General features: G+C 42.6%; 7 protein-coding genes and 1 long non-coding RNA gene across 23 annotated transcripts; 5 read left to right on the top strand and 3 right to left on the bottom strand.

Moving 5' to 3' along the window:
- Positions 1-20,249: 20,249 nt before the first annotated feature.
- On the bottom strand, positions 20,250-22,161 carry HELT (helt bHLH transcription factor). 4 transcript variants are annotated; one of them, XM_071432205.1, is made up of 5 exons: positions 21,842-22,161; positions 21,368-21,472; positions 21,125-21,221; positions 20,890-21,001; positions 20,250-20,594 (listed from the first exon to the last, which is right to left on the bottom strand). In XM_071432205.1, exons 1-5 carry the CDS (start codon positions 21,866-21,868, stop codon positions 20,270-20,272), a joined length of 666 nt encoding a protein of 221 aa, XP_071288306.1. In that variant the 5' UTR covers positions 21,869-22,161; the 3' UTR covers positions 20,250-20,269. The 4 variants fall into 4 exon arrangements, with proteins under 4 accessions (XP_071288306.1, XP_071288308.1, XP_071288304.1 ...); XM_071432207.1 differs by having other exon boundaries at positions 20,890-20,998; XM_071432203.1 differs by having other exon boundaries at positions 20,370-21,001.
- Positions 22,162-73,803: 51,642 nt separating this feature from the next.
- ACSL1 (acyl-CoA synthetase long chain family member 1) lies at positions 73,804-111,935 on the top strand. The gene is made up of 21 exons (XM_071432202.1): positions 73,804-73,942; positions 82,786-83,013; positions 88,938-89,052; positions 89,423-89,487; positions 90,724-90,825; positions 94,421-94,520; positions 94,688-94,866; positions 97,591-97,623; positions 97,801-97,852; positions 98,626-98,699; positions 99,445-99,522; positions 101,806-101,940; positions 103,496-103,630; positions 104,365-104,460; positions 105,518-105,590; positions 106,280-106,368; positions 108,692-108,808; positions 109,166-109,309; positions 109,826-109,927; positions 110,031-110,102; positions 110,302-111,935. Exons 2-21 carry the CDS (start codon positions 82,819-82,821, stop codon positions 110,440-110,442), a joined length of 2,097 nt encoding a protein of 698 aa, XP_071288303.1. The 5' UTR covers positions 73,804-73,942; positions 82,786-82,818; the 3' UTR covers positions 110,443-111,935.
- Positions 111,936-113,333: 1,398 nt separating this feature from the next.
- CENPU (centromere protein U) lies at positions 113,334-124,140 on the top strand. 3 transcript variants are annotated; one of them, XM_071432199.1, is made up of 12 exons: positions 113,334-113,461; positions 113,563-113,634; positions 114,996-115,110; positions 116,403-116,508; positions 116,830-116,920; positions 117,629-117,698; positions 118,739-118,856; positions 119,238-119,316; positions 120,356-120,403; positions 121,730-121,791; positions 123,003-123,159; positions 123,821-124,140. In XM_071432199.1, exons 2-12 carry the CDS (start codon positions 113,584-113,586, stop codon positions 123,956-123,958), a joined length of 1,035 nt encoding a protein of 344 aa, XP_071288300.1. In that variant the 5' UTR covers positions 113,334-113,461; positions 113,563-113,583; the 3' UTR covers positions 123,959-124,140. The 3 variants fall into 3 exon arrangements, with proteins under 3 accessions (XP_071288300.1, XP_071288299.1, XP_071288297.1); XM_071432198.1 differs by having other exon boundaries at positions 113,336-113,461; positions 113,566-113,634; XM_071432196.1 differs by having other exon boundaries at positions 113,340-113,634.
- Positions 124,141-124,226: 86 nt separating this feature from the next.
- PRIMPOL (primase and DNA directed polymerase) lies at positions 124,227-140,421 on the bottom strand. Of its 6 annotated transcripts, none has more exons than XM_071432191.1 (14): positions 140,119-140,418; positions 137,910-137,980; positions 136,523-136,707; positions 135,371-135,462; positions 134,262-134,403; positions 132,652-132,799; positions 131,079-131,363; positions 129,270-129,432; positions 127,976-128,073; positions 127,478-127,564; positions 127,285-127,393; positions 126,024-126,106; positions 125,897-125,943; positions 124,227-124,906 (listed from the first exon to the last, which is right to left on the bottom strand). In XM_071432191.1, exons 2-14 carry the CDS (start codon positions 137,926-137,928, stop codon positions 124,601-124,603), a joined length of 1,764 nt encoding a protein of 587 aa, XP_071288292.1. In that variant the 5' UTR covers positions 137,929-137,980; positions 140,119-140,418; the 3' UTR covers positions 124,227-124,600. The 6 variants fall into 6 exon arrangements, with proteins under 6 accessions (XP_071288292.1, XP_071288294.1, XP_071288291.1 ...); XM_071432193.1 differs by having other exon boundaries at positions 140,149-140,418; XM_071432190.1 differs by having other exon boundaries at positions 140,174-140,418.
- A 14-nt stretch (positions 140,422-140,435) lies between these two features.
- CASP3 (caspase 3) lies at positions 140,436-152,728 on the top strand. 2 transcript variants are annotated; one of them, XM_071432200.1, is made up of 8 exons: positions 140,436-140,559; positions 144,699-144,835; positions 145,916-146,008; positions 146,852-146,976; positions 147,474-147,602; positions 149,471-149,646; positions 150,152-150,269; positions 151,332-152,728. In XM_071432200.1, the coding sequence occupies exons 3-8, from the start codon at positions 145,935-145,937 to the stop codon at positions 151,556-151,558; spliced, it is 849 nt and encodes a 282-aa protein (XP_071288301.1). In that variant the 5' UTR covers positions 140,436-140,559; positions 144,699-144,835; positions 145,916-145,934; the 3' UTR covers positions 151,559-152,728. The 2 variants fall into 2 exon arrangements, with proteins under 2 accessions (XP_071288301.1, XP_071288302.1); XM_071432201.1 differs by having other exon boundaries at positions 140,456-140,547.
- Positions 152,729-172,007: 19,279 nt separating this feature from the next.
- On the top strand, positions 172,008-210,415 carry IRF2 (interferon regulatory factor 2). 5 transcript variants are annotated; one of them, XM_071432189.1, is made up of 11 exons: positions 172,008-172,318; positions 187,846-187,975; positions 188,093-188,139; positions 188,906-189,013; positions 193,123-193,222; positions 193,833-194,009; positions 195,984-196,030; positions 199,506-199,617; positions 202,460-202,624; positions 207,671-207,717; positions 209,071-210,415. In XM_071432189.1, the coding sequence occupies exons 4-11, from the start codon at positions 188,927-188,929 to the stop codon at positions 209,380-209,382; spliced, it is 1,047 nt and encodes a 348-aa protein (XP_071288290.1). In that variant the 5' UTR covers positions 172,008-172,318; positions 187,846-187,975; positions 188,093-188,139; positions 188,906-188,926; the 3' UTR covers positions 209,383-210,415. The 5 variants fall into 5 exon arrangements, with proteins under 5 accessions (XP_071288290.1, XP_071288285.1, XP_071288288.1 ...); XM_071432184.1 differs by lacking the exon at positions 188,093-188,139 and having other exon boundaries at positions 187,846-187,979; XM_071432187.1 differs by lacking the exon at positions 188,093-188,139 and having other exon boundaries at positions 172,009-172,318.
- Positions 210,416-221,010: 10,595 nt separating this feature from the next.
- LOC139592388 (uncharacterized) lies at positions 221,011-229,795 on the bottom strand. Its single transcript, XR_011680000.1, has 2 exons — positions 229,206-229,795; positions 221,011-221,415 (listed from the first exon to the last, which is right to left on the bottom strand). It is a non-coding gene; the product is annotated as an uncharacterized lncRNA (long non-coding RNA).
- A 12,725-nt stretch (positions 229,796-242,520) lies between these two features.
- Positions 242,521-273,554, top strand: ENPP6 (ectonucleotide pyrophosphatase/phosphodiesterase 6). Its single transcript, XM_071432183.1, has 8 exons — positions 242,521-243,132; positions 253,063-253,242; positions 259,224-259,335; positions 263,540-263,681; positions 264,575-264,754; positions 266,884-267,021; positions 269,892-270,015; positions 270,812-273,554. Exons 1-8 carry the CDS (start codon positions 242,877-242,879, stop codon positions 271,033-271,035), a joined length of 1,356 nt encoding a protein of 451 aa, XP_071288284.1. The 5' UTR covers positions 242,521-242,876; the 3' UTR covers positions 271,036-273,554.
- Positions 273,555-281,437: the final 7,883 nt, after the last annotated feature.

Genomic DNA, 281,437 nt, shown 5'->3' with positions numbered 1-281,437 from the left:
TGGACTGCTCCTTTCTTCTCCCTTCATCCCTGGCAGCATTTTAAAAGCTAACATTGTTTTTTTTTATGATGTCAGGGTTGTCATCATTGTAATGGCATGAGCACGAAGCTGAAGTTAAAGCTGTATAAAGCAATACAGTAACTTCATTAGATGTTACTGATCAGGTTGGAGGGAAGCAATCTTCAGTGAAGAGAAACTCACAGCCAAAACCCCTCAGCAAGACCAATGTGTTTTTACACACAGATCTTTCCTTCATTACCTTCTTTTCCTTTGCTCATTCCATGACCCTCTGCTCAGAAAAGAGGCCAGCATCCATCCGTTATGAAAGGACCATGTGTATTGCAGGACATTAGCCTACTAGTGGATACATCCTAAAATGCCTACTGCCTTTTTTAGATCACCTTAGAGCATTGGCATTTTTAAGAAATAAACATTCCTTTGAGTTTTCAAGGAAAGGTCTTTGCAAGGTAAAAATCTCTGCAGGATTTGGCAGGTTTTGCTGAATTTAGTACATGTTTTACCAAAAAAGTTCCATCAGAAGTTTTTTTTTATTTTGCCCTTATCCTTTCCTGTCTTAAATTAATCAGTATTTTCTCTGATTACTTCATGAACATGTTTTTTATAGACCATTTCAAACATAAGGAGCAGGACAGGAGGCACAATGTGATTAAAATTTCTGAGAGAAGCCCAGAGAGACCAGGAGAGTCTTAGAAAACAAGAGGAATGACAGTATGGCATGAATTTACATATTATGATGAAGGTATCATATTTTATCTACATCTGTTGGTGCAACTTTGTCCCATCTTGAGATTTCAAAAGAGGAGCTCCTTTTAATCTTCCCAGCTTTATCTTTACTTTTTTTCCAGGTTTTGCTCACAGAATCAGCTCATTAGTCACATTCCTAAACCATTCTAAACTTCTACACTGCTTCTAAACCTCAAGCAAGTTTCTAGTGGGACCTGAGCCATTTGTGGGTCTCGTGATGGTCTTTTTCTAAATAGCTGTTAAATTTCTTTCCTATTAAGATGAAAATATTATAAAGGGGTGCTGTTGTGTATTTGATTTTGCTTAAAAGTCATGAAGTCATGCTTACTCTGCACATGCAAGATTTCTAGAAGGAAATTTCTATTATTTTGATTACATTAATAAGGAAATATGGTAAGACCACAGCATTAGGCATTTTTAAATTTTTTCTGTGTTGTGCATAACTGAATGACCATTTCAAAGACATTTTATTACCAAAAGAGAAAAAAAAAAAAAAAAAGATACTAAAAGCAATGGCTAACAAGCAAGACAGAGAAAGTTATATTCAAGTTACTTTGTGCCCTCTGTCCCTGTGACCTTACTGTGCTGAGCCACTAGTATCCTGTCCATTTTATTTACTACTGGAGGATAAAAAACCAAATCCTTTCGTGTTCTTGAATGGTTCCAAAACAGAGCACATATTGCCTCCTGAAGGTGACCTGTTTTAGGGGTGTTTACCCTTGCTAGATTCTGGTTTCCATTATTAAAATGCCACAGTGAGCCATTTACTAGCTTTGTCCCTATATTTACAATACCTTTTGACAGAGATGTCTAAGAGCTTTAAACATATGCTTTAAACAGTGGATGGTTGGCTCTGACATTTGTTACAAATCTTTTCAGAGGGCCATGTGGAACTGTTCTAATCCGGGAAGAGCCACTGACTCGCTGTGTGATCTGACAGAGTGACATATCACTTGACCTCAGTCACAGCAGCTGTAAAATGGATTGAAAATACCGGGAGAAAAACGGAGGATGCCCTTTGGCAGAGCTTTCTTGAGCAAATAGGTTTCAAACCTGTGGCTTTGCTTCTTTCTTATTCCTCCAAAAGTTTGTCATTAGTTTTAGATCGGAATTAAGTTTTCCAACATTTATTTGTAATTCCTTTTGACAGTGGCAGTATTCCTTGTGCAGTCACCTCATCCTGGGTGCTCGGGGTGGGAAGAGCCGCTGGAGCCCGGGGTGTACAGATGGTCTAATAAAGGCCCCTCGCGGTAGGCCAGTTTTGCAGGACAGAAGCAGAAACCTTTCACACACAAATGTTCCTCCCTTCCTGCCGCTCTCCGAGCCGGGGCACAGCGGCGGCGCGGGGCACAGTGGTGACCGCCACCGGCGCCGGGGGACGGCAGCGCCGCGGCCGGAGCGCCCCGCGCCGGGGCCTGCAGGGGGCGCAGCGGCGCCGCTCCGCCGGCCCGGCACGGTACGGCCCGGTACAGCACGGCACGGCACGGCCCGGCCCGGTACAGCACGGCCCGGCACGGCACGGCCCGGCGGGACAGCGGGCGCTCCGCTCCTGGAGCCCCCGGAACCCCTGAGACCCGGGATCCCGCGCCCCTGCACCCCCGGGACACCCCACCCCCGCTTTCTCGGGACCCCAGGACCACCGGCCTCCGCAATCCCGAATCCCCGGCTCCCGCACCGCCGGGACCCCGCACCTCCGGGTCCCTGGGACACCTCCCCTCTGTACTCGGGGGCAGAAGAGCGAGAGGAGGAAGGAAATAGTTTTGCTTTGATAAGCTCTTCGTGAAGTCAGAAAGAAACACTCCAGCTTTCCCCCTGCATTTTGTGGGGGAATACAGTGTTTGGTTTGGGGGGTTTTGTGCATCTGTGGGAGTTATTTTGTTTGTGGAGTTATTGTTTGTTTGGATTTTGGTTGGGTTCATGTTTTTGCTTTTATTTCATGTTTTTGTTGATTGGTTATTGTGGGAGTGCTGGAAAAGTTTGAAAATCGCACCAGATGTAGAAGGCCGTGTTTTCTGTGAGATAGCTGCGGATGCTTTAAACAACAGCTGAAACTCGATCCCGTTCAGTTCAGACAACTCCAACTATGGGAGCTCGGTAGAAATCCCATACTTGGGGCAACAAGGCGTTCCCCTAACCAGCTTCATGACCAGCATTCTGATCTCATCTAGCACGTGTCTGAGGATAACCTTATGCCAGAGCCTATGTTGCTGCCTGTTCAGTACACTCATTTTTAAGCTTAGATTTGCTGCTATTTATTTGTGTCAAATCTTCCCCACCACAGCTGTTCTTCATACAGTTGGGTAGGTCTTGAATTAACAAACATCTGGAAAGGTACTCTAGTTTGCATCTGAAAGTCCCTCCTCTGCAAAGAAATTGTTGGGCAGAATGCTTGTGCTGGTGGAACTCCTCTCAGGGGGAACTGGGCTCTAGTGAGCCTTGTTTTGGAGTGTGACCTGGCAAAGTTGGAAGGTGGAAAAGGAGGAGGGACAGCTTTTCCAGATAATGGAACTTTAAAACAGACTTAGGGCTGCTGTCAAATCTTTTAAACCCCAAGCTGGTTTAAATCCCATTTTAACAGGAGACTAAGGGACAGACAGAAGGGCCCAGGCTCCATCCTCGGCATATCACATGCACAGATGACATGAGGCAAGCTAAGCTGGAAATCAGTGCACTAAAGGAAGGAGCCTCACTGCAGCCTGAGCACAGTTGCTGTAGCACAGCCTCTGCTGGAGCTGCCTGGCACAGCCACTGGAGCTGACGTCCTGCTGGAACTGTTGTGTCCCACTTGCATTCCTGAGCCGTCAGACAGCAGCACGTGGATGTGCAGGCAGCAGTCAGCAGTGCATGCCTGGCAAGTCTGTTACAAAAATAGAAATACAATAGATCTTTCCACTTGCCAGCGTGTCTTTCCCAGTCCTTACCATTTTTTACTGCCAGTGAAATACAGAGGCATGTGAGGTGCTGTGTCCCAGCTGGACCTGACCTGTGCACATCTCAGGGTATTGTGATTTAGTTTTAGTCCATGCAAAACAAAATAATTTTGATTTGAGTCTACGAAAAGGTTTAAAACAGTCATTATTGTAAATGGGATATTGGAATGGGCCTTTTCCATAATTCTATTCATAATTTGCTTCATCTTATTCTCCTGTAAATCAGGCTAGATCAGTTTGAAAGGCCGAAGCGATTACAAACCAAGGAACTTTAGCGTGGGGAGATAAGGCTGCTAGTTTGCCCAGCCATCTTACAGTGCTGTCATTGCCATTAGTGACCTGGCACACTTGGGTGCCTGTGCTACTAATTTCACCTCCATCAGCAGGTGATACGTGAGCACGAGAATCACCCTGGGCCAGGAGTACACAATGTGCGTTGCTTTCATAGTGCCATCACTTCCTTGGGATGGTTTCACCAACTCATACAGTTTAAAATTTCATCATTAGGAATTCCTTCAATTTCTCTGTGACTGGTAACAATTAGGTGATTATTATTGCTTCATTGGCAAACTGTGATTTAATGTGCCTTGTATGCAGAAATAATCTAGTTAATTTCTGGGTTTGATTTTCCGACACTTGCACAAGAATAGCCAATAGACCAAGAGCAGCTGAGGTCTATAAAATCTGCTTTTCACTTTTAGTTCAAAATTTCATGCTACTTTTTTAATGTGACTTTGAATTATCACTGTTACCTCCTGTGCCTCTGTAAAGAAGGAGAAAGAACTGGTTTCCATCCCAGGGATATGTGATGTCATACCTGCTGTTTTCTTTTCCTTTTTTTTCTTAAATCATCTAGATGGGATGTCTTATTAAAAAAAAAAAAAAAAAAGAAAAAAAAAGAAAAAAGTAGAAGCTGATAACAGTTTTAGGAGAAACTCTTGAATCATTTAGTCCAGTTTTCTGAATTAGACAAAGCACCTTGGTGTGTATTTACACTTGACTTCTTGACTTTTGATTAACCCTTGATGTTTGCAACATCTCAGTAGTCAGGGAGACCTTGTGAAACTGTTTTCTTCCACTTGGTAGCCTCCTGTAGGATGTGAAAGAAATGACCTCAAAATTTTTTGCGTTTTTTTTCCCCCCTGATAGCTTCTAATCAGTATGAAATGTGAAAATGCCATTTCTTCTAAACAATAATATATTTAATTGTATATAAATTATATTTTCATATGCTTAATTCAGATCAAAGTATAAGAAACAACATATACATGGTCTCTGGAAGGGGCAGAGTTTCTCTGGAATGATACTACTTCTGTAGACTTTTTAAGTGCTCTGTGCTGATGCTATCCAGCAAAATAATTTACTATTTGATTTCTTTTCCTCCATGTCTTCCCTTTAAATTAAACCAAAGCAAATTTTGCCAGACTGCTTCCCTTGAGAGGAAGGCTACAGTATGCATCTGTGCTAGCCAAACAGCTAATTCCCTGTTTCATTTCCTGAAAACACCTAAATAGGGCTGAGCTGCTGGGTGTCTGGACTTCTCTCTACTGTCTGTATTGTATATATTATCTCAGACCCTGTTCAGAAGACTATATAAAAGAACAACAGCAGCTGTGACCAGCCACACAGTAAATATGTTAGAAGTTCACCCTTCCTCCACAAACATATTTAAGCTTGTTTAGTATTATAATATTTGAAAGAAGACCAGTCTTGTTTAATGTTGTAATATTTGAAGGAAATCCAATCTGTATTTTTTTAAGACTAAGCAGAGTTTGAAAGAATGGATTTGTTGCTAGTTCAGCCTAGCAACATACCTGTTTTGTGACTAGTCCCCTTTGACTTTTGACGCCGGTGTTTCAATTTCAGAACTTGAGTGAGAACTTGATACATTTTGAGTGGTAGGGAAAATATAAAGGGGTCTTGAAAATACTTGTGTGGTAGCAGCCGTCATCATAGACCAGATCCCAAAGGGCAGATTTGCATTGCACTTGCCACCTTAGTCTTTGTGTTGCTGAATGTCTGATCAGCCAAGTCAAAGTTCCTGTTCTCTAGGAAGGGCTCTTTGGGTCACTTACTGATATATTTATTAATGCAAACTGTCTGTTCCACTCTGACAGGAATTTTATAGCAATGTCTTTCTTGACATTGTTCTACTTTTGCACATATTTTATGATCTTGTACATTTTCCCCCCTTTATCCTTTATGCTGAAAAATGCTAAAACAAGAGTTATCATACATTTAAATGTACTTTGTCTGCTTCTTATTAAGGAGAAATCTTTGGTTTTCAGTAAAACCTGTGGATCTATTTGGATAAGTCTTTTTTCAAGGAGACAAATTTTCATTGGAAAGGTAGCATAAAATTCTGGTTTGTCTCACTTAGAAGTTACCCTTCCTTGAAAGCTAACCCAGCTGAGAAAATCTCTGGTACCATCCTTTACCTTCAGTGTTGTGAAAATGCAAGGGACTTCAACACCTTAGCTGCCTGAACTAGGATGGTGCTGAGAAAGTCTAGGCAGAATGGCTCTGTGGGTCCACATCTTAAACCAAAGGCATAACAATAACAATAACAATAACAATAGCAATAGCAATAACAATAACAATAGTAGTTGATACATCTTAAATACAAAAGCAATAGTTGTTCAGGTCTCTGATCTACATACATGAAAACAGAAGCAAACACTGTGCCTGCACTCATCCTTCAGTGCCCTGGACAGATGGTATTAGAGCACAGCCTTACTAACTCTGAGCTTAACATCCCATACTTGTCCACAGCATCTCTGAAGGAAAGAGCTCTTTTAAACACAAAATATTAGAGAAGCCAGAATTTAATAACAGTAAGCAATATATTTTTATACTTTCACTTCAGTCTTGTACTCTCCATGAAAGGCTATTAAAACCTCTGATAATTTTGTATCCTATAATTTGCAACCACTTCCAGTAGGACTTGGTAGTTAATGATAATGGCACTAGCTGATGGGATCCTATTCAAGACTAAGCTTCAGAGTCTGGTGGTTCCTGGAAGAATCTTTTTTTGGGGCTGGGTTATGTGAATTCAGCTCCTTGCCCATTTAACTGTGCAGAGCCCCAGAAGCAGCAAGATGTCCCTGTTTTAGTTTGCCCATATTTCCTTTATTAGCCCTATGAATCTAGTGTCTTTGTAATCTACAGCAGTAGGATTAGTTTCATCCATGTTTTCTGGTAGCTGGTAGTACAACTCCTACAGCTCCCTGTAGCAGTTGTACTACCAGCTACCAGAAAATATGAATGAATGGCAGCTGTGCATACAGCAGGGAATAGATAGAGCAAAGGGGAAGGTCTCCTGGGCATCCCTGAGCAGAGTGTGCTGGTGAGTGCTAGGACACTTTAAATCACCTTTTCCTTTGTCCTCCCTCTGGTCCTGCATGAGCCCTGCCTGCAGAAGGTCATATTTCCATTCTGGCTTGAGGCAGCCCTTTCCACTTATGTAGGTAGCCAGTTTGTTTCTCCAACAGAAAGAGGACCCACAGCCAGTTTGACTCTTCTGTGTAAAACATCAGTGAGACATTAAGCAAAACTTCTTAATTAGCAGCAAAAAAGGATTTTTTTATTCCACACAATTTTGGAAGTCAATTCCACACCAGAGGTGGAAAAATTGGAACATAATACTGAAAGTATTCTACTTTCAGTTTTAATAATACTCATGGAAATACTGATATTTTATCTAATGACTATAACACCAAAAATAGGCAGGTAAAAATTTACCTATGTTTACCTATGAGATAAAGCTGTGAAACATTGTCAATATGATGAAGTCAGAGACAACACAGAAGGTGAATTGGATAGTCTTGAGGACAAGAATAACACTAGATCATGTCCTTGCATACTGATAGTATTTCTCTTATGACCTGGGTCTCAATCCATTTGAAATGATGACCAAGAAGAAGCCTGGCCTGTGCTGCTTGTTCCTAATACAGCTGAATTCTCAATGCTATTTAACTCTGCTTTTGGCTCTTGCCATTTTAAAAGGCACCCTGACAGCTGATAGACTAAGAGCATAGGTCAGCAGGCTCCCTGCTTACTGTGTGTCACAGCACTCAGTGGGCTGCAGAAGGCAAGTGGTAGTGTATTAGTGACCTGCTGGCATTCATTGTCACTGAATTCATCCTCACACATTACATTCAGGGGAGAAAGGAGGACTTTATCACTCCAGGGAGGAAGCAGACTTTCTACATGGCCTCTGTTGTTTCTGTTTTGCATGGCTTGAGAAATTGACTCATTGAGCTTCTAATCTGAGGTGATATTTTAAATTTAGTAATATTAAAGATATTTCTTCTTTAAAATGCCCTCTATTTTTTCTTTAGTAGCCCATTCTCCAATAGGACATGATGAAGACTGATTTTGAGAAAGGGCCTAAGTATGGCCAAGAGGAGGGAAATGCCATGTGCAAAGCAGAAGTGGATAAACCTGCCTGTCTAGTTCCAAGGTGTATCTCATGGGGCAGTTTTATGATCCCTATCATAGCTACTGATGCTTGTCCTGAAGAAAGATAATGCATTATGATCTTTCCTGACCAAACATCCGCAATCCCTTTCTGGAGTTAGCAAAAAATCTTCCTTAGCAGCCAACCTTTAAGTGTATCTCTGCAGAAGGACATAAACCCCAGCAGGACTCCCTTATCACATGGCATTAACTGATGTGACGCTGTCATTTTCGATATGTGTGACTTCTTGCCTCCAACCCCCATGCTGAGATCTTGTGTTCCTTTTTTCCCCAGGGTCATGTCAGACACAGAGTCCCCACTGTGGCTTTGCTCTGCTGGGTCAAGGGGAACATGAGATGACAATTTACCCTTTCCTATAAATGGTTAAATGTGGAGAAGAAAAAAATGAGAGGTGTTTGTGGATTTCATCTTCAAGGCAGAATTTATAAATCAGGGAAAAATGTAAAGACAGACCCTCTCCAGGGCTTTTGACGTCCTGTACCTTTAAGAGAGGAGTAGCAGGGTGGCATCTTACAGGCCCTGTAACTGTCCCACATTTTAACTGTTTCCTCTTGAATAGCTAATATGTGATTCAAAGAGTGCAAAAGATTCTTGTATTTCTCCTGTAGCAGCACTGGAAAAATTTCATGTACATATAAGATCCAGCATCTATGTAGGTTGTTGTTTTCTGCAACTTTTTGTAAGTTTGGGGAAAACTTAATAAGTACTGTTTCTCTTTCTTTCTTTAAAAAAGACAGGGAGAGAAAGCCTGCATTTTCTGCCATTTCCCAAGAGGCTTTTTATCTGTTTAAACCAACTAGGGATTTTTCACATATTGACATAAGCATTCATTTGCTAATTTGCTGGACATTAAACTGCACAGCATTCTTGAATGAGACTGGAATACTTGGGTACTTAGTGCTGCTCAGACCCCGCATCATTCCCAGTACACATATGGTTTTCCTCCTCTATCTCCTAGATAAAAGTCACTGTTTGATCGCCTTAAGGAAAAGAATGAGTTAAATGGACCAATATTCTAGCCTTGGCTCTAAAACTGGGCCTTTTCAGAAACTCCTCAGCACCTGCAGCAGCTAGGTCATTTGCACATACATAAATAAATAAATTAACAATGAATAAATAATTTAATCCCACCACACAATGCCACCTTGCAGATCTGATCCTTTGCTCCCAGTGAATTTGTCCATTCCTAATTCTTTTTGATAAAGTCCTCAGATACTTGCTGACTGTCAGTCTAATTTTCTTATTGTTTTCGCTTGATTAGTTCTGTATGACCTAAGGTCGCCCTTAAAATCCACATCTCTCGTGAAGACTCCGAAAGGCCTTCTTTTTTTCAAAGGGATGGAAAGTGCCTGCCATTTCTCCGGACAAAAGCCTGGAAGGTTTTCAGTTATTAGCCTCCTGAAGCAGCCCTTTCGCTCACCCAAGCGCAAAAAAAACTCATTAGGGGGCACCTTTCTTTCTGGCTTCTTTATCTGACGCATGTAGGGTTTACGTGTTTCAAGATTTGCAGGTCTTGGATGGATTTGGATAGCCTCGCTTTTAACCCCGCTGGACTATGGCTGTGCCTACCACAGACATTTGCCTCAGCTCCGTGCCCTTAACCAGCTGGAGGTGCTTGGTCGTTCTGAAAGCTGCCTTGCACCCGCTTTGTGGTGCTGCGGCGGCGCTGGGGAGGCATGCTCCTCGTGCAGGGGGTGGGTGGGAAGGCAGGCACGCCTGCCAACATGCTTTATCTGGGCATCTTGCCCTTTAGAGGGCATGGGCAAAGCTGCCAGCTCCTGCCTTCACTTGAGCTGCCAGAGGTTATAAATCGGAACAGCATCTGATCTGCTGGGCTTAAACAGTGGTGCCCAGCAACGGCACACCTGTGGTTACCTTTTAAGAATTAAAATCACTGGAAATTGTATTGGCAGATATTACTTTGATGAATGTTGCTCACTTGCCTAGGGTCCTGTATTTTGTTAAGGAGAGACCTCATGACTGAAGAAAAAGGAGTAAACTGATTAATCTGTCAGCTGGTTAATCTCATGTCCTAGAAAACTTCAGGATGATAGTGGGTCCTGGAATACATCATTGGGACCACATAGAAATTGTGGTATTGTGATATATTGAGTCTGCAGAGGCCTCTGAAGGCACCAGAAGTCAACCCATAAGGAGTAATTGGACCAGCATGATAACAGGAAGAGTATTTTTAATAACTTTTTTGCGTTGATTTCTTTTTCTGCCTCAAGCTATGCAGGAGCATTTTAAGCTTACAGAAGAAACACTATGTAGTGATAAAGAAGGAATTTGGAGATTGAGGTGAAGTTAACTCTCAGTGTCTCCCTCAGAAGACCATGTATCTTATGCTAAAGTAATAAGACAATACAGCCTTAGAAATCATGGTGACAATAAGGCTGAACCATGATGAGTGGTGACATCCCTGGAGATCCGTTAATATCTCTCATTCTCAAGATCTGAGCAAGCATCATTTAGCAGTGTGGTGTCTGTTAGCATGTTAACTATGATCTGTAGAAAAATTTCTGAAGTTATCAATGATTTTGCTGGATAAGTGCACAGTTATTTGGCTAATAATTGGAATAACTTCCTGTTTTTTTTTCAAAATGCTCATTGTCTATTGTTGGGGCTGTCCTGCACAGGGCCAGGAGTTGGACTTTGATGATCCTTGTATGTGCTTCCAATTCAGGACGTTTTTTGATTCTATAATTTAGTATCCTTACACTTTTTTTAAAGTCGGATTATAATCATGACACATTCTTTTAGGGTATGTAGGGAAGGTTTGACAACCAGTCTGAAATAGCCCTGGAAATCTAGTTATAGGGACAACACATTTTCAGGAGGTTGTGAGACATTTGGCTACTCCTTGAGCTCAGCATATTTTCCCAATGCCAGGCAGTGTCCACTCTGAAAAGGAGCCAATAATTTAAGATTATGAAGAAGCTCAGCTGTGATTCTGACATGCTGGTAGTCAGGTGTGGGCAAATATAATTTCTTTCAATTGGGAAAAATATGGTGGTTGTGAAACTGTGTTCTAATGTGGAACTGTTCCAAAAATGGAAAGAAACTGGATGAGTCAGGGGTTCAGCACCAAAATAGCACCTTGTCTAAGCATAACCTTTCTTTTTAAAATGTACAAAGCACAAGCTTCAGCATCAAAACTGGTTGTTGGAGAATTCTAAATAATAATAAATCCTTTTTCTAAAGATAGGTTTAAAGATTGGCTATGCTATTATGTACCTATTTGTAATGAAATGCCAGCTCCTAAGTACACTTACGAGAACACAGCATTATTCACTTCACTTGTGTTAGCAGCCAGAGCTGGTAAAATTTCAGTGACTGTAATGAAGGAAAAGAAAAGAGAGGAAAGGAGAAAATAATTTATTTCCATTTAAAGCAATGGAAAGCAAAATTCTCCCCTAGTATGCATGTGCTTAATAATATAAATTTTCTTATTTTACATGTAGATGCTTTATACATAGAGTCCTTGAAATCCTTGAAGCCCTTTGCTTCATGGTGGCAATAAGGAAATAAGGTTCCTGTAATGATGCAGACATGTCAGAGCTAAACCAGTGCTGTGGAGGGGATCAAGCTTCTGAGCTTGACATTTTGACAGCCAGATTATGGGGACAGGACACTGGCCTTCAGTGGATGGCTAACAATTTTGTTTGCAACAGTGCTTGCTGGAGGGAAATGGTAAATAATCCAATCTTCCCCACATAAAATTCTTTCCGTCTGGTCTGTAGTACATGCAACTAGTATGTAAAAAGTATTTGTCAACTGCACAGCTGTTTCAGTTCAGTGATTGAACTTGTTACACCTGCTGACTGTATAACAAGCGCACAAAAACCAGGATTTTTTTTTTTAATTAAATGCAATATTTTAGCATGGAGATGTCTAGCCCTGTTTGAAATATCTGAGCAGATAAATTAGGCTACTTGCCAAGCAACAGTGAGGGTGGGATTCAGCTGCCCTGGTTTTTTCCCCTACTTGTATATCTGAATCTGGCCTATTGATCCCACATTCCCTCAAAATTAAAAGGGGAAAGATATATATTCCAGGGAAAATGTACTTATTTTTAAAGGGAGAAAATAAAATCAGTCTGATAAATTGTCCTCAGGAGCTGCCTGTTTATCCCTCTTGACTAGAAACATTGCTTAGAATAATTCATTCATTCTCAGACCATTTCCATTGAGACAGCTAACAGTTTTATGTCAGATGGTCATAAAATTCAGTATGTTCTTCTATTATCACACCACTCAAAAGATTTTTCCTTTGTGGTATTGTCTTGTTTTATAACAAAGTAATTTTTCCAAGTACATGAATGAGAAAGTCCAGTTGGTCCCATCCCATCTTTCTGTTTTAGTCTGGTAAGGAATGAAACCTGCCAGCACTTTGCCTGTGCATTTGTGGACCTATGTCCTCATCTTATGTCCTGGCCAGCTGTGATTGGATGCTCAAAGGCATTCTGTGCCCTACAAAATTGTTATAATTTTCTTGAAATAAAGAAATCTTTGGATTTTTACTGTTTGCAGTTTACTGGAAACCTTTTTGAAAGGCTTTTAGGAAGCTTGGATGCTGGCAGCAGGAGTTACTTCTCTGTTCCAGAACTCTAATCTCAAAATCCCTGAAACTTCCTGATAAAACAGGAAGAAGTTTGGCATTCTCTCTATTTGATCTCAATTTGAAAAGGCAAATTGATTTTACATCTTTTTTGGAAGAGCTTTATAAAAAAGCTGGCCAAATACAAAACCCAAAACCCCTTTGCAAAACTGCTATAAATTAACATAGGATATTCCCATGACTAGCAGAACAGCACTTGTGTTCTCCCAGTTGCCTGTCCTTCTAGCCACATCACACACTTCTCCTAGGGATGCACATCTTTTACCTCCTTGTTGCTTGCCATATCCAGTAGTGTAGGTTGCATTTTGGAGGGGTATACTCTTTCTGGGAGTATAAAGCAAAGCTGACTGTAACACAGTTGCTAACTATGTGTAATATACAACAAACAAAGAAAATCAAGGAAAATTCTGCCCCTCTGCTCTGGTGAGACACCACCTGGAGTGCTACATCCAGTTCTGGGGTCCTTAGCACAGGAAGGAGATGAACCCGTTGCAGCAAGTTCAGAGTGGGGACACCTAGTTAGTTAGAGAAATGGAACCTCTCCTATGGGGAAAGGCTGAGAATTGGGATTTTTCAACCTGGGAAAGAGAAGGCTTTGGGGTGACCCAATTGTGGCCTTCTAGTTCCTGAAGGGAGCCTACAAAAAAGATGGGCATGTGGTGACAGGACAGGGAGGAATAGCTTCAGAGTGAATGTAGGTTCAAATTGGATATTTGAAAGAAACTCTTGACTGAGAGGGTGGTGAGGCACTGAAACAAGTTGCCCAGAGAAGTTGTGGATGCCACATGTCATTGAGGTCTTCAATGCCAGGCTGGCTGGAGGTCTGAGCAGCCAGGTCTTCTAGTGAAAGGTGCCTCTGCCCATGACAGGGAGGTTGGAATGAGATGATCTTTAAGGTCCCTTCCAACCCAAATCATTCTGTGATTATGTATTAATTTCCTGGAAAGAAGATGCAAAGCTGCAGCATGGAGAGTTTCAAATAACTTTTGAGAAGATGCAATATTTAGTGAAGAACAACATACCATGTTGCTGCTTGGAACCTCCTCACCATGGAAAGACCATTTGACCTCACAGAGCTGGATTAGCTCCTCCATATGCACACAGAGGGAGGCTGGCCTTTCCTTTAAGTGTAGATTGTTGTGCCCAGTTGCAGCATTTTTTCTTGGTGGAATATTCTATGCACTGAGTACCAGAGGCAGAAGGACCTCTCATGACTTCCCTTCCATGATCAGCATAATTGTGTGTTTAAGACAAGATGAGGTTATTTTCTTCCCATATATCTCTATAAACATGTGACTGCATAGTTGAACTAACAAAATGAGCATGAGGAGCCACTGAAATGTGTATTGCTTACCAATTTGGCAAGCTCTCAAATGATGCAACTTCACTATGTCTTCTTCTTGTGGAAGCAACTATAGCTTCATGGATGTCCAGGGATCTGCCACCTGAACTAGCTGAGGAATACAGGCAGTATATGCATATAGCTAACAAGCATTTAGGAGTCCCTTATTTGCTTTAACATACTCTCTTTTCTTTGAAAACAGTGGTACCTTTATCATAATTGTATTCATTTTCCTAGATCTTTGCTGTCTAGCAGGTTTTGACATTATGCAGTAAATTATATACTCTTGTTTATACTTTTTTCCCAATTACTTTATTGCCTTTTCTAGACATCAGAGAGAATTTACAACAATAATTACAATTACTATTATTACAGCAATAATTATGGCAATTATTTCAGTAATAAAACTCCAAGAGTAGTTTTTCTCTCATTTCTTCAAAAGAGGAGAAGGTACTGTACAAAACCAGTTTGTGGCATAGAAAAATTATTATACATCATATGATAAAAAGGCATTTTGTAATGGAATAGAAAGACTTGGGTTATATTGATTCCCTTTGAGCATTCCAACATATAATTGTGTTGGATGGGTTTCCTGAGGTTCTTAAAGTTTGGTTATCTGTTCTCAGTGAATGTCTGTGATCTCTGTTACACTTTTCTCAGTTTAAAGCCATGTGGGGTTGGTTTGTTCAGTAGGTTTTGTTGTTATTGTTCCTTCTACATATTCCAGTCCTGGAACCCCAGCCACAATGTCATAGTAAGGGTAAATTATTTCCATACTACCACGTTTAGGGGAAAACTCTATACCCTAACCTTTACTCATGGCTGTAGTAGTATCACTTCTTGTAGTGAATAAGGTTGTACAGGTGTATCAAAACCCTGTCAGGGCAAACCTTGAGGTTGCCCTAGGATATATTGAAGGACATTTTAGTTTGGGGAAAAAGTAGAAAAGACCAATTCTATATCTTAGTCATAAAAGACCGACCTTTAAAGGCTAACCTCTGTGAATTCTTCCCCTGGAATGGCACTAATGTAGCATGCATGGGAAACTATGAGGATTGAATAAAGCCACATTTAAACAAATAGCAGCCAAACCAAACTAGGAATTACTGAGAAAAGCTAAACTGAATCCAGGTATACTATGGAAGAGGGCCTGTATAAGCTTACTGTGTGTGTAGTACACAATGGTATACACACGATCACATGTACCTCCAGAGGAGGAGAATGGAGGGAAAGGCAAAAGCCACAGTCTCCACTCCTCCCTAGCAGTGAGAAAGCACTGAAGCCATGTCACAGCTTCCTGCTAATGCCCCTGAACTGAACATCTCCTTCAAGCTAATACCTTGAGACCAAACCCTCTCCTGGCTGACTACCATCTGATCTCTCCTTTGAAAGGTTGAACCAGGACACAATGGTTTCTTAAAAGAACACAGAAATTGCTTTGTAGGGGCAGAGTGGTTATAAGAAGGTGCCCCCAAAGAGGAACACAGTTTTTAGCATTCATCCTTGAGACTGCAACTTTCTGGAAGAATGTCTAAGCCTCAGGCTAGGAACTAAGGGCAGGGAGATGGAGGTACAGGTTGAATTACAATGAAGGCACTTTCTGCCATGATCCTGGCCTTAAGAGCTCCAGTTGGACTGGGCCCTACTCTAAATACCTGCAGCCTTTATGGGACTGAAAGCATAATTTTGGTGCTGGAATTCACAAGAGATGAAGAGATGGAGATGAGCTCAGAGCTCAGGCACTGCCTGGTTTCCACAAAGCTAGTAGGAGACCAAGATTCTCTAAACAAGTGCTACAGGGTTAGCTGGTGTAAATATTTCTACATGCTCTGGGTTAAGCCCTCAGCAGGGGTAAAAATAACTTGATAATGTTCACCAAAAGCATAAGAACTGAGTCACAGACCCTGTAATGAATTCCCTGTTGCCTTGAAGGACTCCCTTGTTTGAAGGGCCTCATTTTTTAATTGCACAATCATTACATAGACTAGAACTGCACTTGGAGGTGTTGTATTCTTACAGTAATTAAAAATTAAATTGCCTTTAACTTTTCAGACCATACATACTAAAGTTTAGATTTCCTGTTAGCAAAAGTGGGTTTTTTCAACCTAATTATTTGTATTACTTCTGATTAAGCATAATGCGCATTAACATTTAGTTGCTGTAGCTTGAAGATAAATGTTAAACAATCTCTTTCCTGAATTTAATATTTTTTTGTTTGATAAATTTCCTAATTTAATATTCTGAGTTTGAATCTTACTAACTACTCCTCTTTCTTGCCATGTGATGTTTCATCCAATAGTCTTCAATGTTGCTTTTTCTCATCTTTTAAAATGAGTTTTGTTTGTTTTGATATGCCTATGTTAAATTCAGTATGCAGTATGTTGCATGGGTAGGTATCTGAGTTTTAACCTTACATACACATTAAAATGACTTTTCTTGTACTTCTTTCTATAAACCCTTTTCTCTTCAAGAGAATTTAGTGTTCTTTTCCTAAAATAGCCTTCATGGACTATGCAGGAAATTTTGCTAGAAATAGACATGGTGATGTGAGACTCACCCAAGGCAGGAGGCAAATCTGTGAGATCAGATGCTACATCTCAGCAAATATGGAACTGTTGGCTGTAGGGTTTCCTTCCAAAAGTCTGCCTTTGCGAAAGGGTTGCTGGACAAGCCTGCAGCTGCTTCAGCAGCCTGTGTCTAATACACAGACTGTTCCACAGGCAAACAGAAGGTTTCCTCCTCCTTATAATTGATACAATTTATAATGGAAAAACAATCCCTCTGGACTTGTAGGCACTATTTAATTCTCTCCAAGAATGTGGCAGAAGGGCAAGAAGCTGATCTGATTGGGGTGATCATTGTACCCTGGCAGCTAAGACCGTCTGCTCTCCTAAGCACTTCTGGCATGGTCCTGGTCAAATCATGCAGGCTACCTTTGAGCCTGGGGAATAGCAGCAGCATTCCACAGAGCTGTGGCACCACAAGACTTATAAACTGGCAGGATCTTCACCATGGGAAAGGGATCATATCCATACCACTAGGAAGCCAATTATTGTGTGCATCTCTACTGGAACAGATCTGTAATTAAAAGCCTTTGCTGATGCAGTTCCTTCTCTTTCCGTCAGTTGTTTCTTTTAAACTCATGGCTCAGTCCCTATAGGTGTGCTGATGCAGCTCTTTGTGGTCCAGTGCTGCAAGCAGGGTCACGGACACAAAGTACAATAAAAATACTCTTTTCTAGTTAGCTACTGACCTTATTGATGAGATGCTCCAAGAATGACTGTGTTCTCCTGAATTTGGGGACTTTGTTCAGTGGCATTGGCTCTTGCTTCCAAGGCTGGAAACTCCACAGTGTGGCACTACCAGCAAAGCCCCCATGTCTTTGAATAATGCATTCAGACTAGTGTAAAACCATGGGAAGAAAGAAGAGTTCTGATCTGTGTTATATATGCTCAAAGTCCATAAACATTTTTTACTTATTTAAATCGGAAAAGTGAGACAGTAGAATTTTCTCCAGGCTTTGCCTGTTATCTATTGAAAACATAAAGCTTTAAGATGGACAGTTTATGCACAGACTACTTATGTCCCTTTGATCTAATTGGTGATGTTTTATTTAAATAATAATGCAAATAAATCCTTGGGATGAATTAGGGAGTTGGAGATGTTTTCAGTAATGCAATATTCCAAAGATCAACATAAACTCTTCTACTGTCTGAGTAAATAGCAAGAGAGAGTCAGTATCAGATACAGAACTGTAAACTTACATTTTGCTGTCCTTTGATCCCAACATGATTATTTGCTCTCAACATAAAGAAATTACTGAGGTGTGACCATGCTGTACAACTATTTTCTGGGGCGAGAAGAATTACAGTACATGTAGGATGTGGAATGTGTGAGAAAAAGAGAGGAATTCCGATAGCAGGAGGTGGAAAAGAGGGTATTAAAGGCATGGGAAAGGAAGGGAAGGTGAACTGTGGCAAAAGAGATGTGAAAGTCTAGGAATGAGAAAGATGCTAGCTGAAGGAAAGGAATAGGACATGATAGAGCAAATCATTCACCATTAAGATTTTTAGCCAAGCAGGTGCATAACACAGAATCTAGTATTTTGAGGGCTTTGGGAATTAAAGTAGTTTATTTTCAGGAACAGCTCCTCTCTATTCATTCCCTGTGCTAGCTGCTCCTGGACACCAGTAAATGTTACTCCTATGCCAGACAATGAGCATTGCCAGCCCAGACAGGCACCCTACCTGGGACCAGGTACGGCCTTGAACAGGCCCAGCACAGGTGTCATCCAGCTCCCACCTGCTCCCAGCAAGGTTGGAAGGTGATGCTCATGGCAGAGCTAAAATAAATCCCAGGGGGAAAAAAGGCTAAAAGTCTCTGTCTGATAGGCACAGAAATGCAAAATAAAATCAAGACAAATGAGCTGAACCTCTGTCAAAAGATGGGGGATGCCTGTCCCAAGGGAGCTCTGTACCCCACTGCCTATGCTGACCCACCTGTGTGCACAGAGCATGGTGTGCAGGTGTGGATCTGAGCTGAGAAGGCAGCTCAGCTCCCATGCCTGCTACAGCTGACTTTAGCAAATTCCAAAATAATTTTGGGGCCAAAAGCAGGAGGGTGAGCTCAGAGCCCTGAAAGAGTGGAGGGAGGGGAAACCTTTATCCTAAAGTCATTGTAAAGCCAAAGAGGGGTTTATCCTCCACAGCTAAATGAAAATGAAAAGGGGGGAAAAAAAAAAAGAAAGAAAAAAAATGCAGGATAGCAACATTGGAGAGACAAAGACTGTCATGGACCAGTGCGAGTTCGCAAAATTATATGCAAATGACCCCAGTTTTTACCATGGTGGCCCTCTGCTAATCCCACAGAGAAAATCTACTTAGCAAAGGAAAGTTTTGTTTAATTTGGTTAACAGGGACCGAAATGCTGAATATATTTATATTTTCAGGAAAATGCCATATCTGTTATGCTTCAGGCACAAAGTGGGATCACAAGAGCTTAAAGCTCACAGAATATAAGTCATATAGCATTTTGACCATATTCTGCACCCAGTGCTGATAAAAATGAGTGTTGGACATGTGTTTTCATGATAGGCACCAGCCATTCCTGCTGCTGAATGTGTTTGGTTGAGTCCATATTGTTCTGTGTACACTGACCAAAAGAGAATTCCCTCTGGATTTACCATCCTAAAGGTGTCCCGAGGAAATGGGGGTGTTTTTCTCCCCTCCCTAGCTGACTCCTCACCATCATCCCGCCGTGTGACCTTTTCCCCATTAATCTGGGATAGGAGCTTTTCCTGTATTTACAGGTTAAATGGAAGATACACATTCCACTTTTTACTCATTGTAATGAAGATCTTTTTGTCTGTCTCCGAATAAAGGGTCGGGTTGGTTTACAAATTGCGGGTCAGCCCATTCCGTGACCTGGGCAAACAGTCCAGGTCAAATCTCCTCAAAGCCTCCCCACCCAACTGGAATAAGTTAATTTACCCCTCGACGGCTCCGGCCCCGCCGGGCATGGCCGGGCTGCCCGGTTTCCAGGGGCTATGGAGACACCCGGGACGCTCGGTTCAGGCGGGGCTGGAGTTGCCCCGTCGGGAGAGAGCCGTGCGCGGTTCCGCGCCAGCGGCGAGGCTGGAAGGACTCGCTCCCGGAGTTTCCATTGGTTTTATTCTCAGCGCCCCGCACCTCCGCAGCGGCCGCCTGCTCTCCCTGCCCCGTCCTGTGCCTTCACCATTATTCATCCTCCTCTGAACGAGCTGCGCCGCAGAGAAATTCTCTGACAGAGTACATGGGAGATGCGGTTCGGACACTGGAGTGTGGGAGGGCAGCACCCGCAGCGTTTGCGGGCGAATGCGGCATCCGCCACCTCCGGAGTACCCCGGGACTCCCTCCCAGCCTCCGGTGACAGCCTGCGAGCAGAAGCCGGGCGGCACCGACAGCCGGCCCGTCACGTCCTGCCCCGCCTGCCCGAAGCGCCGGCCACGGCCGGTGCGTGCAACAAGCTCCCTGGCCCTCGCTGACCACTTCTCGCTCGTGGGTTTCTTTGCCCTGGTGGCTACGTGGGGAGACTCCCACCGCCACCCGAGGAAGCTCCCTCACGGAAACAAAAAGCAGCGGCGGGTATAAACTTTTATTCCAAGGCATCACTTGTACAGGCACTGGACCCGGAGGTGGGAAGACGAGCGGGTGGGGGCAGCTTCAGGCCCTCGGAGAGGGCGGGCGGGGGCAGATCTGGGCCCCCGGGGGCTCCTTCTCGCCAACTGGGACCCCTGCGCATCTCCCTGCCCCCGGCAGCCTCCCCGTGCGCCCGGGTACCCGCAGTGTCCGCGGTCATAAATAGGTGTTCTTTCAGGCGGGACGAGTCTCTATAGCATGGAGGGGTGCTGGCCCGGGGGCAGCCCGAACGCGTTGGGGTGGGAATGGCCGAGGAGGTTGAGGTAGTGGCGGTCCAGCCCCTGCACGGATGAGAGGAAAGTGCTGCGCTGCTGGCCGGGGCTGGCGAGGGGTACGGCGGCGCTGGGCAAGTGGTAGGGCAGGGAGGGGTTGCGGGCGGCGCCGTGCCAGGGGAATGGCCCCCCCGAGGGCGGCTGGAGCACGCCCTCGGCGGGACTGTGGACGTGCCCGGGGCACTCGGGCCCAGGATGCAGCGGGTAGGAAAAGTCCGGCTCCGGGATGGAGCCCAGGGACGTGAAGAGAGGCTCAGTAACGAAGCGTGCTTTGGACTGGAGAAAGGCCAGGATGCGGGCGTACTTGGTGTCTTTGGTCTCCATCCTCTCCACCGTTGTCAGGTAGTGGACCAGGTTCTTCATGCACTCGTGGTAGCCGTAGTGGAAGTAATTGGCGAACTCGGAGAGCAGCTCTGCTGGAAAGGAAAGGGAAGGGAATCGAGCTCCTCAGGGTCTGGCCGGGAGAGGAGCGGAGAAAGCCGCCTCCATGCCACGAGTGACTCGGCGAGGGCCGCGGGAGGTCGCTCCCGCCCACCTACCCTTCTCCCGGCCACGGGGAAAGTCCGCCGAGTGCAGGGCCCGCAGATACTGCACCGTCATCTCCAGGATCTCCGCTTTCTCCAGCTTCCCCGAGCTCTGCAACGGGCAGGGCAGGTGGGCATCACCTCTCTCCTGAGACTGCTCTGCGTTCCACTGGGCCGCCCCCTAGCCCCGCCGTATCGGGGGAGGTATCGCGGCGCACCGGGGAGAAAAGGGCGTGGGGGCTTCTCCCCCCTGCCTACCTGCTTGGCCAGAGCCATGGGCACCGTCTTCCCCAGTTCGGTGAGGCAGCGGTTGATGCGGTCCCTCCTCCGCTTCTCAATCACTTTGTGGGAAACCGGCGTCCTCTGCAAAACATATGGGGCGCGTTAGTGGGGGAAGAGAAAACAGATGGATCCAGTCTCGCTGTGACAGCTGCCCCCAGCCCCGGTCTCGACCCCTCCAGGGAAGCCAGTCCCCAACCCCGGTCCGAGCAGCGGTGCCGGGCGCGACGCGGTCTCGGGAAGGATGATGCTCCGGTGGCCGGTCCTCTCCGCGCGGCCCTGGTGGCTCCCCGACTGCGCGGACGGCCCTGGCAGGGCAGCCTTGTTTTTGTGAGGGGGCTGTAGTTGTTTTTTGTGGGGGGGCTTTTCAAAGGGAAAGGCGGCGAAGGGCTCGGGGCTAGGCCGGCTAGGCGGCCCCGCAGACCCGTGCGCGCAAGGCGGGCGACGACTCACCCTCCGCTCCTTGAGCTTGGAGGCCATGGTGGGCTCTGCATCCCCTCTCTCTCCGGCCCCCTTATAAAGCCATCACTACTTGGGGGGGACCCCGGGGGGCCTCCACGGGCCCGCTGATCCCATAGGATTACGGGAGAGCGGCGCCGAGGGAGTGTATGCATTAAAGATCAGGGTGGAAGGGGGCGAGGGGATGAGGGGCTTTTTTTTCTTCTCTCTTCTTCCTTTCTCCCCCTCCTCGCCCCCGTCCACGCAGCCGGGGGCGGCCCAGCTGTGTCGCCCCACGTGGACCTCGGGGACACACGTGACTGTCCCACAATAGCGGCGGGGATGGGCCCGGGGATGCGGCGAGCGGGGCGCAGGGCGCGGTATCGCGCCCTGCGCCCCGCTCGCCGCATCCCTGGCCCCGTCCCCGCCGCCAGCCTTCAAATCCCCGGCACCCCCTACCCCTCCCCTTAGCCCCGGAGCTGACTGCATTTTAAAGCCTGTCCAGAGTCATTAAAGTAATTAAGTAAGCCCTTAATAGGCTGTTCCGCCCAGTTCAAGGGAGAACCCTTGGAGACGGAGTGGCCCCGTTTGTTCTCAGGCTTTTCTCACACGACTTGGTGACACGTCCATCTTTATAAGAGATGGCAGCGAGGATTTTTTTGTTTACACCGCTTTATGCGCCGGGGACACCCCGGCAGGTGTGGGACCGGGGGGCTGGCACACGATATCCCCCCCCCCATCACCCCCCCTTTTTTTTTCCGTCGGCCCGGGGAGGCTCTCGCCAGCCTTTGGCACACGACGCTCCTTTTTTGTGTGGTGTGCGCGTCTGTGCGTTGTTGTTTTACCCCCCCTGCTCTCCCCCTCTCCTTTGGAGAGGCTCAATTTGTAGCCTATTATCCTATAGGAAAATGTCCCATTGAAAAGTATGAATAGTTTCATTGGGCCTAAATTTTAATAATGCGGGTCAAAGAAAAGAGGGGCAAATAAAGAGGGGATCGCAGCTGGTCCGAGAGTGCATTATTCGGTGTCACCTGCGAGCGGGATCGCCGACAGACCCCCTATTCATTTGCCTAATTTTGGTCAATTTAACAAACTTCAGGAGAAATTATTGTGGCATTGTTAAGGAGGGTAAAGCTTTCTGATCGAATTAACAGCATGTTTTGATCCGGTAAATGTCATTAAAAAGAAAGAAACAATCGCGTTTAAAGGGGGGCTCCGAGTTAAACGCGCCAAGTGGAGACGCCGGAGCGCAAAGCTCACAAAGGGAGCAAGTAACTGCCACAGGGGAACTTTTGTACGCTCACATTGCTGAGGTTTTTTACACAAAAAGGCATTATTTCATACTTGAATACGTTTAATCCAACAATTGTCTATTTTCTGCAAACATATTTTCACAGCATTGTTAGCTTTCCTCTCCGCGGCCCTCCGCCCGGGCAGCCGCGCTCCTCGCCTGGCGAGCGCACCGAGCCCCCGACCCGCCCCGCACAGCCCCGCACCGCCCCGCACCGCCCCCGCCGGGGCCGCCCCGCCGCGCCGGGGGGGCCGCCCGCCCCCGCCGCCCGCCGCCCCCCCGACAGCGCGGCGGCGGGCGCGGCCCCCCCGGGCCTCTCCACGGCCGGCGGTGCGCCTCCGAACCCGGCACGGACCGCGGGGCCGCCCTCCCGTCTTCCCCCCCCGGCTCCGCCACAGCCCCCGGCCCCGGCTCTGCCGCGGGGCTCCACCACCCCCGAGGGGGAGGGAAAAGCCGAGAGCGACCGGGCCGGCGGCGGGGCCGCCCGGAGCCTGGCTGTGCCCTCACGGGCGACGCCACCGAGCCCCGGGCAGGGCTGCGGTAAGCAGCCATATCCCCGCCATGTGAGCTCGGGCAGTTGTTCTCTCGGAAACTCCCACGTCCTCTCCTGTATTCCGCGTTTTTCCACCCTTTTCCCTTTACGATTTAAAATGGGGAAACCATCCCCACCACATGTGCCCGGGTGAGCACGGCGGGTGGCACCGCCGCTGTCGCCCGTTCGTTTCCCCAGAAGCGGCCGGAGGATAGGCGAGGTGCCGGCCCTCGCCCCACTGTCCCGGGATGGTTCCCACCCCTTCGGGCCGGTCGGGAGCGCCGAACGACTCGGCGGGAGGAGGCGGTGGTGGCCCCGGGGCGCGTCTAGCCCGGTCGGCGGGACGGAGCGGGCAAAGCCGGCTGCCCGCCTGGGCACCCCTGCGTGCCATGCCGCCGGCCGCATTATTCTTCCAGGAGCCTTGTAGGTTTCGGTATATTCATTCTCGTACAATGGGATTAAACACTAACCGTTATCATCCAAATTAACTAAATTCTGAATAGCAAATGAGGGGGCTTTTATTTTTTTCCTCCTCTTTTTGCTGCACTGGCGGAGATGGAGTTGATCCTCTTACTGTCTGTGTTAACCGCCAGCTGCAGGCAGCTGCGAGGCAACTTCTTACACGAGGGAAGTTGTTTATTTGCTCGCTGGCTGTTCCCTCCTTGGTTCCCCCGCAGTCCGGGCTGCCCGGGTCAGCGGCGGGGGGCGCGGGGTGGCCGTGGCATCCCCGTGTGTACCGCAGCCTCGTCCTCGGAGGGCTTCGGCGGGGCTGAAGCCAGAGGGAGATCACCCGACACTGCCGCTGTCGGACTGCCACCCTTGTAGGGAAGCCAGGAGAATAGTCAGCTTTGAGTATTTTTTATTTTTTAGTTTCCCTCGAGCGACTGTTGGCTCTCCTTGCGGGACACGCGTGCACGGCTCTTTGGCAACCCACGGCGGACACCCGCGTCCCCATCACCCTCCAGCGGTTGTCGCCTGTCGCCCAGGAGCCCCGCGGGCCGCAGCCTTCTCCCCAGGCAAGGGGCTGGCCGGCGGCCGGGGCGCAAAGCCCTGTCCGCTACGCGCGGAGCGGGAGGAGCTCGCCCTCGCCCCGGAGGCTGCAGGAGCATGGGCGGCCGTGGCAGGACTGCCTGCCTCGCCCTGCAGCTCTCTCCCCCTCCCCGCGGCCGGCCCGGGGGTCCCCGCCTGGCGGGGCTGCGCCCCGAGGGAGCGGCCCGACTCGGGCCCCCGGTTCGCTGCCGAGGTGCGCAAGGGTGCCGCGTCTCAGCGGCATGTGGCCCCTGTGCCGTGGGCACTGGCGCTGCCGACATCTGCCAGACATGGCCTCTGACAGGGAGGTGGAGATCCTCTGGAAGTCGTCAAGCTGCTTTGAATTGGCATCTAGGTTTGCCTTTTTGTGAAAACAGGTCGTCTTCCTTCTGTTTCTTCACCCTCTCTTTTCTATTTTGATTCCTATGTAATGTTGAGGTTACACACAATTACTTCACCAAATAATCAAAACTGTGGATATTAGGCTTGACAATAATTGTCGCTGTGTGCAAGCAAGAAATCAGATAACCAGTCTCCCATGGAAAGAGCTGTCCATGCAACTGGTGAATCAAGTGCAAAGTCCTTGTGTGGCTAGGGCTGGGGTTGGCCCTGCCAGCATGGTTCAGCTCCATACTGGAGGTCCTGCTGTGTAATGTGGAGAGGCATTCACACTTCTGGATGATCTCATGGCTGCTAGGGAATGGGAGAACACACAAGGTGCAAAAGATCCTACTTATAGAAGTGATAGCTTCATTACTTGGTAATCCTGGATCTGGAAAGAAGCAGTGAACTCCACTCAAGAGAAAACATTTTGTTTAGGGGCTTAACCCTCAGCTGTATATAGTTCATCATGTGGTGCCAGCTTTTGCTGTGAGTTAGTTTTACTCTTGCACTCTCAGTGAGGCTAGGCTAGGTTAGCAAGTTTCCAGTCTTTTCATAGCTCCTAATGCACTCTGCCTCTGTGCATGCTTGGTCCATGTCTTGCTCCTCAGGTGCAGAGGTATTCCTTACCTCAATGATACTGCTTGTTCCAGCTGTACTCTACTTCCATGTCTTCCTTCCTAATGGAAGGACCGTGCTCCTCTGTTTGCTCACCTGCCACGAATTGTGGCATCAGCAGGGGGGAGATGATAACATGATAGGTCTTGGGACTCCATGTCAATGTGGTCCTTCACAGAATAAGCCATTCTTGTAACTCTGAGTCTCTTGTATTGTTGGGTAGATTCAGAGGGCTCTCCTCAAAATCCTAGAGTGCTCAAAGAGGTGCTGTTTGTGCTGCAGGAGATGATATTCTTCTCATTCTGTGAGATATGATAATAAGCCCATAAGCCAAACTTTGATCCTAAAATCTCTAAAACTTTGATCTTTGTCATAGGAAGTTGTCAAGTATCTCTGTGGTGGAAGACAGGACTTCCAGGTCAGTAGTGCTCCTGAGTGCTGCTATGTGCTTGTCAAATTCCATGTCTGAGGAGGCACAGTTCACTGTAAGTATGTTTTGTGGTATAATTTCAATATAACATACTCTGTTCTTCATGATTAAAAGCTTTTCAGGAATGTAAACTCTGATATGGATTACTTTTAGATTACTCTTTGTACGAACTTTTTTGCGTACGGATTGCTTGAAAGTCATTTTCATACATCTCTTTGTTGACTTTCTTTCCAGATACAAGTTTTTAAGCTTCTGTTTAGATTTATATGTAGTATAGCTAATGTATTCAGAATTACATTGGGTAAAATGTTTCACTGATTAAAATCAGGTGTAGTTATATATGTTATAGCCATTTATAGGGGCTGATTTACATCAACAGAAGACCTGATACAGCTTTTGTCCATCACATGTGTATACATGGAAAAAATTAAGACTGTTCACTGCGTGTTTGTACAAGGTGAGTCCCCCCAAGACAGTGGATAGATGTTTGCACTTTTCCCAATGACAGCTATCTTCTCAGCCACGTCACTATTGAGACAGAATATGTTGCTCTTTAAATGACAGCCTGTCAGAATGAGAACAGAGTGCTAAAATTAATTTCAGTGGGATATAGGTAATCATGAATCAGTGGGGAGGTGTACATTAAATTGCTTGTGACCAAGGTGTTCTAAATAACTAAATAGCTAGATTAGTGACTGGCACAAATAAAGGCAGAAAATACAAGGACTTTTTCTGCAATGACATGTCTAATGCTGAAAAAATGTCTAGCCCCTCCTCTCCAGTCTTAGTAAAAACTAAAACCAAACAAGAGTAAAATCTTTTGCTCAGCATGGCTTTACAGAGGTGAAGTTATACTTAATCCATCCAATAATCTTCTATGATGAAGTGACTAGCTTGGTGGATAAGGAAAGAGGAGTGGATGCTCTGAAGAAGAGTGGCCTTATTACAGCTTTTCTGTACTGGAAAAGAACCTAACAGGAAAATGGAGAGGGACTTTTTACGGGGGCATATAGTGACAGTATGTGGGGTAGTGGCTTTAAACTGAAATAAAGTAGGTTTAGATTAGTTATTTGAAAGAAAGTCTTTACTGTGATGGTGGCACTGGAACAGGCTGCTCAGAGGATTTGTGGATGCCTCATCCCTGGAAGCGTTGAAGGCCGGATTGGATGAGGCTCTGAGCAACCTGGTCTAGTGGAAGGTGTCCTGACCACAGCAGGAGTGTTGGAACAAGATGATCTTTAAGATCCCCAAGCTATTCTATGATTCTGTGATCTGCTTGGCTTTTGATATTGTCTCCTGTAACATCCTTGAAGAGAAGCCAATGACGTGCAGGCTGGATGAGCAGAACTTAAACTGGCTGAATTGCGCAGTTCAGAGAGGATGATCTGTGGCACAAAATCTAGTGTCTAGAACTCCTGGTGTACCCTGGGGTTCAGAATTTGGTCTAGTCATGTTTAACTCCTCATTATTGATCTGGAACATACCCTCAGCAAGTTCACAGATGACACAAAACTGTGAGGAGCAGCTGATACACCAGAGAATCATTCTGTCATCCAGAAGGCTGATGAAATGGGCTGTGAGGAATGACATGAAATTCAGCAAAGGGAAACCAAAGTCATGCACCTGGGAAGAAACAACCCCCTGCACCTGCTGGAGGGCTGATTGACTGGAAAGATGCTCTGTGGAGAGAGGCCTGGGGGTCCTTGTGGACATCAAGTTGAACATGAGCCAGCAGTGTGCCCCAAGAAGGACAGTGGTATCCTGGGGGGCATTAGGAGGATTATTGCCAGCAAGTTGTGGGAGGTGACCCTGCCCCTTGACTCAGCACTGGGAGAGTCCACATCTGGAGCTCTGGATCCAGTTCTGGTCTCTTTAGTACAAGAGAGAGATGGCCACACTGAAGGGGCTCCAGCAAAGGGCCATGAGGATGATCAGGGGATTGGAGCACCTCATGTAGGAGGAGAGGCTGAAGGAACTGACAGTGCTCAGCATAAAGAAGAAAAGGCTCAGGAAAAACTTACCATTGTGTTCAAATACTGAAAGAAGGGTGTAAAGAAGTTGGAGCTGGACTGTTTTCAGTGGTTCTTAGTCATGGGAACAGAGGCAATGTGCACAAACAGAAACATAGGAGTTTCTGTCTGTAATAGAAAACAACTCTTCTGCTGTGAGGATGGTTAATCACTGACACAAGTTACCCACAGAGGTTGTGGGTCTGGATGTGGTCCTGGGCAATTGCCTCTAGGTGGCCATGCTTGCAGGGAGGCTGGACCAGATGACTTCCAGAGATGTCTGCCAACCTCAACCAAGTTCTGTGCACTTCCTCTGTGAACATTTAGTTTTGGTGTAATTCAGCCCCACTTTGGTTTGGCATAGAAGAAATGTATTTTTTCTTACTCTACACAGCAGATTGAGCTCTTTTACTCTGTTCTCAACAGGACAATTAATTTAGATTCAGGGTTTCTACACCTGTGTCAAGCAGAATAAATGGGAGGGAAGCACAGTCTTTCTGTTAATTGTACTTCACCACGCGTTGTATTGCAACTTGGCGCATTAAAGGCTCATTAACATCCATTATACTTATGACTGCTTTGTAAACAATGCTAATTCAATAGGACTTCAGAGCTTAATTCCCTCTAGAGTCCGTTGTAACTCCTAGCCATTACTTTCTTTCTAGCTGAAGTGGAAAAGGGGACCCCTGTGAAGGATTTATGGACTCTGCAAAGCCTATTAATTTAGTAATGCCATAGTTCAAGCATCTTATTATTATGAACCCTCAGTACTGAGCTTATCAAGTGGACTGAGGACTTACAGGACTTTTCAGCAAAGCAATATTCTTTGGTTCAGCCCAGCTTTGCTCTGATTTCCCAGAGACTGAGTGGACCAAACACTAGTCCCTGCTACATTGGCTTCTAGAGAATTATTTCTGAAATGTGCCCTTGTTGCTAAATCAGAGAATTAGGATGCTGTATTATGCACAGGCTGTGCCAAGCTTTTTAGGTTTAAGGTTCCCCTGTATAACAAGGAGGTGATATCAATGGTCCTGCATGCTGCACTGGTGGCTGGCTTTTGTGAGGTTAATCCAGTATTAGCATATGGCAAGCAGCATAAGTCTAAAATTTCAGAGACTTTGTGAAGGCAGATAATATAAAGTTTATACTGTGAAATAAAAAAGAGGGAGGGACTGATGCCTCAGGGTTCCTTCAGAGTCTGCCTGTCTTCTAGACAAGGACTGCAGCCCCAACCAGTTGCCTTTTGCAGCTTCATTATTGCTGCGCAGGTGGGGTGGCCAGCCCTCCTGCTGGCTCTCTGTCGTGGATACTTGAGTGGTCTCTGTGGCTGAAGGCTGAGTCAGCACTTGTTTCTCTGTATCCCATAGCAGCTTTGAGTTATCTAGAGGTTTGCTTGTCTCCTTTATTCAAAGAGAGGAGAGACGGATACAGCCAGGAAGGGAGGAACATGCAGCTCAGAGGTGCTGTTCTGTCTGCTACTGGGAAAAGGCATGTTTCAAGAGTTACAGGCTTTCCATTGCAATCTGACTTTTTGTTCTGTGAAAGTATTACCATTCTGACTGAGCACTGAAAAGTGTTCTGCTTCTGGAAAGTTTAGGTTGCTTTTCTTCAAGTCAAGTTCTTTGTCTTGCACACTGCCAATAGCCCTCTCCTGTTTCTGAACTCATAGCCCAAAGGCAATCCAAAAGGTTATGATAGCATGTGAAGATCCCACAAAATTCCTCAAAAATAAGTATGAAATTTGCTTGCATGTCTTGGCTTTAGAACGATCACTTCTTGCATAAGTGTACCTTTGGTGATAGCAGAGTGAGATCTCTTCTGCTAGACAACATGACTGTTAAATGCAAACACTTTCTTTAAAAGCTGTCAAAGTATTCTGGGTAAGCATCATCCCCTGCTCGCCCTGTTCTTTGACTCTTAGTGCATGTCTATCTAATGTCTGAGAGAGAATAACAGAGCCCTGATCATACCTTGTAGGGACATTCTTCTGCCAAATCTGTGTATATCTGACACAGGAGTAGCAGATGGTAACCAAATATTTCTGCAACTCTCCCTTTCTGGGTAAAATTAAGAGCATATTGAATTCATAAGTCATGAGCCCCCAAATTCTTAAGGTAAGTGAAAAGTCAGGAACTTAAAATTGTCAGCAATAACAACAAGCTGGTTAGTCAGAAGGTTGGTTATTTCTGCATTCTGCATAACCATAAGAATAGAAAAGTATTTTTTATGAAATCCTTAGATTCTGAAGCAGAAGTGTAAAGCACAAATATAGTTAGATTTCCTAAGTGAAAACATAACAGTTTTAGGAATACTAGAAAGTGTATTCAGTGCTAGATATAGTGCCACCCATTTTTCATTTCATCTGGCTCATTTTTAAATTAATTATAGCAGGCAGGGAAGAAGTGCCCATGTCCCCTCTAGCTTTAATGCTATGTGCATTTTGATGGACAGCTACTCTACATGTCATGAACATGTATAACCATCTTGTGCATGGTCTGAGGTCCCATTCTTCCTTCACATTCATATATAGGAGTGTGTCTGGGCAACCAGTCTGTTGTGGTGCTTTGAACATTAGTTACTGCATTTTTTAATAAATTTTGTTTGGTTATGGGGTAGGGGAAAATAGAACATGAAAGTGTCAATGCTAGAAAGGTGAACTGGGAAGAGTTTCTCAGTGACAAGCATTGGAATCACTTACTCCATTCTACTGATCTGGCATTGTTTCACCCAATATATGTATGTACATGAAAATAATATATAAATGGCAGTGGTATAAAAAGCACTAACTTCTGCACTGTTATATGAATATATGTGAAGATCCATATAAAATGCTGATTGGAATGTCACTGTGCCCCATGGCACATGTGGCTGACAAGCTAGGAGAGAGTGGAGAATAAGTCCCACAGTTTGGTTCTGGCATTTGCAAGGTGGGAATATCCAAGTTCTTCCCCAGCCCATCTGTGTTGATGAAGACAGGCACCATTAGATAAAGAAACTACATTGCCTGTATTACTTGTCACCACGAACTTTTAGAAAATAGCTTAATGTCGAACAGTGTTAACACTCGTGGCAAACAGGCAGGTTTTTCTTCCATCACATGAGCATTGTCACCGGGGAGGCTGCTCCGCTCGCTCCCCTGTGGAAGCCTACGAAGCTTTGCAGAAAACTGTGGGAACATTAGGGGTTGGCTACTGCCCTCTAGTGATCGTCACCAGCGCCTGAGGTTTCTAACTCTCCTTTTATTTTCTAATCAAATTGCTAAAAATAAACTGTGTGTGTGATCAGATGCATGAAATTCAGTATTATGAAACAGTGCCTGATTCATTAGATCTCAGAATTTTCACCAGATGATGAAATGTTGCTAGCATGGACACCAGCTGATACAGCTCTAAAAATACAGTTAATGCAATCCAAGCATGCTGTTAGGCATTTATATTGTCACCTAAGTTAATATTTCCCAATTCTTAAGAAACCGATATACCTTGGTTAGACTAAGCTTATTAATATAATTTTTGCCTAAATAAAAACATTGCTGCATTTTAAATACAGCCTTTCAATAATAAGCAAGTCACCCTTCTTTCAACAAAACCCTCAACATAACCAAACAATGACTATGGGAAGCTTTATAAAACATAAATTATTGAGAAACAGTATATGGTTCAGGTCATGGTTTAGCTGAATTTGTGAGTAGCACTAGACACCTCTCTCCATTTTTCTTTTTTTTTTCCCTCTGTGCTAAAATGATCAAATATCTGCTAGTTAAGAAGCAGGATGTGTGGTTTTTTGCTCTAGTTATTGATGCAAAGTGCTCAGCTCTCCGATTAAGTTCTCCTCAAATGTTGCCTGATGGAAGGGCTGCTTGAGCAGAATTCTGATGCTGGCATTAGAGGGCAGCCTTGAGGGTTTATTTGATTTTTTTTTTTTTTTTAAATATATCAGTCTGGCTAGGATCTAATTTAAAGCAGCTTGAGGCTATTTTTGCTCTAAAGGCAGAACAGTCATTTAAAACCCCCTGTGTCATTAAGCCCAGCACCCAGATGTGCTGCTCACTGCTGAACATCAACAAGCCGGGTTAGGAGCAGCCCGAGTGCTCTGCAGGTGGAACAGCCGCAATTTCCAGATCCTCAGAGCAACAAGTGTGGATCTAATTGGCCTGTGTATGAAACACACCAGGCAAGGGAGTCACCTTTGCTTTTATCCTGCAGGAGTAATTGAGTGGTTCACAGCTCTGACTTCTTTTCAGCAACACAGCTTAGTGAAATGAATGTGCTGAAGTTCTCTTCAGCATCACACAGACTGCTCCAGACATATGTACAGTGCAGCTTATTTGTTCTGCCATGTCTTTTGGCCTCTTGCTTCTAGGCCCATGAGCACTGCTTACCATCCTCTGTAGGTACCATGTCTTCTCATTTCATTGCTTATCCTTCAGACTTATGTAGGGCAAAGGTTACAAAAGTTCTTGGCATCTGCCATATCATGTAGGAGGAAAGCTGCATCAGCAGAGAGTCTCTTGTGTAATCTACTGATATTTTTGGAGATATGTTTGGGTAATAAAATGTTCGCTTTGTCTGCTGGTCAGGCTGCCTTCTATACAGTAAAAATTGTGTGTTGTAGAAAAATGTCCTTAAGGAAGCTTTATAAAATGAAACCTTACAAAGGCATGAGAATAATTTACAAAGCCCAGATTTATGTTATTTATAAGGAAAGGTTCTGGAGCAAATAGAAAGCAAATAATCTGTAATTAACATCGGACTGTCAGAGGATAATGATTCATCCATCAGCTGAGGGCAGGGGAAGGTTAAAAAAAATGTGTGGAAAAAATTATGAGCTAGAAGAGAACATATTTCAGATCCTGAATCACCTCTGCATAAACCATGTTGATAGCTACTCTGTTTCTTGATGATTGTTCCAAATTCATCAATCACTTGTCTTGAAATGATCTTGAATGGTCCTAAAAATAGCTTGATACTGGAGACGCCAATTTTTCCAGTAATTTCCCTAAAATGTCAGCAGAATTATTGGCTATGCAAAACAATACTCTGTCTTCGTCTCTATGGGAAGATGATGTTTGTCTGCTGCAATACACTACTTTCCAAAACAACATCCTCTCAATTCCTATGGTTTTCATTGTGTCCTAGATACCTTTGAAGATAACCCCATTTATGGCTGACAGCTGCAGAGGCAGGAAAGTCTCATGTCCCCTGTGCTGGTAGTTGGGCCATTCAAAAAGGTGAACAGGGATCTCCCCAGGTTCTTTGCTAACAGAGCAGATTTTTCCAGGTAGTGAGGTAAACCAGAAAATTTTTAGAGTAGCTTCGTGTTCTCTAAAAACTAGCTAAACTTGAGTCAGGCTGGTTTTTGCCCCTGGTGTTCTGAAAACCTTTTTCCCCTGCTGCTGCATACATCTATGCAGAAGAAACCCACTAGGAGTTTTTCCCACTCTTATCAGAGTCATACTGATTCCAGCAAAAGCCAGGAATCTGGAAAGACTTGATTTCCACTAAAATCAGCCTACAGCAATGCCTTTTGACACTAGATACAGAGGAATCTCTTAAGTATCATTAGGAGTTCAGCATTTGAAATGTGAAAATCCTGACCATCTCTTATGGTTCGTTGCTCCAGGTGCATCAGTGAGCTTGCAGTAAGCATGCTCTGAAAACAGCCAGAAAGTCCACAGGAGAATGGTTCCAAATCTTTGAAAACTTAATAAACAGCAGCTCAATGAAGCAATAGACTCTGCTGCTGCTTGAACACATCCCTCACTGCTGTTTCTGTGGAGGCACTTGCAGATATTTGGCCTACAAGTCAAACTTACATGACTAATATATTACAGCATAGAAGCACAGAATATCCTGAGTTGGAAGGGACCCACAAGGATCATCAACTCTAGCTCCTGATATTGCACAGGAGTCACATCAGGTGCCTCTTGAGAGGCACTGAGAGGGCTGGTCCAAACACTTCTTGAACTCTGTCAGGTTGGTGCTGTGACCATGTCCCTGGGAAGCCCGTTCCAGTGCCCAACTACCCTTTGGTGAAAACTGTTTTCCTCATATCCAACCTAAACCTCCCCTGACACAGCTTCAGGCCATTCCCTCAGGTCCTGTCACTGGTCACCACAGAGAAGACATCAGTGCCTGCCCCTCCTCTTTCCCTCATGAGGAAGTTGAGACCACAATGAGGTCTCCCCTTGGTCTTCTCCAGGATGAACAGACCAAGTGACCTCAGCTGCTTCTCTTGCAGCTTCCCCTCAAGGTCCTTCTCCATCTTCCTTGCCCTCCTTTGGATGCTCTCTGACAGCTTTATGTCATTCTTATATTGTGGCACCCAAACTGCCCCCAGCACTCGAGGTGAGGCTGCCCCAGTGCAGAGCAGAGCAGGACAATCCCCTCCCTGGCCTGGGTGGCCATGCTGTGCCTGATGCACCCCAAAATGCAGTTGGCTCTCCTGGCCGCCAGGGCACTGCTGATTCATGTTCAACTTGCCATCAACCAGCACCCCCTGGTTCCTTTCCATGGCTCTGCTTTCCAGCATTCTCATTCCCCAGTCTGTATTTTCAGGGTTTCTCTGTCCCAGGTGCAGAATCCAGCACTTTACCTTGTTGAACTCCATTTACTTGGTGATTTCCCAGCTCTCTAAATGGTTGTGGTTTCTCTGCAGGGCCTGTCTGCCTTTGAGGGAGTCAACAGCTCCCTAGTTTAGTATTATCAGCAAATTTAGACTACCTTTCAATCTTGTATTCAAGTTGTTTATGAAGATACTGAAGAGAACTGGCCCTAAAATGGAACCCTGTGGAACCCTACTAGTGACTGGTCACCAGCCAGAATATGTGCTGTCACCTAAAACCACACAGTGGAAGAGGAAAAATAATTCATCCCAGGGAACAGCATCTCAGTAGCTTTCTCCAGTGTTATATCTGGCCTCCTCCCTTTGGAGATGGTGGTCTTCAGAGCCCTATCTTTCTTCAGGCTGTCCTTCCTTCTGACCTGCTCCTGGTTGCCAACATGCAGCTCCTGGGAAGAGAGAACCCTATACATATTAGCAAGTGATAAAAAATGACTTTAATCCCTGAATTGTCACAAGTTATTCTATCTGTCTAGTTTGATAACTGGCAATCCCATGTGAAAAAACTCATGTGGGGACAGAGTCCTCTCCTAGCAGATCTGACTTAAGGGCTGGGCTGGGTTGCACAAGGGAGGCCCAGGGAAGCTGCCAGCAGCCTACCCCACTGCTCTGCTCAGCTAACTGAATAACAAGGGAGGAGGATGATGAAAGATAAAAGGGGAGTAACTGGTGTTTAAACATTGGAAGTTTTTCCTCTGGTGTCTGTTGCTCAGGCCTGCAAAAAGCTGTTTGTATGCAAATGGTGGACTTGCCCATGCTAACTGCTGCTCAGGTTCTCTTAGCACAAAGCCCCAATATGAGGAAACTACCACAACACTGCAGATCAGCAGGAAGGAAATACAGCCTTTTATTAATGAGGCATCCAGGAGAATTTTGACAACCATTTAATATTGATGTAATAAATAATGTTTAGCACCACTGACATATACGTAGGATACTCAGTGGCAGTTGGATAAGGATAAGAGATAGACTGGGAGATCATCAGGATTGTAAAGTTTATTTTCCCAAAATTTATCTGTCATCTTTCATTACTTTTTTTTCTCTCTTTTGTGCTTTGGAATCTCTTCCTCCACTATCCATCTGTTTCCGTGTGGTCAGGACATTCACAGTCAGTCTTCTGCATATTGCTATTTCCTCTCACCAGTGATTTGTGGAGGTGAAAGCCACAGCCTCACCCATTTGTGTTGGACCTGTGATCAAAAACCTATAGGAAACATAGTTGCTTGACAATTTGAGATGAAGATTGTCCAAAGATAATCTCACAGAAACAGGTTATTAATTCAGCACCTATGCAGGTTGTTTTTAGGCAGAGTATGCTATGCTGTATCTGTCTGAAAGAATTTGGTTTGAAATAATTACAGGGGAAAATAGTGGCTGTCTTGCTCTGATGGTACACAAGAGCAAATGTGCAGTGAAGAGCACTGGCAAGCAGCACACACAGCACTGCAAGAAATGCATTTCAGTGCATTTGTTGTATAAAACACAAACACCACTTATGGCTTTAATCCTGTTCTTCATACTGCTAAACTAAACAGATTTACCTAAAATCAGAAGGGGCATGTGAAGTGATGCTGCTATGGTCTACCTTTTTGAGATATATCAGTGACATGCATCAGCAGATTGTTTTCATAAACCATCAAACTGGCTTGAAAGCTAAAAGCACTAATGAATCTGGAAGTGAAATTAGGTGAGTACAGGTTTTTTTGTTGGTGTTTTTTTTTGATACCTCCATATTTTAAAAAAGTATCTTTATTTAAAATGTCATATTAGCCAGATGAGATTGCTCTGCAGGATGGGAAGGAGACTGCCAAGAAATATGTTGATGAACTAATAGACTCATGAACACTGAGGGGCTGTTTGAACACTAAGGGGCTGTTTTAATATTAATTTTAGATTCCCACCAAGGTAAGAAGTCTGAGCTGTCCTCTTGACCATCATGACAGAAATGGGGGACAGGAGAAGTTGGTCAAGAATGTATATGAGAGGCTGGATGCACACAACTGTGCCTGATGGCACCGAGAACAGGATTGTTTAATTCTGAAGTACAAGGATGCTATTTTTATTAAGCAATGATTTTTATCCACAGTTTTGTAAGTCCCTGCATTGCAAGTTCTGTTACTTGGATCCTCACCTAACATTGGCTAATAGATATTTTCCTTTATATATGGTAAACACAAATGATACCATATGTGTAGACTACTTGCACTAACCAAGTCATTTTGCTACTGATGTTAGCACTAGAGCCTTTAGGCACCGTTTCTGGTCTTTGTTTACTTATTTCTTCCTGTTTCTGTGTGAGCTGGCCTTGCTACTGCTTGCATCTCAAACCATTCCCATTCTGTTGTGGAGGAGGTCTTGGAAATCACCCTAGTCATGGCAATTTAAGTGTTTGGGGTATTGTTATATTATTATTTTAGGCCTTCTCCCTTTGGCAGTGTTGCCTGGGTGCCTCTCAGCTCTCTGCAGAGGAGTGCTGAGGCTCAGCAGCTGGTACTGCAGGCACTGACTGCACAGTGCAGGGCAATGAGCAGAAGGAGGAAAGGGGCTATGGCTACTGCCACTCTTGATCTTGAATCTTCTCTTCCAGACCAAAAGTAATTTTATTTCACTGCTATTGGGCCTCTTAACTCCAAAACAGTCTTTGTGAAACTATTGGAGTAATTCCATTAACACCAGAGGGCATTAAATGATGTCTCTGATGGCACTGGAAACTTCTATTTTCACTTGTTAACAGTTTCAGCCTACTTATTATTTTTCTTTAAACTTGCATGTTCATCTTGGTCATTTTCTAAACATGGAGTATTTTTCTTTAAACTTGCATGTTCATCTTGGTAATTTTCTAAACATGGAGTTAAAACACTGAAGTGTCAGTACATACTTTCTGTGGTAATGATACTACTGATTTTTGCACTGAATATTTATTTCCATGAAAAATACAACTTTATTTTTTAAGGCAGGTAATGTCTGAAGAAGTCTGTGGTTTTCAGATACGTGTGGATCAAAAGATTTAATTTACCTCTGCTGTATTGCTTTTGAACTCAGTGAATTTACATTAGTGTTAAATTTGAGCAAACCTTTCCAGACAACTGTCAATCTGCTCTAGTCTTTAACCTCACTGTTAAAAAAACCTCTTAAATAGGTTTTGGAGATGTGTTTGGTTAAGAGAGAGAGATATTTCTTCTTTATTCCCAAATAGAGGATACATAACATAAAAAAGTACTTGAGCTGCAAAAATGTCTTGTAATGTTGATGTTCAAGCAACTACCAGATGGATGCCAGGAGAAGAAAGATCTGTAAGGAAATGAAAAGCCCCAGAACGTATCCCATGCAGCAGGACATGGTGCAGTGAGCCCACAACTAGCACTACCAAAATCTATGGGAGTCCAGAAAAAGAAAAAGAAAAAAAAGCAGCTTTCATTCATAGTTTTTATACAGACTCTCCTTACTGGAAGTTGGGGCACACCTTCTTTTTCATTCAAAGAACTTTTTAATGTGCCACTGTTGTGTTATCAAAGTGATAAATTGTGGTCTCAGGCAAAACAGTTAAAGGGAGAAGGAGGATGACATTAAAAGAAAATTTAGAAAGAAAACCAGACTAATTTTCTTGATTTGATCTGTTACACTAAGGCATAATCTTTCAGAGTTGCATTAGCAGTAATCTTTAAATATCCTGGGCAGAAAGCTCAGGGGAACACTGTAGGGAATTTTCCAACCCTGGTAAAAGGGAGAAATAAATTGCTTAATAAGCTATTCTCCATTTGTAATCCTTATTACATTTCACCCTAATCACTGAGCATTAACAGCAATGGCTGTGATGGCAGAAGTCGTACATTTCAGATCAGACAGTTTTCCCTCTTTTTCTGAGAAATTCATTTTCCAGTACTATTTTGGGATTTTGGGGGCTTTATTTAGCAGTGTAATTTTTAGTTTCCAGAAGCACAGAAGCAGATTTTGTAATAAACTTGCTGAAGGCAAATTGCTGGTAGTCAGTATCAATGAGATGCATTGTCAAGAAGTTTAAGATTTTTAGAAATTTAAAGGGCCAGATAAGCTCAGGTGCTTCAAGTATTTTGCTAAATAAGATTGTGTTTAAGACTGCTTCTTTTCCAGTGGAATTTGTACTCTTCAATCAGTGTGAAAGGTTTGTCAATGGAGGGCTTAACCCGATAAGCAAACAGTCAAATACCTAAATCAGCTCTTGCTAAGGGGGTGTTGTTTTCCTGTGGTTCTCGGAAAACAATATACATGAAAGGTGATACAATTTGACCTCCAAACATGCTGGGAAGATTGGTAAACAGTCCAGGCCATCTCCTACAGACTGAGGAAAGCTCTTCCAACAGATAAAGATTTGTTGCAGCAATACTAGGTTTAGATTAAACAGTGGATTTGATATTTTCTACTATTTGACCTAATTTTTGTTGTTTTGGTAGAAAGTAGTGTTTTCTCTCTCTGACCTTTCTGGCATTTGTGAGCTGCATTTGGAAATGAGCCTTGAGTCTCACCCCAGGTATCCCACTGGAGAAATGGAGACCTGACCCTTCAGTTAATCCCAGGGATGTCCTGTGCAATGCTTGAGATCTCATACATCCCTCAGACCAGCACCCAGAGTTGAGGCGCTTCTGCACCATAGCCTGGTGTTTACTCTTGCCAGGCACATGGAAGACAGTGCTTACCTTCCTGCCACCAATGCACCCATGCCTGCTTTCCCTTGGGAGGTTTTTCCCACATTTTTCTTTTGTTTTCTCTGTTGGGTATGTTTGCTTCTGCAGCACTATTAATGTCATTTTCCAGACGAGACATTTAGTTGAGGTTTTGTAAGTTCTTCACAGTTGCCATTCATCTTTTTCTAATGCAAGGAATTATCTCCCTGATTCCTTCAAATGGAACCTGGGTTAAATCTGAGGGTTCTTCTTTAGATCTGTAATAAGGTCACAAAAATACTGCTCTGGCTATCCCATGCTAGGACATTTGACAGTTTTATTCAGGATTTGGTCCATGACACAGCTGCAGTTCACAGTCCATGAGAGACCAAACAATGTGTATTTGACTTGGACTGACATGTCAGCTCAGCTCGGAATTTTGTCCTTCACCAGTCTTTCATTCTGCATGTTTTACAATTTTGCAGTCTAAATCACAAATCATCCATTTGGGGATTAAAAAAGTCAACATTTTTCAAAGGAGCAGGGGAAGAGGGAGACCCTTTCAGACAGCTTGGCATGATAAGAACAGAGCAATGCTGACATATATCTCCTCTAGACACATTCAAAGTCCACATGGATGTGATCCTGTGTGGCCTACTCTGAGTGAACCTGCATTGGCAAAGGGGTTAAGAGAGCCAGAGAGCCCTCCTAACCACAACCATTGTGTGATTCTATGATGAAGTATAGAAAAAACTTCAGCACTGAACATCTTTCCAGAGTATTCTTTGATTTCATGTGGATTTTGGCACTGCTGTCCTTCATGGCTCTGATTCACATGTGCTTTCATCTGCTGCTTCGGATCTGTGCTCACAGTATCAGAGCACTGCCATAGGTCAGTGTGATGGCTGTGCCTTTCTTTGGCCATCAAATTCTCTTTGCTTTGTCCAAAGTTAATTCTGAATCTCCCTGTACTATTTTGCAAAACACTTCTTGTCCCAAGTATATAATTATGACTCTTGTTAGAAGTTCACCAAACTTCTTAGTCACGGATCTGCTTGCTGTTTCCTCTTTCTTTTTGTACTTTAAACTATACTGCTTACATATCTCAACTTCATAAGGCACCTTACTCTTCATTCTTTTTACAATCTTTCACAGTTAAGTCCATTTTCTTTGGTCAGCTGGAAGCTCCTACAAAGTAGTTTTGAGCTGCCTGTTCCTAGAAATTAGACTTATTTGTGATTGTTTTTCCTTCTGCTGGGACTCAGGGCTTGTGGGTAAAACATAGGTTGTCTTGTCCAAGGTGATTCTCCTGGTTTCTTTTCCTGGGTTCACTATACACTAAGAGTTGTGACTCTGATGGAGATCTGTCTTTTGGTGTCTGAGCTTTACCTGTGCAGCACTAGGACTAATTTCACAGCAGTTTTTTAAAGGTCTGTTTCCCTGCAAGCATGACTTGCTGCTACCCTCCCACTCTGCACATGGATATGATGGATCTCAATGAGGACTGGAGAAAAGAGATGGGACGGCTTAAGAGGAATTGAGCTATGCAGGAAGTGTGGCTGGACTGATGTATTTTATTTGGTAACAAAGTGAGCTGAGCAGCCCCTGGAAGAAGTTGATGGAACTGGTAGATGTTTTTAGTGAGACAGCACATTTTATTCAGGAGGACCCCAAGGAGCAAAGCTGGATTGTTTCGACAAGTCAGCATTGAAAAATAATATTGATTCACCTAGTAATCATACCTCCTTATTCTGTTTCTCTTATGCTTAAGATAGTTTTTTTCCTTTTGTGAGTGTGATAGGAAAGAGTACTAACCTAAAATATAGTGTAAATGTAATATCTTAGGAACTACTTGAGGTGGGATGCCTAGAAGCGTTGCCACTGAATTTTCTAACAGGTGTTTCTTTTGCATTATGCCTTTCAGCTAGAGACTCCTTGGTAAGAAAGGTGTGGTGAACCTCAGACCAGTTTGTTTACTTGATTTGAAAGTAGCTTTTAAGCTAGGTACTTAATCCTCTTCTGTTACTCAAGAAACTGTCACTGAGACCAGGAGTTTCAGCTGAATCATTGCCATGATTGAGTCTGTCTGCACTTTGTACTTTAGATAAAATAGAAACATGTTAAGATGAAATTTTTACTAGCAAGCCTTTAAATGTAATAAAGTATTTTAAAAACAAATGGGTATTTGTAAACATTAAATATGTATAAGGAAAAAGTTATTTTAAAATGCCATTATGAAATGGTGCTAAAACGGCCTTGGGACACTTCTGTCTGCATACTCTCCTGCAAAAGTGTGAATCTCTGTTTTATATGAAATGGCAACATTGTTTACAGAGTTTTTACAAATAATAGAAGACAAATAATCTTTACAAGCAGTAGACATGTATGATGTATTTCAAAAGGATAACTGATTTAAAATTGTATTGTGAAGTGATGCAACATGCACAGCTTCCATCAGTAATACATTGAGAACATTTTGTGACTTGGGGAAAAGGCTCTTAGAAGTATTTGAGTGGGACCAAAGAGTTGCTTTGGCTGCCAAACAGTTGTGCAGGGGCTCCTTCAGTCTTTGGCCAGGTTGTGGAAATCCAGTCTAATCTGGTTAGTCTTAAGATATATGGGTCCACCTATAAAATACAGCATATATAATCATGTTTATGTGGGCTCTGGGCCAACAGCGAGGAGCATGGGTGAATTAGCATATTGAAATGCACAGATGTGAATATTAATATGCAAGATCATGAATGTTTTTGTTTCAGTTTATCTCATTAAAAACTGTGCTCCCTGTATTTTGGGAGACTGAAGGGTTTTTGTTTGTTGTTTGGTTTTTTTAATGTAGAATCATTTGATGGGCATACTGTGGAGGTTGTGCAATCATTGTGAAAATGAGAGTCGGCCTTTTGTAACCTCCTCCCTTCTTTATTAGGTTATCTCTTGCCTCAGTGATCCTCTCCCTAATGAATTCTAATTCTCTGTACCAATGGGAGCAGTTTGATTCTATTTTGCCCCCTCAGGGCACCTCAGCATATGTGAATGGTTAACTCTGATCTCAGATAACTGGTTGCATTCTTTCGGGAAGCCCAAGCCAGTGACATTATTTTAACCTTTTACCTACTTAACTTTTCCCTAACGACTGTAGTTCCCTCTGCTGTACCTACCTTGCACATCCAGCAAAAGGCTCAGGTATTCACAGAAAATACATAACACATAATACATAATGCATGCAAACACATATGCTTGTAACTTGCAAAATGCTAACATTCTCCTCCATGTTATTGTCCAGTCTTTTCTGCTGAAGGAACTGCAGGGATGACCATTTTAAATAGTTTTGCTGTTGGAATTGTGCATGTTTCTCCAACATGCAGTGTCACAACAGGGTTGGCAAAGACAGCCTGAAAGCGAGCATGGGCCCAAATTGCTACAACAGGCTGATGAAATGCTGTGGAAAAAGCAGTGTTGCAAGTCAGGCAGAGGTGAGCAACAGGCACGGGGGCTGGGAGTGTGGAGAGTCCAGACTCCAGGAAACCCAGTCTGCTGAAGCCTCAGAAGGTGCAGAGGTCATGCAGTCAGCCTCCAGTGCGGGAAGCTGCCTCTTGCCCAAGGGTCACCATGGTGCTGATGACCCTGGGGAAGGAACCCAGCTCAGCCTGGCTGTGCAGATGTAATGTGATCTACAAGGTCAGGATGCACCTTAGATGTCTTTTGCTCTTTGGTGTGTTTAAAATACAGCTTGCATCCATGCCAAGGTTCATGGATCTGACCTTGTTGGCTCACAGAAGCTCTACAGAGGATGATGGATGGTCATGGGAAGGGCACCTGGAATATCTTGGCTGCAGCACACCCCGATCATAGGGATGTGGCCATAGGGTTTGCAGGGATGTTCTCCAAGAAATCTGCCTGCACAGCTCTGTGCAGAAACAGTTCTGGGCAAAAAGCCAAAGGCTGTGCTTTGATGGAGCACTCTGCCACCAAGGTGTGCTGAAGAGGTAGAGGACCATTCAGTTATCTGAAGTGGCATTCTTGTGGCAATGGCATCAGTAATGTTCATGTTTTTTTCCAACACTGGAAATCAGAAGAAGATAATGTACTATCCAGACTAAGGCAGTTGCTTGCAAATTACAGTTTTACGAATAACAATATTTGGGTTAGTAAAAATACGAGAAAAACTGGAGACACAGAAATAATTTTTCCCCCCTTTTCTTTCTTTTTTTTTCCCTGAAACATCCCACAAATCTCCACTGGTTCAGGATAAAAACCCAAAGAAATGTTCCTTTTTGTTTTCTATTTATTTTAAATTAAATTTGGGTTGAAAGAGCAATTTGAAATGACAGGCTGAACTTTTGTACTGAAAATGTCAAAAGGAAAAAATAAAATGTAGTGGTGAGTAAATGGTGAAGTGGAAGCCTGAAACTGTTGATATTGATATAAATTTATGACTAGTTTTGAGCTGCAGGGAAAAACACAGTGACCTACAGATCATGGGTTTGAAATCTCTGTGTACTGGGCCAGGGATTAAAACAATAATTGTTGAGACACAATTATTTTCAGCTTGAAGGCAGTTGTCTTCAAGGAACACTGCCATTCTGCTTATTCATCTTGAGATTTCTGTGCAGTGTCCTCCTTTTCCCCCACTTTGCCTGAGGACCAGTAAGGCAGCTAAGTAAAACAGATACTTGAAAACAAAATAGGAGGGAAATATCTCCCTAAATAAAATTGTCAAGCATGGAAATGTTCTGCCACAGGTGTCTGAATTGTTGTTATTAATTGCCAGAGCACAGAAGATTGCTTTTGGACTGAGTGCTAACAGATTCTGAGCAAACAAATATTCCTACCCCGAGGAGCTTGGTCTGTGTCAAAGCCCACCCTGAGGAGCTTAGTCTGGGTCAAAGGCTAAAGGCATTTTGGCAGGATAGGAGGAAGCTGAGAAGCTGCAGTACAGCCTGATAGACAATGATGCCAGCAGATCTCTTCTAATGGTCTTCCTGAAGGCCTTCTTAGTGAAGCAGGGCTCTAAAAAAAGCATTAAGATGGAAGGAAAGCATGGCAGCACCTTGGGAAGGCAGTGACTGAGGGTGAATGTCAATAGCTGGGAGAGGCTTTTAGCTTTGCACTGGAGGGAAGAATGGCAGGTTAGGTCCAGGGAGAGGGGAGGGGATGGGCACAGGTGTGAGCTACGTCCATCTGGATGGGATCACCAGTGCACTGAGAAGTTAAAGAGCAGAGTAATAGGGAGAAAATGCTTTTAAGGATGTAAGTTGATATATTGGGGATCATGCTTACCCGCCCAAGGAAGAACTCTGGAGAAGAATTGCATTGTATCTAATGGTTCACCTCATCACTGAGGCTTGCTTGGAAAGGATGCTGAGGTATTTTGTTCAGGAACTGAATGTTCTTTATACTCTCTAGCTTATGAAATAAGCTCTGGCTGACAGATTTTGTCTTCTTGGTTTCTTTGGTTTTGCTTTTTTTTTGGGGGGGGGGGGAGGGGGTTGGTTGTTGTGGTGGGAAGGTTGGAGTTGTTTATTTTGTTCTGTTGTAGTCGCAGTGGCATTTGTTGTCCCAGGCTGGAAGCAAGATGAGCCCCTGTGAACATGAAAAATTCTAATCTGGTGATATGGAAGAATAAAAGGAGTTTTGGGAAAATTAATATGGTCCATTTTTTAATAGATTAAATCAGTAACAACTTGTGCAAAGAGAACTGGCGGGAGGATGTAATGTTAGAGGCAGGAGCCAAACTGTAACGAGGGGATGGTGTTTCTGTACACTGTTGTGATAAGGAAGACCATCCTTCCCGCAGGATTTCTCTCAGAGATGAACTGTAGTATCAATCCAGGTGACAGGTGTTGATAAACTAGTAGGAGAAGTTGTAATGGATGAAAATGGGAATTAAACATAGAAGAGGATATGGAATGGTGAGAAATAATACTGTGCTAGTAGGTAAGAGAAGGTGAAACCAAGAAGGAAGGGCCAAAGTATAACAATTCCTTGCAAACCACATCTCAGAGGATGGAGTGTCTTGGGGAGAGGCTCAGGGAGCTGGTGACCAAAGAACAGCTATACATTAAATGAGGAAATGGAGGTGAACTGTTTGCAAAAAACATCTTAATTCAAGACCCTTCTTTTGATTGGAAGTAAAAAGGGCTGTGAATTGCATGAAGTTGTGATGACATACAACTGAGAGATGGAATGGTTCCTTGAGAAGAAAATGGAATTACTGTGGATGAATGTGACAAATTGAGAAAACAGAGGAAGAAAAGTCTTGAATCAGAAGGCTGATGGAAAATAGCTAGATGAAGTTGAGGTAATAACATGACAGAGAAGAGACTGTACAGGGTTGCATGAGAATGATAGAGATAGTGGAAATTGCAAGCAGCAGCCATACAGCAGGGACTACCCACCTCCTTAAGTCTGTTCTCCTCCCTTTCTTGGGATTGATCAAAGATGAGAAGGATGAGAAAAAGTAGATACTGTACTGGATTGTCAGGTCAGGGTATATTTGCCTTTTTAAGTCTATCTGTAGGGCTTGAAGGCAGAAGCCTCGAGTTTGATTAGGCATCCTTTTCTTGACTTATTTTCAAATACAGTGATTGGCTCTCAGCCAAAGTGGGTGGGGTTTTGGCATAATTTGGGATCACTTTGAACTTTAACTGCAAACAAAACAATGGCTGGCTTCCATTGACCTCACAATTCATATGATAGTTTTACTTACTCTTAAGTTTTTCCTGTGCACTTTTGAATCATAAACAGAACAGATATTTTCTCTTTGTCTCTCTGAAACCATTCTCTTGTGATTGTTTGGGGAATAAAATAAGAATCTAGATGCTAGCTGTGAGATAAAGCATATCTATGGTGACATGTAAGAGAGCTCTAGTGTTGAGAACACATACACTGGTATGTTACACTCATCTTTCTTTGGAACCAAACTAAACAAATAAGATCATGCACTGAATTAGAATTAGTTTTGCAAGAATACCCATATAACCATTCCATAAACTGACTTAACAATGCAAGAAAGATGCAGAGAATGATAATAGCCAGCACTCCCTTGCCCTTCTCTTACTCAATTTCTCTTGAGATGAAATCTGATTTAATAAAACAGTATCTGCAAATCCATAAGAGCTCAACAGCTCTTCCTCTGAGCAAATACTCTGCTGTTAGTGTATGTGATGCTGGCCTAAGTGTTCTTATACTTTTAGTAAGTTCCTCACAGTAGGGTTGTACAGATTTGTAAAATGAAACCAATTTGAAAACTATTGTGGTCTAATTAATTTGAATTCTTAGTGCAGACAAACTCTCAGTTTTCATGCAGTGACATGTCTGCACCATACTCTGTCAAAATGCTCTGAGAGTGGTGAGTACAAATACATGTAAACATAACATTAATGTCACACCAAATCAACTACAAAGCAAATCAATCAATCAGGGAACATGACCCCTTTTGAAGGTCAGACAAAATTCAGGGTACTTCTGTGGACTGTGACACCAGTTCAAGGGACTACCTCATCACTGTTAGGTAGTATGGGCACAGTAGCCTGCAAAGGAGAACTTGCTTGTTACTTGAATTTAGAGTAGGGGAAACCTGACTGTCTCAGTCAGGAGTTCTGAGATAACCCTGGGTCTCAAGGTTAAACCTGAATTTCTCTGTCTTCATATGTTAAACTACTTGGTAGCATCTAAATCTGGCATTAGATGTAAGCAAAGTTGACCATTGCTCAAGAGCAGACAGACATGAGTGGAAAAATGATGTCCTGACAAAGGAGTTGGGGTGGAAATTACACACCAAGTAGTTTTCCACTTCCTTCTTCTCCCCAGGTCAGCTGTACCATATATATGTATTTCAAATGTGATGGGGTGCAGAACAAAAAAAAGCTGAATACTGCAGGCATTTATATGTGCAAAGAGCTGAACTAGACTGTGGCCTCCTGTTCTGTGATCAGGGAGCTCACCTAGCCCTAGTACCATGAACTTCTCTGAGGCAGTCCTGTCAGAGCCCTTTTGCCACCGCTGTTCAGTTGAATTTTGATGTCTCCAAAAGCAAGAGCAAAGTGTGCCATTCTGCTTCATCCTCAGAGCAAGCATGGTTCAACTTTGCCTAGACTGCTGAGAAGTGCTGAGCCTGCAGATCTGACCCCCTGAGATTGGTACAATGGGGCTGCCAGAGCAAAGTCAAATCTCTGGCAACATAGAAGAAGGAAACAGAAACCTTTGGACTTGTAACAGTGGACTTCAGCACTGTTACTTTGGTGTAATAGACTACAGACCTAAGCTGGCAGAAAATCCATTACAAGCTTAGTTAGCAGAGGAAATAAACCATGCTTTGAGAGGCATTGCATTTAAGAATGTTTTGCAATGCCTTATTCTGCATGTTTCAAAAGATGTTCAAAGCATTTAAATGAAATATTTGTTTTCTGAAGATATTCAGGAACAAAAAGAAGTCATGAAGCAGTAAAGTATCTTCATAAACAAAATATTCCTAGGAGGTATGCAGCATAATATAAAAACGTATCACTCTGTGTAACATGCAGGTTTTCAATAACTGACCATCTTCACAAATTTAGCATTCTTTTCACAACAAAAAGAATCCCTCTCAACACAAACAGTTTTCAGGACAATGTAAACAAGTTTCATGACAGCAATAGATCAGGAATAGAGGCAATTTCATCTATTCCTCTGAGAATGTTACATCATTGTGCCCAGGATGAGAAAGTTAATGTCTTTGGAAGGGGTCCATGGTTAATTTTATCTACCATTAGTTGATCCCTGCCATCCATTGATAAACCTGTGCCACCCTAATGCAGATAGGATCAGGAGAGTCTGGCATCCCATGGTAGCTGAGCTCTGCTAGACTATAGTCATGTGGCCACCCCACCCATTTCACTCCTCACCTGGAGCTGAAGGCAGAAGAATTTGAAAAATCTACACAATGGATTTCATGACATGGATGGAGTATAGGATGCATAAGATCCATGGATTCTGATGATTCTGTAACAAGAGAAAATAGCTTACAGATAAAACATGTAGCCAAATAAGAGATGTGCTGGAGGGGTTCCATCAAGAAGTCTCCTCAAAGGCTGTAAGATTGTTCTCTGAGATCAGGGCTAACTGTAGGTAAGAGTACCCTGCCTGGGTAGCAGGAGAAAGATCACTGAGGGGCTTCAGGTCTTGGAGGCATAACTTGTTCCTCATCCAGTTCTTTTAGAGCTGTCTTGTCCTTTCTGCAGACTCTCTTCTTCCTGATGGCTGAGGGGACAAGGTGAGATCAAGAGCTGACAGATGTAAACAGCTTCTGAGAACCAGGGTTGTCAGACTTTGACTGCCATGGCTTGACAAGGAGATGCTCAGTTACTGTGAAATAACTCAATTTGGGTTGTAATGGACTCTCTTCAGTACCCAAAAGCCATGAGCCTGCATGATCACTTCAGTATTTCTGTAGTAGTTACAAGTGATCCAAAATACAGCTGGGTAAAACTGTAATTATGAAATTGCCCATGACTTGCTAAGTACAGACTGGCACAGACAAAAGGCTTCAGCACAATACATAAATATCTCTCAGTCATGTTTAAGCTTTGGTGAGTAAAACTGCCATGATCCCTACCAATTTTCAGAGCCTCCAAGCTTGGAACAAGAGAACTTAAAGGCAAGTGGTCTTTCCATGTTAATTTGAAATTATTTGCTTTACCTCTGTTGGTCTAAAAACTGTATTTTGGTCATTTAAGTTACACCAAGAAATCTTTCAATTAAGTGCATTTTCTAGAACAAATAGGTATTAGAACACATGTGAGGAGTTTAAGAAAGAGTACTTACTTGGAATTCAGACTTAAGATTCAGTTCACATTGTTGGTGGTTCTGTGGGAGGGAGAAAGGGAAAGGGTGTGTGTGAGACAGGCTTGATCAGATTTGTATTCAATTCAGGTAACAGCCCTGGTGGCAGCACCCTGTGTCAGTGACCGTGGCTTTCCACGGGCTGTGGGGAAGGCATGCTCACCAGCTCAGCATGGTTCAGGCACACTAAAGCTGCTGTGCCAGGAACAGCAGCACACAGACCAGCTGAGGACAGACAGCTGCATTTTCATCCATTGCACTGGAACAGTTGACATGGGGTCCATGACATCCATGCTCTCTGATGCCAGTGTGACAGAGGTGACCTGAGCTAGCCCAAAGCCTGCCAGCACTGTGTTAACTTCTCACAATTTCTCAGAGAAATTTGAGTTAGCACACTTGAGGCTTCTGCCATCTGATAGGAGATAATTTTAATTGAATAGCAGGAGTTGTGAAACTCAGTTTATTGTTGTGAAACCACTACAATATCTATACAGTCGAATATCTAGGGTGGTGAAAAGCTGCTCTTACGAAAAGCTTGTGAATACTCTGTATGGAAACAAATATGGGATCAGTGCAGAGAAAGTGTTCTTGCAACTGCTGGGGCTGCTTCTCCAGTCTTGCTGGGCACAAAGGGCAGATGCTCAGATACATGCAGGCCTGGGTAGGAATGGAGGGGTCTCCTTGTGTGTCCCAGGAGCCAAGATGGCTAAATATTTTTCAGGGAGTGTTTTACAGCTGTGCAGATTCTGCTTTTTATTTGCCTGTGATTTCCAGGATTAGACCCTGGACTGTGTTCCTGCTGACTTCAGAGAGAGCATGACCACAATAATTCACCAAGAGCAGCTGCCCTGGAGAGCTCCCTGTGCTACAGCCACAAGAGTAGTAGAGGTCTACATGTCACCTGGGTTTTAAATAAGTATCTGTTCTGCACTGACTGTGTAGAAACCTATGTGTCAGATAAGATTATGTGATGATTGAAAGGCTGCAGTGCAGGCAGGCAGAGGAAAAAGCAGATAGAGCCTCTTTGTTACACCTGAACTTACTCTGTCTTTAGGAGCCAGGAGGTTTAAATTACATCTAATACTGACAAATATTTATTTTAAATGGCAGTCATCTCTGTGACCTGTAGTATATGAAAGAAGCATAGCTCACTCAAATGACACAGTATAATTTTGAATTCAATATTGAGCAATTTTATCAAAAATAAAGTCCAAGGGCATGTAAGAGGTGTGAAATGTATGTGGTGTGTAGAGTGCACTTGTATGCATGGACATTCCTGTGCTGGGAATGGAGAGGACAGCAAGGAGCAGGGAGGGGTAGGCTTGATTGGATGTGAATAATGGGCTTGATTTCCAGGCTTTTCATCATGCAGCCTCTTCCAGACTGAAAACTTTCTTGTTCTTCCTGTCTTAAAGCAGATTTCATGGCAAAACAATTCCAAGACTTTGGCGGTCATCCAAACATACTTGGAGCTGTAGTATTTTAACTGATCAGCAGGCTCCTTTAATTTTTTCTGTCAGGCTGCCAAGATCTTGCTGTATAAAGATAATCCCCAGTTCAGCTTTACTATCTGAAAATACTTACTACTTAGGAAGCAGTGTTGTAGGAAAAGTAGTGTTTGGCCTTAGTGAATCTGGGACATTACAGACACACAATTCTGATTTTTTATATATTTCAGCTATATTTATGTATGACTCTTAAAAGGAGTTTAACAAATTGATAGTAAGTTCTGCCTAAAAATAGTGGGTGACTGATATTTACATCAATTTCTGTAGGCAGTGGGTAGGGAGACTCTTCCTTGTATTTTTAAAAAGTCTTGTTTATTAAATCATAGATTATTATACACCTTCATCATAGGCAATGCTAATGTGGATTTGTGGAAAGAAAAGTCATCTGATAACAAATTATGTGAAATGAAGTTGCAAATTGTACTGTCACTTAACTTTTAATTCAGACTGCATGAGACTTGAATTCTTTCTCCTTAAGGGCAAGATTCTGAAGTCTTTATTCATAAGAAGTAACCTGATTGCAGGCAACAGGATTGCTCCTCATAAGCTATATTACCTGCAAGGGCATGATGCACATATCCTGAAAATACAGCAGATTAGTTGGATGGCAATGTATAGGAGAGTAAATTTTGAGGTTATGCATGTCTTCTTAATTTGTTTTTCGATCCATTAAGCTCAGTTCCCTTGTTCTTCATCATTAAAAGGCAGGGAGGAGACAGCATGGTGAGTGAGCACAGCCTGGCAGGGCAGGGTGCTGGGGGCTGTGCCTGTGGACTGTACGAGCTTGGACCACCCTGACAGTGCTGGGCAAATGTTAGATGCTTGCAGAGAAAAGAGAAAATTTTCAATCTTTTTCTTTTCTTTTTTTTTTTTTTTTTGGATGGGTGATGGCAGGAGGGGAGCTCATGTCACTAAAACAAACAATAGTTTAAAAGGATTTGAAACCACTTGATGCATGCCTTATTCTGGATGTGGATTTTTACCCCTACTCTAACCACACTGCTCAGAATCTCGGTGAGCTTTTGTGTCTGTTTTGGTCATTTTGCAAGGCCTTGGGCTTTGGTTGTCAATGCATGTTGCAGAAAGCAGCAATAATTGAGCAGTTGTAGTGATCTTTATTACAGGCATCTACATTTTGACAACTACTATATAATATAAGTCCCTACATAGTTTCTGTCCTTTTCAATGACTGGCTATGGGGAGACTACATTGCCTTCAATAGGGAGGCTACATTTTTTTGCAAAGCAGTAAAATTGAATTATGTTCATGTACAAAATTCCTTTGGGCTATCTTTTTTACAGTCCTAGGATAATTGTGTGCTTGCACTAATGTTTCCTGACAGATTGTACCAAAATGGCTTTATAAATGGCATTTGGACATTTGGAAGGTACAGCTTTTTTTTTCCTTTTTATTTTTTTCCTCATCTGGCCATAACTGTGCCACATTCAAAAGAGGGCATTCAAAAGAGGGCTTTCCAAGAAGAGCAAGGTTTCCACTGTGCACACTTAACAGGGTGACATTTTAGTGCTTACTTTTTAGCAGTGCTGTTACTTTGCAGATTTTTGTAAACAGTGACTATCAAGTATGTGAGGAAATGCTGACAGTAGCATTGTAGTAACTTGGAGGAATTTTTACCACCTCTGAAGAATAGAGACTTTTCATTAATGATCTTTTTATTCATTAGAAAGTTTCTATGTTTTCAGAAAAATAATACTTCTGTTTCAAGTGAACATGACTCCTATTCTTCTAGTGAGAAAACTGGCTCAGGAATCCTCACTGCATGTATAAACTAAGTTTACTTTTACTTTTACTTCACATCCTATGGGCTGGGTTTGGCTTCCTTCCCATTTTCTTCTCCCTCTGTGTTTTTCAGGTAAATCTCAAATCTGACACATTTTTCCCAGGATCTTGTTGTTCTACTGATCATCTCTGCTGTTCCTATAGTGTGCAGCCCAGTAAAGTCTCAGGTCTGTTCCTGCTGTTAAGGAATCCTCAACAAAGGAGTTGAACAAATGCTCAGGAAATGCCATGTAAGATCTGGAGAACATCTTATCATTCCAGTGATACCTGAGTTTTTACCCAAATCTTGCATCTGTGGGTCCTTTTACTACTGTTTTCATCTTGGCTTTATATGGTATCCACTACATCTTCTTGCAGCACTCTGTTGCCATTAGTGGATCACTAAAGAAAAATCATGCTCTTATTTAACTCTGACTCCTTCTATAATTTACTCTCCCTCAAACTGCAGAAAGGAGTTTTTCCATAGTGGATCAATGTAGGATGGAGGCTTTACCCTGAAAAGCCACTAATTTGAACAAGTTTCCAGTATATCTCAAGGTATTCAAATGACCTTAAATTCCTTAAAAAAAAAAAAATCAGCACAAGTAACATCCCTGTGTTTACCATAAAAGTAGTTTATGGAAAGACAAAAGTACATGCCAATTCTGAAAGTCCAGATTTCTGTTCATCAGTTTGAAGAAACAGTATTTCTTGGAGTTTAGTGCTATTATACAGGAGGTTTATAGTCACAAGGGGTAATCTGAGAATGAACTTCAAAATGTGCATCTCATCGCTCAATTTTCATTACTTCTGGAGAGTTTTTCTGTATTTATGCCACTGCATCTGACAGATCCTAACACTAGCTCTTATTGTTACCTCTTCCCCAGCAGTGTGCATTCAGACAGCAGAAAAGAGAGTTTCCCCCCCTCCTCAGATAAACTCTGACCCAATTTGGGCTAATCTTGGGAAGGGCAAGTGTTGCCAAAAGCTGCTGGGGAGCTTCAAGAGGAAGAGGACACAGAAGAGCTTTGCATGACATCCCAATATAAGTCAAAGCTTAGTCACTTATTAGCTCAGCATTGATGACATTAGCCACTCTACATTCAACCTCAACCTCATTTCTTCAGAGGTTTTATTGTTATGGAAGGTTTTTTAATGGAGAAAGATATGATAAAACATCAGCTTCAGCACATAATTATCCTTAAAGTAATGAAAAATACCCAGAGTTTAAATTTCTGTCCTACCACAGCTTTTGTCTGAGCAGGAATATTGTAGAACTTTTTCTTGAAATTTCAGAGAATGAATTTCTTTTTGTTTCCTTTTGTTATGATCATCATACAGAGGTAAATGAGCATGATTCCTTTTCTGACTCCAGATATCCTGTGGGAATCCTGGGAGGTTGTAGAGGGCACAAAGCACCAAAAATAATTTTAGAAACAGGAGGGAAATTATTTGGTCTCAATGCTGATTTCTTTCCCTACTTACTACAGTAGGGAAAACCCAAGGGTTAAGTTTATGACGTTGCTGTGCACTTGAATGTGAGATCTGCTAGCTTTGATGCTGTCAACAGTGTGATTCAAGTTGTGGTGTTCCTGCATAATTTCTGAGGATGTCTGCAAGAGGAGAAATTCAGGAATTTGCCAAGCTGTGAGCAAGAAGAGCCTAAAAAAAGTGAGTGCTATGGTTGGAACAGGAAGAACTAGTTTTTATTGACTCCTGTTGCAATCATCTTAGATACCGAATACATTCTATACAATTTAAAAGCTCAAAACTGGCAATTACAAAGTAAACTAGAATACTTTATCATTCTGCTTTGAAAAATGTTTTATCACTTTTTATGTTCTTTAAGAAAAGTGCTTGATATTAAGAAATGTGTAAAAGAGAACATACATAGAATGGGTGGGGTTTTCTCTGATTTTTTTTCAGCTACCACTCAATAAGTGACTTTAGCACTAAAGGGAGTTGTGGAAACTTCAGCTACAGCAGTTCCATCCTGAGTGGAGCAGCACAGCCAAATCTGGTGAAGGAATGTGTTGTTGGGGCACTTAATAACCAGAGCAGACATGGTAAGACTCCCTATTTTTCTGGATGAAATAAACCATGCCAGTTCTTTCGAGTCATTGTGTTGTCACCAGGGGCCCTTACCAAACTGTTGATATGGGATTTTATCTTTTGTCACCTTTCCCTGAATTACATCAGAGAAGTTTTGCAACTTATATCTGATCTGTTTAATGCAAAATAAAAGATCTTTTTTTTTTCAGGTTTATTCTCTAACGAGTACACAACAGAGTAAAAGTGAACAAGCACATACTTTTATCTTGCCACTTTTCATTGAAGTCTTAGTAGTAGGTGTAGAGGGAGAAACATTTGGAGGTTAAGAATATCTTATTCTTTATATTCATTTTGCTGTGTGGGCAAATCAGTGCATTTCTCTTTGCCCTTCTTTCTCAATCTGTGAAACAGAGATACTTCTGCTCTGAGAGTTGAGATGGCTGGACAGTGCCATTGTGGTCTAAATCCCAGAGCAGTTTCAGAAACCTGAAGGAATCGGCATCACTGCGACTTAGTTGGGAACAGTCCTGGTTTGGTCTAGGTATGTGTCAGCAGAAAAATTGATCTCAGGAGGGTAAGACTGAAACTGTGACTTTTCTACTAGTGATGACAATGCAGTGAAATGCAAGGAAAGATCCACACTGTTGAAGGAGACGTGCTCTTGGTACATTCAAAGATGTAAGTGTCTTGTGGTTACTTCTGTGGTAGCTGTAGGTCTGGAAGGAAATTAGGAAATGTGGTTGTGAAAGAAAAAATATGTTGACTGGAGCACTAGGAGACAATTACCCTCTCTGCTATAGGATAACAGGAATTGACTGTTTTCTTTTATGATTGGATAAAAGATAAATTCTATTCCAAAGAGACTTCTTGAAAGGCTGGCTCCGTTAGTTATAGCAACCTCCCCTCAGTCACACTCCACCTTGCCCTCTGGGCAGCCCCTGTAAAGTGTCCATGGTTTGTTTATAGTCTCACCACCCCCTATTTAAGCCTTGGAGGATATGCTCAGAGGAAAAATGTCAGGCTGTACCTGTGCTGTGGGAAATTGTCTTTCTGCCACACTGGAGGCTCTTAAGCCCTTGTACTATTGCTCTTGTTCCTCTCTGCTTTGAAGAGAACAAAATTACTCCAGGTTATAATGCTGATTGTATTTTGTTGTTTGGTTGGGTTTTTTCCAAAACTACCCAAGCAGCAAAAAGAGATCACCCAAAAATCTCTGCAGAGGAGGTTTAATGTACTGTAGGGCTCTTGTCTAATTTGACATGTTACCTGAAAAGTAAAATCCTAGAGAACACTGATTGGAATGACAGGAGACTGGTGTCTTCATAAGTCCTTATTTCTGGCTCTCCATTCCCTATGCAGGCCCTGCAATGGCCCTTTGCCAGAGCTTTTGCTGCATTGCTGCTAGCTGATGTAGCTGGTACATTCTTATTTCTCTCTGAGAGGTGTTTGGGGTAGGTAGGAGTCATCAGAGAACTGATGCATACAAAGAGTAAAATCATAGCAGAAAATGGTCACCTTCCAATTTTACGCCATTAGGATTTGCAGGATCCCATTAATCACAGTTGTCTGGCTGCTCAGCCCCCAGGAAGTTTCTTAACATACCAGAAACTTGTGCTTACACAAAATGGGTCAGGACTTCCTCTTCTCTCTGACTGCATCACATGTGTATTAGTCTGATGATGCCTTGCAGCATGCAGTGGAAGCAGGTGGCTTTCCTGGAAGGGGCTGTTGCAGATGTGTCTCTGGAAGTTAGTCCCAGAGATACTCCTGTGGCACACATCTGTGCTGATCTGGAGTGGGAAGGAACTGGGGGTCTTTTTTTTAGGGTGTTACTACTCCCCTCTCTGTGTTTGGACTTCTGCTTAGAGCAGCAGAAAAATTGTGATGCCAAGTTTGTGGGTTGTCTTCTTGAAACTGGGGAGTGTTGACCATGCTGATGCTGTGCCTGTAAGAAGAGTTGGGTGTGGGAAGGAAGGCTGGGGTATGTGCTGGTGTGAGCTGACTGCCATTTCTGAGGGAGAGCAAGCAAACAAACTACTGCCAGGAGAGAGGAAGTGTATGCCTTGGGAGAAATGACAAGGGGGAGGAACTACTTACCAAGAGAGGAGACTGGAGCAGGGAGCCCTTGGTGTAGAAACAATATTTGTGATCACTGATCAATCATAGCACCTTGGCGTAAGGGATTAAAAAGCTCTCTGTTGACAAAGAGCTGGATTGGAAAAATGTGTGGAGGCTCCACAGTCAGGTGGTTTGTGCTCACAGGCATGGTGGGACTCAGGGGTAGGCCAGACTATTTCTCTGCTGCTGCTGTCTGACCATTGGCCAAACTACATATTTAGAACAAATAATATTTAAGTGAGCACCAAGTTTTATAGCCTAGATTTATGCAAGGGTCAAGTACTACCCTATCTCCCAGATTCCTGATTTCTGCATCAGGTGTTATTTCTGTTCCTGTTTCAAAACTATGACCAATACTTTAAGAAAGAGAGTCTCTGCAATTGTTCTTCAGATGTGTCTGAACTTTTCTGACCTTACTGTAGCACATAGGTGCCTTTTGCTTCTTACTCTGTTTGTCCTTCTCTGATGATATTGGAAACTTTCTCCCTTCCTCCCCCACTCATGTAAATTAGCTGTGCTTATCAGAGTGCTTGAAGCATAGGCAGGGTGGTTTGAGCTCAGGATTGCAGCAGCACTGCTTAATCCAGTCAGACCTCTGATTCTCCCCACCTTGCACCACATGAGCTCTCTGAAGCAAAAAGGGTTCCTCCTCAAAGGCAGCTGCAGTATTAGGATATCTTCGTGTCACAGAGGACAGCTCAGGAGTTCTTGTTTCTTTAACACATCCTTGAACAAATATGCCAGTGCATGTATAAACCTGAATAAATGCTATTTTTCTTGTACTTTCATAGGGAGCAGGGAGGAATGTATGGCTCAAGCACTCACTATATCAGACTGTTCTGGCATAAAGTGCTTCATAGCAGCATGGCCATAAAGCAGCAAAGCTATAAAACATCACTGCAGAGAGAGGTGGTGAGTTCATAACTCAGCTGCTCCATCCTTTCTGAAGAGGTGTCAGCTCTATAAGTGAACCTTTCAGTGCTAAATTCCTCTCTCCAGACAGGAGAAGCAGGGAATAGCCCACCTGGAAACAAACTAACCCTAAGAACATTTCCCTTCCCAACTTATTAACATGTAAAATCCTTGAACTGACCCTAGAGTAGATTTTAACCCAGAAGTGAGGGCAGGTACCAAGGGATTAGTGGACTTTTACCACTATTGTTGGATTAATGTGGGAAATGATCTGGTTTTGATGGCACTGATCTGTAGTGCAGAAATGGGAAGAGGGCTGCTTTTGCATATAGTGGTGTGGAGTCGTGGGTTGGTGGAGTTCCAACCACCATGTGCACCTGTGTTAAGGAGAAAGGAAGCAAGAAGTATGTACTTATCAGAGAGTCTGCAGTTAGAAAATCATTTCCTGCCCATCCATCATCTTTAAATTACTTTGTAAGCTTTGCAAGTTCCCAACTCTGCTGTCTGTAGACACCGCACCTGTGCAGTGTGGATGTGAGTGGGTAACCACACTAATGAAGAATTAGCAATCCACATTGAATAAGAGAATGAAGTTAATCCAGGAAAGCATCAGCTATTTGAATGCCTTCTTTCAAGATATTACTGTAGCTAACCTTTTCTTTGGGTAGTCAGGGAGTTTTTGCTCCTAGCTGAGCTAGTCAGAAGGAAAGAGACAGACGACTGTGAGCTATGTTAGAAGGTAAGTCAGAGTTGTGCTTACTACCTATGGAGACCCAATGGCTTGCTTAGAGATGTAGTTATGACTGTCTTCACTGTTGTGCTCCTCTCCTGTTGTGGCCTGACTAATTGTGTGTAGTGGGCTATGTCACAGATCTTAAAACAGTTCTTTCCATCTCTTTGTGGGTATTCTCTCTGGTTTTATGTGTTTGCAGTGCTGTGTGTCTCAAGGGGTAATGATCAAGCACTCTGCCACTGTTGTGCCACAACTGGCTGAAAAATCAGTCTTGCTTTTAATTTTATCCATCTCAGCCAAGCCTCCAATGCCCTTCTTCCTGTGCACTGGAGATTTTTAACTTGTTTTATTTAAAGTGAGAAAGCTTTCATAACAAAATCTAGGCTTGCGTTTTTACCTACCATAGAAACGAAACCTAAATAACTGTTAAGATTGTGTTAATGGTTTGCTTAAATGTAACACTTCCAGATCAGCCCTTCTTATCAGTCAGAAGTTTCTGGGACCTTTTGTGTTCAGGTCCAGTCTAGCACTGTATTGCCCACTCCTGTCTCATTGAGGGCTCATTACTAATGCTTGTAAATAGTTCTGATGGTAACAGACTGCAGGTGTTTGAGATATGGATATCAATATTGTACTCAGAATTTATCAATCAACCTATCTGTAGATGATTTGTACTATTTATCTCCTAATGAAAATGGAAGTGCAACTCCTGGAAAATGGTAGGGGACTTGAAATAAGGAAGCTTGCCAGCAATCCTTGTGAGCCCAGGGTTGTTGAGCCTTACACTGTGTAATAGAAATTGATGCTGGTTTTGGATGTGAAAGTGAACATGATGTTTCACTGGAGATGTGAGGAACACAAGGTAGCAAAATAAAAAGATTCAGGTAAGCTCCTATTACAGCACTTCCACCAAAATAACACTCAGATGCTTGGTCTTTCAACAGGTGATGGTTGCAAGTAGCACTTGTGCATGTCTGAGGTTTCAAAATTTAGTTGCTGTGTAAGTGAAGTTGGGTAAGGGGCTGGAGAAGAGTAGCCTGTTACAGCAAAGGCTCAGTGTGATTTCATGTGTCTTTGGAAGCCTGCAGGTGATTAAGCTTTGCTTTGGGCTCAGCTCATTTCACAGAAGAGAAGATTGCTAGAAAGAACAAATATTGATCTTAATTTCTTCTAGAACTTAAAGGTTAAAGGAGAAGTTTAGTCTGTCTTCACATAAATGAAGCTTGCAAGCTTTTTAAGGAGAAAATGGTGTGCATTTTTGAAGGAATTGCAGAGGAGTCAAATGCATTGACACACAGTATTTGGCACTTGACTACTCCTGAAGTCACTGCAAGGTGTGGGACGCTGCACAGGGCAGACTGAGTTGGAAGAGTTCCCTGGAATTAGAAACACTTCTGCTTTTCCCTTCCTGCAGGACAGTAGGGTAACCTACTTCTCATCTTCTAATGGCCATGAAAGATAATGAACAGCCCTCTATGGCTGTGCAGTGGCACTGGCTTGGAACTCAGAGTGTTCCTTTTATTGCTACTGTTGTTCCCGTGAAAATGATCCACACTGAATTTTGCGAAGCCTGCATGAGGAGTCTTGAATCTTCTGTAATGGAGGGGAATAAAGCTAAAGCACAGACTGGGGCACAGTATGAAGAGCTGCACTGTGCTGTTCTCTGCTGTAACATTGAGATGAATGTCCACTAATGGCTGAGCCTCTCTAACTCCTAGTGACTGCAGAGAGGGAGCTGCATTTGTTGCACTTCTCAGGTTCTGCTTGCTCTATGCAACCATGATGGATAATGAGCTATTCAAAGCCATTTGGACTCATTTGTCTAAGTAGAGTGTCAGCTCCAGGCTAATCCTGTGAATTGTTTAATAATCTTCTACCCTGAGAGCACAAGTGCGGAGATATCTCTGGAGCACTTAATCATTTGCATGGTGTTTACTCAGTTTATACCTATGCTTCCATTTTTTTGCTGTACTGTGTGAAGATGCATATGAGCTGCCTGCAGGGCCTGGGTGAACTGAAGGGAAAGGCCCTGCAATCCTTCCCTTCTCTGGGGTTTTGCACCCAAGGTGTGGGGTGGAGGCTTCATCCATGAGAATGATGATTTTCCCCTAGTTTGAGAAAAGCTTCTTGGTTTTCTTTCCTTGTAACCATGCTTAACCCATCAGCTGCTTGTGAATGTTTTAATTCCTGATTTATCTGTCTCACAGTCATGCTCTTGAAAGCCAGATTGGGGCTGATTCCCAACCTAGATGTGATAGTAACTTTCTGCAGAGAGAGAAGCAGAGCATATAGAGGCTTCTAAGTAACCCAGTGATGCTGGTTTCAGAAGTCCTTGCTAGTTTGTTCTGTTTATGCAGCCTGGGATTTGGATTACCTAACAGTGCATGTGTCAGCTCAACCCTGTGACTGGTTACACACCAGGGTCCCCGACAGGAACCCCAGACAAATGTTTTAAACACTGCATCTTTCAACTTGGTCCACAATCTGCCAGTGTTATACACTGCCTGTGTAAAACTGTTCATTTCTAATCCTTTAAAATAATCTTTGGTGCCTAGAGTGACCTGTTGTTCTAGTGTGGGACTTGTGGAATAACTGTGTGGGGTAGCAGTGTAGTGGAGGATAGGAAAAATGAGATCATGGTGTGACAACAGCATGCAGACTGTCAATCCAGAGATTCACAACTGAACAAAAAAGTTTGGAAGTAATGATTAAGGTATGAAAACAAATTTTCATCAAGTAACTTAGTAATGCTTACCCTGATGATTTCTTCTTCCTAACCACGATCCAAAGATTTTGCTGTTGCTGTTGATTTTATCTGGAGAGCACTGTCAGTATTATCAGAACAATTAGCCTGCTGAAATTTAAGATGGATATACCATTCTATGCCTGGTACTTTAGTTTGTGAATACTTACTACATCCTATACTTATTTGCAAGCCCATTCATTCAAGGCAAGATGCCAGTTGCATGCTTCTTCATTGGGCAGAGATCTTTTGATCAGTTATCTCACATAATCTTTTTGAATTTCACTTGTACTAGGTATTTTCAGATACTGTACATATTAATGAGAATATTTTCCACTTTGTTGGTCCCTTGACAAATGTAGATATTGGCTGAACAATTCTTTTGCTTTCCACCTAACCCAAGTATTCTTGTGAAATTTGTAGCAAGTCTTATATCACTGTATACACATAATTTTCTGAAGTCTATTTCAACTGTATGCGCACAAAATGTGTATGAATAAAACAGATAAGGAAACTGAAATTCTACAAGATCACATCATGTCGAAAATGAATGTTTCATAACCATCCTGAAACAAAGTGTATGAGTTCTGGACATTGCAAACAGGAAAGAGAAGAACTAATCCTGACTAATGTGATTTTCTATGACCTGAAGGACTGAAATAATTTTTTTTTTTCTTTGCCTTGGAAAAGAATCCATTTTTCTGCATGGAAGGAAGCAGGACAGAAATGTGGCACCTGAGGAAGAAAGGGGAATTTATCAGAGGTGAAATCCCTTTGGTTCTTCCCACTGATCACATATTCTCACTCTTGATCCTCTTCCTGCTTAAAAGCCCCAGGTCCTAATACAAGCTTTTTAAAAGAACCCTCACACTTTCCCTAACTGAGAAGCTGAAACACTTTTATGCCGGAAAGTTACTGAATAAGCAAGTGTACACTGAGCTGAGCAAGAATCTCTGAGGAAGAACAAACTCTTTTTAAGTTTCTTTTATTAGGGATTTAGGTCTGAATTTGGAGTTGCTGATTTAAAGAGGAAATAATAGGCAAGTTGGTGATGACCTTCTTTTTACCAGACCGTACCATGTGGAAAGTCAGGGGAATCTTATCCTAGATTTCAGTGGAAGTAGGGCTGAGAGTCCCTCAGCATCAATGGTAACTTGTTTCTGTTGGACTGGGAGTTATTTGCAAGAATTTTGATGCAGAAAAAGAATCATATAAATCTTGAATCTGGAGTATTATCTGAAAGACATTAGTAGCTTCTTATCAATGAAAACAGTATTTTTGACCTTCCACTTTGAATTTGTTTCGTGTTCTTATTTCCAAAGGGTAATGAACTAATTACTTTCACAGTTGTTGTTTCAAAAGACTAAAAAGAAAGACATTGCCTCCAAAATAAAGATACCTTGAGTATACCCGCTTCTGCAAATTTAGACTGCTCTTTTTCAAACCAGGATCTGTGGTTGTGCATCTACAAAACTGCATTTTGGTGAGGAGGCCCATCCATATTTTCATGTCCTGCAGAAAAGACCCTGCCTAGTGGAGGGGTGCTGCTGCTCTGTCAACATGGCCTATCAGTGGAAAAGCTCAGTAAAGGTTCTTTCTTCAGAGATACATTTGATACCATGAAGAGTTTAGATACTTAAAGTTTTAAAATTTTCAGAGACACTTTGGTCAAAGCCATTTGCATTGGGACTGTAATACTCTTGGGGAATCCTTTGTGGATGATCAAGTGAATTTTCTACTTGCTGGAGAACTTGCACTTTAAGATATGCAAATTCTCTAAATTGTATGTGCATTTAAAATCTGAGTGTACCAAGGGTAAATAAAACTGTGGAAAGCCAGTGCCATGTTACTATAGATAAAAACTTGCTAGGCAGCAATAGATCTTCTAGGCAGTACTCTGTGTATAATTAATATCCTAATCTAGATTCTGCTGAAGCTAGGGGAAAGATTTTCACCAACTCCAGAAGAAGTTAAATAAGGTTATTAGCTGACCGCAGTGTTCGTGTGCCCATGTAATCATGCTAAAAGACTTCAAAAAATTCAGTGCTGCCTTATTAGTTACTATAGTGATAAGGATGAGACCATTACTGAACATTGGCCTATTTGGACTAGTTGAAAAATGGTTGAAGATGATTTCTGCAGTCCTCCTGCTCCCTTTGTATTTCTATTTCACAATTCTTATTGAATTAATGTCAGAAATGTCCCTGTGCTTCACCACCCTATGCTGCATAAGGTGATAACATATGTCAGGAGCCATCTGTTGATGTGCTTCAGTTGGGTGCTTTTCCTGAAGTTTAGAATTATACAGCTTTCACTCTGTGTTCTGAAGGATTGTCAGCACCCAGCTGGACACCAACATACCATCATGGCATTCCAGGCAAGCTCAAACCCCTTCTCATGGGAGGGATAACTCCTTCTGCATGGGGCAAAGCCATGCCCTCCACTGCTTTCTGGGAATATGATGAAGGTCCTTTCATCCCTGTGGAAGGAAGATCTCTGATAACTCAGCATAGTTTGGGACTGTGGCTGCTCAGGGTTTATAGTGTGAGCTTTGAAAGTTCTTTTTCTCTGCTTAGTGGGGTAGATAACAGTTGAGTGGAAGTTGCATTCAACAAGTGTTTGAGGGTAAAAAGAGAATATTGAGTGTATTGAAGGAAACGGAATGAACCTGTATTTTTACAAAGCTAAAAGCTACTTTCAGCTTCATCACTTACCATCAACAATGCAAGATTAGTGTGTGCTTACTAAGAAGGACATGCTACTGGACACACCTGGTGTTGTTTTCTTTCCTTTCTTTCTGAAGGGGGTACAGCATATGGGGATCATGCACCCTGCAGCCTTGTCCGAGGAGGCCACAGGCAGAGCAGTTCCATTATGGACAATAAAGCACTTGCCATGGAGGTGAAAATATTATCCCACTCTCTGGAAAGGTTATTAGCTATTGGAAATATTTTTATTTTGGTTTGGTTTTGTTAATTTTAATTTTAAATTTCTAATTTCTCTAATTTGTTACCAGCTAATCTCTAAACTGTTATTGAAAAGTTACCTCTGCTTTATGTTGCCAGTTCAGGTGTGTTAGCCAAAGAGAGAAGAGGGAAGTTAGCATTTGCCCTCTTGGAATAGGAAAAAGCCTATGTAAGCTGCACATTTGCAATTCATTTAATGTCAAAACCTGAAGGAGAATAATGGGGTAAGGAATTCTGGAGTTTGTGGTTTCACTCTAGGACACCCTGGGCTGTATTTAACCTCGTAGGCATCCAGTTAACAACCTAAGAACAAAAACAAGAAGCAAAGGCTTCCTTCTGTGGGCTTATGAAATAATTTTCAGCTTGTCATTAACTCTGTCAAGCCAAACTGATATCTATTACAGTCTTCAATAATTTGTGCCAAATCATATGTTTCAACCCTTAGTAATTTCATCTAGGAGTATGTTTCAGTCTTACTTTGGGTTTTGTTGTTGGTGGTGGTTTTTTTTTTAATGTACTCAGTGCTCAAAGCTAATATCCCTGGGTCATCATTCTCCATAGTCACATCAGGAAATTAAAATTTGAAAAAAGAAAGAACTGCCCTAAATGTGTGGGGTTTTTAAAGTTCTGTCAGTAAATGCTTATGTAATGGACACTTCATGTGTAACTACAGCAGTACCTGCTGCCATGCAGGTGAACTGGGAACATGAAGTCAGTTTTCCTTCCTGGGCAGCTGGAAGGCACAGGCTTCTCTATGACCTTGGGGTGAGCCTTGCCACCTGTTGCCCTTTTTATACAAAAGTAGCCTGTGCCAGCCAGCAAGGGCAAGCACTGACCTTCCTGGGGAGAAGCAAGAAGAGCTCAGGAGGGCAGTGAAGCAGCTTGGCAGAACAGTCTGGTTTGGAGCACGTGAAATGCTTATGAGTGGGATGAGAGCCCCAGGCCTCACACGCTGCCAGCTCTGCTCCTGCCTGCTGGCACTGCCAGCACCTGCACCTGGTACTGCCACTACCATGGCCACATACAGCAGGCACTGCTGGCTGCTGCTGCAGGGAGCCCGGCTTAAAATTACTCTTTCAAAATGATTGAGTGTATCATCTCTCTCCAAGCATCTTTGTAATAGTAAAAATTTCAAAAAACAATTAATGGAGGATCAAATAGGAAAAGAAGCCATAAAATGTTTATGTAACTTCACATAAAATAATTGCCTTTAGTTTAGCTAATCAAAAGTTTGGCTAGATCAGCTTAAATAATTTTAATTTAAAATTAAGCTTTAAGTCTGAACTTAAAATCTTTGCTCTCTTCATCCATCATATTCATCTATCAATTTCTTAGCTTCTAACTGTTTACAGCTCTCCTGCATATCTATATGCTGCCTTTACCTTGTGGAGAAAAAGAGTCATTATCTAAATAGTGACCCAGCTGCTGGGTTTTCTGCTTATATATCAGCATTCAGGATGGTAGTGATTCAAGGCTCAGAATACATATGAGATGTGGTCAGATAAAATTTGCATTATCACACAGAGGTTGAACAACCTTGTAGTAGGATCTGTCACTGCTTCATAGAAGAAAATATAAGAAAGAAACTTGATGTATTAATTTTTGGGAGAGATAAAGTTGGGGGATTTTCTGTCTGGTAAATTTTTGTTGCTGCTAGATACTTCTAGACAGAGATTGAAAAATCAGTTTTCTAAAATATCAATAGGTAGGTGTCCATTAATGTTATGTAAAAATAAATCAAAGCATTTCAAACAACATTTTTAGTACCATTAAGTGGTTTGTTACAAGAAGTAGTAGTCAAATATTCCTACAGGCCCATCTCTATATAAAGAAATGGGAATTTCATTACCAGGATGCATAAGATATATTTCCAAAAATAAATACATGCTTTCTCATCACTCTAGGAGTTCTGCATCTTAAAATATAAGAAAACAAAACAGAGAACAAACTCTGCTCCAGCTGGGCTGTGGTGTTACATGGGCAATGGAGAGTTGCATGGATGGCAGGCCATGGCTGGAACAAGGAAAGATCAGGCATATGATAGAGTGAGATCTCTCCAATAGGTAATTGGAGCAGTAGGTGTTGTAAGTGGGATGTGCTGGGGAAGCAGAAGTGATGGCCTGAACAGCTCCTGCTGTTCAGGAATAGGATAGGGAAGCGTCATTTCCAAGAACTACTTGGTGTCCCAGCTCTAAAAGTTTCTTGGGTCCATGCATGGTGGCAGAGTTCATGATAGCCAGCACTCACCTGCAGGGAAACAGTGCCAATACCTGGTACCTGTTTTGTGTAGACAACTGGATACATGTGCTACAGATAACTTGATTTATGGTGGTTCCTTATACCATACACATGGCCAAAAAATGCTTATTTTCCTCTTATAACCAATGTTTAACTGAGGAAAGGCATATTTAACCTGTTTTTCATGTCTATTTCCCATAAACACAAGTTTGTGTAGGCAAGTTTGCTATTCACAAGCCAGACCTATTTTTTTTCCCTGCAGCAACTCTGTGAATCACCCCATTGCAGTGGAGGAAGGAGGGTGGAATTATTTCCACACATTTTCAGAGACAATGGAGGTGATTGATGATGAAGGGCCTTGACAGGTTGTTCACTTAATCCCTGGATTGGCTTTTATCCCAAATGAAGATGTAGTTTACTGACATACCTTGCTGTGGAATACTTTCATGGGCTGTATGATGATCTTATCCATATCCCTCAAGCCTTTTGTTGAAAGTATTCCCAGGACTTTTCTTCACCACAACATCAACTCTCTATCTCTCTCCATGTCTAAACACTGCTTTGCACTGAAGCAGGAAGGAGTGTGCAACCTCAGCTTTGTAGGTGTGAAGGAGCATGAACCAATACCTGAGCTACTCCAGCTGCCAGCCTGAGCTCCCTGCACTTACTCCCCTGTTCCCACAGAAGCTAAGCACTGGAATGGGGCTTGCCACACATAGGAACTGTAAGTTTTTTCCAGAAGCCTGTGCTTTGGCACCTGTTTGTGCTTACAGGGGTGGCTCCTGTGCATCCTCTCCATTCATTTAAGGCAGGTAGCTGCTAACTTCCAATGCCTGCTTGTCCATTGTTTTGGTCTGGCATCTGCAAGTTTGATTTGTTTGGCATTTGATGGCCTGAGGCAGATGAGATGTGGGGCCAACCTTTCAAAAGCAGAGCTCTGTTTACACACGAATCAAGTATTGTGACAGAAGTGTTACATGAAAATGCAAGTGACAAGATTAATGTATATGTTCCAGTCTGCAGATGAGTTTTGTAAGAAATAAGAGGTTTTTTGGAATGCTAGGCACTAATTTAAAATCAGAGCCTCAAAATCACTATGTACAAGTTCTTTGGCTTTGGGAGAAAACTTGGGGCTCATTAATTCATTCTGTTTTCCCTTTCTGTCTCCTGTAGGCACTAGCATTGAGCTGGAGGAGCCCAAATGAATCCTTGCAAAGGTGGAGCATGCTTTTTAGCAGACAGCTTTGGGGAGGTGAGCACACCTCAGATTGTGACATCTTGTAAAGGAGATGTTCCTTACCATGACATCTGGCCTGCTCCTGGGGCTGAACTTGGCTTGTGCATCAATCCTCATTAGAGATAGTTGCAAGGAGGTGTGGGTATGTGAAGAATGTGAGAACATGTTGTGCATTTAGAGGTCATTGCTAGTGAGGGATATTCAATATACTGTAGTCTGGCACTATCTGGGATTCTCCTGTTTGGTTTTGTGCCAGTGAACTGAAAATTCTACTGAATAGAACAACTTACTCCTTTTGTCAGCCAGAAAAGACTGTGATCAAGATACGTTTCAGCAGAAAAGATGGTATTTTATTTTTCATACACTTTGCTTCTTATTTGGAGTCTAAACATAATAAATATTTAACTTCTGAGCTTTCTTGCTCCGATTATTTCTGTGTAATATTTTACTTGATGTTCAGTTAAGCAGATGAAACATTATTGTTGGTTCATCTGTTTTAGCAATATAGCTTTATATATTTCAACGTCTGTTCTCAAGTAGTTATTAAAAGAAAGAACATATACTTTACCTCTTTTGTGTGATGCCTTTAACCCTCAAAAAGATTGATATAGAGAGGAATAGTGATTGGGGAAAATTTTTACAACAGAGAAAGTGAACAAGTAGGCTTGTTCATATTGCATTGGCATAAACAACCAGCAGAACATTCTTGTTATATTTGTCATTTCACTTAAATAACTTTCAAATTTGAAAAGCTTTCTGTTGATCATTTTGATGAGGTAAGTAGTGAACTTGCTAGTAAACTTGCACCTGTGTACAGCTTAGAGGAGGAAAGAGGTGTTCTTTCTCTGAACTGTGAACCAAAGTTCAGAGAAAGAAGAAGAACTGGCAGTAAATGAACTGGCACAATTTAGTCTGTTGCTGTTTAGGCTGACTTTTCCAGTCCTGCGTCATTACATAGGCACCTTGTCATTTGAGGAAATAACATTTTTGTTAGCCTGACATAAGCAAGCTGAATCAGTTATGACCAGATTGTCTTGTTTTTACTGGACAGAATACTGTTTCCATGGAACTCCTCTGTCTCCTTCATATCTTCTGGGATTCAAACTGACACCTTAATGCTGTGCAAAGGGCAGCTCCTGTGTGCTGAGTGTGAGCTAAACAGGGACGTTTTCCAGTTTATTCAGAAGTTCCTCAGATCCCAAACCATAAGATACACATTTCTATTATAGAGGATAGGGAGCAAGAGATGGAGAAATATTTGATAAACAGAGGCAGCAATAGAAAGTGGAAAGAGTAGTAAACATAGCTGAAAAATCCTTCCTGTATTTAAAAAAAACCTGCAAAGTCCTCAAAACCCAACAAAGTCATTACATGCTTAAAAACATGGAATTGCTATTTAAATTTGCTTTGTAATTTCTTTCCTCTTTTTTTTTTTTTTTCTGAAAAACTCTCTAGATATCTTTTTGTATGTATGTATCTGTGTGTATATATATATCGGGCCTCCTTTCTGGTGTGCCATAGAAATATCACAATTTTTTTATCTGTGCCTTTATACAGAGGATTTTTAAACACTTTATTTTTCTGGTTAGGTATCTCATTGTTCAGAAGACTTAATACTCAATACTCAACTCATGACTTCCTTACTTCTGTCTTTCCAAGTTGAAGAACTATTTAAGGCAACATACTGAGGGTAAGTGAAGCAAGCTGTAGGCTGGCTCTGCACAGACCTTTATCTAGGGCCCTGCCAGTACAGCTCATTCATTAACTCAGTTTGTCTGAGTTTGTTTTCATCCATGTGAAAGGAAGGCAGATGACTGTAGTCTATGGGAATTCCTTTACATATATTTTTCATCTCTGACCTAGGACAGAGTTTCTTACTTCTGGGCCTCTCTTAGCTTTGGGACATTTGCTGCAGTGCCCAATATGATATGTTGTTTCTTAGATGAAACTGCATTTGTATGATGATGACATAGATCAGGGGAAAAAAAGGGTGTAGAGATAACCAAATTCAGTTGTCCTCAACAAACCAGTTCATCTGTTGCAAGCCTACAGTATCTTATTCTAGTATCTTCTTCACAGACTACCTTTTTATCCCAGCTCTAGTTGTCATAGAATCATGGAATCATTTACTTTGGAAAAGACCTCTGAGGTGAAATCCAACCATTATGTAACTGTCATATAACCTCAAACTTAGGTCCCCATGTCACCATTGTCTTTCGATACGTGGCAGGAATATGTGCACTTGCAGCCCAGAAAGCTGACCACATCCTGGGCTGCATCAAAAGAAGAGTGGCCAGCAGGTGAAGGAAGGTGACATATGTCCTAGTCTTGTCCTCAGTCCTAGTGTTGGTTCCTGCTGTTCCCCACTGGGCCTCCACATAGACCCCAGACATGACTTGTCACCTGAAATTGCCCAAGGCTGTTGGTTAAACTGCTTGGTATCACCTGTGTGGGTGCCCTGGGGGACAGCAGAGCTCCTGGGGAAAAGCATCTCTTCTGCTGGAGTTGTCCTCAGGTCCTGCTGGTTCCTGACTCTGGAGGGACCCCACCCCCCTTTCCTGCTCCCTGGCCTTTCCTGTCAGTACTGACATTCCATTTCCCAAGTGTATGAAATTTACAAATGCAAAACGAGCATTATTCCATTTCTCACTAGGAAGAGGGTTGTCAAGACAGAAGCAACTATTCCTGACCCAGTAGCTCATGTGTTTTAGTTGCTATATATGTTAGTCATTTTGAAGTGCTTATTTATATAACATTTCTTTGGTTTTCTTCTCTTGAGATTGCACACAAGTGTTAGCAGATGCAGATACAGTATGGTAGAAGGCTAAACAGTCTGTTTTGTGTAAAACTGATACACTTGGGATGGTTCTGAGATGATACACTTAGGATTACCCGATTCAGTAGAGTGATCTGCATACCCTGTAAAGAAAAATAAAAAGAGTACAATTAAATACAAAGAAAACAGTAATGACAAACAGTACGTATATATAAGAACAGTACTCTGATATCAATATTACAGAGAAAAATTACCAAGCTGAAAATTCTATAATGTTCATATGCTGAAATGGAAATCCTTTGTTTTGGGTAATCTCTTTATGGGATAATTATTAGCATCTGTTAACATTGTGTTAATATTATGGTCCTGGAGATAGAAGGGATCCAAGAAAATGGATTGATTTTTCTAAGGATCACCTTCTCCAAGCTCCAGAGTGGTCCATCCTCACATGCAGTGAAGCAGAGATGATCATCCCCTTCTACTCAGCACTGGGGAGGCCACAGCTGGAGCACTGCCCACTCTGGTCTCCTCCATACAAAAGAAACATGGAATACTGGAAAGAGTCAGGTGAAGGCCCATGACTGTGGTAAAGGGACTGGAGTTTTTGTCGTATGAGGTGAGGTTAAACCTCAAGAAGGAAAAACCTGGGGCTAGGGGAGGATCTTGTTGGTGTGTAAATATCTATTTTACAGGGAAAGATGGAGGCAGACCCTTCTTGATGAAAGGACAAGAGGCTGTGGACACAGACTTCAATACAGGGAACTCCCTTTAAACAAGAAAGCCAGAATCTCCTTTTGGATGTCTTTATTTACTTATTTGGTATATCTGATATACTTAAAGAGCTGATTTCCATAATGAAATGGGTTCAGAGCCTGTATGCCCTGTACACCAATAAAAAGAGTTGGTGAAACCTCAAATATAGTTAAAATGTGTATGTAATTGGTAAAGGGTCCTAGACCATCCTGATCCAGAGGAACACCAGGTTCCTTTGTTCCCCTGTGTAAGACAGTCCAATATTTTCACTGTAGATTTTATGCTCCTACTTCTGTGTTACCTGTGTATTTTTTCCTACACAGTTTGGTTGAGACTGAGTTCCTGTCTTTTCTGATCAGCTGGCAAAAAGCTGATTTCAGAGAATAGTCCCTGGATGTATAATGTGGTGAGCATCAAGGGGCATCAGAGGAGTGATAACTGGCACTACTGAGATACCTTATTTAAATATTGTGTTGCTGAGACTTTTGCAATTTCATGTTGCTGACAGAATTCATTAAAAGGTACAAGACATAGAAAGAGAGAGAGATTTTTTAGAGACTCTCTTTCCAGTGAAATACAAGACAAAACCAGTTCACTAAAGTTTCTTAGAGGAAGCACTAAAATGTGGTTTATGGCCTTTAGAAACCCAGGTGTGGAGAAACGTGCTAATAAAGGATTAACTAGCATAGTAGATAAAATAATAGTAAGCTTTGGTGTTTGGCAGATGGAACATAAACACATTCAGGACAAAGCATGAGATATGTATGCAACTCTACCTCACTTGTTTCTTTCATCCAAAATCCTGGACAAAATGCAAAAATCATTTGGCAGAGTCTGGCTATGTCTACATGAGCACGAAGTGTGGTGCAATAGGAGGGAAGCAGGACGGCCTACCCATGGCAGAGCAGCTGATGTCCATACTGCTTGTGCTCTGGGGCTTTCCTCAAGTAGCTTTAGTGTGGTGCTAGAGATTCTGTGCCCATTAGCAGCAGCAGTCAGTGAGATGCACTCCTGGATTAAATGCTTTCACTTCCTTTCCTGGGAAAGCAATTTATTTTGAATTTCTGAGTCACTCCATAGCGTGAACCAAGTGCAGTTACGTGGGGACTATCAGCAGCTTCACAATTGCCCTCCTCCTTTGTGCTAAAAAGTGAATGTAGGCTCCTTCCTTTCTTAAAATGCTGTTCTATGGGAAGTCCTTTGCCTGGTTTATACTCCAGTATAAAACTGAAGCATTAGGAGACTCTAGTTGCCTTTATGTAAAATAAAAGTACCTCCAGTAATTTATAGAATACTATATATATTTGTGTGTGTGTGTGTGTGTATCTCTATATAAAAGTGTACAGCCTTAACACCCATATACACACTTTAAATAAAGAATATCCAGGAAACATAGGGAAATTATGGCAATGCAGAATGTGCAACATAGTGGGACTTTGACATGTGAGATGATGATTTACATGTCTAATGGACCAATAGCAGCACATAGCCAAACCGAAACCAGTTGAGGTAACTTAATTGCCATCCAGAGGGGCCTGGACAGACTTGAGAGGTGGAGCCATGACCCTCATAGAGCTCAACAAGGCCAAGTGCAAGGTCCTACATCTGGGTTGGGGCGATCCCAAGCATGAATACAGGCTGGGCAGAGAGCAGATTGAGGTGTAGTCCTGGGGAGAAGGACTTGGGGGTGTTGGTGGATGACAGGCTGGACGTGAGCCAGCAAATGTGCACTTGCAGCCTAGAAAGCCTAATGTGTCCCGGGCTGCATCAAAAGGAGTGTGGCCAGCAGGGTGTGGGACAGAATTCTGCTCCTGCACTGCTCTCATGAGACACCATCTGAATACTACATCCAGCTCTGGGGTCCCAAGCACACAACGGACATGGACATCCTCAAGCAGGTCGAGAGGAGGGCCGTGAAGATGATCAGGAGCACCCCTCCTGTGAAGAGAGGCTGAAGGAGCTGGGTTGTTTAGCCTACAGAAGGCTCTGGAGAAAAAGTACAGCAGCCTTCCAGTATCTGAAGGGATGGTGTGGCATCTGCAGGACAGCTGGAGAGGGTCTTTTTACACAGGTATTTAGTGATAGGAAAATAGGTTATGGCTTATAAAATGAAAGAGGGTGGGTTTAGATTAGATCTGAACAAGAAATTCTTTGTTATGAGAGTTCTGAGACACCAGAACAGGTTGCCTGGCAAAGCTGTGGATTCCATGTCCCTGGAAACGTTCAAGGCCAGGTTGAATGAGGCTTTGAGCAGCCTGGTGTATGCAGGCAGAAGTTCCAGTGGCAGAAGTTCCAGTGGCAGAAGCATTGGAACTAGCCGATTGTTAAGGTTCCTTCCAACGCAAACCAGTCTATGATTCTGTGATAACTGTCGGGGTCCTGATCAAGCCCTAGCCACCTCAATATGCCCCTCAAATTCACAGCACCTCACAAAAAAAAGTTTGGCAGAGGTAAGCAACAAATTCCAACAAGGTCGTTGTCCTCTTCCAACACCTTCATATTTCAACATATGTCCTTTTAGCATCTTTATACTGGATGAAGATGTCCTTTCGGAAGCCGTAAGAAACCCCTGCTTTGCAAGCTGTCACCTCAGACCTGTAAGGTGTTAAGTGGCAGTAGTGCCAGTGCTCCCCTCAGCTCCCTGTGCATCTCTGTCATTTGTGCCCGCACGGTACAACATTTCCACCGGCGACCCCGCGGGTTTGTGTGCGTTACTGTGGGCAGGGGCAAGGAAAGGGGGAGGGCCGGGGGACAGACACGGGGAAGGCCGAGTGGCAGCCCCCGCCGGGCGGCGCGGACGGGAGGAGGCGGAGGAGGCGGAGGCGGAGGCGGGCCCGGTACACGCACACGCCGCTCCCGCCGTGCAAGGCTTAAAAAGGGCGGCGCCGAGGCGGCGCGTACAGCCGTGGTCGCTGCTGCTGCCGGGAGGTGAGCGGGGATCGGGGGCTCTGCTGCCGTCGGGGCTGGGGGCCGTCAGGGACGCGCCGCCAAGGGAGGCGGCCGGGCCTGCCGGAGCGGCCGCCGCGGGGCCGGGGTGGTCTGCGCGGCCGCTGTCACCGCGGGGCCCGGCGGTCCCGTCCTCTCCCGCCGCCGGTCCCTGTAGGCTGTCTTTGCGGGGCCGCGGGGCTTTACTCCCGGCCCTCAGTGGGATCAGCGTCCCCCCCCCGGAGCCGGCTGGGCTTCCCCTCGCACAAAAGCCTTCAGGAAAGCGTAGCTGTCTGTCTCCGGCCTCCCCCCGGCGCTGCGGCAGCTCGGGCTGGCCGGGCATTGTTCGGCGCCGGCGTTGCCCTCCAGCCGGGCTCGGCTCGGCCTGGCGCGGGGTGGGCGGCTCGGCCGGGCCAAGCAGCAGGTAGCGGGCAGGGCAGCGCGGTGCTGCCCGCCGGCCCCGCGGCTTGGCGTTCGTTTAGCTGCCAGACTTTGCCTTCGAGTACGTTGCTCTTTCGGGCGTGAGTGCAGCGTGTACTTGATACAGCTTTTTTTGCTTCTTCCTTTAAAGCAGTTTAGAGTACGTGTGGAAATGCAGCGTGAGGCAAACTGGCCTAAAATGGAAGGTTGAGTGGCTTTGACTTTGCAGGCCTCCTCTGCTGCTAGGTAGGACTTGCAGTGCTACAGCACAGAGATTTAGCCTGGTTACCGACGCTTTTGTTCTAGGATGCATACATTTCTTGTTCCTGTTCAACAGGAATTGCAGCACTTGAAGCCTTCTAAATTTCTAAACGGCATGTCTGTGAGCTGTCTGGAGTGTTGCGGACACCCTCCTGGACTATGTAATCTAAACATATGCCTCACTTTGGTTAGCCTCATAGATATGATGGTCAGGTTCTTGATAGGAAAGAACAGACCTCATCCGTATGGTGTTAATAGATTTCCATTTTCATCTGCATTGCTTTACAGGGAATCATGCACTCTCCTGAGCCTGGTCAGGAAAGTTTATTATTCCCTCTTAGCTTTGGAACGTGCTCTCAAACTCACAAGCTGAGATTTCTCAGCCCCAGGATTTGGATCAGATTTCTTGCATCAAAATTGAATATAAGAGGGCATTGAGTTTACTGAAAAATACCTTTCTCTTCCTCTTGCAACAATAGCAGTATTAATAATGCAAAAACTGATACATAGAGTTCCTCATGGACTCTTGCTGTTGCTGCCTTTTTAAAGTTTAAGGATATGTAGCTTGTTTGTATTGGGATGGAGAAATGTTTGAAAGATGGCTGATGGGAAAAATCCAAAGCTTGTCATTACAAGTTGCTGTTGTGTGTAGTGTTATCAATTCAAGGTCTTAAGCAAACAGCCTTAGCCTAGTCTGAGGACTGCATGATTACAATGAAATTACAAAGGTAGCTTCTAAATTTGGTAGATGTTGTTTTACAACTACAACTTGAGCAACATGAGGTTGGAAATAAGTCTTCAGTTTTTGAAAAGGAAACCCCCAAGGAGCTTTTTGCTTCAAGGACAAGTACAAGGTTGATATTGGTAGAAAAAACAAACCCAGCAATTTATAGTGGATGGCAAGACAACTTTGAAGTATTTTTGTGGGTAAGTGACTTGCCTGTTTTTTGAGCGAAGTCTGTGTAGCTGGTTCTCCCATCTCCTTGCTTCGCTAGAAAGGAATACTTCATGGGATTTTTGGGAGGAGGCAGAGGTGGGTTGTACCTTCCCTTTTTTGTGTGCGTTGTTCTCCAGTGGGGCAGAGTAAAATTTTCTCTTTCTTATCCTTCCAAGAAAACAACACTTTTACTAAAGTGGACAACAGAAGATAATAATAGATTTTTGTTTTGTTTTTCTTGATAATATGGTTGATGGAATTGGGTAGACTGAAGAAAACTAATGGCATGAAATTTTTTGAATGTGCGAGACAAGAGAGATGTTCTGGCCCAAGGGATACATTGCTTGATAAATTGGGCTTCTGGTGGTCTTATGAACAGACTGCCTGCCATATCCTGCTTCCGTGCTCTGCTAAATTAAAAGTTCAGATATGTTAAATATTTCACTATGTTTAATATAACGAGTGGTAACTCCCTAGAAATCCTCACAAGTAAGAGGGGTGATGGTTTATTCATTGGTGAATGGTTTTGTGGGGGAGTTTACAATGCTGTGTGGCTCAGGGAAGCTCTACTGTACAGTGTTGACCTTTCCAGGCTGTAGGCTGAACCCTGTCAGCGGATGTGGGGCTTGCATTTCCGCAGATCCCACCTGACTCCTGAAACAAGGACACTTGATAGCAATAAGACTTCTGCTCTCTTGCTGCCTTTCATGTTGAGAGTTACTCATCTACACAGGGTAAAATATGATTTCCTACCCCAGCAGGGAGTTTGGAGCTAGATCATCTTTAAAGTATTTTTCAAACCAAACCGTTCTGTGATAGTAAATTTTTTTTGTTGTTGTTAGGATTTGAATTTTAGTAGTACTGGTAGTTTGCTCAAAACTGATTGAAAACAGCTTGCATGATTTTATAGAGATGTAGAGGAAAAATGGATTTTGCTTTTGTAGTTGAACCATTTAAGTGCTATACCAGAAGTGCATGATGTTCTATTTCCAGAAGAGGATTTCTCCCTTTTTTTATGAATTACTGTCTTGAACCTGGAACTCTTAAGCTTTTTAGTTTCATGCTGCATGTGCCATGATTTGGAAATTTGGCTTCTGCAGTCTGATTGCAATAATAGCCTAGTAAAGTTGAATTAGTTTCCTAGGAAAGCGAGAAGAGGCTTACTATCACTGAGTCAGAGTAGATGCAGGCATACTTTAATACCTGTGGTCAGAAGATTGTTCTGTTTGTCATACTATTTTTTGGGCTGCTGGTGTTGGGAGGTCATTCAGTGAGCCAATTGCTTCTCATAAGTACTTACTGATCTTCCAGTCTCAGAGTGTTAAGGGTTATTTTTTTGTAACAACCTGCTGGATGTAAGCCCTGTCTAGTGCAGGGCAGTGGGGCTTAGTGTGCCTGACCCAGGTTGCCTTCGGCGAGAGTTCAGATATCTGAAGTATGAGTGAGAAGCTCCTTCTCACAGAGTCTCAAGTGAGCACTTAAACCATGTGTTAGCTTGATACCGCATACTGGGCTTTGTGAATTTGCCTTTTCCTGGGGGGAGTAGAATGAATAAGTTGGTATGATCTACTCACCTTGAGTCTGATTTACTCAGCTTGAGTAGGTCATACCAGGAAAAAGCTGTTTGGTTCTGTATGGTGGCTTCCATCGAAGTGGTGTTTGGAATGACACTAGATTCACAGAGTAGTGCCATGGTGTACTTGCAAGTCAGAGTTGCATGGATGCAGTTCTAATGGATAGCAGCGTAGGCTGAAAAATAAATATTTGTAGGCATCTTATCTGGTTTTTGGAGATGAGAAACCAGCCAGATTGCTTAGTGCCATGGTGTGTATGTACAGGCATGGATTAAAGGTAACTCAAAGCAATCATTCTCTGAAAGGTTTTAGTGGTAAGTGTTGGTTTTCCTTCATACACAGGGTTACCAAATGTTGTTGGAGGACTGTAATTGCACAAAAGGCATTGAACAGATTCTTGTCACGTGTTTCAACTCCTGAACTGGAATAAACTCCAGTGACCTCACCAGTGTGCACTCAAATTACTTACTGGACCTCACTGAGAGGCAGGAATCCAGGTGGAGTTCCACTTGATTGCAAGGGGACTGAGGCCAAATGTCTGAGGCCTGTGACTTTCTTGTTGATGTGAACAGAACCTTGACACACCTGTTTCAGATTTAGTGCTCCTTAAAGGTTGTGGCAGAAACCTGAACTTTGATTGGACTTTGAGTAAGTCAGTGTCCTAACTTATGGGTCTGAATCCAGCTTGTAGGTTGTTTCCCTCCAGTTCTGCCTTGACCCAAATGCAGGAAGAGAATCTGAACCAGTAGAGGGAACGTACACCCCAGTATGTGATGCCCCATGGTTGCTGAGAGCCTGACTTAGGGAACTGAAGAGGAGTTGGATGTGAAGGGTGAATATTAAGGACCTGGTGGTTCCTCCTGCCTGGGATGTGTTCCTAGTTCTCTAGTTCTTTCCTCTTCACTCTTGCAGGAAGGTAAATAGGTCAGTTACTGCTTTAAAAGAAGGGTTTATAGCTCTCGTGCTTGGCTGGATAAACTAGGTGATTTCTGGGTAAGATTTTTTTAAAAAAAAAAGTTGGGGAGGGGCTGGGGGTGAGGCAGAGGTGGTGGAGGAGGAGGTCGTAGTAGTGGATTAGACAGTTCAATGTGTTTGGTTTTTTCAGACAAATTTTCTCTAGCTGAGGAGTCATATATGACATGACAGGCTGCACCACAGTAGGCATCTTGCTGTCCTGTTTGTTTTACGGAGCTTAAACTAGGATTTCTCCTTCAGGTCTCAAATATTGAAGCTGCTTTGCTGTATCTTGAAGGTGGTTGTGGTTTTCTTGCTGGTTAGTTTGGCTGTGTTACAGGTGTTTGCAAGACCTCAGTCAGATACTCCTCTGACTGCAGGACAGGCAGAAAATCCTGGGAGGATTTGTAAGCAGTGTTTACTGTTTTGTGCTTAATGTGTAGTATTACAGTAGTCCACCCTCTTCCCCAGCTGTGCTGTTGTGTTTCCTTCTGGGAGCTAATGGCTATCTGGTCATTGAAATGAGTTGATCTAGTTGAGAACTAGCATCAGGAATAATATAGAAAGATTGTGTTTGCCAGATCACCTCCCTTGTGACTGCCTGGCTAGCGTGGAAAGGGTTGTGGCAGCATGTTACCTAGGACAGGGTGGACTGACTCAAATTTAAGGTGATTATAAATGCACTCTGAGATTAGGATTATGTATTCTATTCAGACAAAAGGATTTCTCAGATTAGTAGCCAAAGCTATTTGTTCTACCTGGTTTGTTATACATAATAAAGGGGCTAGAACATGATTCTGCACTTGTTCTTTTGAAGGCTGAGTGGAGAAAGGCTTAAGAAAAAAAGAGATCCATGGGAGCTGTGCAGTGTAACCTGTAAGAGTAAGTACAAAAAAGACTGCAGTGGCAGGTAGCTGTCAGGACAACTCAAAGGTATGTGGGTGGCTGGTTCCCTGTTGCAGCATATCATAATGAAAACATCATAATGCTATATTGCTCATAATAAGAGATAGGCGGCTTGTCTTGTAGATTTCTCCTCCCTGCAAGAGGCTGTAGAAATAGCACAGCCTGTTCTTTTACACTGTGTGATGGACCTGCCTTTATGGCAGTGCTAGTGTGTTGTTTATCTAAATATTAGCACAGAGAGAAAGAAAGGCCATTGGTTCTTGGGGTTGTTTTCTCTGCAATACAGAAGGCCATGGCTGCTCTCCTGTTCTCTTCTGTTGCACTCGAACCATGTCTGGCTATGGGCAGACAATAGGCAGGCTGCTGCCCGCTGTAAATAGACCATTGTATGCCCAGAGTAGGAGCAGCAAAGAGCAGCAGAGCCCTGCCAGCTTGGGTCGCTGCCTTGAGATACTGGCTGTGCTGTAAAGAATGAGTCTTGGGTGCTGCAGGGTGGGTGGGTGGGTGTGAGCAGAGAGAGCTGGCTTTGTCTGAAACGTACAGATCTCCTTAGCCAAATTGATATGGTGAGTGCAGAGGGATGCCTTTTTGGGCTGCACTGGGGGAATTGTTTCTTTGGAGGTGGTCAAGACAGATAGTCGTCTCTGAAGCAGTTTTGTCTCATTACCCAAACTTCTTTCCTTCTGGTCTTTAAAAAAAACATAGCAAAGTCTACTGATTGCATTGAAAAAAAAGTGATTTTGACCTCAAATGTTGATTCTGCTCTTTCCCCCCCTACATGTAGCAATCTGAGTATTACAGACTGGTACTTTTCATTTGGCATCTCCTTCCTTTTGGTCTTTAGCTGTGTCTCACACTGGGGCTTAGTTTGAGTCTGTCCCTTGTGTTCCAGATCCTGCTTGGTAAGAAAGAATTGCAGGACTAGAATTTGTGAAGAGAGTGTGGCTTTTTTTACTTGCCTTGAGTGAGCAAACTTAGCTGGGCCCTTCCTTGAGGAAAACAACTGAAAGCTAAATGCAAGCTGTACTGTGAGGATCTTTGTATCTCAGTGTAAGGACTCTAAACCATTCTCCTTGGTCATGACAAAAACCCAGGGTGTCCGATGATGTTGGAGCATGAGCCAACTAGATACTGAGATGACTTGAAGGCATTGAAGCTGCTTTTCTTGATGGGGTATATTTGGATGCATATGTTAAGAATGCAAATTTATTGTCTTGGTTACATCTGGCTTTGTCCTAAATGCAGAGGATGAGCTCATATGACTTCACAGATAGTGTTAAAGCTTGCAATGGCTTAGTCTTGCAGAAAACTGTGTCCTCATCTTTTGTGTGGATGAGGCAGGAGATATAATAAGATATTATCTCAATATAAACATAAGCAGCAAAATGTATCATTGTGTACCTGATAACTTGTGGTATAACTGCTCAAGAGCAGTTCTATATTGCAGACTTCCCTAGAGAGAGCTGGTCAAGGAAATGAAAAGCGGAGGTGTGTATCTCTTCTCTTCACCCAGGCTGAAATCATAGCTGATCCTTGACTATAATGGGACTGTTGTGTGAATTAAATGTTTGCTTCAGTTCTTGTTACCTGTAAAGGCATCACAGCCTTTTGAGTAATTCAATTTATGTTGCATTCCTAAATCATAGTGTGTGCAGGACACTTCATGACTAATGCAGACAGGAAAGTAGTTTTAAAAGTTAAAGGTGCTCATTGTGGAGATGAGGAAAGAGCTAAGCTTGCTCTTAGCCATTACCCACTTCACCCCCTTGTCTAGTTTTATAATGTGGTGTCTATGATAAATGTGAAATTAACTTTTAAGTCCAGACTTCCTTGTTGGTGTATGAGGTTTTTTATTCTTACTATTCATCTGTGTACAGTAAAACTTAAGAAGTAGTTTTCACACCTGCAATGCTAATGAACATGATTAGGTGCATAAAAAGCAACTGCATGGTGATCATAACTGTTAAGTCAATAACTGATTTTTTTTAAAAAAGGAAGATGAAGAGCTTGTTTATATATTCAGTTATCTTTACCTTCTATTGTTACAGCCTGATGTGTTGTGGATTTTGATTTTAGTCTGCAGTATATCACTGTGCAAATAACAAAAAGGCATTTCTGAAGTGGCCCTGTGCTGCCTGTCAAGGTGATGCAGCCCTGTGCCCTAAGGCTGTGCCAGAATAGAAAAGTGTGGGGGAGAGAGCAGTGCTTGCTGCCTGGGGATTACTCTATGGGTCTAGGACTGTTCCAGAGATGGAACTTGACTCCATCCCGACTGCCCCCATCCATGACCTTGCTTCAGCCTGTCCTGTTAACATTGTGAAAGCATGGGCCCTTTGAACTAATTTTATTACTATTTTGCTGTCTCTAGCAAATCGTGTCCAAATACTGGTTAGACTTCTTGTGAACTAGACCACGTTTCTGTTGTCTGGCTGAATAACTGATTGCAGCACTAAGGATTTCAAGGTCAGACTGTAAACTAGAGATTGTCCTGTAGAAATATGAAATGTTAACCTGGTATAATTGGTCTTGAAACTTATAATTCTGCGCGTTTGGGTGTCAGAGTCTCTCATGTGTCACCATCCTGCAGCGGTGGCTCCTTACACAGTATGACTGTAGCTGTTAGCTATCTCTTTTGACATTCTCCAGGACCTTTGTTTAATTCTGTTGTCCGTAGGAAAAGGCTAGGACCTAAATTACCTAAGTAAATACATCTCTTTGTTCTTCAGGCCGGCGGGGCAGCGCTGCCAGCCGTGGCGGGGTGTCGGGCGGCCGTGCCGGTGCCGGGGCCTGAGCGCGGTGGGGTGAGCGCTGCCCGCTGCCATTGGCCCCGCGCGGGCCGGCTGCTCCCGCTCACCTCTCCCCTAGTGGGCATCGGCCGGCCCTTCGGCATGTGACACACGTCCCGGGAGACCTTGGCTCTAGAGGAGAGCACCAGCTGAGCGGACTGCAATCCCTTTTTTTTTTTTTTTTCTGCAGCTGGTTCTTGCTGTGGAATATCCGTGTCAGTGAGTGCTGGCAGGGAGCAGCCTCTTCCAGCTCTTCTTCTGTGCGAACGTGACAAATCAAATGTGCTTCCTGTGCTTGATTGTATTGCTGTGTGCTGCTGCTGTGGGCCTCATTTGCCACTGCCGTAGTCTGCCTCATGATCAGAGAAATTACTGGCATGGTGCTGGGAGAAATAGGAAACTTGCTAAGTACCATGGAGGAGCTATGGGACGATATTGGCTTTGAAAGCAGCTTGTTGTACTGACCTTTCTGTGCATATCTGAACGGGAGAGTAGAAAAGAGTTTATTTTACTGGACTCAAGAAGGGAAAAATCGTGCTCCTGCTATGCTCCTATAGGATTGGGATACTCTCTTTTACATGCAGGCAAGATAACATATGTCCCTGCCCTTCATTTCCCAGACTTCCCTGCTTTATGACTAACTGTTTAAACAATCTTACAGTACATCTACTCTACAAATAACTATTTTACCTTTGTGAAATTCTGTCCTTTAACAAAAGGTCTTATTTTTTTTTTAAACTTGAGTGCAGTCTCTGCTGAAAGCAATACTAAAACCCTGAAGAAATTCCCTCTTCTCAGCCCCACCTATTTTTCTGGAGTATAAACTAATAACTGCTTGCCTACTTAATTGCAGCACAAATTTCTAAAGGTATTGCCTGCCTAGTGGCGGATCAGGTTATTTTGACAGTGGGAAGCCAGTAGGACAAAGCATACATCGCTGCCCTACAGCAACAGCGAATCAAAAGTGCATTTCAGATTTTTTTGTGCAACTTTGTTTCATACCAACAGATTCCAGCATTGGAACAACTGCAGTGAACTGCAATGCAAGCACATGAGTTGTTCAGATACCTACGGATGCCAGAGCTCGGGGATGTCAGGCAGTATGTGCGCACCCTTCCGACAAACACGCTGATGGGCTTCGGTGCCTTTGCAGCCCTCACAACCTACTGGTATGCAACAAGACCAAAAGCAATAAAACCACCATGTGATTTAGCAATGCAGTCTGTGGAAGTAGAGGTAAGTGCCACTTGATGGATGCTGTAGTTCACTGAAATTTGAACCCTAAATGCAGCATTGAGAGAGACCAAACACTTGATTTACAGTAGGGTGTTTCTAAATCTGTAGTGTGGGAAGAATACATTTCTGAAATGTGGCTTGAACTCATTATTTTGGCTTTCTGAATATGAAAACCAGCTTGAGGCCTGAGGAAATAACTTATCACAGGAGAAGAAGATTCTGCTGAGACAACTGAGCTTCTGATCTCACTAGTGATAAAACTTGTTCATATTAGAATTGGCAGAGTGTAGTTTTCAATTTCTGGCCACGTGATGACCTATTAAATTAGGTCTTGGGGTCAGAGTATTTATACTGGTATATACTGAATAGGCTAATAACTCTTCTGTTATTTTTAGTGTATAATAGCTGACACATGAGGTTTTATATTGTGTTACAAGCATGAGGGGGATACTAATTGTCCTCAGATGATCTGTGGAAAGAAATACTTGTCTGCCAAGATCCCAGCCATAGAGTAAGTTGAAATTAAACCAGCCACCTGCTAAACTCTGGATGTTAGCTTAGCTTTTGTCTTATACATTTTAGAAGCAGAGTTACTTTTAGGTGGTGGCTTTTAAAAAGTGAAGTCAAATAGTCTGAGTGGGAGAAGCTGTTGCTTTTTGAGCAAATACAGACAGTAGATTGCAAGGCTCGTTTTTTTGGGTGTTGTGGTTTTGTTGATTCTCTTGCACACTACAGAGTCAAATACTAGTTCTTTCAAGAGTGTTCTCTTTCTTCAGGAGAGACAAGGTGTTTTCTGCTTTTGGAGGAAGGGGAGTTTTGGAAGGTTGTGATCTTTAAGGGAGATAAATAGAAAATGTAGAATTTTAAAGCTGACAGCTTCTTGCCTTACTGATGTTAGAGACTACTACTATAGATTTTTATACATATATACTTGGAACTCAAGTCTCCCTTTACACTACATTCTTCTGCATGGATAGACTGCATCTGGTTGTCCTGTATCAAATGAAATTAACATGACTTCTGTGCTTAAGACCAGATATGATTACAAACTGATGTAAACAAATGTGGCAGAGTAGGTCAACTTCATGAACTCTAGCAAACTCCTGTCATTACTTCAAATTGGGCACTTTCTTCAATGTTTTATTGTGTTTGAAGAATGACACATTAGTTGGCCCCTCCATTCAGTTTATTTCCTGATCATCTCAGTGGAGCATGCAGCAAGTGTAGGGATGCATCACGTTACTGTAGCACATAATGGTCTGCTATGAGTAGTACACAAAAGGGAAACAAAACGCAGTTGCAATGTGATAATTGCCAAAAAACACCTATGTTCAAGCAGTGTGTAGAGTAAGGATCTAGGAGTTAGATCTCACTTCATGGTGAGATTTTCCAAGTCTGTCAGCAGACGTGTAGACAACAGGTAGAGTAGTCTTGTAAACCAGCACATCTTGGTTGCTGGAATGAGCTAGCAGTGCAAGTTTTCCAGCTGTGGAGTGCCTCATTAGGCAGTGTAGACTTCAGCAGACTTTTGGGGGGCATTGCATTTTAAGATGGTAAGACAGTAGCTTTTAGCTGTCCATAAATCCCATGACAAATGCTTATTTGCTGGAGACTCTTGACAGCAGTCTCAGTTCACTGCCTTTACTTCTTCAAGTTAAATTACTTGTCACTGTTGGATTCTGAGATTGAAATCATTGTTTGGCAGTATGAGACTTCACTAAGCTACTTAATGCATCATTGATCCAATTACACTAATTGGCTCTCTGATCAGAGCAAGATAGGTATAACAGTATTACTTTTCACTGCCTCTTTAGAAAATGTGTTTTAATGGGCTAAATACTTGTTGGACTTAAATAAAAACACCTGAATGTGTTAGCATGTTGCAGTGATAAGAGCTCAAACTTGGAGAATATCTTGAAATGAGTAAGATCTGTCCAGTTTTGTTTCCATTAATAATGAACTATTTATAATGTTTAAAATGGTAATCAAATGAGAATGTATGCTTTGAATCAAGTTTCAAGTGTATGTTGGAATTACTACTCCTATAACAGTGACAAGACTTCATTACAGTGCTCAGGATTCAGGTTCTCACTACATTTTGCTTAAAATTTAACTTCATATACTCAATTTTCCTATGTATATGTTAAGGTGGGTTGTCTTCTACAGGGGGGAAAAAATCAAATACTGCTCTGAAATTGTCTAAACATTTTTTCTGCCTGAACAATACGATTTTAAAAGCCTGAGCAGTTGCTCCAAAAAAGACATGTCAGAAGGCAATGCCTCTTTACTACTGTTTTACTATCTAGTCTGCTAGTTCATTTACAGAAAATTTGAGCTAGAAATAAGCTTCTACATAATTCTTACTTGTGACTTAAGTTTGTTAGATGCCAAGGAAATAAGTGAGGTCATTGACTGGAGTAGGGTTTCTACATGTTTTGATATTGTATCTTCATAACTTCATATGGGAGAAAGAAGATCCTATTTACTGTTGTTCCAGGTCACTTCCCATCTCTCCGAAATTTTGATTTGGTAGGCCAGCACCCTATGACCCATTTTAACAATCCCTGGATGAGCAAAAAGATTGCACACATAATTGAAAACGAGTGCAAAGAGTTACTGAAGTGGCAGGGATACATTGCACTAGACCAGGTTGCCCAGAGCCCCTGTCAGCCTGGCCTTCAACACTTCCAGGGATGTCATCCACATCTGGATCTGTCTGCCTGTAGATTGCTTTCCTTCCACTGGTGACTAACAGCTGAGTAACTTTGGCTTTGATTTTGTGTGCAGGTGTATGGCTGTCAAATATATTAACTCTTGCTTTAAAAACTTTTATTTGTCCCAACTTATGCTATGTAGAAGAATAGGATAGAAATAAATATTAGGATGTCAGTATTTTCTAGAAGTAGGACTGGATTTGACTGGCTTTTTTGTTCCCTTAAGAAAAAATATTCAAATATGGAGAGAAGTATTCAACTCATGAAAACTTTTTAAGTCTTCTTATGTTTTTCTGATCCATTACCAGAATTCTAGTATGCCTTGTCTTTCAAGAATCACTTGATTATACATGTGCTTATCTCTCTATGAATGATCAGTTTTAGGTGCTGTATGCTTTTGTAAGGAATAGCATACTTAGAACTACATGGCTGGTTTGAAAACTCTGGTTTGTCCTACTTGCTGCTCAGAATAAGTATGTTGGTGACCTAAGCACCACTTGCTAGTATACTCTCCCTCCCAGGTGAAGGGAAATTTCTCTCATCTCTGAGGCATGGTGGAGTCTTCAGCATGCTTTGACATTACTGCTAATCCTAAGAACCCTGTGTCAAACCCATGGCTTGAACAAAAGCAGTTACTTTATATGACCTGAATAGGCCTTGATAGGGTAATATACACTCTGTTGTAGAATAAATCTGTTTCCTTCAGATGCTGCTATTTTTAACCAATGCCAAGGTTTTACTTAATAACTAGCACTTGATGTGCAGTAGGGTAATTTCTTCAAGTCCCTGAGCTGCTGCAAGGGCTGCTTTACACAAGTAACTAGATTCTGTTCTCAAATTAATCAGATTTTATTGCCTGGCTATTTTAAGAACAGTTATTAAAACTGGCAACCCTTTTGACTGCTTATCTTTTTACTGGACAGACCTATTAGATGCCATTCAAACTAACCTGTGTGAAGTCAGCCAAACATTCCAGTCCTGGGATTCAGATACCTGGTAGTAATGACCAGTGATTTTTTTAAAAAGTTTTATGCGAACAGAACTTTCCCTCATACTGCACAAACATTCTGGATAAAAGACTGTTTGGACTAGATCTTAAAACAGTCGTTCTTGATGCTTTCAAGCAAAATGTAGATGAGATCTATTGCTTATAGTAGATGAGTAAGTTTAGACCTTGCATTATGCTCCTGGTTTGACCTTCAACATACTTGGGAGTATTTCACTGCATCAATAATGTTGAACTCCCTATGGCCTTCACACAAGGAGATGGATGTTTTACTGAAAAACTTTTATTCTAAGACTGTTGAAAATCTAGTTAATTCTACTTTACTATAAGAAAAAGACCAAAGTAAGCAAAACTGAAAGTTGATTGTTTTCCCTTACTGAAAACTTATAAGAACCAATGGGAACTTTTCAACAGCAGTCTGTTAGAGAGTTCCTCTTTTTTCAGAAGGACAGTGCTATCAGTCTTGTATCTAAGCAGTGTACTGTCTGATAACTCCTATTAAAATTTTGTTAGTGCCTCAGGCCCTGAAAAAGTTGCTTTTGTGGTGCTGTGTAATAGGGCATGTAAACAAAACAGTAGTAGCCCACATGAGGAGAAGCAAATACTTCTTGACTCCTCTTGCTGAGGAATGGCTTAGGCTATTTTATTTCACCTGATGTGGGAATTATAGCACGTCAGACGTGGTACATGTGATACACTGCACTTGTTGATGTTACGTGTGGCCATGGCAACAAACTACATTGTGTGAGCTTTCTTAGATTAGCTCCAGAGTGGCAACACTGGGAAAACCTATAAGATGACCTTGATTATCCAAGATCTGAGAACCCAGTGAAATAAAGCAAGCAGTCTTGCTTTTTTTTCCGGGCAGAGACATGTACTAGTGATCTGTTAATTTCCTGTAGAGTAGATGTTGGTCTGAGAGCAAGTAGACTCTTGAATTCTAATGTTACGAAGTTTTAGAGGTAAGCCACTCATTAACTTGTTCTGGGTCATGTTCACAGTGTATGTTTCTGCTTACTGTCAAAGGAGTGGCAAGCTCTGCATTACTCATACTGTTTTGCTAAAACAAGTTAGGCTTGTTTTAGTGTAAAAATATTTTTCCTCTCTGTGCCTTTTGTGTGCTAGCTGATTTCTACAGACATGGGTAATATGACATCTTCTGTACACAAACCTGTATTTATCTAGCTTATACATGAACAGGGGGTGTCTGGTCTTCCAGGATACTTTGAAAACAGGAGAAGAACCTATGACTGCATCTGAAGAAATTTTAGTTGTGGAGGATAGACTAACTAAATCTGTGCCTGAATTGTCTAGGGTTTGACTTTCTGAAAGAGCCAGAAATTGATTACACTGATAGAGAAAATCTTACGCAGTGTTTACTCAAGACCCTCTGGTTAACCAGCTGGGCTGTTCCTGATAAAAACTTGCTTGTAGGTGTCTGTCATCATAACAAGACTAATTAAGAACTGTGGCCTAATAGTAATTGCATAATTGTAGTTTGTGAAACTTGATTGCTCTCTATAAAATGAGATTATTTAATCAGTCACTCTAGAAAAGGCAGTGTTATATCTGAATTATTAGATTCTTGTATTGACTTCCAATTTTAGCTTCTCTAAGTGCTCAATAGCTTAAAAATGGTGATTTCAATTTTCAAGATAGTATTGCCTTGACTGCATTTAAATAAATCTTTTTTGTAAGATGCAACTTTTAATTGGATTAAAGGACTCTATCTGGAACAGAGTATTTTGCTTATGAGAACACTTGTTTAGAGCATTGGTGACCATGCTTAAAATCATTTAGGGTTTGAAACCACATAATTGAAGTGTGATTGTGTTCTGTCATCTTAATTAGAAAAATATATTGGGATTGCACCATTAATATTCTGTCTAGACTGCTCTGAGGCTGGATTTAGGAAGCTGGATGAAATTAATTATGGTCTATATTGCACTAATGGAGTAAAATATTTGTTAAGGAAGTGCTTTTGACAAAATGCCCCTTGTTAGACTTTACTATTCTCATTTGTTCTGTGCTATCATAGGTAGCTGGGGAATAAGATTTTGCCTGGCAGGTTTTTGGTAATGTAGGGAGCAGTTTGACTCTTGAAACAATGTCCTGGAAAACCTTGCATAGCTCTCAAGTTCTCTCAAGAAGAATATTCCTTCAAGCCACCAAGGGTGTCTGACCTTTCTGCTTGCCTTTCTTAGGGCGGTGAGCATGCTCGAAGGTCCGCTCTTCTCAGCAGCAACGAACTGTTGTCCTACTACTATGATGATGTGAGAACAGCTTATGATATTTTCCAAAGGGGTTTACAAGTATCAAGTAAGTCTAAAATTAAAGATAATATTTTAAATATGTCAGGAACTACATATTTGAACTCTTTTGAAATGCAGCTGGGCATAGGGGGTCTCTGTCTAGCAATATGATGGATGTATTGGATGTGAATTTTCTTGAGGACAAATTAAACTGCTATTTTGTGAAACAGAGTTCTGTGAATAAAGTCAGTGCTGTATTCCTTGGCCTAAAATTTGTAGCTTCTGTCTTTCTCGGCTTCCTTCCCTGCACCCCTGAAAAAAACCCATTTTTCATCTGAAAGTGTCTGCTGAGAAACTAGGGGCTTAGCACCAAGAGTGGTGTCAGAACAGAGGAGTTGGGGTTGAATTTTGAGTGACTATTTCTTTTTTTTTTTTAGATAATGGTCCATGTCTTGGTTTTAGAAAACCAAACCAGCCATATGAATGGATCTCCTATAAAGAAGTAAGTAGTCTCTTAGTGCTAGACTTGCTTTTGTTTGCTGAGACCATTGATACAACATCCAGTAATGTGATATAACAAATTTGAATTATTTATATGTTTTAAAGTAGTAGCAGAATATTGCAGAAAGGTGCTAGTTCCTATTACAGTGTCTTAAAGGAACAGCCTTAAATATGTGCGAGAGAGAGAGAAAGAAGAGCACCTCCTGCACCTGTTTTGTGAACCCCAAACAACTCTGAAATAAAACTGTTATCTTGGCATCTCAATGCTGAATTGTTTAGAACTTGGGCAAAGCAGAAGCTTTGAAGTAATGTTCAGGGACTCAGACTGTGCTTGCTTCAAAGAGGCTCACTTTACACCAGGAGTTCTGTCTACAGGTGATGTTTGGGCTTCCTGACACCTTGTCTCCATAGTCTGAATGACAGCTGTATAGGGTGCTAGCAGATGTGCTTCTAACTAGCAGCATTCTGCTTCTTGATCCCTGAAAATATCTGTATGCAAATCTCCATTAACAGCTGTGCACACTTAGGTTGTTCCTGATTTAATCAGTTGGTCTTCAAATTTGCATAAACCTTGCCTATTGCATACTGTTAAGGTCATTAAACACCTTCTGTGTGCAACAGACCTCACTTTTTTCCCAAGGTGACTTTGCTGTGAATTTGTTAGGCATACCTCTTTTATTAAAGCTTTGCTTTTGGGGTCATGTGACTAACATGGTTTCAAGTCATGTGTTATACAAAAAGAATTTAGAAAATTGCCTTCCCAAGCTTTGTTAATAGAACTAAGTGGGTTTTGGCTCCTTGTTCTATTGTTTTTTGAAGGGAGAAATGCTACTCCCATAGGCATTGAATGAAGTAAAAGGAGGGGTGTATGTAATGCTTGTGATTAAACAGAAATATTATGTTTAATCATTCCAGGATCACTTCTTGGGTTTAACACACATACAGCAAAACAGCCTTTTCTGTGTTTGTGTGCTGAACCTCTAAATTTATACTTAACACTCTCAAGTTTGACTGGATCAAGTGTTTCTTCTGCTGCATATTGAGTGCAAGTGTAATAATTACAATCAGTGCCATGTAATGGCACTGCCATGTTTAGGTTATCAGAGTCACGGAGGGCATCCAAAATAACCTAAAAAACTTCTCTCTCATTCATACCAGTTAAAAATTGTTGAGGAGAGTTAGCAATTATGAGCTTGCTCTTATTTATTTTTGTTCTCCCTCTTTTTTGCCCCTCCAGGTTTCAGACAGAGCTGAGTATGTGGGTTCTGCATTACTGCACCGAGGCTTCAAACCATCTCATGTTCAGTACATAGGAATCTTTTCACAAAACAGACCTGAGGTAATTAAACTAACATTTTGTGTATTTGTGGTCTGGCTGTTACTAAAAGGGCCTACTCCTTTCTCTCTTGTCAGTGTATTTCCCTACTGAGAGCCTATTTGGTGTTAGGAAAAGCCTAAAGACTGACATTGTAGACCCATGACCTATAGACATGGCACCTTTTGCCTAAGAACCAAAACTAGTAGTTGACATAATGTCATATATTGTTGTGTTTTGGTTGGGGTTTTTTTTTGTTTTTTTGCCCCTAGAGCTAAATGAAGAAGGCTAGAGAGCAGAAAAAAAAATCAGGGCATTCAAAAGAACTTAACTAATTACCTTGTTTCCATGTTATAGAGGTGGCTTGTTTAATAGCTAGTGAATGTAGTTCTTAGTGAATGTAAACACTGCTTAGTTTCCCTTTAAAAGTAACATTGGACAACCTAGACAGTTGAAAGGGACAGGAAATTACAAGGAGGTGTTTAAACTTAAAACACCGAGGAACAGTTAGTGATTAAATGTTTGGACAAAAATGTATTAAGGTGATAATTCTTGTTTCTGCCAGAGGCCCTGGGAACAAAGATTCTGGAAGGGGAAAACTGCTGCTGAAGGCAAAAATTGGAAATTAATTTAATAAAAAGGGGTAAAAAGACTGAAAGTGGCACAATGAAAAGTCACCTGAGACAGCCATGGGGATATTCAGGTTGATAGTGCCTATCCATTTTAACCCATAAGTGGTTCTAGATTCCCCTTTCTAAAAAATGATGAAATATTCAGTAAGTATATGTTCTCCAGACTTATTTATTAAATCTGTTTTATAGGACTGAATTTCTCTAATCTAGATTTGTGTTTAGTAGTTTGAGCTAGTACTTGCTGCACTGAGCTAGTTCAGTGTAGACCTGGGGGTATTAAGACAGGGGACTGCTTCTTACCCTTTATCAAAAGGATGCTGTCCCTCTTAATTAAACACTCCTGTTTGTTTGCCATTATCAAAGGACATGCACAGTTCTGACAGGGTTAAAGTTCTATCAGTGTCATGGTCTCTTGTTGTCACTAAAATGCAAGCTGTATGACAAGTGACTGTGGCTTCCTTCTTTCTCTCTCAGGCTACACCCTAAGAAACTCCCGAGCTCTTGGGTTTTCCTGAAGGAATTCTATTTCTCACAGCTGTAGATTTATTTCTGTAATAAAGAAGGCTGGAATATATTCAGTTAGGAAGCTGTTAAATGACATGGAGCTACAGACTCCACAGTTCAGCTTCCTGTGCATACAACATGATGAACCAGAAGTAAAAAAGGGAGACATATTTTTGTTGTGCCCATTTGAATTGTTTCTCTAGAGAGCTAAGACTGCATGGTCTCTGCTGGGTTAGGGTGTTTCTGAAGGAGAGCATGAAGTTTTGCTCTTTCTGATTGCAGAAATGAAATTCTTAAGTTGTATTGCTTTGAGTTGGGTCAGGAATGAGATTAAAAGATTTTTTTTTTAACCAGCAATTTCAAATCTGGGATTTTCCCTGCTCAAAACTACTGGATGGGTGTGTGACTTACCAGTCATAATCACTAATCCAGACAGGAGAATATGTGAAGATTTTTTTTGTGTGAAATTACTCACATTTGTTATTGCAGGGAACAGCTGCTGGGGAAATCCCCTAATGGGGAAAATCCTAGCAAAACCAAAACTTGGATTTGTAAATAAAAGTATTACTTTGAGTTCCTGGAAAACAGTCATCTCTTTTGGAAGTGGGGGGGTTTTGTTTTGATTGAGAGAAAACACAACAATGAAGTATGGTTTTCCTAACAGAAGATCAGAACCATGTCAGAAAAGAAACTAAAAGTCTGACTGTCTATATTTAGTACTAGTTGCTTGTTTGGGCTTTGAGAGAACTTGAGTGTCATGGTTTGATATTTACATTTACTCATAATTTTAGATGCAAAATGGAAAAATTGTCTTGGTAGCCCAGAAAATAAAGATGCTGGTTGTACTGTTGAGAGTGATGTGCAAGAGTTGTTGGAGGCTGCAACAAGAAGCTTTTATGGCTGTGTGCCACTTCTGAAGTCTTTGTAGTAGGCCCCCACCCTATTAAAATAACTCCTAGACTTCTGGCTGATGAACAGCAGCCCAGTTGTTCCCTTTTCACATGTCCTGGATGATGCCATTTAGCAAGAACTATTCAGCGGACCCTTTCATGGCTATTATAAATGTGCCTGCTTAGACTTACCTGTATGTGTCATGTCTTAAGGAAAGTCTAGCTACCTGTTAGCTGGCATTGCACTAGTTTTATAAGAAGTCTTTTTGGACAAGAGGTGTACAACTTGCCCATTGCATGAATGCTGTCAGAAAAATTTCCTATATTTAAGGCTGTCTGAATCAATAGAGTACTTTGGGAAACTAGCCCCTAATAAACAGTTTGTAAAACTGAGATTTGGCAACTTTGACATAGTCTCTATTAGATATTTTATGGAATAATCAGCTGAATCATGCTTAAACTTGTCATCATAAGGGGGGGAGGTAGCTGCTAGTCCTGAAAAGCCCTGGAAAGTGTAACAGTTTGAGGGAGGGTAAAGGAAACACCCTTGTTAGTGCAAGTCTTGTTGAATTGTAAGTTCTGTTAAGTTTTCAAGATGCATGCTGTTTTCTTCCTGTCATTGGAACTGACTAAAGGTACTGAGAGTTTTTGTCAGTATTTGATGGGAAAATCAGAAATGTTTTAGTTCTGCTCACCTTTTCACGTGTCTGGAGGTTCCTATTTGAGAAGCTGCATGCTATTCTGTATTTTGGTGTAGCTAGTTGGTTACAAACTACACCCAAGAGTTACTATCAGAAAAAAGGAATTGTATTACTGCCTTACCTTAATGATACTTTGGATGAAAATAGGCTGGCTGTAAAGCATAACTCGCATAACACATCATAAGGCTGCAATATTCATTATGTTTATTGAGTACTATACTCGTTAGCAGGTAAATCCGTCTTACTGCAGCTTGCAGGGATGTAATTGCATTTTTTTAATAGAAGTCTTCCTATAAAGAAGAATGGTTAGTCTTGAGAAATGCTAAGAAACTTTCTGATGCTGACTTTCCAAAGGACTTTTACTTTATTTGCATGTGTTGCATGTCTGACCATCAAATGAGATGTGCATAATGTAGGGGTAAGAATACTGTGTGTATATAAATTTAATGTGTGGTCAAGACATAAGTGAGTCCTTCACTGATTCATGGTAATAAGGGAAATTAAAAGCTTTGCCTACCTCAATAACATTAACCCAATAAAAAGTACAGTACTCTTGCTCAAAGTCTTTCTGTTAGTAGGTAAACTAAGGAGACAGTTAATGTTAACTGCTTTTTTCAAAAGTCCTTAATATTACTTTTAGGGATAGGGTTGAATTTTATTGGATTCTTTCCTAGAGCTCTTTCTTATTTGGGGATTTTTTCTTCCTTACACAGATAAAAATTGAGTAGGTATTCAAAGTGAAAAAACCATAAAAACTGCCACTTTCTAAAAAGACTTGTCCATGTGAGCTGTGTCCTATTAGCCTTCTTGTTAGATTTTTAAAATTAATCATTCTTGGAGGTCTGTAACAATAAGCAAAACATTGTGACTTTCATCTCTTCTCTTTGTGCAGTGGGTCATCATTGAACAGGCATGCTATGCATTCTCCATGGTGGTGGTGCCACTCTATGATACACTGGGGGCTGAAGCTATTACATACATTGTGAACAAAGGTAGGACACTTTCAGTAGCTCAGCAACTGAATATGTGATGGCAGAGCTGAGTGAGGGCAGAACTGTAGCCTTCTTCAGAAAAGCCTTCCATTGCAACATACTGAAGTACATATGGATCTAGTCTAAACTGAACTTGTCATGTTGATAATATAGTTCTTTTTCATCAGCTGACTTGTCATTGGTTTTCTGTGACAAACCTGACAAGGCCAGACTTCTGCTAACCAGTGTGGAAAAGGGAGAAACTCCAATACTCAACACCATTGTTATCATGGATTCTTTTGATGCGGATCTTGTGGAACGTGGTAAAAAGTGTGGTGTGGAAGTCTTCAGCATGAGAGAAATAGAGGTAAGAATGCTTCACCTGCTTAACTTGCTTTAATCCTGTTTGCTTGCCATGGATTAGTTTCAAAATCCTTAACTATCTCTTGGATTGAAGTTTACTCAAAAATATAAAAAATAATAGGAAGAAAAGAACTTGCTAATGGTATTTCACAATGCTCAAAGTATAAAAGTGGATATACCAAGATGACAGCATGAAAGCTTATTAATGTAGTCCAAGACTGAAGACTAGATCTCAGTGTTAAGGCTTGCCCATGTGAAGCATAATGTGATAATTATATGCTGTGACTAATATTTCAGAAATTCTTATTTCAAGGAGAGCCTGTGTAGGCTTTGGTCTTCTGAAAAATGGCACTTTTCCCTGTACACTGAATCTACAAGATGTTTTCTGGGGGAGAAGGAACATGTCAGTCAACCTCTTATAAGGATAAGGTTATGGTGATACAGGGGAATGAACTTTCAGGCTTTGAAAGTAGCAATCATTTTAATTAACCACCTGATGTCAAGTCTTGGTTTTGCATGTAGTTTTTGTGTGTGTAGATCTCTTATGCAAGTTTATTTCATAACTTCACTCATTTGGAGAATGTTCTTCCAGGATCAAATTGCATGTTGTATATGTTTGCTCTGAGATTATGAAATTTGGTTTAGCCTGGTTTCAGATGTAGTTCTGATGAAGGCTTGGCTCACTAGGCTTTGACTATCTCTAGATAAATGTACTTGTCTTGTGCAGGTGTCAGTAACTGGTGTGAAATGCCTCATTTCACTCAACTTGTTTTCATAGCAGTTAAGACAGCTATGTTATTAGGGCCACCTTCTGGTAAAGATACAACAATGTCAGCACACCTTCTTTCAAAAGACTGACTGGCAAACTGGCCTCATTAAGAGTGCCAGGTTAAAACAGGGCTAAAAATATGAAGTAGAGCTCAAGTTAAATTGCTTACAGTTCACTGGCCAAAGGGTTGGATTAAACTTAAAAAAGAATGGCCAAACTGTAAGTTGTTAGAATAAAATGAGATTCTTTCCTTGAGCTGAACTGCAGTTTTTGACAGAGGAAGATGCTTTCCACTGGATCTTCTAGCTATGGAAAAACAAAACTGAGGGTAAATGTTGCCTTTACAAAAGATGTTTGTATGCATAAGTAGTGATGTTCAGTAGTAGTATATAGCTCTTATTTCATTAATGCAAACATCAAGTGTTAAGTAATAGGTGTTCCAAGAGCCTTTTGTTTAAATCTCTGACAAGAAGTTAGAGGCAAGCTTAAATAATTGTAGTAGTCCTTCCATGAACAGGAAAGTTTTGTCACTTTTTTTTTTTTAAGGGGTTAGAGACTTAGAGTGTCTCCTGAAAGGTAACTATGAGCTGTTTAGGAGCTTAGACTAGAATGACTATTTCTAGCTTTGAGTAGTTGTTTTCTGGATTTCTGGCTTGAGTTTCTTGCTCAGCTGTGCATGGGTTATGTGAACTGTTCTGCTGCGTATGCCCTAGAAGCCATCAGCGTAGTTTCTGATGCCCAATATGTATCATGTGGTTACTTGTAGCTGAGTAAATAAATGGCTCTTTAATGGGAAGAGATGGTGGAGTTTTGTTGTAAGAGATCAAAACAAGTGTCTGGAGACTTCAGCTGTATATTCAGTAAATCCCAGATTTTACTCAAAGCAGGTTGTAGGGAGGTACTGAGCTTGTGGTCGTAAATCAAGTGGAGGTGCTGTTTTGAGCAGACAGCTATGTTGCCATAGTGGTAAATCTTTGCATAATGAACCCTTTCAAAAAGGCAAGCCTACAGGTATGGGAATGTTAACTGTCTTTCCAGACATTCCCTTTGTCTTAAACCTCCTTGGATAAATCTTAGAGGTACATGATACTAAAGAACTCTAGGGTTCAAAGGAATGAATATGCTGTTATTATGCAATTGGAATGTAAAGGCAGTGGTGAAGTTGATGTCTGTCCTCAAACATACCCTTCTTCCAAGGTTATACTTAACAGAAGGACCTCTTTAATTTGCATAAGCCCTTAAGGTAGTATTGTTTCTAGTTTTAAAGAGGCATGACAGTAGTAAGTCTTGGTTTGAAACTTTAAAGCTCATAGATACTAAACATTGACTTGCAAATGTTTCCTCTTATTTGTTATACTCTTGGTGGTAAAAGGATTGTTTTGGTGTCCTTTCCCTTTTGCCTGAAGAACCCTGACATCAGTGGTCAGGTCTGAATAACTAAGGAGGAAGAAGGGTTCTGGATGAACTCCTCCTGTATAGAAGGAGTTCAAACCACCAATGTCTTCCTTCATTTAACCAATAATTGTTGGTGGCACATCTCCATGAGGTATAGGATTGATTGATTGTCTGTCTTATCATAACCTTGAGCTTCCCTAATGACTTCTAGTTCATTAGCTGGAGAAAGCCTTGTGAGTTTTAGATAATTTATCACTTTTTCATTTGTAGAACATGGTAGTTATTCTATGTATTTTTGAAATGTGCTTTAAAGCTTTTGTTACTCTTACATTAACCAGAGAATCACCTAATGTTTTGGTTGGAAGGAACCTTAAAGATCTGGTTCCCATCCAGCCTCCAGCCATGGGTAGGGATTGCTGCACTGGGTTGCTAAACAAGTTAAAATGCCTTAGCAGAGAGTCTAAATAATGAAGTATTATGGTATTTAGTAATGTTTGGTAAATTTAAAGCAAGAAAGCTACATGTTTATGTCTACACTTTCTCTCTCTCTTCTCCTTTCTGCAGGAGCTAGGAAGAGCACACAGGCAAAAACCTATGGTAAGTGTGAAATTGGTTCAAGTGACAATGTGAAGCTGGTAAGCATTCTTTAGATCAAGCTAGCAAATCTCCCCATCTCTCATAGCTCAGAAATAACACTAGTACCCTGATGTTTTGTCCAGGAAAATACTTTCCCTTGCTGTCTTAACCATACTAATACTTTCTTAACTCTTGTAGCCTCCAAAGCCAGAAGATCTAGCAGTCATCTGTTTCACCAGTGGAACAACAGGTACACCTTGTTGCATTATGTGGAATTTATTACTCTGTATGTGCAAAATTAATTCAGATGCCCTCCTACTTCCCCTCCAAGATTTCCCCCTGCTGCTGCACCTTTTTGGCAAGTAGTAGCTGGGGTAGTGTTACAGTAAAGTTCCCTTGGATTTTTAATTTTTTTTTCCTGTTTATTAATACAGAGTTGCAGTCTTGGGGGGTAGAGGTGTTAATGTTTTTGGGTTTAGAAACAAATAATGAATTTATATTTACATAACAATAAGGGCTCTGCATCAGACTTCAGACTATCAATTCTTCCATAGTGGTTTTTTTGTACTTTATCAGCAAAATTGTTCCATGGGTCTAAGAACCTTGCTGTAAGACCAAAACAGACCGTCTAGATGTCACTCACTTGACATTTGTGAAGTTCATACCCACTGGCATGGAGCATAAGGAAAGAATACAGCAGCAAGCTATATTTTTAAAACAGATGTGAGAACAGAAATTAATCTGGATTTGATAGCTGCATCTTCACAGAAGAGTTGAATTTTGAGTGAGAGATATCAAAAAATGTGATGATTTCTTAAGTTTTGAGCTCCTTAAAGAGTTATAAGACTTCATCATAAACTGATTACTTAACTGCTGCCAGCTGTTCTTGACAGTGTTTTGTTTAGTTGATACACAAAGAAGTGTATTAGTATCAAAGAATGTTATCACATTAGTTTTGCCACTGCTACCTTAACTTCAAGGATCTGAATTTCACTGTTGAATCCTGATGTCCTCTTTCCTTAGGAAACCCTAAAGGAGCTATGATCACTCATCAAAACATAGTCAGCAATGCTTCAGCTTTTATGAAAACTACAGAGGTAAACTGAAAATATAAACATTGTGGACTTGCTTGAAGAGAAATAATCTCATGAGTAAAACAAACATTGAAATCTCTAACTTTGGTCTTAAGCTTTAGTAAGATCCAAGTGAAAATGTTACTTGACAGCACTCTGTGTCCACTAGTCAGAAGTCAATGTTTATTGGCTGTTCTGCCAGGGTCAAGAACCCAACAGATTTCCCATCTGTTCTGATGTAACCAAAGTGGTACAATGATCCTGATGTGAATGTAGATTACATTCTGCCATGGGCTTACAGTGTGTTTCTCATTAATGCAAGGAGTACTGTTTCTAAATTAAGCAACTGGTCTCACAATTAGCTCATGTAAGGTACTTTTGATATTGACCTTGGGGTAAATAAGGTAAACAAACTTCCTAATCTTAGATGAAAGTATATTTTTTCAAACCAGTGCTACCCCTACTCTCCCAATATATGTAATGGAGCTCTGTGGTTTATATCAGAATTTATTTCTTTTCAGAATTCTATGAATGATAAGTTGTAATAATCTGGTCACTATACTCAACTCTAAAAGATTATTCTTTCTGCTGTGTGTCTTTACTCATGCTAGAAAGTCATTGCTGTAGTCTTTAATAAAAAAAAAAACAATGCCGCTTCATTACAAGCAAAACTAAAGTAGAGGCTGTGTTCTAGAGCTAGATTTTACTGTTGTGTTTAACTTGGGCAAAATAGACTCAATGAGAACTAAACTTTTGCTAACACTTCCAGAAATCGTTTATGCCTTCTTCTGATGATGTGCTGATATCATTCCTGCCCCTGGCTCATATGTTTGAGAGAATTGTTGAGGTAAGCATCTGTTTGTTGTACTAAATTACTGAGAAGCTTACTTCTCTTACAGAATGCATCCAGGTGAAATATGCTCTTCCTTCTTGACTCTTGTAAATGTGTGTGAAAGCTTGAAATAAGGTTCAGGAAAGCAGTGTCCCATAAACAGTACATTGTGAGCTCTAGACAATTGGTTTTCATCCCAGAATATAAACATTAACCTTAGAGCTAGGGTTAATTAGAAACTGGTTTACTAGAACATGAGGCAATCCCTTAGCACATTTACACTGCCTAGAAATTCCCTCCAGTATAATTAATGCATTATTAAAAATCCATGCCGTTCTTTAGTCTGCAAACTTCAAAAATTTATTTTATAAGGAGGGATTCTGTTTGCTTACACAAAACTAATTTTAAGTTAAATTCACCATTTCTTCCAAGAAATTTCAGTAAAGAAGGGATTTTGTTTCAGGGTAATTTTCTTCTAGGAAATGGAAGTGGCTTTTAAAGCCATGTCAATGACAAACTTTGAAGTTCTCTTGGATCACTTGTTTTACCATGTAGCAAAATCTGAGGCTTAATTTTTGAGAATGAAATGGCTGCAGTTGTCTTAATGCTGGCAGTCTTGAAGACCTTTGGGCCCATTTTGGGTGCTTTTCATTATTGAATGGATGCAATTCCTGCAATTGTGCCTCTACAGGATGTAAGAAGTTCATGTATTAATTACTGCACTTACTGAAGTTAAATTAACACCTCTTCCTCAGGTGAGATTGCAAATACATATGTTGAAGTTTTATAGAGGGAGCATCCATGCAAGCATGAAAAATGCATATGAAGCCAGAAATTGTTGTATGACTTCCATTAGGAATCCTAAGTTTTCTGTAGAAAGTCTGTGTGTGTATATATATAAGTAAAAATGTCTATATTCATATGTGTCTGTCTGTGTGTGTGTATATATGTGTATATGTGTGTCTGTATATGCTACAAAGATTTGGAATAGTACACAACTGAGGTCTACAGGTGCCTTTGGGCATTCAGCACTTTTTCTTCCTGGTCACCTTAATATCAGTTACACCTCCATGTCTGTTCTACTTCCCTGTCTTGCACCAGAACATGCAAACAGCTCTGCTCTTGATTATGCAGTAGAAACAGGATAGGAACTTTCATTTTAAAAGAAAAAATTAAAAGAGTGTTTGGATTGCAGTATTTCTCTGCCTGTACAAAATAGGTGGCATAACTACATAAGGAAATTAACCAAGACATTATTGGTAGAAAGTAGAAAAGATTTCTTGCTGTTTGGGGTAGATATGAACACAGGCTCTGTGAGAACCAGTCTTTACAGTCCTGTTTTAAAGTTGATTTTCCTTGGTTTTGGCATCATGTGGAAGTTAGAGGGTCAATGAACTTGGCTTGACAATTATACTGTTCCTGCTTACTAAAGGCAGTTGCTGCTCAGTCCATAAAGACTGATATTTGCTGCATTTAGCAGATGGTGGTAAAATATAGGTGGGGGAAAAGTGACACTTTAGCGTGTCTCATGCTGTAAATAAGAGGATGGATAGTAGGGAATGAAGGAAAAGCAGATAGGTATAAACACAAGGGAGAAGAGAGATGTTAAACACTAATAATGTAGGAAAATAAAGTGAGGTGTGTAAAGTAGGTGGTGAAACTCCTAGTCTTCTAGCTTCCAGACAGAAAATATTGAACATAACAGGATTTAGTCTGCCTACCTTTATGTGAGTTTGAAGTGATACAGAGATAAGCTCTGGCTCTGCTAGAATCTTCTGAAGAGCATCTTGATCAAGAACAAGTCCTCTGCTCATATCAGTCCTGTGAAATGAGAAGGAAAACCAGAGTGCAGGGATTGGAAATGAAGTAGCAAGTAGGCAGAAATCCTCACTGGCCTAGTAAAATAGCATGTGTGGACTGTAAATGCAGAATTTCTAGGTATAAAGCAGGGGACAAACAAGTCTAATATTTTTAAACAAGCTTGCTAATTATTTCAAATGGAGAAGTTCTCCTTTTCAGTCTTTTGCTAGCTCTTGAGTCACCAGCATTACCTTATTTGACCAACTGCCCTTTTTGGATAGAGGCTTTTGTGCTAAGCTTGAAAGTGTGGTTTGTGTACACCAGATGTGTCTTGCTACTTGATCTTTCTAATGCTGTCTTAGTGTGAGAATGCTGCAAAGCTACTCCAGAAGTTGAGAGGGTTTAAGGTCAATCCACACTGCATAGGACTGTCATACATACAGAGCTGGAACACATTGTACCTCCTGTGTTTTCAGAGTGTTTACTTTTTTCTAACAGTGTGTGGTTCTGTGCCATGGAGCCCGGATAGGATTCTTTCAAGGGGATATCAGACTCCTCATGGATGACCTAAAAACACTGCAGCCAACTGTATTTCCTGTAGTACCAAGACTGTTGAACAGAATGTTTGACAAGGTAAGTCTACAGGCATGAGTGCAGGCTTTTAAGAGACTCCATAAAGTTTCTGCTGCCAGAGTAGGAGTAACTGCTGTGTCTGGGATATTAAATTGGCATGCTAACAAATGTGTGCATCTCTTTCTAAAAGAGAGCTGAAAATGCAGAGAATAGTACTAGTTGCATTAAAACACTTTCAGGCAGCAATACTAGTGTTGAAAAGTCTGACTAGGGGACTTGATTCTCTCTATCTTGATTCAGGACTTAGTGTTTGCTCTGAGCAAGTTATTTAAGTCTAGTCTACAACACGAAAATGAGGCTTGGCATCTGCATGCCACACTTTTAGCGTCTGACTCACGGAGTGGAATTTGCAAAGCAAGGTCAGGTGTTTGCCTGCGTTTGCATGGACACAGACAAATTTCCTACATGGCAGCCAGAGTCTGTTCTAGCTGGGAGAACTGTAAACCAGCCAATTGGGAGTGCTGGGGAGGTGTCTGTAGCCTCACTCTCCTGTGTGTGCTGCGTGCCTGCTCACAGTTAACTGAGATGGGAATTTGGAAGTAGATTCTTTCCTGAGCTTCAGATTTTAACTGGCCTTTTGCATATGGGTGACTGACTCCTTTTAGGGTACAACCAGGGGAGCTAAAGGATATAATAAATCCTATGACTGCTAAAGAAATGGCAGAGCTGTCTATGCTGTCTTAGCCAGGAAATTTCTCCGATCATGAGGCTAGAGACAAGGTTCTGTTTGGCTAGGGAGTCCATTTGGAGGGGAGGAAAACCTGAGACTAGCTTTTAGTACTTAAAATGTAGCTCCTTATTCTGCTCACACATTCTCTACTGGAATTGGAGAAGCACAGTCAAAGCTTGGGACTTTGTTCTCATGATTTCCTCTTGCTTCTTTAGTCTGCTGCCCTGAGGCTTCCACCTCACCCACCCTTGCAGTGACCTAGCATGTGAAGCTGGCAGGTTGGGGAATTGCCATAGCAGGGGGGCATAATGCTGCAGTCATTTCAGTCATAATGCTGAGTCTTCCTCCCTCCAAATGAATGTACTAATGTTTGGCTTGCTATTGAGCCTGCTCTCTGCCTTCCTAAGAACAACTAGAAGGAGACTTTGAAAAGTGATCTAAAGGGCAAATTTGTATATGCAAGACAGATCTCCATTTGGTATTTCTGAAGTGACCTGCATCTGCTCACAACACCATGTTTTACATTATGTATTATGGTAGGGTTCTTTTCAGAAAATGCTGAGGATTATGCTCAATTTGGATTTTGGTGATACTAGAAAAGAGAAGTAAACCATTTTCATTCATACATGTTAATGAAGAAATTATGCATTGAAACAACATCACACAGTTTGATGCATATCAAGAATTTAAGTGCTGATTTCAATTCTTGAACTGAGATCAAAATAAAAATTCACAAGTATTTCTTACTAGAATTAAGATGCCTATCAATAAAAGTTGTTTTAATTTGTTTGGTTTTCACTGTTAGGAGTCTCTATGCATGCATATGTTAGAAAAAGGGAATGGTAGTCTATGAGAATTCTAACCATAGTTCATCTTTCTTAATAGATTTTTGGGCAGGCAGATTCCTCAATAAAGAGGTGGCTGCTGGACTTTGCTTCCAAGAGGAAAGAAGCAGAACTCAGAAGTGGTATAGTTAGAAATAACAGTTTCTGGGATAAAGTCATCTTCCGTAAAATACAGGTATGCTTGAAAGCCTCTGCGTTAAACTTTGCAATTGGTGGATTTCATACCAATACTTACAATTTGCTATGGCTTTTTCACTGAGTTAAGACTACCTGGCTACTCAGAGTAAAAATCAGAGCTGGCTTTTTATTTTCAACCTCATTTTTTCAATTCCCTTAGTTGTCATATGTATCAGCTAACTGTGTCAAGGAAATCACTCTGAAGCAGTCTGGTGCCTCTCTCTTACTGCTTTGAAAGCAAACATTGTCCTTCTGAAGGAAGAATGCTAAGTATAACACAGTGCCACCTGTAACCCCCACTGTGGTCTCCCTGTTTGTCACTAAGTCATGCCTGCTGTTATATCTGACACTCACTTGATATGGCCTTAACCTTGGCTGTACAACATGTCTATGTTGCTGCTTTTTGTAGCATTCAGGATGTATCAGAAACTGATACAAGGCAGTTAAATATAAAGCCATCACTTGGGGCCATGGCTTAAGCTCCTTTTTGCAGAGTCTGCATTGCAGTGACACCGTGTACAGATACTTTGTTTGAGATTCTGTATCTTCCAGCCATTGATGAGACTAGAAACACTGCAAGAAAAACAGCTTGCAATAGCAGACTAAACTTTTACTCTCTAACATTTGTGGGTGGCACTGTAGGTGAACAGTGGCTAAGGGTGTCATAGAAGATGACTCTGGAAATATTTCTGCAATGCTTTTGGTGTCCACAGTATCTTGTGTCTGTTGTAGGCAAGTTTGGGAGGAAGAGTAAAGCTGATGGTCACAGGAGCAGCACCTGTGTCTGCAAGTGTACTGACCTTCTTGAGAACAGCTCTTGGTTGTCAGGTGAGTTGCCTGGCCTTAAGTCCCAAACCCTAAATATTTTAACACCTGGCTCCTGGAGTGTTTAACATCTCTACTCTCCCTTAGAGAGTTCCCTTGTTAGAGCTTTTCTAGCAGTCTGATTATATGGATAACTCTTTCTAGTATTCTTGGAGTTGATACAAGTGCATGCTCTCTTCCCAAGTTTCTCTCAGTCCCCTGAAATTTCTGTATTCATCCCAAAGTTTTAACTGAAGTAACCAGCTGACCTGTTTTAGGAAAGATTTTTTTTGTGGGCTGCAGTAAGCAATAAATTACCTACTTTATTTAATTTTCTGGAGTTTGCCTTGCTTACAGAAGTATTTTTGACTACTGTAGGAAATCTAATAATCATGTGGTAATATTGTAGTGTTGCTGTTTTGAACATGAGGTGAATCAAATTGCACATGTTGCATTTATCTTCAGAGCCTCTTCAAAGTATAAGCTTCTGGAGGCAAAAATTGAACAGCAGTGGCATAAAATAGAACAAATGTGTTGAAATTAAATAAATTCAATTACAATTAAATTTCAAGCCTAGAAAGCAAAATAATCTAAAATGTCAGGCTTCCATAATTTCCTGAAGTTTTTCAGTGGTGTGCTGGTGTAACAATGCATTTTGCATAGAAAAGGGAAGCCTGTCATGTGTATAGCAATCACAGAGCTGTCATGAGGCATAGGGATTCCATTTCTGGCTGTCTCAGACAAACCTATTTTTAAATTATGTGAATGAAGTCACTACGAGTGCTATGGTTCTTCACTTCATTCTTGCTTCTTCTGCTGTTTTCTGTTTTAGTCTACACAGGTGTCCCATGCTGTGTGAAACTTTGGAGTATATATTGGAACTGAAGGTGGAATATTAGCACTTAAAACTGTATTGTGATAAAACTAATATTTCAGGGATTTTTTAGAAGGTGCTGAGGGTTTTGGTACACTTAAATTTAAACAATTAGAAGAAAATAAACATAATATTAATTGCATTTTAATGAAGAAACTGTGTTGAAAAATAATGGTCTTTAGATTATATTTTGATTTCACCTTCTAGTTCTATGAAGGTTATGGACAGACTGAATGCACAGCTGGATGCTCCCTGTCATTGCCTGGTGACTGGACTGCTGGTATGATGTTCAGCTGTCTACCTGTCTGTTAAATTTTAGGATTACTGAAATTTTTAGAGGTCCCTGATCACTTTGTTTAATCTTCACTAACTATATCCCTGATCACTTTATTTATTCACCTATCATGAAGGATAAGATTGGTTTTCTTCAAGTGAAATAAAAAAAATTGAAGAGATCCCTTGACATTTCTACCCTAAATAGCTATGAATGTTCAGTAATTCAAACTTCTAATAGGATTTGTTCTTGTAAGTTGAAGTAGCTTTAGGAGAAGGGAGGTCACAGTATTAACCCTTGTAGTTTCTATCAAGCACAAATCTTCTGTGTATAATGGCAGTTCTAGAAATAAAAATGGCATTTTTTGGTGTTGGGAATCAAGAGTTTGTACTTCCTTGAGCTGTTACATCTCTAGCTCCCTAACTGATATAATATTGCTAATGGAAACTGCATGGGACTTCTGCTACTTAAATATGTCTGTAGAGTGAGGATCCTGATTATAAGAAAAAGCAAGCTTGAATACACGGTTCAGCTTGTAACATTCTTAGGGATATCTGAGAATTTAATGTTTCAGTCCTGGCAAATTTAAGCTACCAGAAATCAGTTTTCCATCTTTCTTCAGTGTTAAGCAGCTTATTTTTTTCAGAATCTGACTAAAAAGCATCAGGCTATTGAAGTGTTACTGTATTTAATAGGTCATGTTGGAGCACCAATGCCATGCAATATCATCAAGCTTGTTGATGTACAAGAAATGAATTACTTGGCTGCCAAAGGAGAGGGTGAGGTAAGTAAGAAAGGCAATATGAGCCTCTTGGGAAATTTTGGAATTTTTGTTTTTTGTTCCTGAAATAACTGAGTTTAGGAAAAGTGCTAAACATGGCCTGCTACATAAAATCTAAGATGCCTGCATGCCATACTAGTTAATGATTCAAAGAAGCAAATCAGGAAATAGTAAATGGGGGGGGGAGAAGAAAGAGCTTACATAGCAATGTTATCCCACAGGTTAACAGATGGTTTTATGACCATACCTAAGGCTGTTTGACAAGGCAACATCTTCCAGGTGTGGAATAGCTGGGAAGTGTGGCCACCTCATAGTGCAGCTACCCTTCAGCAGAATGCTGGCAGAGGGCTTCCCTCCCACCCTGCTGCAAGGGCCAGAGAGCAGCTGATGTGTACAGCCAGTTACCCAGCTTGTGATCTGTGAGATGAGGTCACTTGAAGTGGCTGGCAACTTCTGAGAAATGGACATCAAGTGTCATGAAGGTTGCTGATGATCTGTGATGCCTGCCTGCACACTTTTCTGAATTTTTTTATGCAATCTGCACAAATTGAACACGTATGTTTTACAAATTGCATTTTGAGGACTCAGCTTTACATGTGATGCTATATGCTGTCTTCTAAAATATTTTTTCAAAATTAAGTGTATACAGATTTAACTTTGTATCTACTTTGAAGAGATGTTCATGTAGTAATTTATTTTCCCCAAGCTTTGAAGGCAGATTAACTATGGTGTCTTTCATATGCTTTCAAGAGGCTGTGGGGGCAACTGAGGGAGTGAGAAATTAAAAATAGCTTAAGCAAGTAACTGATCTGTGGCTATAAAGGATTTATAATATTTATTTGTTTTGGTTGTGATTCATATGAGACTAGAAACAAATCATTGAGCTTTAACTCCCAGAAATACTCAAGGATTTTGTTGGTCTTCGTGGTGGGAAACTGCTTGCAAGTGAAGAACAATGTCAAAAGTCATCTATCTTGCATATGACTCCATATTTAGTCTTCAACAGCAAGTTTTGCTTCACTTTCAGTATGTTCTTAGAGCTTGGTTTGCTAGAGGAACTGAGTATAAATTCTTATAATGAGAAATAGTTAAATAGTTTTTTTAAATCTCCTAAAAGTGTTTTGCTTTCACTTAATGTGAAAATGTGCTGCATTAGGAATTACTTTGAACTTGAATAAAAATGGTAGCTCCTTAATGTATCAGCTGCCCTCTTAGTCTTTCAGGCCTAATTTCCTCAGTATAAACTATTCTAAATATAACAAAAAAGTATTGTAACTTGCTTCACAGAACTCAAAGCCCATTGCTTTTGAATTGGCTCTCCTTATGCATTTGCCTAAAAGAAATATTCTTCCTTATTTTCTGTTTTTTATTTGGGTTAAGTATTTCTAGTCCCCTTCTCTGAGAGTAAGCTTGCAATATTCTCTGCTCTGTCAGCCTTGATTTTCACTTTCGCCAGTCAAGAAGAATAAATATGTGAATAGAATTATATATGAGCATATGCAGAAGAGGTCTCAGTGCCAGCTAGCAGGATACAGATAAATGGTTGGCTGTCTCTACTGGGAAAAGCTGTGACCTGCTGTGATCTCAGGGGCTGTGAAAAATTAACATTTGATTATTCAGTCTTTGACTTGACTGGGACATGTAGAGTCCTCTTTTATTTGTATCCTTCCAGATAAGGTCTATTTTAGAACAGAAGTTACTTGCTTTGCAAATATTACTTTAGTTTGGTCCCAAGTTTGTTACTGTCTCCATAAGGTCATGAGAACCCTCACTGATACTCTGATCTCCCTCCTATTGACAACATCTCATGTTCATTATATTGTAGCTCACCAGCATAATGGGTAGGCACCGAAAGTTTTTCAAAAACTGATTGCTGTGCTACATTAGTAATTCCTTCTAGCCTAGTTTTTGGACAACAAATGTTATTTGCTTGATACACAACTGGTTTTTTCTCCATTAGTTTTAGCACAATGCCCCTGCTGTTTACCAAAGCTGAAATGAACATGTTTCCAGGCTGAGAGATCGTATTTCTGGATCTAGCAGAATTTTTTCACATAAATAAAACCAAATTTCTTCTGATAGGTTCCCATTATTCAAATAGTGGGTAGGAAGACTATTGCTAGACTGGAAGAGATTACATCCTTCCAATTGCTTCTTATTCAATTTCATACCAATGGAAAACATTAGGTCTCCAAAAACCATGAGAAGAAGTTCCTATACAAACACAAATTTCCTCTTTCCTTTTAATGGGCATTAAGAATCATTGGAGGATGAATTTTTTATAGTAGTGGTTGCTAACTTTCCTTCAACAAATGGCTCTTTTCAGGTGTGTATTAAAGGGGTAAATGTGTTTCGTGGCTATTTAAAAGATCCAGAAAAAACAGCGGAGGCTCTGGACAAAGATGGCTGGCTTCACACAGGAGATATTGGGAAGTGGCTACCAGTAAGTTAACTTACACAGCTGCAATAATACTTTCATAGTTACTGGCAGAAATTTAATAAATATATTAGAAAACATTTGGTATTGAACCGAATTAGTTAGGTGAAAGACAAGAATTTGTGGATAATCACTGTTGTAGCTGAATCTGTGTGCCTGGGCCTAAAAAAGTATTGACCGTGCCAGTGCTGAGGCTTTCCCCACTTCAGATTAGATGGATACATAACCTATTTTCTTCTAACACTAGTTTAACTATTCTCTGGTTTTAACAGTTTCACTGTGCCAGTGTGGCATGCCTATGGTGTGTAGATTGGTTTTTCACTTGAAGTGCCTCCTCTGAGTAAAAGTTATTTCTTCCAACAGAATGGTACATTGAAGATCATTGACCGGAAAAAACACATATTTAAACTAGCCCAGGGAGAGTACATAGCACCAGAGAAAATAGAGAATGTGTATCTGAGATGTGAAGCTGTTGCACAGGTGTTTGTCCATGGAGAGAGCTTGCAGGTAAGCATTTTTCAGGTAATTTTAAAAATTAATGCAAAAGGAGACTCCAGTGAAGTCTTCCTTTCTTCCTTCCCCTCACCCCAAATTTTGGGACTGAAATTTAATTTTTTATTGTAAACTATTATCATTATGCATTTTGGTTCTGATAGGATTCCAACAGTTACATAGCATGTTTCTGGATTTAGTTTCACACCAGGTAGTGGAGCTAAACTAATTTGCATATTGACTGTATATAAATTGCTAACAGTGTGCAGTGGGAAAAACCCAAAAAACAAAACCGAAAAACCCTTGCATACCAAGAAAGAACCTGGATATCTTGGGGGTTTTCAAGTGTAAAGAAAAATGTGGATCTTAATTCTTTCAGTTCAGCTGAACTGAACTGCACTTGCTGTGTTCAGGTAGGCATCAGAGAAAGCTGCTGACTTTACAGCAGGATCAGAAATGCTCCCCAAAGAAATGTGTAGGAACTAAAGTGTTGACTTAGGAGTTTTTGTCAAGCTTTTCTCTTTTTTTTAGGCCTTCTTAGTAGGTGTTGTGGTACCTGATCCTGATACTCTGCACAACTGGGCCAAGAAAAAGGGATTTGAAGGCTCCTATCAAGAGCTATGCAGAAACAAGGTAAGGGGCATATCTAACTGAACGGTTAGCTGTTCTGCATCCACTTTTTCAAGTTGCTGCTTATGGAAGCATGAAGCTATATAGTATATTTCTGTATCCACAGGATGTAAAAAAATATATTCTGGAGGACATGGTGAGAATTGGGAAAGAATCTGGTTTGAAGTCATTTGAACAGGTATGATGCTTATGAGAACCAAATACCTAATTCTTTAAACTTGTCAATACCAATATGATCTGATTCTCCAAAAACTGCTTTTAGTTTGTGTCTGGAAAACTTTTCAAGTGATGTGCTTTGGTAAGATATCTGGGGGAGTTTTTAATAGTCTTGTCTATTTCAAGGAATACAGCTTGGCTAGTAACTTTTTATTTTCCAGGTGAAAGACATCGTCCTGCACACTGAAATGTTTTCTATTGAAAACGGCCTGTTGACACCAACACTGAAAGCGAAGAGACCAGAACTGCGAAAATACTTCCAGTCACAGATAGATGAACTCTATGCTAATGCCAAAATGTAACTGCAAATGGAATGAGGAAAGTGGCACACGTCTGTCTACTGTTGGCCTTCGTATCTGTATTTTGACTACAGCAAAAATAGGGAAGGAAACTGTGCAATCATTAACTTGTACAAAAATGGGTACTTGCCATAGGAACATTGAAGAAATGGAACACTGCCTTACTGTCAAGTCGTGTTGCATACTGTTTTTATGGTGACCTACAATTTCCAAAAAGAGCCTTAACTATAAATGGTAACTATATGTAAGTTATTTAATATTTCCTTGGTCAAAAATGGGACTCACCTTCACCAAGGGGCTAAGGTTTTATTGCCAGCATGTTTGCTGTCTGCAGTGTGTTTTGCAGTTGTCAATTCCACAAAGGATTTGACAGCTTTGAAAATGCCTCTAAGTATCTTGCATTCTCAGAAAAATTACTTAAGCTGTTCAAAACTGCCCCCTCCCACCCAACCACCAAAAACCCCAAACCCTTACAGTTTGCATGGCTGGTATCACATCTTTTGTTAGTCCCAGTATTAACTGGGGCAAGGCATCTGAGCTGTATCTCCCCTCTACATCTGCAGCCAGTTATGGGATGTACTTCTATAAGGTAGAAGTCAGCACTCCACACAAAGAAGATTGATGAATAGAAGTTCCTCAGAGTCTGCATATGGTGGTTCTGCACTGTGTGGATGCAATTCATTCAGCAAGTGTAGCCTCTGCTACATTAGCATGATTCTGGAGTGGTGCCAGCCCTGCAAATGAGCAGATCCCAACTCTGGCAAGAACACTAGAGACCTAAAAACCAAATCAGAAGGCTGGGCTATGCTAACAGTCAGGGTAAACATTGCACCTGTACCAGACACTTGTTGCCCTGTAATGAACTTGTATTTAAAATGTGTTTTTATAAAAATGTGCCAGGCCCTCTCTAAGTGGAAGAGCTTCTGACATAACCTGTTTTCTGTGCTTTATGTATGAGCCATGGAGTACTTTTCACTGAATAGCAAAATAGGTCAGGTAGAATGTTTTTGCCTGATGCTTTGCAGCAATTGGAATGATTTATACATGCCAACAGAACTGTGTGTTGGCCCAGGATAGGTATTTGTTCAGGGATAAAAACCTAATTCCCAGATAAATTGCAAAATAACTAGTTATTACCTTTTGTTTGAAAAATCAGCAGAAATAAGCCTTATTACAGCATAAGTCTTTTGCTATCCTTAACAGAGTTGGTTTTGCATTAACATTCATTGCTGTTTTTTGAAAACATGGATATATGTAAAATACAAGCACAACAAGGTTTGCACTAAGATTTGTGTGTGATTGTAATGCACTACTCTGTAGCATAATTTCGTATGTGTATACAATTCAGGTACACAAATCCAAGTCAACTGTTAGAGCAGTAGTTTTACATTGAAATTCAAATGTTTGCTTAGTGTTGGCTATTTCTATGTTTTATAAAACCAAAACAATTTTCAAAACCAATGAAGGAAACCAAAATAAATATTTCTGCATTTCAATGCTGTGATGTGTTTGTTTATCAAGGAAAAATGCTGCTGACTAACGTGCCCAGGTGTAATACTCTAACTGACAAGGTGTAAAACTCCACTGCTACAGACATACTTAATACAGTATAAAGGCTGGTTGTTTACACTTTTGCTTTTGGAAAGTGACTTTTTATGTTTAAGGTGTTGGCCAATATTTGTAAGAAAAGGATGCTCTTGTATGTAACTTGCTCTTTCAATTCTTTACTAAACAAGCAAATATTTTATTTTTGTCTTTTTCCTGGCAGTTGTGTTCTTACCATCACTTCAAATGACTTAAGTGAAAGGTGGAGTTTTCTGAAACACTGCCTGGGTGGTAGTGGGTTTCCTTATTCCTGCCCTCCCACCGTGCATTTGGCTTAAATTGATGGTATGGTTTGAGAGATTTCAGGGATGGAGTTACCAGACCAGGGTAGAGGAAGCACCACCACCCACACATTATTTAAAAGCTCCGTGAGAATATAGATGTCAGTGCAAGATGCTAAGCAAACTTCTGCTCCTACTCACTATAGAGTTTCTCCTCTCAAGTAATTTTGTGTTTTCTTTTATACATTTCTTCTATACTGAAGGAAACCTAAACCAAATTTGTCACTTACTGAATAACATACTCAAATCTGTGTGTATGCTGCTTGGAAAGGCAGGGAAGTGTCACCACACATCACCTACTGGAGCTAGCTGAGAAATGGATGAGAATTGGATCCAAGGTTTATGTTCTTAACAACATTCTATTGAAGAAACCTTTCTGGAAAAGCATCTATCACTACAGAAACAAATTCGTCCTGTATTATTTGTGACTCATGGAGCTAGATGCTATAGCCAGCAAAATAGAAGTCTAAAGAGAACTTACCACCTCTTAAGCCTAAAGTGTGTATTTCACTGTTTTAGTTTGTCTGGCTAAAGCCAAAGGGGTGTGTGTGGGTGTCGGTGTCACCACTGCCAGTGGATGAAGAGCTGTGGCAGTCCCTCCAACTGACGGGACGTGACAAATTGCCAAATCTCCTCTTAACACTTTTATTGCCAGAGATGGAATTGTATATTTTCAAGCTAAAGCCTACTTTTTTTGGCGCTGTTTAAATTAATTTCTGAACTGTTTGTGACCGTAGCTTTCTATCTTTGCAGAAGCGATCTCTTTCGCTTGCTTTTCCAGATGCACAGCGTCAGTTTAGGGAAAGGGAGGGGAGAAAAAACCAAGAACTTCTTGAGGTTTATTTTTTGTATTTAATCAGAGTCATTGACAGAAAACTACGGAGGAGAGCGGTGTTTAGGCGAATTCTTCGGAGCGTTGAAGGGCCGCCGGCGGAGCGGGGTTGGGGCGGCGCTGTCCCGTATCCCGCTTCCCTTTCCGGCCGGCCGCTCCTCCCCTTCCTTCCTTCCCGCCGCGGCGCGCGCGTTCCAAAGGCGGCGGGAGGCTGCCCTGAGGGGCCGGGCCGGCGGGGACGGGCTTGTGCCGCTTCTGAAGTGAGCTGAGCGTAATAGCTCGAAGGAACAAAGAATAGCTTGAGGTAGCAAAGATATCCCGTTCTCTCCCATGTGCCGACACAGAGAAAGCTGAGTTCTATCGTGGACAGTTTCTCACTAACTTCATCCTCGGTTTTGTATTGAGCAGCGTATACTGAATAGCGAAATGTCCTCAAAGAAGAAAATAAAGAAGACTCGTACCAGCTCTAAGCCAGAGGTAAGTTTCGCTAGGCAGGGCGGAATTCAGACAGCCAGTGTTTCGGTTCTGTAGTGTTCAAAGGCGGGCAAGGTGACGGGCCCTGAGGGGAAGCCGTGTGAGGGGTGGCTGAGGTCTCGGTCTGCTCAGCTGGACACTGAGGGGAGCCCTCATCGTGGGCTCAGCTTCCTCACCAAGGGATTGCGGAGACAGACACCGATCTCTCCTCTCTGGTGACCGGCGAGGGGACCAAGGGGAGCGGCCTCAAAGGTTGAGGTTGGATATTAGAAGTTTTTCACCCAGAGGGTGGTTGGACACTGGCCCAGGCTCCCCAGGGAAGTGGTCACAGCACCAAGCCTGACAGAATTCAAGGACTGTTTGGACAGTACTCTTGAGCACAGGGTGTGGTTCTTGGGGGTATCCTGTGCAAGGCCTTGTGGGTCCCTTCCAGTGCAGGATATTCTGTGATTCTGTGTTGCTGTGCAGTTATGGCATTGTCTCCGGAGGTGGATGCAGAGGGGTTAATGCAGGGCTTGTTTTGCACTGGGAACTGCTGGGGTGGGCTTGGGGTGCTGATGTGGAGTTTTCTTTTTTCCTTTTAGGAGTAGCACAAAATGGATCATTGACTTTCAAACAGGCAAAAGTTTAAAAACAATCTCATAAAAGAAGATTTATAGTGAAAGTAGTTGATGTGTATATTTGGTACTATAATAGAAATGGTGGGGCACTGCTAAGCATTGGTAAAATTAAAAAGCTCCAGTGGTCAGCCTTTTCTGGTTATAATTCACCCTACAGGTACACACAGAAATTAGTGAGGAAAATCACTTGTGCATTTTGTGAATGGCATACAACTGTTCTATAAACTAGTGTCATTTTCCTTTACCCTTCTGCTTTACAGAAGTGTCTCTGTAATCCTTGATTTGTAAATTCCACCATTTTTTTATAAGAAGTTGCTCTATAGCTTTTCAGTTTCTTAAGATGAAAGTAATTATTGGACAAGGGTGGAAATTTATGTGATATAGAAATGAAAGAAAAAATATTTTAATGCCTGAAAAGAAAGACTAGAGGTCATAGAAACCAGGTATTAGAGTGTTATAAGATTTCTAAGCTTGTATATGTTTATGAAATAAGACAAAGCTTGCAGTAGAATACAGTATCAAATAGCAGAACATAAACATTTCATACCATCGCTTCTTTTAGGGGAAAAACCCCACAGCCGGAGACAAAAATATGCTTTAAATCCTTATGTCATAGCTTAGGAATCAATATGGTTCTGCTTAAGTGTATTCCTAGCCAAATGTTCTTGGAATGTATTGTCACATTTAATCTGTTGTACATTCAGAAAACTGGGTAAAGTGGCTGTTAATTTCATACCCATGCAGGAGCACAAAGCCAACTCCAATCGTTGGAAATCTCTTCCACTTGAGGAACCAGATGTCTCAAGGATATTGAAGGTAGCAGAAACAAACCAACTCGAGGAGCTTGATGATTCCTTTGGTTAGTATTATCTTGAATGTCATTTAATGCATGGTTTTTCACAAACCAACCACATGGACAAAATACTTCAGGTGCTTTCCTAGGAAAAGGTTTTGGTTCTTTGCAAGAGAAAGTAATAGAGAGGAAAGATAGATGGGATTTTATGTTATTTTCTGTAATTTAGGAAGTAACAGGAATAATGCCGTGGTATGTGCAAATAAAAGTCAATGGGAAAATACTGGCTATTCCACCTTTATAGTCTGAATGGTAGAATTTCACACATCATAGTATTGCAGTTGTGTAAGAACTTACAGTTAAAAACCAAAGTTAACTTATTCTCTATTAAATTACACAAATTATGAAGTGACATTTTTACCATTGTAAGAACATTCGTGGTGGTAGACCTGGACATTTGCAGGGGTGTTTTTCTGCCACTGTCAGGTGTTACTTAAAGAAATAACATAGAGCCATACAATTTGTGGTGAAGGACTAAAACCACTTCCATGCTTTATATTGGACTTGTGTAATGAGGCCTCAATACACAGGAAGAGAATCAATTTAGATGAGGTAGATGCCCTTCCGTGTGGAGTCCTCTGTTATAGCTATCTGTACTTTTTTTTTTAAGAGCTGTTTCTCAACTGTAAGAATTATTACTCTGAGCAAACCATGAAATATAAATGCAACTTAGGAATAGCATTGACAATGAGCTATAAAAACAATTTAGCAAAAGGGTTGTTTGTAAGGCAAGGCTGCAAAATGAAAAGCTCTTGTTCCTGTGGTATGTATTTAGACTGCAAAAAGGATGCCCACTGACAATAATGTAAACCAACACAAAAGTTTTGTGGCAGTGTGTTTGAAAAAGAATTTTATGCTGTGGAAGGCATGCTAAAACCTAAATTTTTCAGAGTTCTAATTATTTTGGTAGCTACCTTCAAGAATTCTACATTTACTAAAAAATTATTTAAAAAAAAAGAAAGTAATTGTTTAAATGTGTAGAAGGTTTACATATGCCATAGCAAAGAAGAACTTGAAATACACTGTACCAAGTATTTTACTTGTTCTATGCCATGTGTACATGCTGAGCTACCTTTGATTTGGGTTCATAAAGAAATAGCAGGTGGATGGGTACAGAAACTGCGAAACCTTTCACTCTATATTTTTACATAATCCTCAAATAATACTTGTAACAAGAACTTCCTTTTTATTAGTTAGCAAACCACAAATATTCTAACTAAATGCTTCATGGCTGGCAGTGCTCTTTGCCTTAACAGATGGGAGCAGTGGTCACACAGTTTATTTTTTGTTCTTTATAGATCACCCTTTGCACAGTACTGCTGTGGATGCTTATGGAGAGGAACATTCACAAAACGAGGCACTTGGTCGTGTTTCAGCACCACAAAGGCAAAATACAGACAGACGGTCTGTTGGAAAAAAAATAAAATTGTCAGCATTTAATTTAATCTTTAGATATTTAGATTTGAAGGGAAAAGTGTTTTGCTTAAATTATGAGTAACAAAGAAAATTATTTTAAAATATTTGAATTAAAATTTTAGTATATTTCTAATATGTATAATCCAATTTGGTTTAAATCTGAAATTGTCTTGCTATTTAATTCAAGTAAGAACTTTAATAGTACTTGTATGAGATACAGCTGTACAAAATGTTCCCCAAAACACAGAGTTTTGTGTATATGGCTCATCCTTCCTCAGAGAGTAGTAGTGTATGTTTTTCTTTTCCCAGTAAAAAACAGCGTCACTCAAAGCCCTCCAGTGGTGATGTTCAGGAATTCAACACAGCTGATGCTGGAGAGGAACCCCTTAAGGAGACTGCGGTACCAAAAAAGTTTCATGATTATTTTCAGTCAATTTAATTTTAGTTTACTTCATGCCATGCCTGCATTAGAGGGTGGGGGGAGAGAAAGACCTTCCATTTGTTTCTTAGTACTTAATTGTATCCCAGATAATCAGTCCTCAGAGTATTCCAATGAGGTGGCCAAGTGAAATGCTCAAAGCTACAAGTCATCATGTCATCAAGGAATATAATAGCCAGGTGTTCTTGGATCCTGTAGCCTATTCTCTTGCTGGTTTGGGAGTATATTCTTTCCTTTTTTCAATTATCTTCTTTGTATCTGGAATATATGTTCTCAAGGAATGGCATACTAGATGGAACATGAATCCTTTGTACTTGTTTGGTATTGAAGCAAAGCAGGTTTATGGGAAAAAGAATATTGATAAAATTAATTTTGAATATGTGTTAGAATTAAAAGCCATTCAGTTTTGAATGAGTGTTTTTGAACACTTAGTCCACTCCCTGCTGCCTGGCCAGTGGCTGGAGGATCAGTGGCCAGGGCAGTCAGGCAGCCTCTGTCCTGCAGTAGGGTGACCACTGGGCTGGGACTGGTGGAACAGGCCAAAGGAAATGTTACTGATGCTTCAGTCAGGAAATGCTTTCTGCATGCTGCATGATTGTCATCTCTCAGGAGTTCAGATGAGTACACCTAGGGTTTCTTCTGGAAGTTAATCTGCTTTTCGTGTCACAGAAAACTCTGATTACTAAATTCCAGGAAGACAAGGAGCAGCTTTCAGAGGAGAACACATCAGATCCTTCTGGTAAAGTACACTTTTCAGAACTCCCATATATCTTTTCTTCATTCAAGATCAAAGTTTTTCAATGGTTTTCATTTCTGGAATGTAGCAACACAGTGCTTCTAGAAATGGGAAGTTTCAGTTTTGGTATAGACCCCCATTTGATCCCCATGGTTTGCATCCCTGGATGTGGCTGTTCCTCTCCTGAAGGGGTAAAGCATAGGGTGCATTACACCTCTAAGTCAGCCTGGTTTCCTTTGGAGGGAAGCCTGGAATTATGGCTGTGAAGCTGTAGGAGGTGTCAGTACATCCCTTGGTCTGAAGCCTGGAGCAGCAGCTGTGGGACAGAGCTTGGAGCACGCCTGGCTGCAGTGCAGGAGCAGCTGTCGGTGTGAGGTCCCTTGAGACAGGGAGCTCCAAGACAGTGGCATTTTTCAGCAGGAAGAAACTGTCCCTTGGGTCATTTGCTTCCTTTGAACAGGACCCCATCACGTTTTAGTACTGGATTTACACTAGGGAGTGTGTGAAGAAACATGGTTTAACTTTTTGTGGAATTGGTTTATAATGCTATTTCAAAGTTTAAAGACATGCATTTGTGTGGAGTGGGGTTTTTGGAGCATATGTGGTATTAATAAAAGAATGTATACAAATACAAAAGCTCATGATTCTTTGAGTAATGCATGTTGCAAATTCAGGCTAATAGTTTTTTAACACAAAAAATCTAAAAATTAAAATCTAAAAATCAAAAAATCACATCTACAGTACACTATGTAGTTTATTACTTAGTTTACTGATGTGTTCCTGGGCTTGCTTGAATCAATAAATAATAAGAATTAAGTTACATGTCATTGATCATCCCAGTTCTAAGGTGTTCCCAGGTAAATCTATCACAGTTGCACAGGCAATGACAGATGAAATAATTGGAATATTCCTCTTCTCAAATTTCATGTTAAAATACTCATAACTTTTGGGTGGTTATTTTGATGGTGGGCACCAGAGTTTTTCTATTGTTTTACAATGTGTACCAGAATTGTGCAATGCTTATGTTCATTCTGTTGTTCCAGTGGATAACCCACATTCTGTACAGGTTTGGTGTCCCAAAGAGCTGAAGAGATCTTCTAGAGATATTACAGAACTGGATGTTGTTCTAGCTGAGGTTGAGAAGATAGCAGCAAATTACAGGTAAATAGTCTGCTTTTCCATGAGTGGATATTCAAAGCTTTAAAAGGAAATAGCTGTGGTTATGGTAATGGGCTCTCCTTTAGAGAATCAGTATTGCATGGTTACATTCTGATGTTAAGGATTATTAAGTATCTATGATACAAATGTTTCTTCACATGTAATCTTGACATGGTCTCCAGGGATTTGGTATTTTTCCAAACATGAACAGCACATCTCAGCTGCTATTTTGCAAGGCAGAAATAAAGCTATTGCTAGGATATGAAAGATCTTCCATTGTCTATCTGCTTAACTTTGGGTTTTATTTGTTACTCGAAGGGAGGGTTTTGGATGAGATTTCCCCTTTACTAAACCAAATATGTTTTGTCCCTCTGACTTCTCCAGACAAAGCATAGAATCAAACATTTGCAGAAAGGCTATCAGTGACTTTTCTTCCACTTTCAAGGATCAAATCACTGATCTTGTAAGTACACCAGAGATAAAATCAGTTTTGGGGTCAAAATACCTATGGTTTTATATTGCCTTTTACATATTCATTTTACAAGCTGTAAAAGTTTCCAGTCTCTTGTCAGTATAAGAAATAGGAAAACACAATTTGTTGTGTGCAGGTTAGAATTGGCTGCCTCTGTGCAGGTTTTCACAAGAATTGCCTCTAGACACAACGCTGGGGTCATGCAAGCACTTTGCCAAATTGTCACCTTTTGAGAATAGGGAAGCATCCAATAATCCTTAAGTGTTGGTCATATTAAAGTCATTATGTAGTAAAACTGGTGAGCTGCATCATTTAGATGAGCATACAGCTATGTCAAACACTGTTTTCAAAGCTTGTTGACTAGAGGTTTAAAAGGTGGATTTAATTTTTGTGCTGTCTCAGTGACTTCTTAGTAAGACCTCTAACATATTCCAGGAAAAATCATCCTTTTTTAATTAACATTTTGAACATAACTGTAAGTGTAAGATATTCAAGAACCATCTGGACACAATCCTGTGCCACGTGCTCCAGGATGACCCTGCTTGAACAGGGAGGTTGGACCAGGAGACCCACTGTGGTCCCTTCCAGCCTGAGCCATCCTGTGATTTATTGGCAGGAAAGATCAAGGTGATTCTGATGAGTAAAATGAACTCAGAACTTTGCAGGACTTGTGCCAAGTACAGTGGCTAAGTACTAAAGCTGTAGTTCTGAGTGGTTCATTAGCAGTAACAAGTTTTGGGATTACCCGATTTATACATCTATATAAAGATATAGAAAAATTAAGGAAGGTAATATTACAAGAATTGGTACAAGGAGTATTATTTGCACAAGCTCCTTTTGTGCAACAGTTTTCCTCTGGCATGAGGAGAGAGGAAAGAATCAGTACACAACTGTGATGTCCCTTTGAACCAGGGTTGTTTTTTTTAAAAAGAAAAAAACCACTTTTTATGGTATTCCAAAGTCATTCTTGCAGCCATGTTTTTAGGAGCATAGTGATGACCTGTCAACCTGTAATTCTTCTTCTCTGTAGATAGCAGGAGTCCAGGAATTAAAGAATATGAAGAAGAAAAATGCTAAGGTAAGCACATATATATCACTAGATTGTAGAGCATACAGTTGTGGGCATTGGAATGTTGAGAACTTGACTGGAAGAGACAAAATAATTTCCAGAAAGGTGTACTGTACTCAGAATCAACTGCACAAACAGAGGTTAGGGAACTACAGGAGGTTTTTTGGACAAGATCTGAGTAAATGTTGTGGATTTCAAACTCCAGATGTGTACTGCTATATGGTGTAAAAAGAATGAGTGCATGTTAGGATGGGTAAGATCTGTGCATGTCAATTACTCTTTTGTCTTTTTGGTTTTTGTTTTTTTGTTTTTTAATGAGTGAGGCCTCTGGAGAGCCAGTTAAATGAGAGTTAACCTTAAAGAAACATAAATGAATATAAAATCTAGGATAGAAACCTGTGAGGATAGAATGGCATTGCTTAATTTAAAGAAGGGAAGACTCAGGCAGCTGCATTCCCTAAATAGATGCAGAATTTTTGTTCAGAGGAAAACAGTTCCTCTCTTCATTTATAGCAAGTAGGAATTTGCTGAAAATGCAATAGGAATGTTGTCAGAAGGAGGCACTAGTGTAAGGGCATAAAAACATTGCAGTGGTTTCATCAGGGAGAGGTGAATGCCCTACAGAAGAGAGATTTAAGAGCAGCTGAGGCACTGTCTGGATCTCTGCCCAAATTAACATGCTCTGCAAAATTTTCAATGGCAAAATAGCTTTAACAAATAGTCACCATAAAGCTTACCCTGGGAAGTAGCAATTAATATGCTAAAGTCTTGTTGACTTGGGGTGATATGGTAAACTGCTCTGCATGTGAAATGAAAATCTTAATACACACCGAGCATTCACAGCCACTCGGATGTGTCCTTAGTTTGCTTCTTAGACATTTGTTTAAAATTAAATTTTTAGTTGCTAAATTTAAATTTATTATGAGTTTTGGGTGTTACTTTTTTTTAATTGCATGTTATATTAAAGAAAGCTTACTTAGTTATGGCAATCATCTTGAACATACATTCGCATTAATTTTCATTTTTAAACCTAAAACCTCCTAGAGTCCATAATGTTTGAAATGAAAAAGTCACAAACTCCTTTTGTATGCTTGTAAATCCAATGTTTTTTAAGAAAAATTTTGGATGGAGATTAGAGTTTGATACTTTAAACAGCTTTAAATTGTTTCAAATAAAGATGTAACATATGGCAGTTTTTCAGATCTGGTATCTTAGAATCTTCCACAATGACAATCAGCATAAAACGTCAGAGAAAAAAAAGGCAATAAAATTTGAGTTGTTTGCCTTTGAAGTTTTAGAAACTGTTTCACAGACTTTGCTCACTGTTTGTTTCAGGCAATAACCAACATCAAAAAGAAAAGACAGCAACTGGTGCAAGTCAGAGAAGAGCTAATTAGGTGTGTTCTAACGATGGACAATAATAGCCTGAAGAACTTAAAGAGTCTGGTATTTTGTAACTCAGAAGGGAAAGTAACTTTTGTTCTCTCATTTTATTTTGATGAAATTGCCACTTTGCTTTTTGTTTTTACAAAAGCTCATGATAACCTCTCCTTTACATATTTCAGTTGCCTAGGCACTCATTCTTGCAAGCTCTCTTAGCTGACTAGTTACTGGGAGGGTGTTTCTCACCTATGTTCATAGGAAGAACACCAGTGTTAGGATTTGAATTGCAAAGGTGCTGAATCATAAATTACAAAGGTAATACAGAGGACTTCTTTGGTTTTGAGGTGAAAGAGTGTATTTCAGCTCTGCAGGTGGGTTGGGGTTGCTCTTAGTACATGGCTTATTCCCTTCTCATGTGGCCACACAATTCCCCCTCTCTAACTTGGCATTAATCTTAAGTGTCATTTAGATACACAGCACAGGAATTATGTGGTTGGAAGAACCATTAGACTTCTCCAAAGCCCTTGGGTTGCAAGTGACAAGCTTTGTACTGAAGCTGCATTTAACACACACCCTGTAAGGTAACTCTGTAGGGAACCACGGGCTTGGATCTGCAAAAAACAAGGCAAAAACCTTTTCTCTATGGCCATGAGAGGTGTTTTTCTTGGTAGTACTATGGACAAACTTTTCTCAAAGAACTATTTGAAGCCCCTGAAAGCTGTCTTCACATTTTTTTATGTTGTGTTTTAATCCTTTGATCATTTTAGAAGGTTTTTTTCTCCTGCAACCCTGTTATATGAAAATCACTGTTGGTGCTCAGTTCTTGGAGAGCTACTTTAACAGATTAAGCACTCCAGTTTATTTAGCAGAGGTGTAGGTAGTTTGTAGATCCTGAATATGCTTCAGCATAAGCACTGACCAACAGCTTTGCAGGCAGGGGTGTGCAGAAACAGAACACCTTGTATTTAAGAAACTACACTTCAAAAACAGAAATGCTTAAGAAAAGAGTGGCAGACTCAAAAGACAGGTTTGGGTCTTTTTGGTGTATTTGGACTCGTGCCCCTGTTTAAGTACTATGCTTGTTCTGCCTAAGCACTATTCTATAGTAACCTTTGTTTTGTATTTCTGACCAACCTTTTAAGAATTCCTTCAGAGGAAATAGGGTCATAGTTATTCATGCAATAAATATGCAGATGTAAGCATCAAAGTCTTGATCTTCTTTCAGAGCTGAACCGCAACTGATGCAACTACAAAGAGAATTTGCTGAGTTACAGGAAAGGAAATCTTCCTTGAGGCAAACAATTGAATTAATTACTGATTTAAAGGAGCTACAGCAAGACTGTTTGGATTATAGAGAAGAAAACCCCCAAAAAAAAGTGGTAGTAAGTACATATTCTGCATGTGTTTCAGTTTTCTAAGTGTTTTTCTTTTAATTTGTGACATTTATTAACATCTCTTAAGTAGCAGTATTATGTTAATTGTCTTTGTGGAAGCAGTTTGAGAATCACTGCTGAACTTTACTGTAGTATCTCACTTGTTTTTTTGGTCTCCTATTAGAAGCTGGAGTATTTCAGAGCAGATTCTGCTGCCTTGCTCTCAGTATCCAGGAATTCAAAGGACATAGAAATAAATGAGCTGTCCTTAGTTGTAACTTTTTTTATAGAAATTGAAGATTAACAGTGAGACAGAAATAATTAATTTTTTGTGTTGTTGTTCAGAAGTAGGGAAAGCTCTGGCACTTCCATGTAAGATATTTAATGCTGAGAACAGTGCTGGTATGTCAGGTTACAGAGTAACTTCTCATGTAGCCTTAGAACCCATTCCCGTTGCACCCAGGACCTGGTGTGGTATTTTCTGTGGACAAGGCTTACACGCCTGCCCTGTGCAAGGGAAATCCTCACATTTCAGAAGACACTCTAATGGTGGCTGTTCACTTTTAAAGGTCATCTTGCACCACTTTAGAGGAAAAATAAATATTGATATGTAAGTGATCTTTCCAAGAGTTAAAAATGTTGCCTTGTAATTTTATTTCCTTATCAACAGTATGGACCTTCCAGCCTCCCTGCTCTTCTGGTGGAGTCTCGGAGAATTCTAGGAGCAGAAAGGCACTTTGAAAGTATCAATATGAAACTCGAAGAGGCTCTGGCTGTACAAAAAGAGCAGAAATCAAAGAAAAATTAAGTGTCCTTTTAAGACATTCAGTAGGAACAGTTATTAGAATTGTCAGTGCTTAAAGCTTGTTTAATCATTGTTATTCTGTTTTGTTTCAGTGTTTAAAAGAAGTCAGCAACTTAGAGATTTTATCTTTTTATTGTTAAATAGTCTCAATGAAAGGAAATAGTGATCACAGTTAATAAAACTTTTCTGTACTCAGAATGCTGGGTGTTAATCTTGTCCTATGAAAGTTATCTTGAGAAGACTATATTCATAAAGAGAACAGAGACTCTGGTTCAACAAAGATGAATAAACAAATATTTTTATTAAATTTGCATTTGAAATAAATAATTTAATCTTGTTTATGGAAATAAGTCCGTTTTGTTGGCTTCTCAGTAAAACTTGGACGTACCACTAACAAAACAGAAACTGTACAGCAAAGAGCGTTAAAAGTGCTAAGCTTGGAGCAGCATTCATAATGAATATTTTAATCCAGTTCTCTTCAGCCCCCACGTAACCTTCCATGATCTCCTCACGCCTGCTGAAGTTCACCTAGGCACTCCATTCTTTGTCCTGCAGCTCTGGAGTGGTGCCTGTGAACCACCCTGCAGGATCTTTCACACCAACATGAGCCACACAAGTGTCATTCACTGCTGGCCAGGCCTGTGCTTAGCTGCCTTCTTTAGTGTGGAGGTCTTCTTTCCCCAAAGCTTCCAAAAGAACTTCATCTGGGATTTCTTCCATGGCATAATTCAGACTGTCATCTGCAGCCTCAGCTAGTTCCACATCTTCAGCAGCTTCTAGGAAACAGGCATCATCACTTGTGTTTTCCCACTCACTGTCTGACAACAGGAAGTCTTGAGACCAGCTGTTCTCTGGGGATACTGAGCTTTTTGACAACTCTGACACATTAGACTGTGGATGTACTTTTCCTTCTGTGTGCCCCCTGTCATCCATTAGCATGGACTCTTCTTCCTTTAAAAAACAAGAACACTACTCATTTCATATGCAAATACTCTTGATACCTTCAACTGCTCTGCAAGTTTGGAGTTTGTGCTGTCACACAGAATGGACACTGCAGAAAGCTGGCCAACACTACAAGACTTTCCAGCATATTATATATAGCCACATTAACCTGTGGAAGCCTATTTTAATAGGAGTAGAAATCCACTGTTTTTCTAGCACCCTACAAGTAGCCTGTTGAATACAGCTTCATAAAATAATACAAGGTTAAGACTAACATAAGTTTCTGTTCAAAGATACTGTCAGGACCTGAAAAATATAGTTAAATGACACTTTCTGAAAATGAATAGCTATTGATGAGCTGCTTGAGTAGAGCTTAATGTGCCATTCTGCTGTATGATATTTAGAGCTATATAGTTAAATTTAAAAGTTGAAAAATATCAATTCTTATTGCCTAAGCACTGGAAAAACTCGTCTGTTCAGGGAGTTCACCCAGAGTCTAGGTGCAGGATCAGGTCAGTTTAAATATTCTGTCTGTCTGGGGAAATCTGCTGCTTTAGTACCCTACAGTGGAGATAAATGAATTTCAGAAATGAGGGTTGCTGCCTTACATTTGGCTCTGACTGACTCCAGTGTTCCAGAACCAGTTCTGTTTTACTTTGCATGAAGTCAGACATGCACAGCAGAGCTAAACTTGGGCAGTTTCTCTGTTCTGCACCTGGAGCAACCTTGTGGCTTAGACATTGGGAACTGCTGCTCACATCAGAACAGAAAGTCTTGAGTCCCAGCTGAAATTAGACAATTCCAGTAACTTAGCATTGCTGTAGAACTTAAAAATGAATATATGGAGCTAGCACACCAGCACAGCTGTTCTGGGAACTTCTTCTATACCACTGGAACAATGTGTGGAGCTCTCCCAGCAGACTGGGATGTTAGTGGGATTATCCAAGGGCTTCCAGAGCCTCACAAGAACTTGAGCATCTTAACAGGACAAAAACGTACCTCTTTGAAAAGAGATGGGAGGCATATCCCAGGAGGCAATGGAAAACCTAAATCAAATATAAGACATTAATTAAAGTTAACATTCCAAAATTATATTAAGTTATAATTGAGATCACAGGCTACATACTTTGTGATTTGAAGTTTTGTTCTCTGCAGACAGGATCGTGACACTTTTGATACCAGACTTCATTCTTTAGATCTACCAGAATCCTAAGAAGGAAATTATTTTGTTTTTTAGTATCAGTGCATAAATGAAGTGAATTCATATGGTAGGAAACTCTAACACTAAATGAACAGGTTTTGTTCTCAGCTAGGGACATTGCTTTCATACTCTTGGCATACTTACTACATATTTGTTTTGTAGAATTTTCAGTAAACTTCAGATTTCTTAAGTTTAAAGAAATAAATTTTTAAGACTAACATCTGAAAGTGAAATGTAGTCAATTTCATTACATTAAGCTTGGAGAGAAAGTCATCAAATTAAGATTAGCATATGGGACTTAACTGTAAGATAAGATTTTGTTGCTGCTGCTGCTGCTGTTACAGATAATGAAATTATAAAAGCTACATAAATCACTATTTTCTGTCAGCTGATAAGGCCACCCAGCTTTTTCAACTGTGCTTTAGAAACACCAAACTTCAAGCAACTCACTTGAGAAACAGCAAGTTCATCCAGCTGTGGGGTTTTTTGAATATCTTTGTTTCTCAGAAACACATTCCTTATGTTTCAGTGATTTTAAATGTTACATAAAATTATTTCTAAGTTAAAATATTTATACTAATTATATACCGTAATTCTAATATAATCTAAAAAACTGACTTTCTGTCATTTATTTTGCTAAAACTATGGGAAGTCTGAGTCCTTGTAGAGTAACTAGCAAAACTTATCTTGATTCATGTGGCAGGAATTACCATTCTAAAATACCAATTCTCAATTGTTAAAATGACAGAGTCATTTTAATAATGTAAGAATGTAATTTAAGAAGCACTGTAAATTAATTTAAAAGCAATCTGCTTGCTTTCTTATTTTTCAGCTTCCTAGCTGGGAAGTATCAAAACATAGTATTGTTTAATAGCTTTAATATACTCTGACTTTTATGTTAGCATCTTTGGGCCCATATTTTAAATACCATGAAGATTACTGCAAAGAATTAGTAGAAATAAAAGTCCAGTTATCACAAAGTAGACTTGGGAAGGGCATAAATAGTTTCTTCGGTTTTGTGGGGGTTTTTTTGTAATTAAAACATTGTATCCCCACAGAGCAAGACAGCAGAAGTTGTAACAGTTGCTGATTCTATCCATAAGAGTTTTTTCAGCATTTCTAGAGAATAACAGTTGATCAGGAAAATAAATAAAGCTGTTTAAAACTGAATAGTTAAAGAACGTACATTATATTGTTACTTTTGTGAGCTCTTCCAATATTTTCACACCAACGGTAACCAGAAATATCATAAATAAGTAGTTCTTTGAGAGAGAAGTAACTCCATTGTCTTATCCCTGAGGAAAAAAACCAAAATCTTTAAATTCTTTAGAAATAGTGCAGCAGAAGACTCATTTGTAAATGTAAGGTGGTCTCTTTACCTCCTTGTAGCCCATCTTTATTAACCAAGGAACGAACAAAATTATCAATTTCTGGATATGGCGAACCCTGGTAACCTTCCATGGGATCTGTAAAACCAAAGGCCACAAACACACACTGTTAGTGGGTTCCCCAGTGTAATATGGCATTGGAACACTTACACTTTATATAGACCACAGGTAGAAAATGTACATGAATCACATCACACTCTTAAATAAAACCAGGGAGAAAGCCACTGTTGCTTTCTTGTAGGTCTTTAAAGTGCCACCCCCATCCCCGAGGTGCAGAGGGAGCTGGGACAAAGCAAGACAGCTGTGGTCCAGGAGGGAGGGTCAGTGGCATTCAGGTGCTGCAGAGCATCCTTCAGTGCAGATGTACTCTGCCTCCTGCAGAAAGGCAGCTGAACAAGGGCCCTCCCAGAAATTACCAGGTGTACAAGTCACACAACATCTACGTTAAGAACATTTTTTTTTCTATGCAGTAGAAAAGGCTTGAGGTACCTCTGCTGCTTCTGGTAGTTTTACTGTTTAAAAAAGCAGATATTTTTCTCTCCTCCTCTGAAAAGCCAGATGACAGAACTTTTACGTCATCAATCGCTCTAAAGGAAGGGGAGAATACAAAGAGTAAGATTCTTACAGCATAACACAGTACAATATAACTCCCTGTAACATCCCACAGGGTAGAACAACATGACACAGCCCTGGGCCCAGGGGTGAGCCAGGAGGCCTCCAGAGGTCCCTGCCAACCTTGACCAGCCTGTGATTCACTGTGCACCTTTCCCTGTTCCTGGAGCACTTTCCCTTCTGGCCTTGGCAGTTTCCCTGACTCCCACCACAGGACAGGGGTTCCTCCTCCCCAGCAGCAACATTTGGTCCCTGGCCAGAGTCCCAGGACCCACCCATTTAACAACTGCTGGTCCACACTCCTACAGCAGGATGGGCTCTAGATGTAGTATTGATGAAATATACCCTTTGGAAGGTTTCTTTTTATTTTTCCCCTCTGTCTACAATGAACTGTTTTTCTCTGCCATATTGCTAACTGGAAGCCAGATGATAACAGAAGTCTGAATTCAACACAGCAGAATTTCTCATCCATATTTATGGTGGATTCAGCTGATGCCTATGATCTGAATACACTGTGTGCTTTACTGGCATCAGGTCAGGATAATGAACACTTCAGGCTATAAAACCTGAAGTCAGAACAAATACATGTTTTCAATAAATATATTAATACTATTTTAACCTTTCTGCTACAGCAATGATTAGGATCTTTTTAAGATAAGGTATGACATATCAGAGGTTTAGATTAGATACAGAAAACTTGATTATTGTCTGTACAAGTACCCAGCCTACAGAGGGGGCTGCATCAAATGGGAAATCTGGTATGCAAAAAACACAGACAGAAACCCTTTTATTTCTTATCTTACTTTGAAAAATATTCAGAATTCTCATATTTAACTGACTAGAAACCTGTTAAGTTTTGCTTCCAGAACTACGTAGAATCTGACCAACTTAACAATGGTTATGTTTTGGCATTTTGAGTGTGTATAGAGAAATGAGGCACAATTAAGAGGCTGTAACAGATTTGAAGGCAGGTTTAACAAAATAACAAGACTGCCAAGAAATTTTTTTCTTCAAAACCAAGAAATTCTACTAGGAACTCCTAAATTACACTGTAACAATGTTAATTGAATAACTGCTTATTCATAATAGTTGTTTATAACTGCTACAGGAGAATTATCATTAAAATAGATATTTAAAAATACTGTACATTTGACTGGAATTAAGTAATTACCCAATGTTGCAGATTAAAGAGGAAAGAAAATATGCTTCTTCCAAGGAAACATCCTTTTCACAGTTGGGGATAAACTTATTATCCTCTGCTATCTTCAGAATCACATTTTTTCCTGCTTTTGATGACTTATACATCCGGAAATTTCTATTCTTTGTATAAACCCCTACAGGAAAAAAGATATTTCTTACCACAGCAGTGCTGGCTAGGAATTAAGATACTGAGCACTTGTAAATTAAACCATTTTCCTTAGGCCCAGCTAAGAGTCTAATGAATGGACAAAAACTGACTAGCTCACATGCCACAAAAGAAATGCAACACAGCAAGATCATGCACACACGTACACTTTTATGTTACAGAATAATTAAGGCAAATGCTCAACACCTCTACATAGGCATTTTAATCATTCTGACATTAGAATTGTTAAAAGTTTCCCTTCAGTACAACAAATTCGTTCTTTCACAATAACTTTGTGAAATACAACTGAGCCCAAAAAGCTGCACAATTATTTTAACCAGAAAGAACTTAATCAGCCTTTCTGTTTTCTGTGGACTTCTTCACAGCTTTTCTGAGACATGTATAGGGAAAGCTTAATTCCAATCTCAAAAACAAACAACAAAACAACAATCAGGTATCTTAACATTGCATAATCTATCTAATAATTAATTGAGAAGGTGAGTTTTATTTGCAGGTTGCATTTGACTTTCATTAAGAGAAAAGCACTTACAGAGCTCATACAAGAAGAACACCACAAAGCTTTCTGTCACTGCAGCCTCATTATATAATTCAGTAGTTCAGCAATTTTGACTTCAGCTCTCCAATTCTGAGGTAATGTGCATAGCATAAATACTGAGGATGGGTAATTATGGGAAACTAACATCAAATTCTTAAAAAGTGAGACAGGAAACAAATTGTTTTGATTTGAATTCCATTTACAAATATGCTTGAAGGAATTTTGAACAGTAGGTGAAAGTAATCTTTCTTACTCAGTAACAGAGAAGCCTACTGTAGCCAACTTTGGGATTACATTTCAATAGATCAGACATACTAAAGAGGCCCACAACAAAAGTGATCCTGAATTCCATGAGAAGAATTTGAAGGAATGGAAGTTCTTCAGAAGAGTCTGAATAAAAAACCCAAGGTAGAATCCTGAAATGTGTAACACACTGCTGTGCAAAAGCGTGCTAAGCTATTTTCATTTCCCTGAGATAAGGCAGAAAGCAAAAAAACCCAGATATGGAGTTAAAGGAGGATGGAACTTTCAAACTCTAGTTTGTCTATGGGAGTTATGCTCCTGGAGATTTGTAACATTTTAATACCATGAACAGGCTATGCCCAGCTGGGCCATGAAGTGCCCAATCCAAAATTTCTATTATTTCATCACTAAAAGCTAACAGCTGCCATTCCAAACAGGGAAAGAAGGCTCAGTTCATACATGTAGAAGAATACAGAAAGCTGTGCCTGTAAGACGACTTCTTTTATTAAGCAGCTTCTAATTCAACTGAAATAACAAAAATGCAATACATGCTATCCTCTTTCAATCCAAATGGGAGCACTAAGCCCTTAAGGGAAAAAAAAAGTCTTGTGTGGAAAGAACCACTTTAAACTTCAGAACAAAATAATTAAATGTAGTAATATAAGAAGTTCCATAGACCATGAATCTAAGGCTCCTTTAAAGCACAGCACTTAGGATGGCAGTTTCAGCATGTATTTCAAGTCTGACCATAGGGACAACATTATTCAAAGATTAAGGAACATTTCATTCTTAACCTTTGTTGCATTCCAAAGGGGTTTAAAAACACTTATACTTACCTAGATCCACAAAAAGCTGCTTGTTGCCTTCTTTATCGTTTACTATTAGGAAGGAAAAATCCAAATTTTCTCCCTGGTGTGGCATTTCCACATCCTTTGTTTCATGAGCAATGGCTGGCCTGTCTTTACAATCATCTTCAACAGCTGGGAGGTTTGTAAGAGACCCACCTAATCCAGCTCCTGCAGAACACTGGAAAACATTCCCTGCTTCTTCTGTTGGAATCACAGCAGCCCTACTCTGCATTAATTTTATGGCAGGCTGCAAAATGATTCTCACAAAGTTACCTTAAAAACAACCAAAAAGGCCAGAAGCAGGAGAAGTCATTTATGAGTCAAGAAAGAACTTAAAGAGTTTCTGTGCAAACATTTTTCAAAACAGCCAAATGGAAGTGGTTGAAGCTCAGGGATTTTTTAGCCCTTCTGGATTTTTAAAAAGAAATCTTTTGACCAGCCCACTGTATAAAATGGTTCTGGCCAGTGACTGAGAAACCAACGCCTCACAAGAATCTGTACTAAACAGCTTAAAAAAACCCCAAAACTTAAATAGTAACAAGCTCAGCTTTAGGATTCTAAAAAGCTTGTGACTGTCCCCTCATTATTGCTTTCCCTAATTTCACTTTCAGAATGATTGAAATGTTGTATTTACTGATGTACGAGATTGACCAAAGCTTACTCAAACAAACAATTACTTTTACAGAAGTATTTTGTAATGACTTTTCCAACTCCCAGTACTGTATTTCAACTCCCATTGTAACTCCAGGCTCTGCTAGATGGAAACCAAAGACACACAAATAAAAACCATGGCCAAATTAGTTCTAGGGAGAAAGCAAGAGAAGATAATAAATACAGATGTGGGGGAAAAACTATGAAGTGGAAGGAATACTGGCAAGGATGATTCTGTACTGTTGGATGAAGCTTCCATGGGGAACATGAATGAATATGAAATACTGTTCCTCCCATGCTACATCTCAGCAGAATGACTCAGCATATCAAGCATCAAAATCATCATCCTCATAATTCATTACAGGACTACTGGGCCACACAAATGAGTCAAGACAAGCCTAAACTGGCAATTCTCTGTGTTGGAGTTTCCATATCTGAGAAATCCTGACTCATGTAAACAATTAAAATTGCTTTCAGCTTTCTCTTAAGCATGTTTATGCACAGGTGGCTTGAAATCATCTTTGTCCTGCCTTTTTGACAATGTACTGAGCAGAAATTAACTGTATTTAGAGCAAAAACCAGCACTTTAATTGTTAAGACTGACATTCATCTGAAAATTAAGGAGCCATAGACTTGCCGGTTTCATAGAAATCAGTATTTTTGTAAATAAAACATACAGGCACAAAAAAAAGTTACTGTTTTGTAAACACATGCTAATTATAGGAAAAGAAAGTAGCAGATGAGAAAAAATGAGGCTTAATGAAATAGAGAGTAATTATGTGTATGCTGGGAATACATATTTGTTTCTACATATAATTCCATTAAAAGAAATACTTGTATGGGAGTTGTCACTGTATAAAGTCAAAACCTCACCTTTTATTTCTAGGTGTAAGAGAAATAACACACTTACCAATATGAGTGTTATCCTTAAATACAGTCTTTTGGGGTAGAAAAATTAAGTGCCGACTAAATTTTTCATCAGTACTGGAATCCAAGTTCAAGACATCTTCTGACGAACAATTTACATCATAAAATTCTTTTAATTTTTGGCTGACAAGCTGAAATTATAAACATTAATTATGTTGTTTTACTCTAGTAGTTGCATCTACAAAACCTAATACAAAATCAGATTCTACATTTTTCTCAAGTTCTTTTTTTTTCCCCTCATTTTGAGCATACAAATAATTTAATTCAAACTAACCTATATCAAGTTTCAACCAAGTTTGACATAGACTTTATTTCCTTAAACATGCAAGTCACTTAACACTTAACTAACAGTGATAAGCTGAGAAGAGTTCCAGTTTCTCAGGTCAAAGTCTGGTGAGGAGGCTTTACCCTGCAGGTTGTTTTCCACCACCAAGCAGTTCACACCCACAGTGACAATATTTGCAATGCAGACTCACAGGAGTAGAAGATGGAGGCTGTCATGATACACAGCACTGGTGAGATAATTCACTGTGATGATTTAGCTAATTCATTGGTACCACCCAATGAACAACAACTAAGCAGAAAACAGATTTCACTCTAAATTAGCTCTAAAAAAACCTTTCATAAACCACCAAGCTACTGATTACTCATGATTAGGACTCGGACTCAGAACCTAAAGATCTGGAAGCTTTGGTTTCAGCAGCTCAGATCCTCCACCCAGCAAATCCAAAATCCTCTTCTTAACCTGAGGAATCTCTAAATTTCAGAGCAGAAATCCACAATGGACAAACCCCTCTAGATTCTGTATCAATGAAGGGTTCTTTATGAAGGAATTACCTCAATAATCTTTTACTTTTGTTCACTTCTAGCTAGAGACATGTAGGTGACAGAAGTCTCACAAACAGACATCCACTCACAATTAGATCTTTTTAAAACAGAAGATATTCTTCTAAAAACATATGAATGCCATATTGAACTTGCAGAGAGCTCATTTACCAAAAAAATTGCAATAAAATGGAAACTGCACTATTTAAAAAAAATTGATAATTAGCAAAGGTATTTAATTTTAGGTATCAAATTGGTACATGCAGTCACATGATGCTCTCTACATCATCATTTAACTAAATTATAATGAACTGTCATCTAAAGAAACTTTCAGGAGAGATTCATCTAAGCCTTGACATAGGACTGCACCATTAGGCAAAGGGAATCAACTGAGGAATATATGAATGGAACTTTTATTCATGCTACTTTAAAGAGTACCTAAACATTCCTTCAGTTTTACAGCTTTGAAGTGGCAAAGCACATAACACAATCTTCAAAAGTAAACCTACCATGTCAGTAAACCTACCATGAATACAAACAGTCCAACAGCTGTCATTCTTTGTCTTTCAATTAAATTTTTGTCTCTCTTAGATCAAACCCTTGCTTTATTTAAAATAGGATTTTTACTTAATTGAAAATAATCACTGGGTCTGCAATTCTTTTAATTTTACTATAGCATAATCAATATAAAGTGGTAAATACTTTGGTTTCTTATTAAATTAACAACAAATTCATATTCATCCACAGCATGACTTTGCTCCAGTTTACCTCAATTAACTTCATGACCATACTCTTGCCATCTGCATCAGGATTTGCTGGTTTGTAAAACTCCAAATCAAAGTAAAGTTTGCAAGCATCTTTTTCAGGAATTACTTCATAGCAATGCATAAGACTTGTTTTGCAACCTTGACTAAGGAGAAACAAAAACAAATCACAACCTCTCATGATAAACATTATGAGCATGATAAACATGCTTATCAGTTGCAAACAAGGATCCCATATATTTTATTCTGCAATTAACCATCCATATGTGAACAACGTAGTAGCCCTATAATGCTTTGAAAAATTTGTAACTAACACCAGCATCAAGTGTCAGTCAAGATTGTCTGGCCTAGAATTTAATTTTGTAGAGTAGTCTCCTCCCCATGCCCCCCCAGTCTTACAATACATACAGAAATGTTGAGAATTCAAGGAACTATGAAAACTACAGTAAAAAAACTTAAGTTATCACTCATATGTCTTTAGCACAAACAAAGAGATTATATGGAGTTTTTTCTAATTAAATTAAAAAATAATCCCAGCATCAGTTTCAGAAAAAAAAAAAATCAAGTTTTACGTATAAAGATTGAGTCTGATTTCTTTCACTTCACAGCCAAATGTTTTATTGTAAAACAAATAGGGGGGAAAGTTCAGTACATGACTGAATTGTCAATACTTGGAACTACATCATGCAAATGCAAACCCATAAATCAGTTTCCAGACACCTGCATTAACGCCCACTGAAACTGGTGTATGACTAGTCAGAGAAGTATGTTTTTGTCATGGGTTGGTATGATCCCCTGAGGAAAGATGACAGCAAAAGCAAATCTACTCTTAATAAATTTCAGTTCAACAGACAGAGTACTTAATTCACAGGAAATAATGGCAACCAGCTACTCAAAAGAAAGTTGAAACCCACTATAGAATATATTGTTTTGTCCTTGTAAAGATTTTTCCCATTGCCAAGATGAAACCTCAGGTAACCCAGTCCAGCTCTGAGCTACTCAGAGCAGCAGATGGCTTCTGGGAATACTGTCCACTGACAGCTCTTACTAGGTAGGATATCCAGTGTACCACTAACTTTTAGTAACATACAGAGCACCTGCTCCAATACTCACGTGTAATAAAACCAAAGCTCTTTGTATGTTGTCACAAGATAAAACCTCTGTCCACTCTGTGTGTTCTTTTCCAAAGCAAATACATGAACATCCTTTTTAAGTAAAAACATTGACATTTTTTGTTAGTTTTATTCAAAAAGCCAGTTTAAATCTTCCTAAGTTCCTACTTGGCATCAGTTAAAGGTTAGTAAATAATAGAGAACTATAAACAGATCACTTATCCTTTTCCACACTCAGTAGCATCTAGTTTTAATTTAGAACATCATTCTGATTTCAGTTACATGGTAAACCTTTGAAGCTTTTCTTTGCTGTGCAGTAATTTAAACTGCTTTCTCTTTAAATTATTGTTCTTTCTGATCAGTATCAGGTGGATCTAAAGGGAGGAGGAACAATGTCCTGAAAGGAGCAGCCTCATGGACATGATGGCAGTATAAGCTTTATGGGCAAATATTCTTCAGACATTATGTTGTTTAGATCCAAAAATGGAAATCTGAGAAGAAAGAAAAAAAAACTACTGCCAAGCCAATGAGAACCCATTTTGGAAAACAGGGTGTTAGGATGACTTGAATACCTGAAACAAGTATGGAGAAAAACACAATACTTTCTTTAAAAATAGCAATCAATTTAAAAAGTGTTAAACTGAAAGCAGAGGATACCTTTCACACAATATTTATTTGGCTAATCACTTCTAATCATCTGAACTTGCTACTCAGATGCCACTGGAGAGTTGTATTGTTTTTATTTAGTCTCTGCCTCTTCTTTATCTCTTTTTCTTCCTCATTTTTTCCCTTCTCTTTCTTCCTACTCAATTCTCACTAACCTTCCCATTCTCCTGCCCACCCTGACAGCTTGTTCATCTTGAGAAGGAGCAAATTTATCACTACAATGTTCCCAAAAAGCAATTTTACTGTTCAAAGTTAACACCACATATCAACTTGTAAGTTAGAACAGAACTAGTACTTCAACTTAGAGAGACCTCCAGTGCAACATGAGCTACAAGGACAAAAAAAAAATACTTGCAGTTTCCGGATTAGGAGGAAAAAGATCTTGTAAATTGAGAAAGCCTTCACTTGCCAGCAGCAATTTTAAATGATGTCAGTCTTATGATGAAGTATATAAAGAGTAGAGACATTTCCCTAACACCTAACATACCTCTTCACAGGCTTTTACATAATTAAATGCTTCAGCCTGTCGAGAAAATATTTTCCAAACAGAGGATGGCATAGAGGGTTTGGACAGTCTTGGTCTATAAACTGTAGGAAGAGGATTTCTTTCATAGTGAGATGCTAGTTCTTCCACTTTCTTCAGTCTTTCTTGCCATTTTCTCTCCATTTCTCCTAAAGCAATTACAGATAGTCAAATCAGTATTAATCCATTTGCAAGGCAATTTTAATTTGAAGATATCCTGTACTCCTCACTGCTTTTGATTCTGGTTTTGTTGAATGTAATTTATTAATTAACTGGGAGTAGCCAATATTCCAAATCAATGCCCAACCTTGCTATGATATTCATTTTAATATTAAATGTCTCTACACTGTTTTGGAAGTACAAGAGCTTCATATTAACACTATCAAAGATAAACACAACAGAATAAAGACAGTGACAGAAGGCCTAGGAATTTTCATTTTTGTCTACAGAATGGTATTACACTCCTCAGAAAGTATACAAACTGTTGGCTAGGCACATTATATCAGTAAGGGTTAAAAAAATACTAAGAGTAAAAGTAAAAAAATACTAAGAGTAAAAAAAATATTTTTCCTTTGTGGTTGGGGAGACAAATGAGATAATTAAGTGTATGGGAAGTACAGTATTTGAGGAGTTAAGACTTCAGGACTTTAGCTCTGAGCTCTGTATCTTGAAGTAAAAGAACTGAAATCAAAAATGAGGGCTCCATTCTCCACTGCTGACCTTTGCTATTGATCACTCATACTTTCACCTGCTTTAAAAGCTCATGTATTTTTCACAACCTTAAAATAGCAATCTTATCTCTTTTCAAGAAATAGAACCATGCAGTAAATCTTGCTATCTTGCAACCTTTAAGCTTCTAGTCCCATAAAGGAATCCAAATGCTGCAGAGTAATGTAGTAAAGCATAAACACACATATGTACAATTATCTGTAAGTGGAACACCTGCAAATCAGTAAAAAGCACTGCCAGGAAACTGTGAAACAGAGGAAGAGAGGCAAGAAGTAACAAACATGAAGGGGAATCTTCTTGTTCTGCCCAGCACAATCACCTGGTTCTCCTAACAGCCCCTGGGTTGCAGTGAAAGATAAAAATGAAAATGAGCATACTCAAAAGTATTCAAACCTTTAACAAGCTGGATCCACAGGGCAAATCTAAGTACTTAAATGTTCTTGTGGAGCCCCAAAGCCCAAATTTTAGATCTTCTCATTTCCCCCTCCAAGTTTTCCATAGCAGACATTTCTGGACACTTACATTTCTGCCCACTGTTCTAGGCCTGCAAATGTCTTGATAGTCAGTGCCTGCATCAAGTCTAAAACCAGAATGTTTTTTCTGCAGGGGTCAAACATATTACCTCTATCCCCCTTGTCCATCTTCTGACCTGTGCATTTTCTTCACTCCTTTTTTGTGCTCTTAGTGTCTTCTCTGGGAATGAAAAGTTAGATTATAGGCAATCAGCATTTCTCAGAAGTGCTAACAGAACTTTCAGTTTCATTTTGATATTGCTGGCTGTAAATTAACTGGGTGGGTGAAAAGGACATCCCTACATCAGCATTCTCCCACAAGGTGACCAATAAAAAAGGAAAGCAAAGGAGAAGCCCCATAATTCTTTATTAATTTTAAACTTACTAGTTATATCAGCTGGGAGGATACCTGAACCTGGGAGAAGAGCAATGACCCTTATTTTAAACTGAAACCTATCATGGTTCTTGCAGCCCAAACACTTGGTCTCTCAAGAGTCCAACATGTCAAGTCTTTTCAAGGCAATTTCAATTCCTGTGTGAACCATACCACAACACATCTATTTAGAGCACATACAATTAACACTTACAGACCAGCCTTCTGAGTTCACTGGGAAATTCTCACTTCATCCTCCTCTCCTATGTCCCACCAGAAGTAAGGGCAGTATTTATTTGTGTTTGACTTGACTGAAAGAAATTTTGTCACCAACATGTTTGGACTTCAGTGTTAGTGACTCAGCAGGATGACTGCATGGAGAGTCTGGAAAAATGTCTCCTGAGCAATGACTTAAAGAACTTGCTATTTCATTTTCTCTTTTTATGGAAGACTACTTCTCCCTTTACTTCTCATGATAATGACAAAACATATTACGCACACCTCCTGACAACTGAAGCTGAGACATGCAAATCAGCTGCTACTCAAAATAACATTACACTTGTTTCCTGGCTAGTATGTATCATACAACATAGTTCTATGGCAGAATTCATGGTCCTTGACACAAATAAATCCCTGAGATTTTCTCCAAGCTACTGATTTGGCCTTAGAAGAACCCATTAAATTCCTTAACAATAGTGAAAATTAGCCTAGCTATCCTTAGGTTGAGCTGACGAGTGGTACATTAACAAACACTACTCATCTTCCCAACAACAAATGTTCTTCTTGCCCTCCTAGCAGAGGAAGTGGCCTCTACAATTACAGAATCATGGCATGGTTCAGGCTGGAAGGGACCACGGTGGGTCACCTAGTCCAACCTTTCTGCTCAAGCAGGGTCATCCTAGAGCACGTGGCACAGGATTGTGTCCAGTCAGTTCCTGAGTATCTCCAGTGGAAGAGACTCCACAACTCCTCTGGACAACCTGTTCCTCAAATTAGGATTCCAAGTGCAAAACTCCATACATCAGATGATAAGACCTGAAAAAGCAGGTTAGTACCTGTTATGAGAAGCTGGAATACACAGCTTCCAATGTTATCTGACTTCTGCTACTGAAGATCAATGTACAAATATGAAACCAACTGACCTGAAAGTTGATGATGAAGCCAAAATCAGCCCTCAGCATCAGAGCACTGTTACGCAAGGCAGGTCTGTGGGCATCCAGGGACAGTCACCATGCAGGTGGGCAAAAACCCTGTCCGAGGGTGGTCCTGCTGTGGTACAGGCCAGCTCACCCACGGGGATCTCACTCACTGAGGTCAAGAGGAGGGCTGCTCATTTAGGAATTATCCCCACTGATTACTCTAGATGGCCATTTCCTTTACAAACCACCATTTTTTCAGAATCACAGCATATTCTGAGTTGGAAGGATCATCTCTAATCCAACTCCCAGCTCTACTAATGACCACCTCCAAGAGTCACCACGTACACCATGTACTCAACAATGTCATCCAAATGCTTCTTGAGCTCTGTCAGGTTGGTGCTGTGATCACTTCCCTGGGGAGCCAGTGCCCAGCCACTCCCTGGGTGAAGAACCTTTTCCTAATATTCAACCTCAACCTCCCCTGACACAGCTTCAGGCCGTTCCCTTGGCTCCTGTCACTGGTCACCACAGAGATCAGTACCTGCCCCTCCTCTTGGACTCCTCACAAGGATGCTGAAGACCACAATGAGATCTCCCCTTAGCCTCTTTTCATCTTGGTCTGTTCATCTTCCCCAGACTGAACAGACCAAGTGACCTCAGCTGCTCCTCATATGGCTTCCTTCCCCCCAAAGCCCGTCACCATTCTCACTGTGCCCAAAACTGCACACTGCATTTAATATGAGTGTAAATGTACCAGAACGGCCCATTTGTTTCAGCAGGCAGAGGAACTCAAGCAACAGCGCAAACCTGACAAGGTTTGGGTTACACCATTCGCACCCAGGAGCAGCAAGGACAGCCGTACCCAGCTCAGCGCTCAGAGCCCGCAGGGCGCGGCGGCTCAGTGTTCCGCCATAGGGCCCGGCCCGGCGAGCTCCGGGAGAGCAGAGGAGCCACCCCGTGCCTCCTCAGCCGGGCCTCGCACACCTCTCTCCGCGCCGCGAGGACCCAGAGGCCGGGCCCGCCTCACCCGCGCCGCTCCCGCCGGCACCGAATCACCGCCAGTGCCCGCTGCCCGCCGCCATTGAGCGGGCTGCCCGCCCCGCGCGGGGCGGGCCCAAGGGGCGCCGGGCGGGGCGGGCTGGGCGGCGGCGGCGGCGGCGGCGGGACTTTTTCCGCGCCGAGCAGCGCTTAGCTAAGCCAGGCTCGGGAAAACGCGGGTCGGAGCGCAGCGACCAGGTGGCGAAGCCGGTGGGTGGCGGCGGTGCGGCCGGGGTCGGGGCCGGGGCCGGGATGCGGGCGCGTAGCGGCGGGGGAGCCGAACAAAGCGGGGCGGGGGGGGGGGGGGGGGGTTGGACCAGGCTGTGGCTCTCCAGGTCCGCGTGGCCGTCCGCATCTCTCCCGGAGCAAGTCGCCTGAGGGGAGCAGGAAGGGAGCAGCGTCTCGCCCGGGGCGGGCCCGGCTGAGAGCGCCGCTCCCCTGGCTGCCCGCGGGGCGCCCGCAGGCCCGGCGGTCCGTCGGTCGGTCCGTCGGTCGGTCCGTGGCGGGGATGGATGAGGGTGAGCCCCGGCCTTGCTCGCGGGCCAGGCAGGAGAGAGCGGCCGCGGTGCCAGCCCAGCGCCCGCCGCTTCCCCTGCCCGGGAGCAGAGCCATGGCCTCAGGTGTTAGCTTTGCAGACGCTTACGGCAGCTAGCTTGTGCCCTTTCAGCCTGTCTCTGTGGAGAAGCTGTTGAAACAGAGGGCAAAAAGAAGGAAAAGCAAAGAAAGGCGCTGTAATTCCGAGCTGCTCTCTGGTGACCCCTCGGAGCCCATTGACCGGAAACACGGGGTCGGGAGCTGTATTTGGATCTTCCAGAACAAAGCGTGTTAAACCCCGTCTGTCCTGACGGAAAGCATGCTTGGGGGCCTGGCAGGCACTGTAGCTGACTTTAGATAGCAAGGAAAAGGCCCTGCCCGAGGTGGGTTGTGTCCCGTCTGTTCCCGGCTCGGCTGAAGGATAGGGCTGGCCATCTGTAGTCCTTTACCCTGTAACTCACATTTCTTCTTTCAGCTATCTGCTTGCCAGGTGGTAGGTTTAGAACCAGCACACCGTGCCCTTCATGTTAAGGAACACGATGTGGCTGTTGCTTATAGTGGTGGTGATGTGACTAATAGCTACAGGCGAATTAATAACTCAAGGCTCCCAGCTACACTCAGAGTATTTCAGCTGATTTAAAGCTTCATGCTAAGTGTTGGAAGATCAGAATGCTGGCCCAGTGTCAGGGCTTTCCAGCAACTGCATCCAGACCAGAAGCAATGGGAAGAGCAGTCTCAGCCTGCTCCTTCTGTGGTAGCAGTATTTAGTAGGGGGATAGTGTCACACAGAAAATATAATGGTGTATTTCAAATGTTTTTCGTTTTTTCATATAGTCTGTATCTATATTTTCCATCTGTTACTAGTCAGATAATTATTGTTTAGCGTTATACATTGTAGAGGAGAAAATTTTTAATTTGCATGTCTGCATTAGTATCATGATATGTCGTGTATATGTTCATGTACAAAAAATACTTCTTTGAATGCTTGACATTTTCTCTTGCAGTCATGTGATGTAGAAAACTGCCCTTTTCCTATCTTTAGGGAGATGTTTTACATTGCTGATGTCTGTTTTGAACATGTGTTTTAATAGTGCTGTACTCATTGCTTAGTAGTGGCAGATAGATACTATGTTGTGTTGTCTCCTGTGGTTTGCATATTTCAGGATCCAGTTGGTAACTAAAGACAGTTTAGTTATTTGCTTTCTCCCATCTCAGAAGCTTTGGTATTATTTTTAGCACTATACCATTCATTTCTGTTGATGAGAATTGATTCTCATTTCAAATAACTATTGCTTTAAAAAGAAACCTAGTGGTTCTTATGGCAGTGGTGACACATGATGATATGAATTTATTTTCCTTAGGTCCAGGTAGAATAAGTAAATCCAGGCCGAAATGGAGTAAAAAGTTGTTTTATTTATTGTTTTTATTTATTGTTTTCTCTTATCAAAAGAAAAGCATTAGAACAACTGCATTTATGTCGGGGAAAAATATTTTTGCTGTTATTGCTGTACAGAGAGACATTGGTCATTTTTGGTAGCTTGCAGAGCATAGCTTTGGACCTTTTAGAGCCACTTTTTTTCTTACTACTTAGTATATGTAAAGATCATTGTATCATCACCTTTATATTTGCTGTCTCTGTCTCATTTTTTTTTTATTGTATTTTTTTTCAGATACAATATTATAAAGTAAGCTTCTTAAAATCTACAGAATATATTTTTCTAGATTATAAAAATGCTGTTGTTCTTTTCAAGAACTTGTTTTTTATATTTCTTTACAGTTGAAACCTCGTTTTATCTAAGCTTTCAGAGAAAATAATATCAAAGAGCAGAATAAAAATCTGTAATAAATTTTTAAAGCACTGCCGTGATTTCTTCCCCCCACATCTCCCCCACCAGGATGAGATCATCCTCCACAGGGAAATGCATGGCATCACTGCATTACCTAAAGCAAGATGAGGCAATTCTTAGTGGCCTTGGTCAGAATCAGCACCATCCTCCAGAGAGCATTGCTGTTACCCTGACTGCTGCTTTAGAGCACAGAACACCCTCCTGGCTCAAACACGTATTGGAGTGCTGAGCAAAAAAAGAGAAATCTCTTTGTGGGTGTCTTTTGTTCTTTAAAGAGTGCAGTGACCTGGTGCCTGAGAGAGCTCAGGAATTGATGGATATTAAAAGTGAGTTACAGGTTCTGTTCTGAAGATAAACCATGTGCATTTCAAATACTCAACGTGTTATAACCAGCTTTTCTAGACAATCCCTATAGCTTCTGTAAAGTCTCTCAGCTCCAGTTGTGATGAAGCAGAGTGCTGGAAGCTCTAACACTTCACTGAACAATTGAAACTGTAGGCCATGAACTAGGCTCCCAGAGGCCTTAGTAAGAAATATTTTTATGATACAGTATTGCATGTTGTGTTTTAAATTTTTCAGAAAGAAACTAATATAGTTTGTTGTAATTATAGGTTTTGCTACCTACTTCCAATTCCTTTGTTTCTTTGGTGCTGGATCAAGGACAGCAGTTTGAGAGCTTTAAAATTTAAGGTCGCTAAAGTGTCAAAGACATAAGTCGTATTTTAAGGTCACTTAAATGTTGAATATCTCTCTTAGTGTTTGCATCCTGCCTTAGTATTTATGTTGTGAGAAGCATTCAGTGCTCTCAGGGGTCTGCAGTTTGCTTAGTTAAGCTGCTGCTGTTCAGTAGTTTGGTTGATGTGAATGCAGGAGAGCCCAATAAGCCACTCAGCCTCCCTCGAGATTCCAGGGGCTCATCTGTTGGCCAGAGTGTGTTAGCCTTCCCTGTACTTTGGCTGAGTCTTAAAGTAGCTCATGGTATGTGGCTCATCTGATAAACAGGAGCTAGCCACAGCTTATGGAAGCACATATTTACTAGTTCACACTGTCTCCTTCATGGACTTGCAGCACTGGCACTGCAGAACTTCACAGTGCCAGGCAGCTGAGATCAGCACCTGGGGTTTAGCAGAAGTTGGTTTCTGTGCTGACATGGCTGCACTGCTGTCTGTGCACCTGCTAGCTGGTTTTGATAATAGAGATGGCACATAATGCTGTGCTTTTTTTTGTTTGGTTTGGCAGATTATTACTGCTCTTAGCCAAAGAACAGATGAAGGAAGTTAATTTCCCTATCTCTTATTAATCCCAGCCACATTGAAGGGTGTGAGCTGTGCTTGTGCACCTAGTTCTTCTCCAGGGCAAGGAAGAGTATGAGTGGCATCAGAATGGTGGGTCAGTCTCCTTGGATGTTTTTCTACAAATTCTGCTCAGGCTGAGAGCTTAGGAAAGCTGGGACCCAAACCAAAGGATATTGTAGTAGGGATGGTTGAAAAAGTCATAGAAACTCCTGAAGCTGGGCTGTGCTGGAGCAGAACTTTAAAGCATCCTTGTCAATGAAAGGTGTTCTTTTCAATTGCTGGGGATCAGAAGCTCTGCCCTCCAGTTAGAGCTGGGTGCACACAGCAGTTGTCACTGTAGACTAGACTTTGCTGGCAGTGCTCATGTTCCCTGCTCTCTAGGGCATAGGGTTGGATCTCTGTCATGCCACAGGTCATAAGTATTTGAATTGCCCTTTGGAGTTTCTTGACTTTTTCTTCCCACAGCGTACTTATAATGAATTAGACTTTGAAGTTAGGATGGATGAATCCAGATCAAGAGGCTAGGCAGTCTAGTTCAGCATTGTAGATTTAGTTCCTACCCTATGATACTGTCTTTAAAGTAAATATCTAAAATATAATGATAAAATGTATTTTAGACATTATATTTCTAAAATACTAAGCTTGTTTTGTATTTTGGTCATTTGATTTTCAGAAAATTTCCTGTTTCTTGCATTACATAAAACAGTTGTCAAGTCTGGAATAATTTGGTGAAGAAGAAGACTTAATTACATCAGTGTTCTGAAATAACATTCAGAGCAACACAGAAGATCTTTTGAAGCCACTAAAAATGTAAGTAAATGTCTTCCTAGAAACAGGTTAAGAATGCAGATTATACATAACCAAATTACTGCTTCTGATGCATCAGTAATTGTTGCCACAAAAAGGGGTGTTTGTGTTGTACTAACAAGAGTACAGATACAAAGTTGAGACTTATTATAATAATAATAATATCATTATGTAAGATGGCAAATATAGTTTGCCCCAAAAAACTTAAGCCTTAAATAAGAATCTTCATCATATCTGACCAGCAAATCTTGCTACTTGGTCTGGTTACTCATACCTTCTTATTTACCATAAATATATCTGCTGAAGTAAGTTTTTTTAAAATTCTTGTAATGCCTTGTTTGACCTTCTTGAGGTCTTGGCACTACTAAGCAATTATTACTCTGTCCTATCTGGTGGTTTAAATTTGATGCATAATTGTTTTCTGACACTTGAGATTAAGGTAACTTTTGGTAGTATGTTCCATGAGTATACACAAAGTAACCGTGGAGGAGGTTTAATGCTTTTAAATTGATTTCTGATTTGGTATCCATTATAATTTATTGGCCTGTATTCTCATAAAAGTAAGTAGCCCACAGCATAGGAATCATTCCATCAAATGATTTAAGTTATATTGTTGTGGTTTTGTTTTACTACCATAGCAATTGCCTTCACATACACCAGTTAGAAAGGGATGCAATGATGTTTCATTTGAAATGGAATGCAGAGAAATTACTCATTTCTCAAGCTACTATGACCTAATTTCTAATCTATGTTAGTCTTTGCACATATCTAATCACTTATATTGCTTGATTTTTGGTTCTTAATTTCTACTGCATCTGGGGACATTACAGTGTTTTAAAGATTGTTTTTGATTTGTTTCTCTCTTACCTTGCTTTTTGTAGGTTTTTTCAAAGATTTGGTCATAGGGATCTGCAGACTTTTCCCCAGAGCTCTTTTAGAAGGCAATAATGTTCTTCTTTCAAATATAAAATGCTTTCTGAGATTACTCAGAAAGCTTTTTTTTTTTTTTTTTGCCTACTAATATCCTTGGCTAAAGTTATTCTGTGAACTGTCATAATACTTCTATTTTCTTGCATTTTCAAGCTGATAATTGAAAGCAATAATGACAGAAATGGGAGATGGACCACATCTGGGGGAAGATCAGACAGATGCAAAATCTGTTCCAGGTTTTAAAGGGTAAGTGAGGTACTTTTGGTTTAAGTCTTCAATATAAGTCTGGGCAGCAGCTTATGTCTAAGGGATTATATATGCACAATCAATCCTTGATATCACTGAGCTAAGATTTTAAAGTTTGGCATGCTACCAATTACTTACCAAGAAGCTGTTGTGGCAAGGGGTGTCTCAGCCTCGAGGAGTAACTGAGAGAGGCATCTCTGCTCGAGGGAGAACCTGGTGTGCAGCCTGCTGTATGTGGAGGAGGACAAGTGACTTACAGTCAAACTTGCTTATGAGCCACGTTTTGGGTTAGTGCATGCTCAGCTAGCCCCTAGATGTTGAGGAAGACTTATGGCTCTTAGCCATTGTGTTAGCTGTATCCCAAAGTCCAGCTTCATCGAGGTGTAGCCATCATGCTGGCAGCTTTTGCTTAAGCAGAAAAGGAGCACACATCTGCCACATCTCTTTAGGTTTTGAATGTTTTCTTGTGTAAATTCAATGATAATAACTTCTGTTTAGAATTCAGAACAGATTTGCTTTCTCAGAGCTAACCTTTCCTCCAAGTACATAGATTGCAAAAGATGATAGTAAAAAAGCCCAACTGATTTCTTGTTGATACAGTAATTGGCATCCTTAAACTAAGTTTTCATAGTTTTCATATTCTCCTGTGCAGAGGCATTACAATTTTAAACACAGTTCTTCCTTGATTCTTTTAATTTCAAGCTTGTTGCAAGTTCCACAGAAGGTTGCTACAAATGCAACCTCACCAGTTCCATTGGGGTTGCTAAAATAGCCTATTGTTGTCATTATTTTGAAAAGAGAGATCAGAAATTAACACCTACATTTTGTCTGGTTCCTATACAGAAAGAGCCTACCTGCTAGCAAGTCTATGGACTCTGGAATTCTGCCAGACTACAGTTACAGAATGGATTATCCAGAGATGGGGGAATGTGTAATAATAAACAATAAGAACTTCCAGCCACATACCAGTACCACTCACAAGTTTTTTTTACTTTTTTCATTAATTTAGATAAATTTGTGCTGTGTGTTACTCTTCAAAATTAAATATGCAGACCAGTTTTGATTGCACTCTAAAATTAAGTCATGGGTGTGATTCATTTCAGTCCATTCTTCCAAATATGCATAGAGGGAACACATTAGGGTGTAGCAGTAATGAGGAGGAAAACTGATCTGCAATACAAGTCTCTCTTACCTTTTAGTCATGATTTCTGTTTTGCAAATGAAATTCTTATGTCCTTAAATAGGGAAGTAGATATAAGAATAAGATGCAGATAAATCTACAATCGGTACAGAGGGTGGGAGATGGTATGCCCATGTAAAAGTGCAATGTTTTCTCTGCTAGAGTGGATCTGGAATAATGGAATATTTCAGACTGATACAGCTTTAAACAAGAAAAATAATTTGGCTCAATCAGATCATGTCATCTATATAATATGAAGAAATAACACAGTTCTCTTGTGTATAGGGATGTCGTCCCGTTCAGGTACAGATGCAGATGCTGCAAGTGTCAGAGAAGTTTTTATGAATTTGAGATATAAAGTAAAGATCAACAATGATCTTTCATGTGGGAGCATTTTTAAACTATTGAAAAAGGGTAAGTTATTATATGTTGTGTGTGTGTACATTAAGTCAACTGCTGTTTCCAAATACACCTCTTGCCCTCACATCTCTTCTTTCTGGGTTCTTTTAGATGCTTTTTCACACCTTCTGGTGATTTATTGCTAAGGATGACACGTACATCATAGTTTCTATGTTTATTCATCTTAGCTGTCTCTCCATCTTTTGTGCCATGACTGTTGTATCCATATCCTTTCTCATCTTCTAAAGAAGGATGGAAAAAAGGCTGAAACTTAAATGCAGACTGATTTATATTCTGACCCTGGGATCTCTGAAGCTCTGTGAGTTGGAAAGAAAGCTGCTAGATTGGGTGGAGGGGTTCTGTGCTTAATGCTTAATGGTGTAGCCCAAAGAAAGGTACTGATTGAGGGACCAGAACTGCAGGTGTGTAGACTGAATTTTCTTTTGGATAAACAACTCACATTTTGTTTACCTTGTGAAACAAAACACCCTTCTTTCAAGTGAGAGCTTTATACTGCTGTGTCAGTCCTGCTTGCCTTGGACTTGGCTGCATCTAGAGCCGTACATTAAATGGTGCTGGAGGTATCAGTGCCCTGGAACAGGCCATTCCAGTTAACTGCTGCAAGGTTCTCTGCCATGACTAGGCCTCATGCCCACTAGTGCTCTCCCAGACTGTTCCAAGTCATACTTAAACACTGAAAGTGTTCCAGTGATTATTCCCAACAGCAGTTAGCTTGCAGCAATCCTGGTCTTGAGTTTTGTGTTTGGTTTTGTTTGGGGTTTTCTTGTTTGTTTGTTTTTTAATGAAAGTGTTTGCTAACATAGATGTAGGTCTTTAGTGCCAGTTAATATTTATGCCAGAAAATGTTCCCAGACGTGGTTAATTCATTAGTATTGTTGTAGCTGGTCTGTTGAAAGTAGCTGAAAATGTGACTCTTCTAAATGCAGTGCTTGTCCATAATTGTAGAAATGCCTGCGTGTACATCACTTGAGTAAAGTTGAAACAATTAATTTCTTCCAGAACAGAAATTTAGTGTTTTGTTAAGCACAAAACAGTAAGACTTCAGATTTTAGGGACTATTTTTATTTTTCATCTACAAACTCTTGCATCTTTTTGAGTCACCACTCATAATTTCTTTTGGATCCTTTCTTTTAACCTTGTTTGTATCTTTTCATAAATTTGAAAAAGTCATCTCGGTCCTCAAGTACATTTCCCACAATGTCAGACAACAAAAGACATTGGAGAATATAGATTCTATGCTATTTGTATACCACAAGATGAAAAAAAAGTATAAAACTACAAACACTTTATATCAAGCTTAAATAATTGTAAGAACAAAATTAAGAGGATTCAGAAATCTTCCTAGACCTCATCACAGGTAAAAAGTGAGAGAGAAGTGTACTGCTAGAACCTGCAGGAGCAGCAACAGCCATGGTCATGCTAAATTTAGTTCCCATGTAATCCAAGTAGTTGAAGCATCCCCAATTGGAAAGAGAGGAAGGACTTCTCCTTTCTTTCCCAAAGCCCAGGGTATTCCGTCAGTCCAATCCCAGACCACAAGGCTGACCATTATGGCATGAATGAGCTGTATCATTCCAGCTTGGAGACACTGTGGGAATACCCTTTTTGTCTCCTGACTATTCCTGGCCTAGCTTTGTGGCCATGTTTTGCAATTGGGAGGGTGGGCCCTTAATTTGGGATTTCCTGTGCCAAACCTCCTGAAGTAAAGTAGGCAGGCTTCTTGTGTTCAGAAGTGAAAACTCTTTGGAGGTTTCTAAATATGCTAATTAGTTCTTAAAAACTTCTGTAACCTAGGAAGGATCAAATGCTCCAAATTTTTACAGAGTACAGGAAGTTAAGATAATTCTCTTTTTTCTTTCAAGTTTCTGAAGAAGATCACAGCGAGCGAAGCAGTTTTGTTTGTGTCTTGCTGAGCCATGGCGACGAAGGATTGATCTATGGTACAGATGGGCCTCTTGAACTGAAGGCACTAACAAGCCTTTTCAGAGGTGACAGGTGCAGAAGCTTAGCAGGGAAACCCAAGCTCTTTTTCATTCAGGTGATGTACAGCTGAACAATGATGATCAAATCAGCCAGATAGTTTAAAAAAATACCATTTCCCACTAATTATTAGTGCAAAAAGTTAATCCTTTCTAAAATAGATTTGAATGTAATTACTTTCAGAGTAAGATTCTCTTCAGATCTAAAGTGGCACAATTTTCCCTGTTAGGTAGGCTGTATTTATAACAGCTGGCATTGTGTTAATTCTATGTATTAAATAAAATATTAGGTAATATTTTAATGAGTTTCTGAGTGCACTTTTGAATGAATACTCAAATTGTGTAGTTGATTTAAATAAATTTTACTAGTTATCTTCTGAGTCTGTCTAATGGAAATGTGACACATAAATTCTTGTTATTTTTGCAGTTTTTTAATCATGATATAATTTTTAAAACACAAAATATCATTGTTTTTATAATGATCACTGCCTTTACTTTTCTATTTTAACATTATTTTACTTTTCTATTTTAACATTTTTTTCCATTCTTCTTTCTACCAAATAGGCTTGTAGAGGGACAGAATTGGATGCTGGTATTGAGGCAGACAGTGGATCACAAGAAACAATGTGTCAGAAAATACCTGTAGAGGCAGACTTCCTGTATGCCTACTCTACAGCTCCAGGTGAGGCACTGTATCCATGTCAGCCTGTACTCATGCTATAAATTACAGCCTGGAATGGCACCCAGCCAGTGGGTGAATTCACTTGTGTGCAATGTCCTTTGGTCACTTTGGGTTAGCTGTCCTAGTTGTGTCCCCTCACAGGCTCTTGCCCAGTCCCAGCCCCTTGGTGGGGGAATATTGGGGAGGCAGCACTGCTCCCAAATGTGCTGATAACACCCCAAGGCACTGGGGTGTTATCAGCACATTTCCAGCTGCCAGTGCAGAGCACAGCACTGAGGGCTGCTGTAGTAAAATGAACTCTTGCTCAGCCAGACCCAATACAGTCCTTCATGGAAATAAATATTTACTTCCCTCAATCACTTTTTTAAATTTGACTTGATTTCTTGTTGAAGTAGTTGCTATTCTCAGTTCCTACAAAACTGAATATATCCTTCTCACTAGCAAACCCCCAAATGTTCATCTGCTGGAAATTCAGTTAATTGGAGTTGTGCAAATAATTTACAGCAAGAGGAAAAGATATTATTCTCAGAGAACAAAATAATCAGATGTGCAGAAGTGGATGATAAGTACCAGCATGTTACTTGTCTGTTGACTGTATTTGTATTGCATCCTTAAGCAAAATTGGTAGTGGCAGAGCCCTTCATATGTCCTGTTTCCACTTAGCAGAGGTAGGTTCAGTCTTTAATTCTGCACATATTTGTGAAATTAATGACACTGAAACCCATTTTCCATCTGTACTGTCACCTCTTTGTATTTGTGTACCCCATGAAAAGTAGTAAGTGAATAATGACTAAGATTGCTGCCGCAGAAGATAACTTTCCTGACTTTTGATTTTCTTCCTACTTAAGATTTTCTTAGATTATAAAAGATGACAGGATTAGAAAAAAATTTTCAATTGGAATTTGTGGAGATTATAAAATCTAAATGTTATTGGTTGGTGGTTTTGAATTATTGTAAAATATTGGTTGCCATTGGAAACAATGCATTGTTCTCCTAATTGCTGACCTGTCCTGTATCAAAGGCTGCTCCCTCTCATCACTTTGACATTGCTCTTTTCCACAGGCTATTACTCCTGGAGGAATGCAGTTCAAGGCTCATGGTTTATTCAGTCACTGTGTGAAATGCTGAAGAAACATGCAGGGAAACTTGAACTCATGCAGATTTTAACTCGTGTCAATCGCAAAGTGGCAGAGTATGAGTCCTGCTCAACTCTACAGGATTTTAATGCAAAGAAACAGATTCCATGTATTGTCTCTATGCTCACCAAAGAATTTTATTTCCCTTCCTAAAATAATTTTTCAGTTCATGCTATTTATCTGCATTTTATATGCAATATTAGTACAAAATACCACTTTTAAACCTGGATAACTCTTCACTACTGTGTGTGGCACAATGAAGTGTCTCAAAGTTAGATATATGTCTGTTGTTAGAGATAAAACATAGTATGGCTGTGTAGAAATGCAAAGCTGAGTAGCTGAAGCAGATTTGAAAGTAGTGCTTGGAGTATTGCAGAAAATTAGGAAAGGGAGAGTGAAGAAAGATCAGATCGTTTATTGGAGCGATTTGGTGCTACATTTCACTTTGCCGAAGGGGCACAGGAAATAAACAGCTCTTGTAAATAGTTTGGTTTCAAATCTTACAAAGAAGATTCAGAGTGTCATTGCTGGTAATACAATAGTAGTGTCATCACACATTTCTTCTTAACTCAAGTTCTCAAAGTTTAGGTCAGTTTATAACCTAAACTATTTTTACACTTTTGGGCATAAACTGTGGAAAACAGCCATTTCATATTTTTGCATACAATTACAAAGCATGTCTAGAGTACAGTCAGTTTTTCCTGATAATTTGTGATAATTTACTAACTTTGTGTGTGGAATATTAGGTAAAACAATTATATCAGCATGGTAGCTGTTTCAAAATAAATTTTGTATTCTGACCTTGGAGCTGAGTGCCTAAGGGACCAGTCTTCCAAAATGTCTTTTTCTGCAGCTCCCTAAGGGTGGAGCTGTTGGGGCATATTTGGGGCTATAAGAACCAGTGCAAAAGGAAGTCTGCATTCTGAGCAGTCTGCTTTCCTCTATTTAGCCTTAAATAAGAATGGGTTGGCTCTGTGTATGTCACATGTAATCTGTGTGAAAACCTAGATTTGTGGTACTGGAGAAATTTCACTTCATAATGGTAATTCCATGTGTTAACAAATAGTAAATTTATATCTCTTGACTCTGAATTTTGTGAGACAGACTTTTACAAAATTGCAAAACATTTTTGCTGATATTTCAACTTGTAGCAGTCTTTTTAAGATCAGTGAAAGAATATGAAATTATTATAGGTGCTTGCAAAACAAGACTTGAAACCCTTTTAAAATTCTGTAGCAAAAACAATGCTGGAAAAACGATGTCCACTTCCAGAGGCATTTTGTACTTGTTTTTTTTAAATTAAATACTGTTTCCTGGATTGTATCATGCTTTTCTATGTGTGTTATTTGTTTAGGATCTGATAGCTTTTGCAAATTAGTTTGAACTTTAATTCTATCCTTTCCTCAAATTACTATTGTCCTTTTTCTCCCCCATCGACCTTACCACCTGAAATTGAAAAGAATCCCCTTTAAAGCATTGAATGCCATTGTATAGCCAGGTGGTAGAATAGTGACTTGAGACATGGGAAATGCAGAGGAGGCAATTTTAAACATTGTAAATTAGTTCCTTGATGACTGCCTGCTGGATAGGAGCAATTCTATCTCTCTCGTATAGAAATGTTCTGTGAGAGAGGGTAGGTCTATTTTAACTCCTTGAAATTTCACTTCTGGGCAGATTCTTGCCCATGCTCCTGTTGCAAAATTAAATAGGCCTCTTCTTCTCATAGGTTATGAATTACAAACAAGGTTTTAGGTTGTAAATAACTGACGGGACTTCTCTTAATCTGGTTCAGAGTAATGGGGCAGAGGGATGTTCCTTGAGTTATTAGTTATTTTGCTATGAAAAACTCCTGTCACAGAGTTTGTTCTTCCCTTAGATTTAATGAATTCTAGTCTGGATTTGTCTTGGTCCTTCAAAGGAAAATTATTGTACAGCTTTTCCAATGGTCCTTAAAACAGAGCAAAGCAAAACCTAGGCTAGGCCACAATGAGTATCCAGTTGGAGGAATGAGGCCTGCACCCATGAGATACACTGAGTCATATGTGGTAAAGGGATTTCCTGGGGCATGCCATGAGATTTGGTGCTGGAGGGATTACAGTGGGCATGCTGGCCTGGTGATGGGGGGCAGGGGTTCTCATTGATCTCACCTTAGCTCTGCAGCTGGCCACATGGAAGAGGGAGTGACTGCATGTTCTACCCTGGGTATGACCCACAGTCTCTGTAGTTTCTGTAACTCTCTCCATATCCATCTTTTATGTATAAAAGTGGCTGGACCACCCCAGTGTTCATGATGACAGTAACAGGATACTTGACTACAGTCTCACTTTCACTTCTCCAGAAAGTATTTGAAATTTTCCATGGCAGAGGATGGGAATGTGATCACCATGCAGACAGGGTGATGGGCTTGCTCCTGTCTCCTCCCTAAACCAGGGACATCTCCAGTGAGATTTCTACCTGTACCAGAGTATGCCTGGAAATACTTGTGCATAGTGCTGTGCTCTCAGATTATGTAGGTCTAGTGAATTTATCACTGGCAATCCAACGAGAATCTGTTAATTGCCTGTTGCTCCAGTGAACTGCACTATTTGTTAATGTGTGGTCATGAATGAGACCAGACTTAGAGCATAGCCCACACTGTGCATCTGAGATCTTACTGAACACAGCCAGACTTACAGTGCTGAATTGGTTATAATCAGAAATTTATTTAGCCCTATCCAGCTTCTCTGAGGACTAGTTGGAAAGCAGGGGAGTTTATTTTCTGATGAATTTCTATACTCATAGCACCAATCATTTAGCAGAGGTAGGGCTTAGGAAATGAGGTATTCCCATCAAGTCCTTTCAGGACAAGAGCCACGTTTTACTCCAAGTTGGTAGATTCCTTCACAGTGCCAAGGAGGCACCTAGATACTTCTGACTGAGGGATGGTGTTCCAGTGTGTAGGACTTGCTTGTAGAGACAGAGCCTGTTGAAGAAGGCAGAAGGAGAAGTGATAACATCCTTTTTTCTCACATCTTACTTGTCTCTCCTATTTTTCTCATGTCTTTCCTAAACAACCCTATTTGTAATAATTCATCTCACTGCCTCCTACCCATATTCAACCTTCTTACTAGATCACATTTTCCTAATTATCCATGAGCTCAGTAGCTCACCACCTCCTTGCCAAGCCAAGTCAGGTGAAAGGCTGGGTGAGAACACTTCCATGAAAGTGAATATACCAGCCAGATGGGAGCAGTTCACTTGCACAAGGGAGCCCTTTCACGCCAGCCATGGCTGCAGTTTCCAAGCTGAGCTGGAAAGTAAACAACTGTTTTCACCTGAAGGTCTGTGACTATCTGGATTATAAAGTCCAGTTAAATCATGTCCAGAAGGCTTTTAAGAATTCTGACATTAGTATTTTGCTGACTTGAAAAGCCAACAGAGCCACAAACTTTTCAAAATTTAAGAGGTTAAAAAAGATGGCATACGAGATACCTAAAAACTTACACTGTTTTCTAGTAAAACAAAACAAACAAAAAACCAAACCAATAAGACCAGCACCAATTTCTTTTCTGAATAAACACTTTTAATGTTAAGCAATGGAAGGAGGAAGAAAGTAAAGACCCAGGCTGAAACTGAGGAGGCAACTCATGCTGCCTGGTTTACAGCAGGTCAAATACTCCCTTCTGGCTAAGCAAATCCTTATCTTGAGTGCAGTCAGTCTGCCTTCTTCCTCTAACAGTCCCTGAGAGTACCCATTTCAAATATGAGTTTGTTAAAAGAAAAGAAGGCAAGTCAGACACTAATGGTGGTAAGCCCCGTGGAAACAGTCTTTCCTTGAGAACAAATCCACACTTTGAGTACTCTGCTCCATAAGAAAACTCATGGAACTTACTTAAAATACAAATTTGGGGTTGCTCAGTCTAGGGAAGAGATGGCTCCAGGGAGACCTTAGAGCGGCATGTCAGTATCTAAAGGGGGCTAGGGACAGTTTTTAGTAGGGCCTGTTGGAACAGCACAAGGCATTATGGTTTTAAACTAAAAGAGGGTAGATTCAAATTAAATTTGAGGAAGAAGTTCTTTTATGGTGAGGGTGGTGAAACACAGGAACAGGTTGCCCAGTAAATGCCCCATCCCTGGAAATGCTGAAGGTTGGGTTGGACAGGATCTGAGCAACCTGGTCTAGTGGAAGGTATCCCTGCTTGCTGCAGGAGGGGTGGACAGGATGGCCTTTAAAGGTCCCTTCCAACACAAATCACTCTTTGCTTCTATGATGATATGGTTGTTAACATGTACTGGGTCTCCTTCTGTGCTTGATGCATTGCTCTTGGAAGTTTCTATGGTTTCTCCTTGAATTTTAAATTGCATTACTACATATTCACTGGATTACAATACAATCACATGCATATCAGTTAGTTTTTGCTAAACCCAGGCAGGATGCATATGAAATCACATCTAGTGATTAGAAATATTAGCAGTATGAATAATAACAGCTAAATTAAGACTTGTCACCTCATATTCTGTAAGGAATGGTACTCATTACCAGGAAAAACCACCTTTCAGCTGTGTATTTCCTCCTGTTCTTGATTGCAGACAGCAGAACTGTCACAGAACTCTGCCTTTCTGAGGGAATAGGGCCAGAGGTAAACAAACTACTGCTCATCACCACCGGGTGTCACTGCAGATAGCACAATAATCTGCAAAGCCCACATTAATGAGCCATGCAAAATGAAATCCAAAGGCCTGCAGAATGAAGCAATGCTTTCACAGCTGTCACTGGTTGGTTGCCGTCAGCTGGTGTGTTTATTACATCCTGGGATTTGCATCCCAAAGCATGGGAGAACACTGTATTGCTGCTTCCCAAGAAAGCCACACTGTCTTTTTGCATATCAGAGTAAACAAGAATTGGCTGATTTTGAGGCAAAAAGGGTTATCTTTGCTGCCCTAGACCTACACAGAGAATACTTCCAGCTATGGAGCATGTCCCCCTGCAGATCCCTGTCATACCACTGATAGTCCTGTTACACTTAATTCAAAAATCCACAGCAGCCCCCCAAAACAGGTTTCTGCTGTGTCTGTGGTGATGGTCTTCAAACAAAACTGGTGCAATAGCTTGCTTTGCCTCCATCATGACAATTAGTGGAAACAGAGAGAACAAAACCTTGCAAGCTCTTAATTTTAATTTTATGTCTTCGAATAAATTCTGAAGTTCAGATTTTCCTGCATAATCACAAACCAAAAAATTAGGACCTGTCTTCTCCTAACAAATGAAGAAATGTTCTTTTCTTCCTAGGGACCAAGATGTTCTTTCATGAAGATGGTTGCATAATTAAAGTGTGTCAAAAGAAAACAAGATGCACAGCAGTCATTTTCCAAAAGTGATTTTGCTTAATGTTTGCAGGCAAGATTTGACATCAGGTTAAATAACTCACCAGTGCTGCCCCCACTGTCAAAGGACTGGCAGTGACGCTCTACCTTTGCTTCTGAGCACAAGCCCAGAATATTTCTGTCTGGTTGAACACGGTGAGCTTTACAGGGACTTACCTGATGAAATTCCATAGGATGGGGTGTTAGAAGACCAACCTAGACGATCTAATAGGTTCTCCTGGTTTCAAATTGTATACAGAAAGCTACCTTGCAAATCTGTCTCATTACGCTGAAGGATGACCACTAACAGGTTTTTCAGAATAGGCATAAAGCAGTAGTAATATTGTCTGAGTGGTGTGAGAGTATCTGATGCAAAGATGTACCAACCACAGTACTCCATGACCATTAAAAATTGTTGTTTCTATTTATTTAACCACAAGACCTTTACAAAGAGTAGTGGAAAGAGCCATCACTGTGCAATTTACCAACATCTGCATAAAAACATAATTTATAGTAAACACTAACAGGGTGATTTAAATTTGCAAAATCCTTCTTAAGAGAGACACAAGCATTTCCTCTTTCTATTTCTGATACTGAACACAAGAACATTTTGTGTTCCCTTTTATTCCATTCAGCTACAAGCCACTTCCTCAAATGCACAGCCCATACCTCTCCTGCATGATGCAATGCAGGCAGCTGGTTGAAGGCAGGAGTAACCTTCTCTGCATTGAGTGCTTTTCCTGCTGAGCCTCTTCGCTCTTCTTTGCCTCCTCATCCTCAGCTGGCTCCCAGTGCCCAGCACACTCCCACCTCTCCTCAGCTGGGTCTATGAGCTTTCTGGATGAGGGATGACCTTTAGATGATGGGGATGCTGTGGCTGCAGGAGGTCCTGAGCCTGGACATGCACTCAGGAGACTGTGGCTTCCCCACCTGCCATGTGGTCCCATTGCAACTGGTGACCCCACAGGTGTTGCTTTCTTCATTCAGCCTGCCTGTTATTAAGACCTGAGGAAGCCAATAAAAAACCCCAAGTGGGCTTTGATCTCACTGCTCTTCAGGCTTGACCTTTAAAGCCAAGAGTCTATAACTGGTAAACCTTTTCTTTCCCAGGATGCGTTCTATACAAGAATGCATGCACTATTGTGATAAAATTGTCTCCTGAGGGCTATGGAAGATGGGAGAAGCAACAGAAGAAGGATCCAGCTTTACTGAGTCTCCAGCAGCACAGCAGGAGCTTGGCCTTATGTTTGGTAGCTTCTGCTTGCTGAAATGCTGCTGGGTGAAAGCACAGACTGACAGAATATTTGGGGTTGGAGGGGACCTCAGGAACTGTCTAGTTTCAACACCCCCTGCCACAGGCCTGGACAGCTTCCACCACACTGCATTGCTCAAAGCTGCATTCAACTTGGCCTTGAACACTTCCAGGGATGGCACAGCCACAGTTTCTCTGGACAGTAGGGAATTTCTTCCTATTATCTAATCTAAATTTATCCTCTTTCCATCTGAAGCCATTTTCCCTTGTCCTATCACTACATGCCCTTGTAAAAAGTCCCTCTTCAGCTTTTTTAGAACCCCTCATGTATTAAATGGCTGCAGTAAGGTCATTCCAGAGCCTTCCCTCCACCAGGGTGACCAACACACATCCAAAGGCAAAATGAAAACCAGATTCTTCCACTCCTTAGACTAGTGCCTGTATTTTATGCCTGCATGTGATGTGTAAGCCTCCCTGGCTAGCACCCTGCTCTAGTGGGGCTGCCTTTAGACCACCTCTAAGGGCCAGTGGTGCACAGGGCTTGGTGTCCCACAGCACTCCAGGTTTCTGTAGGGAAGCCCAAAGGCTGGCCCTGACCAGTGAGTCACAAAAGAATACTGGGGGGTTGGGTCCTACTGAAATCAGCTCAAAAACAAGAGGTGCCTTAGCTGCTCCAAGTGACCTGGCTCTGTGGTGATGGCAGAACAACAGCCTGAGCAGCAGGGAGGGTCAGCAGCAGGGCAAGCAATGGAATCTGTGTCACCAGCTGGGTGCTGCAAGGCTGTGTCCCCTCAGGACAGAGGCTGGATGAGCTGGGGAGACCCTGCTGGGGAATATGGAATGCAGGCTTTACCCTCTAGGCCATGCCAACACAGGCATGTTTTGATCAGCTTTTCCCAAAGGCACCACTGTGAGAGGCCGGGGGGAGGGCAGGGGAAGCAAGAAGGGCAGCAGTGAGGTGGGAGACCTGATCAGGAGGTCAGAAGGTGGCACCTCTGAATGCAGCCTTGAACTACTGACCAGCAGCTCTGCAAACCTCTGGGGAGAAAGAGGCTTTGCAGCTACACCGAGTCTTTTAACTTGGATGTTTACCTCAGGAATGTAATCAGAGAGCTGATCTTAAACAGTTTGTGCAGTTGTTGATGAGATTAAAATGTGCTGCCACACCAGGCAGCACAGGCAGTTGGAAGCAGAGGGTTACTCCAGTGTCTGCTAAAGATGCTGAATCTCTCTCATCTATGGCTGCACAGCAAGTCTGAAAAAGAGAAGTGCTAAAAAAATACTCAAAAAATGGTCCCAGGGAGAGGGGGAAAGAGGAAGCAGCCTGGCTTACAAAACTGGGGGTGAGGGACAAGGGGGAACAGGCCAGGGAGCTGAGAAAATTAAAAAGGAGGGAGGACAGTCACTGTGAGGGACCCCAGGCCAGGCATGGGCCGGGCTTACCTCAGAGTTAAAGCACAGCAATGACCTGCAATAAAAAAGACTAAACCAGCATAACCAAAAGTAAGGGAATGCCCTAAATATTGGAAGTAAAAACCTCCAGGTAAACCATCAGGGCTAATTGTGTTCAGGTGGAAGCATCTCATGGAGCTTGGCAGAAAGAGAGGGAAAAGGAGGCAGGGAAGGAGAAGTGCAAGCTGTGAGTGACCAGCAGCTTGAGGCACCTGCTCTAGCTGAGAGTCACACCCAGCCCTGTGAGGTGGGCACAAAATGTACCCAGGAGCAGCTGATTCTATCAGCCATGAATTTGAGCAGCAGGGGCTGCCAGACCTGTGCTGTTTCAGAGAGTTGAGGAAAGCTTCAGGAAAGCTCCCTGAAAAGGCCCAAACTTTGCAGCCTCAAACTTTGGAGTCATCCAACTCAAACCCCTCAGCTTTGGAGTCATCATCCCTGGAGAGGTTGGAGATAAGATTGAATGTGGTGTTTAGTGCTGTGATCTAGTTGACAAGATGGTAATCAGCCAAGAATTGGTCTTGATTATCTTAAAAGTCTGTTCCACCCTAAATGATTCTGTGATTCTGTGACTTCACAAGCAAAGGATACAGCAGGCAGGACCAGTGGGGCAGAAAAGGAGGCAAGGAAATGATGCCAGGCAATGTAGAAAGGGACCTGGTGTGGGTTTTTCTAAGTTAGCATAGAGGAATTTTAAGGAGTAACTGGAGAGATGCCAGGAGATTTGCAGGATTCTGCTCTAGAGCATCATCTAAATGGGAGTGGCAGCTGGGAAGAAAGTGGAGGAGCACTTGCTGGGCAGTGGGGAAAGGATGGCTTTGGTGGGCATGGGGTCCAGGAAAGGCCTTGAAAACAGACAAGCAAGCTGTGTCAAAAAGCTGTGCTTGGAAAAGAGCAATGAAGCAGCAGAGAGATGCAAGAGGAACAGAGCAATGACCAGCTCTGGGCTGGGAGAACCACCAGCACAGCCACCTCCAGGAAGCTGTCCCTGGGAAAGCCACCTGCAGGAGGCCCAGCAAAGCGCTGGCAGCAGCCAAGCTGTGGAGCTCTTGAGCAAGACTTGGGGCTCTGAGGATGCCCTGCAAACACCGGATCACGGATCCTCTGCAGCAAGTGTGTAGGGAAGGTGGGCTCTGCTGGTGTCCATCACAGGCTGCTTCCCCCTCTGGAAAGGTGCTGAGATCTCCCTGTGCTGCTTCCCTGCCAGCTCACAGTGCAGGCAGACCCATAGAGACAGAGATTATTCAGGACTGACTGACCTGGAAGCTTCAGCTTTCACTCTGTCCTGCCTGAGTACAGCCTGGGGTTCAGTTTGACAGGATCATGGATCAGCAGCACACAGGAGAGAATGGAGTTTGTGTCTGTGAATGAAGAAATCCCTGAGGAGAGGTGGGCCAGGACAAAAGGAGGAGAAAAGTATGGAGTATTCCTCACTCACTGTGGAAAGTTGGAAGTATTTGGGAGTAAAACAGCTCATCTATGAAATTCATAGATTTGAGAATTTTGCTGAGAGAAACAGAAAAAGAGGTGTTGTGAAGGATTAAAAAGAGTGCTCTGAGAGATGCTACAAAGCACATACCTTTTGCCCCTTACTTCATTACAAAATAGTAATTATCAGCCTTGTCCTTTTTCCCCCTTACTTCAAAACAAATAGTAATTATCAGCCTTATCAGCCTTCAGTCCTAGTGACTGAAACAAGTCCTGCAACTGAAGGCTGTCTTATTACTGACACTGAGTGCATGCACAAGTGACAGCAGCAACATTCACAGGTGCCAAGCTCTCCAAACCCATTTAAATCAATACAATATTCCCATTGATACAGTCTTCACACGTTCTGGCTGAAGCTGTGTCCCTGTGGCTGGGTTTCAGCATCCCCTGGTGTGAATCTATAGAGCTTGGTATTACCAGGTTGTAACACTACAGGAGGCAGAACAAAAAGCAGAACAAAAAGCAATCCATAACCTAAAGGGATAATACCTTGGATATGTTTCTTACCCAAGGTCTAAACAGAGTGAGAAAGTAAACGCTCTTTACTGACATAAGACATAGCAATAGAACTAGAAAAAACCCCAAACCCTATGAGCAGAGAAACTTCAGTTGTCAAATTTCCTGTGGCTTTTTCTTCCTGTTTATGTTCCTTTCATGCCACACATACGAAGGGGTGAGGTCTCATCAGGGTTTTCTGGGTGCCTGTGGCTGTGGCAAAGGACTCTTGTGCATGTTTCTCCATCAGGGAGAAGGTGAGTGGCAGCTGCTGAGGGTGATTTGCTCTTGCACTGATCATCACAGGTGTCTACAGTGGCCCAGAGACTAACAGGGTGTTGAAACCTGTGTGCAGCTGAGCAGAATGAAAGCAGTGCAAAGACATTGTGACCTTCTACTATTCCTTCGTTTTAATGATGGAGGTGATTTAAAAAGAATCTACATTTCACAGGACTGATAATTACCCCATTAAACTTGCCACTATCTTGCATTTAGGTTCCAAGTATGAAGCTTTGGGGAGATTTGCTGGGAGCCAGTTCACTCATTGGCCTTACCCTGGATTTGAGCTCTAAGCCATGTCCCTTGGACTCACACCTGCAGCTGAATCAAGATAGCAAAGAAAAATAACCCCATGGTGGTATCACACTTAAGCTGGGAAACAAGGTTCCAGCATGGATGTACGTGTAGATGTGGCACTGAGCAACAAGATATTTCTGGGCAAGGGCCCTGCAAAAGATTGGAGCAAAATGCCATGAACCTCTGCAACCCAAAGAGCTGAGAAAGTGTAAAAATACAGAGGCAAGCTTCCTCCACTTCGGGCTTCTTTTTTCAACCGTGTCCTGATCACTCCATAACTGCAAGAGATAAGGTATCTGTAGTGGAGTTCACCATTTACCTCCTTTCTAAAACAGAGGGTCATTTGTTTTGCCATCTTGAAAAATATTGCAAAACACTCCAAACACTGATTGCAGGCATAAGTCAACAGCATTGCAGGTGCTGCCCATGGCCGGGCTGGTTTTGCTCCCTGTACATGGGACACAGCAGCACAGCCACAGCCAAACTCTGCAACTCAGCTCCCTGGGGTCTCGTGGGCATTTGGGTTGGGAAATGGGAAGACTGAAACTCAGATCTGATGAGATAAAGTGAGATCCTGAGTGGGGGCTGGGAGGGGATGGGAGAAAAGGCTTTTTAAGGCACAGGCAGCCCTGCCAGCCGCATAGGCACAGTGTTGGGCAGCGAGGAGAGGCCCTTCCTGAGGTCTTACCTGTGTGCCCCCACTGACTCCTGTGGTACCTGGCAGTGCATCAAGCCCTGCTGTCTTACAGAAGTTTAACTTCCAGCAGGGATTAGCTGCTTTGGCCTGGTAAAATCCAGACAGCCATGTTGGGTCAGGTGGGCTGGGGGCTGTGCATCCACTATTCCCAGATTTCCACAGTCATGGAATAACAAAGGCACGTGGACAGCAGTCCTGTGATAATGGACACTCTATAAAACCTCAAAGCCCTGTGGGTTTTTTCCTCTGTGCATCTCCTTTAAGTTAACAAAATAGCCAGCCTTAGTGTGCAAGCAACAGCACTGAAGTTCTGTCACAAAGTGGGAGGTGAGGATCTGAAGAGCACTGGGCTTTTAGGGAGAGGTCGTGTTTTCTCCAGAACCATGAACAAAGTGGGACAAAGGGGCATTTTGAGCAACCTGTCCTTTTTTACCTTCCTTATGTCTTCAGCTCATCAGGGCTATGACAACTACTGCATCAAAAGCAGTGTAGCCAGCAGGTCAGGGGAGGTCACTCTGCCCCTCTATCCCACTCTGGTGGCACCCCCACATGGAGTATTGAGTCCAGCTCTGGGGTCCTCAGCACAGGAAGGGCCTGTTGGAGTGAATCTATAAGAGAGACACCAGGATGTTTAGAGGGATGGAACACTTGTCCTATGAGGAAAGGCTGAGATAATTTGGGTTGTTTAACCTGGAGAAGAGAAGGCTTTGGGGTGACCTTTCTGAGGCCTTCCAGTACCTGAAGAGGACCTAAGGACAGATGGAAAGAGGCTTTTTACAAGGACATGTAGTGACAGGACAAAAGGAATGGCTTCAAACTGAAAGAGGGCAGGTTTAGATTAGATGGTATGAAGAGATTCTTTACTGTGAGGGTGCTGAGGCACTGGAACAAGTTGCCCTAAGCAGTTGTGGATGGTCCATCCCTGGAGGTGTTCAAGGCCAGATTGTTTAAGGCTCTGAGCAATCTGGTCTAAGAAAAGGTGTCCCTGCTCATGGCAAGGGTGTTTGAAGTAGATGATCTGTAGGGTCCCTTCCAACCCAAGCCATTCTATTGATTTTATTAATCCAGACCTGTGACTTAAGGAGAAAAAACAATAGTGTATCTTGATCAGTTCTGGTTGGTGCTATAGTTTAGCTGTGCTGTCAAGCTGAGGGACAGGAAAGCAACAGTATAGCTGAAGTTCTTGACATGAGTAATCAGATGTGATGATAGGCCATGTAGTGAAGCTGTTCTCAGAGCTATCTTCCATGTCTGCTCCCTTTTGCACATGAAACCATTCAATGCACTGGTATTTGGCTCTGGCCAAGGGAGAGAAGTCATTGCCTGGGCAGGCTGTGACTTCTCAACAGTGAAGTGAAATGTTGCTGCAGAGAGTGCCGGGTGCTAAAAGTCACACTGCTTTGGATAACTGGTCATGAACCTGTACCAGAAGGTGAGCAAGTACTTGCAGATGAGCTGAAATGTTCTGCTTTCAAGAAGAAGAACAAGATTCCCCAGGCTGGGAAGAAAGAGGAGAGAATGCGATGAAAACCTTAAATACGCAGTTCATTTGGAAAAGAGTGGGGAAGTCTGCACAAACACTGCCAGCAGATCTTCTAACAGCTTTTGTGTAAATGTTCTCTGCAGCTATTCCACACACTGTTTACAACAGGTTTATGTGCATTAAGATTTAGCTTGTCAAGCAGTGAAACACTTCCCTTCCTTTGAAGCTGACTGGGCACTATTAGCATCTGCTTATCAAACTTTTATGAATCCAGCCCAAGGTATAATTTTTAAGGCCTTTGTATACAGAGAGCTCTTGACTCTTCAGCCAGATCCATTCCACAAGTGAAATGGCAGTGCAGAAGGAAAAGAAATGCACTGAAATTATATATAATTGCTTTTTCTCCACCTCTATTATACGGGGAGCAGGTGAGTCAGCATTCCCATGGAACTACTTTACTGTGAAAGAAGGAACTCTGCCTCAGTCTGGTGGCTGTTTACTCTTGCCTCTCCTTTTGGTATCTGCATACTAAAGCTTTCCTGCAGGGTTGGTTACTGCTTATAAGCATCATAACATGCATACCTGTGGAGTATTCCTTTCATTAGAAGGAGGATTTGCCACCCCACATGTAATTACTGAAAGCAAGGTGCAAATAGTGACCACAAGCACCTGAGTTATGTTTTTCAAAATAGTCCCGCTGTCATAATGTACTACTGAAATCCAGTTGGGTTCATGGGTCCAGGTGTCATGCCATGACTTACAGAGCTAAGGAAGCAACCTTTCTCCTAAATTTACACTGCCTACATTGTTGCTTCTGATTGTTGTTGATCTATTTGAAATTCTAAAAACACAAGCACAAATTAACTGTGCTACTGGAGAACCACCATACAAAGCAATAGTATTTCTTGTAGCACTGCAGAGGAGCAGGATTCCTGAGACAGAGACACTATTGTACCAGACACTGTAACACTGTAGTAAGAAGAGACAGCTGTTATCTCTGGGAACTTATCCTCCACGTAGTCTGAGAGAAATAAAGGTAATGAGGAAAACTCACAGCAGGCAGGTAAGACTGGGAAGGTAACTTAAATTTCCTGAGTCTGAGCTGGCACTGACTCCACTAGCCTACCTTAAGAGACAGTCCCTCTGAAGATCAAGGTTGATTGATCTCCTGGTTATTTTTTAATTTGGGCATTTTAGCTTGGCCTATTCAAACCTCCCCTGCATGGCAATGGTCTTTTATCTGTCTGCCTCTCTCTGATCTGTGTTTGGGAAGTCAGCAGGTAGAGTGCATCACGAGCCTTGCCTCTGCATTGCATGTCACTAATTAAAGAAGCCATTCAAAATAAAGCTCCTACTCATGTTCTCTATTAATAGCCAGGAGTTTTCCTCCACCCTACCCTCCCACGACCTCTTTCTTTTAAAGTGATAAAGCAGCCCTGTCCATGGTTTTGAGATCCCTTGCACTCGGATACCAACGCAGCATTTTTCCAGCTGCATTACAGCAGGGAGCTGAAGAACTCAAGGCAGTTTCCTCAAAATATGCCACATAACACCCCTGTAACCCTATCAAGACATCAGTAGCAATGGAAGATTCTGGGAATAGATTACCTAAAATTGATGTCAGCTTTTACTGTGCCATGAAAGGTTTCTTATTCAGACCCTGACACTGATAATCCACTCACTTCTGAAAGCCTCACTTTTGTGGGCTTAGCAAACCTGAGAGCAGGGCAACGGCCAGAGTGGCAGAAATGACTTGTCAAAAAAGAAATGCAGCAAGATGGGCTACAGGAGACATGAGTCATGGATGAGCTGCATTACAGAAACAGCTCAGCAGGGCCAGCTGCTGCCTTTCAGAAAATTAACTTGCTGGACTCGACAAGCCAGCACTGGAGGTGCAGCAGAGGAGCTCAGCTTCAGCTAGTAGTGTATCCAAAAGATGCTGTATCTGCTCTTGCTTTGAGAGGATGGTCAGGTGGGTGTGCAGAGGGTATGGAAAAGCACTCTGGAGATCAGCGTTGCCAGGCCATATACATGAAGGCAGTCAGCAGACAGGACATGTTATCCAAAAATTACCCTTTTGTTAATAATTAAACACTGATTAGAAAAGGTGAAAGAGCCAAAGCTTTAAAGACGGTGGTGAGTTGAAAACAAATTTGTAACTCGTAGTGACCATTTTAACTTCAGATAGAAAAGCCTTAAATTAACTGTTTATAACTGGGTCCCTCTTTTTTTTTCTCTTTTTGTGGTCACATTGGGTGGTGTTGCAGTATGAGCTGGAGAGTGCACCAAGGAGAAAAGGCTGGAGCTATATTTAAATAGCCCCCCAAAGCTGTAGCATAGGAGGCTGCTGCAGGGTCCGACAAGCTGGGGGGCACACAGAGAATTTCCTCTTTTTTCAGCAGGAAACCTCTTGAGGAGGACCCCCCTTTTTGACACCCCTATGCCTCCTTCACCATTGGGAGGTGAGTGAGGTGACATCCCAGCACGTCTTGCCTCTCCTTCTGAGATGGGCAGTGGTCCCTGACAGCCCCCATCACCTCATGACAAGTGGGGATGGGAGCTGGGATGCTGGGGAGCTGGGATGCTGTCTGTCCGTCTGTCAGGGGATGCCCAGCACAGTCTGGGGTAAGTCCAGTGCGTGGGCTGGCTCCCTCTGTCCTCCTGTCCTCCACTTTTGGAGGGCAGGAAAACACCCCTGTCATGGGGTGGAACTTTTCTCCCCACAAAGCCGTGGGACCATGGCAGGATTTAAGGAAGAATATCATCTGTTTGGGAGAGTGATTGATGGGGCAATGTGCCTGGTGAACATTTCTGCAATGCATATCCCTGCAAAGTCTTTTAATGTGAAAATCACTACAAACAGGAAGGTGAAAAGAGAAAAGTGTCTTTCCTCTCTATGAAGAGAATTGAGCTATTTTAAACAATAAATACATTTTTAATTAATAAATCAAAGGATGTGTTCATACATGTGGAGAAGCAAAGCTCCTAATACCTGATTATTATCGTGAAGAAACATATTCATTCTGCTTTGTGAAGCCAATAGACAACATATCACTTTTCTTTATATTCTACCTCACTTTCACTGGGAAAATTGCCATAAAAGTTTCCACTTCATTGAAACACTCTATTGAAGCAGAGCTAAGCAGGATCACTTTCAGGTGTGATCTGCTGAAGCAGCCTGCCTCCCATCCAGGCTGTCTCTGCCAAACTCCACTCCAGCCCTGAAATGTCAAGATGCTGTTATGTGTTTTTAAAGGACTTCTTCCCTCCCTAAATTTTGCTGTGTGGGCCAAGAGATGTGAGTAACCAAAACCACCTCACAATGCTGTTAAGCAAATTCCTGGTTCCTTTTCTTGTCTCCTATTAAATAAAGTGAATTGTGTCCAGCAGCTGAGCTGGCAGAGCCATGGGCTGAAGTAGTGCACCAAATAAAAGCAGTGACAAGTAATATGAACAGGCACTATAGTCCTCAATAGTGTTCTGCAATGTCATGTGTTTGGTTTGGGCTCAGGGGACAGGCTCTTCCCAGTTACCTGTCCTCCTGCAGCACCTGGCTGCAGCCAGACCATTGTGATTGGGAAGGCAGAACAATTTCTTAGTAGAATAATGTCTGTCACAGGTTATTGCTTTATCTCTTGGCTCTTTCTGACCGAATTTGCTAAGGGCTGGATAAAACAACACCTTTGTGAAGACACTTGGCTTTCCTGAAAGTACAAGAGGCTTTGAATTGCAACAGAAAAGTTTCATTTTGCAGTTTAGAAAAGCTACTCTTTAGAGATCTGGTCTGAGAAAATAGATTTTTCCATTTGGAACAGTTTTCTGTAATTATTACCAATAAAAACAAAGCCATACTCCCACCATCTCACTTCTAAGCAATCAGAAGAACAGCACAGCTGGAATATGAGAGCTGAGAAGTACTCACTAGTGTAGGCACCCTGTTAAGCCTCTCATAGGTGGGTGTCCCTGCTGGCCCAGCCCAACCAAAACCAAAGGAAATATCCCATGGGTGGATTTGCTCCAAAACGTAGGCACTCAGGAAGATGTGGGTAATATTATTAAAGTAAGAATTATATGACTCTTGCAATTGATTTATTTTCTTGATACTGTCCTGTAACATAAATTAGCTTTCCCACTTTAATGTATCAGAAAAATAAACAGGTCAGCTGTAAGGGAGTAGGTAAGCTTGAGTCCCAGCTCCATGAGAAAATTCACTTTTTCTAATTCTACTTATGAATAGTCCCAATGCCTGTGACAGTGATTTTAAGAACAAAAACTATGTCAGTTCAATGTAAAGACAGGGCAAAACCCACAAGAAAAGGACCAGAAAGGGAAGATGTAATGTTATTAAACTTTTCAAAAATACTATTAAACTTACAAAACAAAACAATCAAAACAAAAACAAACAAAAATCCACACCAAAATGGCTGGCATATTGCATATTTATTTACCTTCTGGAACTTAAGGGATTCCCAGTCTGAAATTTTTTTCTCACAGAAATGAACTCCAGGCCAGAAAAAGAGACTCATTTGTGAAGAAAAGGCAGGATGCTAATGGAAGCAACTAATTCCAGTAGCCAGATCCCTAAAGAAGGTTGTTAAAAGAATAAGTTGCAAACTTTGGCAGTTCTGCAGAAGAAAGGCAGTGGATACGTGATGCTTCTGGGTTAAATTCTCTGATTTTAAAGCTGCCGTATCTCACTGAAACAGCAAAGTCACAAGAGGTGAAAGTCTCTTTGTGGGGGCAAAGAGTCACTGCTGAAAGTTAAGTTTAGAAAACTAAAGCTGCCCATTCCCATTACCTTTCAGCATTAAAAAAAGGAATCACAACAGAAGATTTAACTTCTGGTATAACTTCTGATTTTGTGGTGCTAGGAGCTGTGTAGGGAAAGGCCTTTGTCAATGTACAAAATGCATCAAGATCTTGAATGTACTCCACTGAGATCAGGTGAAGGTGGTAGGAGAAAATGGCAAGAGCGAGCTGCAAATTCTGCCCCATGGCTTGGCTAGTGTGTCTCAGGGAAGCTCACTGTTTCCTTTGACCAAAACCAACTCATGTAATTCATAGCAATGACACTTAGTGTTCACTGAATGAGACATTGAAGTATTAAAATGATGGTATTTTTTCTACACAATATTTACTGATACATAAACTACAGTATTTTTCACAGCTGGCTCATTCTGCAAACAAATTAAAAGCTCATACTAGAAAAAATAGCAACGTCTGAGTATTGCAAAAGCCAGCCCAAGTCTCTCTACTCTTTGCTTGGAGGGAGGTGTTGGAGTAGCATTCCTGCACTGAACCATTTGCAGGCATTTCTATTCAGGTAGGACTTTTTGAAGGGTACCAAAGAGGTTTTAGCCCCTAGAAATTTGTGGCTTTGGGGGCTGTTTGCAGCAGAGTTGGTGTCTTTGCATTTAATAGACCTTGTGGAGTTTTTTTGTTCTGTGAATGTGTACAGGTGCTTTTTTGGGATCCCCTGTGAACTACTGGCACCTCAAAGGAGGATGTCCTACTGTTTAATTACCTACTGCATGAAGATCCACTTCCTTCTGTTTGCTTTAAATTGGCCACCTGCTAGTTTCACTTGATGCTCTCTAATTCTTATATTAGAAAAGCAAGCAAATAATCCACCCCTACCCCTCTCTACTCATTATTCTCTCTGGTCTGACTGTTTTCTGTTGTTTATCACTTCTCCATCATGTATAATCTTGGTCACTTAAATCCTTGTATTACTCTAACATCAGGATGGCTCCATGTTTTTCTCTATGTTTGTTGCTTTTCTTTGGATCTTTGCTGTTCCTGTTACACATGGGCCAGAGCAATGGAAGCATGTTGCAGCCCTCCCCATTCTGTTCTTTGCATTTCATCCTGCCATCTTCCACCAGCTTTGGGACAGCTTCTGAGTGCTGAACCAATTCTTCCATGAGTTATTGCAACTGTTAGATCTTATTTCTGAGTGGGAACTAGTTGATTAGAAATTTCTCATTTTCAATCACTTTACTCCTCTCTAATCCAACCTGGCCATAGCAACTATCTCTAGCCTGGTCAGAGGGCACTAATACCCTACCTTTATCCTAGTTAGACCTTCAGTCTGTGAAAATTTGCTTTTAGTTATTGGAGTTTTCTGATTTCACTGTTATTTTGTCATGGAGTTCATAGTCCCTTGCCCTATAGCCACAGCCTGGTCTGACCCTCCTACATAAGCTGTGGTCTGTCACTACCATGTCTTGCTGAATATTTCCTTTCCCTGCACATCTATTCAGTCAACATGCCAATCAGAGCCAGGTGTCCCATAACCCTCATTCTCATTCCACTGTGGCTTCGTGGAAAATCAGTCTCTTCTGGGAGTATCAGCCATGTGAGTAGGACCTTTCTTGCTTCTCTTGTGCCCCTGCTCTGGGAACCTGTGTCCCTGCACACGAATGTGGATCTCTCCTTACTGCTGGGAATGTTTCTAGAGAAGTTTAGAAGGAGATGCTTGATTTTACTGTTCTACCTGGCATGTTATGTCTTACTTCCCAAACCTCTTCCTTGACCTTTCCTATTTCACTGGTGCACATGTGGACCACAGCCACCTTCTAGGCCGCAGTGGTTTTTTGGGAGGTGGTAGATTGCTGACATGGTCTCTGCCAACCTAATTTGTTTTGTGATTATGTTCTCACTGCAAGGAAAGCCTTTTCACAACAGGAGGTCTCGTCACCCACAAGGGTGGACTCCCTATCTCACTGCTAGCTCGGTGTCCTCTGCATGTCCAGGGATGCTGCCACAAAGGATCCTCAGTGCCCACAGCACCTGGAGAACAGTTCCCCCTCCATTTGCTGTACAGCTGGAGAGCACGCAGCTCCTTGACCCCTCCCCTGTGCCACTCCTTGCACAACACTGGGGTTCCAGCACTTCTCCCAGCCCGTGCATCGTGTGCAGCACAGGGAGCTGCACCGCTTGGCTACCTGAGTGCCTTGGATGTTTGTGCATACAGCACACACATAGATGGATATGTGTGCGAGGGAGATATATACACCTCTCTGTCTCCATATACAGCCCTTTGAAATGACTACATTTCATATCTCCGCCAGCCTCCAAGTGCTCTTTTCCTTTCTCATTTATGGCTAGAGCTAGGAATGGCACATTGCAACCTCAGTGGATTTTATTTACTGTAGTTTGAATCGGGATTATCAAAACCCTGTAGAAAGCTTTGGTCTCTACATTGATTCCATAACTAACGGAGTTTGCAAAATCCGTTGAAATCCAAGAGCTCTCTCTTGAAGTAAGCCAGCTGCTTGAGCCTCGCTGGGTTCAAAGGATCTGATCTGTAATTGTCCTCGTTGTGGAACTACGACATTGTACTTTTCCAAAGGCAATGACAGCTCTCGCATGCGCGTGTACCAGACCGAAACCAAGACTCCCACCTCAGCAGAGGGGCTAGAGACGTAAGGAGCGATTCAGTCCGTGCTGGTGGAGCTGAGCGGCAGGGATTCCTCTCTGGTCTCCGGGAAAACCTGCTTTGAGCGCTGGGTTTGTGCGTTCCAGAGCAGCGCTGCCTCGCTCCTCGCTCCCCGGGGCTGGCTCCGGCTCTCGGTGCAGCCCTGCGGGCCCAGCGCTTGTTGCGGGAACCGGTGCCGGGCGGGGGTCGGTGGCGGAGTCCCGGGCTGTGCCGCGCCGTGCCGTGCCCCGGCGCTGTGCTGTGCTGTGCCGTGCCCTGGCGCTGCGCTGCGCCGTGCCGTGCCCCGGCGCTGTGCTGTGCTGTGCCCCGGCGCTGTGCCGTGCCGTGCCCCGGCGCTGTGCCGTGCCGTGCCCCGGCGCTGTGCCGTGCTGTGCCGTGCCGTGCCCCGGCGCGGCGGTGACGGGCTCAGCGCTTCCGCGCCTGCCGCCGCAGCCCTGCCCCCGCCGCCTGCGCGGCCGGCCCGGCCCGGAGGAGAGGCGGGGGGATTTCCAAGTGCCGGCGGCCTCGCCGCTTCCTCTCCTTGTTTTGCTTTCGATCTGGCCCTCTCTCCGCCCGGGCGGAGGCACTGAACTTTTAGTTTTGCTCCCGCGATTATTCAGCGGCTGTTTTCATTTCCATTTCGTGTCCCCTGGCAACGGAGGTAACCTTGAGGAATTATATAAGGGCCGCGAAAACGGGCCGGCAAGGTAATTTTGAATTATTTTCTATTTTTTTTCCTATTTATTCTTTTCTTCGCGTTTAATTTTCATTTTATTTTTCCGCATTGCTGCTTCTTCCGTGTGCGGGGCAGCGGGGGCTCCCGGGCAGATGCGCATCGGTTTTAAAAACAAAAGGTCGGTCTGCAGCGACCGGGGCCGAGCCCGATTCCGCCGCTACGTTTGAGAACTGGGGGGGAAGGGAAGAGGCGGCCGCGGCAGAGATGGAGCGGCCGGGGGGTACCGCCGCCTCCCGGGTGGGGAGGCAGCTCGGGCGCACAGACAAAGGCGGGGGCGCTGGGTCGGGAGGGCCGCGGCGCGGGCCGGGCCAGGCCGGGCCGGGGGGCCCCGCACTTGTTGCGGGGCCGGGGGCACGGTGGCTCCGATGAGGGAAGGGAAGGGAAGGGCAGGGGAGCGGCGGCGGCGCGGGCGGAGGGGCCGCGGGCGGGGGTCGGTGCGGGGGGGGGGGGCGGGGGGGGCGCTGCCCCCGCGGGCCGGGGGCGGGAAGGGGCGGGGCCCGGCCCGCCTCGCCGAGCGCCCGTTACACAAGCGCGGGGCGGGGCCCCTCCCCGGCCCTCAGTGCCGCCGCCCGCCGGGCCCGGGAGGCAGCCGGGACCGGGCCCGGGATCGGGATCCCCCCTCGTGAGGGCACGGCCGTGGCAGTGCGGAGGGGCAGACACGGCGGGGCGGGTTCCGCGGGAGCAGCGGAAGGAGGAAGTGGCGCGGGCGCTCGGCTCCCTGAGGGAAGGGCCGCCCGTGCGGGCACGGCGGCGCGGCCGCCTCGGCAGGCGCTGTCCTGCCCCACGCTAGCGAGCGGAGCCCAGCGCTGCCGTCTGACCCCAGAGGGAAGTTAGCAACAAGGATTTCCTTTGTGCGCAGTACGCAGGGTCAAATGTCCAGCGTCTTGCCATGGCTGGGATCGAATTTGCAAGTACCTGAAGGGTTGGATCCCGCGGCCCAGATTCCCAGAGGTACTTAGGTCTTTAACTCTCGTTTTGATTAGTGTGAGCGCCTAAGCAGCAGAGTCTGTGTCTTAACCTTAATTCGTTAGACACAGAGCTCAGATAAAGGAATTCCGGGGTGCAGAACTTTCCTTCCGGTGAGTGTACGGTTGTAATTTATAGCCCACCTTACCGTGCTCAGGTCTTGCAGACAGCATTCTCTTGAAGGTATGAGCAGTTGTAAAAGAAAACCTCCGTTTCTGGAGATGAGATACAACGTGTTTAAGTTGACAGTTATTTTATTTAAGTCTTAACAATCTTTGCAGAATGCCTGTGTTAGTACCATAAAAAGGGAGTGGAGCAGCAACATTTAAATTCACCCTAACACAGAGACAGTCCCACAAAAGCAGCAGAACTGATCTCTGAGCAGATGGTCTCAGTCTGAATCGCAGTCTTTCTTTGCTGCCAGCCCCTTCAGATGCATCAGTGTCCTTCTTTGGCCCTGTTGGTAACATGCTGCCAGGGAATTACTTCATGTGCCCCTTTTTTTTTTGCTGGTAAGCCATGATGAAAGGTGTGAGAGCTCCACTTCCTTAGGCACAGTATCACTTCATGTGCCACACTGCAGCTCTTCAGTGAGGTACAGGCATGGCAAGGTGTCAGCCTGTGAGCCCTGTGTTACCTCCCTGAGGCTGGGGGTCCCAGCAGGTTGGCAGAGGCAGGCAGAGCAGTCAGTCACTATTATTGTTTGGCACATGTATTAGAACTGCTACCCAGTTACTTGCTGATGACAGAAGTGACAGATTTTAGGAGCTGTCAAGTCAGTCTCTAGAGAAGAGCTGCTCATCACAGACCATGCTGTGTGGAAATGGGTAGCCAAGAGGTATGAGAAGTAACATGCAGGCTATTAGGAAGGAGGGGTTAAAGGCCCCTTTCTCCATTGAGGAAAGGTCTTAAATGTGTGGGACCAAGTGGAGTTAGGGGCAATTTTAATACAGAGTTGAAAAAATTATGAAGAAAAAACTCTACTAAGATTCAAGAGAAAATAAAAATCTTTATTTGAATAAATAGAGTCTACATTAGAAGAATAGGCTTTATGTAAATAAATTTGCAGCCAGGTTATGTATGCCTTCAATGAAAACATGTGCGCTTATATACAGTGTATATTATACTATATGTTCAAAAACCAAACAGTGGGAAAAAGCTGATGGATAAGGATTGTAAGGTTTGCCATGATACTCTCTCTTGAAGTGATGCATCACCTTCATGGTGTTAAAACATCTTCATGGTAGAATACTTGGAGCATCAAAAACTTTGTGGATGCATGGAGACTGAGTAGGACTGAGTAGCTTGCACATGCATAATGTGGGAAACTTTTTGTTAAGGAGGAAATAACTGTTTGGGGAAGTAACACAGGGTCCCATGTCCTGATGTCCTAGGCCTGTGCAGGAAGAGCAGAGAGATTAGGGTTATGTGACTGCCCAACCTAGATGTTGGCAATAACTGTCACATATAAAGGGAGTGTAGAGAAATTCCAAGAGTAGAAAATATGATTGTCAATGAGGGGCCGCAGTTGCCACTGTGTAGATTATGTCATGGTCCAACATGAAATTTGCCCAGGTGCCAAAAAAACTTACTTTCTGGGTGTAGCTTGTACAGATACACTGGGGGAAACAACTCTGGACAAGGTACTGGCCAGCAAGAATTAAATTCAGAATTTTGCATTCAAAATCCCAGCAAGTTCTGAAATGACCCTGGTCATAATGTCCTTAAAATCAGTGTTGTTTCAGGAGCTGCAAAGGCAAGGATTGTTGTGGCAGTGTTTACTCTTCCAAGGTAGTTCTTCATATAATGAGGAAAGAAGTTAATCAAATGGTGAGAGGCAGCCAAAAGTGTAAAATTGTTGCAAGTGGCATGTAATTCTTCAAAGACACTAATAGTAAAGGCTCAAAGCAATTGTGTGTCAGCTGTCAAAAATACCAAAAAAGCTGAGCAGGCTGACAAGCAAAGTAAAGCAGCTCAGTACAAGTAAAAAGACCTCTTTCAAATGTTAAGGTTTTGTCTTCAAATGGGAAAGGTGGAAAAGAACATAACAAATGCCAAACACAGTTAGATAAGCCAAAGAGTCATGCAGCTAAAGGCATGAGAACAATTAGAATATACTCTTTGCAGCTCATCAAACCCAGGAAGCTTGCTGATAAGTTATCCATGTGTAGAAGGAGTGCCCAAGGAAGATAAAGTCAGTGTAAGAGTGAAACAAATTCTCTGAGCCTTGCTTCACCAAGAAAGAGTTTAAAGAGATTCTTTTGCAAGTGGCTTTCTCTTTTTTTAAAGGAGTGAACATGTCGGGGGGCTCTCCAAAGTCAAGTGTCGGTGAGAGAGGGTATGAGAACAAACCATTGGGAAGGATGAAGCAGAAGGCAGGAGGTGATACTTGTTGCAGAGTTTTGAAACAACCGAAATGGAAAGTTGCTGAAATGTTGCCTCTTGTGTATAACTCCTTGTGTAGGCCTGCTTTGATGCTCCAGAAATAGAATGTAACAAATGAGCTGTCCCTTTTCCAGGGTTTCTCTGGAGACTCAGAACTCGAGGATGGGCATTTTTGTTTGTTTGGTTGGTTGATTGCCAAGGGTTAGTGAATGGGACTAGTGAACATGGGTATAAATGTGAAACAATGACAAAGACTAGGCCTGGCTTATGTTGCCAGGGAGTTGAGTGTCATGACTCTTCTGGCGTTCTCTGAAGGTGTTGCTGAGCTGTTGTCTGGTTGGTGCAGTCCTTACTAAAGCAGGGCCAGCTTCAAGGTGGGATCAGTTTGCTTTGGGCTGTGTAGTCACGGCCAGTTTGCTCTTTGAAAAGAGTTTGTACTCCTCACCCCAAGTCTGCCTGGGGCCTGTGCGATTCAAGGGATGGAGGAAGGGATAGGTGGGAATGTGACAAGTTTTCCAGTTCTATTAACTCATTTGGAGCATGAAAATCCTAAAGGCTGAACCACAAAGTCTGCAGAAGAATCTTATTTTGAAAGTGTGGGTGTAAGTTTGCAGATGTTCAGTACAGACCAATTTCAGTGTAATACACGTGGAAGGGATTGCAATCCTAATTTTCTATACACAAAAATGAAGCATGAACTGACTTTCTACTCAGGAAAAAAAATCATACAGCTTGTATAATCCAATGAAAAGATAAGCTCTGTGCCAAGATGTGGCTAGTAAAGGACAGGACAGGTTAGGAATTATTAGGAAGGAGTTAAAAAAAGAAATAAAAAGCACCATCGTGCCACTACAAATCCATGTTGCTCCCCTCTCCCGATTCAGGAAGTAGTGAAATTTTCTGAGCTACAGAGGAGGATGTCAAAGATGATGAAGGGTAGCAATGAGCTTTTGTGAAAGAGCAAGTAGCTTGGAAAAGAAGTGACTGAAGGGACCGTGGGGATATTCTTTAAAATCATTAGTGTCATGAAGAAAGTGAAGAGGCAAGATAAATGAGACCCAAATAAAACAATTGGGAGGCAACTTCAAAAAAACAGATGCTCGTCCTGCAATACATAAATTGTGGTGCTCACAGCCACTGTGTGTTTGTCAGGGGTTTACTCGGGTTCACGAGTGATTAGTCAGTCTTTTGGAGAGAAACTTGCTGTGCAACTTAGCAGTCAGGACAGTTCAGTATCAAATTTTGGGCACTGACTGCTGACAGAGAATTACCGCAGATGCTGATCAAGAATCATTGTTGAAAACTGCTAGTAGAAATTTCCACTGAGAAGCATAAGCTACCAAACATTTGCAGATAGCAGAGAGAAGCAAGGCCATTTATTGCCCTTTGTTATGGGAAACTTGTGGCATAAGATTTTACCAAACTTCCAGGGGAAAAAATAGCCTATGATGATTCTGTTTAATGTGGGCTTGCTACCCCAGCCCTTGCTAACCTGACGCCAGTTACAGTCAGGTAAAGTGTATCCTGTATGCATTCAACACTGCATTGGAATGGTACCCCTGCAAAATTCCTCTGACATTTGCAGGATTAGAACCTCAGCTTGGATTTTGTGCATCATATATTAAAAGTCATAGTCCGTTTCTTGGTAAAGATACAACACTAATCAGGTGTTACTCCTGCTTATCTCTGTGTCTCATTTGTAAAGATTGTTCTTTTGAAACCTGATTCTTCAAAGGCCTGCAATGATTGTGATATTGAGGACATAAACCATGATACAGTGTTTACAGAAGTTTTATTGTAGCTAGTGCTGCTACAAACTGTGATTAGTGCAAAATATTTTCTGGTTTGTCCTTTGAGATCTCAAGTGCAAAACAAAAGAATAAGTAAGCTTAAAAGATTCTGGATACAGTGAATGAGAGGAACAGATTTGTTAAGGTGCATATTCCTCATGTATGAATAGCATTATGCAAAATATTATTCCGTTTAATTAAATAAGTTCCTCTTGGGGTTTTTTTGTTTTGTTTTGGTTTCATTTTTTTCAGAAGTTTTATTGGAATGTATGAAGGTTCTTCTTTGTATTGACTATGTGTAAACTCTTGTGTTAAGATTAAAATAGCCACTAAAAAAACCTGAAATCAACAATTAACAGTTAGTGGAATGGAATCCATGAGAACAGTTTAGAGTTTAATATCAACCTACATGTATGTAAATATATATATACAGATGTACATACCTACGTATCTACATATATATAAAATTAAGATAGTTTGTATATAGCAAAAATAATACATTGTACAGCACATACTTCTTATTAATAAACTGTGAAAAGATTTTAAAATTTGCTCTTACAGTTAGTGCTGGATATGTTTGCAATTTCTTGGAAGCTCATGTAAAATTTCTGGTTTTTTGAATGACCCAGAGAAGAAAGAAAGAAGTGGTAAGCAGTACATAATGTTTGATTTCTCAGTTTGTAATATATTGCAAGCCCAGCTTTCTGTATGCCGGAAATCTTCTGATCCCTTTGTTTGCTTTGGAGCAGATTGCATTAAATCAAGTACAGCAGTCTTTAGGACAAAGGAAACATTTTATCTTGTTGCACCTTGGACACACATCCAGGAGCAAATCTGCCTGCATGTGGCATAGTGTTTCACCCCAGGTGCAGAATTTAAATTTTAACTCTTAAGTTATTTTAACATTCAATTGTTGCTATATAGGTTGCTATCTTTCAAGATAAGCTTGGAAGTAATAATTTTCATATTCCTGTCTATTAAAGAGGAGGGCATATTTCTGTTTGATGGTTTTTCAGCTAACGTTGACAGGCTTGGTTTGTAGCTCCCAGCATATTTCTGGTGTTAGGAATGGCATTAAGGTGTGTCAAAACTGGTTAAATTTGTCCTTTGTTCTGAACTGCACGTGACAGTGGATGTTGTCCAACCATTTCCCTTTTGCTGTAAAATTATTTTAAGTGCTTTTAAAAGACTTAGATACTTAAGATTAATGCAGCACAAAAGAAGGAAGGGTTGCTTACGCATTTGGTTTTGAAAAGTGTGACCTGTGGTTAAGTTCTGCTTTCTCATACATATGGAGGGATATATGTGACTTGAAGGGCCTGATAAGTGCACAGAAGACAAAGCCTGGACTGTGATATTTCTGTTGATATTGCATGTTGCTTGACAGCATTCCAGGCAAGCCTCTTACAGCTTTATCTAAGCAAGACACTGCCTTTGTTGGTTAATAAATTAAGGTAGCAATAAATTCAGCTCTTTATGTGCATTTTGTGTGTATATGTATAACACATTTTGTGTGTGGCATGGGCTTTTGTGCATTTGGTGTACTGGCTGTCTTTTAAGGTGTTTTGTTGACTCCTGTATTCAGGACTTTATATGCAACTGAGACATTAATCAAGTGGAAAATAGTCAAGTATTGAATTTAATTGGATAAGGCATATAAATCTGTAAAATCAAAACTAAACAGCTCTACCCCAAAACACTTTCTAAAATTGTGACAGCATCTTCAAAAGTTTATTTAAGGTAAAAATAATTCTGCAATAAGAAAACAGGGAGGATAGGAGAGCAATGTTTTTAAATTACTGAGAGTTTGCCTGCAGCATCTGAAATCCCAACAGTGTTACATGAAAAAGATGAAAGCAAAACTTGAGGATAAAATTGAAACCAAATATAAACAAAAGTGAAACCGACTCCGTTGGTTTTCATTTCCCAGTTGGCAAAAATGAAATAAGCACAGAGCAAAGAAGCATGAGAGCTTGAAAAGTTAATTCAGTTTTACCATTTATTTAATCTGTCATCTAAATTAGACTGCTGCATGGCAGCACTGCCTTAGCAAACTACACAATACAGGGTAGGGGCTACACTCCTGGTTTATCCAGGTACCACTTCTCACAGCCAGAGGTCTGGGCAAAGGTCCTGCAATATGGGAAGTGGTGTCTTCTTCAGTAACAGAAGTGCTGTTTTGAAATCTGTGGCAAACATGTACACGGAGTACAGTGGAAGTGATGACATCCAGGACCATGAAAGGGAGTCAGTAACTCAGCTGGCCAGAGCACTCGAGCTTTAGTCTTGTTGAGATTTGAGTTGCTAATAAAATTTGGTATAAAATACATGGTTGGCTTTTTTTTTTTTTTTTTTTTTTAATTTCACCTTTGAGGTCATCCACATAGACTGGGGCCAAATCAATGGTAACCAAAAGATGTAATCCAGTATCAGTTTAGCTGATGGTATGAAATGACTGTGAATGGTTTCACTCAATTTCCACAGATCAGTCAACAGCTAGAATGTACTTTGTGATGTTGAGAACTACCTGGTGAATTAGTCAAAAGATGGGCAAACATTGGATGGCTGTGTAATCTCAAATACATTAATTTGAGATTTCATTTCTCCTTCTCCTATTTAGATTTGAGATTTCATTTCTCCTTCTCCTATTAGAGATGCATGCTGCTGGGCTGCATTGAAAAAAAGCTTGGGTGTTGACGAGAAGCTTGGACAATCTCTGCTCTGCTAATGCTGTGCTGGGGTGAAATGAAAAACTTTATTTCCAGAGGTCCAATTCTCACACATTTGAACACATTGCATTCAAGCATATAAAACCAAAAATTTTTGGATGCCAGAGCAATTCTGAGATTTGAGATTGATGAGAGAATACGAAGAAGTCTAACTTTGTTTAGTTTAATAATATTTATGCAGCTTAGATGAGAAATGAAGATGAGTTGAGTTGCCTCACTCTAGCTCAGTAGTATTTTAGGAAACTTCCAAGATAGAAATAGCTGCTGCAGATCACAAAGTGAGGCTAATTGCTGTTGGTCTGTGGTCAGCACAAAACCTTTAAATTAAAAACATATTTTGTAACCAGTGCTATTAACTATTCATATCCTGTGTGTCCTGTGGCATAGGAAAGAGTAGCACTTCTAGAAAAAGGAGCATTAGATCATATCATTTCAACAAGCATAAGTACAAGCATTTAATACTTAGTACACTTTAAGTGCACTTCTTTCAGTTGTGTGTACAAGAGAAAGATATTTCTTTCTTAAATTCTCCAGTGTCCAGCAGAATCTCTGTAATAACTAATTCAATTTATTTTTTGTGCTCAACACATCTGTGTCTTTCATGGTGCTATTTTTGTAACTGTAAATAAGTTCATGTGACAGACATGTTTCCAGCTCACAGTGGGTGATTCAGAGGATCCCAACCTCCAAGTATGCGCCTGCCATGATCTGTCTGTAAAGAAAGTGTCTAAGTAATCATTAGAGTATTTCTTACAAATCTGAAATAGTGTATACTTTTCTTGAATACCTTTTCTTAGAAGGATAGGAGAAATTGCTGAAAGGGCTGCTTTTGCTTCTCTCAGTGAAGTTAGGCAGAGGTAGTTTATGCCTTTTGCTGCTGGATCTGGGTGCTGTGCTAACAATTACAAGTTTGGATAGCAAAGGTATAGTTGGGGGTTAGCTATTAACTTCAGTGGTAGAAACTGCCCTTGCCCAGACAATAAAATGAAAGCTTTAAGCAAATATTAAATCACACTTCAGTGTAGTGTGCAAATAGTTCTTGCTGTGTGTTGCAGAACAGTATGTTATACAAACAAAGGTAGCTGTGGGAAACAAGCCCAGTTCAGGAAAGGTGGATTATATCAGGTGCAGGTCATGGCCAGTGAATGTGAAAACTCTTCCTTGAACACATTTCTCAGTGTTTGCTGTTGGGAATAATTTTTCTCTGCATCCATGAGTGCCTCTAAAATATCATTGACTTCTTGCAATCCTGTCTGAGCCTCACAAGCCATCAGTGTGGGAACAATGAGATTAAAACTTTTGTTTTACGATGGCTCTTTTCTAACGTATAGCACCCTATAAAGCACTCACCCTGTACTTAGGCAAAGGAATGTTAGGCAGAACACTGACATAAAGACTGCCCAAGCTTTAAAAGGTACTCTCACAGTTTAAGTTCTGATCCTGCAGGTATGTGCATGCATAAATTTCCCACTGCTTTCAGAGGGATCCAAGTAGTAAAAGTGCGTAAGAGTTTTAGGGATGTCTCCTGTAAACCTAGTCATGGAGCTCATGAGAATGCAGGGGTCTAACAGAACCATGCCATCGAGTTGCATCAGTGAAGTGATTGTTTATAATTGTTTGAGCTTTAATAGACTTCTAGTTTTCACCTTGGTGGAAAATTCTTTATGAATCAGGTGTCAAGTGCTGAGTTTTCCTGGCAGCTTTAAAGAACACACAGAGTTTGGCTTCCATGGATTCCAAATGACATCTAAGCAGCAGCAGCAATTACCTGTGGGTATTCAGGAGTAGATTCACATGTGAGTGTTTAATTCCGGAATAAAATTGATTATTTTGAGGATAACTACTCTCCAATGCAAAGAATTAATTACTCCCTGACAACCATGACAACAAATCTCTTGTTGTAAACAAGCCCCTCCCAAACTTGTCTGAGTGAAGTACAGGAAAGTCACCACCTCTCTTTTAGGCAGCGCTTGAGAGAAAAATATTTAGAAATCCCAGATACTGAGGACAAATCATGGTCAGTCGTCAGATGTAACACAAAGCTTAAGAAGAAAACTAATCAGATATTCGACTGATTATAAATAATCGATTTATGGCTGCTTTTGAGACTCCTGGAGGAGCTGGCAAGATGTGTTGTCATCCTGATGCCAGCAGATTCTGGCATCTCCTATCTTCACTCCCTGAACACCAGAGAAAAAAAATGAAAGAAACCTCCAGGAAACAAAGTATTCTTGTAAAGCTGAAACTAAAGCAATCATTTTGTATTGTCACCAGACTAGCAGACATCCATGCTTGTGCAGATGAGCATTGTGGCAAGGATACTATGGAGATGATCTTTAGCAATCTGTTAAAAGCCTGGCCCAAATTCCCAGCTGATGTAGGTTGCTGCAATGCCAGAGAAGTGGATGTGCTCAGCCACAGACATTGTGTTCTTCAAGTGTTGTGATAGAAAGAGCCATCACAAGGGAAATTTCATTGTGGATACTGGGACGCTGAAGCCTTGCTTCATCATGGCTAAGTCCAGAAGCAAAAAAAGAGCAACCTTCTGGGTTTATTGTATTAAAATAAGATGGATTTTCTTCGGTGAACTTCTAGTCTGCAAATCCAAGGGCTAACTTTAATGAAGCCTGAGATCACTGCAAAATAACAACTCATGTCTTTGCTGCTGAGGGAGAATAAGCTCTGCATGGAAACCAAAGGAAAGAGTGTGTTTTGATGTGTAACGTTTGAATCCCAGCCAGGGCATGTTAACACCCTTTGGGTGGAACAGAAATGCTATAGGGCTGATGAAACACACTCCATATACAGTGTGAGTTCTCACAGTACATTTTCCTGGGCGTGTTTAACGTGCAGTCTCTAATGCTGATTTCAGTACATGTTTAAGTTACTTTTGCCTTTGTTTTCTTTGGTTTTTGTTTTGCTTTCAGGGAAAGACGGGTTGGTTGTTTTTGCCCTCTGTTGCTTGAGGATAAAAGGGCTTTTCTTCATTGTACTTCATGTATCGTTCTTGGGTACAGCAGCAGGAGAGGAGTGCATGCTGAATGCTTCCTTCCTCCATCTGCCTTGCAATCAGGTGGGCACAACCTGGACACTGCATTGCAGGGCCTTGGAAGGTTGGGTAGCTGTTGCTAGCATGAATCTGTCATGGAGAGCTCGATTTCCCAGGTTTTCACCCCACAAAGCTTTCCCCTTAGCAGCTATAGTCCTGTTGTAGCCCTGTCATGTTTTCTTTGGGAACCTAGGGAAGCAGGTGAAGTATTGCCTGGTGTTTGCCTGTACAGGTTCTTCTTAATGGCCAGGCCATGCCTTACAGCATTCTGCCCAGGCCCTGTGCTCTCCCATCCTGCCTGCTCTCCAATTCTTGGCTTTCTGGCCTTTCTTGATGAAGTTGCGTCCTTCCTGCAGGCATCAGAGTAAATAAGGTACCACCTTTCCTGGCTGCAGTGAACTCTTGGTGAAGGACAGGAAGGACACAGTCTTTTCTGCTGCCACCAAAACATTAGGAAAAGCAGGAAAGATATTGCTGTGGCTACAATATGGATCAAGGTGTTACAGCCAACACAGGAACTGGGTCTGCGGAGCAGACTGGCCATGGTGAATACTCTAATGGAGCTTACAGCAAGAGGTGCTTAGGGAGAAACAAATCTGCCAGTGTTGTCTCCCCCATCCCTCCCTGTTCATCAAGGCATCACTGACAGAATAATGGTGAAGAAAAAAGAGGCACCATTACATGCAGTTAAAAGACCAGAGAGTGTAGGTTTTGCTTTCTAACTAGCTATGAGTCCAGAAAGTCTATTACTGGCTTTTATGGGTTTTCTTGCTTCATTTCTAAGTGAGGATTTCACTTTGAACCTGTAAGCCTTGTACCTCTAAGAATGGCAATACCCACTTTTCCTCATTTACTTCTCTTTAATGAAGTGTTTTGCCGTTGGTTCCAACAACAGATGTAGGATAATTTGGGATTATCAGCAAGAAGGCATGTTCTGCAGCACCTGTGGTAAGATCCTTCTCCACCTCATGGCAGATAGGAAAGGTACCAGGCAGAGGTCTTGTCTCCCCACACACTGCAGGCAGGGGGAATTCAGGTGTCCACAGTCAAAGCAACTGAGTAAAGTGCACTTCTGTTTTCCTTTCAGTGTCAATCTCACATTTCTGAAGTATTTCTGGCTAGATGAGTCTAACAGTTTTTTTTACCTGAGAGAAGGCTCTATCCCTCTGATGAGTTTGACTTCTAAGCAGGGCTTTTCTCAGAGTACAGATGGTGAAATGTTTGAAAGTGGTATTCGCAGCAGAATAGCTGAAAAAGGTGGTCATATTGCAAAATCCTATATGAAAGCAGAGTTCAGTCTGTGACCAAAGAGCAGAATTTTGCTCCAAGTACTGTTCTTTAAAAAAAGATCATGTTTCCATGTATGCTGGAACAGTCTTGGCAGAGACACAAATACAGAACCCATTTCTCTGAATCCTAAATTTAGCATATGGTCTCATTTCAGCATATCTCTTTGGTCACACGGGATGATTGATGCTTTTCTTAACTGCATCAGCCTTAGTAAACAAAGGGAATAGTTTAAAAGTTTATCAGCAAAGCACAAGTAAAGATAACTTCTCAAAAAATAGTATTACCCATTCTGTATTTGCAGAGAAAAGATAAATTGATACCATGCAATGTTCTGCACATATCCTCTGAGGAACAGATGTTTTTCCACAGCTTTGAGCAGAGGCTGTGACCTGCTTCACAAATGTGCCTCCAAGATCTTGTCCCACCATAACTTTTCACAGCTGTTAATAATATTTCCATATACTGACAAATCTTTTAACTGGGTACTTTGTGATAGGGAAAGAAGAGCTGCTTTTCCAGAGGTTTTTTGGTTTTGGGTTTTTTTTTTGGTTCCATAGGAATATACTTTTAAGAAAGTACCCACAGATACAGAGTAGTTTGTGGTTTTAGATAACCTTTGTGCCTTTTCAGTTATCCAGATGCTGCCAGAGTGAAACTGAAGGAAAGAGAACATAGTGTACTGCTCAGATGTAATGCCTGCCATGCCATTGCTTTCACTTTCTGTCTACAGCTGCTGTAATTCTAGTGAAGAGCTCTTCATTCTCAAAGGTTACACTTTCTGTATGGCAGGAGTGTTATCTCTGTGAAGGAAAAAACAAGTCAGACTTACTAGAATGTTCTTGCGGTGAGTAGGGAGGGACTACAAGCTCTTTATCAATCATTATGGAGTGAAAATATGTGTATATGCATATTGCAACCAGTTTGTACCTTGCTGGGGAGTAGCCTTCACCGTGTTCTTGAAGTTTCTCATTGCAAAAAATAGGCTGAACTGACCACAGGACTAGCATAAATAGTGCAGTGATTAAAGCTTCAAAGAACATCAAAATAATCCCTCCATAAACTGTGGTGGCAGCCAATCCATGGGCCATGCTTCTTGTGTGGGAATGGCTCTTCACAGGTTCCCTGTGGGCTCCCCCTCTATGCAAATCCCAGTGAGGATTGACTGTTTCTGCGTTTTTTCTTTCAGCTGGGTAAACACTCCAGAGAGGCTGGCAAGAAACTTGGCATACCTGCTGTTTTGTAGGGCTTACCTTAGTTTCTGACTTTGTAGGTTTGTTTAATAACTGATATATTCTGATGGATGGTGAAGCTGGCATGGTGTTAGGCAATGGCCCCTGAAACTTCACCTGCATTTGCTGCCTATTTTGGATCATTTCAAATATCTTTACAAACTGGAATGATTCTTAAAGTCAGTTGATTTAATCTGTACTCACTGGTGGATGGACTCCAGATCCTCCTACCTGGAGTCAGTGAAATAAGGCTTCAAGTGCACCCAGTAATGCCATTTATGGACAGACAGGAGCTACTTTTAAGGCACTGCAGATGCTGATGTTTCTTTCTGTACAAATAAATCGTGCATTTGACAGCTCTGGATGGAGATAAGGCACCTTCATTTCCCACAGACAATTACTTGGTAGAGTTTACTTGGTATTTTCATCAAAAGAATCTTGTTAACTTACAACTGACAAAAACCCTGCTACATTTTGGCACCATTGTGGTCATTGCTGTCCTGAGGCAGATAGGTCTGGGAATGCCTTCTGAAGCCATCCACCTTTATTTTCATCAGCATGTGCTCTAAAAAGAGCATGGGGTAGGGATTGTGTTTTGATGAGCAGAAGCACAGCTGTGCTTGCTCCTTTGTGAAGGACATAACTCCAGAAGATTCTTGCTGTTCCCTCCAGCTGGACATCATTGTAGGATTATTTTTACCTGGGTTTGAATTTACTTTCAGATGAACAGGTCTTGGGAGCCATTCCTCTCTTCTCACAAGCCAAACTTCTCTCCTGATTACCTTGGATTAATTTGTCTTGGTGTGGGTGATGGATGGGAAGGTGTGTGTTGACAGCTGCAGTTGCTAATCCCAGAGGAATCCCAGGGTGGCAAAAAGGAGATGAGCACTTCTCAGCAGCATCTACAGGGGAGCAGCTGGGGAAGCCCCCAGGGGTGTGGGAGGGAAAAGACAGGTTGGCTCAACTCTGCTGTTTTGGGCAAGACTGGCTTCCTTGTGGTAGCGATTGTTGGCAGCTTACTCGTTTCCTGAGATGTATTGCTTTTGTACAAAGGCAGCTTCTGTTTCTTCCATGTTGTCTGTCCCAAGTGGGATTCATTGCTGCTTTTAAGATGACTCTTTTGCCTTCTGTCTAAGTTGTTCATTCAGATGGGCTTGAAATTTGTCTTAGGGGCTCATTACCCAGAAAAGTCCAACTGCTAAATGGGAACATTCATACTGAGTGTTGAATCTTATGCACAGTGTTTCCAGGAATTGTCTCAAAGTGCATGCATACTCAAAGATACCTTAGAAAGAAATGCATCTGTTGTAGATAATTGTTTCTTCCTTCTCAGACAAATAAAAATTTGCTCATGTTTTTAGTACATTGCCATTTGCATTTTTCAGCTTTGACTCAAACCGTAGCAGGGGAAGATGGTAGAGATCTCCTGTGCACATTCTGCAACCTGGATGAGGATTGTTGGTTCCAAGGGGAGGGGGTTGCAGTGGCTGTTTGCCACCAACCTGGGGGCTAAGTTGAACCCACATCACCCTTGTCCAGAAAACAGCTTCCCTCTTACACAGAGAGGGGATATGCACAAGTGCTTGTCTGCTGTTGGATTCCTGGGGCTGGCTGTTTTTTCATATCTGAAGTGAACATGAAAGGGAGCTGAGCAGTTGCAGCCGTTTTCTGAGCTATTTTAGAAATCTGTAGTTTACTGCAAGAGGCTGCAGCTGAAGCATGAGTGACCAGCTCCACAGAGTAGTAAACAAAATACTAATATGTTTGCTGAGAGATTAGTGTGAGCATGGCTGCTGGTAAATTCTCTGAACACATCAAAGAACCTTATTGTTGCATTCAGATTTTAATTCCTTATTAGTTTCAAGGAAATACATGTCCTCAGAGCAATGAGAGGAAACTTTGAACGTTTTTCTTCCTCTTGTGCTGGGTGTGGGCTTGGTACTGCCTAATTGTTAGTCTGTCCCATGCCTGTACTCCCATAGGAAGCGAGAACAAACCCATTTACATTTGTGCCATTCCTGCGTGCTTTCAAATTTTTCTTTCTCTTTTTTATTTTTAAGATCAAAGGTGACAAGAACAGTGGAGCAGAGAAGTTACAAATGATGCAGAGAACACAGATGTGAAGACCAAAAGAGAGACAAAGGAGCTGAGCCCAGTGCAGAAGGGGCAAGGAGAAGCAGCAGCCTAAATGCAAGTACTTGAATGTGGAAATGATGGGTTCCAGGGTGCTTAACAGGCATTTAATGTGGTGCTTTAATCTTCATCTAGTGCCAGTTGGTTAATGTTTTTTAAAATTTTCTGCCTCAGGTTCAAGACTTTGGACTCTTACGTCAATAATTTACAGCTCTAAACAGGGAAGTGGCATTGAGGTGATGTGTGCATGTGTGTGAGAGAGAGAGACAGAAAAAGAAGTCAGTTTGAGTCTTAACTGGATAATAAAAGGTGGCATAGTGTAGTTGAGGGGTGTGCGAAGAACTCACTTCATAGCTGAACAGCATTGAAATGTAAAATAACAGCTAAAAAATCAGTGAGTGGATTGATCAGAGAAAGCTGGAGGGTGGGGGTCAAACTACTCAGCTAGAATCAAAGTGGTCAGTTAAATTGCTGTGATGTAAAATGTACTTTTATTAATTCTAGTCAAGTTCATGGGACTGAAACTGCCATTTGAAAGCCCTTTCATTAGCAGAAGCATCATTTTAGCTAATACAATGATGCCTCCTGCATGTGTTATTTTTTCGTTACATATGTTTTCCTTGGCAAAATAAGGTCTGCAAATGCAGGTATGTGGACTGAAAAGAGGTGTCTCCAAGAGTGTAAGTGTTTTTCTTTGTGACTTCTGGTATCCCACCTGTATCAGCAGACAAACTTTTGCTGATATTCTGTGCCATCTTCAGATGAAGGTTTTCCTAAGACAAGTGTACCAGAAGAATATTTTCTGCCATAAAGGAGACTTCATCTCAGTTGCTTTTAGGGGAGGCTCACACACAGAGCTAAAATAATGTTTATTTTTACCATCATTCAGTGCCTGCAAAGCTGTAATAAGTGTACTGTGCAGAGGTGGGGGAGCTGCCTGGGAGTGCTGCCTGGCAAACAAGTAACCTTGTCCCTTGTTCCCTGCAGCTCCTTCCCAGGTGGGTGACAATGCCAGTCGAAAGGATGCGGATGCGGCCCTGGCTGGAAGAACAAATCAACTCCAACAGAATACCGGGGCTGAAATGGCTAAATAAGGTAAGGGGGGGTGCATGCATGTGCTGAAGGGGAACTTGATAGCAGTGGCTGAGGTCTGCATAGGTAAATCAGCTCATTCCTGGTTTTCAAAGGGGTGACAGGGAGGACGGGCAAAGCTGAATGCTTCCTGCTGAACCTGTTCCTCCGGTCTCGCCTGCCAGATCTGAAGCGTCCTGCTTTGGCCTGGTGGATTTGTGGCTCATTTAAAAGCATTTTCCAACTCTTTGTTGTTGAAGTGAGTGTTTCTGGAGATTCTGCTTGGACTTTATTTTTAACCTAGGAACACATTGTTCAGCAAATAGCATCAGAGGGATGTGTTCAAAATACCCTTCTGTGTTAGACTCTGAGTTGAAGCAACAATCAGCTGTTTCAGACTTGTGTGACTTCTCTGACACTTCTCAACTTGAGAGAAAATAGAGTGACTTTTCCCCTGTCCAACTCAAACCTAATATCCCTGGTCCTGAGCTCTTAGTAAGTGCTCAAGACATTTTGAGAGTGCAATCAAGAGCTCAAAAATGTCAGCACCCAATTTGAATTTATTTTGATTGGTTGAGCAAAATCTAGGAGTGTATTTGAGACTTTGAATAGTAATGAATTGTGGAAATGTGGCATGCTTTCTGCACTGTGCAGGAGAGTAATTCACCACACTGAAAAGCATGAAGCTGTTTTTGCTACAGAGGCTACTTTATTATCAGAATGGGTGGAAATGCAAAAAATCAGGGGCAGAAACATAGGAACTGCCTGTCTGGTTAAGTCACTGGTATCCTCCCTTTAGCAGTAGTAATTGTGGTACTCAGGTGCTCATTTTTAAAGTTGAAGAATGACAATTGAAATTACTACCTTTTCTTTCATCTTTCAAAGCTAGAAATGCTCAGGACTATGAAATTATCAGGAGCACTTTAAATTCATCTATGAACCTTGTTTCTCAGTAACTTCCTGCATCAATGAGTCTCATGCTGTGGCTGGGTAAATAAATATTGCTTTATCCATTCCCTAGTTAGCTACACTGTGAATTTGAGTAGGTCCTTGTTCTTGCATAATGGGGTCACAGCTGAAGAGGAGCCCGGTTTTTATTGTTGTCTTTGTCATTTGAGTCCCATGTTCGGGTCCTTCTCCTTGAATATCTCTGTTTTGGTGTAAAGTTTCCTACTGACAGTCCATGTCTGCTGTCCTTTGCTGGGTGTTCCTGCCTAATCCTGAAATAATTTCTCTGCCTTGAGGTTTATTAAACTCTGATTCCCCACTTCTACCCTCTGATTTGGCATCAGCCTGGATTGTCTTTACTATGCTCAACAAGAAAATTGCACTCCTGAGCATTTCTGTTTAAAAATGTTTGCACATTCATTCCAGCAATGGATCATTAAACCAAAAATATTTCTATTTTTGCTTTAAATCCTGACCATAAACAAAGCCATGCATGGAATCAATGAAGTGTCACGTGTATCACAGCCTGTTCTATACCCACAGAATCAACTTCATAGGCTGTAGTATTTTAATCAGAGTTTGGTAAAGGATAGTTCACAGTTTAGATAAGAAGGTGTGTCAGATTATCAAGAAACTGAAACTCATATGTGTGCACAGCTTTTAAGGAAATAAGGTTTAAATATGAAAGAAATGATTACCATTCTGGGTTGTCATTGGCTGTCTGTTCTTGGGGATTTTTTCTGAACTGAAGAAAGAATTAAACCTCTCTCAGTTAGAAATGACAAATCAGGTACAGGTGACACATAATTCTTTCCCCTACTGTCAATTCATCATTATACCTCCAGAACAAACCCCTCCTTATAGGGCTTAAAGCATAAATACTTATGGACCTCTTTGGTGAAATTGTTGTCCTTCTGAGTGGCATGAAGGAGGAAGGGAATTTCTTTACCTTCCCAGAGAGACAAAACTGGGAGCTGTGAATGAAACAACATCATTCAGCAGAGGGGATGTGAGGAGGGGGAGTGAGAGAGGTCAGTGTTCCTCTGACACTGGAAACAGAAACACCTGAGCTGTCACAGAGTATGTAACACAGTAAAATGTGTATTATAAAATTATAATATACATAGCTTCTGTGATTTTGTAATTTGTGTTATAATTTCATATAATTATTGTGCTTCAAGACATCTGGGATTGGGAAGAACTTTCTGTAATGAGCAGAAGCACTGTAATGACCACTTAGACTGCTGTCGAGTGTCCTTGCAGCTTCTTTTGAAGCAGTGAGTACAGTTGATGATGACAGGATGCTATGTCTGGAGTCTTGTTCAGTCTGCTAGGTTTTGAATTATCATATGGTCTATTTTAATCTGATCTATTCTTAAAGTTCTTGTTGATAGAAACTGTTTTCTGTTGAAGTGATGATTTTTTTTTTCCCATGCTTATTATAGTCTATGAAGAGTAAAGGCAGGGAAGCTTATTCTAGGTCTGATGAATACAGTAGTGTTGTGGACCCCTGGACCCCAAACAGTGGCTTTGAGGCTTTCTTTTGGCTGCTTTGAGCTGGGGAAAGAAGCATCTGTGTTGATGATTTACTTATAAGTAGAGGGAAGAGTAAAGAGGCAAAAGACATGTGACAGAAGTGATGTAACTACATTAAGAGGAATATTGAGTGTGAGGTCTTGAGGGGACTGAGGAACATGTTAAATAATTGTTTGCACCAAATTAAAGATAAAGCCAAGCAAAAAGGGAAAAATGCAATTCTGAACAAGCAAATATGACGGAAAAGATTAAAGACGAGTTGAAGGACAAAAGGCAGGCTCAGAAGAAGAAAAGATCACATGGAAGGAAGGGAAATAAACCTAACCTTGGCATGAGTGAAATATTAACCAGACAGTCAGGAAAGAAAAGTGATTGTTGGGGGAAGGGGAAAGGATGAAGGATTCATCTCACCCAGCCAGATATCTACAATGCAGTCATTTAAGTGAGAGCTGCCTGTCTAGAGTTGTGTGTAGTCAGTAGAGAGAAATAGGCTCTTTTAGGGTGAAATTCAGGCAGCATAGCTCAGGTGGCTGCTGCAGGAGGAGGGTGCATTTTGCCCAGGAAGTACTTTTCTCTTCATAGACTGATAATTGGATGTGAACCTGCAGTGACAGTTTATAGTACAAGATGTCTGCATGTGAAGCCAGATAAGTATTCTTCCCAACAGGGGAGAAAAAAACAAGTGTTGTGGAACAAGCTCAGTTTGTATGGCTTTGCAGAAAACAGCATGAAGAGTTCTGAAGCAGCCCTCTAGGTCAGGACAAAGGAATTCATTGCCATATTGTATGACATAAAAGCACATCTGATCCAGCATCCTTCTGGCCCAGTATCCTGTGTGCTAAGTGCTTGTGGAAGGAGTGTAGGAAACATGTTATTCAAGCTCTGAAAGTCATTGGGCCCCCAGAGCTGGAGCTACATGCTAAAACTATCATCTTTAATAGTTGCCAGGGATCTTCCATGATCCTTGAGGAATGATTATACTGACACCATGTAAGGCATGCCCTGATTTAGCTGCGTGTTAAAAAAACAAATTTTTAAAAAACCTTCCTTTGCATTTCTTAAGATGCACTTTTCTTTGGTCTAAAGTTTCTGAACTAAAATGTGTTTAGGTATCTTCAATACACTTCTTCATGAGTGTCACTTCACATGAGTGTCTGGTTTTTTTTATCCTCACTGCAGAGACGTCTACTGCTGATATATTCTTTTGCTTGGCATACAAATTTGCAAGATCTCTTTTCTTCACCATGCTAGTATTTATTGGCTGAATTCTAAATCCTTGATTTTGCTCTGTTCCTATGGTTGTTTTGTTTCAGATTTATTTTTGCTAATCATAAAAGTGTCTGTGCTGACAAAACTACCCTTTGTATGAAAGCTTAGAAATATGTAGTACTGCATGTTTTTTCCATGTGTCAGCTCGGAAAGCTGCCAGGCTCATCTTCCGTGGAGTGGCTTCTGAGTATTTCATACACTTGGACTCTGTTCTGCTTTGGTGATGCCAGTGGATATTTTCCTGCTGATTTCAGTGATACTAGAAGGGAGCAAAACACTTGGAGATGCTGAAACTGTGCTTATAAATTAGTGACTTAAAATCATCAGAAGATTCCTCAAGTCTATCAGTGTTGGCATTTCCTGTTTGTTTTCCCTTCCAGGAGAAGAAGATTTTTCAGATTCCCTGGATGCATGCCGCAAGACATGGTTGGGATGTTGAAAAAGATGCTCCCTTATTTAGAAACTGGGCAATTCACACAGGTATTGGAACTCTCTTTTTACAGGACAGATTTTCACATTGTTTTCCCTTTTAAAGTTACATTTTCCTTCTTTCTTGTCTTTGCTTTTACTAACACAGAGAGTGAACTGAAGTTTCCAGATTTGTGGGAGGCTAAGTGTTTTTTCATGGCCTATGGTACTCTCTAGCTTAATTGAAGTGCCATAACTCATTTGCATTGAGGAACACAGTAAAACTTAATTGATTTAAATGTTAGCAATTGGGTTCAAAACTGTCAGGAGTAAAGCACAGTCAGCACTTTGCAGACATAGGCCCTTAGGCTTTTTATGCCTTTCTATGGATTTGAACCTGAGATAATAAAGGTAAATGCTGTGCAAGCTTTTCCATGTTGTTATGGAGTCACATCAGATCTGCAGTGCCCTGGGTCTTTCTTGAGCACAAACCATTCATCATCTGTTCTAGAAATGTGCATGAGAATGAGATCACAGCACTCTCTTGCAACCTCAGCTATTGTTAGAATGCTTGCCATGGGAACCAAAGGCTGATACCTTGAAGCTAACCTGCGCTGTTATTAATTTGCCTCAAATCTTCAATCACATGTCATATGTGCCTAACTTTTCTTTTCTTGCTCAGGGAAATACCAGTCAGGAGTAGATAAACCTGATCCAAAGACATGGAAGGCAAACTTCCGCTGCGCTATGAACTCCCTGCCTGACATAGAAGAAGTGAAGGACAAAAGTATAAAGAAAGGAAACAATGCCTTCAGGGTGTACCGGATGCTACCCTTATCTGAAAGACCTTCCAAAAAAGGTAGAGGGGAGAGCTTGTCAACATGAAATTCTCTTAGGAGCATTGTGTTGAGAAAAACACCTACTGCAGGTAGCTCAGTATGCAACAAGCCACCAATGCAAGCTGCACATGGTGCCCTGGCTGGCTGGGAAATGACTGAAACTTAGGAACAGCTGTAGGAAAATGGGCTGCATTCAGAAGAGAGGATCAATGAGATGTGATACCCCCAAGCTGTTGATATTTGTCTGTTAAAGCTGCTGGAGTTGTGTTCAGAATCTAGTCCCAGGTCTCCTTCAATCAAGGAATGTGATTAGGGGGTATTAGAGCTCAACACATTGAACTCAGTAGGGGTCATTCAGAATATGGGGGCAGACATTTTGGTATCTTTTTTCAAGCAAGGGTACAATTAAACTGGCTCTGTCTTGAGAGCAGTACACTCACTCAGAACACTAAACCACGAAACCACATTGTTAGTTACAAAGACCATGGAAAACCAACCCACAGAGCACAGTAATGGTGAAGTGGGAAATCATCTGAATCCCCAAATTTAGGAATTAAATCTCCTGCCTGCCAGGAGAAGGCCTAACCACCAGGTCAATCTCATGAGTATTTGGTTTTTTTCAAAGTAGAAACATAGCTTTATTTAGGTCTCATTAGCTTTCATATGGCTTCCTTACTGGTTTATGCAGTAGAACAATGGTTTCCTTAGTCCTCTGGTATCCTGTGTTGTCTAGAATTTTGGATTAAAAGATAACCTGCAAACCAGACACAAGGTGTTCCTCTAAAATCCAAGTCAGTTCAACTGTAGCTACAATTTGCTACTTTCTTAGATTGAGAAGTGAAAGGCAGATTTTCAGTTTAAGGTCAGTGTTACTGGCAATTATGAACCATGGCATTTTTGGGGCAGAATCATACTGTGAAAGGAAGATCAATGTGCAAAATGTAGAACATTTATCTTGAAACTGTTTTCAGTCTCTTGTCAATAATGTATTTTATATGTTTAAACACATTCCTCAGGACCATAACATGTCTCTTGGCAGTAGATTCCTGAAGGAGCTACAAAAGTTCATCTTTAAAGCTGAGATTCTGGAAACAGGGGCTGTAGCAGGAGAAGATTCTGCAGAAAGTCCAGTTACTGTAAAACCCTGACATAGTTTGGACCTCATATATATTTTCACATGCCCTTTTTTTGTGTCATGTGGCTAAAAATTTGTGGGAGCAAAAGAATCTGGCTGCAAACATTTCTAATTTTCTTTGGTATCATGTAGTAGAGAAAAGCTCCTGGGGAAAGCTCCTGGGACACATCTGTGCTGACACTGGGGCAGAGCTGAGCTTGCACCAGCAAGTCTGAGCTTCTGCATCAGGTCAGAGCAGGGGCAGCAGCACTAGGGTCTGCCAAGGTGCATAACATTTTGTGAAGGTCACATGCAGTATGGTTTTTGGGATTCCCAAGCCCATCACGATTGCATAAACCACTCTTGCATGAATTGTATTTTCTTACCAGGTTGCAACTATTTACAAAAATATTGGTTGAAGTTTATTGTGATCTCTTTTCACATTAAATCAATTAACAATTTCCCTTTTCCTGTAGCTATAGAGAAAGCATCAGAAATGTGATGAGGCATATATTTTGATTTTTCTTGCCTTTAAGAATATTTTTCTCCCCCTTTTTTTTTCAAACAGGTCTTGTTTTTTAATTTGTCATTCTTCCATATTTTCACTTTGATTTTTTGACTGCGGTTGCTTTCCTTGGTCCCATAGTGGTTCTCTTTTGTAGCCTTTTAAAAAAGAAACACAAACCCAGCAATTCAAGGTGAATTTTTTGCTGCCCAGGCCTTAAGAGAAGGGTAAAATTAAGCAAATGTGTTCTCCCTTAACTAGGAAGTCCTGCCATTTTGAGGCTCATTTTGGGGCTATTTGTTGGTGAATATAGAAAGTGTGAAGGATAACTCATGGCTCACAGGACCTTATGAAATCTTCCTTCTGTTGTTGCAGGAAAAAAGACGAAATCTGAGAAGGATGACAAATTCAAACAGATTAAGGTAAGAGGTGTCTGTTTAATGGTGCAAGAGCTTGTGAATACAATCTGTTGCAGATATTTTTTAACAACCCTAACTGTATGTTGTGGTGGGTACTTGCAAATGCTTGTGGTTTGGTTGAGTAACTACAGTTACCCAGGATGTTTGGGGTTGTTTTTCTTGAAATGTGAAGGCTGTTAAAGCCGTCACTTACGTCATCAATGGACACAGCCCTTGTGTTACAATGCCTGGAGGTTGGAAAACTGGCAGTCTCAGCAATACATTTGCCATTTGTTTGTCTCTGTAAGGAGAAATACAGTAATTAAGGAAGGAATGCTTCTGAACAATAGAGCTACCGTTTGGAGCAATTAATTTCTGTGTGTAAAGCACTGGAAATGCATTTTCATTTAGGCAAGGGTCAGAGCTGCACCTTGTGCTCATGTTTGTCAGTTAGAAGGCCTCAGCTGTGAAGCTCTTCAGTTGCAGCCTGAGATTTCTGCTCATTCAGAGCGTGGGCCCAGACTGATGTCTGCCCTCCCTGTGAGGCATGGTGTTTCCTAGCTTTCACACCTCTGCCAAGGGCCTCTCAAAGGTGGTCAGTATTACACACCAGCAGGAGCTAGTCCACCTTCAAATTTTTAACAAAAAGGCAAATCTCAGAGATTTCAGACTCTCAGCTTTCAGTAAAATTGGTGTCCTTGGGCTGTGTGTAGCAGCTGTGTCTACAGTGCAAGGGCAGCTTGGTCCCCTGCTGCTCACCTGTGAAGGGCTGTGCCACCCATGCCTGGGTTCAGGCTCTGCAGGCTCTGTCCAGCAGTTTCTCTGGGCCAGGTGAACCCAGAAATGTGGGGAAAAGTCCTCCACTGAAAGGGTTTGGAAAGCAGGTGCTGCCACAGCAGTTGTGACTTGTGCAGTTACGTGTCAGAATGCTATGACTTTTAAATTGTCTTAAAAGAACCACTTTGTAACTATCCTGTGTGGCTCTTACAGCCACATGTGCTTGTTATCAAGTGACTCTGATGGTAGCTGATGTTCAGAGGGAGGCAGTAAAACTGCTTTGGTCAGAGCAGAGCAGTGGGCCAGCACATACACCTACCTACCAGTGATACCTCCTGTTAGTTCTTGTGCTCTGAGCTGGGGCCAGGTAGTATTTCTGTCTGTTCCCTCATTCTGACAGAAGTGTGCAGTGGCTAGTCTGGATTTGAAGAGGTGCTCTTCCTGTACTCAGCCACTCTTAGGCTGGCTGTTGGATGTTGAAGGCTGTAGTAGTGAAGAAGGGTAGTAGGTGAATTAAAGCAAATGCACATTTCTGAGCATGAAAGCTTCTTATAATTGCTTTGCTTGGTGATGAGAATTCCTGAGATCCAAGTTGCATGTTTTGAATTGAATCCCTTACAGTTACCCTGAAAAATGTCTTTTAGTGGAGCCCAGTGGGAGGTTACTCCACACTTTGCCTGATAACTACAGTGGGGTGATAGCAGCAGAGGGAGAAGCTGAGAATATGAGCACAGATCTGCAAAGGGACTTCAGCATAGCAAAAGCCTTGCAGCAGCTTCCCATTGTTGCCACTGCTGGACCCTATGGGCACCCACAGCAAGTGCTGGTGGGCTGAGCTTGGGCATGGTGCTCAGGGCAGTCACTGCTTATCCCTGTGCCTGTGAGAGTGTTGGGCCTTACCAAATCCCTGCTCCACCTTAGCAAAGGGGCAAGCAAATCTCCCACCTCACAGGTAGGTCTCCTATCACTGGGCTTTTGGGCAAATTGTAATCTGTCATTACAATTCATTAAATTCTTTTAAAAGGAATTCTCAATAATGGGAAGGAAATGGAAATGTCAGAGCAGCCCAGATAAAACCAGTCTCTTTTGAAACAAAGAACTGAACTGAGGCTTAATTTCTACCTTATCCTAGCTGTAGCTTTTAGACCATGCAGTTCCACATTGAGAGTTATTTAAAATCCTAGTGACAGCTTTCTCCATGCATTTGGCTTAGGGTAGACATCTGAACACTCAAAATTTAGGTGATTTAACACCAACTGTGCCAGTATCCAAGTCTCTTTGTGGATCTGGCACCATCACCTGAGTTCTAAGATGCATATTTGTTTCTGAAGCTTGAAAGGGGCTACTAAATAAACTTCTCAGTAATCAAGCCTCAGTAAAGTTGAGCAAATGCTGCCTGCACAGTGTTTCCATGGGGGCTGCTGAGTTTGCTGTGAATTAAAGCAAGCAGCACCAGATACTCAGGGCTCCAGTGTGCAGCCCTAACCTATCTTTGCAGTTGTGACCCTCAATGGATCAATAGCAGCTAATTTTATCTTTTCAAGCTCTCCAAGTCTTTGACCTGTAGGGCAGCAGAACTGGTGCATCTCATCAAAGACCTAGTTGCCATTAACACTTAACTGTCCACCCTTCTGATGTGCCAGGAATGCTGTGACAGGGTGCTGTTTGCCTTGCTTTAGTGTCTGGGAAAGTGCTTGTGTTGAAGTGACAATTCTTTTTGGGTAGATCACAATCACAGCATGTGACATCCAGGAAAAAGCCTACCACAGTGCTCCCAGTATTTTGTCCCAAGGATAACAGTTCAACAGTACTGGGATGGGCTGGCACTGCAGGTCCTGAGGTTTACCTTTGCCTGCCTTTGATGAAATGCTTTAGAGCAGTGAAAATGAGCACGGTGTGGACAGTTCTGCACCTCTCTGTGGGTGAGCAAGCAGGGGACAAGTTGCAGCCTTGCAGGGCTGGTAGAGTAAGAACAGAAGACTTTAGACATTGTAACCAATAAACCTGTGAGAGAGTCAATAGTGGGGAGGAAGTTGCATGTGTAGAATAATCCTTTTAAAGAAATCCTGAGTTAATGGAATTAATTTTTTGGTGTCTACCCTGAAGGGATTTTTTTAGATTCCCACTCGAGTGTATCAGGCTTACAGAGAGGCATCTTGTGGAAAGCTCAGTCTGTGTAGAACAGGTGGTGTTTTCCAAATGCTGTTGCCCTGTGGTAATGTTTATGATGTGATCTAAAAGGCTGTATTTAGTGTAAACACTTTGGTTTGCTTTCAGGCTTGCTGTAGAGAAAAATTAAGGCTAGAATTTAGTAATTGCTGTACAGAAACTAAGACTTCCTTTTAGAGAGTGCAAAGAGAGCATATTTGGAAGGGACTGAGGATGAATATTAAATAGAGTACTGTTTTAAAGCAATGCTTCTTCCTTGTTTGTTTCAAATGTTAATCTCTTGTAGTAAATAGCTTGCTGCTTCCTTGCTCTCTGAAGGCTTACTCTAAATTTGAAGATTAAAAATAGCTTTCCTTTCAAAGCAAAAGATTTGGAAATGAATTAGTCCCAGTCTTCTCCTCAGAGAAATATTTGTTCTAAGACAGTGTCCTGCAGAGAGCAGGGGGTATATGGCAGGCAGAAGTGATGGGATTTATTACCATCTCAGAACAAAGAGATAAGATATCTCCTAAAATAAAGTAATCCTGACCCAACTGTACTGTTTTGATTCTAGCAAGAGCCAGTTGAATCATCTTTTGGGATGAATGGGCTAAATGCTGTCACTTCTGACTATTTCCTGTCCTCCAGTATAAAAAATGAAGTTGACAGTACAGTGAACTTTGTAGGTAAGTACTCCTATGCTTTTTTTACATACTAAGTACACAGGTGACTTCAAAAACCCTTCTGGTCTGCCAGACTTATCTTTCCATCAGCATTTTGCACTTCAGGGAATGCCACAGTTGCAGTCAGGTAGACCCATTTCTCAGCAGCCTAGGCCATGCAAGATTGTGGTTGCAGGCCAGCCCCACCATCTGTAGAGACAGTGAGCAGTACTGTGCCACTGGGGTGGTTCCCTTGACAGTAAAGCACTTCCAGGCACTCTCAGCTGGCTTCTCATGGTGGGGACTTATTCCACAGGATAGTCCTCAGCCATGAAGAGGCTGTAGCCAATGTCACATGGGAGTTAAATTGCAATCAGATGGCAGTTTCCCATTGCTTAAAGCAGAGGTTTGTATAGAATACCATTTTATTTGGGTGTTCAAACCAGCAGGCAAAATGTAGATACTTGGTTCTTTTCACTGACACCTCAGTTACAGAGATAGTTCTTAACATCACTGAGCTAATGAAAAGAATCATCAAAGGCTGCATTTAGAAACCAGTACATTAGAAATAAGCTGTCATCTCAGCATGTGAATAATTGGTCCTCAGTAGACTAATTGGACTGGGCTTTTGACAGCTCTTTTTTGGCTAAGGTTGTCATTGCAGCAAGAGCTCCTAAAAATATGACCCACATACTATTTTGTCTAGAATTCCATTTTTAAATATGACAAATATGTTAGTATTCTGCTTGGAAAGATGGCAGAAATCATGTGCAGTGACTATTTTTGATCCCCATTTCTTAGGTCACAGGGCTTTGCATAGTCATTCCCCTGAAGTACTTGTGTGGCTGAGGAGTTTGTGAGTAGTTTTGCTCTCTTTATGGCAGTTCATTTAATCAGCTGTTGCTTTGTAAGAGTAGTAGAACGTGCTCTTACTGTTATAGCTTGAAGGAGTAGCACCATAGTGCTATTAGTGCTTCCTGTTCACTGACTGAGGATCAGGTAGGAAACTGTCACCCAGTGTTGTTTAATTACTGAGATGTGAGGTGTGCTGCTTATCCAGACTGGAGAAAGAAACTGTTATTTAGGATTGCAGGAAGGATTTTAATGTAAACAGAGAGGAAAAAGTAAAATAGAATTGTTCTGCAGAAAGACAGGAAATCAGCCAGAGTGGATGAAAGGCAAACAGCACCTGCAGAGTTTCTGCCATAGGTGCAGCTCACTGGAAACTGTGGCATATTGCTCAAGTGAGCGGTAGTTTTTGCTGTGCATTTTATCTCTCAGGGTGGGTAAGAATTTGTCAGGTATTGAGGAAAGAGATAAAACAGTGCAGATGGCCTGCTCCTTCCCTGAGTGCCTTGCGCAATATTAGTCTCTCCCAGATAAAAAATTAACTGTATGTGCTCTTGCACCTCTCTCACCACACTCAATAAAAGCTGATTGTTTCAGAACCAGGAAAGGTGAAATAAAAGTGAAACAAAATATCTGAAACATAATTATACTAATTGTAGTGATCAACTTTTAAAAAGTCTATCCAGTATGTATGTAATTTTCTTTATGCTGGCATTGTTTCTTAAAATACGCATCTAAGTTTTGAAGATTTTCCAGTGGTAACCTGGCATTTCACAAAGCAAAATAATATGCAGCTTTTCCCTGGGAAAAATACCTGTCACTTTTCTTTTTCAAAAAGCCCTGTCTAAAGATAGAATGCCGTAGTGGATTGTGTGTATAGACATGTGCATTCATGTTTATTTATCTCAGTTCATGAAGGAATAGATGCTATCTTTTGACTTTTTCAAATGTAATAATTAGTATATTCAGGTTACTTAACTGAAAACCTGCAAGATCTGTTGTATTTCATTGCCTACGTGTTTTTCCCCTCATGGGTCAGGAAAAAAAATGGACTGTTTGAACAACACAGTGTTGTGTTTGTACAGAATTTAGCCTTTTGTTCCTTGTGAAGCTTTATGTTCAGTGAAAGAATATCTATAGTCTTTCTCTTGGGTAACCATGGTTTCAGGTTAGCCATCCTCTGAGATGGCTCCATCCCTGTGCATTCTTCTGATCTAACTCATTGGCTTTCAGTTCTGTACTGGATTAATGCATGTGTTCATAGAGCTGGGATTAAAGGAGGAGTTGTACAAGACAGGAAATTCTGTCAAGCAGCTTCAGACGAATGGGATTCTGGCTTTTACCATACTTTTGCTCTGCTCAGTAACTTCTTGGTACCTTGGTTTGTCAACCTTTTTCAAAAGGTTGTAGTGTAGAACAACTAATATCTGCAAAGCATTTCAGGACACTTGGAAAGCATCCATGGTTGCTTCACTTTGTAGAAATAAGTAACACTCCTTTGATATTAAATTTCATGTGCTTTTTTGGTATTAAATATCATGTGCCTGGGGGAATAGGAAACCCCTCAGTTACTAACTAACCATACTGTAGCTTTCTGTCACAAACTGTGGGGATTGCAGGTACAAATTTGTTTTCTGCATACCATCGATAGCATTGCGAGGGTCAGTGACAGTAGCCATCTAACTGGAGCAGAAGTTTTCCATAGATTCATGTCATATGTGCATCCGAGTCCCACAGTGTTTTGCTTGACCCCATGGCAAGGTTTTTGCATGCTGGTTCTGGTCTTCTGTTGTAAAGTTTACCTTAGAGCATTCAGAGACCATGGTTTACAGCTTGCTTGTTGAGGATCACAGATTTCCTTTAGAACTCTCACTGAAACTTATATCCCCTGAAAGCAGGTGGTGGGCATGGAAAAAAGTGCTGAGACTGTTGAAGACTCAGATACCAAGCAGGCTCTTAGAGGTTCAACAGAGTTGAGATGTTATCAGTAATCAGTTTTTTTGTTTCTAATCCCAAGTTGTAGGACAGCCACACCTTGATGGCAGCAGTGAGGAGCAGGTGATAGTTGCCAACCCTCCTGATGTTTGTCAGGTGGTAGAGGTGACAACAGAAAGTGATGAACAGCCCCTCAGCATGAGCCAGCTGTACCCTCTACAGATCTCCCCTGTCTCATCCTATGCAGGTAAGCAACTTGGTGTTTCTTTACACTCCCTTTTCTGGCAATGTTGGGAAGACCCTGGGAGAAAGAGGGCTCTTCCAGGCTAGCTAACGAAGATTCAGAAATGTGTACCCATCTGCCTTCTGAATTGTTAATGAAACTCAAAAATGCACAGTCCTCTGCTCATTTCCTTGGGAAACAACTTGACAGATCTCAGTTTGGAAATGTGAGCTGCAGGCTTTATCTTGTGAGTAATGGAAAAAGAGCATTAGGTATAATGCAGAGATCTTTTAAAGGGGGATTTTTAGTACAAATGACTTGCCCCCTGCCTTACTAAAGATCAAAGGTCTTTCTTGCTCTCTGTTTACTCAGTGTCTAGCACAGTGTGCAGTGCTAAGGGCTGCACTAATGGTATATATGCAGATATGGAGCTGAGGGCCTGGGGGGAGTGGATTTGTCTTGCTGCAGTCTAGAAGAGCCATGCAGTGACTGATAACAAGTGATCTTTCAAGCAGCAGAGCTGTGGACATCTGGCTTCCAACGTCTGCCTGCCATCTGGATTCTCTGATACCTAAAAAGAGGATGCGATAACAGGCTTCCCTCTGCTCCCTGTGAGGGTGGTTATGGTTTCCCTTTTCATCTGGCCCCTTATTTTCTTATAACTGTTAGGAAGTCTTTGGCACTCATTTATCCCTTATGCAAGTCTAACAGAGTGTTCAGAAGTTTCTAGGGGTGAACAGACACAAATGTATGTGTGGACATGCTATATAGAGTTCCCACGATCATATAAGTCTTATTTCTTAGGAGTGTGAAAAAAACAAATGTGACAAAGCCACATTTGAAAGTAAAAAGGTTTCAGATCCAAACTGTCCTTTCTGTTTTAACATGGTGCTAATTTGCAAGCCTTAGGAGACTGGGTAAAAACACAAATGTCACCTTTTAAGGCAAATTTAAGTATAAATAGTTCTCCATGCATTTTATTATTTTACGCATGGTTTTGCCTTTGACTTATTAGGCTGAAATTCTTTCCAGACACATTTTTACAAAGTATGTATTTAGTAATTTTTATCTTTGGGTCCTAGTGAATTGTATGATGTTCCTTTGGATTGTGTCCACTGTTAGTCTCACATATGTTGATAAACAATTATGCTTTCCAATGTGTTTAGTCTGCAATGACCAAAGCATTTAGAAGACCTTTGCAAAGCATAAGGCAGGGAGATAGGAGAGTGCTTAAATTTATTAGCAAGAGGGAGACAAGGGCCTTTGAAACATCTTTCCTCTTTACAAATGCATCTTGGAAAACTTTTCCATGTCTGCAAACATGACAATGATGCAATCTTTTATCTTCAGCTACAGGACGTAAATTCTTGAAATGCAGACAGAAGTCACTGTCTTGGTTTGGAAGTCATGGTGGTTTCTTGGACTGGAATGATAGAGAAGGGTGGTCTGGTGACCACCTTGACATGAGCAAATCATGACCTACCTGCCCTTAGGTCATTGCAATCAGCCTGCATAAGGAAAAAGATTGAAGTACTTCTGCTATCCCCTTACGCTGTCTTAGTACCTTGGTGGCCTTCAATTGTCTTAACTTATACCTGGACCTGCTAGCCCAAAACTCAGATAAGAGTTTCATGTCACTGGCATGCTTTTGAGCACATTTCCAGGCAGCTCTTGATGATCCTGACTGCTGTAGCTAGAGGCCAGTAAGAAGTGAAGTACTGCAAGGTTCTGTCCTGGGGAAAGTCTTATTTAATATATCAATGAGCAGAAGATATGTTGGAGACATGTTTGTGAGCTTCAAGGGGACACCAAATAGGGTGCACGAGTTTTTTTGAGGGCAGAGCCATCATCCAGAGAGTCTTGGAGAGATTGCAGGAATGGATCAGCAGAAACCTTATGAAATTGAGCAAGGGCACATGTGAAGTCCTGTGCATTGGAAGGAAGAGATCTTTACAGCAAGAGCAGGGGCTGATGGTATGGAGAGTCGCTCTGCAGAAAGTTGGGCAGGCAGTGAGTGAGTGCGAGACACCAGAGCACCTCAGCCACAGGGAAAGGCACCAGTTTTCAGGAGCATGGCCAGTAGATTAGGGAAGTGATTATCCTCCTCTACTCCACACTAGTTGCACTACTTTAAAAGTACTGCATCCAGTCTTGAGCTCCCCTGTCCAAGAACCAAACAAATGGGAGCAAGTGCAGAGAAGGGCTATGCAGGGTATGGCCTCTCACTCTGTGAGAAGACAGAGGGACTGGGGCTTGTTCAGCCTGGAGAAGAGATGGTTTTGAGGACTTCATAGCAGCTGCCTCTACTGCAGGGATGTTCCCAAGAAGGCAGAGCCAGGCTCTTCACAGCCAGTGCATGGTAATAGGATGAGAAACAGCAGGCTAAATTGAAACAAAAAATATGGTCCAGCTGAATATAAGAAAAAGTATCACCTGTCCTTCACCACAAGGACAGTCAGGCAGTGGAGCAGGATACCCAGAAAGATTGTGCTGCCTCCATCCTCAGAAGTTTTCAAGACCTGAAGGGATGAGGCCCCAAGCAATCCAATCTAGTCCTGTAGCTGGCCCTGCTTTGAGCAAGAGGTGGGGCTGTAGACTACCTGAGGCCTTTCCAACCTGAATTGTTCTATGAACCAGTTTTTTTTTAAAGGATGTATTTGCTCTTGAGGCTGGAGCAAGGACAGAAATCTGTGTGTTAGAACCCTAAAATTTCTAGGACACTCTTGTGACTATTTCTGCTTTGTCTTGCTCCACACAGACCTGTATAGAACCACAGGAACTTTGGCCCTGTGCTTGTGGTTTGCTCTGTCAGGTGCTACTGGCTGAATGGCAGGAAAGAGTATGACCATAACAGCTGTGCAGGAACAGTTAGTTGAGCTCTTCTAAAACAACAACCAAAAAAAGTAGCCAGATATGTCAGCTGTCCTACATAAATCTGGTTTATTTCAAAACACCCCTGGTTCCTTTCTGAGGTAACTCAGGCAAATGACGTGAGTCGCCCATGTGAGTTTTTTCATATATCCGCTGATGTCTATGAAATCCTTTTGGCTCTTATTACCCAGGCTTTTGTCAATGTTTGACACTGATTCAAATGCCCTTCTTGATAGAAATAGCCTCTCTAACTTTCCATGCCTGTGTGGCCAGCTTCCCTGGCTTTGCTAACTATAGTGCTATCTCTTACTCAGCATTTTGTTATGTATAAACACCAAGGATGGATTCCTTTTCAGCTGCATCACTCTGTTTTTGTTGTGACATGCTTCTTCATGTCAAGGAATATCTGTTACTTGTCTCTATGTGTATTCCTTCAATTGATTCTGTCTTCTTTGTGTGAATTAATTTTTCCTCTCCTCTCCCCAGTATGGCTTAATTAGCCAGCTTAATCACATTGGCACATCTTTCTCTGCCTGGGTCAGTGAAGGAGAAGCCCTGCGGTGCATGAGCTTCACAGGGCATTGCAGCTTGATTTAATGTTTTGGACTGCTTCTCTGCTTACTGCACACTGTGGTGGAGACTCTGGCACAGGAGAGGTGCTGGCTTTGGAAGCAGCAGTCTGGAGTAGCTGGGCTGGAGTAAAAGGACTTTGGGTACAGTTTAGACCCTGGGGGCTGAAACAGTGGTTCAGCCCATTGGTTTACAGTCTCCTGCCTAAACCTAATGCTTAGCCAGGCCTTGAGAGGATGGCAAGGTACTGCCAGTCTCTCTGACTGAGAGGATGGCAAGGAGACCTTGAGAGACTGCCAGTCTCTCTGAAGGTGTGCAGGGGCACAATCCATGAGGCATGATCCATGCACTCTTAGCACTCACATTATGTCCAGTGCAGAGCATGAGACTGGGCTCTGGGAAGGCAGAGTTGCAGTGGCTTTGCAAAGCAGTTTGCATGGACTGAAATGTATAACACAGAGCTGAGGGTGAAAACTGGGGCTTCAGAGCTCTCTTGCCTGCTGTGATAATTCATCACATCATTCCCTGTATTGTGTGATTTCTGTGTTCTTTGTGGATGAGCCCTGTCTGTGCAGGGCTCAGGGGGTTGGAGTGCTGGTATCCTGATAGATGCCATGGGTTATCCTCCCAGGAAACAGGACACAGTGGTTCAAAACCCCACAAGCTGAAGAAAACCTGCAGTCCAGGCCTCCACTGGATTAGTCTGGGAACCAGTGGCTGTGCTGAAGGCAGCAGCCATCACTGCAGACTGAAAAGAGGGGCTTCTGCCCTGTCTCAGAGGCATCTGAGGCACAGCAGTCTCAACCACTCATGGGCCAGGAGCCTGACCTTAGGAGACTTGTCTTCAGGCACACACAGGCTTGAAAATACAGTAAAAATTCCTGGATTTCAGGCTCTTCTGCAAGCGAGGGCTGCAGCTGCAGGAGGATGGCTGTTCCACTGGAACTGTGCTCCTGTATTTGTGCTCTGGTTCAGGTGATGAGGGTGAGAGAGGCCATGTGCAGTGGGGACAGGTGATGGGGCTGGAAACTGTGGTATTGCCACTTGCTCAAGTGAGGGGTGAAGGGTTGAGAAAGGCTGGGGAGTGGTAGCAAAAGCAAAACTATACCAGCTGTACCAGAGTATGTCAACAGTAATAAAGCCCCAGAAGTGACAACAAGCCCTTGAGGTGGCAGGCTGAGATAACAGTTAATGAAACAAAACCACATTTATCTCCTCTAGGATGGAGTTGTTACTGATTTTGCCAGGAGATAAAGATTTGTACAGAACTTTGTCTGTTGCAGGGCCTGGAGTGACTGTAGAGGGACAAGGGAGAGGGGGCATCCCCTGCTTGCTGGAGATTCTTCCCAGAAAGCACATATCTACTTCTTCCCTCTCTATTGCTGTCTTTTCCAGAATTTGGACATGTTGACTGTGATAACCATGTGAATTTACCCCAGTTGTTCAAGGCAGCTGTGCTGTCTAGCCCTGCTGTGGCAGGGTCTCCATGCTTCTCCATTGTTTTCTGGTTGTTTGACTTGACTCTGTTTGCTTCCACTTGTTGGACATAACTCAGGCCTCCTGAGCTGGAATTTGTTACTATAGATAGAACAGCATGAGTTTCATTTTTGTTTCTATTTTGTTTGACAGAAAGTGAAACAACTGACAGCGTTCCAAGTGATGAAGAAAATGCAGAGGTAAGTGCTTTCTGGATTTTTAGCAGTTTGGACCAAGGTCTCAAGATCCATGCCCTGAGATATTTTTGCCCCTTCTCTACTGCAGCTCTGTCTACCAGTGGAATATTCATTTTGGTAATAGCTAGGGAAGAAAAGCAGACCAGGAAGGTTCAGGGGAGACAGACATTTGGATGATTGTCACAGAATTAGAATCTCTACAAATTAACTTTTCCTCATCTGTCCAAACAACAAGAATAGTTTGCACAATAAGATGTTCTGCAGTGCCATCACCAGTGCCAGCTAGTATGTTAACATGATGCATTGACCTTGCTGGGTAGTGAGTATTTTATCTTGGTTGAAAGCTTGCTCACTTTGTTTTCCTTAAATGGCATGTGAACTCATATAACTGGAGGAAATGCTTACACTTATAACTGAAATGAAGCTAGAATGTTTGAGGTAGGTAGGGCAGAAAGCTTTCCTGAGCAGTCATTTGAGTATTGCTGGGTGAAAGGAATCCATGGAGAAAATAACCTAAGCTGCACATATACAAAAACACCACTTGCCTTTTATTTTGGGGCTGCCATCAAGGCACCAGACCTACCAATCTCCATGTGTACTTAAAGGCCAAGTGAAGCTCATTGAGGGCCCTTGGATGCCCTGTGCTCCAGCTGTATTTTTGCATAAGGCCTTTTGCAAAGCTCTCTCCTGCTGTGTCCCTCACCAAAGGCTCTCTGAACCCTCCTTCTCGGAGGACCACCAGTTGTATAACAACACAGCTAACCCACCTGGTCTCTGGTGCCTTGGCTGGGGTGGTGCCCATATGTAGACTGCCAGTAGTGACTCCACAAACCTCCTCCAACAGAACATGCCATTGCTGCATCTGTGGTGGGCAAACAAGATGTGCTCATCTTCCCTTGATGAACTTCCCTGTGATGAGGGATGCACTGTCAAGTGACACTGGTTTCCCAGCAGCCTCACATGTATTGCTAGCTTGGGTAGTGTTGGGTCTCTGTGCCTGCCTCTTGGCAGGAAGATGCTCTCTCTGGTAACAGAGGAGACACTACCATTTGGAGTTCTAAATGTCTGTATCCATTTTTGTCTCTGGCATCCTGGGAATAAGGTCTTTATTTTCCATTCAGAAGAGCAGATAGTGCCCCTTGAGTGCTGGAGAGCTAACAAAATTTAAGCACATGACTTCAGAAAAGGAGAAATGGCTGACATCTTAAGCTACTGGCTAGAGGCTCAGGCTCCTAGAGGCAGGATAATTCCTGTGCAATATGTGGATATTTCTATCTTCATCTTGTTACTTGGAGTACTTCATGAAGTTGTGTTCATTTACAGTCTTCCTTTCTTTCTTTCTTCCCCCATTTCTAGGGACGACTTCATTGGCAGAAAAAAAACATTGAAGGCAAACAGTATCTCAGCAATCTAGGAATGAGGAACACTTCTCATATGCTTCCCAGCATGGCAACTTTTGTAGCCAACAAGCCTGACCTCCAAGTCACCGTCAAAGAAGAAAGCTGCCCACTGCCTTACAATAGCTCCTGGCCTCCTTTCCCAGACATCCCTCTGCCACAAGTCGTGTCCACAGCCTCCACAAGCAGCAGCCAGCCAGACCGTGAGACACGGGCCAGCGTCATCAAGAAAACGTCAGACATCACTCAGTCAAGAGTCAAGAGCTGCTAAGCCTTTGACAGTGTGGTTTTTTAGCTTTGTTTTGTTTGGTTTTGTATTTTACGTTTCTCTAAGAGAGGTTCATCCCTTGACGCACACCAGACAAACCCTAAGGTAAAGCCTTGGCAATAGAAAACATTGCAGCGTCTGACTCCAGTGCCGGAGTGGTTTTAACTCAGGACTCCAGCAGTCAGTGTGTATACCTGAACCCATCTTTCCAAGGTTGCTACATAGGAAAAGAACCCAAGAACTTTGGCCCACTCGCAGGTTCCAGTGTTTCATAAGAGGACCAACCGACCACAAGGGAAGTGGTGCTGCTGCGCTTCTTGCTGTCAAGGCTGTGATGGAACTGAAAGCCTCAGAATGGGAGAGAAAATGTGAACTAGCTGGAATATTTTTAAATAAAGAAAAATCTATTGTGAATATTGTACATAGTGCAGTACTAGCAAAGTTGCAGTCTGCTTCTGCACCTTATTAAGAAAGCACTTACAAAAGGCCTTTTATTACCTTGCTCTACTTAATGGCACATTGAAGGTCCCTCTCCACCTGTATTCTTTTCCAAGGCTATTCTTGCTAAAGTGTCTTTAAAGAATAGAGGAAGGGAAAGGAAACTAAAACTTTCCATGTGGATTTCATATGTTCTGAGACTGCTTTCATCATGTTTGTTTCTAATCTGCTATGCTTGAATGCCGCGTGGTACAATAGAAAAAAGAAAAGAAACTTATTACAGAGATATTATGCAAATTCCCAGATTTAAAAAAAGAAAAATACTCTAATTCTAACCAGAGCAAGCTTTTTTATTTTTTATACAGGGGAATATTTTATTCAAAGTAAAATTCTAAAGTGAATATAATTTTTTTTAATCTTTTCTACAGCAAAATTTATAATTTTAAGATTCAGTCCTTGGTTATCAGCAGTTATGACATCCTTGTGGCACATTTTTTTTTAATTTTGTAAAGGTGAAATAGCTTTTATGAGCTCATGTAGCAATCAGATTATCCTGTGGATTGATAATAAATATGGTATATAGTTAAATTTTTAATAATCCTCTTGTTTGTCTCTCATTTTTAATCTTTCAGAAGCCCCAGATGGCATGGGTTTGATAGGTGAATGTGACCTCTCAGAGTGAGCAATTGGCATAAGCTGCCTGTGCAATTTCTGGAGCACCCATCCAACAGGATGGGAAGTGCTGCGCTTGAGGCAGCTCAAGGTGGAAAGAGCAACTAGAACTCAAAGGTGATTTATTCAAGTTTGGCCTCAAATGTAGAGGTTGGGAGCTGGGCACCTCTTCAGCTGTTACTCCATGGCTGTGCTTTGAACAAGTTACCTCGTGGAAGGGATCGTGTCAAAATCCATTCCCCACCCAATGCAAGCTCAGCTGTACTTCCACTGTTCCTCATAGATCCCCACATGGCTTGCTTGCAGTTTCCTTGTCTGGAAAAATCTCATTTTGCAGTTTCAACCAATTCATAGAATTAATCAGAAATCAAGTTAGCATTGATCAGGGCTTTCAACATTGCTGCATGATGGCAAGTTGTGATTCCTGGAAAGCTGTAGTGTATCTCAGTAAGGGTGCACAGTGACTCACATGGTTGTGGCAGTGGGCTGTGCCCATTGCAAAGCACTGTGCACTTTGGGCTGGCATGGACAGAAAGAAGTTGAGAGCACTCACCCTTTTGCAGTTTTTTAAGCTGTTGGGTGTGACAAGTTTGATTCAGATACATAAAATATGTGGACAGAGTGCCCTTCAGATGTGATTACCATTCTCTACCAGCCTGACAGGTGTGTGAGCTGAGAGCAGAGTGTATTGGGCTGATAAGCAATAACATGCACAGAAATGGCTGTGTCACAGGGAGAGATGCTAGCTGGCTACTGAAAAGGGAAAGTAAACAGAAACATTTTGCTGTGTTCTTAACCTGATCCTACAGTTCCAAGTTTCTTCATAGGTCCGTGTTAATACTTGTAATTTTGTCACCCACTGCCTGGTGGCCTGGGAAGACAAGGTTAGTGCTTTGGTTAGAGAGTTGGGAGTAAGAGGAATGTCCAAGCTGTATTTGGAATGGATCTAAAAACTTGCAAGGGTTAAAATTATGTATGTAAACTGTGTAAACTGTCCTTTTCATTTGGTCATTCATTTACCTTTCCAGTTTCTTTGTTTCTAAGGCTGATTCAGCTGCCTACATAGAGCCTGACCCCCAACAGGGCTGCCAGAGCAGAGTGAGGGCTGAGCTGTCTTTTCTGTGTGTCCTGCCTGACCTGCCCTCAGTAAGCCTGGCTGGTCACTGGGGGAAGAAGATGGTTGTCCAGGGGTCTCCCTGGGGTATACAAATGCTTGTTTGCAAAGTAAGAGCTACCACTTGCCAGGAGAAGGATTTGCTGCTCTTAGCATCACCTATCTGAAACTCAGGAGTAGGCAGCAGGGAAAGGCAGGCACCCTCAGCTTAACCCATGAGTTAACTTTGACATAGCTGAAGGAAGTTAAGAGGTCACAGCTCCACTTTGGTCATTCCCTGGAGAGTTGACACCAGCATGCAGATGCCAGGCAACCTGGCTTGGTCTCCTCTAGATCCTGCAAGGAGGGCAGCTGAGTTGCAAAACCACTGACCCCCAGCCCGCTCCAGAAGTGAGCCATAGGAGACACACACGCCGCCCCTCCCCAGCTCTGGGAGCAGTGTGTGTGCTTGGCAAAGCCCCCTCTTCCCGGGGCTTGTATGTTTGAAACATTTCCAGGAGCTATGCAAGCATGGCAGTTACAGTATGCATCCATAACTGATCCATCAAAGACAGCACACACCTTGCAGAGACAGTGACACCTCTGCAGCATGCTCAGACCAAATGCACTGTGGGGTGATGGAATGCAACAGAGGATTTCTCTGGGCTGGGACATCAGACATTCATTCTGAAATCCAGGGGTCAGTGGTGTTTGTTACCCGTGCTTGCACAAAGTCATGAAAGCCATCCAGCCTTTCACAGCAGTTAAACTGCTCTTTGACCTGCCAGTTCAGCTCTGAAACACTGGGAGCCAGGTGCCTGTCCATTAGCACTACCAGCAATACCAAGTTAATCTTGTGCAATGCTGTGATGTGCTCAGCCAACAGGCCTGCAGGAATCTCTGATGGGAGGCTGGGAGGGAGGGAAGGGCCAGGCTCTCCCTGTGCAGCTACGTGGTGGCCAAGGCACTGCCCATGCTTGGGACACCCATCTCACTTCCTTAGATGTTTCCCTTAGTCTCAGGGGAACACTCCCTGCCCCTGTGCCCCTCTGCCATCATCCCACTTGGTAGTGCAGGTGGCAGGCCAAGCTGGCTTCATTCCTGCTGCTTTTGCAGTCTGTCAATTACTTTTGTCAACTGGATTTATTACAAGGGGCTAGTGAGGGGACTGCTGGCACATATGTGGGTGTTTTCTTAAGCCAGAGAGGGTGCACTGTCTCCCTGCTGATGCTACAGCAGAAGAAACAGCTCAATGACCTTTCTGGTGAGTGCTTTGAGGGGGATTTCCACCTCTGCAGTAACAGCAGCAGGTGCACAATGTTTCTGTCAACAATAATGAAAATAGTAGTGGGGAGGAAGGAAACCATGGGGACCACAAATAGTGCTTTGCCCAAGACCCCAGACTTTCTGAGGAGGCAAAGGCAGTTGCACAAAGGCTTGGGATGCATGAAATTCAGCTATGGTACATTACAGCTTTTCAAATGAGCTTTTCCTCTGTGTGTGGCAGCTTTAAATAACTCAGCAAAGGCACAGAAAGCCCTATCAAAGTTTGGTGTATTACTTTTTGATGAGTAGCTGATGATAGGTAGCTCCTTTGGGCTAGTTCTGCTCTCAATTACACACCCATGGTCAAAATAATTCAGCAGCAGATAAAAGGTGCATTGCCAAGCTTCTCACCACTGCAACTCAAGCACTGCCCAACCTTCTTGGTGAATTTGTGTTCAGAGCTAATTTTGGAGTGGAAATAGCTCCTTGTTTTATTCAAGCTAATACTGGTGTAGAGACAGTGGAGAGGAATCTGAGTCACTGAATTTATTTTAGTTTTGTAAGGAGCACCTCTCTCAGACCTCTGATCCATAGCTGTTCTCTGGAGAGCACCTGATGGTGCCTTCCTTCATTCCCTCTGCTCTCTTGAGGTGTGGTTTCTCAGCTGATTTATACACCTCATCCTGCTCTTTAAAGTCAGTGCCTTTGTATATGTTTCTCCAGACTGTTTCTTAGGAAAAGGTGAACTTTTAAGATGTCCAAACCCAGGTAGCAGGATGGGGATTTGCCAAGGTGCTGCATTATTAACCCCTGACAGTTTGTGCCCTGAAAGGTGGGGGAGCAGCAGGAAGTTGGGCGGCTGCTCTGTGCCCCTTTAGAGATGTTATCTCTCACAGTCACTGGTGTTAAGTTTCAGTTTTCGGTTGTATTTTTACTCTCGGGCAATTTCTTTTTTTTTTTCCTGCTCCCCCCCTCCCTTTTTTTTTTTAAGAACTTTAAAAATTACTGTCACACAAGCCACTGTAATATTTTAAAGGCCACTTTTTGTTCGTGTTGCACATGACAAGGCACAGGTCTGTCAGATCCAGCAGCTGAGATACTTTTCTGAATACAGTTCTCTTGAGGGCAAGAAAATACAGAGATATAAACAGGGGTGTGGGCTTGTTTCTGGTGCAAGCCCTGAAGAGCTGATGGCTGTTAAAGTGTGTTTTGGTGCCTGGGGTGGGGTCAGTCTCAGTGCCCCCAGAGGCTGTGCCAAGCTTCCAGGTGGTCATGGCCCTTGTGTGCACACTCAGCCATCGGGGTATTTATTTGTGGGGCTGCCACAGCCCAGCCCAGCTCCTCCTGCCTTCATTTTTGTTTTCCATTTGTTTTCCTGTCACATCTTTGGTTCCTTAGCCAGGTTTCAGCAGTGTCACACGTGCACTGTGGAGTCTGTCTCATATCCTTTCCAGTCTGGTTCTCCTTTGTCCCTCCTCCCTGGCTGCCTTCCTGCCCTCTTCCCCCATCAGTCTGTAGGGCCCTGCCAACCCCCCCCCACCCCACCCTCCAGTTTTCCCCAGAGTTTGACTTGGTGCTTTCATCCTCTCCTAAGCAGCCTCCAGCAATGCTCTGGGCATCTGTAGGGAACACTTCCATCCTGTACCACCCTTGGGGCAGTGTGCTGGTTTTGGCTGAGGCCAAAGTCTTGCACTAAATGAACTTAAATGGACATTCTATGGACACTTTATGGACATTTCATGGGCATTTTGCAGGGGTGGTCCCAAGGGAATGATATCTGTATATCTTTCAAAGGATGGGAAGGGGGTGATGGTTAATTAGGATTTATTGGGTACCGTGGGACCTAAGCATGACATAAATGGTGAGGGATAAGGAGTGGAGAATGTGCTGGTTTCAGCTGGGGTAGAGTTTATTTTCTTCACAGTACTAGGAGGAGGCTGTGTTTTGGATTTGGAACCAGAATTGCCCACTGTGCCACCAAAGCCTTTTTCCCTCCAGTGGACAGCCACGTGATGGAAGAGGATAAACCAATTCACAGAGATTGCATAAAACATGGCATGGGGCAGCCCTGAGGTGAACTCACCAGTGTGGGGCTTTCCCTGCCCCAAACCACTGCCCTGCTCCTCCCAATGCTGCTCACGGAGCACCAGCTGGGGGCTGTGCACCCACCCACCACCCTCACAGCCCCAGGGATGCCTTTGGGGTGCTGCACCTTCCCTTGGGGTGCTGTGGTACCCCACTGTGCACAGCCACATCCCTGCTGGCCCAGGACAGAGGCCCTGCAGGTGAGGCCATTCAAGGTGGCTTTCCCTAAAAGCCATTTCCCCAAGGCTTCCGCTGCCCCAGCACACGCGGCGTGACTCATCCTTGTGTTTGAACTTTTTGCAGCTTCCTTTGGCATTTGCCATACTTTGCTGGAGAAAATGAGATAATTCCTGTTTTGCTGGAAGGCCTTACAGTGCCATGGCTTAGTGCATTTTGGGAGAATATTGCTACTCCTGTTTGGAGACACAAGTTTCTTGGTATCACAGAGACTTTGTGAGCATTTGATGTTTATTGGTAGTGGAAAATTTACAGGGAAAATGTAAATGATGGACATGGCCAAATCTGATACAAGACATCTTCATGAGCATTTCAAAGGGTTCTTCTACAATGAATGATATAAAATTAATTCTGTAGAGTAATAGAATCTCCTGAGGTTGAAGGGACCCACCAAAATCCAACTCCTGGCCCTGCACAGGACAACCCCAAGAGTCACACCATGTGCCTGAGAGCATCGTCCAAACACTTCTTGAACTCTGTCAGGTTGGTGCTGTGATCACTTCCCTGGAGATCCTGTTCCAGTGCCAAACCACCTTTTAGGTGAAGAACCTGATATGAAGAACCTGATATTCAATGTAAACCTTCCCTGACACAGCTTCCTGCCCCTCCTGTTAGTCCTGTCACTGGTCACCACAGAGAAGACATCACTGCCTGACTCTGCTTCCCCTCACAAGGAAGCTGTAGACCATGGTAAGGTCTCCCCTCAGTCTCCAGCTGAACAGACCAAGTGACCTCAGCCACTCCTCACAGCTTCCCTTCAAGGCCTTTCCAACAGAATGAATACTTCTAAATTGAATTGTGTGTAGATGTGGCACTTAGAGATGTTGTTAAATGGTGGGCCTGGCAGTGTTAGGTTAAAGGTTGTACTTGATGATCTAGGAGTAAATGATTCTATGACTAAAATATAAGTGCAACCTTTCTGAAAGAAAAAAAAAAAAAAAGAAATATCAGCTTAGAATCAGTTACCTAGAGATGAACAACCCACTCTGCCATGCCTGGCCCCTCAGCTGTTTGGGGGAGTCTGCCTGGGCACCTGCATGCCCTGTGTCAGGCTGAGTACACCCTCCCCTGGGGAATGCCCCCAAATGTCCCAGCCAGCTCCTGCCACAGCTGGAGTCAATGTCCTCACACCTGGCACAGCAACTGGCAGCTGTGAGCTGGGGAGCTCACGACACTGGGACAGCAGGGCTTCCATCACACAGCCAAGTGGCCACTTCTGCTGAAGCTATCCTCACCTGAGCTTGTTCATTTTATGGTTTTATACTTTCAGATTCCAGATGGGATAGAAGAAAATCAAAACCAGAGCAGCATAAATAGTAAGGAATTACATTTACAGCAAGTCTGCATTTATTCATGGAAATCTGGTTAACTGGGTTCTAAATAGTTTTACTTAAATCTCTTAAGTTTCCATCTGAACAAGGTCCTTAAAAGCAGACAGATGATAATAAATCAAGTTCACTGCAGGTTTAGCTGCAGGGACAAATCATCCTATCCCACTGATCCACTTTGACTGCAGCAAATGCTAATTTGTGGTAACATAGCCTCGATGAAGGGAAAAAAAGGGATTAACTAAAGGAACATCCATCCCAGTAAGTCAGGGTGATGTGATTTTTATTCAGATGCTTTACTTAACCAAACACCATCTTCTTGTGTAAAGAAGCTTCTCGCTGCCCTGTGGGACTCAGAGCACTCAGGTGCAGGACAGCGGTATCCAAGCCCCCTTCATCAGAGTTGCTGCCCCTCTCACTCTCTGTGCATATAATCACCACAGTCCTGCCAAGCTGAAACAATGTCCCAGCTGGGTCACTTCAGGTGAGGCAGCAGGATGTGCATTGGCTTCCTTTCCCTTGGCAGCAGCACAGACCTCCCCAGCAGCGCGCCGGGAGCGGTGCCTGTGACCAGATGCATGCTGTCCAACAGTGGCTGGCACCCTCCAGACAAGAGCTGCTTCTTTTTCTCCTGTGCTAAATGGCACACAATGCCAAGCCATTCTACTACCTTACAAAAGAAAGCCTGGTTTCAGCAGGCATGAAGCTGCCTGGGTTATTTTGGTCCTCCTTTGGATGTTTCTAAATGTGCTAACTTGAAGTAAGTTGTTATGAAGATAGGCTTCAGCTTCAAAGAGTGGTGTGAGGAAGAGCAAGCTGCCTGTCCCAAGCCACCTGCCCCCAGTGGAAGAGGTGAAGGTGTCAGGTATGGCTTTCAGGTCATCAGGTACAACCCCAAAGCCCCCAGATAAATCTGTACCCAGCTGGAGACCAAGCATGGAGGAAAAGTGTGCTTGAGGGTTTCTAGGGAACGGCTGTCATGGGATCTTCCAGCTGGTTAATTATTACAGCCATAGCTTTACAACAGGAGGAGCATCCTGCCCAGCACCTCTGTCAATTTTTCCAATGGCTTTTGTTGATCTGGAGACAAGAACATGGTTTGTCCCTTAGAGCTATGCCAGCTGTCATGTTGTATGTCCCTTAATATGCACTAAGTGACCCCTCAAGTTCCTTGTTAGGACAGAGACAGCAATCATATCCTCCAGGATATCCTCCAGGATATCCCCACATCAGCTCAGATGCTGGGGTGCCTCTGCATCTGGGGTGCAGGGCCTAGATGGCCATACCCTGATGTCCAGAGGCTGTGGGAACTGCTGTAACTCACAAGCCAATTGCATTTTTCCTAGACACCTCTCCTTGCAGCAAACCAGGTCTGCTTGGCCAAAGCTCAGGTTACCCTTCTGGATGCTGTGTCAGTTTGGAAAGAGTGGGGACCCTCTTTTTTGGGAGGGTAAATCATGCTCTTGAAGAAAAGTTTGTGCCAAATTTATGCTGAGAATTTTATCTGCCTAATAAAATTTATATGCATTGGTTGAGGGCAGTTCTGGATTTTTGGCAGAGGCCAAATTGATGAAGACCTTACTCTTAGTAGTGTCCATGACCTTCAGCTTCATCTGAAGATCTTTTACATGCTCCTTATTGTAGCAGCAGCACCTTTCACAAAGTACAGAGTCCTGTGTTCAGGCAGTAAGGTCCTTCAGCTGACAATCTGCACACCTTCTTATGCATCCAGAACATTCCTGTAGCTGCTTCTGCTGCAGTGCTGCCCTGAAAACTCACACTTGATTGTTTCTGCAGTGGGAACCCCACACTGCCTATCACCTCTGCTTCCCAGGATCCAGGGAAGAGCCTGCCCACCTTGTTCCCAAGCTGTCTACCTTCAGGCTTACAAAAAAACCCAATATAAATACTTCAGAAACTCTTTAAAAAATGAAACATTATTCTGCTTTGACCCCATTTCTATTTAAAATCCTGCCAAACTGGTTGTCTCCTGCAAATATGGGTGCAGTTACTGTCAGATGGGCAGTCCTGCCCAACAACATTGAGCTCAACTCCATTTTTGTCACAATTGGGCTGCAGTTTTGCAAAAGTCCAACCGTATCTTCCACTGACACCACACCCTCATTCTGCTTTTGTGAATCTCTGGTAGGTGTTTCTGCTGTGCTTGGAGTCAAACTCCTTTTTTCATTGCTTTCCCTGACTGAGTAAATATGTACTCAGTGCCATGACATTGTTCTTTGGGCTTGGGCTGTTTCCAGCTGATTAATTATTACAGCCATGCCGTAGCTTTTACAACAGGAGGACAGGGATGTGCGTCAGATTGCTGGCCTGAATGGACCGGTATCCTGTCCCCAAGATTTTGGATAAGTATTTGGACAAGATTATTGGAGCCAGGGCAAGTGAATATGCCTTGCCAGAGTGAATTTGTCCTTGGTAAATCCCCCTGCCATTTGCTAATCAGCATTTTGAAGAGTTTGTGAACTGGAGGTTGTATCCGACTGATTATTTAATCCCAATGGACACACTTTGCACAAATGGGCACTCTGATGTTCCCTGACAATGAGTTTCTTCATCCAGATATACATTGTGTAAAAAAGCACTGCTCTTCAACTGCTTCAGAGCAATTGCCTGACAATTCAACCATCAAACAAGCATTCTGATTTTGTCAGATGTACAGGCTAGGAAAGTGATGACATGCCCTATATGTTCACATTTCCCAGATGGGTTACACACAGCCACTGTGTAACCCATCCCTGCTGTTCTGGAAGCATTCTGGAGCTCCCTGCCACTGTGCTCCCTGCCTGACCATGGGCTAGGGCCCTCTGCAAAGAGACAGTGCATGCAAATGTCTTGTACATCTCTATTTCCACCTATGCAAAGAAAATAGCCCATTGTGTGCAATCAACAAACCTATATTTGAGGTTTTTCAAAAAGCATTTTTTCAGACCGCTCTCTGGTTTTCACTGAGGAGTGTTACTTTCTTTCAAAGAGGAGGCAGGTGCTTAGAAAGGATTTGTTTTTGCCATGAGGGGGAATTGCAGGAACACTGGGCCATAGCTCAGCCCCACTTTGCCTGATTCAGAAAGCCTTCAGAAAGCCTTCAGCAGAGCTGTGTGTGCTGAGCACCCCTCTCCTCAGGATCTTTTGCTGGTCACCATGACCCCGAGGATATTAAAAGTCTCTTTTCCCACCCCAAGCACTTGAAGAAAGAGTCAGACCTCTTCAGTTCTCAGTCTCAAGGTTGTTTATTGTATCTTATCTATAAAAATTTTTTCCAGCCCTGCTGAGGTCCAGCAGGACAGTTCCAGGCACTCAGCCTGCCCCTGGGGCAGTGTTATGTCTTTATACTAAAAACTACATTTACAATGTTTACAATTACTTTCCAACACCTATCACCTATGTTAGACAGTGAGCTTCTACTCTAAACCAATCTGTGAGTGCCAACATCACAGCAGAAGATGGAGGCCAAGAAGAAGGAGAAAAGCTGGACACACCCAGATCCCTCCATCTTGTCCCCTGAACCCCCATTCTAGAAACCCCAAAATCTACTTTTTCACCTTGTGATAACTTCACTATCATTCTACCTAAACTGTTGTGGCTTGCTGACCTTCATATAAGGTTGGTAACTTGCTCCAGGGATCATAATCAAACCCACAGGTGTTTTGGGCTCCGTGCCAGGGCTTCTGAGCCCCCTGGAGGGGTCTTGGCCATTCTGGACAGCCAGAGGGATGTCCTGGGTTCTGACATCCCCCAGCCTGCAGGGTGGCAGCAGGAGCAGCCCCTTCCCCTGGCAGCCCAGGGGGACAGGGGCACAGCTCGTGCCTGTGCCCTCATGTCCCTGCACACAGGCTGTCCCTGCCCTGTGAAGGGCAGCAGGCTCTCCTCACCTTTTACTGCCTGGTAGAAAAGAGAGATAAAAGAGAAATTTCTATGGTGACAAAATGGGCCTGGAAACAAGTGTCACTGTCAGTCATGGCTGGACATGGCACCCTGTACTTGGGGAGTCTCACAAGCTTTATCCAAAAGTCTAGACTTGAATGGGATGGGAAAGGGGAGGAGAGGAGAGGAGAGGAGAGGAGAGGAGAGGAGAGGAGAGGAGAGGAGAGGAGAGGAGAGGAGAGGAGAGGAGAGGAGAGGAGAGGAGAGGAGAGGAGAGGAGAGGAGAGGAGAGGAGAGGAGAGGAGAGGAGAGGAGAGGAGAGGAGAGGAGAGGAGAGGAGAGGAGAGGAGAGGAGAGGAGAGGAGAGGAGAGGAGAGGAGAGGAGAGGAGAGGAGAGGAGAGGAGAGGAGAGGAGAGGAGAGGAGAGGAGAGGAGGGTAATACTGACTTGTTTCTCTGTCCTTTTCTTTGGTTACCCTTTCTTTCCTACTTGAGTGAAAGTGGCCACTGGGTTGAGAAGCTTTTGAGCAGGATTTACTAACTGCTATGCCACCTCCTTCTCCACAAACCTGGCAGAATACAATTTTTTTTTCTTCTTATTCACAGCTTTTCAAAGAAATAAAGACAGGTGATGAGTTTTAACCAGAGATTTATTTCATCTCACTGCCCAACCAATACTTTGACCATTTCAGAGCAGTTGTGGATGAAATGCTGCTTCATCACACAGGAATTACTCCCAAACGTGGGGAGAGGTCCCACTACCCATCCTCACCTTCTGTGGCAGTGGTTTGTGTGTGTGCTGAGCCAGGGTGTCCATGGTGTCTGTGCCCAGATGGGTGCTCTGTGTGGCCTTGGGAAGGAGCAGCAGCTATTCCCAGGCTGTCTGCTGACAGTGACCCTTGGGGCAAGGCCAGCACAGGCTGAGGAGCAGGGCTTGGTTCCCTCTCAGCACCCCATGGCTGGAATTGCTCAGTGCCAGGCCTGCCTGGGCACAGCCTGCTCGCCCTCCTTCCCCTCCTGCAGCAACTGCCCAGGCCTGCTGGATGGAAGGGAGGAGAGAAGAGAAACAGGAACTTCTCTTTGGAATCACATCAGCCCAAAACTGAGAGAAGAAGCAAAAGTTAAATAAAAGAGACTGTTTTTAACAAAGTTTGTTGAACTTCCTAACCTCACAGTGAGCAGTTCCTATGCTACAGTCTTTGGAGGCATGGCTTAATTCAGTGCAACATTTTCAGCTCCATATTTCCTGTCACTAATCTGTATTAATTACCAGCTGGCATTATATGAAACATTCTCTTGGTGTCTTCTGATGCGGAGGGAAATCTCAGACTATCTCTAGAGTGAAATTTAGCAAAAAGTATGAAAGTCTCAGCTTCTGAGTTACTAGGGAAGCGTTGGATGAAAGTAGGAGCAGCTTTCTACACCCACTGTGGTTAGTATGACATATCACATACTTAGCTTAGCCCAAAAAAGAAACAGCACCTTGACTATTCCTCAGTGCCTGCATCACTCACAAAACTCTGGCACAGGAGAAGTGTGGGCCTGATCTTCAGATGAATGGTTCATATAATTTTCAGTTCTGAAGGCTGAGAGCAGCATAGTGGGAGCTCACACCCAGTGGGACTTTCAAAAGTGGGTGGGTGGTAAGGTTGAATGGCAGGTCAGGAAGTTTTTAGCATCAACTCTAGTGCAAATCTAGCTTGCAATCCTATCAAACTCTAGGAAGAGAACATGTTAGCAGGGACCAGTGACCTCACAGGTATCACCAGGCACTTGCCAACTCTGCTCCAGTGTGAAAAGGACCCTGATATTTCTTCTTGTTTCATCACTGCATGTTCCAGATGCGGTCAAAACCAGTTTTGATCAAAAGAGGTAACCTTTTTTTACGGATTGCAAAGGAAAAAAAATGGGACAACCACAAGCATTGTTCTGTAATGCATATGACTAAGCCATGAAAGATGCACAGATTTACAATTTCCATGGGAAAATAAATGAAAACTATGGCATGCTCCCCCACAGCTTCCATACAGTAAAACTTCATTGTGATCCAGGGATCAAAAACCAATGTCTCCTGTCAGAGAGACTCAGGATAAAGAGTTTCTTGAAATATCATTGAAAAATACTGTACTGGGCACTTGATAAGCTTCCCATCCTTAGGATGATATTCACATCTGTTGCTCTAGGAATAAGAAAACATTTCCTATTTCTGAGACAAAACTAGGCTAAGATGGAATTATAGCTGGAAGCAGATTAATAAACCCCAAAAGTAAAATATATTACATGACTAGCAATTATCTATCAAAACAAAGTATGTTAAAACTCCAGAAAAATCAGACTTACAGATAAATTTAAATAGAAATGTAAACACATGAACACAGAAAGACATAGGCAGCCAAGCATAGCAGGGATGATGGTGCCTCTGTGAGCATGGTGTCAGTCCAACCCCACAATTTTGGGGCAGCACCTGCTTCATCTGGTGTGCTCAGCTGAGGGCCCTGGGGCCATGTTCTTACACAGCTTTACCTCCATTTAAATGAAAGTTTATGTTTTCATCAGGTCCAGTCATTATCCTGGAGCATTTACCCTTTAGTTGGTATAGACATTAGAGTATGTCAGTCCAAAACCCCAATTTTATTATTAGTTCTATGAAAGGTCATACCACCATAAGACCCTGCCTTACCCCATCTTTAGCTTTCCAAGCATGCTGCCACATATTGACTTTTTATACATTTTTAAAGCAGTTATACCATCTCTTCATTAAGCAGTTATACCATCTCTTCATTTTAAAAAGCAGTTATATGCCCCTGGCATTCATGGGAAGATAGACACCAAATCTCTTATTTTCTGTTGTCCAGACCCAGCTTATGATTGGTTAGATGGCATGCCTAGTTATAGCTCCCTCACCCAAATATTTACTCTTGGCTCTAGTTACCAACAGCAATCCCGCCTAATTCATACCTAAGGAGCCAGAACCATCAGCCAACCCCCAGCGCCAGTTCTGCCTGCTGGCTGAGGAACAACCTTTCCCCCTCACACAGAGATTTCTTTAAACCCAAACCTGTAAATAAACTACTTTGAGGTTGGAGTTTCATGTCATTTTTAGGGCAGACTGAAAAATGCTTCCAGTAGCAATACAAAAACTCCCCACCCTCCTTTCATTTCAGCTAAGTTTAAAAGAGATCTCATCCAAGTTGATAGTGTAAAAAATCTCTCACTCCCTCTCTCAAGTGGTTTGATGGGGTTTTACATCTCTATCTGATCTGCAGGGATTTTTTCCGGGCGTGTGCTGTCCCTGGGGCCAGTGAGCAGAGCTGCTTCTTCACTCTTGGGCTTCGCTTCAGCTCCTTTCTTAGAAAGTACAAGCCATGCAGAAAACCCTGCTGAGAAGTCACTGCATGCCTGAGAAAGTGAAAAACCTGCTCTTGGGCAGGCCCTGAAAGTCTGACCGTCAGCACGGAAAGCGCAGGGGCGATGGAGCTCCCGCAGCCCTTGGGTGGATGCAGGGGTGGCAGAACACCCCAGTGCCACCACCCCGTGGCCTCCTGTGGCATCACTCCAAGCAATTAGGGAGTAACCATCATGCAGTTTAATCTCATATTACTTTATGCAGCAGAGACAGTTTAAAAATAGGTTTCTTGTTGCCAGCCCAAGCTTCCCATCCCCTGAGGTGTGTCTGAGTCTGGCTGTGACAGTCATGGAGGCAAGAGCTTTGCTCAGTACAACATGAACTGAGCAACCTTTTCTAGCTAGTTTCTGCAGATACTCTGAAGGGTGCCAGTGAAGCTGCTGCTGGGGTGTTGTCTTGTCTATATTCTGGAACTGAAATTTATCTCTAACAAAAGGGTAGAGGGAAGAAGAAACACTGGGCTCTCCACTACTGCAAGCTCTTTGACAAAGTGGATTTAGATGCAAAGTAGGTGTGCCACAGCCTGGACCAGAGTATACAGAAATGAATGTGACACTGATGAGCAGAGACAGCCCCAGCAGCAACAACTCCTCCACAGGAGTCCTCAGATGAGGTGTAAGGAAGAATCAGGTATGGCTGCCCTGAGGTGGGTGCATTTCCATCCCCCTCTCCACCAAAGCATTTTTACCATTTCTATTTTCAGCATGTGCTGCTCAAACTTTTGCAGAAACCCAGTTACTGTCCCATAGCCCAAGGTTGCCTTACTGTTCCCTAGCAGGCTGAGAGTGTTAAGATCATTCTTGCAGTGCATGTCCCATGGGAAGGTTATCAGAGAGTACTTGTTTTGCCAGGTGAGTGTGAGACCACCCCATGACCCACTGGCATACACCAAAGCCAGTACACACTTTGGAAAAACTGAACTTTGCATCAGACTGACTTGAATTAGATGTTTTAATGAGAACAAGTCACAGGCACCGCCTGTTCTTTCAATCTTCCATATCACATAGAGGTTTGCAGATGGTTTATGAGATGTGATGGTCTGAGCTCTGACAGCTGCAAGATGTTCAGGTTGTTTATAGAGACTAGCAGAGAAAAAATTCAGCCTTGGCCCTTTCCCCACCTACATGTGAAGCTAAATGTGGAACAAAGTGTCCAAAGTTTGCACTGAACCTCGCTTTCACTTGCAGAGCTGAAGACAGGAGGAAACAAGAGCAGAAGGCTGCAGGACCTGAACACAATCACAGACATTCACTTGAGGCTTCTTTCAACAGCCCACTCTGCAATCCAGCTTTAATATTTTCTCTGTTATTCAGATTGATACTTCTCTCTGATATGATCTTACTGGGGAGAAAAGGTGCTTCCTGAGGGGACCTACAGCTGTGCATCCACAACAGACACACTAAAATATCTGTAACCTCAACATGACAGGAAAAAACTTTGCTCTGCCAACACCAGCCCTTCTTGGGCTTGTCATCACTTGGCAATTTTTGGTGTTCAGACATGCTGCTGACAGAAATTGTGTGAGTTGCTTAAACAGGAGAATCTGTGCTCTGGATAATGGCAGTGAATCATCATCAAACTTCTGGGAAAAGGTTTTCACCAAGGTTAGCCAACAGAGCTGTAAAGTCAACTACCTCAGAGAAAAATGTCACACTTAGAGCAGCAGAGGGGAAAAGTCTTGGCTAAGTGAGGGGAAGGCTTAAGAATCAACATTACTCTCTGAGGGAATGGATAACTGTCATGTGCACTTTTATTTGCTGTGAAATAAATTAGACACAGCAAACAGTAACATTTACAGAGAATTCTGCCTGGTCCTGTAACAGCTATGAAACCCAAGACTACCAGACAAGCAAAATCTGGAGCCTTTGCCCAGTGTGTCTTGAAGGGACTGCTCCAAGCTGCTGTCTCTGATGGGTCAGCCTTTCCCTGCCCCAAAGTGTGCCAAAAGCTGACACTGCCTCGTGGAGGTTGGTGTGGCTGAGGAGCTTCATCTGCAGCTGAGAATATGACCTAGGTGCCTGAAGGAAGAGCAGTGACATCTGAAGGCTTGTGTTTCATGCTCCCAGAAGAGGGGCTGCAGTGACCAGGAGCCTGCCCCAGGCTCTCTTGCTCTGAAGCAGGTTTCTCACACACAATGGGACATGTCATTAGGCAGAAAGTTGGGTGAGAATTCTCACTCTTGGATTAAAAGAAAAAATTATTTTCACAGTTTCCAGGAATTAATGGTGAATGGTAAGATCAGCTAGGATGATTTTTGTGAACATTATGTTAAGGATATCAGAGAAGAGCAAAATGTGATTGAACACATGTCAAAAGAGTGGCTTGCTCAGGATTTTGTAGGGGGCACAGCTTCTCTTGGGACTCTGACAGCAAAATAAATGTGAAATGTAACAAACCAGGACCCCATCTGACTCCAGAACAACTGAAAGGTCCATATGGAATTTTGAACCACAGAGGTCAGAGATAGATTTCAGGGCACTGTATGGCTGAAGCCATGAAAAAGTGTTACATTTAAGAGACTGCAGAGCACAATACCACTGCTCAAGTAAGGGATCATGCTGCAGAGATCAGGAATGGCAGAACAGAAAATGAGCTAAGGCCTAAAGCTTTGCCTTTGTGGGTTCTCAACTCAAAACAAGTGCAACTCCTGGATTCCGGAAAAAGAATGGGCGGGAAGGAAGGGGGAGGGGAAGGGGGAGGGGAAGGGGAGGGGAGGATTTAAAATCTAACTGAAGGAAATCCTAGGTACTTGTTGTGAGTTAAAAGCTTAAAAAGGCACACTCACTATAGCCACAAAGGCACTAATCTTTATGCTGTTTGACTGGGGAGGCCCAGAAATTCCGATGCACAAGGCTCCTGTTTCTGTGTCAAAGTGAATATTGCTATGAACCACGAATATTTTGTTCATTGTGGCACTGAGAAGATGGCAAGAAACTGGAAGGGATTCAAACAACAGTAGACGTGATTTAGGAGACACTGGAAGAACTGGCTTGAGAAACAAGCAAACAAATGTAAAATGGGATGAGCAATGTGCTAGAGCTCTTTAGAGACTGTAAAACCACTGAGAGAGGAACTATTTAGTTTTATAGAACAGAATATAAACAAAATGAATGTGCCATGAGTAACAAAGAGCTCTGCAAAATTAACTCTCACTGGTCTCACTGCACTGATTTAAGTTACCAGTCCTTTTTCTTGCATCCCAGCTATACCAGGGGCAGCAACAAGACAGGCAGGGCAGCCTCCCCTCCACTGGCAGCCCCCTGCATGGTGGATTTGAATCCTCACTTCTTCCAGGCTAGAAGGGCACGCCAAACTAGGGTGAGCTGGGGTGGCCAGTGCAGTCTGCTGCCATTGTTCCTGCCCCAATATCTCCAGTAGTGCAGGGAAGAAGGGGAAACAGTGGTTGGCAATTTCCACAGCTACCCCAGCAAGGGCTTCTTGTTGCTGTGAGTAACCCCCAGCAGCAGCTTCTCTGTGGGGGTTTTCAATAAATCTGTACGGAGGTGAGGTAATAAGAGCAAACTCCTTGATGTGGTGCTCCACACCAGAACCCCTCTTTTGAGGACTGCCAGCTCCAGTATGGACTGGACAAGGCTTCACCTGCTCCCTACAGCTGCCTGACCAGCAGCTGCTGGGCCCTGCTGTCCTCCTTGGCTGCATTACCTGCAGTGCATCAGCAGAGCAGTGAGCCCAAACAATTTCAGAGGATCTCTCCCGCTCCTTCACAAGCCCTGTGCACAGCAGGAGAGAGCACCAACAGGAGGGGTGGGCTGCCTCTTCAGAGTAGCCCACCTCCTGAACTCCTGAGTGCCTCCTTGTGCTTTGTCACCTTCATGACTTGCACATGCACAGAGAGCTGGCAGTGTGTCGAGCATCCTTGCAGCTCCACCCCCTCCCTTTGCAGCACTCATTCCTATTTCTAAAGCAGGCATGAAGTTGCAGATGCCCATACTGAGCTCATGCAAAATATTTCAGCCCATTCACATCACACCTTTGCTGTGAGGCATGGATTGCTCCCAGCTAGTGGTCCTTTGTGGCATGCTCATGCCTGCAAGTGACCAGAGGGGTGCTGTGCCCCCAGTGGGATGCCTGCCCTTGCATCCATGCACTCCCACCCCATGCACTCATGCAGCAGTGCATTCATGCACCTGCACACCCATGCACCCACCTTCCCCTGCACCAGGACTCCGTGTGCCCGGGAAGCCACAGCAGCAGCTCCTGCAGCCCTGCAGCAGCTCCTGCCAGCCCTGCAGCAGCTCCTGCAGCCCTGCAGCAGCTCCTGCCAGCCCTGCAGCAGCGCTGTTTGCTGCCTGCACTTCAGTGGCCATGGCAACTGTTGTTGTGTAATGAAGTGTTGCCAGGATCCAGGAGCAGAGCTTCGCAAAGGAAATGAAAAATAAAAAAATCAAGCCATGGAAAGGCATGATGTCAAGCCAATGAAGTCCAAGTCCCCCCTCTGGCCGGCGTCACGCGTGCTTTCCCACACAGGCTGCCTGCAATTCAGCCTTGCCACTGCTGACCCAAGGAGCAGTAGCTGAAGAGTCACTGCTCAAACCAGTGCATGTGGTTGTTTGTGCTACTGTGTTCTTTCTTTCTCCCAGCAGTAATCAAGAACAAGTTGTATCCAGCACTCATCTAGATTTGTTCTTTAAGGAAGTGGTTCAGACAATGAAACACATCTTACCGAGCAGCTAAGCCAACAGAACAGGCTACCTACTGCAGGATACCAGGCTGGAGCACCTTAAATACTTGTTCTTTTGACCCAGAGTTGTTTGCATTTGCTTTGCTGAAAATCCCTTCATTGAAAGAGGAGGGGTTTTCAAAAGTGCAAGAGCTCAAAGGTCTCTCTAGGTTTGTCTCCATGAGGGGCAAATTTACCAAGGAAGCAGGAGGCCTGGATGCAGGGATGCCTGAGCCCTTCCTGTGCCAGCCAGTTCAGATGCAGGAACCTCATCCCTGCTGTGGGGAGCCCTTGCCAGGCCAGGGGTGTCCCAAACAAGCATATGAGAAGTACACTGCACCCTATGGAGCTGCAACTCAGCTGGGTGATTCCTGAATGCCTCTCATTGCACAACAGGACAGAAGGAAAGACAGGTGCTGAGCAGGGAACCTCTCACACATTAAAAAAAACCAAAACCCAGAGGGTGAAAAAGAGGAACAGAGGTGAAGGAGCAGGTATGAACTGCCAGCCTTTAATCCCTGCATCCCACAAGGGCATCTCACCTCTGGAGCCTGTAGCCCTTCCCAGGCTGGCCTGCCAGACAGTGAGTTTGGGAGAATGAGAGGGAAATGGGGAAGGAAGGCTGTTTTCCAAACAAGGGAAGGGGAAATTGCTTCTGTCCCTAGAATGGAAACATGAGGAAATGCTACATTTTCACTGGGCAATTTCTGTTTTTCTCTCAGGGTTTTCAGTCAACACTAACCTTGGTAACTGGTGTCTGTGAGCCAAACAGTCTGGGACAACAATGCAGTGAGGAGAAAAAAAAACACTATTGGAGCTTTAAATTACTTGCAAAAAGTACCGCGGTGAGTGCTGTTCCCTGCCGCTGCTTTCCCTCGCTGGAAAACCCAAGGTGCCCCATCAGCCTGAGCTCAGGAGAGCCCACAGCTCGGGGCTCTTTCTGGCCCACAGAAGCCCAGAGTTTCTCCAGGGCAGTACTGGCAGCTGCTTTCCCTCTCCATGGCCACGAAAGCTGGCAGCTGGCAGCCCTCCCTGGCAGCCAGATCCTCCGGGACAGCCCGGGCGGGGAGCGGGGAAGGGCCGCTCATGGCCTCCGGGAGGTGTCAGCCGCCTTCTGCCACGCCTGGCACAAGGGCCGCAACTTCGGGTGCGAGTCTGCACGCCTTAAAATGTATAATAAATGCGTGTTTGTTTTAAAAGGGACTTAGTGCGAGGCCGCGGGAGCTCACCTGTCCTTCCCCCTGGCCACTCCGTGCAGGTGCAGGCTCCTGCCGCATCCCCAGGCTCCCGGGCAGCTCCTCCGTGGAGATGCGGGACGGCGCTGGGGCGCGGAGCAGGAGCTGCGGCGGGTTTGGGCTGACATCTAGTGTCGGCATGGAACGGCGCCTTCCCTCCCGACAGGGGATCCGGCAGGAAGAATGAAGAGGAGTTTGCTTTGGATTAGTGCTTTTAATCTGGTTAGAGACCTGACCCATAAACCCGAGTATCCCGGGCGAGTATCTTTGCTCCGTTAAAGACCGAATCGTAATCACAGAATCAATAATCACAGAACGCTCAGAAGTGGAAATAAATATTGTTAAGGAAATTTCCCTAGCCCAGATTTCCTGCAGCAGAGTGTCAGGGGTCTGGTTTCAGCAGGGGGGAAACATGAGATAACTGATTGCTACAGCAATAGGAACAGCTCAGCCTGGGGGCTTCAGGGAGGGAAGCAAACAAAGGAACCCCTGGGCTTCTATACCCTTACAGTCTACCTACCTGTTCCAGTGGTTATTTTCAGGCCTGGGGTCTTCCAGTTGTCACTGGCTGGACAGTTATCACCCTCTGTCACCTTTCACCTCTGTTTTTCTAATTTTTATTTAGATCTGTTCTAACCTTTCCACTTGATACATTAAAAAAAAAAAAAAAAAAAAAAAAAAAAAAAAAAAAAAAGTTGCCGCAGGCATTTTATCTGAAGCTGCAGAGCTGCAGAAACAGACTTCAGGCTTGTAAATTTGTGAAGGAAGAGGAAAACGTGTTTGTGCTCTACTTTCCCCAGAAAACTGGGATAGATTCTTGTGCAAGAGGGTTCCCTAGGTCCTGTTGGTCAAAGTCTATAGTGTTTATGCAGGAGCTGGCTTTGCTAAAAGGATCAGACAGAGTCGGGAGCAGATCTTATCATCCTGACAGAGCAGGCATCCTGCCATTGAAGTTTCCCCAAGAAGTTTCCTGTTGCTGTTTAACCTTTAAATATGTGGTCTTTCTTGTCAGATTTCCCATCAGACAGCCCATTTCAGACAGCCAGGGAATTCATACTTAAGTTCAGATGGAGCAGGGAATCTTGTGGAACCATAAACTGTTTGCTCTTACACACACTTGAACTTCAGAATGTACACAGAGATACTTTATATTAAACTTTGTCCCTAAATATAACTAAACTTATTTAATAACTATTATTTAGTTATTAAATATAACTATTTAATAACTAAATAATAGTTATTAAACTATTATTTAAGGAAAAAATAATCCCTCATATTGTTTTAGTTACAGCATCTTTTACTTCATGAAGCATTCAAATATATGCATATATGCATTTATGGCCACTGTTTATGTTTGATACAGACCCTCTCTTTATCTTCATGGCCACATTGCTGCCATCACTCCATATGCAATCTGCCTCCCCAGCACAAAACCAAAACAGCAGAGAGTTGATCTTGGCATGTAGAAACAGCCACTGGAAACAAACCTCTGGAGAGGAACAAGCCTATCACCAAGCCCTGCAGTTCCTGAAAGCATCCTTCAGTGACAGGTTTCCTCCTGGCTCAGCCACGATGCCAAGGGGTTTGGATGGTGCATCCTCCAGGGAGAAAATGGTCTGACACAGCACAAACAAGATACATCAAGGGTAGTAGCAAAGGCTGGGGTTTCATAACCCTCTTCTGTGATACCAAGGCCATCATAGCACTTTAAGAATGAGTTTTCTTCCAGAAGCCTCATTCCTGAGCCAGCTGCTGCTGGAGGTACCCACTTGGGCAAACACTGCCTCTGCCTTGGCAAACTGCAGCACAAGGGGCTGTTTTGAGACCACACCTCAATTATCAAATCTGATGTGTTGGCTCAAAAGAAGAAGACAAAATCCGCTTCTCTTTTACCATGTATTCTTTTAAAGTGAGTGCTGTAAAGCATTAGTGATTTCACATTTCATAAAACCATGTAATGCTTGTTTTGAGGAAAGACATACTAGCAGCTGCACAAGGGCCACATAGAAAACAACTTTGGATGAGTAATCATGAGTTTCTGCCTATGGGCTATCCAGCATGAAACCTGCTTCAGAGACTGATGCTTCTCTTCTCTTCTTCAGAAGAGTTTTTCTAAGCTCCTGTGATCAGTATCCCACAGATGGAATTGCTCAGTCCAGTGTTTTGGCGGCTTGGAAGTGCTGACTTGCTTCCAGGGCACTTTTGAGTCTCGCCTTTTGGCTGATGGCAACAATGCTGTGCCACCCACAGAGAGTTTTCTAAGGAAAATATTTCACACTGGGGTATGAGCAGCATTTACCTTTCAGTTTCTTTGGCTTCAGATGTGCTTCAAGTGTCATCAGCAGGAAAACATTTAATGGCTCATGCAATGTATCTTTAATTACTATTCATCCAGTGTCTTACTAATAGATGCTCATGTCACACATTTTAAAGTAACAATGCTTGCAATTCATGTTTAGAAAGTATTGGTCCAGTCTACCACTTGTGGGTGATTCCTGTGGCATATTCCACCCTGGCAGCAGTGCTATGCCATGAGGACTGAACGAGCAGGGAGTGGTACCCCAGAGCACTCCCAAGGGATGTGCCTAACCCCTGTGCAATACTGGTTCCCAAAGGAGAACAGAAATTGGAAATCACCTTCCCAGCCTACCAGAGCCAGGAGGGATGGTGGAGATGCTGGGCACAAGGAAGAGCCTGGGGAATGGCACAGTGACTGGCAAGGGGCAGTGTGAGCTGCCAGCACCCAGATGAGAGGAAACCACATCAGAGAGACTCAAGCTGGTGTCAGCCTCAGTGACACTGACTCCTTCCCCCAGGAAAGGGAGTGGATAACTCCAGCACTGTGCACAAAGCATGGACTGCATGTTGGCACAGGCTGCGCTTCCACAGCTAAGGACCATCTCCTGGATTTGGGCTTCACACCCAGGTGTGGGGACCTCAATATTTCTCCAGTCCAGCCAGGGTGGACACAGTTTGAGATGCTCCCTTCCTGCTTGCAGTACTGGAAATATTCCTGTTTTTTCCGAGACTCTGCTGCCTCTGGTGCAATCATTTCCAGCTTGTGGAGGAAACTGCAGCTGTGGGGAAGTATAACAAAAAACAAGCAGAGCAAACAAGCTCTTAACCTTATTTCTTGGAAAAAAAGATATCTATTTCAAATGTTTCTTGCACCTGTGAAACGCACTAGCAGTGCTGTTGTATCCTGAAGGAGCAGTCCTGATGAAAGAAAAATAGCTTCTTTGTTGGGACCTGGTGTGCTTGTGACAGCTATTCAGGAGATGATTTACAGCTCTGTGCTGGAAGCTGGACAGCCACACTCAGTGCTCACATGGTTGCTCTCCATCGTTTCCAAACTTCCTTGAAAGAGCTAAGCACTTTGCCATCTATTTTCTCTTTCAAAAAAACCTCAGAATGAGGTTTTGCACGTGTTGGCTATGCCAAGGAAAATAAGTCCTTTTTGGGAACTGGAGGCAGAGGGCCATTGGCCCTGGAGGTTATTACAGGGTGTCCAGTTCCAGGAGCTGAGAGCACTGCAGGAAATCTCAGACGTTTCTTGCTGCCATGCTGTGGATTAACACATCAGCAAAATGTCAGGAGGAAAAACACAGAAAATATGAGCCACATGCTATTAAAACAGACTGAGCAAAGAGCTTGGTTGGCATCAGGCTGCTCCAGTGGGTGGTGCTGGAGGAACCACCCATGCTTTCCACCTTGGGCCACCAGCTGCCCCTGCTCTGCCCATGTGGCCTCAGCCATGCTTTTCCCCTCCTCTGCACAGGAGGTGGCCAGGGTCATGCCTAACAGGATGCAGCCCAGAACCCAGTACCACAGTGCTGCTCAGCCCTGGCCTGTGGCAAACAAGAAGCCATTTTTTCAAATAGGTTTTCACTCAAAAAGCGTGGTGAGGCAGGGGGCTGACTGCTTCTGACACAGTATATCAGAGGAAACAGTTGTGGCCTCCAGCACTCACAGGCACAGCACAGGGCTCCCTGGAAACAAGGTGAAAATGAACTCTGGGAACATGAACTACTTTGCCATGGCTTTCTGTGGTGCCTACTTAAAGTGGCAGTGGGAGCACGTCATTTTGTCAAGATACATGTGCCATTTTTGTGGGCTACTTGTTTTGGTGATAAAAGAGGAAAGATGACAAGGATGGCAAGTTTTTACTGGTTATCCTGAGCAGGGGAAAGGGCACATTTTCACCTGCTTCTCTGTCAGTGGTCAGCGTGGTGCCTTCCAGCCCATCCCACTCCTCCCTGCCCTGTGTCAGCCTCAGGTATAGATAGCTACAGGGAACAGTATGGGGAAGCAAGAGCCTGAAGTGATTTGGCTTCATGACAACCTTCCTTGTCCCCTGAACAGGTGATAGATCAGGCAGCTGATGTTGGAGGGCTACCAGAAGAAAAGCACCTCTCAGAAAGAATGCAAAGTACTGTGACTTCAGGGATCCCCTGGGATGATGGTTGCCCAAGATGAAGTAAGCCTTCCAACTGCTTATTTCTCTTCACTTCAGGTAATCAGAGCTTTGTTTATTTTCTTCTCTGAGAAAAGCATAAAACTACCGACAGCTTTAACTTCTCTGAGTCATTCCAACTGAAGGGAGCACTCAAGAGCAGCCCAGTCACTCAGGCACAAGGGGCAACACTGTGCATGTACAAACATGCTTCACACATGCTGCCCCTTGGCTTGTTTGCCAGCGTCCAGATGGGCTTATCTGGGCTAGAGGAAAAGCTGTGCCACAGAGGATGTGTAAAACAGCAGGATCCCCTTGGCTGGAGGCAGGGAGGTCTCTCCACAGGCAGGAAATGGCCCCTGGAGTCCAGAGTCATTTACAAAAGAAGGAGAAAAGGAAAGGGGGGCCTCTTCAGGTTTTCAGCTTCTCCTGGCAGCATGAACTGTTGCTTTTTAGAAATGGTGATATTGATTGAAAACATATTGACTTCAGCATGTCCATACAAAGAGAAAAGCATTTTTACATAGCACTAAATAGGAGCCTCCACACTGGGGGCATATTTCAGGGAAAAGAAAGGTATGATTTCACTCAAGTCTATGATAAGGGCCTTGACAGAGAGCAGAAGAATGTCAAATGACAGACTGTCTTCACTACTGGAATTGAAAGGTGTGATTACAAATCCCAGTACTGAGGAGAAGAGCAGTAATACAAAGCCACAAAGTCAAGGTAACAGAAATAGGATGCAGATGTGGCATAGTGAATTCAGAGCAGACTAAACATCCTATCTGCAACATCCAGATCCCACTGAAATCCTGCTGAAGGTCTGCTTGGACTTGCAGTAAGAGATAATGAGGACAGAAATCAAAGGAATTTGTCTCAGACAGAGACCTCTGAGTACTCAGATGGAAAAATCAGATCAGATACCCCAGGACTGAGGGCTGTTCCAGCTCCTGTCCTCAGATCAAAGATTCCTGCCATCACTGAGACCAGCTCCAGCCATAAGTAATATGTTAGGATTTCCCAACCTGAGCCCACAGCTGGTGAGAGAAAGTAATGCTGATCCTGATGACCAGATATGACCCTGCCTTCCTGTAGGGAGGGACGTCATCCATGGTGCTTGGGCAGGGATGGGACTTTGCCTGTAATAAAATCTGATGCAGATAAGGCTTTGCTTGAGAAGTTGTAGCTTGTTGATGGAGAAACACCCAAAGCTGGGAAACAGATATCATGAGAATATTTCTTTACCCAGAGCAGCAGTTGGGTTGTAAAACAGCTTTCTCTTCTCTTGGGAGCAAATTCCCCAGGGGTGACTCCGCACTCAGCAAGATGAGAACCAGACACTCGTAGTTTCTGAACAATGGGCAAAATTGAGACTTTAATTTGTGTCCTCCAGGTGAGGATTTCAACCTCCAGCATAGCCTTACTAATGAATAAGATACAGCAACGAAAGCTTTCCTATTTTTGATCTCATCAGTCCTGGCTGTAAGATACAGCCAGGACTGATGAGATCAAAAATAGGAAAACCAAGATGGACAATTTGCAGGGACACACCAAAAAAGTGAAGGCAGCTGTAGGCAGCAAACTCTCTCAGCACAGGGCATGCTTGCTGCAGGCAGCCTGTTAGAGACCAGCCTTTGGCACCTCATTATAAATATTCTCAGGTTAGCTTAAATAACTACTGTCAGAATAAAGGCCTGTTTCTTTGTTAGATCATGAGGCAATTCCAACTCCCTCAGTTCTTAAGCACTAATGTCAAAAGTTAAAGCTGAACTCCCTGTAACCTCTGGGCTATAAAGGATGCCAAATGCCAAATATTTTTTGAGTTTTAAAATTACATTTTATGCTAGACCTGGATAATTTACTTTGTAGGTATACTAAGTTCAAGCCAATGTTTTAAGTCTCTTTGTGCTCCATGTAGAAATCTAGCAGAAAGATCAAACATAGAAATTTATTTTGTTCTTGGAAAGTGGGCACTGGAATTTTTTGCCAGATATTTTAACCTCTCAAATTACCCCTCATTTAATGGGAAAATCTGAAACCCAAATACTTTTCTGAATAGGTCTACATTTGACTAGCACTGGATGGCTGTAAGATTGTGCAAGATTGTTGGATTTAATCTCATACTTTCATCTTTTAAGGCTGATGCTCGAGCAAGAGCATAAACTGGCAGGAACTGCTGTGCAAGGCACTGGTGGACGTGCAGAATACCCTGTTGTTTTCTTGGAGGAGCCACTGGCACATGAATAGGTGTGTTGAGTTCAAGTGCTGAGGAACATGTTAGTGTCGCTGCACAGCAGGATTAGTGACACCTACTTTATTTGGCTGATTATAGTTTTGTATTTTTACACTAAATAAATGAAATAATCTTGATCAACCTGCTCAGCTTGCCAAGTTTTCATTCCCACTCACATTATTACATATTGACACCAGTCTCTAGAACAGCAGTAACCTTCACCACAGTCCCCCCCGTATGAGAAATGACCGCACAGCATAGATGAAGTTGAACATACAGTATCCAGGTGTTTAGGAGTGACTATCTGGTTTTGCTGTCTAGCAAACTTAACTTCTCTGATTTCAACAGAGAAATGCATTGCACAAGATTTCCTCAATGAGATAAAACCTCCTGTTTTTATGTCCTCTTACAGAACACCAATGTTCAGACAAGCACAGTCTTGGGCTAATTAAGCAGTAATGTTGCAGAGATGTGAGTTAGAAACATTGGGGAAATAGTGGTGGTGGAGATGGGTTGATATCCAAGCAAAACTCAAGCTCTTTGGAAGGGTTGAAGACTAGTTTCAGTTCAAGAAAATGAGTCCCCTTGAGCTGGACAGTCCTGTGCTCAGGCTGCCACATCATGGGCTGAGGGAGGAGGTGGTTTTGTGTCGCATGCAGCCATCTGCTGGTGCAGGCTTCCCAGGGATTTTTGACCTACACTCCTACATATCTTTCAGTGACAGAGGTTCCCTGTGTAGTGAGTTTAAGCCCACTGGTGAACTGTTTATTTCTCTTAATTGCCTTCACAACCACTAGGTAGTAATTCATAACCGTCCGTGGCTCTGCAGGGTTCAGGTCAAAACTGTTATTCCAGCCCACACCAGCTGTATGAAACATGCTTTTCCTTAGGGACCTCTTTTGGGAGCTCCTTTGAAGTGATATTTGCATCCTCTCCTTCCCACCTCAGGTGTGCAGAAGTGCAGCCTCTCCTGCTGGGCAGCACCTGTCTGATACAGGGGCTGGCATAAGGCAGCACTGCCTGGGTTCAGTCCTGTTGGAGACACATCCCCCCTGCTGCTGGCCCCAGAACCCTTTTCTTCTCTTCTTGGCTATGAATGTGCACTGCAGCAGTTCAGATATCTGTGTAAAGTGGGCAAGAGTGAGCTGCAATTAGTGCCCAAGAGAAACCATTAAGAGAAGGTGCTCTTGGAGCTCTGGGTAGTGATCATATAGCACTGGGTTAAGAGAGGTGCTAAGCAAAACACTTGAAAGGTTCTCCTAGTAATTAAATACTCCTGTTCACCCTCTGTAAGAACACAAAGTTCTAGGATGGCTGGAGTGTGTGCTGATTGTGTTTACCAGCCCTGGGTGCCCTTTTTTCCTGTGAATCTGTCCCACCTAAGGTTTTAGCAGTCAGGGTTTTCAGGCAAAAGGCCTTGCACACCCGAGCAGGCTATGGTGCCAAGAGCCAACCTCTTTGTTCATTCTAGTTACACTTAATGAAAGCACAGCCTGTTCCCCAAGGACACCATTGTCAGGGAGCATTCACAGAGCAGTGCTGACAATGATGTACCAAGCCCATGCAGCTCCTTGCAAGGAAACTGGGAGCCATTGAGGGGTCTCCACTAATTCATTAAATTTCTTCATGTCCAAGAGATATTCTTCAACTAGGAAAGATATTGATGTGACTGTTGTAGTGAAGGACAGAGTAAGAGATTTGGAGAGGTGCTCTCTAAATGTCACAATTGCCTGAATTGAGGAACTTCAAAGAACATGAAACAGCCCCTGGCTGTCAGTCAGGGTGGTCACTCTCCTACTTTGATGTACTCCTTATTTGGCATGTGAGTGTTTTCAGCCAGGCAAGTCTCATACCAGATAGTTAGGTCAGAGGAAAAGCTTTGCCTCAAGAAATAGGGAAAGATCCCTGCTTTTCTCCAGGAAAGCTGGAGTTTCTGGCTTTGAAATGCTCTGTAGCTAACAAGTATGTGACTTTATCATATATACCTGTACATGACTGACAGCAAGAGCAAAACACTTCTTATGTCTTGAATTCCTCATGGATGAACTACTGCATACCACAAGATCACAGAAATAACTGACTTGACATAAAGTATCATCCAGGAAGAGCTGAAGGGACAGCAGATGCCTTGCCTAATGCACACCTCCATGCAGAAGCATTTGTGAGAATGCACACGGCAGGAGAGCAAAAAAAGTGAGCTAAACTCCTGCAGCCCAAGACTTCTACCAAGCTAAGACCTTCTGTCAGCTCAGAAGCTGATACAGGTATTGCCTGAGATTTTTTGTGGAAGTCAGCAGTGGGCCTAGAACCACCTGTGACTTTTTCATCTTGGGCTTGGTGGGGAGAAGAGGAAGAAGAACCTTAGACCAGCAGAATTAAAACTTCAGACTGGCACAAACCCTCTTCTTCAAAGAAATGCAAGCAGCTCAAGGCTCATATGTCTGGATGTGGCCTGCATTCTTCTCTAATGACAGAAAAGAAACAACCAAACTAGTCAGGCTGTATTGGCCAAAGTATTCAACTACTACTGTGTGTGAAGGAGAACGGGAGCTGAAAAGGAACTACAAGCTGTCAATGAGTCATGTTATGATTTCTCTTCTTTCTTTCAGAAGAGAAAGAAGGACAAGTTTTCCTCTTAGATTTTCTAGTTCATTGGGAAAAAGGGAAATTTTGTTTTATTTTAGCAGCTGTTGTTCTTGCATGTGCTCCTGGACCTAAGAGCACAGATAGAGTTGCACTGCCAGGAAGGCTGGTGTATCTGACAAGGCAGATTGAGCTGCTGGTGTGGGCCCAGAGAATTTTCTTTCATTTCTATTGTAATGTTTGTGATTTCTGTAGGACTGGGGAAAAAAAAAGGGTAGATTCAAGGACACTGGAGGCAGTTTCTGCCAAGAAGATTTTTTGAACAATCTAAGTAGCTGAGGATCTCTTCTCAAATAATTTTGGATCAATGGGGTATCTCCTCATGTTCAATTTGGGTTGAGGGATTTTCTTTCCTTTATGCATGCTTCTTCCTAAACCCTGTCTAACAGCTAACTAGTGAGGACTGTTGTCCCTAGACACCAGCTCAGGCTCTGTTAGCTTTTGTAAGAGCATTTGTATCAAAATATTGTTGTGCTGGAGTCTCCACGGCCATCTGGGGCTTTGTGCAGACAGGGTGCTTACAAATGAATGTGAACCAAAGCAAATCAACATTGCTTGGCATGAATGAAATGTATTGCTAGGATCTGTCTCTGCCAAGCTAGAGACTGTTTGGCTCCAGTCCCACTCTTCAGGGGGATTGTCTGTCAAAACACAAGTTGGTATTATACAGCATCATGGTTACATGGCTCACTAGTCCTTTAACCCCTCCCAAGCCTTACTCTTATTTGTTGAGTGGAAACCTGTAAATTCCAATTCTTAAGGCAGACTTTGAGCTCTGATACCTTGCTCCAATTGTTGCTCATGCCACTGTCAGCTCAGATAGAGCTTTCTCTAAAGGGGCTGTTAAATAAAAGATTGCAATCCTTTTGAAAGGAAGGCATTATTTCATAATGCCTTACAACGTTAAGAAGACATATACTTTGTACCATCTCATGATAGAAGCCTGTCTTCTTGGTCTAACCACCTCAAAAACCTTGTCATCCTTTCAAGGTGAGAGAATATCTCAGACACTTTATTGTCTCTCCTTTATTATCCCATTCCTTCATGGGCAGCAGCTGCTGCTGCTGCTGAGCCCTGCTGCTAAGCCCAGAGGCCAAACATTAGAGGCCAAGCCAAGCCATCAGTGTGAATAACCTTGTGGGTCTGCCAAGAGGTGCATAATAATATTTCCCTCTCCATTTCTGGACGTGTTTCTGAGTTCATTCAACATAAGTATGGACATAATAAATTACCACAGTGGCTTGGCCAAGACATGACACTACAGGTGGCTCCAAACCCATAACATCCAGTTTTTGCTATAGTGAAAATCCACAGTGAGCACTAGTGGATTTTCCCTATAGCAAAAAGTGCTATAGTGAAGTGCTGTATCTGAACACAAGTTCTGCAGGGCTACCTCCCATCCTGGAAGCCCAGCCAGGGGCAGCAGAAGAAGGATGTGCACATTCCCCTCAGGAGGTGGATGAAGTGGCAAATCCTTGGCTGAGACCCCTCCAGTGGAGTCTGGAGCTGGCTGAGAAGAGCAGTGTCTCTCCATAGGTGTGCCAGGCAGCACGTGCCATCCCTCAGGCCAGCAGCTGCCCAGAGCAGTGCCCAGGCTGTCACGTCTCCCAGCAGCCTGGTGCAGCTGCAGCTCATCCCTGGGGGCAGGGCAGGGGCAGCCTTGCACAGCCTGGGACGCTGGCAGAGCACGGACCAACCGCCCGGTCACGCAGCCTCATGGCTTTCCCTTGCACGGCAGGATTGGTGTCTTCTCCTTCCACATCCAGGCTAGAGCATGCCCATGTCTGCTCAGGGGACCAGGACCTTTTATCATCCAGGGGACCACAATCCAGATTGCCCTCTCATGGACAGGAAGCTTTATGGATGGCCCCAGAGCTCAGCTGTCTCTGACACAAGGTGTGGCACAGTTGTGTGACCCCAGGTTGGTTTTTGCTGAGGAAACTGCTGCTGCACTATGAGAAAATAAATTAGCTACAGCCAAGCAAGATAAAAAAAGTCAAAACATAGAATTAAAGTTGTCAAGATGATGATAGCTAGCAATGCAAGGCTTCCAAAGTAAATGTTATGTGAAGAGGGATAAAGCCCCAAATGGCTAGGTCCCTATGTTGCTTTAAAGATCCCTGAGCTGGAGCTTAGAAATGCTCTAAGTTCTTGCCTCAGGTTTAACTGATGTGAGGGTATCTCCCAAGTGCTGGACTCCAAGATGGGAATGGAAAAAGGGACACATGAAAAAAAAGGGGGAAAAAAAGTGGCTGGGCACATGACACAGAGGGAAATGTCGACAAAGAGTGCATTTAGTCTGCTGATGGGGAGGAAGCGTGAGGAATTTTACTGAAAAGGTGAACAACAGCACCAGTAGCTGAAGGGCCTGTGCAGTTCTGCTGGGCTGCACTCATACTCCATCCTCTTCCACCTTCCTGGAATGACTACCTCTTACAGAAAGTCCCAGCACCCTTTCCCTGACAGGGCATCTTTTTTCTGGAGCTGGAAGCCCTGTGGGAGGAAGGCATGAACAGAACATCCCCAGCCATGTCCTGGGAGCAGTGACCTGCAGGCAGCAGCTTTGGCTCATGGGCACCGTACAACATTGTGCAAAAGGCAGGCCAGGACATGAGGAAGGTTTGCAAGGGCTAAATAAGTGTTTGGGGCAAACAGGGCTGAAAGCTGTCTTGCTGAGCTTGCACCAGCCCAGTATTTGGTAAGAGGTAACTGGATGTGCTGGATGTGCAATGGGGAGATTTGTAAGGAGCAAGGAAAAGTTCAGATGCCCACATTGGAGTGGTGGCCAGCTATTGCAACCTTCCCCCAGTGGAAACATCTGCAAAAGGCATTTCCCACAGTTAGATGTTATGTTATCAATGCTATGAAATTCTTTTATTTGGGAAAAAGAAATAAAGTAAAGAAAGTAAAGTGTAGTTATGGTGTACAACAGGTGCTGGCATTGCATTAGAAGTATAGTTAGGTTTTTGTGAAGGAGAGGCACCTGGTGGTGACTCGTGACTAAAATGTGAGCACTTTTTCATTTTTAATATGAAATTAGGCACCATCCAGCACTGAATATCTAAATAATATCAACAGCCAGAAAATACATGTATCAATTATTATCTAGCTGAAGCTAGATTTTTCTGCTGGTACATCAGGAGCAGGGCAGCACAGACGAAACCGAGAGGACAGGAACCTATGCAGGGAGTTGCATCCAGGTAGAGGAGAGCCTGCTCAGCTGGAGCTCTGCGGTACCGCCATGCCATCGAAATGCTGGACCTCAACTCACACATACTGCACTTCCCAGCTGTGGAGATGCTTTGTCTTAACCTCGCTCTGAGTTCTATCAGAAGCCACAGCCGGAGAGATGCGAAGAAAGCTTGCGTTCGCGCTGCTGGGGATGTGAGGCTGTGTTTCAAAGGCTGCAGCCCCTCTCTGCGAGCCCCCGGCTCGGAGCGGGGCTGTGCCGGGCGGTGAGCGGGCTGCGCTCCATTCCGTGCCGTGCCGTTCCGTGCCCTGCCGTTCCGTGCCGTTCCGGCGGTGGGAGCGCGCCGGGCTCCCGGTCCCTCCTGGCCGGGGCCGGCGGGCAGCGTGCCCGCGCTGCCTCGGGAGCGTCTGCGGAGCGTCCTGAAAGGCTCCGGTTACTTCTATGCTGGGTGTTCCCCATCGGTGCGAAGCATTTTTTCCTGCAGCTGGGCAGGACCAAGCTCTTTCCTCAGCTCGAGGTTAATCATCTGCCTGCAATTAACCGGTGACCTCCCACGCCTGGCGTGCAGCGCTGTAGCTTTAACGCGGGCGCTGCGAGCGGAGGGGACAGCAGCGCCAGGGCCGGCCCGGAGCCGCTCAGATCCCTCAGATCCGTCTGCCATGGGGAGCCGCAGCCTCCTCGCCGCCCTCCTGGCCGCTGCCCTCGCCGCCCTCCTGCCGCTGCCCGCCGCCTCCTCGGGCCACCGCAAGCTCCTGGTGTTCCTGCTCGACGGCTTTCGCTTCGACTACATTGATGACAGCGAGCTGGAGGATCTGCCGGGCTTTCGGGACATTGTGAACATGGGGGTGAAGGTGGATTACATGACCCCAGACTTCCCCAGCCTCTCTTACCCAAATTACTACACGCTGATGACGGGTGAGTACCTGTATTTCTGTGCTAGGATGCTCCTCAGAGCTGCCAGCTCCCTGTGCCAACGTGGAAGGCAGCTCCCTGTGACTTTTTCTTCCAAAGAAGATATAAAAATAACCCAAGTCGTGCTTTTAGCTGGGAGTTTAAAAGCACTGTGGCATTACAGCTCAGAATTGTTTCTCTGAAATGTGTTCCAAATTTGGAAATGCCACCTGGAATTAATTTTTCTAAGTTCCCTTTTGCTCATGCAAGGTGTAGCTGGGTCCCAACCTGCTGCCAGCTCAGCATCATGGCCAGCCCACCTGGTGCAAGCACCAAGGGGGCTACTGCATATATATAGAACATAGAAACAACTGGGACTACGTGGGAAATGAATACAGAGACTGCTCAGGGGCTTTAATAAAAATGCATGTGAACCAAGTGTGGCTACACTAAGAAGTTATTTTCAGTCAGCAGGTCTGTTTTGGCAAGTTCAGCATTAAATTTCTTTTTAAATTTAGTAGATTTTCTGTTTTCTTAAGTTTGCTACAAGTCCTCATATCTGTAATAATTCAAAATAGCCAAATGGAAAAACAGTCAGGATTTTTGCTTTTCCTCCCCTGCAGTTTTTCAGAATGTCCACAGGAGGCTTTTAGAAAATTGAGAGGACAGTCATAATTTTCATGATGCTGATTTGCTTTTAATCTTATGTGGAGGACACATGATTACAGTGACACTAGGAAGGTGCAGAGAGCAGAGCTGGGCCAATTCCTTCAGAGGCAGACACCACGGAAGCAAAAATTAAATAAAAAACCCAACAAAACAGGTTGGTTTGTTTTTTTCTTCTGGAGTTTCTACTTGGATTTTTCTCTGGGATTATTGAATAAACAGGAGTTTCCCACCAATGAGGAGGTGTAAGAAAATCTATCCTCTCCTAAGATATGTGGCATCTTCTGCTATTCTTGGAACAATGCAGTGCCCAGTGATTCATATACTGCTTGCTGGGAAAGCAAATAGATGCCATTGTAAGACAAAAATCTGACATCAGCTGTGACCAGCTTGTTTTGAAACTGCTTAACCCCTTCTTCCCTCTCTCTCAAGAGAAACACTTTTCTCTTGCTCATCTCTGATCAGAGAAGAGTATAAAACCATCACAGGGCTGGTTTAGATTATTTTTCATTATTTGGTGCAAATATATGAATGCAGAATAAATGTTGTGACAGAAAACAGAGGTGTTCCACTCCAGGCCATGTTCTTTAGGTGTACGTAGGCAAACCGACCTAACACTTCATAGGTGCAAAAAAACTTGGATGGAGCTGTTAAAGAGAAGAAGAAAAGTGAGTGACATTTCACTCCTAACCACATTTAGTCATCATTCCTATTAAATATAGATATATATAAAGTGAAGTCTATTATCAGCTTTTTGAAGAGTTTTGAAAACCTCCTACTTTGTACTCGGAAAGAAGTTTTGTTGTAAGAGATGAAACACCACTACTGGACTTTTCATATTTTTAGTAGAGTCTTGCACCTCAGTCTGAAGCAATAAGATAGTCTGTGAGACAAAACTCAGTCTTATTGCAAGCCTCCCTGACTTTATGATAGGGATATCAATGCAAATACAATTTAATTGCAAATAGCAATTCACCTCCCTAACACATGAGTCACAGTAGTATTAAGTAGGTCAGGAACCAATTGAGGACTAAGTTTAGGTGAGGAACATCACCCAGAGGAAGATCCAAGTCTGCCCTTTGGCCCTTGGGGTGTTAGTTAACCCCATGACTGTGTCTTGGCATGACAGCAGGGTAACTGCCATAGCTGCACTGTTCTTACCCTTTGGGGCCATGGTGCCATTTCCACTGAGATTTTATGGGATGGTGGGGTTAGGAGTGCAGAGCCTGTGGCAGATGTAGTGTTAAGCTGTGTTTAGGCTGCATCCGTTAAATTTGCAAAGCTGGGACAGGTTTTGGAGAAAATTCAGCATGGCAGGGGGACACAAGCACCGTGCCATAGTGACCTGCTTTGGGAATGGCAAGCTACTGTTTCCCTGGTGCTGCTGTATGGGCATGGGAAGCTTTCATCACATCTCACCAGCCATGCAGCCCCTCTGCTGCAGGCAGACACAACTGTAACTGCTTTTGGTTCTGTTTGTGACTAGGATGTCTGGGAGTTAAATGCTGCCATAATTTCTTCTGAGAAATCAGGAACAAATTATTTTTCGTGTCTTGTCCTACACTGCTGTTTCAGGAGCTACTAAGAAAGTCACATTTTAACTTCCAAAGCATTGTATTTGTCTTCATTGTAGTATATTGGAGTCTTCCAAATCATTTTAAGAAATTGCACATTGCCTGGCTTGTTCATGATTTCCTACTTTGGGGTTTTTGTGTTTGTTTTTTGTTTTGATAAATACTCCTGTCCCTTCTTTCTCTGCTCATTCACAAGGCCTTATGGCTCCACAGGAGCACTCATGGCTGCCAGGTCTTGGACAACATGTGCATAGAAGAGTTGTAGTTTGTGTGTATCTGACTTGCCTCTGCTCATTCTTGTGAGCAAGGCCTTTCCTTTCTGTCTACTGCCTTTCACCCCACATCCATGCAACCTTCAGGACTCCAGAGCAGTTGAGTTGTTACCAAATATGAGAAGTTCTGACTTGTTTCTGTGGCTTTGGAGGAGGACAGTGGACTCTGCCCCTCAAATACCATCACTGCTGGGACTGGTCAGTCTCCTCAGACATGAACTCAGCTCCTCCTCCTGCCCAGACCTGCAGGCAGAGGTTGTGGAGATCAGCAGCATCAGCCCCAGGGCTTCTCAGCACAGATGCCAAGCAGATGAAACCATAACTGTTGACCAGAAGCCACATATCTAAAAGCAACTAATGAGAACCACACCCCTTTCTGCTGAGGTGCGTTGCTGGGTGAAGCACAGACACAGCAGGACAAACAGGGTCCAGCCTCTGGAAATTTTGGAAGGAAAACATGGGAGGGACGTGGCTTGCTTGTGGTCATGCAGTGCTGCAGGGCTATGGCAGAGCACTTCATGGGTCCTCCTCCTGCTGCTATGAACCTGTGAGAAGATACTTGCTGGAGCTTCCCCAAGACACACAGAAGGCCCCAGCCCAGAGGTCTTTTCCTTTCCTACCCCAACTATGAGAAAGAAAACCAGAGCATAGAAAAATGTAAAATCACTAAGTAACTCAGAGTTTGGGATGAAGCTCCAGTTTTCCTGCAAGCCAGGGCATGGCATCAGGACCTGCTATTTGCTTGAAGAAGCATCAAACAAAATCCAGATCGGGGCCAGTGCAAAGGGATCTCACTGACAAGCAACTAGAGAAGCTGTTTTGTTGCAAAAACCTGGTGCTGTGCAAGGTAGCTCATGGATGTGCTAGCTTAAAATCCAACTCTTTGAAAAGCAGTCTTCTCTGGCAACTTCCAGCATGCTGTGTTTCTTAGTATTGGCTTCTACTGAGGCAGAAAGACTCGTTTTTAGGTGGTTGGGCTGCTTTCTGAGCTGCTGGACTGAATCCTGCCTGGTGTGCTGGCTCTCCATGGTGCAGTTACAATATTGCAATTGTTGACCTGAAAAACATGAAATGGAGAATTAGGTAGAAGGAGATGTTACAGCTGTGACAGAGCTTTTGCAGGACTCTGTGGGCTTGGCAAGGGAGGTAAGAAGTCCAAATATATCTGTTCGAAAAGGCTCCCTTAATCATACCATGTACTGTTTGTTTTGGAAAGGGAGGAATTAAGACCACAAGCCATCTTGGGTTGTTATCCTGTGGGGAGTTTTTAATTTTTCCCTTTCCCTGCTGCGGCCTGGCTCTGCAAGGAGCTCTCATGCCAAGTTCAGTGGAAAATCTGAGATCTCCCCTGTATGCACTGCAAGGCAGGAGTTACTGCTTCAGAGCACTTCAGCCACATCTGTCAAGAAAAGCTGCTCATGCTCTGGTTGGGTCTCCCTTACCTGACAACCTGCAGGTGTTGGAGGGGTGATGAAGGACTCCCTGCAGCCCAGCTCTCCTGAAGTCTCCCCCAGCTGAGAGCACTCAGGGGCGCCTCACATTTCCAGCCAGCTTAAACATGAACAGAGATTTCTATCTGAGATAGAAATCCAGAAAGGATTTCTTTTCCAAGATCATAGCTAGAAATGAAGTCTTTCTGATAGGTCTTCCATGTGCATGTGCCAGCTGCCTGGTCAGCTGTGCAGCCCCACATCCAAGAGTCTCTGGGCCTCCATGGGAAGCAAAGGGAGCCCCTCATTGCAGAGATGGGTGGGGAACTGCTTGGAGAGGAGCCAGCAAGGCGCCTCCATGTGCCTCTTTGGACAGGACCTGATCTTAAATAAGCAGCAGAGGGGCTGTGAGGTCCCCTGAAGCTTGAGGGGTGGAGGAAAAGGTAGACCAGAGGACATTTTAGTCTTCTGCACCCCGAGTGAGGGCTGTGGCCCTTTGCAGGGGTGCCCAGACTCGCTGCCACACAGTGATGACACATTTGGGTGTTGTCTAAAATACAGGAGTGGTTTGTGGTGTTTCCTCAGCCACTGCAGCTCATCCCTACATATGTCATGACCTCTTCCTCTGCATACCAGTAGGGAATGGGGTGACATGGCAGAGCTCCCACGGATAGGTGACATCAAGGTCCACTCTGCCAGACTGAAGATTTCACCCATCTTCCATGTTTCAACAATCTTCCCGTTGCTCCTCACTCTTGATGTTGGCATACTTAACTGCTGAGGGGCTTTGGTGGATGATGCCAAAGTCTAACAAACAGTCTACATCTGTTCTCCCCTGAGCACAGCAACTCAACATACACTGCACCCCATTTATTCCATGTTTTCTGGGAGAAAATACCCTGTGGGCTCCCAACCCTGGAATCCCTGCAGTCTGGCTGATGTGCACACATACTCGTACTGTTTACTGTGAGAGGTTTCCTGATTAAAAATACAGCAGCTCCAGGCTCCTTCCACCCAGTACCTGAAGGAAGCCCAGCCTGGTGATGGTTCTAGTGGATGCCTCTTTTCTGCTGCACAGGTAATGGCATCCTGACTCCAGCCTGGTCCAGAAAAGGATGCTGACAATTTCTGTTCAGCAGTTAAGCAAATTCTGTGTAAGTGATACCTGCATGTTTTCTGAGGAGTAAAAAAAATGGAAGGATAGGAGTACAACAGGGAAGTTTATTACGTACACATGAACTAAAACTATCTCTACTTTATGAGCTAGAAGCTTAGAAAAAATCCAGAAAGACACAAAGTGCACGATGAGTGAAAAGGGAAAATTACTTTTTCTCAAAGATTTTTCTCAAACATCTACAGATGCCAGCAGCAGCAGAGATTTAAAAGATTCTGTTTGTGACATAAAGCTCTGAAATCAAGTCTCTTCTTGGATTCATTAGCTTTCCATTTCTAAAATTCTGTGTTGGGAAGCAAAAGAGCATGAGCTGTGGTAATACTGTTAACTGGCAGAGAAAGGGTACTGTCACAGCAAGAACAGGCTGGAAAAGTTAGTGGGAACCAGGAGGATTTTTTTTTTTCCACATTTTTCCTCTCACGTTGTTTACTCACCACCTGCAGAAAAGCTGCAATGCCAAGCGTCAAGATTTTTCTCTTTCTCAGACAAAATATTGCAAAAATCTGTGTTTGCTTCTACCAGTTAAAAAATTGGAAACACTCCTAAAATGTAGAACAGAAAGTTTTTTCTAACCCAAGTTCAAGTAACAACAATGCTACAAATTAAAATACAGAGCTTTTTTTCTCCTCATTAGCTACAATCTCACAGCTCACAACCAGTGTACCTACTGCCAGCTGTTAGCTAAGTAGACATTCACATATCAAGGTATTTCTTAGCCCAGAGCTGAAGTCCCTACCAGAGGCTCATACTCTGCCCAATAATGCAGGCAGCAGATTTGCCCATTGTTCTGCCCCGTGCTTGGAACTTCAGTGCCCTCAAGTCACACCCAGCTCTGGGGGTTCAGGGGTCCCAGAGTGGTCCCTGAGCCCACCACAATTCAGTAGAACAATCAACAGCTCAGAGTCCTGGCTCTCTAGGGACACAAGACCTGACTTCCCACACAAGAAAGCATCTGCAAAGCCTCAGCTGGATGATTTATTAGCAATTTTTGTGCACCCCAGCCCTGGCCCCATTATGAAAGCATTAAATTAAAGAGTTTCAAGGTCTTACTAAATGAATTCCCTTTAAGGAAAAAAATAATGCTGTGTATAGCTGAGATTTTTTTCTGTGCTTTTTGATGTGATCCTACTTGAATTGCAAAGTCTTGCCTGACACAGGCTAAGGTGTTCATGCTTTGGCTTTGTCTGATATTAGAGGTCATAAAAATTTGGAAAGATTTTGCCAGCAAACTCCTTTGGAACATGAATTGCCCATGCACATCATGCAAGTACTGTTTTTACTTAGGGGTCTGCAGATGGCAGGGCCACTTTGCCCAGGCCAGCATTCCCCTGAGACTTCTCATGAGCTCTGGCCTTCTCCAGGCTCCTTAAGGTTTAGCACAAGGGTTTTGTTTTTACCCTGTGGTCTTTCTTGTCAAAGCAGAGCAGGTGACACCCATCAGGGGAACAGCAGAGCAGTGCATCTATCAAAGCTTAGTTCCTGGGGACAGCAACTGCTATATCTGCTCTGGAACAGGAACATGGTGCTGGCGACTTTTAAGTCCTGCTTTCTTCATCCTTATAGGAGGCAGCATGAGCAGAGCAGAGCATTTCCCAAGGCAAGTCATCCAGCTGTTTGCATGGAGGAATTTAACTCTTCCCCAGACTGCATAGCCCTGTGGCAGCCTTGCAGTGCTTGCAGCTGCCCCCCTGACTCTTGCCACTTTCCAGAGAGTGGGGACATCGCGGTGGAAGATGAGAGGAAAGCTTCCACCATAGCAGCAAGGCACATATATAATATTGCATAGTACATTTAGCTAAATGCAGGTACTGGTCTTCACCATCAGATTGTGGCACCTTTGCTGCATTGGCTAAGAGACACACTGTGGGTTCTCTGATAAATCTGCATTGCTCAGTGCAGAGATGGCAGATGCCCCAGGAGGGCACACGCTGGTTTCTGGATCTCACACACAGCCAGGGCAGGGTGCACAGCACTCAGTATTACTGTGCTGCTGCTGTGGGTGGCCCAGTGGCTGTGTGTTCTGCTGGCTTTTTAAATTTCGTCTTTGTTTTGCAGAGATTCATTTGAATGCTGACAAAAGTGCCTGGAGACACGGGAATGTGCTTTAGACAAATGCTGTATGAAGTGTAGTGTCCAAGTAAGCTGGAGCATGCAGACTTGCAAATGCTTTTGCTGGCTCTCCTCCAGAAGGATACAGCAGTTATCATATTCTTGGGAACTATACCCTCTTTGTTTTCATCTGTTGCTTGAGGAAGGAGTAATTTTTACTACAATTACAGTGAGTTTAAATAGTGACATCTGTATGCTGAAATTGCTTTCTGCCCTGTTTCTATTTTTGAAACTCTTAAGATAATGTTTGATTACTGAGGAAAGCTACAGTAATGGAAGAATTAATAAATTCTGAATGTTATGGTGACTCTCTAACAACATGTTGCTATTTTGATAATGATTAAGGAAGTACACCAAAGGCAGTTTTCTTAGGCTGGAGAAAACAAGTAAAAACGGGATATAAAGAAAAAGAGTTGGACGGGTGACCCAAAAGAACTTGAGAAATGGCCTAAATTCTGTGTACAAGTATCCTGGGGGGAGGGGGCAGGGGCAGAAATTCCAGTTATTCCAGGGCTTTTCAATCTAGTGAGCAAGGCTCAGAATAGCCATGGTTAAAGACTAACCAAGGTCAAAAATAAAATTAGACATCAGGCATACTTTTGAACATTGTTAACTGATGACAAATATTGGGAGGAAGAGGTTATTGCTTGATTACTGATGTCTTCCAAGGAGGTCTAGGGTCTTTCTGAGACACAGGCCACAGGTAAGCAGGCATGAATGGCATTAAATGGTCATGTCTTTGATGTGTTGCTCACCTGACCTTCTATTCTGACCCTGTGAACCAGGGATGTCTGCAATGAAAACTGATGCCTTACAGTCTTCCAGGTCTCTTTTTCAACAGTAAAAGAAAGGATTTGGAGTCCATAGAAAACTGAACTAATCTAATGTGGAGAACAGAACACGGTCCTCTGTATTAGTTCAAACAGTTAATTAAATTTCCCAACAATACTACAAAGAACCATCTCCAATCTCTTCCTTTAAAAAGTGGACAAACAGCAGATCTTAAGTCCTGTAGGATCAGTAGCAGCTAGAGCTCATTAGCTCTATATGAAGACTACATTACACGTCATACAGATCCCTAATATGTAGGTTTCACACTGATAGAGCTTCAGCTCTGACCTGTAAGTTTCCCAGGCTGGCACAAATTGCCTGCTGCAGTTTATCATGTTGATAGATGCTTAGGAATACATGGAATTCAAGAAGCTGAGGTTGTCCTGTAAATTGTACAGCTGTGCTTTTGATGCACTCTAGAGACTTCCCTTCTCTCTCTTTTGAGACTTACAGAAAAGAGAGCACTTGGCAGCCTGAAGAGAACAGATCACTGCCCATCCAATCCACCAGTTCTCCTATATTAAACCTGTTTGGGTTAGTATGATAAGTATTGACTGCCACAAACTGGGACCACTTTTTTCCTCTGGGAAGGAGGAAATGTTCTGCATATTGAAATACTTCCTAGTAGGGAAGGAGAGTTCAAAATCCATTTCAAGATCACATGATCCCAAAGCATAGAGAGTCCTCTGCATGAAATGACATCTTTTCAGAACAAGAATACCAAGGTTATTTCAGTTCTGATCACCATGCTCAGGCTCAAAATAATCAAAGCCTGTTATCTGGATCCCTGCAATAACATGACTCACCAGCTAATGAGGACAGTGTCTATCACATGTCATTGCTTTTTAAGATATGTAAATAAGGAACTTCCAGTACAACTTATTCTTCAACATTTCTTTTCCCATTTATGTTAATTCATCTTCAGAATAATTATTAAAATATAGCATCTTCTCTTCTGAAAATTACAAGAAGTCAAGAAGTAGAAGATCTCTCTCAGTTATGATATACTAGTTTCTTGTAATATGAAGTTGCCCAAGGGCCCCTCAGTACAGTAAGAAGCCTGAACATGTCTGATGAAGTTATTGCTGTGCCCACAAGCAAGAACAAAGCATGATCATTGCAAGAAAAAAAAAAGAAGAAAAATTAACAATAATGGAAAATAACAGTAACATATAAATGTTTTTGCCTAGGTTTTGCCTGTTTGCAGAAAAACAGGGTGCCCTATGGATCAAAGAAGGAGAAATACAAATTTCTCAATCTTTGTTTCTAGATTGTGCTCTTATCACCTTCTGTTCACAGCTTGCTTCCCACAGCAGGTTGTGAGTGCTGATGGGTACCTTAAAATGGCCTCAGACTTGGCAGGTGTTGGGTGTGTTGAAGGAGCCAGGTGTCAGCCAAACATGTGGCACCCATGAGCTGCTGCTGACATAGTTTGTGTGTGGGGCTGGGTTTGAAATGTTAAGCAGGACACGGGGTGCAAGGTTTGTTTTTTCTGGCCTCAGCTGTTTAAAATTTGGCTGCCTGAAGCTGAGAAAAGGCTGTGATCTTTCTCTACCAATAATTGAGAGCGTGCGCACCTCCAGATACCCCAATACCTATCTTAGGGTGGCACGAATTGCTTTCTAGACATGACTCTTCTTATCTGTTGATTGTGAAGGGAACACAGGGGGCTGAAAAACTTTAGCAACTAACTTTTGGGTGTCTGAACTGGGGGATTTAGTAATCAAACTGGAGCACCTCAGTGAAAGGTAAGAGTCAGGGAGATTTCATGAATGGTTGCAAGGTAAGAGATCCTGGAATTCAAGACAGGGCTTTTCAGCTGATTTGCTGGATGATCCAGTAGTAGCAGTGGTGGTGATGCCAGTCTGATTGTGCTGCTTTTGTCTCCACTCTCGAAGGTCGCCACTGCGAGGTCCATCAGATGACTGGAAACTACATGTGGGACCAGAAGGCAAATGTATCATTTGATATTGGTGTGAATAAAGAAAGCCTGCTGCCTCTCTGGTGGAATGGATCAGAGCCTCTGTGGGTCACTATGATGAAAGCTAAAAAGAACGTTTCCATGTACTACTGGCCAGGTTAGTATGTGAAAAATTCCTACAATGCACCTTGACATCTGAGCACTACGTATGCTGTAAGAACGGCTCTCTAATACAGTTCTGAAATACAGACAGGAATTTTATGTGCTTTATTAACCAGGCATAGAAATGAATTAGCTTTTCTTCAGTCGTGATAATTTGCATATGCTTAGAAAGGAGAAAACTGAAGTTCAGTAGAGGGAGATTTCCACTAAATGCTAGCTTCAGGAGGGTGCTGTCTTGATGAGCATCCCCTCCTCCATCAACTGCTTTTTCCTCTTGTCCACCTGTAACTTCTGCTATGCTGAATGGTTGCTCCATGGTTCACGGTCCAATCAAAGTTAAACAATAACCACCTCCCTCAGTGTTTCTTTGGTTTTAATCTGGAAATTAGTAGCTGAGAGCTGAAGATTATCTGCTCTCTGAGAACAAGAAAATCCAGCTGAAAGCAAAGCATCCTTGTCTTCTGGTCCTCCTTCATTGTTAATTCATCTGTGGTCCCAGTTGGTCTGAGTCTGGGCCATTCATTTGGAGGGACTGGCCTTTCTGTTCCTCATTTGTTAGATATTGGACCACTGGAATGACGAGGGATGTGCAATAATGAGTCCTTTTTATCCAACAGAAGTATTGTATCCTCTTAGACTACACGTTTAGGGACTCACATGGAAATAGATGTTCCAGCTGAGCAACCAGACCAAATCCCTTGCAAAGCACCCAGATTCTCAACATTTTTACCTTCTAACTGCTCCCTACCCTAAGCAGTCTGCAGATACCCTCAGTGTGCAAGCACAGGCTGGAGGACCAGAGAGCTGTTAGGAGAGCTGTAGAGCACAGCCAGTGCCAGCAGCACAGCACAGGGCAGTGGCAGCTGACTCATGCCATGGGCTCCTGGCCAGCTTGTCTCTGCATCCCAGTGCACGTGTGCCTGGCCACAGGCTTCCCATGCAATGTGGCTAAGGGTGTCCTGGCAAAAAGCCCATGATTCTAAGGAATGGGAAGAAAGAGTGAACCAAGATGAAAAACATTGAAAAGCCATCCGGAGTGTTTCTACAGTACTGAAGAGCAAAAAGATCTGAGGGTGACAATATTGCTTTATGGACTCAGAGGCAGTCAAAGAGTTTACATCAGCCCTGAAAAAAGGCTGCTTCCTACTGAAGATGTCTCAAGTGATCTAACAGCAAGGCAAATAGTAGGATATACAAATTATACAAGAATGTACGAATTCTTCTAAAAATTTACAAAAATATCTCTTTCTGTAGACTATTCATTTTTAACTACTATTGTAATTGCTCTCAATAGGTATAATTATGTACTGAATAGATGTAACAGCCTACAGAGAGCTGTTGAAATCCAAAAAACCAGTATCACTTTTCATTAAATGCCTTTGGACTTCACCTAGCTCTTCATGTTGCCCTTTGAGCAGTGTTTCCCAGGGACTATATGTGTATCCCTGTACATATATGTATACTTTTCACTCTGCCTGTAATTTCTAGCTGAATATTGCAAGGAACAAAAGAGACCCCCTTTCCCCAGTGCTTACACTCCCAAGTGTATGCATTGAACTCTCTTATGACACAGAGGGAGAATTTTTGCATGGATCTGGCATTTTAGCTGGGGACTGTGACATGTAACTCTGTCTATCCTTAATTATTTATCTGTAATGGCTGACCTTTGGCAAAGCCATCAGCGCTTCAGTTCAGCAAAGGCATGAAGCACATGTTTATTTTCAGGGTACTCATGGTCTCAAAGGACACATTGGCCATACAGGGTCAGACACAGGAAGCAGAGTGAAATGTGGAACTACTGAACTAAAATACAGGGCTGTTGGGCTGCAGTAGGACTCCAGGTATAACTGGGGTGAACAGAAGTCTCATCAAATGCAACAGCATTTGTTACATTTTCCCTATGATTTTTTCCCAAGCATTTTCTTGTTCCATAGCAAGGACAAAATCCTTTCTAAAAATTCTACATCTATCATTTTAAAGCTTAAATTCCTAACAAGCCATTTGAATGGGGAGCGATACCAAACAAAATGAAAATAAAACCCCAAGATTTAATAACCAAGGTGAGTGGAGGTCCCACAGGCATTTGTACTGCATATGATCTGCTATTAGTGATTAACTTTCCAGCATAAATACACACTGCTGCTTAGTAATGAATCTTGCAATTATGATAAAGATCCAAACAGAAAAGTTTGGGAAACTCTTAATAGGAACTGCAATATGTAGCCAAATTCATTCCACTTTGCTCTGGAAGATGCTATTTTCTCTTTAGCTATCAATAGAGACAAACAACATCAATGAACCGTAGCAGGAATGCATTGGAAACACCAGAGTGCTGATTCCCAAGATTAACTTTTACCAGTGTCATTTCCTCCTCAGAGCCAGTTCCAAGCTTTGCAAAGTCTAAACCCAAAATCTGCTGCTTCATTTTCTTCCCTATGTTCCTCTCTCATGTGTAGTCACTGCCTAAAGAAATAAAACCCAGACCCCAGCACACAGGAACACAGAACACAGGAGAGCTCTGGGATGCAAACAATCACACAGCTTTATCTGTGAGCCTAACATAAACCCAGCAAAGACAACTCATGAGCAGAATGCATCTGAGATCTCATGATTCTAGAAGCAGAGGAGCCAAACTATCACCATGCTGGGGGTCCCAAACACCACTTCTGCCAAAACATAAGGCCTTGCCTTGTAGGGATGTTTTTCTCCTTTCTTCATGCTCGGTGTGGGGTGAAAGGAACAGCCTCACCCCCAGGTTGCCTGTCCAAAGCACTGCTGCTCCAGCAGGTGGAGAATGCCCAGAGGAGCGCAAGAGCATCCTGGTCAAAACCTTGGAGTGGTCCTCGCCCTCAGCCCAGAAAGTGCCATCATCCCAGATGCTCAAGCTCCTTCATTTTCCAGCAGCCCATGCAACTACTTCAGCTGAAGTGCAGTGACAACTTCTCTAAACACTGAAATGAGAGACAGAGGGGGAAAGAAAAAAGACTCTCAACTCAACTTTTGCCATTTAAACATAATATTTACCAGACCATACAGCTAGTCTGGAAAGTTTTCAAAATCTTTTGTTATGACATGAAGTGTCCAACTGTTAAATAAATGTTTAGAAATGTAATTTAAAGCTGGCAGAGATCCAGGTCTCCATGTCAGATAGATAAAGAGGGGTTTATCACTCTGAAAGAAGTCCTTATTCCTGCGCCAGTAGTTCAGGTTTTTAAATAAAGGTTTAGCATCCTACAAAACAATGCAGAGGTATCTAGCATTACATCTTAGTAAATACAGCTTAACTATTTGTAGTTTAACCAAGAAAAACTTGGCATTCTCTTTGGCTGCCTCCAAATCTGTTTAAATTTTCTTTCCCATAATATCTAAAAGAAAAAACTTACCATCTGTCCTGGCCTCTTCCAAAATGAAATTTAAATATTAAAGGGTCTTCATAGCCACTATTTTGGACTTGTAACAAGCCTTGACATTAAAAACCCTAATTTAAGTTCTATTCATCATAGAGGCAAAAAAAAAAAAAGAAAAAAATAAGAAGCACACTTGAAAACCACTATTTCATGGCCAAAATGATTAAATTATTTCTAATTGTTGCTACCCTGTAGTCTTTTACGTCATGCTCATCACTTGACAACCTAGAAATAGCAAAGATAGCTCAGAAACTTAAATATCCCAGATCCCCAAGAGGTTAATGCTCCCAGTTAAAATTATCTCATGAGTAATTCTGAGGAAAGTTATTTGAGAAAATCACAATCTGATGTCAGTATCTGAAGAAAGAAGAGGCAAAATGATCATATTAGTCACTGGCTATGAGCAGTTATCCAGCTGCAGTTAAACACAAGGTACTTCTAACGACTTTCCAAACACATTCTTAACTTCTTGCCTGTTTTTCGAGACAATCTTGAGCCAGACTCAAGTATGAAATGAGAAATTGGCTCCAAAGTTCCAATTCAGTCCTGAAATACTAGCAAAGCCTGTAGAGGACAACTGCATCACCTCTAGCATCTGAGGTAGCTGAAAGCCCTTGTTTTGCTGCTGGTAGCACCCAGGACACCCCACAAAAGGCTGGATCTCTGAGCCCTCAGGGAAGGGCACTTCCTGGGTACAACTTCAGGCCATTCATGGAATACATTTTTCTGATGATTTGGTTCAGTATCAGCTCAGACCCATCTCTGCTGCACAGTGTAATTTACTGGGGACACTGTGTGCAGATGTAAAGGAGTTTTATTGTGGGGTGACCTAGACAGTCAGTTATTGTCACATAATCTGCTGGCTGCTTATCCGGGCTGCAGACAACTGTCATGGGGAATCATGGTGGAGAGATGAACACTGAGGTACTCTCATGCAGAAAGTGGAAGATTAAGTCCTATGTTTGGGGCAACAGGGGAAGTATGAAAAGTAAGCACCATCTCACAATTTTGATACAAATAAAAATTAGATATAGCTTCAAGAGTAGGCAAATGTGTTTTTACAGGAAAATAAATCAGTTGACTACATTAGATGTTTATTATTGCAAATAAGCAATTAATCATAACAGATGGGGTCGCTTGAAACACACAAAGCATGTGGAGACCTGGGAGCTGCTACCACAGGCAGAGACTGAATCTGTCATGTGTGCTACGGCCCTTTTACTTTTGGAAAGGATAATTTCCATCTGACTTATCTGGCTTTCTGCAAATCATTGAAGGTTTTAAAAACTTCCTAAGTGTAAACACATAAGTTTTTCTAATTTTTCATAGTACTCTTGAACTATCACATCAGAAGACTCCTAGCCAGCTTGGCCTGCAAGCAGTGTGCTTTTCCCTACGTCCCAGCACTGCACCTGAGTGATGTGAGCTCATGGGAGCAGAGATGCAAGACTGACGGACTCTCTTTATTGAGTGTCCCAGTAAGCAAACCACTGTAAATCACCTCTGTTGGTAGCTCTACTTGCTCTAGGGCCCTCTCTCTACTTACACCTCCTTCTCACACCCCAAGCAACAAGTCAACATATGATAGTCCTTAATGCATTTCACTTTCCTCCCAAAGGAGAAGCAGAGGGACCCAGATGTATAGATTCAGCCTTTGGCTTAGAGCTGCCTTTTTGACCAGACTGTGTTGCTGTATGCAGAGGCCATTTTGCAAAAGGTGGGGTTTTTTTGGTTTTGATTCCTCCTTGTGGCCCTTGTTTTCTGATGTATTTCTGAATACATCAGAAAATGTCTAACTGTGATGGGAGGACTCTGGGGTTCTGGAATGATAATTTGCAATAATCTAGTGTTTCTGGAAGCATACTTCTTTTAAATATTAATAGTATTCAGCAGCATAGTAACTGGAGAGCAAAAGGGCAAAGAAACCTCACAAAAACATGTTTTTCTATGTTCAGGGCCATGTTCTCCTGTAGGATTTGTTGCCATAAATTTTTAGGCCACAAAGCAGACTTTATTTTGCAAGAAAGGCTGCAAGTTACCAAGAGAGTTAATTGGTTTACAGTGTTTTAATAGGACCTCCTGGGAAACAGATATAACAGTGGAGAGCCAGTATCACATCATAAAACACAGTTTATAGAGGATATTGCAACGTAAGAGACAGTGTGTCTAACTGGAAAGTATTTGCTGAAGTTTCAGAGAACAATATCTAAATCTATTATGTTGGAAGCCTGGAAATGAGGCTATATGGCCACAGAAGTTAAAATATAAACAAGCTGGTGATTTAGGTGGAAATGGTTTGCCATGAGGGAATCAAGCATTTTATTGTGGGCAGGTCACACAGAGACCTTCCTTTTAGAGAGGGAAATAAAAGGGTCCAATGTACAGTTTGCTACAAGCACTTGTCAAACCAACCTCTCTCCCCTTTTCCCTTGCCAACCACATGGTTTCCTGCAGGGAAGGCATACGGTAAGTAATGTCACAGGGAATTTACAGACCTGAACCTGGACACCAGGGTGTGAGGTCTGTGATCAAGGTGAAATAGCAGAGCTTACCACATTTTTGCTCGTAGGTTGCGAGGTGGAAATCCTTGGAGTCAGACCAAGTTACTGCCGCGAGTACTTCAGTGTCCCAACAGACAGGAACTTTGCAGACGCCATCAGCGATGCCCTCGAGTCTCTGTGGTACGTCACGAGATTTCTGCAGTGTGGGGTTTCCTCTCTCTGGGACAAATCTTTGGATTTACTATCAGGGAAATTTTCAGGATGAGCTTCCAGGTAGGAAGATGAGGGCCAAGAGTGCTTTATATAGTATCATCATAGAAACAACACCATAACAGAAATAGACAGTAAGAGTGGAGGGAAAGATGTGCTCCTCTGTTTCTGTGTAGTCTGCAACAAGGAGGAGACATCCTGACTTAACTGCTTGTAATTTGCTGTTTCAAACAACTTCAGGATGAGCCTGTGCATGTCTACTCCTGCAAGAAAAGGGTTTGAAATGCTTGTATTTAGAGAGGGAATTTGGAAAATCTGAAATTCAGCTCCAGTCACTTGTTTATGAGACTGATGGTCTGGCTTTTTCTTCATTTTAGAACATCTCAAGCCAAATATTTTTGGACAGAGCATTCATTTTGTGCAAATATGGGAATAGAATAGAATAGAATAGAATAGAATAGAATAGAATAGAATAGAATAGTTCTGTTGGAAGGGACCTACAACAGCCATATAGTCCAACTGATGGGAATATATCTCTCAGACAACTCCTAGGAAAAATGTATGCTCCAGACCCAGCTTTCAAGTTCCACCATCTCTCATCTTAACATTTACAAAAGACAATTCCAAATAGGGTGTCAAATCAGGGAAGATTGCACCATCACATGCAGCACCAATGTCTTACTTGGGCTATAACTGAGCTCCTCCTTTAAAGCCTTGTTGGTTCCATAATTAATCCAATCCTAGGAAACCCTTCTGCTTCAATACTTGCAACTGCCATAGCAATTTGAATCCAAAAAATTTTGTATTCAGGAGGTGAGTGTTGATTGTTCTTGAAATAAAGGCTCCAAGTTTATGAGAGCGCTGTTGGGGAAGTTTCTCCCAGTTGCACACTGGGTCCTGCTGCACAGAGGCTCACAAATAAATGTTGTTTGCAGCATGGGCTTAGACAGAAGGTTTCTGAGACCATGTGAGAGGTTTTATCCTGAAATTATTTAGCTTAGATTTAAAGAAAGTTACCTGCATGTGACATGAGGAAGCCATATGTATCATAGGAGGCTTTCTGGAGCTTTTGCAATGCTTTTAATTCAGTGAATAAAAAAGGGAATGGAAGATGTAATACAGACATTGGCTCTGACTTCTGGTGGAAACCCAGAATTAATGTAGAAAGATTTTTAGTCTGGTATCATTTTGGGATGGGTCAAGATATACTTGAAGCTTCTTGCCTGGTTTCTGTGAAGCACAGTATGTAAGGGTGCTCAGTGCTGTTTTTCAGCTCTGTAATTGTGAACACGGTGAAAAATGAGGCACAAACTGCTAAAAGTACCAGCACTTCAAGCTCTTATTTTGGGTAGCTGGAGAGTTTCAATAGCTAATTCTGTCCAAGCCACAAGGCTGCCTGTTGCTGTCTGTGGTGGAAAAGGAAAGGGACACAACAGTGTTGGTGGAACAACTTGGAAGAGGTGAAAGCTGATGATTTCAAGAAAAGTGTAAATCCCTGCCACCAAGATGTCGTAAATAACAGCTACAGTCTTCTGAAGTGCCCAAATCCCACAGATCATCCCAGTGCAGCAGGAGGTCCTGTCACTGGTGTCTGTTTACACACCATCCCTGGTGAATTTCTTCCTAAGTTCTTTTCCTTTGAACTAAGTGCCCTGTATCCAACAAGGCGTGAAAGAGGAAAAATTAATGCTCTTACATAAAACTAATAATCAGGTTTGGGTGTGAATACTGCAGGGACTTAAAGTAAGAAGGGAGGGTAGAGAATGAGAATATTAAAAATCTGGTAGGTTTTCCTTATTCTTTCTCTCATCCATCCTCTTTGTTTATTTCTTTAAGATTTAGAAGAAGTTCCATGCTGCTGTGCCAGCCCATAAGAAGTAAAGCCTCTGAAATGCTTTTATTGTAGTCATATTCATTTAGGAGGATTTAGCATCTCCAGTAGAAGAGCCTTCAGCTTGTCATCTATATCTTTCACAAGTGCTTTTGACTTCTGGAGCTGTTCAAAGGCTGGCAAATGCAGCGTGTTTCCTTTCCACACCCTAGGTAATTGGGAAAAGCCCATTAGGCTGAGACTATCCTTAGCTGTGTGTGAGAAAACAGCCTGTGTAAGGGCAGTCTGTTGCCTGGAGCAGTGCCTTGCTCAGCAGCCCTAATGGCAGGTATTAGTAGTTAAAGAACTGCATTTGGGCTCCCACCATTAGCAAACCTTGCAGGGACTCCAGGGTAAAGTATCTAACTCATCAGGAAGCCACTGAGCTTCTCTTGCAACCAAAGGAAATCATCCTTCAGCAATATTCTCCAGTCTTTTCAAACAGGTGCTTCAAGACCACTATTTGGACCAAGAATATTCAAAACAAAGTCAAGCATCTGTTTTTGGCAAGTGAAACCTCCCTTGAATCTTTTCAACAACTGTAACTTATGGGCTGTTGTAATCGACCTACCTTCCTGGGGAGGTGTCATGAGGTCTGCATTGTACTTGCAAACTGTGCTGGTAGAATGTAAAATACTTTTTGGTGTTGCCATCAATGCTGTCCAACTTTCTTCAGCATTCTTTTCTAAGTCATTTATTTGGAAAGTTACTGGTGATGGAAGAAGACAGGACTAACAGAATGCTTCTGTCTAAAGACAGAATACTTCTCCCATGCAAGCCATGATAAGGGTTTTCTTAGAAAACTTAGAAAACCCCTTTTTTCCATAGAAAAACAGGCAAAAATGGAAACAAAGTCAAGGCCCAGACATGCTGTACCAAATCCTGCAAACTCCTAAGCATGCTGCATTACTGGAGCTTGTCCCATTGAAGCAATTAAATATTCTTCCTTACAGCACTCAGATCTCATGGAGAAATCTCACCACAGCTTAAATGAGATCACTTGCTTTATGCAAAAAATCTCTTTCTTAGCTTCTATCTTGGTCAAAATGATAATTTACTTATAGGTGAGAAGACATAAATTAGTTTACATAGATTATAACACAGGTACTGCAACAGAAGAGAACTATTTCAATAGGTTCAATGACTGTGTATGCAATAGAGAAATTACAGGGTCAAATTTTAGAAAATAATTTATGCCTAATACAGATGGAAAGTAATGCTTAAAATGAAACTGGGGAGAGGGGAGCGCCGCTTCATTTAAATTATTTTAAAACCTTGAAGAGTGAGGAACAACACTGTTCTGTAAGGCCAGCAGTGGAGAAATTCCCACCCCAGCAGACATCTTCAGCTTCTCACAGGACTGCTCCTCTGAGGCCTTCTACAAACTGAGAAATGCAAATGACAGACCCTAATTCATTCACTCAATCCCTCATCTCTGATTTTGCCTCTTCTGTCCCACTAATTACACCAGACTACCCAGGTGTCTTTAATCAGACATGCTGGACTAACAAGTCTTTCTGTAGAGATCTTAATATGGATGAGAGCATGTAATATGGATGGCACGCTCTACCATATATTAAGTACAACACAAAAAGACTGGGTTTAGGTTCAGGAGTATAGGTTTGTGATTTTATCCACACAACTTCTCTCAGGGAGATTTACAGAGAACAATAAAGTGGTCATGAAAATGAAATTAAGCACTGATGTGTGCACTATCCCCTCTAATGAGGCTGCAGCAATCAATGCAGAAAAGTGCGATCAGCTAAACTTGTGCAATTCTGAGATTACCTTCGTTTCCCTTGCTCATGTTCCTGAATAAAACTCCTTCCGAAAATCTCGTCCCAGTTCATACTGCTTGGTATTTTGTAAGGCAGAGTACATCCTGAGTTGACCTCTGTGGTTTGGAAGACCTCACACAGGAGAAAGCGAGAAGTGCCAAACTTTAATTAAAGCACATTTGACTGGTAATTCCCATAATCCTTTTAATAGGGGCATTCAGCACAGAAATCAGAATTTCTTTGTTCTTAAAGGGAAAGCTTCTTTCCTGATTCAAATAGGTTAGTAGAGGACTGCCAGGCCAGCCTGCACATGGCAGTTTCCACCTGCTGCCTCTGATGGGAGTCTCAGGCAAACTCAGGAGACACTGGGTGTGAATAATGAGCCCAGCAGTGCAATAGGTGGTAGGACAGCACAGGCTGGAAGCAGAAAATGGGGTTTTGTGGCTCTACATGCTTGTGAAGACAACAGTGCCAGGAGCTCTCCATGTGTGTCAGCCTTTCACTCCCTGCTCTCTCCCACCCCCAGCAATAACAGTGCCGAGATGGCCGCAGTGTACTACGAGCGCATTGACGTGGAAGGCCACCACTACGGCCCTTCGTCCCAGCAGCGCAAGAAGGCTTTGAAGGAAGTGGACAAAGCCTTGAGCAACATGATCTCACTCATCAAGGTGAGTGGCATCCATAAGCCCAGCTCCTGGGTGCCTTTGGACAAGGCTTTTAAAACTGGTCTTTGTGGCACTGCCCAGAGCCTGTTTAACACCTGTAACTGAATGCGGTGGCTGTAAATTTTTCTTTCCTGAGAAACAGGCTACTGAGTTCATGTGGAAGTCAAGGCACCATTACCCTGATTATTATTTTCATTGATGGCATTATAACCCTCCTGGTGGATTTATACCAGTAGCCCCAGGAAGCCACAAACCAATATACACGTTGCTCTGTTTATGACTTGTGTTGCCAGCTGGACTTCATTGTAGGTGAAGAAATCAAAACTGTGTTTCCTAAGGTTTGTAGAATCAGACTATTAACTTTTATAGCAGCTTTTATGACAGCATTCAGAACTCTGTACTTTAAACTTGGTTTTAAAAAAGCATTATTGAAATGATTTTCCAGCGAGAAAATCTTTTGGGTAAATGGCAATTCTATGAATATTTCTGACAATGATAAATGCATGTTGGAGTTTTTATGTGTTTCAGTGAAGAGAGGAATATGCATCTTCAATTTCACTAAATATTAAAAGCTCTAATGCTAAGTGTTCATGTTTGGGAGGGAAAGAGAGAAACACCCCTTCCACAAGTGGTATCATAGCAAAATTGCTGCGTGGACTTGTTTAGGAAAAACTCTGGTGCTAACCTCTCAGACTCTTCCAGAGCAGCAAGTAAAAGTGGGTATCCACCATTATGGGTGGTGGCAAAGCACATTGCAGGACATTGATGGATGTGATCCTTCTGGTTAATTTCCACAGAAACAGTGGAGGTCAAAAGGTGATTTACATTTTCCAGCAGGCACAGACAGTGCCAAGCTCTTACATGGCCCTAAACGTTGTCATACACTTTCCTCACAGAGCAAAGGCCTTCAGAATGATATCAACGTCCTCCTCTTCTCTGATCATGGGATGACAGACATCTCTTGGGCAGATAAAGTGATTGAGCTGAAAAACTATATCAATATGAGTGACACCATACAAATGAAAGACCGAGGTCCTGTGGTGAGCCTCTGGCCAGCTCCAGAGAAGCATGCAGAGGTGAGTACAGCCTAGTTGTAACCCTCAGTTTTGTGTTTTCTCAGTTTTTATGCCAGTTGTGTCTTCTGTTTTCTCTTAACATCCAAATACTGCTCTCAGAGATGTGTGCAAAAACCAACTCTTATCAGGAGTCAGACTTGGATCCTGTGACATCCTTGTGATGCTGGTATCTAAAGGAAAGTAACACCAGGCAAATTAAAAAGCATGAACTTGCACTGTTACATGGCAATGACATGTTCAGGCATTTATGTTCCAGTAAACTTCCACTGAAGAACCAACTCCATTAGACCAGAATTGCGATACTGTCCTTGGAGGAATTTTTGATGAAGCATGTTGGATTGAGTCAACCATAAAAGCTCAGTGCTAGAACTTCAGGGTTTTGAGGGATAAATTAAAACAATAGAGAAAAGATTTGAAAACCACTTGAAAAGAATTAAAATGTAATTTCTCTGACTAATAGACAAGTACATTATAGTTTAACCCAAAACCAATGCATGAGGAGTCATTACTGCTGTTCTCAGAATATAGATGAGTGGATGTACAAAATGGGCAAGCTGTTCCCCAGGCAAATAATTTTGGTTTATACATTATATTTTATCCAGTTACAGTATATTGTAGCCTGTGCAATTTTTAAAAGAGAATATTTGCTGATCTTTGCACCCAATCTCTTTAGGAATTGTGTGTCTGTGATATTGTGAACATTTCAAATTAGTGCCAGAACTGAAAGTTGTCTTAGAGGCATGCATGAGCAATTCACTCTCAAGTGCATCACAGGAGATCACAGCATTGATGTGCTTAACCCAGAACTCCCTGGTTTTGTAGGCTAGACCTTCAAACAAGGGCAAGTTGCAACTTCACACAGCTATAGGGTTTCATCCAACAAAGCTCTTCAGCACATACTTCTCTCTCGTTAAACACCCTAATATTCCTAAGGAGAATAAAGTACAATGCCTTATACTATTGTTTTGTTTCCTTCCTTCATTTCTTTTTAGGATTTCTTACAGGAGGGATGCTTTTTAAGCAAAATGAAGTTGATTTTCAGTTTCCCAATAGCTAGATTCCCTATTTCTAATGAATTTTAAAGAGCTATGTTTATGAGTTGGAGTATATTATAACATAGTGGTTATCATCTCTAAGAATTACCCCATTTGAAAGCACCAGTACTGGTGACCACTCTCTAGCCCTGCTCATGGTGGGAGAAATTGTGTCATCACACCCTGGTGCTGTCTTTATGGTCACTGCACATCAGTGCACATATCTGGCATACATATACACACAAGGGTGACTTAGCTGAAAGGCTAGTGAAGAACCTTGCATTCTTTGAAGAACTGAGCTATTTATTCCTGAAGATTATTTATATTTAACTTATTAAAGAACAATATAGAGTCTGGAGGCTCCAAGAGCTGCCTTCTCTTTGGCATATGAACATCTTTTCCAGGCATTTAAAATCTATTTACTGAATAATTTGCGGTGTAATGACATTTGTGTGATTATATTCCAGACAGTATAATTAATATTAATAAACCACTTGTATGGCATTGTGCAGATTCAAAGCTGCAGGCTTTGGCTAATTAATCTCACATCAGATAGCTAACGAAGCAGATAACTGACCACTATCAATCCCTTGATAGTGATTGACTGGGTGAGTGCAGAAGCACAGGTGAGGTGACATTCATTCTCCACTCAAGAGCACAGAGGGAATGAGTGGCAGACAGTAAAGATGATGTCTCTTTTCCATGCCTGTCCACAGTCCACATGGTGCCTTTGAGTGTCTCACCACTTCACTCACTGCCTCCTGTCTCTACAGGTGTGGTTTCTCCTGTCTGTTTCTGTAGGCTGGTACACTCACATGTATACATTTGTGAACATGTGTATTATAAATACACATAATACATGAATTCATGCATTCCTATGTGTTTATGATTCGAGTTTTTAGAATCCTCTAAAACACACAGGCAGGTTTTGTCCAGCCATGATCTTTGGACAGGCAAAGTCCTGGTGTGAATGTGCTGAGGATTAACCATTACAGAGGATTAGCCATTCTGCAAATCCAGGTGTTTCCATGTACCCATTAGTGTTTTTATGATCTTTACAGCCAGATGGTGTCCTAACATTCATTTGTTTTGCAGATATATCAAAAACTAAAAGCTGTGGAACACATGGATGTTTATAACATACAGGATATTCCAAACAGGTTTTTCTACAAAAAAGGAAAATTTGTGTCTCCACTAACTCTCGTGGCTGAAGAAGGATGGTTCATAGTAGAGGTAAAGTATAGAAGCAAAATACTTAGACAGGAGTGTGGAAAGGTGCAATATATTACTGATCATTGAGTTACAGTCAATGGGCTGACTACAAAACAAATGTCAAATTCTGCTGTGTGCTTAAAAGAACTTAAATGTATTGCAGCTATCCTAAAGGCAACCAGTTAAATAGTCAAGGTGCCTCTTTTTTCTCTGTTGTCATAAAACAGTAGTTCACATTCCAGTTTTGTTGCTTTACTCTTCTTTTACTCTTCTTCTCCCCCCTTGCCATCTACTTTCATTTCAGACAAAAAGAGTGTTTCCATTTCAAGTCCTTATTATCCTCCTCCTCCTTATTATGCTCCATTCAGCAGTACCTTGTGGCAATTTTTCCCTCTGCCTGGCTTTCCTCCCATCAGACTGTCCTAAAAAATGCCCCATTTCTCCCAAGCCCACCAGTCTCAAAAGGGTCAGACTGGAGATTTACTCCTCAGAGATTCCCATGCACACACTGAAAACCTGGGAACTTGTTAAGCAGAGAACACAAACATGAAGAGATTTTTCATACTAACTTATTTTTTTACTATGAACTGTTGTTGTTACTTTGTCCTTGTGTCACCACTGGGCACCTCCACATTACAGATACTAATTGCAGCTCAGCACAGCTCAGAGGGTGAGACAACTGTGTATTTTTTAAGGAGGTAAACTGAGCAGTGTATTAAGTGATTTGCCCAAGGCCATACATGAATTCAGTAAGCTGGCAACAGAATCACAGAGTCCTGGGTTTCTTTTGTGTCCCAGAATAGTCAGTGCACTTTGTTGCCTTGTAGGTTATTGTAACTCAGCTCAGCACCTTTCATGGCCTTCAGAGCTACTGCTCACCAAGCTTTGCTCAGTCCACACTACAACATTTCTCACTAGCCAACATGAATTTAGCATAATAGCTTCTACAGCTGAATAAAAATGCACCTCTAGAAAAACCTGATGGCTTTTGAATACAGCTGGATGAGTACCACATTTCTGATTAAAAAAAAAAAAAGTATAAAAAGCCAGAGTTAAGACTGAGACAGGTAAAGTAGGGATCTGAAACATTTTTCTCCAAAATTACTTTTAAAAAATACAACTAAACTCTCTCGTACATAAGTTCAAAAAAGAATGTTTTAACATATTCTGTAGAAAATAAAAAAGCACTTTAAAAATCATTGAAAGTCTGACAAACCTTAATAACAGTGCAGCAAACACTGCTGCTATGATAATTATTTCTGTCTCTCTGCCCATTCCTTCCCATTGTTTCTGATTTTCAAGAATGTCCTCTCATTAATGCTGTCAGATTTTCCTTCTCTTCAGTACATTTTCATTATCTGTGAATGGGATATGAAAATGAAAGTTTCCTGTCATATTTTTAAAGAAATTATTGAGCCTTTTATTATACTTCCTGCCCAAACCAGTGAAGAGAGGATATGCAGCTCTTCCCTGTCATGCTCCCAGGGCTTTTTAACTCTCTGTTAGCTAGTGGATAGCTAAAACCTCTTTGAAAAAGGGGATTTTTTTGATGGTGGTGGTTTTTGAAAGAGACAAAGGGGGTGTATCTGGAAAGTTGTTTCCCTCATCATGGAGCATAGGAACTGAAGCCCATCTATGTTTTGGTTAAAGCAGGATGAGGAGGGATTTCGTGCTGTATCAAAGCTGATCTGCTCATATGCCATTGTTCCTTTCACATGAGTGAGTGGTCCCCATCCTTTGGGCATTGCACACTCAATTTTCTTTCTTAAGAAGATAAAAATCAGACAAAATAAATGTTTATAAAAGGAAAGGGATCCTCATTTAATCTGCTTCACCATCTGCATGAGCTGCAGCATTTGCCTGAAGTGGGAATGTGGGAAACTCTTTTGGGGCATCTTCTGTCCTTCTCTACCTGAGTGAGAAGGCTAGACCTGGACACTCTAGAGGACTGTGCAGCTCCTTCTCTGTAATTATCAGAGAAATTAGTGTCATGGGTCTGATGAACTGTCAGTTGATGGTCTTTGTCTAAGTGAAATTCCTGCCACAGTTTTGGGATAATGTGGAGTGCCACATCTGTCTGCTGCTATCCCTAAGGAGCACAGGACAGGAGAAACTCATGGACAGGTTGGTCTAGCATTTGATCAGCCCCTAGGGACTGCTGCTCTGACAGATATGGCACTGTTGTAGGTAACAAGCTGTTGATACAAAGCAGGAGAAAGTAAGGAAGGAATTTAAGAGTACATCTTAAGTGCAGTATGGGCTAGGAAGAACAAGATTTATAATGATAAATTAATAAAGCATAGATCCACTGAGCAAGGAAATAAAACAGAGCACAGGCCACAGAGAGTGGGACTGTCTCAGGTCAGAACCAGTGTTCCCTGGAACAAACCTCATTGCTTTAATACAAAAACAAGTGGGGAGAAGAAATAATTATTAGAAAATATCTAGTAGGGGGAATATTTGTATTATTAGGCTGAATAGTCAAATGGAGCAAAAAATTACTTATTTTTTTAAGGTGTCAATGGCATGTGGGGCAGAACAACACCCACAGAAGTGCATGGTGCTGGGTGGGGGGGCAGTGCTGCAGGCATGGGGAGAGGGACAGCACCTTCCTTACACAAGTCACATACGACTGTGGTACTTCGTGTTTGTGGCAGAAATCTACATGGGTTGTCCTCCCCTCCCTGAGGAGGGGGAGGTGGTTACTCACTGAGACAGCAAAGCCTGTCAGGAGGGTTCACCCCTCCTGGGCATGAGCTCCTGTGCAGGTGACAGCACAGTGTGGGGCCTGAAGGGGTGGTACAGCACATGGAGACACAGCATGGCACCCCACAGTGCCCCAGCACAGCCCAGCAGGCAGGCACTAACCATGCTCCACTGTTGTCACCCAGAGCAGGGACAAGCTGCCCTACTGGGAGAACGGGACGGGGAGGAAGGAGGCCTGGCAGAATGGCTGGCATGGCTACGACAACGAGCTCATGGACATGAGAGGCTTCTTCCTCGCATATGGCCCAGGTACAGCGCCACCATCCCTGGTGTTCCACTTCCCCTGCAGCCCCATGGTCCTCACCCCTGCAGCCCTGCAGCCCCTGGCACATCAGGACCCCGATGTAGCACTCTGCGACACCCGAAAATTACAAATAGGTGGCAGGATTTCCTCACAATGGAGGGGTTGTTGCACTGCATCTATTTTATAGCTGAAGAAACAGGGCAGAGAGATATGAAGGGATTTAGTCAGCCTCTCTCTGATGTCCCAGTGCAGTTACGAACTCTTTGCCATGTTTTCCTAAATTTTGGCCAAAATTTTCAATTCTATTGGAAACGCATGAATCCTGCTTTTGTCGGGGAATTCAGACTCGCTACAGCAGGGCACTTTCTTTGGGAAGGTTGCAGCATACCTCACCCACGTGTCTGATGGGCAGACACATAACTCCTGGTTTCTACTTCATCAGGCCCTTTAAACAGGGCAGAGCACCAGGCAGAGCACCAGGCAATCGTATTGCACCGGTGAAAGCAGAATGTGCAATACAATTATGTCAGGCTATTACACCTATCAAGCACATGCAGTAAAGTAACTCCTGTACTTAAAACTTCAGAGCTTTCTTTAGTTTTTATAATAAAATTGGCCTAGAAGTAATAATAATGAATAAAATTGTTTAAATTAATGTTTTTGCTGAGCTATGCTCTAAATTGTATAGCATGCCACATCCCAGCCTGGTGGGTAAGTCCCAAGAAAGGCAAAGGAGCCCTTGCCTCACAGCACCCCCCATTCCAGGGTTGCCTGATGCCAACTCCTCTCTTTTGCCTGCAGATTTCCGATCCAACTACCGAGCGCCTCCCATCAGATCTGTGGATGTTTACAACATCATGTGCAGCCTGGCAGGAGTACAGCCACTGCCCAACAATGGCTCCTGGTCCAGGGTGGAGTGCATGCTCCGAAACACAGCCCCCTTGGCACCGCTCCCCCCGCGCAGCAGCTGTGTCCTGGCACTAGCTCTGCTCTCCCTGTTCTCCAGGCAGATCTCCTTACTGTGATCCCTGAACAATGTCAGTCAGTGTCACCAGCAACTCCATCCTTCTCTGTTTGTTTTTTTAAAAGTTCTTCATTTGAATAATAGCTTCATTAATAGAGGACTGTCCCGCACTCCTCCATTGTGCTCCACCAGGCATGAATCTGACCCATCCTGCATTTACAATGGTTTTAACATGAAGCCAGGTTTTGTGCTGCTCCAAACACAGCTAGGGACAATGGTGTCACTCACCTAGATTTACAGCACTGGCAGTGAGGGCACAATCCTGGCTGGGTGTCCACAAAGTTTTCTGGTGGGTGCACATGGGGATCTCTGAGCATCAAACACATCTCACCCCAGCATCTTTCACTGAGGAGTTCACTCTGGTTGGCCATACTGAGAAGTTCAGGAGTGGAGACAACCTCTCTGTGTGTAGATGGGATCATCCTGGTTCACCCCTTCATCTCCAGCTCCAGCAGCAGCAGAGCCCCATCTTCTCCTCACAGCACCAGCCAAGCCCTGTCTATACAGACACAGTCATTAAAGAGCCAAGAGCTTTGCTAAGGGACCATAATGCTGAGAGAGGTGGGTCAGCAGGAGAGCAGTGAGAGCATCCTGCTTCTCTCAGCCTTTCCTTCTTTATTTTCACCAACACAAGTCCTGGCTCTGCCCATTTCCAGGGCCAGGCTTTCCTCACAGACCACAGTGGAGGGAAAGGCTGGGAAAGAAGAAAGTGACAGAAATCCTCCACTTCAAAGCCAGTGGGAAAATGAATAGACATCTGGACACACAAGGGTCAGGAGAACATAGGATGAGGAAGCCTGGCATTTAACAGCCTCTCTGCTTTTCCTGGTGAAGATAATATCATCTGATCATGTTTTATACCCAATTGCATTTCTGAAGTTTTTTCAACATTTACTGCTCTTTTATCAGCTTTTACTCTCTACACCTCTGCCTGGTGATCAGCACATTTCCCTTTATTCTGCAGCAGGGAGAGAGGTCTACACTGATAGATCTCCCACCCTCCCAGCTAATCCAGGTGATTTTTTCCACCATGGGCTACCAAGCACAAGCAAAGTTGTAACAGCAAAGTTAAATTAAACAGCAGGAGAGGATAGAGCTGTTGCCAGAGGTGCCTTTGGGAGTGCACAGCGCTTTATCTGATATACCTCTGAACCAGGAGCTTTCAGCAACAACTGCCTTTGGAAGGACTGAGGTCCCTCCCCATGTAAAACAAACCTCTAGGACTCACTACTCTTCTGGATCCAGGGACAAGCACAACTCTGGTATGTGTGCTACAGTGCATTTAAGGGTGAATGATTACACTGGAGGGGGGGAAAAAACAAACACCAAATTAAACTTGACAAAAGACTTCTGTAATAGCTGTAAAGATTTATGTAATGTGTTATTAAAGCTCAAGTGAACCATCAAATCAGTTGGGAGAAAAATGGAAAAAATCAGGCTTTGTTATTAGACTGTTGAGTATAAAAGGCAATTTAGTGCTTTCGAAGCATTTGCAGTAACTGTAAAACAAGCACCTATTGTTCAGAGTTCCCTGTTGCTCTTTAATGGACCAGGCTCAATGAAATCACTGGAGCACATTTTTAAAGAAAAAAAAAGAAAAAAGAAAAAAAAGAAAAAATTAAGTCAGCACACAAGATAACTTAATTACCAAGTTTTGTCTGAAAATCATCAGGTTAAGATGCCATCAGTGCCTGCTAACCCCTCCACAACATGCCATTTTAAGTCTTACCAGAGAGCAGAAGCTAAGGTCTTCTTACAGAAGAAATGTTTCTAAAAGTATAAGGGTACATTCAGCTCCTCAGTTATACAAACAGAAACTGAAAATAACAAATTGGATCCCTTGAGTTGTTCCATGGATGGGCCATGACACATGAAACCAACACTGATCCTCGTGAATACTTTGTGTAACTCATTTTTGTCAGGGTCCACATGCAAATACTGAAGGGTAAATCCAATTGCAATATGATTTGTTTGACCTTAATGCAAGCATTGTGTGTATGGTAAAAGATACTTGGTCTATAAAAGCAAAATTTGATGGCAGACCTTCAAGAAGCTCACTAGCTTCAGGAGAACTACAGCTCATTATTTTTTGGAAATTGCATCTTTCTTCCTCAGAAATGTCATACCTCTGAATCAAGTCACATTCTCATTCAAAAATCAAGTGTCTTAACTTTCGCCTATTTTTCTGTATACTATGCAATGGAGGTGGGTGTATTTTAAAACCTATTTCTGAATGATGTTTTTATACAATGACTGATTGTGAATGAGTGAATAATTCTAAAAATGGTGTTAGAAAAAGCACTTCTTTGTAAATACTGTAAGATTTTTGAAGAAAAAAATAGCCCAAAACCTTCCCTTCAACACTTTGCCTTTCTTGTCTAATTGCTGCATCAAAGTGTGATAAACAGTGTTTGAAGCTTGTGCTGATTAATTATCAGAAAGACGAATGATAACATTGTTTAGAAATGGCAAAGTTGTCAGCATGTAAATTAAGGACATTAAATGCATCACATGAGATGATGTAGCTCTTATATGCAGTCCTTTTTTCCAGATGTATTTCATTATTTAACGTTTTGAACATCCATTCAGGAGCACATAATTCCCATTAGGCAATGGACATGACAAGACATTTTGCACTTCTAAGAAGAGAGGTGAGCCCTGGATGTTCTCTCCAGACCCACTTCTCTAAGCCTCCTGTGTCACCATCACATCAGCTGCTTGCACAGAAATTAAGAACACTGTCCCTGGTGTGAGGGTGCACTAGGCTCAGGCTGTCCAGAGCCCCCCTTTCCCAGTGGGAGATGGCGCAAATGTCAACAAGACCTCAAAAACCAACCCCAGAGGCCTCAAGGACAAGGGGGCCCTACTCTACTGTAAGCTCCACAAACCAACAATGTCCATGGAAGAGACTAATTTAATAGAAACAAGTCTCCAATCCTACCCAGTAGAATTTATCTCCTTTTCCTTATATTAACTGACCACAGAGCAGGGAGTGGATGATGGAGGAGGACCAGTGCAGGTATGCCAACAAGTCCTTTAATTCCCAGCAGGACTCCCTCTGAACCAGGAGCACTGCCAAGGTCTGCCAGAGATGCTCCCCACATGTTCCATGAACATGGGTCCTCAGTAAAGGGAGGTGCTGAGGGACTACCTGCACAGGAATAAGTCTGTCAGCTCCCCATAACAGTGCCAAAAATGGCATTTTCACAGCTTACTAAGATGAGTCCTTTTTACCAATGACCTTGGTGGCCATGCAAGTGGCATGGCTGGCTAAGGCTCAGAGGGTGAGCCTTCCAGCATCCCTCTGGATGCAGCCTGCATTGCCTGCACAGACTGCAGCACCATGGAGACACTTTCCATTGGCCCAGACACTAGCCTGCACCCTTCACAAGTACAGAGACTTTGCAAATAAGGGGTGAATGAGAGGGTTTTGCGGTGCAGGTCATCTTCCTTGTCTCCTAACTAGTACATCACAATACATCACAAAATCACAGAGTATTCTGAGTTGGAAGGAACCCACAAGGATCATCAAGTCCAACTCCTGGCCCTTCACAGGACCATCCCCAAGAATCACACCCTGTGTCCAGGAGAATTGTCCAAATGCTTCTTGAACTCTGTCAGGCTTGGTGCTGAGGCATCTGTCAGATGTTAGCCCATACACCCCAGGGGAGTTGCAGACCAAACGAGCTCTGGCCACTGGGAAGTGAAAGGCATTGGAAAAGCTCCATGTAACATTTCCTCGCCTTCTTTTCCCTGTAGGGCTGTAGCAGAGAGGGCAGGTAGCAGCAAATCCAACTGGAATTTTTTAAGAAAACATGGCCTAATGAGGAGGAAGGTGTGAAACCCTGCATTTTAGCATAAGAAGCATTTAACAGCTGTTTTAAAAGACAACTGTCACATATACAGCAAAACATTTTTTTGTGTAAGTATTGAAACAAATGTAAATTAAGGCAAGGTTCAAAAATAAGAACGTTTCAGAATTACAGTTGACTGAACACAGTAATTCTCCAGCTTCATAGAGATGGACTGCATGGATTATATGGACTGTATGGATTATTCTTGTATTTCAAATACACGGAAATTGATATGGACTTAAGAACCAGTTGAGGTTGTCCCAATGCCGTATCAATTACACCAGTTCAGCCCTGCCAGCCCAGTTTCATCAGGAAACCACTGTGAGCGGCCAGGCGGCCTGCCCTGCTCTGTCCCACCGCAGCCAGGTGTCGGTCTGTCTGTCCGACATGCGGAACGCCTTGAGCAGCCGCAGCACCGCACCAAGGCTGCTACGGGTCTGCTGCCCTCCGCTGGGCCCGCTCCAGGAGCTCCACGTCTCTCACGTACCGAGGAGCCCAGAACGGGACACAGATTCCCCCACACGCCGCCTGTCCCCCTCTCCTGCCCATTTCCCGCCCGCCAGGCGGGGCCGAGGCCGCGGCCCTGAGGGAGGGCGGGCGGGCGGGAGGAGCCGCGGAGCCCGGCCCGGCCGCGCCCCCTGGCGGCCCTGCCGCAAACCGCGCCTTGGGACAAGCGTGATCCGTACCTTGGTGCGGGGAGGAGGGACTGGGACTCTCCTTCCCTCTGCGTCTCTCATCGCAGCTTTTCCTCGTTCTCCCCTTTAACTCTGCCGGTACCCTTTGCGCTAGGGCCGATTCCTCCTCACCCCAAACCTGCTGCCTCCATGTAGCACTCTGAGCTAGCTTCCCACCTGCTCCTGCTTCCAGGGGAGATGAGTGGGCAGAGCAAGACCTTCGTGTGTACACGGCCCTAAATGATCCAAGAGAGGAACCAGCTGGATGTAATCCCCACTCTCAGGACTTGGGCTGCGTCTCCAGCTGCTTTTGTTGTCATTATAGTCTGATCCCACTGGTGGGGAACAAAACACATAAAAGCAGGGAGGGGAGGGGAGGCGAGCAGGGGAGTGACCCACCTGTTGCTCTGCTACTTGTGTCCACTTGAAGCTTGGCTCGAACGCAGAATCCTTGGGTCAGATGTCCCAGCAGTGCCACACTGCGAACTCTGAGCTTTTGTCAGCACAGGGGAACTCGGACTAGAACAGTCACAGGTAGCAAAGAAATGGAAGAATGGGCTGAGGTAGGGGAAATTCAGTGCCCACTTTCCACACCAGCACAGATCAGGGCTTAGCTGAGCTCCAGGGAGTTGATTTTGATCCTCTCTTGGTCTCAGCAAATGAGGAATTTTAGTATCGGGATTGTATCTGTCTTCAGGAGCAAGGGACACCAGTGCACACGTAGAGGATGTTCCTCTGTCCCTCACCAAGGGGTTGCAGGGAGCCAGCCAGCCCCAGAATGTCATCATTCTCTGCTGGGAACACAACCAACCAAATTTCTGTGGCTGCCAAAATGGGCATTGACAGCTCTTGAGCAGCCCTCTGCTTTTCCCAAGAAATTAATAATACACTAAAACATTGCTCATCACTTAGACACATTGTTCAACGAATATTAATTAAGCCACAAAATTGGCTGGGGACTGTCATTTCTTCCTTGCCAGACAGAAAAAGGGAGGCTGAGGTGGCATCAGCTGTTGCAAAGTCTTTGGAGCGCAGGTCAGGCTTGCAGGGGATCATCCACAATCCCTACTGAACACTCACTCAGCCTGCTGCTCTCACTGGGCTGCCTCCAGGCAAAGGCTCCACATAGGTGTATATAAGCAGGCCATGTGTCCATTAGAGGCACTTTTATCCTTTCTTCAGCAGTCCCACATGCTGCCCATCCTACAACACTGAAACAAGCAGTGCATTGGCATGCACTGTACCCCCTGTTCAGGTTAATTTTAGCCCTGCAAGGACATGACCATACCAAGGGACTCAGCAGGAGCCTGCTTCTGATTTCTGAGAGGTGCCTCACACCCTCTACATGATCCCTGGGCAGAAGGAGGCTCTGACAAATTGAAGATTAATTTTTTTGGAAGGGCTTATTTGCCTCCCAATGTACGCATTCACCCATCCATCCATCCATCCATCCATCCATCCATCCATCCATCCATCCATCCACCTGTAAATTGCACTCTCCCTTGATACTTCTTCCATGCACTCCATACTGGCAGAGCTTTGGTGTGCAAGACTTTGTGCCCTTGCTTTCCATGGTAGGCATCAATGTGGTTCTCATCTTACAGCTCATTCATTGTCCATGAGAATGTGAGGGCTAAAAGAGGGGTAATCCTGCTGACCCCATCTCAACTGAGTGGATTCTGTAAGAGAGAGGGATAGCAGCCCTTGCCCATCCATGGAGGGATTCTCCAAGAACAGCTATAACAAGGAAATAATTTTGGTCTTAAAAACTAAGATTTTGTAGTAGTCTTCAAATAGCAGCTGTGGAAGAAGACCAAAAAAAAGCTGAATGTTTTTTAAGGTAGGATTCAAGCAGTTTCTGAGCTGGATTATACAAACTGCTTGCTTACACTGCTGCAGAGGCTGGGTGAAACATCCTGAAATATTCCCTCCTGCCTTAATCTCAAGTGGTTCCTTACAAGAACACTGCTGACAGAGAAAAATAACTATTTTTCCCCCTCTAAACAGAATAAAATTGTGAGGGCACTGAGCTTTCTTTGCGTTTCATACAACTTCTTTTGTCAAGAACAAATGGGATGAACAAACCCAGGTCCTACAGAGAAGAAGATATTTAATATCCATAAGGTGGGGAGCTTTCCAGCAGAAAAAAACTCAGCAGAAATAGCTGAGTGCCTGTAAAGGCCTAGCAATTAATCACACACTTGAAGAAATACAACACGCTCATAGAGGCTGAATTTTAAATGCTTGCTGCTGCGGTTTGGACAGTGACAAATTAAGGCCCCCCACAAAAGCAGGTGTGGCTCTTGAAAAAGCCCTCTGAGGGCAATTAAAAATGGGAAACCAGCTGGTAACTGTGCAGATGTGACAGCTAGGGCAGCTCAGGAAATTAATACAAAGGAGGAGGATGGAGGAATAAATGGTGTAGGAGCTGAGGCAATAGAAACAGGACCCGCTCTCCACAGGGGGTTGCTCCATGGCAGGTGAAGTGCCTCATCATGTGGGATGCACAAAGGGGGACAGCCACGTATCCCCATTGCCCTGGAGAACTGCCAGAGACAGGCTTCAAATGAACCCCTCACTGAAGGACCCCAAAAACCAGAGGAGCTCCTGCTTTGTGTGTCACAGAGTTTCCCCTGGTGCCCAGGGGACAGTGGCATTCAAGGATGTCTGAAGCAGATGGCCTGGGCACATCTGAAATTGTCTGTGGTACCCTCTGATGGAAATGGTAAGGGATGAGGTCAAGGGTGGATTTTCCCAAATCAGCTTCAATGAGCTCCAATCCAACAGGTAATATCCAGCCAAGTTTCACATACAGTGCTTCATTGTTCTGGTCAGTTAATTGTCTCCAGTGTTCACTGTTCTGAATCAGTCAAGAAAATGGTAGTTTGTCCCATTGAAAATACAGCAAATATTTCAGACACATGACAGATTATAAGGACATTCCATTAGGAGTACCACTGAGGAAGTGTGAGCAAAATTATAAACAGTGCTATGCAAACAAACTGTGTATCAGTACAAGCCAGAGCTCCTCATCCCATTTGGAAAATGATGTCCCCATGATTTTCATCACAATTGCTCAGTGCTGTTCCTCACACGTCTACTCCTACTCTGCCTTTCTCCACACATCCAGTGTGTGTGAGGCATCACTGGGACAGAATTTACCTTCTACCAAAGTGCAGGCTGGGGGACTGGTCCCATCAGTCTGTTCTTCTAAAGTAGTTTGTTGATAAAAATCTCTTTCCTGTTGTGAATTCTATGGACTATTTCTCAGAAAAAGCTGTCAGCACAGATCATGATACATTACTTTTTTGGTTGGTTTTTTTCACTCCTTGTCCATAGGAAAGGTGTATTCCTGTTAATGTTAAGCTTTGGCATCCTTCTAGGAAGCTGAGCAAACAGTATTTTATTTGAGACTGCTGATAAAAGGGCAGAGTAGACAGGTTCTTACCAGTCTCAACTGGCAATAAATAAAAAGATCTCTCTAGTGAAGAGCTGCTTGGCCACTTGCTTGGCTCTGTGAAGCTGAGTATTCTCTTCTCTCTTGGAAAAAAAAAAAAAATTCTTGTTTTGTGGGACCTATTTCCAGCACACTGTTGACAGCATGAAGCATAGGAAATTTTCTGTGTAAAAGGAGCTCTCTTTCTGTGTTCCCCTTCAACACTTGCTGCTTGTCACCAGTGTGGGTCATGACAGTCCCAACAGTGCCATCCTAGCCAGAATGCCAAATAATAAGGCAGGAGGGCAGATTCACTGTAAGAATGTACCATCCACTGTACCTCAGTACCTGGGCACAGGAAGTCATTGCAGCACAGAAACCCTCTCTGGCCTAGCAGCTTTCATATGATAAACACACCCTAAGACTGAATAACTTTTATAACAAGTTCAGCATCCAGGGTCTCAGCCAGGGACAAGGGCCCCAGCTGGCCAGGAACAAACCCAGCCTCAGAAAGCAGGAATTTTTTGCCAAAAATGCTGCAAGGGTGGGAGAAAGGATGCAACCAGAGAGAGCCATGAACACAGCCTGAGGCTGTACTGAGCACACCACCAGCAGCCACAGGGTGGAGACGATCTCTGCCAGCACTTTTCCTCTCTTTGAAGTGATGGTAATGGGCTAATTTGGAACTGGCAATGGGTAAACAAAGAGAAGATATAAGATGAATCTTATAGAATGATCTGAACCTGTTCTGCATCCCCCTTCCAGCTCCCCTGACAATCACAGCTAGAAATGGAGAAGCTTTCAAGTGATGTTTAAAAAGTTTCATGTACCAGCATGGCAGAGCCAACAACAAAACTTCCCAGCCTCCAAGAAAGGACAAGAGGAGAAGAAATTGTTTGGTGCCCATCCATTTTCTCCTGTAATCTGTGGTGACTGGTGACTGCAGCCACGTGCAAACATCTGGGATGCACCACAGACCTTCTGCTGGAGAGAGGAGATGGTTTTTTGGACACAAAATAAGTTTGGAGACACTTTGCAGGCCTTGCAAGGGAATGAACAGCAAGCTATTGCATGTATGATAAGAATGGGGGGAAAAGGGAGAGCATTTTATTCTAAGACAAATGTGGGTGCCTTGAGGGTGACCAAAACTTTCAGGAGCAGAAACCTGCACACATGAGAAGGGGGAGGCTGATAGGTTGAGACAAGCAATTATGACTTGTGTTTTAGGGGCCTCCCTGAGCAGAGGGGAATACCTCACCAGGTTTGCAAGATATGCCCAGTTCCTACCTACTGGGTGAAGGGTGGCAAGTTGTTCTTCAGGCCAGGAGTTAACCAGGAGTGAGGAGGGGCCACTGCACTTGAGCACAGAGAGGAGGAGTCCGCATGGCAGGACTGCCAGATGGCTCCTACCAGGATCTCTCTCCATCCTTTCCCACAGGGCTTTCAGGACTCCACTCTGCCTACAAACAGGGCACCTCCAGGAAAGCCAACCTCTGCTTCCCTCAGTGGCTGCACCATCTCCTGGCCCCAGCTGAGCATCACTCAGGGACACCAATGCTTACAGTACCACCACAGACACCTCAGAACATTCCAGTATCAGTTCCTATTTATTTTAAGTCTGTATAAACCATGAAGGCAGGCACATGTAGTTCCCCACCTCAGCTGGCTTTTGGGAGTTCAGGATCCTCCAGCCTCCCAATAATGCAAAGAATTTTTTCTTCTGTCTTGAACTGATATTCCTTCTCCAGCTGCTGGTCCTAACTGTGAATCCCCTGCTACTGAAGAACATCCTCACATTCCTCTGTCCTCAAGTTTTCCTCTTTATTTGGTGAACTCTCTCAGGATTTTAAGCCCTGATATTCCAATTCCCTCATCTTCCTTATAGAGAACAGTATCCACCCTCCTTCTCTTCCCCTTGAGTTGCAGAGATCCCAATTTGGAAGAAATCTGGGCAGAAGCTGGTTCCTTCTGCCTGCTGACCCGTCTGTTCATGGAGACACATGCCAGAGTTGCACCGCTGACTGCATTATCCATGGCACAAGGCAGCAGTCAGGAGACACAGAATTCACATAGTACATGCCAATATAGTCTAGAGATTATACTATTATTTTTATTTTTACCAAGAAAGAAAGAAAGAAAGACAAAAAAAAAAAAAAGAAAAAAAAAAAAAAAAAAAAAAAAAGGCTGGCAGGTGAGACTACCTCCCTTGCTCTTCTCTGTCCTGAGAACCTGGTGGTCTCAACTGACTGGACCTGACGACCTGCTACTAATCTAGTGTCAAAAAAGGCAGCTTCCTCTTCTACAACATCCCAAGCAACTAATTTTTAGAAAGAAAAACAGTTCTGAAACTGCAATGGTCTAAATATTTTAAGGCAATTGTCTTTCATTAGTTTCTGGATCAAAAAAAGTCCACCCATCTCCCAGCAAGTGTTTTAAACG

The sequence above is a fragment of the Agelaius tricolor genome, unplaced genomic scaffold (genome assembly GCF_023055355.1).
Source record: "Agelaius tricolor isolate 1412-34295 unplaced genomic scaffold, bAgeTri1.0.p SCAF_8, whole genome shotgun sequence".
Taxonomy (NCBI): domain Eukaryota; kingdom Metazoa; phylum Chordata; class Aves; order Passeriformes; family Icteridae; genus Agelaius; species Agelaius tricolor.
The sequence above is the reverse complement of the archived record's forward strand: the minus strand, read 5'-3'. Positions and strand labels throughout refer to the sequence as shown.

Bases quoted from the DNA above. Each gene is read 5' to 3' on its own strand.
- HELT (XM_071432203.1), bottom strand. From the start codon at position 21,868: ATGGCCTCCAAGCTCAAGGAGCGGAGG. The intron at 21,473-21,841 runs GTGAGTCGTCGC...TATGTTTTGCAG, and splicing joins CCAAGCTCAAGGAGCGGAGG to AGGACGCCGGTTTCCCACAA. The intron at 21,002-21,124 runs GTAGGTGGGCGG...TTTCCTTTCCAG, and splicing joins TCCCCGTGGCCGGGAGAAGG to CAGAGCTGCTCTCCGAGTTC.
- ACSL1 (XM_071432202.1), top strand. From the start codon at position 82,819: ATGCAAGCACATGAGTTGTTCAGATACCTACGGATGCCAGAGCTCGGG. The intron at 89,053-89,422 runs GTAAGTCTAAAA...TTTTTTTTTTAG, and splicing joins AAGGGGTTTACAAGTATCAA to ATAATGGTCCATGTCTTGGT. The intron at 97,624-97,800 runs GTAAGTGTGAAA...TAACTCTTGTAG, and splicing joins CACACAGGCAAAAACCTATG to CCTCCAAAGCCAGAAGATCT.
- CENPU (XM_071432199.1), top strand. From the start codon at position 113,584: ATGTCCTCAAAGAAGAAAATAAAGAAGACTCGTACCAGCTCTAAGCCA. The intron at 113,635-114,995 runs GTAAGTTTCGCT...ATACCCATGCAG, and splicing joins GTACCAGCTCTAAGCCAGAG to GAGCACAAAGCCAACTCCAA. The intron at 117,699-118,738 runs GTAAAGTACACT...CTGTTGTTCCAG, and splicing joins GAACACATCAGATCCTTCTG to TGGATAACCCACATTCTGTA.
- PRIMPOL (XM_071432191.1), bottom strand. The intron at 127,394-127,477 runs GTAAAGAGACCA...TTTTTTCCTCAG, and splicing joins TAAAGATGGGCTACAAGGAG to GGATAAGACAATGGAGTTAC. The intron at 124,907-125,896 runs GTACGTTTTTGT...TGTTTTTTAAAG, and splicing joins TCCCATCTCTTTTCAAAGAG to GAAGAAGAGTCCATGCTAAT.
- CASP3 (XM_071432200.1), top strand. From the start codon at position 145,935: ATGACAGAAATGGGAGATGGACCACATCTGGGGGAAGATCAGACAGAT. The intron at 146,977-147,473 runs GTACCACTCACA...TCTTGTGTATAG, and splicing joins GAACTTCCAGCCACATACCA to GGATGTCGTCCCGTTCAGGT. The intron at 149,647-150,151 runs GTGATGTACAGC...TCTACCAAATAG, and splicing joins CCAAGCTCTTTTTCATTCAG to GCTTGTAGAGGGACAGAATT.
- IRF2 (XM_071432184.1), top strand. The intron at 189,014-193,122 runs GTAAGGGGGGGT...TTTCCCTTCCAG, and splicing joins GGCTGAAATGGCTAAATAAG to GAGAAGAAGATTTTTCAGAT. The intron at 199,618-202,459 runs GTAAGTACTCCT...TCTAATCCCAAG, and splicing joins CAGTACAGTGAACTTTGTAG to TTGTAGGACAGCCACACCTT.
- ENPP6 (XM_071432183.1), top strand. From the start codon at position 242,877: ATGGGGAGCCGCAGCCTCCTCGCCGCCCTCCTGGCCGCTGCCCTCGCC. The intron at 243,133-253,062 runs GTGAGTACCTGT...CCACTCTCGAAG, and splicing joins TTACTACACGCTGATGACGG to GTCGCCACTGCGAGGTCCAT. The intron at 263,682-264,574 runs GTGAGTGGCATC...CTTTCCTCACAG, and splicing joins ACATGATCTCACTCATCAAG to AGCAAAGGCCTTCAGAATGA.